At 46.6% G+C, this 288358-nt stretch overlaps 3 protein-coding genes across 3 annotated transcripts; 2 read left to right on the plus strand and 1 right to left on the minus strand.

Annotated features, from left to right (window-relative positions):
- Positions 1–25494: 25494 nt before the first annotated feature.
- Positions 25495–226393, plus strand: CACNA1H (calcium voltage-gated channel subunit alpha1 H; the record flags this gene model as incomplete). Its single annotated transcript, XM_079542685.1, has 34 exons — positions 25495–25760; positions 117045–117156; positions 118011–118144; positions 121948–122045; positions 125103–125262; positions 132848–133163; positions 144681–144773; positions 146630–147419; positions 151335–151747; positions 176042–176193; positions 177216–177401; positions 178075–178192; positions 179606–179761; positions 183588–183678; positions 185832–186040; positions 187751–188185; positions 188910–189010; positions 189429–189552; positions 189685–189753; positions 189864–190048; positions 192128–192254; positions 192840–192965; positions 193669–193758; positions 194669–194882; positions 201693–201844; positions 203547–203656; positions 204800–204933; positions 205525–205595; positions 214503–214581; positions 216006–216127; positions 216741–217079; positions 221964–222147; positions 224516–224694; positions 225284–226393. 34 exons carry the CDS (start codon positions 25495–25497, stop codon positions 226391–226393), a joined length of 7245 nt encoding a protein of 2414 aa, XP_079398811.1.
- A 4550-nt stretch (positions 226394–230943) lies between these two features.
- B9D1 (B9 domain containing 1) lies at positions 230944–232782 on the plus strand (the record flags this gene model as incomplete). Its single annotated transcript, XM_079542979.1, has 7 exons — positions 230944–231066; positions 231212–231280; positions 231353–231464; positions 231532–231628; positions 232026–232088; positions 232408–232475; positions 232637–232782. 7 exons carry the CDS (start codon positions 230944–230946, stop codon positions 232780–232782), a joined length of 678 nt encoding a protein of 225 aa, XP_079399105.1.
- An 11131-nt stretch (positions 232783–243913) lies between these two features.
- EPN2 (epsin 2) lies at positions 243914–262325 on the minus strand (the record flags this gene model as incomplete). Its single annotated transcript, XM_079542845.1, has 8 exons — positions 243914–244251; positions 245733–245948; positions 246920–247012; positions 248595–248768; positions 251317–251476; positions 251743–251835; positions 253236–253348; positions 261731–262325. 8 exons carry the CDS (start codon positions 262323–262325, stop codon positions 243914–243916), a joined length of 1782 nt encoding a protein of 593 aa, XP_079398971.1.
- Between the last annotated feature and the right edge of the window lie 26033 nt (positions 262326–288358).

Here is a 288358-nt window from a genome sequence, read left to right on the forward strand (position 1 = left end):
CATTCTGAATGCCTCCTCTGTAATACCTTAGACAGGCTGTCTTCCTCACAGGTTTTATACTTTTAAGCTGTTCTTAGGGTTCCCATGTCTCCTTGTGATGCATCCTAGTTTGGGAACAGTGTACTGCAAGTAAAGATTGTTGGGCTGATATCTTGGGCACTCTTTAGTTCAATTACTGTGATATAATCTGGAAAACACTGAGCAATCCATTCTTTCTCCTCTCTGAACAATCTTATTGCTCCACAAGTCTTTCTCATTTACAACTTCAGAACAATTTAGTGCAGCTTGGGCTTAATACTGCATTAAATGAAGTTCAAAGGTGGAGAAAATGCTAAACGAAGCCTAATCCCTTCCTAGCATATATAAATATTTCTAAGTAGCTCAGTATTTGCAGCAAATTGCTTCCCTGGAGACACTCTCCTGGACTATAACCACATATACATTTCAAAGTCTTTAATATTGACTGAGCACTGGAAGAGGAAACTGATAATGAGCTGGGGAATATCGTGACACTGAGACTGAATCTGCATGGATGCTGCCAGAGTGAGCCTCTCTAGCCACTGGCCCAGATCCATGGTGTATCATGATGAAGGTGCCCAGTGTGGCTCATTCCAGGGTGCAGTGACACTGGCACCTGCCTTTGTCATCTGGCTGGAGTGGATGAAACGTGACTAGTGGGGTTGCTTGGACTGATCTAACATGATAGATTGCCTGAGGGTGAGATGGGAGAAAATCGCTTACAAAAGCTTTTTTGGTATCTTTGTAATGCGTTCTGCTCTAATGATTACAGCAGCTGCTTGCTTGTAGTGTTATTTCCACGTGAAATGGGGACGATGTTGCTCAGCACAGGAGCAGGCTTGCTCCTCAGCAGACAGAACTTTGTTAACCTTTGCTTAAATCCTCTCTCAAGCTGTTTTGCTCTTTGTTTTGGAAAGCAGCAATGTTTTGCAGTGGTAGAAGGACTGGTAACATGGATCATGGTGCCGGAGGAGGGTGAGCTGCTTCCCAAGGCACAGGGGATCAGAGCCACAAGTCCTGTGGGTGCAGTAGGAGCAGCTGCAGGAGGATGGCACAGGGACAGGACTCAGTGATGAGCAGTGCTATAGCAGTGGAGCTAATGATGCTTCAGAGATTGGTGTATGCTGAACTGAGGTTGAACTAGAAGAATTGTTCTCAAGAAGGCTTTGTCTGAAAAGTGACAGTGGCTGGAGTCGTTCACAGCCCTGCTGAGGAACGAGGATCCAGTATGTCTAACGCTGAGCTGTGAAACGCTGACTGGAACTGACTTTGTGACTGTGCTTTCTTTTCTTCTGGGGCTGCTTCTGACACTCACTGTCAGGATGCATGAGGATTTCCACATGCTGGAGGCATTAGGGGCCTGTGCCAGGAGTGCTGAGATCCTCCTGATACAGAACTGGCTGCGTGGAGGTCTGCTTTGCTTTCCAGGCAGGAAAATAGCACTGCAAGGGCGCACTGAGGGGCACAAACCTCTTTACACCCACAGTGCTGAATGCTCTCTGCAAATGACTTTGAATAAAGCTCTTTGAACCAATTCCACATAAGCTGTGAGAGAACTTCATTATGAAAAATCTTTGTTTGCTCTGGAATAACTGAGAGTTTGGGGTGCTATTTTTGCTTGCAGTGTTTGTGATCAGCTCTCAGCCTCTGTAAATGCCTCCATGGGAGCAATGTGCTTTTTTTTTTTTTCTTTTTTGTCATACTGTGTGAAACTACAGTGTGCTGAACACCTTGCCTTTGTGCCCTTGAGAAACAAAGCAGCAGCCCTAGGCTGGCATGAACGTACCTCTCCATCCCAGTGGGATGTCCTCATCAGTCCTTCCTGCTGATGGAGACTGCCTGGGTCCTGCTTGCTCAACTGGGGAACCTCCATCAGCCAGGGGGAAAAGCCACAGCTGGATGTGCCCACTTTACCTTTGGCTCCTTTTTAGACCCGATGCTGACATTAGGAAGGACGCAATGCTCCTTGTCCGAGGTGAATGGCGATGTCTCACAGCTATCTGTCTGGTAAAGGCTTGCTTTGTAGAGACGTGAGACATGGCTGTAAGCTGGTCTAGCCACTAGCCTTAGTAGTGATTAATCTGTAAGACTGATACATGGTTTTTATTCTTTCCATTTTAAAGTCTCTCAGACTACAAAGGAATCTGAAAGGATTTGATAGCTGAGGCTTTTCTTGTCGCAAGAATAAAGGGTAAGTAGCTATCTCTTTCAGCAGCCTGGAGAGGCTTCTAGCCAAGGCTGAGAGATTAAGAGAAGCTACCTGGCAGGCAAGTTGGCTTTTAAAGGGAAAAACAGGCTTTTAAGCTTTTGAGACAAGGGAGAGCTGAGCTGAACACACAGGGAGCAGCGAGCGAAGCAGAGGTGTTTTATACGCTCTCCTGGTTGCAAGGGTAATGGAGTAGGAAAGAATTAGCAAAACCCCTTTGTTTTGCTTTTTGGACCCTTGTAGCATAACAAGTAAATGTTGTGTAGTACAGGCATGTTTTAATTGCTCTTGATTGCTTCCGACTCACTTGCTGTCTCAGCTGTTTCAGCTGCAATGAGGAGTTTACCTCTGTAAGCGACCTCAGAGTTTCCTCTGCCTTCACCTTCATTAGCGCATAAATATTTCAGAGGTGAGCACAAAGCCCAGGTATCCTACAGCTGCAGCGATGGATATGAGCTCAGAAGTGCCTGAGTAACTTTTCCATAAGCCCGATTTACTTTGAGCTGTCTGTGTGCTGCAGAGTCACTCGGCACCCTCAGAGCTTGGTGCAGTGATGTCTGTGCACAAGGTCAGAGGGAGCTGCAGCTCTCAGGGACGGCCCCCTCTGGAGGGGGAAACAGAAGTTGTTCAACTTAGTTGTAGCAAATACTCAGTGATTCTGCAAGGTCTGAACTCCTCATAGGCTGTGCCTGGATAGAGACTCCCCTTTCAGGTGTGTGATTGCTATGGGAGCATCCTGGCTTTGCAGCACTGTCAGTCTGCAGCATCTCTAGAACTGCTGTGTGGCTTGGCTGGCCAAGCAGGAAAGCTGGCCTTACTTGGGAAATCTTTCTGCCTTCTCTTACTGTGCGTGCTTGGTTTCACCTGACTCTGAGCAGCCCCAGTGAGTTGCTGTGTGGGGTTAAGGCACTTTCCTCCAGCTGATTTTCCTCTGGTAGGAGAGCACAGGGAAGCTGCAGCAGTTCAAATGCAGTAAGCTGTGTCCTTCTGCTGTTCAGTCACCTTCCAGGTTACTTTTCCTCCTTCCTCTGCTGCCCTGGGCACTGGAGCAGGGAATGGAGAAATGCAGCTGTGCCTTCTCTGGCTGCCATCTCTCACTTCTGGGTTACTTCCACTGTGGCCAGAGGGAAGTACACAGCAGGAAAGTGCCTGGATTGCAAGCATCATGCTGTGGCTGAGTCAATACTCTGGGATTTCTTGCATCTATGCACTGGGCTAGCCAGGGATGGAGTGGGATCTCCCCATGGTTTGAACAGACCTCCAAGGAGCATGGTGTACTGCACTAATGTTGAAAGCAATGCTATGAGCAGAATGCCCGTGTCCCCAAGCTGGCAAGAGCGTAAGCTTGGTGCTATACTCAGCTTGGGGTCTGCCCTGAGGTTGCTAGCTTCACAGTGGGGGGAAATGTATCTCATCTCTGTCCTGTGCTGCCCCTCATGCTTCTGCTATAAATATAAGTGGCACTGAGGTTCCTGCAGACCATCCATTGGCTTTTCTAGGGCAGTCTTAATTTGTGACAAAACACTTATTTGCTGCTCATTGGTGCTTCAGAAGACAAGCTGTGCCAAGACTACAGATACTGGTAACTTTCACTTAGGCTGTAATTGCTTTGTTGAAGCTGTCAAGAACATAGGTTTGAACTTTTTATTTAAAGCACAGTCATCTGAAGAAAGCAGACTCCCCTTGTCCCATGCCTTCAGGACTCAAAGGGAAAAGTCTCCAAACTGGGTGCTGGTAGAAGGTGCTGCATCAATTAAAAGCTTGGCTGCCAAAGCAAGCAGTGCTTACAGACCTGCATTTATGTCAGAACACAACTCTTGTCCCTTCTGGAGAAAGCAGGCATTGTACTAGCTTGGTGTGGGAGCTGCAGCAGCCTGAACCCACAGCTGGGCCCATTCTTGCTCTTGCTGTGAAGCAGCACCTCCCTGGGCAGCTGTTGTGAAAACTCCAAAAAGATTGCTTTCCACTGCTCCATTCAAAGAGGAGAGATTAAATCTTCTTCTAGCTAACTCTGGAGCTCACAAATAGTGAAAGGAAGTCTGGAGGCTGCTTGCTAGTGGATCTTCAGGAAATGAAGAAATTGGCTGTTGCTATTACATGGCAATCTTCTGGGGTTTGTGCAAATAGGTCTCCCTCGGCAGCGGGTGCTGCACAGGCTCCTTGCTCTCGTGGCCATCTAATTAGACTGCTCCACAAATTGCATTTTCACCAGAACCATTTTTATATTATGTCCAACATGGTTAGTTAGTTTGGGGAGCACTTATTAGGATTTAAAACAATGAGCTACTAATTATCTCTTGCTCAGGGGCTGAGTGGGAAATGCAACCTTTTGTCTCTTCTCCTAAATGAGGAAGCTGAGGAGCTGTGCAGGGAGCTGTGCTGCCTGCAAAGCCTCTTTACTCCCTCCTGGGACACTGGCATTCATGCCTTGCTGCTCTCCCTCCTGTGCTGAGTAATTGGTGGCATGGATGCATCTTTGTTTTTTGAAGGAATACATCCATGCATGTACTGCTGAAGTAGTTTAAATGGTTTGAAAGCACTTTTCTGAGTGTGCAATCATCCTGGTCATGACTTTTCTTCCAGGTTCAAGTTGGATGTTAGGAAAAACTTCTCTAAAAGAGCAGTCAAATACTGGCACTGCTGCCCAGGGAGCGGTGGAGTCCCCATTCCTGGAGCTGTTCCATAGCTGTGGAGATATGGCACTGAGGGATGTGGTCAGTGGCCATGGTAGGATGGGTTGAGGTTGTCCTCAGGGAATCTTGAAGGACAGCAGTGTGAGGAGCTCTCCCCTGGTTGCTCATTGGCCCTATGGGGTAGCCAAAGGCCTTGGTTAGATCACAGCATGGGCTCCATGCTTCTCTTTGTGTTTTATTCTCCTACAGAAGAGACCTCAACCTTATGTTCAGTATTGGTGCTTAACCTCTAATGAGTTGGTCAGAGGCTGACTTAGCCCATGAGCTGCCCCTGGGGAGCTGTTCAGTGTGGTTTAAGGCACCTTATCACAGGGCTGTTGGCCTTTCTGGCTTATAAGCTGTTATTAGGGGACAGCAGAGAAATAAGTGCAAACCTCTGCTATGAAGTGTCTAAAGTCAAGCCCTGCAGAGCTGCGTGAGTCCCCAGCAGTGCTGCTTGTGACCTTCTACTGATGCCTTTTTGTGGGCAGTGGCCTGTAAATGCTTTAAACCCCTGGCTCTGCAGTAAAACTACAGTGAGTGGTTTTGTGTTCCTGCCTCTCTGTGGTCTTCGCAGTTTTTATGCAAAGAAAATTCTGAAACAGTGAATGCTCTTAAATAGAGGCGGATGGAGCCTCGTGACTGGGAAAAGTAGGGATCGCATCACTCGTGAGGAAACCAAAGCTTATTATGCCAGCAGGCTCATCCTGCCTGCTGTGTTTGTGTCCATTCCAGGGTGTTTTTAAGGTAAGCAGCATCCTTCAGAGCGATTTTTCAAAGCCACAATGAACTAAGAAACCCTGACAACGCAGCTGAAGGTACATCATGCCCTGTGGGTCTGAGCATGTGCCTTGATAATTGTCTTGTTCCAATGTTTGAGTCAGTTTAATATTAAACTTATTCAAATAGTGAGGTCTCTGCCAGTGAAATGGATTTACATATGTCATTTTGTTCTGCCAGCCCAGAATCCCCTGGGATGCTCTTGTAGTCATGTTACCCCTCTGCCACAGTTTTTCTCATTGTAAACAGCAGCCCTAAGTCAACAGCTTTGATTTAGGGCTGGGCATGGCCAGCACGGCTTGCTTCTGTGCTGTCACAGATGAGAGCACTGAGTGCTGACCTTGCACAGTGTGGCAGAAGCATGAAGAAGACCTTTGCCCCTTGTTTGCTTTAGGAGGAATTGGAGGTTCTCTTGAAGCCCCAAATTCACCGTGGGGACCACCTCATCCACAGGATGCTCCAGCTGGAGTCAAGACCAGAGCATTACTCATCCTTAGCCCTGTGAAATTGGAGCAGTTGGGAAATTTCAGCCAGATTGATGTCTTTATTTATGCTGAGTGGTACTTTATACAAGCCTGCTGAAGCAAATCACCATGATTAAATGTCAGAAGCTGGTTTCTTGTAACCTTTGGTGAGAAAACTTTCCTGTCTGGAGGAGTATTTCAAGGATGAAATACTCTCTGGTGCGGTGTGTGAGTTTAAACCCTCTTGAAATAAAATGCCCTCTGAACAGGGTTTAAATACAAGTGAGGTGACACACAGGCAAGTAGGTGTCTCTTGTCTAAGAAAAACCTCATCTCAGATGGGCAGCTAAGCTGCTTTCATGCTGAAAACCCTTCTTCTGCTCCCCACTGGGGTGGCTGGAAGTATCTCTGATGGTGATCTTCAAAAGAAAGCAACTTTGTGGTTTGTTCTTGGTTGTCCTTGTTGTCCAGAGCAGTTCAGGTCTCTGGTTCTACAACTTTATCATGCCATGGCTCAACAGCAGCTGCTTGGAGCCTCACCAGCACTACTGAAGCTGCTGTTAATGCATGGCACCCATAGCATTGCAATGGAGCAAATACAAGGATGAAACCATTTCTGCACTGCTTGGTGGATACACATCTGCATCCACATCAAAGGCAATGATGCGTGCTGGGCTGTGAGTCTCTCTGAAGCATCTATGGGATCACTTATGACACCCAGGCTGCAACTTGGGATCCCTGTTTGCGTTGCCCTGGGCTGGGAGCTATAAGGGCATGCTGTCATTAGGATCTTTTGGGAAGTGTGATCAATGAAATGTCTCTGCTTGTCAACCCTGGTCCACCCAAGAAATGCTGATTTGTGAGGTATTGCTTTGGATTGTCATTATTTTTTCCTCTGCCTTGTTTTTAACCTTAGATATTAGGACTCTTTGGTGGTTCCTACACCCCCTTCTTCCCTAATGCTGTACAAATATTCTCTAAGTCAGACAGGAATCTCTTTTGTCATTTAACTTTGTGATTGACTGCTAATAAGTTACAATTCCCTGATAACTGGAAATTGTAAATCTACCTTCTCTCATCCTTCATGCAGTCTTCCAGGAATCGAAATCTATATCCTCGAGTACCATAAATCTCCTGTCCTCCATTAGCTGCAAGTAGGAAACACAGACAGCCCAGTTCCTTACCTCTTCTCTGGATCTAAGGAACAAAAGGACTCAAAAGACTGTCTTTACTTTGCAGGTCACACTTAAAATAGCTTTCCTGGTCTCTCCAGGAGATTAATACTTAGCAGAGAGGCACAAAAGTATTGCTGCCTTCTAACAAATTACAAAGGCATGTCAGGAGTTGTCTAATGGGGTCATCTTATTTATGGGATTAATGACGCATCTGAAGCCAGTTGTCTCATCTGGCAAGAACTGTCTTAACAGAGGACCCAGGGGGTGGCTTACAAAGCCCCCTCAAAGCTGCTACGGTTGAGTTGCAGGAAACAATTACTTTAGGTAGGTCAAAAGTAGGAAACAAGCTATCGGTGACAGTGATCAATAGTTAAATATCATTACTGGAGAACAAGCGCAGATCAGATGGTGCCAGGCTGCTTCCAAGTGCAAGGGTTGGCTAGGGAAAAAAAGACAGCCAGAAAGCTGTGATAAACTCTTGTGGGGAAACATCTGTATCAATGATGTGCTGCCTGTCAGCTCATCTTCAGGCACGTCCTTGTGTCCTCCTGCTCCCTCCTCTCCCACGTAACAAGGATGGAGGGACAACTCCCTTAGTGCTGCAAGGATGGCTGTCCCCATGGCACATCTCCCTGAGCCCACTGCCTTCACAGGTGAATCAGGGACACCTCTGAGTCCAGTGGAGTCAGTGGAGGTGTAACTCATCCCTCATCTGCAGGGTTCATCAGTGAATTTAACCAGAAGACAAGGCAAGAAGGCAATTAAGCTATTGATTCAAGATTCTGTTGGGAAGAAGCCTGCAATCAGTCTGTGCCAATAAAGCTTCAATCAATAAAGATTGATAAGTTGTTGTCTGTAGTTTTGGTTTAGGCAGGAGCTTGATGGTTTCTGCTATGCAAGTTAACCTGCTTTTGGAGCATTTCATTGGGAGAATTTGGAGCGTGGAGTTTATCAGTTTGTTGGCCCCAGGATTTGTGTGGGGATGCCTGGAATCATTGGGGTAGCACCTATTGGGGCTGTATGTGTTCAGGTAGCTGCTAAAACATCAGGATCCCAGCACTGTGCTGCCATTAATCACTCACAGTTCTGGTCCTTTCGTGCAGATTTGTACTGAAATGCAATTTTCTGAAGCTGAGCTCTTCATTTGGACTCCATAAAGTTTTCTCATATGTATTCTGATAGCTGAAGAGCAAGCGTGCATTGTCTCTGGATTGGGACTTTTGATGAAGTCTTGGTGTGGGGCTTTGTTCCAAATGGAACTGAAGGGGATTTTGTCTAACAGTAATGTGGATTTTCTCTGGGGTGGAAACTCTGCTGTTCAACCAGTGCCAGTGAATAAGCTGTCAGAAGTTCAACACAGTGGATTGCTTTTTTTCTTCCCCCCCCTCCCCCCCTCCCGTGTTCACATGGGTGTACAACACAGTATTGTAAAGTAAATCCCTGGGCTGCTCCAACTAATGTGCTCCAGTTTCATTGGCATTTGGCCTACTATTTCAGAAAGGAAAATGTCACTTCTGACCTAAATAAGATTTTGCTTCTAAGAGGCTCTGGGGTGAAAACCCGCTTCCAGTTGAAACCTAAAGGCTGTGCTTGTATGGATTAGAGTGGAGTCAGCTCCACGTTTTCAGTGCAACCATGAGCCAATTAAAGGTAATAAGATTCTTAGGACAGTGTAGTTAGTAATGAAGGGTGTGCCTCCAAGTTTCAGGTCTGTTCTTAATGAGCCCATTAGAATATGGATGCATTGGGGAACTTCTTGTGTCTGGACTGGGATGGGAAAAGGTTTTCTTCTGGCTTTTCCCATTCAAGTCAGTCAGTGAGCAGATGCTGCTTTTCAACTGAAGGCAGAACCCCAAAATCTGAAAGGTGTAGAATAAGATGTGAGATTGGTCAGAAAACTAAACTTGGGGAGAAAGAAGGATGAAGTTGTCTAATCCTTCCATGTAAGCATGAGAAGAAACGCTCTTATCTTTATATGGCATAAATGTCGTTTTATGGACTATCTGTTTAGGACGAATATCTTTGTATGCTTGATATGAGATTCATTTCAGAAACGTGCTGGTGCTGTGGAGGACAGAGATTGAATTTGGATGCTGGGGTCAGCCTTTGTCAGGCTGAGCTGTGGGCCTGGATATTAAAAATGAGCCCTTATTGCTGTGTAACTCCAGGATGGAGAGGAGAAAAGTGAGTTCTAGGAGGGCTTTTTTTGAAATGTGGTTTGGGGTGGGTAAGCTTTGGGACTGTTGGGTTCCTGTTCTCTCTTATTAACCTCAGGCTGTGAAGTTGTGGTTTAGTGAAGGAATGACATCCCTCTTGCAAGTCAGCTCTTCAGGTGCAGACTGCAAAAAGAATGGAGATAGAAGTGCTTTTGGTGATTTGAAAGGAAAAAACAAAAACTAACTGAAATCTAGAAAATGAACCTCTTTTTGGGTATAGTTATCCCAATGAAATGGGAAGCAAAATGGGTGAAGGTGGAGGAAATCTTAACTTAGCAGAAGTGTTGTGGGATGACTTTGCACCTGGATCCCTTCTGCTGCCTTACAGCTGGTGGTGTCGCTGCCTTTCTCATGCAGGGACATGAGATCCCAAACTCCCCGAGCAAGATGCTTTGCGGAGTGGTCAGGCATGAAGCATGGAAAGAAGGAAAAACGAGATTGACTTGGGGAGAGAAAGTGTGACAGCTCCTCTTCAAATGTGACAGAAAGGGGCCAGGCGCATATAGCCACATTTATTTCGACTCTTTTGCTGGCTGGAATGAGAAGGATTTCTCCTGAATGTGCTGCATTTCCTTTTTTTTTTTTTTTTCTTTTATAACCTACCCTATGAATAAGGCTTTGGTCATTTTAAAAACTGACATGCTAATAAAAGGCTATTAAATCCTGCCACTTCCTCTACAGAGGAGGAATAAGTCAAGACAGACATGACCAACGAGAGGGAAAGAAGGCTCCAAATGTGATGGTTTATTAAGCATTTCACCCTTGGTGTATTTAATATGTATGAGACTACTGTCACTGTCCTACTAATGCTCTTTCAGATCACAGTGACAATGGAAAGGAGCCCTAAAGTGGAGCAGAGTGCATCCCATGTGAATGACATTGCCAGGGATACTTCTGGTCATAGCAGTTTGAAGGGAAGGACTGGGGAGCTCCCAAGCCACAGCTAACAGCACAAAGTTTGTGTTGGTTTGGGTAAGTGGGTCTGACTCTGCATCTCTTCTTCTCTGTGCTCTGGTCACCTGAAAAAGAAATGATTTTGGCCAGGACCTACACACTCGTAAGCACAGTGTGTGTCAGAAGCTGGGGCCAGCTTGTAGGTCTCTCACCCTATTTCTTAGGGTCAGAAAACAATTTTGTCTCATTTGACCCCCTCTTCCTCCCACTGCTATCCCACGCTTATCTATGATCAGATTTTTTTTTCCTTTACTTCTGGCACAGTGCTTAGCAGATATTTCCTACCAGCCCTGGCCAAGCGATAACGCCGACCAGAAGAGGAGGCAGACCAATTTTCCAACTAACAAAGATAAATTTAAATTAAATTATGCTGGACTGTCCTGCTACAACACCAAAAATGCCTCCCTGAACTCAGCCTTGCAGATTATTGGGAATAAACACAAGGTTGCCCAGAGCTGGTAACCCCACTGAAAAGGTTTTGTGACCCCATTTCAGGTTGAAAACCTCTTTTTGAGAAATGCTGAGCCCTCAGAAAGAAGAAAAAGCAAACTTGCTTATAGTAGGCTGAAGTGAAGCTTTGCTTAGGAAGACCAGAACTTTTCCTGAAGTTACATAAACACAAAGTTTGGATGAGTGAAGCCAATAGCCTCTGTTGCTTGCTGTGCATCGTGGATGTTCTGCAAGGAAATGTGAGATCTGACTTCCAGAGGTCCTGGTGATTCAAATACGTTCTGGCTTCATCCTCCTCAATAAAGGCCTTGTGGAAGAGGTTGGGAAGGAGCCCATCCAATCTCAGGGTCACTGTCAGCACATCATGATTGTAAAAGAAAGTAAGTGTGGAAATGTTCCTTGCCATCAGTTGGAGGATGCTCTTAGGGACAGCAGGAACTCCTTTTGCTCCCATGTCCTGCCTTGCTCTCTCCACCATCTCTCCTCAGCTTTCAGCCACTGGGTTCAGCTGATGCAGAGCAGGATCTTGGGATGGCCGCTCTCCTCCCTATCCCCGCATCATCATCTCGGTGTTTTCAGTTAGCTGAAGCCTTTTTAATAGATGTGGCTGAATTATTCATCATGCACAAATTAGTTGATGGGCACTGTCCTTCTGTGAGTTGTTTATCATGCTGTTTTTTTTTTCTTTCACATGGGCCATTAACTGGTTAGAGATTTTGGCCAGAACTTGGCAGTTTCCAGCCACTTGCTCAGACTGATTTTTCCAAGGCCTTGGTGGTCTGTTTGGGAAATTTTCTTTCTCCCATGGGGCAGTTTTTGCTCTCAGTGGCTTTATGGCACATAGCAAGTGCTCTCCTTGCTGGTTTCAAGCTGGAACAGGCATTGCAATTTGAATGATTTCTTGCTTTTTCCTTCTGAGAATAAAACTTTGCAAATGGCTGGGGTGCAGCCGAGGGGACAGGAACTTTAACTTCATGTGGCCCTATGAAGGACCTTGTCTGTGCTCTTGGGGCCTCTTATGGATTGCTGGTGTGAAACAAACTTGTTAATTCCATAGCTCTGAATGTGTCAGCTTCGAACAGCCAATAGGGTGTTAAAAGAATCACGTGCACATCTTTGCTTTTTCTTATCTCTAAGTATTCAAAAATCTCTTGAAAATGTAATTCCCAGACATTGTCATTGCCTCCTTCTATCCCTTCAAGTTCTCTTCCCTCATTTTCCCACCTGGGGGCTCTACCCACATGTCTGCAGTCCCTCCCATCCTCTTGTGCCGTGGGGTTTTGGAGGTGTCGCTGCAAAACCTCCCCAAAGGCTGTTGTTGAACTTGTATCTGTGTGAAGGTGTAGTTGCTGTAATGCCTGCTGTAAAGGTGCTCTAGTTTGGGGCTTTTGCTGATATCCCAGAATCTCTGTTTGCAGGAGCTGCAGAGCACCCATTTCTCCTGTGCTGCTTTGCAGGGCTCAGTTCCCAGCATGCATGCACAGAGCTGCTTCCAGCCTCAGTATCTCCTCCTCTCCCTCTGCCATGAACCTCTTAGGTTAATTTTTTTCTGCCTTCTTTTGTTGGTGGTGTTTTTTCCCACTAAATTAGCTTGTTGTTGCACCGCCCATACTTGCTAAAGGTCACAAAATAAATACTGTGCCACTGTCTCATGTATCAAAGCTGCTTCCTACATTAGCTTTTCAAGTGTTTTCAGATCATTAGAACTGTCTCCTTGTTCTTTACTTTTGGTGATCAAAGCGTCATTTAAAAATCACATGCAGAATGTGCTTCATCTCCCCCAGCAGTTCCTGTGTTCTTGGAGAACGTTTCCTCTCTGATTTCTCTGGATCAGCTCAGGAGGGAAATGGTTAAATGCTTTATAAGAGGGAGGAAAACAGTAAAATGGGCCTTATTTGTTCTGTAATGAGACTCCAGGTACCAATGCGAAGAGTTACTGACTGTCAGTGAACCCAGCAAATAGGAAACTGTCTTATACACTGTTCTAAAAGGCTGAAAGGTCATAAAAAGGATTTAGCACTATCGCAGGAGACAACTTTGTTTAAACAGTGTCATTAGTCTCTTCGTAGCTCTTTTTATAGTGCTTTCTGCTGTGTTTCGTTGCTCTCTTCTATTTTTTTTTTTTTTTTCCCCCCTCTCTCCTTTTTCAGTGTGGAAGTCGGTGCGATCTCCTCAAAGCCACCTGGTGCCGAGGTGGGCTGAATGCTGCATGAAGTGGGGTCTTGGAGGGAGGGGGATTGGGAAAATGGGCTGTGAGGAACTGGAGGTGATGGGATGGCAGTTGAGGAATGGCCCTCTGACTTTGTGTTGTGTGTTTCAGAGGTAAAAATCCCAAGGTTTGTGATTGGGAGAGACCATCCTGGTGCTTGCATCTCATGTTAGCTTGGACAGGCAGAGATCATTGGGGTCACATGCGTTTTCCTCATCTATAGTGGCAAGAATGGTGCTACGAGGGGTGGGAAGTGCAGGGATGGCTAAAGAGTGCTCAACTATGTGGAAAAAAAAAAATTCAGGTTTGAAGCAGACCTTAGTGTAGGAAATGGGAGAGCTTGTGCACATAGACCCTGAAAGGGCAGGAGATGACAGAAAAAAAAATAAATCTGTGAAAAGACTTTGCCAACAGATATGTCATTCAGGAGTGGTTCCTATAACCAAAGAATGGCAAACAGTACTCTTTATGAAAGGAGGAGGAAAAGCAATCCAGGCAGCGAGTGGCTTTTCACAGTCTGCAAAGCTTTAGACAAATTGTGAAGAAAAGAATAATGGGATGAAAATAGGACCAGGTCCAATCCAGTCTTACAAAGGCACATTGAACCTGCTTGCCTTGATATTTTTTGTTGGTAGGAGAACTGGTTCCCTCCACAAAAGAAAAATGCATTTCTTCTTTGGCTGGCTTTTGGTTAAGTAATGTTTTGGGTATGTTTCAGTGGATGAAAAGAAATGAATCATCTGTGCTAAAAGACAATGCTGGTGCATGAAGAAGTACTAATATACAATATAAATTAAAAAAAAAATAACCTGGGAAATGGGTTCTTAGCAGTTGGAAGAGAGGCTTTTGCTGGGTTTGAGAAGGGCTGAGGGATGCTTCAGCCACAGCAAATGCTGGAGCAGCAGCACGAGACTGCCTTGTCCCCACAGGCACCACTCATGCAAGGCCCAGAATGAAAGGGATGGAGAAGGAGGGATTAGCAGGATTAGTGATGCAAAACTTGCTGAATTTGCCTGGGTTTTCATTCAAACCAAATCTAAGCACCCAAATATTCATAGTGCACAGTCAAGGTGGTGAGCATGGCTGACATGACCTTGGCGGAGCCCAGCTGATGTGCCATCGTTCACCAGTACTGCCTGTGGAGACGCGGCACAGCCATGAGCATTTTCTTCTCATCTGTGCCTTGCATTAACAAATGGAAGGGACCAATAAGGATCATTGAGTCCACCTTGGGAGCTTCTATAATTCAGTTCCCATTTATCTCTGGGACGTGGTTGCGTTAGGAGAGTGTTCGTTTGGCAAGAGCAGATGATGCACTGCAGGGATGCTGGGGCTCCAGCAGGATCCATCCTGGTCCAAAGAGGGTAAGAAAGGCAAAATGTGCACAGGAAACTCCCTTTGCTCTCGCTGCTGCTGCTGCTTTTTCTCTCGTGCCACATCTGACCCTCCTTCTGCAAAAAAAGTAGGGAAGACCCGGGTCTCTCCTGCCCTTTCCTGTGGGGTTTTGCTGTGCTCCTGGAAAAAGAGGCCACCAGTAGAGGGCACACAATATATGGAGATGGAGATCCCATAAAGTCCTGCGAGCAGCGGCCTCCAGGCACTCCTCAGCACATTTTTTCCCAAAGGGGAGAAATCGAGGCATGGAGAGAAGTGGCCCCTCCAAAGTTGGAGACAGTTGGAACACAATGTGTGTCCTGCAATGCAGAGCTCTGATATTCATTGCTCTACACAAGGAAGCTTTGATTTGGTTTCACTTCTTCCCCTCAGACTGTATTTTTGGTGTTTGGGTGTACTTTTATTTTTCTCCTTCTGCCTGACTGAGGCACTGAGGATCTGTATTGAGGCAGTTACAGTCCAAAAGCCCCAAATCCAGCAGGGCTGGTTTGGGTGCTCATTGTCCTGGGTGCAGAGATGGCTCCAATCAAAAACATTTCAACCTTCATGAATGAAAATTTCTTTCAACTACTTCCAGGCCCTTTGGGTTTCCAAATACTAAGTCAGCTGCAAATGTTGTTTGAAAATGCTTAGCAAGGTGGAGTCCATTGGCATCAATCAGTCACTGAAGACAACCAGCTTGTTTTCTTGCTCTTCTTTCATATTCCTTCCCAGCAAAGCTCTGGAGGTGTCATTAAGAGCAGTGAGCTCTTTGGAGGCAGCCTAACGGCTGCTGAGCAGGTCGGTTCTGCATCATTAATTTGCTTCTCAGCTTCTCTCCCTGCCACAAACTGAGGGCAGTGAGTGGCTCCTCAGCAGAGAAAGTACCTACTGGGGATTCTGCTGCGACCCTCAAAAAGCCCTGCACCAAAGCAGGATGATGTGCCTACATAGAGGGATGTACTCAGCATCATGTTGCCTGTGTGGATGGAAACGTCTGGGTTGAGTGACAAGCCAAGCACCCACCTCCTGGCCCAGAAGCAGCTCTCCAGAGATGGGACCTGCTTCTCACCAGCTGCTTGGTGGCACTGGGGCAGGATGCAACAAGGCAGCAGCGCAAGGAGAGAAGGGAGGAGCAGCAGTGGCACATGTACCAGGTACAGAGCCCAAAACATAACACAAATGAATCTGTGGTGGGTTCTGAGCCCTGTATCCTCCATCTATGGTCAGTTCAGGAATTTGGGAGCATCAGAGTGGTTGTGCTAAGCCAGCAATTGGCTCTCTGGCAGCGTTAGTGCAATAAATCGCTGTTATTAATGTCTGTTTGTTTATTTATCCCCCCCAGAATTTCTCAGTGGGGCCTAGTTTTCCTTCTTGTCCTGCCATAGCCCCTTTACATTATTAAAAAGAACCATCCTATTAAATAATCTCAGAAAATAACCCTGAAAATTGCACCTCAGCCTTAAAATGGAGGGCTGAAAACATCCCTGGGAGCTCCTCATACATGTCACCTGAAAATAATAATTCTAATTAGCTTCCATGCCTGCCCTTGAGTCCAGGCTAATAAATCCTAATGAACAATCGCTGATTTGAAGTATATTCTTCTGAGTTATTTAAGACAATAAGTGTGCCTCGTTCCAAGGGAACAGTTAACAGCAATGATGGGTCACTGACTGGCACATCCCCTTGCAATGAGCAAGGCTGGAGGAGCAGATCACTGGTGTTTTCCATGAGACCTTGGGAATGCTGAAGTATGACTTGTAGAACACCAGGGAAGCCTTAACTAATAGAAACATCTTTGCAAAAGAGCACTTTCAGGGCAGGCTGGATACTGAGTGATGTGACTGCTTAAAGCAGCAGTGAGGGCAAGGTGACTTGGGCTCAGTCTCCTGCTAGCAGCTCCGTTTCAGGCTTGAGGCAGTAGTCAGGATGTCCCTGCTTTTCTCCCTGTGTGGGCATGGCCTAAGAGAGAATGAACTGTTGGACCCTGATTGACGAAATGGGGACGAGCTACAGACTGAGGCAGGATAAGAGGTGGCTTTATTCCCGTGAATTACCCAGGTGGCAGCAGATGTGAAACCAAATCCTTGCGCATCTTGGCTGCTGAGCAAGCGTCCTTCTCCCCCCCTTACAAAACATGTGCTGCCACTTTTCTCCTATAAATCAGCACCTCTTTTCAATGCTCAGCTTTGCAGCAAACTGGATTTCCCTTAACAGGTGAAATTCTGTAAAGCACCTGCTTTTCCAAGAGCAGCATCTCCTTCCCTCCTCCGCATAAGAAGGCTGAAGCAGCTCCTGCTACGGAAGAGCAGGTGGGCAGATGACCATGCTGGGGGCACCCAGCACAGAGCTGTGCAGTGGGATGTAAGCCGACAGCATCCCTCAGACGCCTGCAGCACATTGGGTTGGCTGCCCATAGAGGAGCACCCAAGCAGAAGCCAGCTGCAGTCTCTCAGCACTGTAATCGTGTTATTCAGAAATGCAGTTTTTCTGTTCGCTTGATGTCTGTTTAGCCATGTCCACCGAGCTGTTCTTTGTCCTGCAGATGCATTTAACCTATTGCTTCTAGCTCGTTTGCACTTTTATTTACTTGCCTGTCTCTCTAGGTCTATAAATAAGAACATTTTCACATACAGAGTTAATGGAAGGGCAAAGGTGGGATGGAGTAGGACTTCTTGCATTCATTTGCCTTTAGTTTGCAGAAGACTTGTGTTCTTGCTTGGTTTTTTGATGCCTCCTGAGCTGCCTGGCTCCCATTACATCTAGCAAGAACTTTACTTCTATAAGCATGTGCTGTCTCTTTAGGCTTGTGTACCTGCTTCTGTTGGAAACCTACAACACGCAGAAAAAAGATGATGGGAAAGTTCAGCATGCCACTGATCTATGCACAGCTGCCACAGCATTGCCCCATAGGTGAGACTCTGGAGCATTTTGCAATATCCACTTCTAAATTACCCAGCAAAAACATTTTACACCTCCCTTGCTTTTCAGGATTATCCTAAGCAATTCCTATTCACTTTGGTACTGCTGGCCATAAAGCAAAGAGGCAGCTGCAGAGATTTTAGCTAGAAGCTGCATCTCCAGACCTACCTGTGGCATGAGTGGGAGCCAGCCCTGGTGGTAGCAGTGTGATGGGACCACATGCAGTGTGTTGGGGCAATGTATGATTCCCATCCAGCCTTGTAGCAGAGTCTGCCAGCAGCTGCCTGGGAAGCCTTGGGCTGCAGGGAGTAAAACTGACTTTGACTTTGCCTTGTATTTATCCCCAGCAACTACTGCTCAGATTTTCTATGTCTTGCAAGCTTTGGAGAAGGTGATGAGCAGACGGTGCACTGCACTGGGACAGAGAGCCCCGCATCCTCTGGGTGTCCGTCTGTCCATCCTGCACAGCCCTGAGATGCTATTGCAGGGGAGGAGCAGACCAGGTGTCCCAGACAAGGTTTGCAAACCAGGACGTGACTGCATCCAGCCTGCACCCGGCACGTGCAGCTGTTCGATGTCTACGGTGTGGGATTAAAATAGCCAGCGTGCTCCTCGTGTCCCACAGCTCTCTGCTTTGCAAAGCTGGAGCCTGCAGCAGCCCTCTCCCACAGTCCCACCAGGGACACCCCTGGGCCAAGGGCACTGCATGGTGAAGGTATGCACTTGTATGGGGCCTGCAGAGCTCTGGGCTGTGCCCTTGGGGACTGGCTGCATGGACTTATTTCAGTTTTTGGAGACAGGAGTTAGCAGAGTTTCATGGGAACGCTTTATACTTTCGCTGTGCATCTGGTCCAATATTTTCTAATAGTTCTAAATCAGTTACTCATTTAACCCGGGCTGAATAAAGAGACTTTGAGAGGCTGAAATTTTGGCCTCGGAGCAATAAAGTCTTTCTAAATACTGCAGAAGCTGAAATATTTATTTTTGGCTTTGTTCGCTGTCTAAAGTGATGAAAGGATTCTTTCAGGCAGCTGCTCTCTGTGTCTTGTAAAAGTTGGCTGCTCCACAAAGAGGGAGAAAAAGATGCTCCCCTGACCTTCTGACACTCTTTGTGAGCTTCATGCTTCATATAGAGCCTCTTCTGCTGACCTCCCTGGAGCCAGAGACCACTTGGGTGTCACCATCTTGGGCTGTCACCTTCCAACACATGGGAGCCAGGGAGAAGTTCATTTTGTCATTAAGGCATGGGGGAGCCTGGATCTGCTCCTGTCACAGGCTTCTTGTATGAGGCCAGATGATAGACTGCTCGGGTAAGATATTGTCTCTGTAAGATTGTTATTGGTTTTGTTCTCTTGATTTCAGCTTTGGAGGCAGTCTGAGGAACACAGGCTCCATAGGTGTTATGTATGGAATTAAGGCAGAAGAATAATAGGAGCTGGCAGAAGGGTGCGTGGGCTCGTGTTCTGTGCCTATGCAGTGCTGGATCTTGGTGACAGTGGAAGGAGGGAGCAGAGCAGTGCTGACCCCATTGCAAGTGAGTTTATGGGATGCTGAGCACCATGCAGGTACTCTGAGGACGAACACCCATTGCAGACTACAGGTGTTTGGGCTTTGATTAAAGACAGTAAAGTCACGGCTGCTGCCTCACCAGGCAGGGCGGCAATGCAATAAATCAAGATAAAATCAGCAGAGCATTAAACAAGCCATGAGTGATTTACAATAAATTGTGTAAAGAACATCATAGGAGTTTCATAGCACGAGGAAATTACAGCTGGAGCAGGGTGAGGCGCTGCTTAGTTCTAGTTTCCTCTTGCATTTAGTTGCATTCAGCTGGAGTCCTGCGTGGGCACTGCTTGTGCTACCTGCATGCATCCCAGACCCTGAGCACTTTGCTGCTTGATGTCTGAACCCACACAGCACTGCAATGTTTTGCCTCTTTGGTTATACTTCCTTACCTTGTGTTTGCTGCCCAACAGTTGTCTTTGAGGGCTGGAAGAGAAATGTCAAACCACTTAGTGTGTGTAAAAGGCATCTGCTTGCTTCCCCTCTGTGGATGCGTAACGGTCCCAAATTAAATTATTGCTCATGCAAAGAATCTTCTAATATATTCAGCCCATACATATTCTGTATATATCCCTGTGTACGTTAAACCCCCTAATATATTCATCTCCTTGACATCATCAGCTTGGGTAATTCGTTTAAACTATTAGCAGCTATTTAAAAGACTTTTTCCCCATAAGATTTGGTTCTTAGTGTGAGAAAGGTCATTTTGTCCACTAAATTAGTGAGTCTGTACCATCAGCAGTTTGCCTCAGTGATTTCAAGTATTCTGTCACACCATAAATGCATTTACCAACAATAAAATCAATTAGAATAATTTTACCTCTGATGGGGCCTGACCTACAGTGAAGTCATTTAAATGAACAAATTCATTTTAATTCATTTTAAATCTACTCAGGTACTTCTTTAGTTAAATTGTGCTTTATTTCCCTTTAATTTTCTGTTGTCTTCTGCGTGGAAGAATAAATTGTCTGCAAGAAATCAGATTCTTGCAGCCTTTAAGGTTTTAGATCTGCACCAAAAGTGTTTTTGATACTGGCAACAGGCTGAAAAGTCATTATTTTTGTCTTGTCTTGCCCATCTAATAAACAAGTGGGAATGTAGCAGGCATCTGTAAAAGCAAAGCTCCTCTCATTCTCACTCCATAAGGCTACAGAGTCATCAATGATGTTAAGGAACATGAAATTTCAGCTCTGTGGAAGGAAACGCTCTTGCTGCAGCAAGCAAAGTTATCCAAAATGCAGATGGGAAGAGTAGCATAGGTGCTGATGAATGCTGGATGGTGTTCAAATTGACCACAGGTCCAAGAGGAAAGTTGCCAGTAGGTATGTAAAGGCAGAGCATTGGGACAGCAAGCCTCAAGCCAGCCTGACTTTGTTCTTTCTTTGCAGGGACAACACTCTGTATCTCTGGGGCTTTTCGTGTCGGCTCCCTCTCACCAAGCATGTGTACATGTATGTGTGTAAGCACTGTGTTGTGGAGACAAAGGCATAAGCAAAGGGCAAACACGGAGACCAACTTCTTCTCCCATTTCAGGTTTGCCTTCCAATAATTTTCACTGAATCAGAGAATGGTTTGGGTTGGAAAGGACCTCTAAAGGCCATCTGGTCCCCCTCCATGCACTGAGCAGGGACACCCACAGCTCCATCAGTGCTCAGAGCCCCATCCAGCCTGACCGTGGGTGTGTGCAGGGATGGGGCACTGCCACCTCTGGGCACTCTGTGCCACTCCTCCCTGCCCTCAGTGTATTATCGTGCCCTTATTTTGGGGACATTTTCCAAGAAAGCACTGCCTGTCACTGCCAACCTGGTAGCTCCTCTTCTGCCCTGCTGGGGCTGTTGGATTTGAATCAACTTCACGTGGAAATTATTTTTAACAAATATTTCTTATGGAAATATTCTATTTACAACATGTGCTAAAAGCATAAAACGTGAGAAGGCAGATTTGGGCACTGTATTTTTATTTTTTTTTTCCTCAAGGACTCGGAGAATATTTTGCACAGTTATTTTAAACAGCTTTTATATTTAGCAAGACTAAGCATGATACGAGAACTAAATAAATCAGAGCAGCAAACACAACAGAAGAAAGAGAGAAGCCACAAAGCAGGTTTTGAGCCTGTTCAAAACATGTGGATTTGGAATACGTTTGCATTTGGAAATGCTGCATCTTGGTAGCAGTGCAGGTGGGTGAAGGGTTTGAAGCTTTGTGCTGCTCTAACACGGCACTGAAAGCTGACAGGGATGGAAAATGGTGTTTTTCTGGAGGATAACTGGAATTGAGGTGGAATGGACCTGAGAAGCATCACAGCGTGCTGGTCCTGGTCAGGGTTTAGGTGGGATTTGAAGCCTTTGTTCTCCTTGCGTGATCCTGGTGGCTTTCTCCAATCTGGCAACTGGGAGCCTGTGGCTGCAAAATGCAAAACCCAAGATGTTTGCAAGATGCCCTCCAGGGCTGTTATGGGGATAGCAGCACCTTGCAACTCACTTTTCAACAGAAGGCCAGGGAGATGAGGTGTGGACATCAGAGCACAGGGCAGGATGGAGGCTGAGCACAGCAGAACTGATGGAAAAGGAAGGGGAAGGGCTGAGATGGGAGTGCAATGGGAGAAGAAGCCCTGGAGTAGGTGAAGTGCTTTCTGGTGCTGAGGAAATGACAAATTACTGGTGAGTTTGAAAATCATAAAAGTAAAAATATAACTCTGGCCTGGGACCTATTTATCTATCTATTTTAAAAAGCATTTTAACATCCATGTATTTTTAATTAAAAATACATTTTAGCACCAGCACAGCCAAACTACCACAGTGCCAATCTCCTTTTTTGGAAATTTTTCCTTAGCATTCTGAATTTATTACAAATTCATTGTTTCTAATACAATTTTTCCCCTTCTCTCGTCAATTTATTATCTGTTTTTCATTTCCCTTCTCTTTTGTTAATCTTTCTAAATAACTTTAAAGTGGTCCTCCATCTATTTAGCTAAATGAATTCACTCCACAGATACTCATTATTTTGAGAATGATTTATGCAAGCACTATTAGCTAGATTGTTCCTTGTTTGAAGGTTTTTCTGCAATCAGAAGAACTCAGATTTGAGTCAGCTAGAATGAGATCCAGTAGAAAAAAAAAATTATTACATAAAGTATTCAGCACCTCCATCAGACTTCGCATGTGGGAGGTCAGCTCACAAGGCATAAAAACACAAAGCAGCTTTCTGCTGTGGGTCTGACCCACTGATCTCACGTTAGCCTGGGAAATGCTATAGCATCATACCCCAAAATTAAATCAGATTGTTGGGGTTTTGGGTTTTTGTTTTCCAGCTGATCCTTGCAACTCTATGGGAAGAGGTTCTGTGTCGCAGTCACAGTGGGGTGCAGACATGTGTCATACAGAGGAGCAAGAGCCAGGATAGCCCTCATTCCTTAGGGTCACTGGGGGGTTTACAGCCCTTGGGAGGCTGTAGGAAAAGTGGGAGGGGGAACAGTCCGTAAAATTGGCTTTATGAAAAATACTTGAGAAGACTTGGGGATCTTTCTGCAAATTCCTATCCTGTCTGTACCAGCAAATAGCTGCTTTGCACTAAATAAATGAAATGATGAAGATGACAAAGGGAGTGAGGTTAGATGCCCTCAATCCACATGTAGGCTGTGACAGAGCAGATCTGCTGTTTAATTTACAGCAGCATTGTGGCTGCTGTAGCCGTGGGAGCTGTCTTGGCCCAGGTGGCTGCTGCCTGTGTGATTTTGGGGCAGCTGTGCCCATCTCCAGCCTTCCCACCTCCTGTGTGCTCTGGAGTACAGCCAGGTGCGTGCCAGTGGGGGACGATCTATGAGGGCCAGTTAAGAGCATTACACATCCCATTAGGGCAGCTGTGAAATTGCAAGCCAAGTGCCCATTCAGGGTATATACATCCTCAGATCAGTATTGATCTTGAGATTTCTGCTGGCTTATTAATGACAGCAGTGCTGTGGCCAGATCCTTCTAGCTGGTGTAGACCTGCAGCAGCTCTCCTGCTGCCAGCGCAGCCATCTGGAGTAAATGGAGCAGGATCTGCCCTGCTCCTTCCAACTGCCACACGTAGGTTAAGTAGGAAGCATGGAAGGAGGGAGTGTTTTTCCAGCAAAACGTTGTCTCTCTTCAGCAATGACCACCATTGGAGCTAATTCATCTTTTGGAGGATGAGCCAAAATCCTCACTGAGGATTGGTTTGGGCCTATTTTTTTGCCAAGCTTCATCAGAATCCTCTGTTCTTGCAATAAAAGTCCCTCTCAGTTGCCATCGTTGTATGGAGTTTATTATAAGGCTCTTGGCTTTAAATACTCTCCATCAGACAACAGGTTAAGACCTTGAAATTGCCATGCTCAGTATATGATGCCTGGCCATGGGAAGGCTGTCTGCAGCCCAGGCTCCCCGCAGCCCCGGCCCAGACAAGGACAGTTGCAGGGGAATGGCTTTGAGGGTGGATTTGTTGGCCAGGGGAGCAGCATCCTGCTCTCTGACATGGGGCTGGAGGGAAGCAGTGCCTGGTTTATGGCCTGGGCAGCAGAAGCTTGGCCTCTTCCCACTACAGTAGAACTCCTTTTGTTCCTTCAAAGGTCATTTTCCTGAGCAAGGTAATTTACGAGTGGAATTCAAGTTGCTCAAGGAGAGCCACACCAACTCGCAGACGAATCTTCCCTTCCTACAGTAAATTATGATTTGCCCTAATTATCCAGCATGGAAACTCCAAGCGCAATCTCTCCTTCGCACCATCGCTTTGCAGGCCCGTGTCCTGCTTGTCAGAGGCATTGTTTGTTCAATAATAAAATGGCCACATACTGTTAATCACAACCTGCAAACATGTAATAAAACAACCACCGAACGCGCGTGTGTAAAACCATCTCCTCACTGGCCCCATTAGGCTCTGTGCTTTCTGCTCGGAGAGCAGCATGACCTCCCTTTTCAATCAATTCCCAGTTATTAACCATGAAGAATAGCGTTGGGAACTGCATTTGCAAATTGAATGTGGTGGTACAGACTGAGCTCACTCTTCAAAAGATGCCAGTCGAAGGGAATGCATCAAGCTAACATTCTTAATCTCCCTTTCCCCTCTTTCCACCTGTGCTACAGACGGATATAATTTACCAAATTTGAAATAACTTAGAAGAATCAAACTTCCTAAGCAGAGTTTTGAGGGGACGGTGCCTGTAACGGACTTTCTATTATCTGTTTATTCTGATCCCTCCGAGCTAAGCCCTTGAGAAGATTAGCTACTCAGCTAAAAATCACTGCAGTTTAAGAGCTGATCTTTATTTATTAAAACGCTCCGACCTCTAACTTGGGTTTATCCATTTATTTATTCAGACTAATGAATTAATGCCCCCGTGGCACTCGGGGGGGGGGGGGCTGCGGGACCCCCATGGGAGTGGGGTTGGGTGCAAACCCACAGCGCCGCGCTCAGAGAAAAGCACAAACGGGGGGCTTCATCCGCCCCTTTGGGGTGCGCGTTCACGGGGAGCCCGGCGGAGGCGGAACAAACCCTGTCCCCTGCAAAAAAAAAAAAAAAAAAAAAAAAAAAAAAAATCAACCAAAAAAAGCTTTGTAAGGCCTTTAGGGGAGGGGTCCGCCTCCCCTTACTCGTGAGCGTGGCTGCCCGAGAGGATGGGGGGGGGGGAATCTTCCCTTCGCCACGAAGGGAAGTATCGCCCGGAGCCTGAACAAAGGTGCGGGGAAAGCAGCGCAGCCGTCCGGGGGAAAACATGCAGCCGACCCCCCGGGGCTGCCCCGGCTCCTCCCGGCCGCCCGCCCCCGCCCTGCCCCGCCGGGCTCCCAGCCCCCTCCGCCTCCGCTTCTCTCTCCTCCCCTCTTCTCTCCCTCCTCCCCCGGTAAATCCGAAGTTTCCTGTTAAGCACGGGCGAAGCTTTGCAAAGCGGTTGCGGAGCCGCCCGCTCGCTCCTTGGGATTACCGTCGGGAGAGACTCCGCTCGGCTCCGATCGGCTCGGGAAGGGCCCCCGCCCCCGCCACCTCTCCTCCTCCTCCCCAGCCTTCCTCCATCCCCGAGGGCGGACGCTGCACGCCGAGCCCCGGTCTCCCCCCCGCCTCCGTTGGATTTACGTTGTCGTTGGGGAGCTGTGTATGGAGGGGGGGGTCGTCCGCCTTCCTTTGCCCCGATTGCAGCCTGGTCCCATGTGAACCGCACGGCACGGCTATGCTCCTGGGGACACCGAGCTCCGCCGAACTAAGGTAGGACCCCACCCCCTTCCCAGCAATATTCCATGCCTGAAAATCTAAAGGATGGGTGGGAGCACCCCAGAGGAGGGTGATGGAGGGGTGGGGGCACGGACATCCAGCTTCCCTTCTCGAGGGTGGGAGCGGCCGCGCCCGGAGGCGGCTCCTCGCCCCACACCGCCCGGCTTTGTTGCGGCCGAAGCGGCGGGGCCAGGTGGGAGCCGCGCCCGGCGCTGCGAGGGGGCTGCAGCCCCTCACCCCCTGCCCTTGCCCCGCAGGTCCTGGCTGCTACCATGAGTGATGGCGAGAGCCGAGAGCCGCGCCCGGCCGGCGGCGAGGTGCGGGTGCCCATCACCGTGCCGCCCCGCCGCCCCGCCGAGCAGCCCCTGGACGATGCCGGCTCCGTTCCCAGCGGTTCTCCCAGCCGCGACCCGCCGCCCGACCTGGCCTCCGAGGAGGAGGAGCAGGTGCCTTACCCGGCTCTGGCACCCACCGCTTTCTTCTGCCTCAAGCAAACCACCCGCCCGCGCAGCTGGTGCCTCAGGCTGGTCTGTAACCCATATCCTTTCCCCGAGGGACACCGCACCCCGCACCGTCCCCATCCCACTCCCGGAGCCCCTTCCCGTGCCCGGAGCACTTCACCAGGGTTCTGCATCCTAGTGCCCAGGGATGCTTGGAGCCCTGGGGTCCCTGCGGTTCCCTCTCTGCACTGCCCTGGTTCCCATTCCCAGGAGGAGGATATGGGTCTGCACCCCCTCGCTGCAAGAGTGGGACACGTCGGTGTGCATCACCCCCCATGTATAACCCCCTGCCCTGGGGAGGAACACGGTGAGGTCTCAGCTGTGGTATGGGGCAGTGGGATGAGGTGCTCCGGTGTCACAGGGATGGGGACAGCACCGAGTTGCCACCCGCAGAACGGGGAGAAACCCTTCAACTTCACTTCTCTCCCAGTCCGGGTGGGAGGGAGAGAAGTTTATAGGCGACCTCGTATTTATTTGAGACGCGGTGGGGAATTTCAGACAGGCGCTGACCCTTTTGCTGTTTATATAAGAGCTCGGAGTGCATGTGTGCTTTCTCGTGGCAGAAAAATGGAGCGGGTCGGAGTTTGGGGAGGGCACACACATTGCTCCTAAAAACTCCCCTTTGCTTTTGTTCTTTTGCAACTTGCAGGCAGGGAAGGAGGAGGGAATGCAAAGCTCTGCATCTTCCCCCGTCTCCTGTGTCCTTTATCCAGTTTATTAACGTTAAATAAGAAAGAGCAGTCTGTTCTTTTCAGTTGTGACATACGGGAAAATTGAATTTTACCCGAAATGCTTGTGTGAAAGCTGAGAGTTGTCAGTCTGTCTCGGTGATCTTCAGAAGTGAGCTTTTAGCTGTGCTCCGCACGTCAGCTCAGCAGCATTGACATTGTGCAGATAATTAATGCTTTTTACCTCTACCCTGGTACCTGCCTGCAGCTCGCTGCCTGCATCCTGCCGCCGCTATTAAAAGCATTATTTATTAATACTGTTAGTATTGATCTCCTTTCAGTTAACCAAAGAAACCCGTGCGCATCTGAGATCACCGCTTTCCACCGCCTGGTGAGCGGTGTCATTAGGAGGAATTGCACAACCCTCCTCAGGACGTTGCCTTAATCCGTAAGGAAGAGAAATCTTGGAGGGAAAAGCCCATGGGTTGTTTTTTTTTTTTTTTTTTATGGCCTTGAGCTTCCCCTTGTTTCAGCTGGGTTCATGTAAAGTTGTGCAGAGAGATTTCTGCTTTATGGTTTTGCAAGAAGGGCCGCGTGTGTATTGAAGGGAGAAGGAAACGAGCAGGAGCTGTGCACAGCAATGCTTCGGCCCTATAGCCATTAAACGTGGAGGATGGTTCTGTAAGTACAAAAAGTGAAGTATCCATTCCATATCCTTATATCTGAGGCAGAGCTGTTCCCACAAAGTAGATTATCTCCTTTCAAAACTCTGGGGGCTAAAGGAGAGTGAGGCCTCTCCCCGGGCTCTGGCAGCAGCTTGCTGTGGAGCATTGCTCTGGGCTCAGCAGTCTTAATGCACAGGTGCTGCCAAATTAACCCACAGCTGATAGGAAGCAGAGTGGTGTCACCTCCCAGCCAGCAGCATTCTAGGGAAATGGGTTCAGGTGCACTTGTGTGGGTGAGGTTGTGCTCTTATTGTTGGGCAGAACTTTGTGTCACAGCATCTTGCCAAAGAATTCACAGGAGAGCAAATTCCTTTGTAAAACTTAACTCATGTGACATCATATCGGATGGAAATTGTGACGGTTGGTTCACAGTGAGGCAGAAATCTAATAAAAGCTCATAAGCCCCTTCTTCAGCATTACTGCTGTCGGAACTGGCATGTTTTGGCTGGAACAGAACAACGCTCGTGACAGGGGTCAAGCTCCTGGCTGGGATTTTTCCCCACCTCTGTCTCCTCTTGCCCACCACTAGTCCCATGTGTTGCAGTGAGAAAGTGTCAGCCCTTAAATTTCTTGGTGAGAGTGCTCGCAGTGCTGCTGGGTGTGCTTTTGGAAGCTGTGCGGAGGAGCACAGAGGTGTGCATCGCATTGGGAACTGGGGCTGAGTGCGTGGCGGTGTTGGGCTTCTCAGGGATGGATGCCACTGCTGAGGGCTGGGAAACTTGGAGAGATTGGAGGGCTGAGGTCCCCCCATAAGGACTGAGATCCCTGCCAGTGATGTCCCAGGGGAAGAAATAACTTGAAGCAGAGGTTGGAAGCACTGGGGGGTTTCTGGCCAGCCGTGCAGTTGTGGTGACTCTTCCTGCCTATGTAAAAACACAGATCCATAAAACGTGATAGTTATCTTTAGGTTTGCATTAAAATCTCCCTCTGTTGCAGACAGAAGGGTGTAACTGTGGAGTTCTTAGAATCTTGTGTCTGAGGTGCGTGCTTCTCTGGGAAGCACTGAACCTTTCTGTAAAGCGGGTTTCCTCCTTCAGTGTTGCTTTTTGTTGTCCTTTGCTCTCTTTGTGATTGGGTATGCTGGGGCAGTTTTCCCTCTGAGCCTCTAATGCCCCTGTCCCCCCTCTCTCATGGGGTATTTCACAGTGTGGGGTTCATTGTTTCTATGATATTCTTGCTCCAAAACTTGCACGCCGCTATGCAGAAGGCCTTTATTTACCCCTGTGCTACTGAGTTGTCTGTCTGCCAAGCATGCCTCAAATCCTGTGGGTGCTCCATCCTGCACGACTGGGGTTCTGTTTCCGTGCAGGCAGCTCTGTGGCGTCTTCCTGGGGTTGACACCACAGAGCTGGGTGCAGGAGCATCCTAAAAGGAGATGCCGTTGCAGCTCAAGAAGTGCTGCTGAGTGCATCTCCTGGCTTAGGGCAAGCCCTTGTCAATCCCACATCACTTGAACTGCAAAAGCAGCCCAGCCGCTCGGAATATTTGTTGTCAGCAGAGATAGCGCAGACCTGTGCCCCGGAGCAGGTGGAATCCCACACTGCTCAGCCAGAAGCATGGTTCCCTCTGCAGCTTAAGCAGGAGGGGGCTGCTGCCAGGCTTAGGAGCAGCTAAAAAAAGCCCCTGCCCGGTCCTTGGGGGGACAGGTGGGGCTGGGATCAGCTTACGGGACCGGGAGCGTGCTGGGCTGGAGGCATGCAGCCGCCCCAGGGCTGTGCATCGGGTGCTGGAGCAGCAGGCAGGAGATGTGTGGCTGTGGGGTCGGTGACGGTGCTTCATTTGGAAGTGGAAAAATCTCCCCCCACAAAAAAAAAAAACAAATGCACATGTTTATGTATTAATAAAAACACCAAATTTCGCCAAGAAATGAAAGCGAAAGATGTGTGTGGAGCTGATTTTCACATAAGGGAGCAATAAGCAGAGAGTTGTGACCATTAAAGTTTAATCACAGGAGCGGAACGCCGGGGCTCCGTGGTGCTGAGCGGCTGATTGTTGTCAAACTGTGTTTGTGTGTTGTGTTGTGCAGGCATTGGGCTTTCATAAGCGATGACTGCAGCTCAGGAATCTCCTTCCCAGCTCAGGCTTATCTCCAAACCCTGCTCCAAGCAGGAATCCATGTGTGTGTGTATATATATATATGATGGGTTGGAGCAAATACACAGCTTGGGTGTAGCTCTTGTGACACAGGCAGTGGTCAAAGCTGAGATCTTTGCTGTCTGGTGTTGTATTGTGTTACCTTCTGTTATTACCGACATTATTTGCTCTTTTTTAAAAGATATATAATTGGAAGCAAACTTACTTATTTCTCCAGTCCTGGATCTCCTACGTGGGTTTATTTATGGAGGGCTGTGGGTGGGACGTTGTGTACTTTGTGTGCACGTTGTGTGGCGCAGAGCAGGATTTGGGCGTTGAGACCCTGCGAGGTCCTTTCCTGGTTATTCCCAAGCTGTCAGCCCACAGCAGCCCCAAGTTATGTATGTATGTATGGAGCTGATTTTTTTATTTTTTTTTTTCCCTTGAACATAATGTTTTGCTGTTGCTAACATTTGGACCATGAAGTGCCGAGTCGCGCTGTGCCCATCACTGGGTGTCCCTGCTCCCCATGGGTGCTGGGTGCAGCAGAGCTGTGCTGGGAGGGCAGGGTGCAGCCAGCTCTGTGCATGCACTAGGGCCAGAGCAGCAGCAAGGAATGCTGCTTGGTGCCCCCTGGCACCTTCCTACGTGCGTGGCTGGGAAATGGGCTGCAATCCGTGCTGGGACCTGCTTTCCATCACAGCCCCAAGTGGCAGCACGGCTTCGATAAGGCTGGAGGAACTTTGCTGCTTTGTTCGTGATTCATAAAAACATTCCGTGATTCATAATAGGTTGAGTTCTGTGTGCCTTCGTCGGAAAAAAACCTCCTGTGATTTATGGTCTCGAGTGGTTACAGAGCATGGCGGTGCCAGCGGGGTTGCTGTGGGACTTGGCTCTGCTCTCCTATTTGGTAGAGCCTCTGCTTGCATCAAACCTGATTTTTTTCCCTAGTTTTTATTATATTTTCTGAAGCGCAGCTCTTTGCAGCGCTTGCTGGTCGCCCTGACATCACTTCGGGGCAAACCCAACATTCCCAACAACATCCTGCGTGTTATTCCAAACCAGCCCTCAGTGCAGGTGTCTATAAATACACTTGGATGCCGAAAAAAAATGTACTTTGTGCAAAATGATGTATGTGATCTGTGTCCAACGCTCCAGTTCACGCTGCAGCTCCGTGCTATGGACAGGGCCGAGCTGTTTGTTGGGTGCTGCTATGGATCCAGCTCTGAGCTGGGGCTTGCAGTTGGTTCATTCCTTATTGCATGAGCAACGTGTGCTGGCTCTGTTCTGCTGCAGTGTTGCAATTTGTGGCTCGGGGCTCTGCGCTGGAGCACACGGAGGTGTGGATGCAAGCGGCTCCCGTTGCTTTGGCAAACTTTATTTGCTTTGAGTTCTGCTCTGTAACCAGCATGTATCAGATGTGAGGGGCTTTATCAGAAAGCCTTTGCTGCTAATCTGGCTTTATTCAGACCATACCCTGACAAGTGCAGCGGGAGGCTTTGAACTAATCATCGTTTGTCATCTCAGAGTATAAATATTGCTGTTAAAATATTGAAGCGTGCCGTGGAAAAACCTGTTCCCAAACAGCCATTCTTCTGGTATCATCCGGAGCTGCTGAGCACTCACAGAGTGCAGGGAGAGGTGCAGGTGCAGCACCCAGCAGCATCTCCTGCTGAATGGCAAGCAATTAAGCACGGCGAGGGAGAGAACTTGTGCAAATTGTGACTTGTCTAAAAATATGCTGTACATCCACATGTGTTTTTAGTTCCGCTTATTTTGGCTCTCTGTGTTGGCTCAATACAGCTAATCAAGAGTTTAATCCCGAGCTTCCTGTTTAATGTCAACAGAAACTGGCTCGGTTGGCACCCGAGGTCCGTGCTTCCCTCACCCTGCACTCCTCAGCTCTTGCTTTTCTCTGTGAAATGCCCTTTGTTCCCATCTCCCAGCCAAGCTCAGGTTCGTGGTTCAGCAGTGGGAGTTCCCATCCCTTGCAAAGTGACTGACATGCAGGTATAGCCACAGAGCTTCTAGTGCTGGAGCACAACGTTGGGATGGCTGTGATTTCGGGCAGGCACGTGGGGATGCTTGGTTCCTGCTTTCAGGATGGCTTTTGTAACAAGGGAGGTTGGAAAGCTAATTACAGAAATGCTTGCAAAGCAGATGGGGGGTTTTCCTTGTTGTCTTGCAGTGAAGGTTGGCGTGTGGAACACCTGTGTGTGCTCGGGAGTGTGAAGAAGGGAAAGCAGATGGGGCTGGTGCTGGTGCCCAGGAATGGGAATGTGAAATTGTGGCTGGTGGAGTGAAGCTGAAGCAGAACCAGGAGAAAAGAAAAAAAAACAAAAACAAAAACAAAACGCATCTGGGCAAAGTAGATCAGGAATATAAATAATGAAAATAAAATCAGATTTTTGACTTTAAAAACGTAACGTTCTGTAAGCTGTGCTGCAGCCACGCTGCTGCCATTCCTCACTCCTCACACTACCATCAGCAGAGCCACATCCACCAGCCTTGAGTTGGACAGTGGGAGTAATTTCTTCTCCAAAAGGACAGTTGTGCACTGGCACTGCTGCCCAGGGGGTGGTGGGGTCACCATCCCTGGAGGTGTTAAGAATTACGAGATGTGGCACTGAGGAATGTGATCAGTGGGCATGGTGGGGTGGGTTGGGGTTGGGCATCTCAAAGGGCTTTTCCAACTTCAGTGGTTCTATAATTCATCTCTGTCCCTGTTGCGTTTGTGCTTTAGTTACAGGCTACGCATGCAGTGACTCAGAGTAGAAATTTGTCCCAATGTTGTCCCAAGCCAGGTATGTCTGAGCAGGTTTGATTCCAGATGCACTTAGAAAACAACTGCTCATCCATTTCCTCCTCATTTCTTAACCTCCTTAGTGCTCCTACAAGAGCTGGGTGGTTCAGAAGTTAACTGTGCATCTGTGCACAACTTACTATACCCACCATTCACTGCAGGCAATCATTACAATTCTTTCAGTGTGTTTGTGTGTGCTTTCCCTTTGCTATTAATTTTTTAAAATTTATTCCATGTTGGATATTTCCTACTGAGAGAGATGCTGACTTGTTGCAGTAGATATTAATAAACATTTCTTGTGAACTGTAGCTGTTTCACAGGCACTACTTTTTATTTTCAGGCTGTAATTTATAGTGCTTCAGAGAAATTCATTTGCTGCTTTTTGATGCACTTAGAAGCTGCATCCCAGACTGCGCTTTGTGAGGTTCTTTGGTTGCCTTCAGAGTTCTCACCTCTCAGATTTGGTGGGAACCAATGAATGCAATTTCAGTTTGCAGTTTCTTTACAAGTTGGCCTGATGCATTGAGACCACATGTCTTTTTCCCAGCATGTTTCCACGCCAGATCCACCATTCACTGAAACAGGAGGCACTGCGTTTGCCCTATCTCTGGTGACATTCGAGGCCATGGATGGGCCCTGGGCAGCCTGGTCTGGTGGGGGGCAGCCAACCCATGGCAGAGGGGTTGAAACTGGGTGATCTTTGAGGTCCACTCCATCATAAACCATGCTATCCAGTTGAACTCTGCTGATTAATGGCAGCAGAAGTCCAGAGCTCAGAGTCAGTGCTATTTCCTCATGTTGAGGAAGAGTTTTAGGCAGTACGGGGCTTCTCTGCCTCTAGATCTTTTCCTAATTACCATCTAGCTGTCTCTGAGACGTTCTACTGTATTTTGTGTGTTTTCTAAAATAGAAAAGTAGGTTTAAGTTTATAATTCAGTTACGCTCTGAGCAGCACCTTCCTAGAGCCACTCAGGTTGCAGCCAGCTCCTGTTTACCTTTTCCTTGGCTTCTGTCACCTACATTTTTAGTTTGGGGCCAGCAGCGTCCACCCACCTTACTGGGAAGGAAAAGATGAGATTTATCCGATGGGCTCTGCCTAAATGACATCTTTGGAGTAACTCCATTAGAGCAACCAGGATCGCATTAGTTTACAGTGAATGAACTCTGAATCATGTTTCTGTGTTGGTTGGTTGTTTTAAATTGCTTTTACAGACAGGGAGCACTGTGAGTGCCCACGGACAGAGCTGCGATTAGTTTTCCCTGGATTATGCACAGAGCTCATGATCTTGTGCCCATGTAAATGAGGAAGAGACTCAATACAGCCCCAGCCCCACGTCTGCATGCCACAAACACTTGGTGGGCAGCATTCTTACCCCATGTTCTTCCCTGAATTCGACCCTCCTGGGCCCCCAAACCATACCGCAGCAACTTCTGCCGTTAGCGTTAAAGCTCATGCAAGAAATATGTTACCTCTATTTGCACAGATGTTTTAAGAGAACTTGAGCTCAGATTTTGCCCTTAATTCTTAAGGTAGCATCTGGCGTTCATGTCCAATCCATTAATCCTACTGGTGAAGCAGCGCTGTGATTTTAAATGAGATATACCTTTAAGTGAATGTTTAGCTTTTGGGATGGTGGGAAAGTTATGATGCGATCTCCTGTAGTAGTTAATCCTAAGATTTCAGAAAGCCTAAAATCATTGGGATGTGAGCTGGATTTTTGAACCAGCGGTCGGGAGCCACTGGGCTGCATAGAGGGGGAACTGGGACAGAACTGGGGCTGAGGTCCACTCAGAGCTGAGTGGGAGTCAGAGCTCTGATGGGATGCAGCTGTAAGAGACCTTTTCCTCTTTATTCCCCGTAATAAAAATCTGTACTGAGCCCTGTACCAGGCGGGCTAGTTTTGGCAATGGATTAAATGCATGGATTTGGGATCTAATGATGCCGGTTTCAACTGACAGATGGAAATGGTGCACTTTCACAATGCTACCAGTATTTTGCTGTTACTGCTCAGCAGCCGGGCCTCTGGAAGCCATCCGGAGAAATAAGAGAACTCTATGTGCCCATCTTTGTGTCACGGTTCCTTCAGGCAGTGAGTTCAGGCTGGGCACTGCTCTGCGCCTGCTGCTCCCATCCTTGTCCTGCAAAGCAGGAGAAGGACTTGCCAGATTTTCTGAGATTCCACAAACCTTGTTGCAGAAAGTCAGCCAGAAAGGATGGGATGTGGTGGTTGGGACATCTGTTGTGTTCCAGAAGGCTGGAGAGTGCCACGAGCTGTGGGTGTTACGAGCAGGGATGCCTTGGGACTGGTTGTCCCCTGGGGCCATTGGCATACCCAACTCTTCAGTTCCCCCCCAGTGCCCATGTTTCTTGTGATTTGCTGTTGTTCTGATGCAAGGGCTTAAGCCCTCTGAGATTTGTGTTGGAAAAGCAGCAATTTGCACAGAGCTGCTGTCTCAGAGGAGCTGCAGCCCAGGTTTCTTCTTGACGTGGCTTAGGAGAGGAAGCAGCAGCAAGTTGCTGCTCTCCCTTGTTGGCGATGGCAGATGTGGGGAAGGATGAAGAGCTCACCAGGAGACGAAGCAAACTGCAGCATTTGGTACCGCGCATGGGAATTCTTTGGGTTCAGTTTTCAGGCACAGATGATGGAAAAGCAGAGGGACAGACAAAAGCAATGTGTGTGTGCATGTGTGATATACATTTGTATGACACATACAGAATACTTATCTGTGTGTACCTGTGCTTTTGTTCCTAGTAGAGTAGACTTTGCGTTATGTATTTATTTGTTGCAAAGGAATGGAAGCCCTTCTTGTGCAGCTTGATAGCAATCAAGCTTATTCCTTGGTTTCTCCATGAGGAAGTATTCAGATGGATTTGGAGGTGTTAACAGAAATCTGAACTGAACTGACTGAAATAATGAATCTGCGAGAGCTTTGTCATTGACTTTGGTTCCCTACCATAGAAGAAGCTCAGAGAAGGTTCAGCAGGAGACAATGGGTTGGCTTTGGAAAAGAAAACAAGACTTGATTCTTTTTCTTTGGCCCCATGTTCTGGATAGGTAATTCCAATGCCAGCAAGGCGGATGGATCCAGGAGCAGGATTTAGCCCTAAACACACTGTGTATCCCCAGCCTCTTATTACCAAGCCCTTTTGTAAGTGTGTTTGTGCGGAGCCTGTAATGGTATAATGTACACTGTAATTTTGTTGTTAAATCTGAGCCACTTTGGCATGGTGGGGACTAGACAGCTTATAGCGATCGGAACATTAGGGCTTATTGAATTTCATAGCCTGGGGGACTGAACCGCACAGAGCAGCTCTTGTAGGGGGGAAAAAAAAAATAATACCCCATCTATTTCTCCTGAATTTCTTTTCTGGATTGATTTTTTTTTTTTTTCTCATTTTACAGACTCGGACTTCTGGGCACAGAGGGTTGGGAGAGATGCCAGTGGTGGGAAACAAACCCTGGGATGATGGTGTCCTGTGAAGTAGCCTCTCAGGGAAGGAGGTTTGGATCCATTCCCAAAGGCGCTGGGAAATGCTGCGTCTGCTGGGGTTTCCTTCACCTCCCTTCCCAGTAGAGGCTTTGGTTTCATCTCTCTCAATACTGGAAATGAAAAAGAAGCCAGAAGGGCTTTCTGGTTCTGATGTGGTTGCAGCATTTTCCTTTTATCATTGATCTCAAATGTTGTTTCTGCAATTCCAAGGCATACACCTGTGCTGTAACCACTTCTGCCATGCTCTCACAGTCTGCTTAGACTGGGAGAAACTTGGTCACTGAGGGCTAGGGTTACAGAAAAGGACAGGTTTTCATTACTGGGAACTTAGCTAGATGCTCGTCTCGCATACTATAGATTAGCTCCATTTTTCTGATCCTGTCTGAGTGTTTCTCGCATGTATGAGATGGCTCCATCCCCAACCCACAGCTCCACACACCCATTAAGATGAGCTGAAATCTTACTGTATTGCTGGAGCAGGGCTTGCCTGGAAAAAATCAATGCTCGGCCATAGCCAAGGGAGGGTCGTCTTAAGGCTGTATTTAGTCTGTTTTTACATTTAAAAAAAAAATTAAACACATCTCTTATTGAAATTTCCCAGGCTCTGCTGAGTCATGGCTGTTTTCTTGGTGCTCTGTTGAGTTTTTGACAGGCACCTACGAGGCTCTCCTGTATATGTTTGTCAGGGGGTGGAGCTCACCAAGCTGCTTCTCATGTGCACAGGCAATCAATTATGGAGCCCATTTGCTGCTCTGTTATTAATATTTACAGAGCAGCACTTGCATTATAAGAGCAGATCATGTGCTTGGAAAGCTTCAGGGAAGAAAGGTCATCATCTTGTAGAAAGAAAGAAAGGAACCAAAGCCAAGAAGCAAGAAGGTGACATGTAAGGGGCCAGCAGCTGAGGTGTGAGACACAGGTTGACAGTCAAGGTTGAGGCTGGGGCTGTAATTCCTCCTGTGAAGCATCACCAAAATAGTTTATATCCCTGTGAGCAGAACAGAACTTCTAAGAGATGGGTTCTAGAGGTGAGTACCAATTTATGAAGCTGTGCAGTGCATATGGTCAGCATTCTCCAAATGCTCCAGAACTTCTGATTACCCCAGTGTTGGCTTGAGGAGGACGGGCAGAGCTTGGGAATGATGGAAAGGGAATAACTTAAGCTAAATCGCAGAAACCTTTGGGTGTTATGTGGTCATTGGGAATCTTGTCTTGCTGTGAGCTTTTCTGATATTTTCCTGTTGCTGCTTATCTGAGACCAGTGGGTTCCATGTGCAGGGAGCTTCCATCACACAGTCCTCTATTGCACTGGTGCATTCCCACAGTCCCACTGTGACCTAGCAGAGCTGCTCATTTTGGTAAGGGCTGTAGAATTTGCCCTTAAGCAAGACAAGAGGCATCAGTTAGGCAAAATCAATCCCCTGCCTGCTTCATATCACTTTGTCCTGATAAGCTGTCACTTTGGCTCTTAACACTGCATTTGAAAGCACATCCCTGCTCTCCAGGATGGGTCAATGTCAGCAGCAGTATCAGCTGAAGGATGGATTTAAGCCTCCAGCTCGTCACAAGAAAAGGGAACGACATCTGAGGCATCACTTCTTGGCAGCCTTTGGTCTTTCACAGGTTGGAGAGAAATTTGGTAGGCTAAAATATCTCTGAGCCATCCCTTTTGGTTTAATGGCGCTAATAGGAATTGTGGCGATGAGGAGCTGGAAGTGCATGGAGGAGACTCTGTGTCACCTCATGGCCGTACTTGGGGATGCACCAAAGCAAACAGGTCCTTGGATGTCATGTCAGGGGGTCACGTAAGGACCGAGTTCAGCTGACCTTAACCCTGCGTTTCCTGGCTCTGCCTGATGTAAGCCAGACCTATTGCCTTGTTTGCACACTGGCTTTGCAGCGGGGGTGATGGATTGCAGTGTGAGCTTTACCACCCTTCATCGCTGCTTCCTGTGCTCTTTTGGCCTGTTATGTTCAGTTCAGTCAGAGTTTATTATAAATAACTTCAGATAGCTGAAATATCCCGGGCTCGCTTCTTTTTTTTTTCTTGGCAGTTGCAGAGCATGAATCGGCTTTGAGGTTATTGAGGTATTTTAACGTAACATTTACAGCCCCTATCTATACAAAATGTGACTTGTGTTTATAGAAGTGTGCCTTTAACAGTCTCTTATCAAAACATATGGGACTCTACAGTTGGATGCTGGGGTTCCTCTAAAGCATTCCCCAGACAACACAGTTCCACGTTACATTGTCTTATGATGTCTGGAGACTTAACCGAGTCTGTTGTTCTGCAAATACAGTTGTGTGTCTTTCTGTCTGGCCCATGATGCTTGCCTCTCCTCCTCTGAGCTCCCTTATCGCCTTCCCCCTTCGCCCCTCTGTGTCCTTGGCAGGCAAGGCAATGTCACAACACAGAAAAGCACGTCGTGCTAAATAGGATAAGATATCAGCAAAATGGAGCGACAGGCTGACATCACGATATGTCTGGGAGCAGGAGGTTGTGAATAAGCCCCGAGAAGTGACGTTTGCATTTTTCCCTGCTGCAGATCTCACAGATGTTTTGTTCTTATTTACTGCTCCTTATTTACATGGCCAGAGGCTGGGGTCAGACTGGGCTGTGGGTCACCAGAGTGTAAAACAGGGAGAGCTATCCTCCCTCAAAGACATCAAAAGGAATGTGTTTGGCCCTATGAGTGTGTCCTCATCCAGTCCCACGTTGGACACTGTCCAGGTTTTATGCAGCATCAGAGGGCTCTTGGTGCAGTCTGTTACCGCCTGTTGTTTCACAGCAGGAGGACGGGGTGTCCACTAGATGCCCTCTGCATTGTAACGCCCAGACCAGCATCCTTAAAGAGTTGCATTGTTGTGTTGCATTTAATAGGGCTGCCAAGAAGAACAAGATCTATTGGGCTCTCGTCCTGCAGTGTTGTTTTCTTTGGTACATTGTGACACGTTGCCCTTGCTGGAGAGCCTTCCAAAAGCTTCACTTTCTCATTCAGAGCCTGTCCAAGCTTCTATCCTGAGCTGCTGTAGTCTGTAAATTGGAAATAAAGTTTGAGCAAAAATTGGCCTTCCTGTGGAAGCTCTTGTCCTCTCCAGCCCATAAATTTTAATGGGAATTGGGCATGCTGAATCCCTAGGTGGCTATGCAAATCTCAGCCTTTTCTGAACCAAATCACAAGTACTCAAGCCTAAAGTTCTTTCTTATCCTGGTGTCAGGTTTGAAGCTTGATACTTAAGTTTGTATCTTATGGCAATTTGTGAGAATTGATCAATTTATCTCGAGACATTGTTTGCAGAGGCTCTGGTGAGTTGAGGAGGATAATGCTTTATGTCTGAGCAGCATTATCTAAATTAAGTAATGAAGTTGTCTGTCTATGGGCAGTCTGGTTTGCCTTTCTGATGGGGGGTAGATGCTTTGATTTATGCAAGTTCATAGACTGGTAGCCCAGGCCTTGCTGCAGCTGTCAGGGGGAAGGGAGCCTTTAGAAGGGCTGAGCGTGGGTGACCCTATTGAGCCACCCCTTGTGAACCCACGTTGCAACAGCTGGCAGCCTGTGGGGCTGATGGCTCCGTGCAGCCCCGTTGGGTTTTGGTAACCTTATAGCAGTGAAGTAGGGAGGCACTGGCTTGTTTTTGGCATTTCAAAAATAGAATACCACATGTGCTTGCTCGATGTCCCAGCATCTCCTGGAGCCTGCCTTGCTCTTGGATCTCCTGCCAGCACTGGGCCTGGGTAACCTCTCCCTGATCTTGATGCTGCCTGGTGTCTTTTGGTTGCAGTAACACCCCAGCTGTCGTGCGGTTGTCTGTGGGGGCCGGTGAGCCCCTGCTCTTTGAGTCTCATCCAGCAGGGAGGTGACTTTGCGCTCATGTCCCCTGCCTGCACGGTGACAGCTTCTTGGGAGCCATCTGTCCACTAGATGTCAAACCTCTGCTGCAGAAGGGGTGCTCCAGCATGCGGGGAGGTTTCAAACACCGATGATGTGTAGGGAGCAAAAATGGGATTTAAAGTCTGACATGGGCGGACGTCCACCGATGACCTCACTGCCCATCTGGGGAGCGTGCAGGGTTTCAGTTGGCTTTCTCTGCTGACATATTTCAGGTTAAAGCAGGGTGGGACAGGATTGCTTTTTTTTTTTTTTTCTTTTTTTTTCTGGAAGCATATGAATTACTTCAAGTGAAGTATTTCAAGGGTTCAGTTCTCCTGCAGATGAAGGCTTTGGACTGAAGGGGCTTCCAGATTCAGAAGTAAACCTACAGGGACCCACTTCTGATCTTATCTTTCTTTTATACCCTTGTTTGTTTCTTGTTTATTAAATGGGAAGCACCTGCTTTAACACAAATAGCTGTTGATCATCATGAGCATAACTCCCTTGAGCTGTTGCTGGACATGGATGAGGCTGGAGCACGGTCAGAACCTCTGCTCTCATGCAGACTGGATGTCTCCAGTGCTGTTGCTTGCTCCAATTTTACTTATTATCAACTTACAGCAGGAATTTGGTGTTTCTTTTGTCTTGGATCTTACTGTTTCACTTTCATTTGGTTTTCATATTCTTTTTTCTCTGCTTCTTTGCTCCTGCCTGCTACCAAAGACAGGACATAGACCAATTTTTGGTGGTGCCAGGTATGCAGGCATGGATGGAGGTTGGAGCATTGTGTATGCTCCCCAGTGTGTGCCTGTCCCTTAAGGGCTTGGCTGGACCCCATGTTTGGGTGCCCCTAAGGAAGGGAGAGTGCTTCTGCAAAACAGCAGACAGTCCCAATTCTGCCATGACCCCATTGTGCCAAAAGCCAAACACATCTAGCCCTTGGCAAGTGCTGCTCAACTTGTCTCACAATTCGCATCAATCATGGTCTCCTTTTGTCTTAATTAAGCAAAACATTATGCTTGTGTGTTCCTCAGTGAAAAGCGCACGCAAGATTCCTGTTTGGGATTGTTTTTAGTCTCTGAAATTATTCATGAGGCTGCTTTTCCTGATTTATGACAGCACCCAGCACATCGTCATGTAAATGACTTTTAAATGGAATGTTTCAGCAGTTTTATAAGAATTCCTCATGTGAGGGGAAAATAAACAGTTTGTCATTTACCAGACTGTATTTGATTATTAGATTTGTTACTATAAACAGCAGGCTACGCTTCCTTGAGCCGAAGCTGCCGGAGATGTATGACTTCTGAGAGACATACTGTTAAATAAAAGCAAACCTGATGTGAGAAATCAGCACGGGACTGATCAGCCCCATTCCTCACTGGCCAGATACACAAGTCTTGGCCAGAAATGAATATCTGACGCTGGGATTAACGAGGCTCTAGATTTTTATGTCTCATTTGAAGAGCTGTGAAAGGTGGTAGACATGGGTTGGGTGTCCTAAGTATGTGGTGGAGCTCCAGGCTGTGCTTTAAGGTCAGAATACTTGTGTGATGTTTGAAGAAGTTAAGGCAAAGGGGTGAGCATGGCAAGATAAGTGCAGTACAGTAAAACTTAAGCATTCTGTGAGGAGATGGGGTGGGCAGAACATTTTATGTGCAGGCAGTGGCATGGAGGGACCTTCTTGTTGAGTGGAAATGCAACCATGCAAATTCATCAATGTGTTGCTAAAGGGATGTAGAATGCCTCTCAGGCCCATGGGGATTGGGTTAGAGAGGAAAACCTTAAACCAATAACTGCATGGCAGGTTAGGAGCTTCATGCAGTACTCATCTTCTTCCCTCAAGCTAAAACGCACCCTGCATGGAAAGGAGTTTTGTGTAAAACTGTGATTTGGAGGAATATGGGGGCTTTAAGGACTGCAAAGAGCATTTGGGAAGCGACAGGACCAAGCTGTGGGGCTGGTTGTGTTGTAGGTGACTGTGTGCACAGGGATGCTTTGGGCCCTCTGCCTGCAATCGATGACTTTGTGCTTTGCCACAGCACTGGGTCTGCATCCCCTGTCCCCATGCACGCGTGATGTTGGCATCTCCAGTGCACTTGGAAATGACTCAAGTACCAGGACAGACACAAAACCGGTGACACATTCCCGTCACTAGGCTCCAGGCAGCTCCATGAACCCATCCCTGCTGCGACGCACCAGGAGCCAGGAAATGTGGGGGATGCGAGTTACAGACAGAAATGAGCAGGGAGCAAAATCAACCATGAAATTGGTAATTTTAGGAGCTCCGTGAGGGAAGAAAATGCTTGTTGTTAGACACCATGTAATTGCATCGCGGTGCCCTTGGTTACAGGAGCCAGACAGCATCAGTTTGCTTAGGAGTCCTCATGCCTCCTGACACCCGTCTGCAACAAACATGGGAAACAAGGCTGGAGGGAAAAGATGTCATCATGACATGGACCACGCTGTGCACTTGGATGTTTGGGTCCCCAGTGGGTATGGCTCATGGTTGCAAAGGCTGTCCCTGACCTGGCTAAATTACTTTGGGCTACGTGGTGAAGAAGATGCGCTTATGTCTTATAGTATGACCCTATGGCATGAGCAGTTCTTAACTAGCTCCTGCTCCTCCTCTCTTGCACGTTGGTGCAGGATTCTCTCAGTTGAGGTGCGTGGTTTCAGATGCTCCTGGGGCTGGTTTGTGGTTGGTCACAATCACAGTTTTGTAGAAGTTTGGTCTTCAGAGGTTGAACCGTAGTGTGAACCAAACATAAACCATAGTTTAGGGGTTAAAACCTGTTGCATGGTAAAAACTGAGACTCGAGGAATAGGTTAAGGTTGGGTTTTAGGAAACGTTTATTCTCTGCAAGAATGGTGTCGCATCAGCACAGGCTGCCCAGGATAATGGTGGAGTCATTGTCCCTGGAGGTATTCGAGAACTGTGGAGATGTGGCCCTGGGGGATGTGGTCAGTGGGGATGGGTTGGAGTTGGACTTGGTGTTCTGAGAGATCTTTTCCAACCTGGCTGATTCTACAGTTCTCTATAATAAAGGGAAGAATGGTCTGAGAGGTTGTGGTGGTGCGTGAGTGGGCAATGTTTGTAGGGAGAGGCTTTGGGCATGAGTCCCCTCTCCATTGCAGCAGGGTTGGCTGTGATCCTTCACATCCTCTCAGCAGTGCTAAGGTTGGCAAGGGTGAAAGCCAGGGAGGGCATGGGGAGCTCGTGCTTCATCTGTCACGGGAATTTAACTGGAATTAGCGTCTGAGCCGAGTGCTGTGGTGTCAGCTATAAATCCTGCCGGGAATACGGTGTATGTCTGGGTGAGCTGTCATGGGGCTGGGCCCCTTGCAAGGAATGATGAGCTGCAGGACAGCCCTGGGAGGAGCTCTCTGCCCTGAAGTCACGTGTGTTGCTGAGTTTTGGCAGTTCCCAAGTCTGCAGCCCAGGCACCTGCAGCTGGGGGCCATGGAAAGCAGCAGGAGTAGGGACCTGGTGCCACCACAGGGCTTCAGATGGGATTTTTTTTCCTTCACTTATGGTTATTTCTATCAGTGCTGAGCTAAAGGGCTGTCCTTTGCTGACATTGGGCCTGGTGCCAGCCCACATGCAAGTTTGGGTCTACCTACTCACTGGCACCCCTCTGCTCAAGGGTAACAGACTGTGATTTTTACATGCAAACTTGTTTTGCTGACTCTTTTTATTTATCCCTGAAAAATGAATGCTACCTCAGTTGTAAAAACAAATCTCTGCCCTTTGCTTCCCAACCAGCACAAGCCTATGGATGGGAGGGAGGCAGGCAGGCAGGCAGGCAGGCACGGGTGGTGACTGCCAGTGGGGTGGATGCGCTCCATCCCCAGCACTCCATGTGCCTGGTGGCCACCAGCCCAGGTCCAGGAAGCTTTCCTGCCATGGCACGCGTTCTCTGGATGGGTTTTGTTGTCTCCAGCCTTTTGAGCTGATCTCATGGTGGTAGGGCAGTGCCAGGAGGAAGCTGCTTGCTGCTGTGCAGGTCCTAGCGCTGCCTTCGCCCTGCCCTCCTCCTGTGCCCTCACTGCTCTTCTCCACAGGGAACTGTTTCATTATTCTTTCTGCCTGCTGAAAAGGCCTTTACCTCCCCTTGCTCCTCAAGTGAGCCTTTTCCCAAACGCTTTTTTTTTCTTCTCTTTTTTTCTTCAACAAAACTGATTTTTCACCTTTTGCCGAGGAAAATGTCATGCCATTCTTTTTTTTTTTTTTTTTTTTTTTTACAAGAAGTATGGATTTTCTTCCTGCTTTTACCAATGAAACAGCACATCCCTGCATCTTCACCCTTTCAAAAACTTGTAGAGCTGTGCTGAAACCGATTCCAGATTTAAATGTATTTCCATGAGGACTCCACATTGGGACTGTGGGGCAAGGACATGGACATCCCAGCTTCGTTCTATGCAGAGCCACTGTCCATAGCAGCCCATCACAGGGGATTATTCTATATATGTTTAAGACATTAGCATTATAATCCCAGTAATGCTCTCTTTAGGCTTAGTTCAATTCAGTGGGCTTTGGGACTATGAGAGGGACAGGATTTGATCTGATGGAGCTGTGGGAGGATGGAGGATCTGATGGAGCTCATTGCAGGAAGTTGGACCAGATGGCTTTTAAAGGTCCCTTCCGACTCAAACCATTCTATGGTTCTTTGGCTGTGAGAAAAAACTCTATATTAACTCTAAAACAAAACAAAAAAAAAACAAAGCACTTTGAGAAATGGAACCTATGTAAAGCCTAATGACCATCTATTATTTCCCTTTGCTTTACTGTTTTCAAAACTTGTAATACGCAGAGGATCACTTACGGTATGCAGCTGTGCTGTACATAATATGCAGCACACGTTCGTATTCAAAAACCCAATAAAACTGGTAATTAGCCCCTGAAACAAATTAGAACCGAAGATACAGTTTTATTTTGCGTAGTGCCTTTTTTGCAAACTATGCGTCTCAAAACACATTGGAGAGTTAAGTAATGCAGAACGTAAATAATAAGAGCACTGGGAGAGCAAATTAGTAGGAAAGGGATGTATATTGCTGCAAAGTGTGGGAAATTGGGGTTGGGAGGTGTATGTGCAGGTGCCACGTGGAGCTTGGTGTGGTGAGGAGGGGGGACCTGTCTGTCTGCATGGGTCAGGCAGCCGAGCTGAGCAGCCAGGCGGGTGAGGGATGTGCAGCAGGCTGTAAAATTAAGGAGGGCAATTTGGAGGCAATTTGTTCATCTTTCCCTTCCGTGGCTGAGGACAAGCAGTTATTGCACCGCGGCGCTTCCCTGCACTCCCTCTCTGCCTCATTGACTCAGCTGCTCGCTTTAAATCTCAGCTGAAAGCATCACTTTTTCTCCTTCCTTATAACTCTTACTTTGCCTCTCTGTGCTGTTATTTTTAATGCTAACTTCGTAGCTGTATTTAGTGCTGGGCAGTGGTGTGGGGTGTGAAATACGGTAGTGTGGGCACAGCTGAGCTTTCTCACCTTCTCCTCCATAGAGATATTATGTTTGGAAAAGGCCTTTAGGATCCCAAAGTCCAACTCCGACCCATCCCCACCATGTCTCTCAGTGCTGAATCTTTAGGGTTCTTGAACACCTCCAGGTACACCTCCTATCCTTGAGATGATGCAGATCTTCCTGCATGAGCTGAATGCTCTGGGGAAACTTGAAGAATGTGAGGGAAAAAGTATGTAGGATTTCCGTAGGGCTGATGGACCTGATCTGGGTCCTACTGAGTAGTTTTAGCTTTAGGGCGTTTTGTCTTGCCTTGATAGAATGGAACTCATATTTTGATTTTTGCTTCAAGAAGAGAATGGGGAGAAAACTTCAAATAATAAAAATAATAATAGTAACAAGACGTGTTTCTAACACGTGCAGGAAGCAAAGATCTGTGTCAGGTGGGAGAAAGCTGTTGCAGTTCTTAATTTCTTTGGGACGATCACAAAGATGAGGAAGCCAAGCATCACTCCTTGTTTCTGCTTCATTGCCCCAGATGGGTTTGATTTGTGGAGCAGGGCAGAGGCAGCAGCCTCACACACATGGAACCCTGATATAGGGCTGGATATAATAGGCACACCTCTGCATGGATTTTGTTGACGTGGGGCTGAGCCGCGGCAGCACAATGGGAGCAGCATCCCATTGCCCTGACCTTGTGAGGAACAGTAATCAAGGAAAGCCCAGACCATTGGTTTTCCTTGGGTGTTATGTGGTTTGTATGGTGGACATCAGCCAACCTGTGGGACCTGCAATCCATCTCCAGCCCTGGTGAGCTGTGCAGTCTGATTGTTGATTTAAAAACAAACAAATCCCTACTGTTACGTCTTCAGCACATTGATCCGAACGTTTGTTTGCTTTACAAAAGCCAAGTTGTTTCAGTGAGTGGGAGCATGGATGCAGTTATAGTGGTCTAAAGGATGAAAGAAGATGAAGCCAGGGAAGCACTTTCTTTTAAGCCAAATGGTTTATCAACAGGGAAAAGACACCAAAAAGCTTTGGGTTTCAGAATCGTAGCTTGAGCAAAATGTGCAACTTTTGACACTTCTGAGGATTTTTGATGTTTTGTTTTTGTTTTTGTCCTGTTGCATGTTTGCTCCTGCGTACAAATTCCCCAGGCAGATCCTAGAACAGAGAATGTCAGCACCTGAATTTGTTGTGTTTTGCAGCAGAAGAGAAGCTGTGTTTACAGCAAGCCGTGCCATGCTGCTGCAGGAGGATACACTGTGATCTTGCAGGATGGGTTTGTGCCAGTTTCACAGGCAGGGAGGGAACCATTTGGTATCTATTTGGGATTGTGCAGGGCTATGGAGCACCTTGTTGGCACAGGAGCTGTATGCTCAGAGAGGTTGTGGATGCCCCATCTCTGGAGGCATTCAAGCTAGTCTGGATGGGCCCTGGGCAGCCTGATCTGGAGGGGGGCAGCTCAGCCCATGGCAGAGGTTGGATCTGGGTGATCTTTGAGGTCCCCTCCAACCTAAGCTGTTCTGTGATCCTATGACTTACAGTCATTCAGGGCTACTGGAAGTTGGGCCTTGAGTTCAGCACCCCAGGGGCTCAGGCTGGGGAGCTTTAGGCTCGTGGTGCCATTATTTCAGTTACCATGGAAATGTGGTCAAGCTGCTGGTAACCTGCTTCCGTCGGATCTCTGGTTTGGGTTTGCTCCCTTGTGCAGCCAGCTGCTGAACCGAACTCTTGGCACACATTCATGGCTCTGCTTGAAGTTAGAGGGAAGTGAGAATATTTGGGTTTATTCGCATGTAAAGCAATCCTAAAAGCAATGCAGTTTGGTTGCCTGTCCTTCCCTGGAGCACACAGGAGGTATCAGCTCCCCCTCCTGCATTTTATCTCCTGTTGTTTTGGTGCTCTGAAAAGTTCCCTGCACAGATCCTTAATGAAGAGAGATGTGCGAGCGCTCGGAGGAGATGTGGCTCTCCTTATGGTTCCGGGACATTTATAAGCTGAAAGAGGCCTGCAGCGTTCTGTATGCTGAAAGATGAAACCATCTCCTGAAGCTACACTGGAGAGATCCGGTGATTTTTTTTTGTTCTTGATTTTTTTCTGTTTTACTTTTTGGGGGAACCCAGAGCAGTCTGCACAGCGCTTTTAACTCTTGTTTTAGTCTGATGGGATTTCTTCATCTCATTATGCAGCAGATGAAATGCTGTCCTTGAGGAAAGGAATCACTGCTTTGTACAAAGCCTTAAAATACTGAGCTTTTTCTTCTCTATGGAAGCCTGCTTATTTAAAGTGAAATTGGGCTGTGATGAGAGGCACTGGAATGGTGGAACCAACCTGTCCAAAGCAATGTCCTTTCCCTTGTGCTGTTGGGGTCCTACATGTAAAACAGTTCCCTGGCAAGCTTTGCTTTTCAAGGCCATGATAGCATTACATTTCTAAAGACCTACATTAACCCAACAACAGCATTTAATAGGACAAAACAAGCAGCATTTAACATCTTTACTCTAATCCTACTCTGTGTAAGTTGCTTTTAATTCCGCTTGTTAAGCTAATTAAACCCCACAACTAGTGTAATTATTTAGGTTAAAGCTATGGGCGTTTCTAAAAACAACTTGTAATTCTGATTTTTTTTTTTATTTTTTTTTTAAGAGCACGTTCCTGTAAGTGGTATTTATTGTGTGCCTCAACAGCACTGGCACTCCACAGCTGAGAGTTGTGGTGACTCCATTGATAGGAGTGTTTCACATTCCTCTGCCATCCTTCACAGTACATTTCTGCCCTTGAGACCAGAGAGATGACACTGCTTGTGGGTGGGTGTGACAGAACTGAGGGATGGTCCTCTCTCTTGTATTCAGGATGCGTGATAGCGGGGATGTTTCATGTTTGCATGGTTTGGCCATCTGCAGAGTGGTAATGTGTCATCCCCAAAGTATGTGAAGCTGGGAGCATCATCAGGCACTGGTCCCTGGGGAGATGTGACTGTTGTTAAGCTTGGGTTTCATCAGGTGGACCAGTGTTATAGGGTTTTTTTGTGCAAAGGAATGCTTTATGACAGTGATGTTTCAGGAGGCTTTAACCTCGCCACCCTCAGCTTCTGTCCCATATGCTGATGGTTTAAACAGCAGTGAGATGCTGAGTGGCTTTTACAGATGCAGTGCTCTTGATAGCATGCAGATCTTGGGATATCCCTCCCAAGCTTCAGCTGTTGCAGAGAGCACACACGTCCTCCCAGAGGTGCATCTTCAGCAGCTGACCTGACTTCACATGTATGGACACTTGACAGATGTTTTTTCTCTTATTTCAGATGAATTTCACCCCACAAATGTGCATGCAATGCATGCACGTGAGCTTTAACAAGCTCTCAGCAGCTTTGCATACTTGATTCTGCGATCTTTCTTGTGAGGGTGGTGAGACACTGGAACGGGTTGCTCAACCAGGTTATGGATGCCCCCTCCCTGGAAGCATTCAGGGCCAGGCTGGATGGGGCTTTGAGCAACGTGGTCTAGAGGGAGATGTCCCTGCTTATAGTGGGGGGGGTGTGTGTGGAGGCGGGAGGAGGGGGTTGGATCTATATGATCTTAAAGGTCCTTTCCAACCTAAACTATTCTATGATTGGCTGGCATTGAAGGAATGGCAAGCCTGGTTATTACATCTCTGAGCAGCAAACGAGGCAGCTACCTCAAAACCATGGTGGATCAGCCATATGCAGTGCTGTTTTCTGGGAACCTGCTCATCCCTGCTACAAGAAGATGGGTTTGAGTTTCTGTGGCCAAGTCATGCAGGATGTTTCGTGCCTTGCAGTGGGATGGGGACTGAGTGCAGCCAGAAATGTGCACACAGCTTCAGTTGCAAAGAAGTCATTGGGTTGCCTTCTCCCATCAGAGCTGCAGCATCAGACTGGAGCTTTCTCCTGTGCCATCATCTTCATCCTGGTCCTGTTGAGTCCATCACAGCAAGCCAAGCAACTCCCTCTTGAGCGCTATTAATATCTCTCTTCAAGTCTTACAGTCTTATTATGGTGAATAATGAAAGCATTTTCCCTGACCTTTGCTCCTTCGATCCAATTGCATTCTAACAAGTATGTGTATTTTTGACCCATCACGTGATGGGAAAAAGGCTCTGTCCTATTCAGGCAGAATTAAAAGGAAGTCCAATTTCAGAACGTATCCAGATGATGGCTTTCTTTTTGGCAGCTTATTAATTTGCTGACTCTCTCTCTCTTTCCATCCCCCATGTTATGATGAACTTTAACAGCAGCCTAAGCAATTGTAATAAAGAGAAGCACTGAAGTTGCTTCTTGCTGTTGTCGCTTAATTGCTACAAGGGAAAACAGTTAAGATGCCAGGTTATGAAGTGTCTGGGGCTTGGCTTATTAAAATTGAAAGAACAATCCTAGGCTGGGAGCTCTGTGGGAGCAGGGCTGTCCTTATAGCATGTTTGTGCCATACTGAGCGTGATGGGATCCCGCTCTGACTGGGGCTCAGGGGTACTTCTGCATTATGAACATCTTATTGTTCAGCTCATTTACTTAGGTTTGTTGCTGTTTGGAGAATTGGAAGATTCAGTTCTGTTGAAACTTAGCAACTTCGTAACAGGTCTGTGTTAATGTTCATCCACTGGTGCTGCACAGTGATTCCCAAAGAGTCCCTTTATCCAGAGGTGATGCTGTGAGTGGAAAGGTTTGAAGTGTCATCCTTATATTTATGAACAGAGAGAAACAGCAGTGAACCTGAGTTCTGATTGATTTAATGAGATTTCTGACTCGTATCAGCAGTCTGACTTGGTGAGCTCATTCTGCTGCCCTCTTAAACACAACTCTTTTTAATTCATGTATTATACGTAGAGTTCCCAAATGTGTTAATCCATACTATCTGACAGCTTCTCTGAAGTGGGAGGTTCTTTCACCCAAGATGTCGGTTTTACTATTTAACATCTAAATGAGAGATTAAGCTGGAGGTATAGGAAATAAAGCTTCTCTTGAAAGTCTGACAGCAGTAGGCTGGGATGTAATATTTGCATGTGAAAGGTATTGGGTTAACATTGCTAAGACTTTTTTATTGTAACTGCAGAGGATAAAAACCATAGAGACAGCTTGATTTGTTTGATATTCATAATAGTTTATCATAAGAGATTATGTCCCATTTACACAAAGCAAACAAGCATGAAAAAGTAGAAGCCATACATTCTTCCCCCAAGCTTGTTTAGTTATTATACTATTAATACAGTTAATTCAATATTATTTGCCTTTGAAAGGAATGGTGGTTGTTATAGAGGTGCTCCAGAATGCTTCATGCTATGAATGCTCCCTAATGGTCCTGTGAGCAATCTCACCAAGATCTGTAAATAAAAATAAAAGGAGAAGGTTTTGGGTTTGCTCTGCTTAGTCCTATACTATTTGGACTGTTTTTGAAATACTAGAGCTCCCCTGTTGAGAAGACATGCAGAATAACAGCAGAATAATAGCAAAGGAAAGCTGAGCAAATGCTTTTCAACCTCCTTGATCCACTGTGTTTGAGTTCAGCACAAGCTGCATGCATTGGAGTCTGTGCGTGGTTTAGGGAACCTGTTGGGATCTGAAAGATGTGTGGTGGTGGTATCTTGGAATAAAGGAATTCTTCAGGGATCAAATATTGCTGTCCCTTGAAGCTGCATTTCTCCCTGGAACTTCAGATGTGACAGGACAAGAGGTGATGGCCTTACGTTGGGTGAGGGAAGACTCAGTTTGGATATTAGGAAGCATTTCTTCTGGTCAGACGCTGGCCCTGCTGCCCAGGGGGTGGGAGAATCACTGTTCTGGAGGTGTTCAAGAACTTACTCTGAGGATCCTGGTCAGTGTGCATGGTGGGGATGAGTTGGGGTTGGTGATCTGAGAGGACTTTGCTAGCCTGAATGGTTCTGTGTAAATGAGGGAAACCTCAACTCAGCTGGAAAGTGAATTTTTGTTACAAACAAACAAACAAGCAGGGATTCTTCTATGCTGATCTGTAGTGTGTGTCCTGCTGTACTGACACATTGTTTTTGTGTAATTCCTGTTCCCCTTCCCCAGCTCTGTGCCAGGCAGTGGGAGCTCTGTGTGCCATGCCTGCCCAGTGCCCAGCTCAGTGCAAAGCACAGAGCGCTGCCATGCAGAACATCCCATTCCACCACCTCCTCCAAAAACACTTTGCAGATCTTGCATTGTGCTACAGATGTTTCCTCGTTTGCAGCAAATTTGCTGTTACAGCAGAGAATGTAGAGTTTTCCTAGGTTGCTCTCTAAGCCCTCTTAGTGCTTGCATCTCCTTCCTTGTCTCCTTCCAATCAGACAAATGCTGCCGTGTCTCCCCAGCGCCTCTGCGTGCGATCTCCTGTGATGCTGTATGAGCTGGGATGTCCCTGCCCATCATTGGGGTGTCCCTGCCCAATGCTGGTGTGTCCCAGCCCATTACCGATGTGTCCCTCCCTGTACACCACTGGGGTGTCTCTGCCCATCGCTGCCCACTTTGCACGGAGAAAGCCAAGAGAGAGAGGACAGTGCTGGAGTTTGGGTCTCACTCTGAATGTGCCAATATCTTCTGTGAGCAGTTTTAGAAAGCAGAAAGCAGGACTCGGCTGTGGGAGAGGAAGGGGGGAACTGTGTGGGTGAGGCAGGAGGGAGAAATGTCTGCTCTCAGCCCACCCCAGGACTATTTGGCCTCCATCTCAATGGAGAAATCTTTTAATTTTGCCCTCTCCAGGGTGACATACCCCTTATAGCATGGTGCTGCCCTGCAGAAGGTGTTCGTCCGCCCTAACTGCTTGCTGTTATTTTATATCAAGGGTTAAAATGGCAAATCCTGGGGGTGGGTGGTGGGGGATGGCGCAGTGCCATGTGTGTGTGCGCATCCTCTGTTGGCTCAGCCCTCCCTGGGGGTTTTGCACACCCACACACCAAAAGTTTGTTTTTTTTTTTTTTTTTTTGAGGGGGAAGGGAGAATTATTAATGAGTTTGGAGCCGTTACCATGGGAACCTGTTGCTAATGAATCTCTGGGGTTTCCTCTCCACCTTGAGCCTTGTGTTTCCTGGTAATAGTGTTCCCATGGCAACGGATGTCACCGATACCCCGCTGGCTCCATCCCCACCATGGATGTGCAGATACTGCTGCTCACTGTGTTGGGTGATTCACACCATAAACCAGCCGTCCCACCTTGCACCTCCTGCAAGTTTGGAAACTTCTCTTTTTCCTTTTTTCCCTTTTTTTTTTTTTTTTTTTCTAGCAAAGAGTTTAACATTTACCCAAAATCCCAGATGTGATCTCCTTCTCTCTGCTTGCTTTCCATCCAAAGCTGAGCACTGCTGCAAACATGACCTTTGCTTCCCACATACCTGTGCGTGCAGCCTCCTCTCCATCACTGTTGGGTTCAGTGCTGCAGCAAGCTGGTGCCAGTTCTGAGGGCAAAACCTGGGAAATTGGTGAATTTCTCCCGAGTTTCTTTGTGTTCGGCCCAGTAGCAGAAAGTGGGAGTTGTCAGATAATTACCGTAAGGTAGTTAGTTTGCAGCCCTGTGTTTTTGCAAAGGCTGTGCTTAGCTGGGGCTGTGAGCAGTGCCATGAGTGTGACTGATGGACAGTGAACACCCCAAACCATGCAGTTTGGGTGCATTGTCATTGGACAGTGAATTTTCTGGCTGGAAGCAGGACAGCTTAGAGGCACTTCAGGACACAGCCCTCAGCTCCAGTTGCCCATCCGAGATGCACAGAAGTTGCTCATCTTTGGTTTTTCACTTATCTTCTGCCATTAGAAAGAAGTGCATCACTTTGGGAGCTTTGATCCAATTAGCTCTGTGGTTGTCAGCATGGATGGCAGTGGTTGATGGCCCGTTGTCATAGGATGGGGACAGTCCTCACTCACACGGTGTTGGCAGCTGTGTCCCTGTTCCCATATTTTTTTTCAGGTTTGTTTTGGAAGTGTCTCAGTCCTATATAGTAATGGGGAGCACGAGGAGCTGGGTTTTCCGTAGTGGACAGCTGAGGACGGATGTAGGTGTCTGAGTGACAGCTTACACCCAGGGCCAGATCCTGCAGGCCTTGTGCCAGTGATACCAGCTTGGTGTGTGCATCTACTTTACTGTGTTTCTCTGCTGAAATCGAATTTACAATTACAGGTCAGTTATCCACTCGAGGACTGATCCCCGTCCCTGTGCAAATGGTATGTGATAAAAACAAAAGAGGCAAAAAAACCACATTTGCATTCTTGTTTAGTACCAATATTCTGGTAAGGATGGTGAAAGAGGTGCATTTCCTTAATGGGAAGTGTGCCTCTGTGTCTGCTCTAGCTGCTGGAGTGGCCGGTGCAGCCTGGCGCCATGAGCTTGTTATGCAACACAAATTCATTATGAGACCACAGTGCTAATGCAGCCCTGAACAGAGGCTGTCTGCTGATTCAGCGTGGCACTGTTTGCTATGGTTGGTCTGGCCATTGGGTTTCCTATCATCTAAAAGCTGTTCTTCAGCAGGAACAAGAGTACAGCAATTGAGAATATACAACAATGTCAGCAACAACCACCCAAAAGAAAAGAAAGAAAGGTGTTTTTTTCTTTGAGTTATGTCACGAATGCAACGTGACCAAAATCTCCCCCGTCTCAGCACTGTCTCATTGGCAAGCGATGGCAAGACGTGTAATGGATGATTAGTATCTGTGAGGCCTGGCCGTTTATCTCCTTGTGCCAGCTATCTCCCAGCCACTGGCCCTGGCTGTAAATTGTCAACGAAGGGAGAAGCAGTGTGCGTAAGCACTTAAGTGCTTTTGCTATTCAAGGCAGAGCAGACACCGAAATCCATCAGAAGGTCTATTTTTCACCAGGCGGTATTGACTAATCTGTTAAAGCCAAGTCACCTCTCATCACAGGCTTTGGGCATGATGATATTTTTCCCCTCTCTTGGCACCTCTTGTACAGTGATATTTTTTGTTGGTAGCGCTTTGTAGGTGTGAGTAAATCAAAGCTCTGTGATTGAGGTGGAAGAAGGGAGGCAAGAGAAGGCCAGAATCCAACAGGGGAGGGAAGCAGCACTGAGAACTCCCAAGTCCTCGTTCCACGGTCAGATTTTGGCTCCTTAATAAAATGAGAATAGCCGAGGGCGTTTCTCCCAGGATTGCTATCACTGGGATGAAAGCTATCTAGCGTTAATGATGATCATCTAAAGCTTTCCATGTGCCTGTATTCCGAGGTATGAAAGAGCATGGCTAATGATACCTTGTAAAATGATGAATAATTTATCTTGCGGTTGATGGTAGCTCTGAAGTAGATATGAAATCCTGTACCCATCTCACAGATGAGTAAACTGAAGCTAATTGAGTCTTTGAGAGATCATAAATAAATTGAACGTGTTGTAATACAGGATGTTGCTGTTGATATTTTTTTATCTGAAAGAAGAGGAAGGCTCTTGGCAGCATGAAATTATCACAATGCAGGAAAAGGAAAATTAAATAAATGCAGCCCACCAAGTGATTGGCAAGTGAAGTGGAGTTCTGCTAAGTGATTCAGCCATTGTGTCTGCCCAGATTCCCACCAACGACAGAGAGAAGAGTTGTTTTACCTCAGTTGCGTGCAAAGACATGACTGGGGAAGGATGGGCATGGGGACAAAACTACCTCATGGGAAAAGATGTGCTCTGTGTGCTGCTTATTACCTCTTTCCAGTTCAGGAAATATAATAGTGGTACAAATTTATTGCACTTTGAGCATTGCTCATGTATCCGCCTTATGCTGCAATATGCAGTAGGCTGTTTGCATCTATGGAGAAGGAGCTGTAAATGAAGCACTTCCCCTTGCTCCTTTTTGCTTCCTTCCTGCTGGAGGCTGTTGCCTCCAGACCTGACACACTCCAGGCAGTTCCCCACATCCCACTCTCCCATCTCTGCTGGCAAAGACTCCTCTGGATGGAGTTCCTCCAGTACTGAAAAATCTCAGCTCATTATTAAGCAGCTGTTTGGCTGATGTTGGAGCCATCCCATCTGCTCCCATGTTCCTACTGAATACAGAGGACAGAAGAGAGATGATCTCCCCACCCCTTGCCTTTGCAGGAGCTGTTGGCTGCAGCACATGGATGATGTCCTCCCTGTCACCAGTGTTTTTTCTTCCAATGTTTTCACATGTCAATGCAGGAAATGGCAGCAGCGTGTCCATAAGGAAGGGTTGAGGTCTGCCTGCTTCCCTCTCCTCCCAATTAGTTACCTCTCATATATTTCTGTCGTTCCCAGTTTTCTTTCTCAGAACTACACGTTGCAAAGAAATCTTTTGAGGGAAAAAAATCCTTTTTTTTTCTTGTTGTTTTTAGTTGTTTTGGAATGATAAATATTTCGTCAAATGCCTGCCTTCTGGCCTTTGCTCTCTTTCAGCACTTACAGTACAGTGTATGTAGTGATCTAAATAGATGTATTTAGATTAGAAGCACTCAGAAGAGCTGTTTGCTTTTCCTAAGAAAGTTGAGTTTTGGAGTAGGCCGGTCATCTTGTGTTTAAATCTGTGGAAGGCCGCTTGGAGTCACCAAAAAATGTTTTGAAGTCCTGTGCTCGTCTCCAGTAGATGCTTTGCCTTCCAAGGGCTCCTCTGAAATGGATGGCTTTGCTAGGGAGCCTGGAATGTTTTGCTGCTTAATTTAGACTGTTTATCTCAAGAGGTCCTGGAGTTCAAAGCCGAAGAGATGTGCCGAAGCCATTCTCTCTCTTTGCAGCAGCTGCCTCTCGGGTGCACTGATCCCGGCTGCAGGTTGACCATCTTGGGATGCCCGTGCAGAACATCCTAATCCATCTGCTTAGGATTTCTGCCTCTTCACAGCTGGGTAACCCAACTGGATTCTTCTTCTTACTCTTCTTTCTTTCTGGAATTCCAAAATTTCCACAGAAAAACACAACAGCCAGTACAATGTTGTGTGCACAGCTCCCACCGCTCCATTGCTTGCTTTGAAGAAGAGCAGTCAGGAGACTGAGGAGGATTTATTGAATCTGGCAGCCCCTCTTCAAGGTTGTCATTGCAATCCTGACCTTGGACAGGGTGTGCAGGACAGCACTGCGGGGTGGTTGCCAGTCGGTTTGCTGGCATGAAGTCCCCAGGCTGTCAAATCAGGTTGAAACGCTGATGTTTTCGATGAGTCTGGGTTTGGTGGATGTGATTCCGTCTCACTTGGGCTGATTCCAAGGGAATTAAATCATTGCACGTGAGAGGCTGTTTGTGGCCTTGCCTCCTTTATCTGAGGGACTGATACAAGTTTTATTTATGATTTCTGCTGTTATCGTTTAAAGTTAAAAAAAAAAAACACAAAACAACAAAACAAACCCCTCTGCTCAATGAAAAGAGGATTTACTTATTTCATCTAGATCAAAGCCAGACCATTATGAAATCTTTCAGTTGCTAGAAGTAACAATTTCTACAACAAAATGTTAAGTGGTCACACTCCGATATATGCTACCCTTTATGAATTTAATTAGTAAGCATTTGTTTTATTTCATCCGATAATACCAGAGTGCTGGGAAGGTATTCCAGTTGTCAGGACAACCTGTTTTTCTTTATTTTTCTTTTCTCTTTCTCCCTTTCTTTATTTTCTGTCATTTTTGATCACATCACATTGAAAGGAGATTTTATTATTTAGGTGTTCGGGCTACTTTGATTGAAAGGCAGATTTCTTACAGCTAATGTCGTTTGTGGAGCTCTTCTTGCAGAGTCCCTCTGCGTTTTTGCCAGTCCTCTACAGTAAGTCACAGTGGCAGCAATGACAGAAAATGATGTGGAATCAGAGCAGCAGCAGCAAGCAGTGTGTTCCCCTCATCCCACCAGAGCCTCTTCCCTGCGGATCGTGGCTCTGGAAGTCCTTGAGCTGTCTTCCTGAGTTAGCTTCAAGCAGTGCATGCAGCACCGGCAGCAAAGCTCTCCAAATGAGGGTGTAGAGGAAAGGTGGTTCTTTTTGGGGTCAGAGCCCTGGGAAATTCCTTTTCTCCCCTTCCCTCCTCACTGCAATAGTCTGAATTTGAGGCTGTGGGAGTTGGGCTAGATGACCTTTAAACGTCCCTTCCAACACTAAGGATTCTATGATTGTAAGAAGTAAATGGAAACAAAGGAAGTCATGCACACGAAGCTTGGCTTTCTTGACAGAGGAAAGCACCTTCCAGTGTGTAGCACCTTCCCCAGCCCCTTAGAAGAGTTATCTGTGGCAGGTCCATGCACATGCCTTGAGTGGGTCACTGAGGCTGCAAAAAGGAGTTCAGCAAAATGCCAAAAAAGCTGAATTGGGTCAAATCCTGAAAGCCATGCTCAGCCCTTGCTAGGGCAACTCTTGTGCTGATGGATGGATGTGAGCCAACAGCGGAAGAGGGATGTCTTTGGTCAGCAAGGTCAGAGACTGGGGACAGTTGGTGTTATAGAATGGAATCATAGAATGGTTTGAACAGGGACGGACCTCTAAAGGCCATCTGGTCCCACTCCCTGCTCTAAGCAGGGAACCCACAGCTCCATCAGTGCTCAGAGCCCCATCCAGCCTGGCTGTGGGTGTGTGAAGGGATGGGTCACCACTGTCCCACTGCAGACAGTGGGAGATGTTCTGTTGGCACTCGTGGGATGTGGTGTCTCTGCTCATGTGTTTTATTTTTACAACGTGGATAGCATGCGTGCATAAACTCAGAAGGAAATGTTCCCACTGTGTTATTTACATATGAAAATGTAGTGCTGTGTTGGGACGCTCAGGTAGATTGCTGCTGCTGGTGGAAGGTTTTTCTCCCCCTAGCTAGTAGAACAGCATCGTTAGATTACAAAGATGCTTGTCTTTTATTCAACCCAGGCAGCAGGGAAAAATGGGAAAAGCTACAGAATTCATAGAAGATTTGTCATTGGACTGCAGTGATTTACAGGGAGATAATTTTGTTGATTAGTTTTGGTGCTGTTCCCATGTTACACAATGTCACCCAGCACACAACCAGCCCAGATGTTTGATTTTTATTGCTTTTACAGAAGATTGGGAATCAGGCACTAGTTCTGATAGCATTTCCTTTTCTTATGAAGTATCTGGGAAGCCCAAATGATCCCTTGCCAAATGATATATTGCTTCTCTTCCTGGATTATACTGCTTTGCATCAAGCCTTATAGAAAAATGCAATGGAACTGGTGTCCTTTTCCCTCCTTTCTTTCCTGTTTTGAAGTAATTACAATGGCTGTATTGTCTTCAATAATGATACGATATGGTTATGTTTAACAAAACACTGCTGACTCAAGATTCCAACCAAAATGCATATTTGCTTTTACTGCTGGTAGAGCCGTGGGAATGGGTACCATAAAACAAAATGAAGGGGTTGGGGTGGGCTGGGCTGGTGCTTGGGGTTGGCACTTCTGAGTTGTTGGTCTGGGGAAAAGCAGAAGGTAATCAGGTTTTCAGTTCAAAACAGGACTGTATAGTTTCTTTCCTTTGCATCTTCTTTTGGTCTTAAAAGTCCCATCAAATGCATTTTAGAGCAAAGCTTTTTTAAAATAAAATAAGGTCAAGTTTGAAATTAAGCACTGCACTGATAGCAGCGTATCTTGACCTGAAAAAAAATCAGAGGATGAAACGATTGCTTACACAGATCACCCAAGTGCTGGGAATAATGGAGCAGAGCATCAAAAGGCTTGGGTTCTGAATCCTGCCTCTGCTGCACACTTGCCATATGATGTTGGACAAATTGCTGATTCTTCCTTGCCTTCAGACCCACTGTAAATGTCTGAAAAGCTTGGAGATGCTGTGCTAAAAAGCTGAGTGTGTCCCCAAAGCGTTATTATAGCGACAAGTGAGCTTGGGATGGGCCATGCCGTGTCAACTCCTCCTTTGCAAAATCTGGTGGCTGAAGAAAGAACCTCCTACACGAGCCTGATTCCATTTGTGGGGCAGTGGCATTGCCAGGGATGATTTTGGTTGGCATAATCCAAATTCTACAAGTTCTTTGCTTTGACTTCTGTCAAAAGGCATGAGCGAGTTGGAACACAAAGCTCATCTCCAAAATGCAGAAAGTATCATTAAAAAGGGGCTTTGCATATATTCCTGTGAACATTTAAATGCTGCAGGTTTTCAGTCTTTCATTTCAAATTTAATAGTGCTGAACAGGAGAGACGAAGGAGGTGGATTTTTTTTGTACCTTGATGGGGGTGAACCCATTAATGGACTCCATAAATTGATTTTGTGCTGTGCCTTCTCTAAGCAAACAAAAGTAACTAGAAAATCCTTTAGCATATTTCTGTGTTTGAATTAGCAGCACATCATCCTGTGTTACAGAGTTGGCATGTGTTGTTTAATGAGAGAAACCATAAAACCAATGGTATAATAGAAATATTTTCCAAAAGAGTGAATTTTGTGCAGATCTTTGTCCCAACTAAAGCAATGGCTTTGGCTATCTGGCTGTCTTTGGGGTCAGGCATGGAGCGTGGTCAGGGCTGATTAAGTCCTCTGCTTTTATTGCTCGTAATCAGTAGAAAGCAAAAAGGAAGATGTGAAGCTACTAAATATTAAGTTGAATTTAAAGCTCTCTGATTTTAAGAGGCTAGTTAAATGTTTCATAGATTTCTTGCATGGCTTCCGAAGCACTTGGCTTCTTGGCATGAGACTTTGCTGCTCTTGGCTTCCCATGGCCTAGAGAAAGACTCCATGTCCAATTGCTATGTGACTCATTTGCTGATCTGTAATGTTAAAATGATGATGTTTTTTTTATTTGAATTTTTAACTGGCACGATCCATGTGGAAGTCATTTCCATTGTCTGCCTGGGACAGAGCTCCCATCCCTTCTGGGTCTATTTGGGCATCACTGATTCATCCAGCCTATGAGTTCCCAAATTAGTTAACTGTGTGCTACCTGTAAGTTGTGCTGTTTGAAGCCAAAACAAGCATAAAGTTTGCACTGTAAATAAGGAATTCTGTGCAAACCTCCTCCTGGAATGTCAGAAAGATTTTCGTGGGGATTTCAGAAAGATTGTGACATTTCAGTGCTCACTAGAGCTGCTCTGCCTTGCAGGAACGGCAGGTAAATAAAGCAGGTAAATAAGCCAGCAGCTGATATGTTGTGCTGAGCTCTGGTAGGAGCTAAGGAGCACTGTGAAAGCAGGTGCTTGCTTGTGCAACCAGCTTTTTTACAATATTTTTTTAGCTTAATTTTTCAGCCAAACTCTTTTGCAAGCTCTTGACCTACTGTGGTCTCCTATCCCAAGTCCAGCTGCTGCTCTCAGTGGCTCTGAGCATGGCGTGTCCTGCTGGGATTCCCAGGGGACTTGTGGTGCTTCTGCCTCCATGTCCTGAAGGGACATCTCCCACATCAAGAGAGAAAAATCCCTAAGATCCCTTATTTCTGACAGCAAGCTGTTACCCAATTAGATTGCACAAGGCTGGCCAGCGGAAGAGACAGGAAGCCATCAGCGTGCTTGGGAGGAACAACAAAAATGGTGCTGATGGTTTATAGCTGACTTCCAAATGAGATTAGCAGTTCCTGCTGCCTCATTGTCCTGCCAGTTGCCCTTATAACTTAATCAATAGCATTGATTGGTCAGTAGCAGCGTGTACAGTGCTGGGGAGCTTTGTTTTTGGCCAGAAGGGTTGTGATGGAGATGAGCTTGGGGGAACAGGTAAGCCCACAGGAGGATGGCCACCACTTAGGAAGGTGACAGAGGAGGACAGCCACCATCTCGGGTGGTGCCAGAGGATATCTGTATTGTCACCGATCTCTCCTGAGCTTTGTGACTTCACAGTCACACGCTGGGGATCCACCCTGGAACCCAGCAAGTGGTGGATGGGGACAAGGTTGGCAGAGGGTGAAGCTTGGGCTCGGTGGTGCTTTGGAGGTACGTTGGGGGTTCCTCTCTGGGAGGATTGTCACCGACAGCTCTCCTTTGTGCTGTATCTCAGCTGGGGTGAGCAGTTAAGAAAAAAATTACTCTCCAAAATAGTGGTGATGCACTGGCACAGGCTGCCCAGGAAGGTGGTGAAGTCACCATCCTTGGAGGTGTTCAAGGACTGTGGAGATGTGGCACTAAGGGACATGGGTTGGTGGGATGGATTGCGGTTGGATTTGATGATCTGAGAGGGCTTTTCCAGCCTTAATGGTTCTGTGATTCTGTGATTCAGTTTGGGGGTTTGAGTTGAGTTCTGGGTTTGGGCGTACATGGGGCAAAGCAGATCCTGGATGGCTGGTTGGGTTGGATAAATAACATGTACATGGCAGGGATGGAAGTTAGGGAGCACTCATCCAGCAGGAAGACTTAGCTATAGCCAGATTGTCTTCCTCAAGGGTTGCACATCCTTGGATATCAGAGGTTCTTAGCTCTCTTTTTTTTCTGAGGGTTAGGAGCTCACTGGGCTCAGAACTCTTCCTGCTGTTGCTAATTGCTTGGGCTGAATTCCAGCCAGGCTAATGTTGGCCACAGTATGCCTCTGAGGCCACAAATTTATTATGGCTTTGTCTCTCAGGGAAACACCTTAAAAACAGATCGACATAAAGAGGAATCAAGTGGTTTATTCTGAAGCTAATATATCTAGAGGAGTTGTTTAGGAATAGTGAATTTGGAAATTGTTCTTTTAAAATCAAAATCTTGTGTTTGATCAAATGCTCTCATTCAAAAGAGAGTTGTGGCCTTTAGTGGTGACAAGGAGCTGTAGATATTTGTGGAGAGGGAAAAGCCCTCAAATAAAGCCCCTTGGATCTTTGTGGGGAGGATGAGTTGGCTGCTGCAGGAAAGGGACTGAGCTGACAGCAGCAAGGAGCTTGCTTTGCTCTCCCTCAAATTCATTTTCAAAAAGACATAATAACCTTCCCAGCTGCAGATGGCAACCCCAAAATCTGGAGGGGTTGGGGACAGCAGGTGCCTGAGATGTCTCCTGGGTTTTCTCTGCCTCCTGCATGTTTTCAGTATTGTGTAGGACACGGAGCACACGTCCAGCTGGGCACTTTCTCCTGCTTCTGCAAAAGGCCACACTAAGCCGAATTTCAGCTGAGGAGCTAATGAGGAGGAAAGGCAAGAGAAATTGTACAGCTGCTGGTTAATTGATAGCAACATCGATTTCTCTAATTGATGTTTTAGGAGTGGCTGTGCCAGGTTCTCTGCAGAGCCTGTCCCATGCTGTCATGTCTCCCTGGTCCCTTGCTCTGTTTGCTTTCTGCACGAGAGGATTTTGCCCAGCATCTCCAGCATGCAGGCAGTAAGCAGGGGACCCCCTCCCACCCTTGCACCCTGTGGTTTCCCTGATGATGGACTGAAAATCAAAGTCCTTTGTGCATCTGTATAGTGATGGGGTGATGCAGTGCTTTGTACTGTAAAGTGATGGAGGTGTTTCTTACAACTGTAAAGTGTGGGTCCCCATCCCAGGGGGGTTCCTCTTGCTGCGGCCATTGGTCATGCTCTTTGGGATATAAGGACACTCAGCTTTGTGTGTGAGATGGAATTGTCCCCAATGCAAAGCTGCATCACCCCACAGCTTTCTCTGTATCCAGCCACAGTTTTGAGATGTTGCTTCATCTTTGAGAATCCACTGGGCTGGGACTCACCCAGCATTGAGTAGTGAACACAGAGCCCTTTTTCAGGGAGAAATAGAGGAGTTTATTTCCTCGTTTCAGTTCTGTGCCCACTCATTCATCTCAGTGCTGGCAAGTGGTGGGTTTGGAGGTGCTTTATGCAGATTTTCTGGGGGATTTTCCTGGCCTAACACTGACTCAAGGCTTGCTCAGCCTCTTTTTGGGGCATTTGCTTAGCCCCTTTTTGGGACATTTCTCACCTCACTGCCATTAAGAAATGAGGTTTCTCAGCAAGGAATAGCCTGGAATCTCTCCTATGGCTCAGCGAATAGAAAAAGGTGAAGATTCCCATTGGACTAACAGGGATCATGGAGGAATAACCAGTTTGGGGTTTCCTGCTGTATTTGAACCCAAAAGTGCTAATTCTGCATGGTGGCGTGCTGTGGAGTTGTGGTGAGAGTACGAATCCACCTGCTTCAATTCATTATTTATCCCACAGCATTTACTCCATACAACAGTCTGACTGTAGTTTGTGCCAGAGACAAACAACCCTTTTGATCCACAGTTTGGGTTTTGTCAGTTTAACTCGATCCCTGGGGGACAGGAAGGGAGGCTCAGGATAGGGGTGGGGGGGAGGTGCTAAATGGAGCAGCCCATCTGCCCTTTGCTTTTCTGCTGCTGTCAGTAGTTCCCATTTTGTTGATGATATCCTCACAAGGAGCAATGAAGTGAGATCAAAGCGAGAAGAGAGAGAAATAGATGTGAGTCGGTGGAGCTGCTGCTTGTTGCGCTCTCCCCTTTGAGATGTCTAAATTGATGCTTTGCTGGCCCACATATTAATTACCTATTGTTTTTTTGGTTTGTTTTGTTTTTTCCTTCGTGTCATTATGGAAATAGAACCGGTGAAAAAGCGCTCTTTAAACTTCCTGGTGGCACTTTGTGCTTTCTTTTGAGCTGTGGCTTTTTGGAGAGCAATTTTGGCACTGGGATGGGTGTTTGGAGCCTTGTAGTATTTGTCTTGCTCTAAATAATAGGATGATTTATTTTCCTTTTGCAGAACTATGAAATAATCCTTATCTGTGTACTTCTGAACTCTAATCCCTTCTCTTTTGTAGGGTGATTGCACTGAGTGTTGTTTTTTTAATCTTTTTCCTGGAGTCACTCTGATTCTGAATTAAAAATGCGTGGTTCAAAACCCAGTCTGTAAATAAGAGATGAATGAATGTTTCTGTTAGATTTGTCCTTTCCCCTTGACTTCGTTTCAGTTATTTTTCCCTTGGAGTTGCCCCTCTCTGATCCTTCTCCTGGCTTTGATCAAAAATTCCAAATCCTCCCATTGGACACGGTGCACTTTCTTGGCTCCCCATCCATTGCCATTCCCTCCCACCTCAGGCATCACATCCTATATAAACTCTCCCATACATTTAATGGCCTGTAAAGGATTCAGATTTCCAACTCCTGCTAATTTGGGAAGCGGGCAGGCTCGCGCCGGGGCACGGTGCGTCATGGAAAAGGCTTTTACACCCTGAATGGAGGCAAAAAAGAATACATAATCATCGGAATGCAGCCACTGCCATTAGCAGGCACTGCATTTCCATCAACCTCAGCTCATCTGAGGGTGCAGCTCTCCATTTGTGGCATACAGGCAGGACGGGGGTATGCAATCTGTTGCAGCATCATTGATTCCCGTCAATAAATGAGTGCTGGTTGAGATCACTTGGTATTGTTCTGAGTGCCAAAGCACAAGGCGAGTTTAGCTCGCTCTTCACGCCTAGGTACTGACTGGAAATGCGTTGGACAGCCTCCAGTCCAGCCTGGGTGTTGGATTTTGGCTATCAAAAGGCTTTTGTATTGGTTGGACTTTGTGATGGAATTATTCACTTTTTTTTTTTTTTTTTTTTTTTTTTTTCTGCATTAATTTAATTGACAGAGCTGTGTTTTTTTTAATTATTTCTTTGGTTCATGAATTTTTATGATTGGAAGATGTGTTCTCTTGTGTAGCAAGCATGAAAGATTTATGTTGGAATAAATGGATTGGCTTGACACACGTAGAGTGGCCACACAAATTGCTCTTTTTAAGCTCAGTGGAGATAATTAAAAATAGCTGCATGGGCATGGGGGAAACAACAGCCCAGATTCGGGCCCAGTGGCACCGGTCATCTCTCTCCATTTTGCCCAGCAAAGGATCAGGAACAGATATGGGGCCTTCATTGATTTTGTATTAATTACTCACATTTAGCGCTCATGAAAACACTTATGGCTTTTAATGGAAAAAAATGAAAACACATCTAGAGCCTCAGTGGGTGACTGAGCACAGGGCACGGCATCACAGGGGAACTGCAGAGCCACTGAGCGTTTAAGAGAAATGCAGTGACAACAGGGGGTAGGAATGGAATTAATGGAAGTGAAATTGCAGAGATGCTGGGAGGAGCACAGCACCCACTTCCCATAGCCCAGCAGAAAGGAAAGGTGGTCAAGAAGCCCAGATTTCTTCATGTTGAGCTAGAGTAAGATCGCCCAGTTAATTATCAGTTAAGGGTGGTGGTTTTGCAGAATGCACCATCCTGACATCCAGTTGTGTGAGTGCATTCCTGATGACTAAGAAATGCCCAGAGCAAAAGATAGGCAAGATAACCTAAAGTGTGGCTTTCTTCTTTTTTTTTTTTCTTCTTTTTCTATCAAATACTGTTACAGATGATGCGTAGTTGAAATGTTTTGGGTTTTTTTTTTACTGTTCTTAGTTCTCAGTCCACGTTTGATCCAGTGGTGAGCACGCACCTAAATCCCAGCTTCCCTGTTTTAATTCAAAGCAGTAAGGAGCATTGTGCAGCACTCTCTCCCAGCTGCAAACCTGAGCTGTGGAGCAGTCCCATCTGTGAAGCTGTGGGTGGGAGTCTGCTTTCAGTATTGCTTTGGTTCCTGTGCTGGCCAGGGGCAACCTTCCTGGGCTCAGCTGGACTGGTGGTAGGTCCCAGGGTTCATCACCTTGTGATTTTCCCTGGTCATTTTGTAGTAATCCTCGATGTATGATTAACATTCATTTTTCTCTGCTTTTTGAATGAATTTGAGGATTTTGAATGTAGGAATAATAAGGAGTAAGGGATTCTGCAGGTGGAGGATGACAGGCCATTTCCTCTGCCTCCCTCCTGCAGCTGCTGCCAGTCTGGGATGTCCTGTTCCATAGGTCTGAAAGAGCTTTCAGTTTGTGGTTTCTGTCCATTCCTGGACTGGAATTTGCACAATTCATGTGGAAATGAGTCAGATTTCCTTCTGTATCTCAGCTCTGCTACTTTCTGTTGCTTTTGTCCAATTGTTTCAGAGCTAAAACTGTGAGTTGTCATGATTTCAGGTGTCAGTCCAATGTAAAGGATGAAGGATGCCCAGCATGTCAGTGACCCTCCAGAACCTGGCCTGTGCCAGGTGAAGGAAGTCCACATGGGTGGGTCTAGGCCAGTTCCTCTTGCTAGAGGAGACTCTTGCAATGCTCTGGAGATGGCTGCAGGACTCCTTGGTGTTTCCTTACCCCTGCAGCTGGTCCTTGCATTGCCTCAAGCCCTTGGCTTCTGGGAAATTTGCCTGCAGCTCCTCAGCAGCGCTGGGCAGGAGTCTCTGTCCCCTCCAAGCCCCTTCAAAATGGTCTGACTCCATACCCACACTATCCAACCATTTATATTAGAGGTGGAAGGAAGCAGAGACATCCTGCAGGTCATCATGCTGCTCCTATTGGGACAGGGCTTCAGTCATATGAAATACACAGAGGACAAGATATTTATCTGATGCAACACTGAAAAATCAGAGTTTTTCACAGAATCACAGAATGGCCAGGTTTGGAAGGGACCTCAAGGATCATGAATCTTCAACCCTCTTGCCACATGCAGGGCTACCAACCTCCCCATTTAATGCTAGACCAGGCTGCCCAAGGCCCCATCCAATCTGGCCTTGAACACCTCCAGGGATGGGGCATCCACAGCCTCTCTGGGCAGCCAGTTCCAGTACCTCATCACTCCCTCTGTAAAGAATTTCCCCTCCTTGCTCCAAGCCCCAAGTGTGTTGCCCGAAGGCACTGGTACAAAGGAAGCAGATAAGTTTGGGAAGAGGAATGCAATTCATTAAAACCCTCTTCCTTTTGTTTTAGATGCACGCTGTGCATCTCAGAGCATCTTACCTTGGAGTCCTTAGAGCCCTTCCCAATACCTCTCTTTAGTCCCCTGCCCTTCATGGCTTCTAAATACAGTGCTTACTTTTTTTTTCTGCTCTCAATGAGTCTGGATGCAGAACAGCTCTGCTGGGTTACCCCACCAGGAGTGCTGCACGTTTTGCCTGCTGAACACAAATAATGTGACATTTGCAATATTTGCACTGGCACCGCATGCGCCAGATGCTGAGAGCAGCAATTAACACCTGATCTGAAACGTAAATTGGCTGCTGGAATGCCTTATAAAATTAAACCATTTTTTATCTGATCTTTTCCTTCCATTGTATCATGCGAGGTGGTGGCAGAGAAGTATTCAGCACCAAACAGAGAGCAGTGCTGGCACGGGGCTGTCGCTCGGGACTGCATCTGGATTTGATTTTCCTTCCAGTTTGCATCATGCGGGTGCATGGATGGTGATGGGACTTGGGGGGTTGACTCTATGCTGGCGAAGAGAAGGGCTTCCTCCAGTAGGAGGACAGAAGTGCACCAAGCAGTGCACCCGGGGCTGGTCAGGTCTCTCTCGATGCCTTTGCTTCACATCACTGCTCTGAGCTTCAAGTTTAGAATGCTACAGCGTTTACAGGGGAGGATGTCTGTAAAGATGAATAACAATGATAATTTAACAAGGAGTCCGGCCAATTTTACTTTTAAATCAAATTTCAACAAGGCAGGCTGTACCATTGGAAATGCCAGGGCTATTTATAGTCAGCAGGGATAAAGCAAAGAATTGGAAAACTTTGGTATTTCAACAGCTTGTTATCGGAATGCAATTTGTAACGGGGCCGAAGCCATTAGTGGTGATGCAGACCAGGATCTGGAGCACAAATCTGTGTTCTCCAAGCCCTGCGTCGTGGGATGGCATTTAGGACAAGCAGATACATCCACGTTTCTTCTGCTCTCTTGGAAAGACAATTACGGAGTTCTTATTTGGGGAAAAGTGCTGCATTTCTGCTCAGAGTGGGACTTTTTTGGCATCATTTGGGCTTTTCTGTTTCTCCTCTGGTCTGAGGAAGAAGCACCGTGAATCCCAAGTCCTCAAAAGCATTTGACCTATTCACTCAATTTAGTGCTGACTCTGGTTTTGGCGGGAGCATGAAGCTTGGTGGTAGGATGAGCTGGGTAATGGATGCTCAAGGATGCTCTGCCAAAACCAGAGGTGAGGGATGGATCTGCAACTGAGATGGGGGTACAGAGCCTTCGTGGCACTGTCCATAGCGATGGAGGTGTGTTTGGGGCTGCAGTGCAGGGTTGTTTCTGCCAGCTTTGTTCTCTGAACTGTTGGGTAGCCAGGTGAGCCAGCTTTGCCCCGCTCCTTTGAGCCTCCCAGGATGCTCCCACCAGTGGGGGCCAGGGGATGCTGGTGGCTGCTGATGGCTAGCACTGCTCACTCCTTTTTTTCTCTTTGCACAATCCATATAAGGGGTGTTTCCAGCAGAAACCTCCCAGTAGGACTCTAATCTATAAACAGTGGCAGCATCCCAGTACTTTCACATAAACGTGCAAGCACAAGCTCCTGCTTGCAGCAGCAGGGAAAAGCCTTCATCTAAAATTAAAAGATTATTAGGAATACCGAGCAGTTAATATAAAAACTCGCCTGGAAGTTGGCTCTTAAGTAGCTGTGCCTCTAGTAGAAATCTGAAAGGAGGGAACCTCTGTCTGTTCAAGATGCAGGAGCTGGTGGAGTTGGAGCTAATATGTTGCACATTCATTGCTGAGGGTTTTCTCTTTCTTCCTTTGCTGTTGAAAGCTCTGCTTCCACCTCCAGTAAACGAAGGTAACTGTATCTGGTTTATGCAATGCAACCAACATCTGTAGGGATTTTATAAATGCATTTTAGCATTTATGCTGCTGCACTCATAATAACACTGTGCTGCATCCCGAATGAGCTGTGTGCTGAGATCAGAGGGCAAAGGCTGTGTACAGAGAGAGGGAGGAAAAGAGAAATGCCCCTTTCTCTCTGTACTTTTGCTTCTTCGCATATATCAGCAAGAAAGACTGCATCTGTGCTATCTCCCTGCAATGGCATCATTGCACAAGGGATGAAAAGTTCCTGAAAGTCGCCTCTGTGTTGGTGCACTGCCGGTAGAAATGTTTTCCTGCTGGAACTCAGCTTCTTGGTAGTCTGAGGACAGCACTTATGTAGAATCATAGAATCATTAAGGTTGGAAGTGACCACTAAGATCACCAAGTCCAACCATCAGCCCATCCATGTGCAAAAAAAAATCAACCATGCTCAGAAAGCCATCTCACTTTGCAGCCCCTCTGCCTGCATGTGGCTGGAAGAGAGGCAGAGAGCATCCTAGGGTCATGGAATACCTGCTGGGTATCCCAGGGCTGTAGCATGCTAGAGGAGTCACCATGTCCTATAGTGCTGCTGAGCTTGAAAACTGTATTAGGAGATGAATGGTAGCTTCACAATGGGACGACACAGGGCTCCAGTTCGTATCCATCAAAGGAAATGTAGAAACATTTTATGACTGCAAAATCTTCTGACTTCATCAAAATTGTTGTTTTTTTCTTTCACCCTTTTGTTTCAAGAGTGGTGTGTTTAGGGCAAAGCGGCCAAGAGTAGGGGAAAATGGGCTCTTTGTGTGAGAGCTTTCAGTTAGCAGCCCCCTCCCCCTGTTGGAATGGTTGGTGGGAAATCAGCCCTAGCAATCTGTCATTTGGAAAGCAGCAGCCCCCTCTGCCCCTCTGTCTGCTGATGGTGTTGTGCATTACTGCGAGAACTTTGGGATGTTTTATATGTTCACAGCGTATGTGTATCATGAATGAGTTCATTTGTCTGGAAATGAGTTGATGGCAGCAATTAAATTGGCTCGGTCGCTGCCAACGTGTCTCTCTCTGGCACGAGGCTCGCAAGGCACTGAGACAAAAGCTTGGAAGCACATGGGGAAGGGATGGGGAGGAGTCCATGCGTTGGGGATGTCCTTGGGGGCAGTATGTCTCAGATTAAAGCTCTTGGAAGAGCTCAGAAAGGTCCTTGTAACAAACGGCAAACTGAGTGCACAGGGCAGGGCAAATTACTCTCAGCCATCTGTGCCTTTGCATGTATTTTTTTTAGGGTTTTCAAGGCTCTTCCAAGAAGTGTCTGAGTAATTCCATTTATATTTTGGGGTGGGGGGGGGGGGGGGGGGTCTGTGTGCTGGCTGTGTGGGTTAGGGGCAGAGTACTCGGAGCTGTGCCCAGCTGGGTCTGGTGCTGGTGATGGGAGGCACAACTCCCTGCTTGGGTCCTCTCAGCCTCACCTAGGGCTGTGCAGTGAATAGGAGGAAGGTCATGAGCCCTCAGTGCACAAAAAAGGGGAAGAAAAAAATTACCAAGGAGACAATAACATTTGTTCTATTTGCTCATCTTCGTGCTGTTGAGTGCTAATTAACGGAGCAGACGGGCTGGGATTCATAGGGGCTGTTTCATGGATGTGAACTTGGCCAGTGATGTCATGATCTTGAACCTGTGACATCAGAGTTCATGTTGTGATAACAGAGCAAGTTTGTGGTATCATGCCAGAGGTTTTAGGTTTGGCTGGGGAGGAGCATTATAAATAGCCCTTTTACCTAATAAGGGCTGGCTGAAAAAAACCCCATTCCCAACTTTGGCTTTTCTTTCCCCTTGCAGCCAGCCAGCTTGCAAGCTTCCCATTCATAACGTATTCAAAAAAATATTTCTTTAAGAATTTTTGTGTCTTCTCTGTGCTCATACACACTGCACAGGAACTTCTTTTGCCCAAGGACTCCCTGTGAGGTGAAAGCCCTGCTCCATCTGTAGCTCTGGGTTGGCGTGGTCTGGAGCAGCTCATTTATCCTCCCATTATTTCATCATCCACAGTTATAAGATCAGGCTGCTGTGAAGAAGAATGACCTGACAATGAAGCACTAGGAGTTAATGGGATCTTTTCAGGGATTTTTTTGTGAAACTTTGGGTTGACCTGTGAAGGGATGGTGTGATGAAAGCAGACACTGAGAGGAAGAGGTGGTTTGGAATGACAGAGGGGGGGGATTACATGGATAGGGCTGGGGATGATGCCAGGCTGCTGCCTCCTTGGCAAGAGCTGGGCACGGGGCGGAGGTGGCCTCCAACCAATGGCACACGTGAAAACGAGCATCCTCAGGCTGGTACATTTCTTTTTAATGACTGTTTTATTTAGCTGGCAACCCTCCCTGTGGCTGAAGCTGTCACCTTTATTACTTGCAGGAGTAAGGAGGAGGGGATAATGCAGCAACTTAGTGCAAATATTGCCAGGCAGCAGCAGCGAGCCAGATGAATTGGCTGTTTATTGAGCTGCGTTGCCTGACAGATACGAAATTCTTTGCCTGAACTGTGTTGGGGTTTCTCTGGGGAGCAACTGCTCCCTTTTTTTTCTCTTTCTTCTTTCTGTGCATCATCACCGAGCAGTACAGTGCAGGGTGGAGGCGATGCCCATTGGGCAGTGCCAGCATGCACAGCCCTGCTGCTGTGCTCAGCAGAAGTGCCATATATCCTGTACTGATGCAATTCCTCCCCCTAAAATTCATCAGACTTGTGTAGTGGGGATATCAAACCAAAATAATGACTGCAAAGTTTGGGTTAACTACTTTTACCCAGCAGCTACTGTTGCTATATGTTGGCAGGTTCAAGTTAGATAGTAGGAACAATTTCTTCTCTAAAAGAGCAGTTGGGCACTGGAAAACGCTGCCCAGGGAGTAGTGGGGTCACCATCCCTAGAGGTGTTCCAGATCCGTGGAGATGTGGCACTGAGGAATGTGGTCAGTGGGCATGGCGAGATGGGTTGGGGTTGGACCTGTGGATCTGGGAGACCTTTTCCAACCTGTAAGGTTCTATGACTCTACGACTGGTTTTAAAAAGAAAAAGCATCAAGAAAACATTTTAATAAGCAAATGGTACAACTCTGTCTGATCTTGGTTTTTTTGTTGTTTTTTTTTTTTAGTTTTAAAGGAAAATTCTTGTGCTATTAGGGGTGTTCACACATTGTGACACAGGGAGAATACCGGAGTAATGCGATGCTCCATGTTGTTAGTCACTAAATTAATTTCTGTGCTTCTTTGTCAGAAAGTTGGCAACACATTTTGTCATTGTGAGCAGCAGGGTTAATGAGCACATTCTTCAATATTAATCTTATAATCAAATTCTATTGACTCATCATCTCGTAGACGTCTCACAAAAGCTTCACACTGTTGTATGCTGTGAGGAGACAGAGCTGTACTGGGAGAAAGGAACAGCTTGGTGCCCTTCTCATTGCCCTTTGGGGCAGTTTGTGCCAGCATGGGTCTGACCCTCGTGGGATGTGATAAGTGATGTTTCGTGGGATGTGTTGGTTATGGTTGGGTAGATGCCCACACGCCACAATGAGTGATGTGGTTTGCAACCTTTTGCTTTTGGAGCTTTCTGTTGGTATTAGTTTTTGTTCAGGGATACCCAGTCTAGGGAAGCCAAAGTAGGATTAAGTAGTGCACTAAGCAGCACACTGTTTAGATGGTGCATCTGGATGTGTCCTCCTGAGAAGGTGGCATTCACCACTGTAGATAAGCCCTGGCCACGTGGAGATGCTCTGCCAGGGATGCTCTCCCATGTGTTGGGATGGTGTTGGGAGCATGGCTTGCAGCCCTGGTATTCTGTGCCTTTCCCTGCTGGTTACCCTAATCTGCATCTATCCGGGCCCCACACAAAGCCTTCTCACTGAGCAATCAACGCTTTCATACATTGTTTTCCTTTTCTCTTTTATTCTCTGCTCTCTCCCCACTTTTCCGAGACCCTCTGTGTTCAACAAGGGTGGATTTGGAAGGAGATGGCAGCAAGGCCAGACAAGCCCGCTCAGCACCCATTAGAAGATGGGAAATGTTTCTGATGTTGAAAAAAGCATTCGCAGTGTCACTTTGTGTTAGACACAAAGCCAGAGACGGTACGGCCTCGGGTCTGAGACATCACTCAATAGTTTTATTTATTGCAAAAGTACGTTTTCTTATATTTTGAAAGACAAAGCAGGTACTCAGCAGGCAGGAACGTCTCCTTTGGTGCTTTTACGTATTACTTATTGTGTCAGTGAGTAATGCAAGGCCTCTCTGTGTTGATGTGAATACAGATATTGAGGCGAGTGTTTAAAATGACGATGCGTGCCATGATGTTATCACCCAACAGATCTAACCCCGCTCTGCCTGATGGCTGCTGAAAGCAATCCGAGCTCCCAAAGGGGCTTAAAGCTGAGCAGCAACAGAGCACAGTGGGACTGGGGGCAGCTGGGAGGGGGTCCGGACCCAGCACGCACAAGGAGAGGAATTCCTCTCTGCCCCAAATACAGCGCTCAAGTCAGCTCTGTGCTTTTGTGTTGGCATCTCACAGACTGTAGAGGACCAAAAAATGCCTGATGTAGCATTTATGTGATAGAAAAAGCCCTGAAGCCAGATTTATTGCATGACAGGACAGCTTGGGTTTCCAAGGCTGTCATTTTGATGTCTTCAGGCTTTCCTTTCCAAATGGAAAGGAGCTAACACAGCCTAAAGTGCCAGAAAAATGCCATAGGAAAGCCTTCTCCTGCCACAACCCTGGGCAATTGAAAATAAGGCAATAAATGAGAACAGCTTTAAGAATTCTGCGGGAGTTCTCCCAGGCTGTGAGGGCTGCACAGGAAGTGTGCAGGGCCGTGTTGGGAGCTCAGGGCTTGAGAACTGGAGGAGGGAGGTCCCTGGATTCCCCTCCTGTGTGGAGGGGGTTAATGGAGTGCTTGGGGGAAAGAGAGGAAAAGTCAGTCGGGGAGAGTGTGTGTTTGCAGCTGAGTTATAAACTTCTTGAAAATACGGACTTATAAGGCAACGCTTAGGAGAATCTCATGTTGAGCCCTGTGGCATTAATGGGGGGTGGGTCTATTTTTAATTAAAATTATGAGAGGAGAAAACTTCCCTTTGGTGAAACGGAGCGAAAAGTGTTGGAGAGCACTCGGTGTAGGCGTTGCTTGGGGTCGGGGCCAAACCTAGGGGAATCTCACCAGCCAGGCATGAGGTCCCGTGCCTCTTAGCAGTTGCTTTCCATTGTAAATGTCAAATTTGACTTCAAAGAGGGGCTTAAAAAGGGAGGGAATAGCATGAGGTTTATTCCCCTGGTCTGCATGTTCCTCCATGAAGCTCTCAGGGATGCACATATATTTTGGCATAGTCTGAGCAAGGGAGAATGGTTAAAAACTAGAAAGAAGGAGATTTTGATAGATGTTGGGGAAATCCTTCACTTGGAGGGCAGTGAGGTGTTGGCACTGCTCCCAGAGCAGTGGGACTGGGCACCCATTGCTCTAGGAGCAGTGCCAACACCTCACTGGAGGTGCCTGAGGCCATGGATGGGCCCTGGGCAGCCTGAGCTGGGGGGGACACAATGAGCCCACAGTAGGGCTGGGGGCTGTGAGATCTGTTAATTTCTTTCTCATTTACCTAAATGAATGGGCTTTTATAGAACTGCTAGGTTTGCAGTCAGCCAAGTGGTAATTAAGTGGAGCTAATGAGCAATCGGCAGCAGCACAAGCTCTGCCCACAGATGGGTCAGCAGGGCAGGGTAGAAATGTGGGGTGCTGGATGTATGTGTGTTGCTGAGCCTTCTCAACCCAGAGGCACCCTTTAAAGGGAGCAGCAGCAAGGCACCCTTGGCATCCCGGTCCAGAGGGGTATTTATCCTTACACCCCATGCTCCAGGAGCCCTGACATCTGCACAGACATCCTACACCCACACGCAGCACAGCTCGCGGCGCTGAAGCTCTCCAAGGCAGAGGAACTCAATAGCATACTTTAATCCTTGGCTGAGACAGTGAAAATATCAAGGTCAAATGTGCACTGTCATGAAGGTTTCGATTTTCCCCTATACTCCTATACTCCTTTTATATGACACATGGCAGCATGGCTCCTCTCCAGCTGACAGGGCTCAGCTGATGGCTCTGTCCCCAAGTGATGGTTGGGTGGGGTGGAAACCTCCTCAGTCCCCTGGACCAGGCACCTCTGCTCCCCAAAAATGTGTGGGTACGGTGCGGGACACAGTGCTGGCTTAGTGTCTGGAGGTAGATCTGTAGGCTCTGAGCTCCCACCAAAACCCACTGGGCTTTCCCTGGATGTCTTACATGAGATTTCAGTGAGGAATCCCCACAGCCACCTTAGAAGCCATGAAAATGCCTTGGCTGCTCAATGGGATGCTGCTGCCAGTTGTGATTCTGTTTTCTGTCTGAGGCTGAAAGCAGAACTGGATGGGATTTGGTCTTTGGAATTTCACACTTCTTCATTTAGAAGGATAAGTGCACAAAACCACCTCCTTTCCCCAGCAAACCTGTACCGATGGTGCTCAATTGCTGTTGCAAAGCCCAGCAATTGATCATGGTCATGGCAACCTCCATGCAGGTGTGGGCAGATGGGACACAGCTCCTGCCACCCAGCTCATCCCCCATTAGCACAGCAGTAACTGCCACTTCCACTGAGCAAACCCACCTGGTTTATTTGTAATGCAATAGGATTTGAGGAGACAGCAGAGAACGTCTGCGCCCAGTGTGTGGGAAATGTATTGATGTTAAACTGGAGGAGATTTTATTTAGCAAACTTTGTCACCAGGTTTGCAAGGCAATGAATCAGCTGTAGAGTGGTGGGGAAGCAAGAAGGGTTTGTAAAATAGGATAAGGAAACCTCAGGGATACACTGATCCCTCCATATACTACATCCACAGCATGGGCATTCCACTGGGAGGGTCTGCACGAGCGCAGTCAGAGCAGAGTGAGGAACGGAGTGGGACCTCGAGCAAAGCTCTCATCTCAGTGCATTGATTGGGCTGTGAGTGGCATTGCAGAGATCCCCAAATGGGACTGCTGGGGGGCAGCAGCTGTGGGGTATCCCTAGTTGTGATAGCGCTTTATGACATGGACAGGTCATCGAGCTTCGCCCCTTAGCTGCGTGCACATAGAGTCCAGGTATACCAAGCACGCTGTACCACTATGTAATTATTCTCCATCAGGTAGTGAACTTCCTGGTTAAATGAATTAAGAGTAATTATAGGTATCACGGCGTAATTGCAACGTGCCCCACTGTTTGCAGGATGACTAATTGCCTTATCCCAGGGAGCAGCTCAGCTGTGTGCACACACTGAGGTTAGGGAGCGTGTCAGGGCTCACACCCATGTGCCCTGGCCTAGGGGAGCTGCTGGCCTCATGCTTTGCATCTCATGCTTTGTAGCTGTGTGTTTTGCTGCTCATTTTGCTGTGCATTGCCCCATTCCTGCTCCTCAAACTCTGACCTGCTCCCCCTGGTTCCTGCCAGGAGCCACTTCCCAGCAACGATGCTGAGTCTGCAGTGGGATTTGGCACTTGCCATCATTATCCTACCTGAGTCTGCCAGGATCTGCAGCCAGAAGTTTGTGGCTGAGCTGTCAATGGGATGGGAACAAAGTGAGCTCAGGTCACCAGCCCTGCTGCACAAAGGCAGCGGCTGCAGCCTGCACCTTTGTTGAAGGGATGCCCGACATCTGGCGTGGTCAGGCAAAGCCAAGAGTCATGTTGTCATCAGAAAACCTGTGAGATACCTTCTCCTGTAGAGAGGAAAGCCATCGCCATGTTATTTTCATGGCCACGTGCATTGCGCTTTGCAGCACTGGCTGTGCTATTTCCTTGGCCCGTGGGTGACATCCAGTAGCCAGCAAGCTTAATCACAAGCAAATATTTTCTATAGACCTTTCAGAATATCTACTTCAGCCTGAATTTAAAACAAACATTGCCATGTTTGGAAATCTCCCTGGTGCTCCCCCCCCATCCTCTCTGCATGAACTTTTGCTGAAGGGTGACTCATCAGAATCCCTTCCCAGCAGCACAAATACCAACCGAGCTGCCTGGTGGGAGCTGAGGGTCTGCACTCAGAGCTTGGACTCAGGGATCCAACAGCTTGCACACCCTCAGCCACCAGACAGATCTTCCTCCATTTAATGCTTTTTCCCCCCCATTCCTTGTTTTTTCCCCTCTGGTTTTAGCAGAGCAGCAGGAGCATTGCCCTGGGGTAGTGCTGCACTGGGAGCCATGCATAGCAGGGCAGGGATGTGGCATAGAGGATGCTGTCACCCTGCTCGGTCCATGTGGCAACTGGGCACCTTTCCCCAGGGAGCTCATTAACCATGCCCCAAAGTGTGACCTCCGTGTATTTATATCCCCTTCCTGCCTTCTCTTCTCTGTGTTGGATTTAAATGTAAATGTTGACTTCTGGCTTTAATCCTCGCAGCAGCGGGTTGGGAGGTGGATGAGAGTAAAAATTGGCGGAGATTCTTCCGCTGGACGCCTGGGTTCTTTAATTAATGCTCTGCAAAATTGCAGTTTGATGAGGGATAACTTTAAAGATATAATTAGAGCGGTGTGATAATTAAATAGGCTGATGGGGCTGTAAGCATTTCCAATTTACAGCCAACAAAAAGGTCTTTCTTTGGCAATCGATAGATACAAATCTATGAGCTCCGGTGCATCGAGGTGGACCGAATCAGTCAGAAGCATCTCCTGAACTCCTGATTTGTTTCTCCAAAAATGGAGAAATGAAATGAAATAATGACTGCCCACCAGTGACAAGGATGCATCTCCTTCAGCAAAGAACGTAATTAGCTCTCTCAAATGGGAGGCATTACAAAAATCCATCATATTGGAGTGTAGGGAGCACCGTAGCCAGGAGGTGCTGGTGGCATTGCTAAACCCCAATAGCAGTGCACAGGGAGACTTCCCAAAACCCATTTATTTCTTGATAAAATTCACTAAAGCTTACCCCAACCCCATAACTATGACAGCAATATGTCAATATGTCAATATGTCAAAAATGTTACAGTCACACATAACGTTGTCCAGTTGGAACTCTTCCCTCTTTTCCCCCATTCCCAGCTGATCTTGTTGGACATTTCATACGAAATCTAACAACTTCAAATTCAGAAACTCCTTTTTAGGGCTTGCAGAGCAGCAGTCCCCAGTGGTCCCTAAACATAACCTGCTACAGTCAGAAAACCCAGTGTTGTCTTTGGGGGACTTTGCACAAGCACTCTGTGTCCTGGCCTGGCCTCAGTGCTGTTCTGATGGCTGAAAAATACTCAGTGAGGAGAAAAGAATATAAAAGGGAGGAAAGAAATGAAAGCTTTGCTGCTTTGACCGCATCTCATGTTTCTCAATTTATTTCAAAAAATACAATATCCAAAAGTTCCAGCTGCCAACTTTTTCCTCTTTGATGGTTTCATAAATCCTTTAAATTAAAGTTCCGCGTTTTCCCCTCAGCTGAAGTTAAAATCTGTTGATTTAGAAGAGGGAGAATGAAACTGCACGTGTATGCACGTGTACGTCTGAACTCTCTGGTTGCAAACGTTTTGGGAAATGCCTTTGCAGGAGTTGGGTTTGCATCCATCCCTGCTGTTTCTTGGTAATAGTGCAGTGCTAACACCAAGCTCTGTGCTAATCCAGTGCTGCCTGGAAAACTCAAGTAGAAGGGGTTGCAGAGATCTATGTAAAACACAAATAACAAGCAGTGCTTGAGGCAGCCTCTGCTTCCTGTGCACAAAAGTCCTTTTTATCAAAATTCAGATTCATATTTAGGATCTGATGTTAAATTTACCACGAGGGAGAAAAAACCCTTCCCACTAAACCTGCAGTAAAAGTAACTGTAAAGGTGGGCAGCATGAGGATGCCAGGTCTTGACCCAAATTTAGGGGCTCGCCGGGGACACAGTCAGCTTGTTGGGTCGTGGAGCTCCAGTGCACAGCCAGAGTGCTTTGCAAGAGCTGGAAGGAGTCCTAAAGGCTTCCTCACTGAGCACATGTCCAGCCTGGTGTGTGTGTGGATGGATGCTGCCATCCAACCGCTGCCAAAGCACTGCTTCCAAAGGGGAGGCCGGAGGAGGGGATTTCCCACACATGCATTTGTTTCCCTTGGGTTTCCCAGCTGTAGGAATCCCTGGGGATGTTGCAGAAGGAGTGCTGGAGGGGCTGCGCGTGGCCACCTAAAATATGAAGGGACTTGGAGATAAAATACTGGGGTGGGAGCCACCGCTGATGTGAACTCCTCTCGGTTCTGTGATTGGTTTCTGGCTGCCACCCATCCTTTGCATCCCGTCATTGCTTGCCTGGCTCTGTGGAATTGTTTCAAGGATTCCTCCTCTGTCACAAGTTGGCATGCTGGAAAATGTTCTTTGCTTTAGTTCCCTTCTGAATTTCTCTGGGCACAGCAAGGCACTCGTCTGCTGTTTGGCTCCAGGGCTGGAAGGGGAACAAGAATTTGTGGTTGCTGGGCTGGGGGGAGTCCCAAGGTGCCATCCCCCCCATGCCCAGAGCCCTGTGTTCTTCTGGCCACCCTCTGATTCTCATCAAAATACCGAGTTGTTCATTTAAAATTAAGCTGCATTCTCCAGTGGGAACCGCCTTGGCACCAACAAAGAAAATCCCACTTTGTTTGATGTGAGCCAGTCCCCATCCCATGAAGATGAATTCCTGTTTGCATTGACGCCCATAAATAGTCTTCCTGGGTTTGGAGGGACCGGACGTGCGCTGTGATGCTCTGCAGTGAGAGCTGGGCTGGGGACACCCATACGGGACTTGTGCCAAATGCAGGAAACCCTCTGATGTCTATGAGCCCTTAACCCTTCCTCACCACTATTTCTGTATTTGTAGAAGAAAAGTGATGGTGGTGCTGTAAGCAAATGCACCAGTGTGGCATTTTCCACTTTGTTGCATATAAATCCGTGGTGTTATATACATATGCAGATGCGCATATATGGGTGCATGCAGATATGCAGCCGATGGGGGGGGGGATAGCTTCCACCACCCATGAGCTGCATTTTCTGCTGGGTTTGGAATGCCATGCCTTCTTTCCCAGTGGGTTTGGCATTCCTGTTGGAGCCAGCAGGATGTTTTAGGCAGGGAGCCACGAGTAATATAGAAAGCAAGCCAGAGCTGCGACTTTGTATTTGAGCTTTGCTTTGTAGCTCATTGCCATGGAGCAAGCTGCAACAGAAGGATGCGGCACTTCAGGGGCAATGGGGAGCAGGCGTTGTCATTGCAGCTCTGCCAATCACACCTCACCTGTCTGTGTTGCCAGGTTGAGAGCAAGTGTGTCCCTCCCTTGCAGAGTGGTTGGAAACCAAGCTTCCCTAGAAACCTCCTGGGAAACGTATTTAATTGGGCTCTAAACAACGAAATGGGAACTTCATAGGTTGTTACGCATATGTGAGTTGTGGGGTTTTTTGTTGGCTTTTTTTTTTTTTAATTTTATTTTTTTTTCCCTTCTTTTATACCTTGTCAGCAGCTTGCAACTATGGTAACAACACAAAGATGAAACAGAAACTTGATTAAATCAATACATCAGACAAGGAGCTGCCATATCCAGCGCTTCCTCACCCCCAAACAGAAAAACTGCTGAGCAGTGAGATGGAGCTGTCCTGGAGGACTTTTATTCCCTCTGGAAAATCATTTGGAATCACTGCATTTATTTTTTGCTGTGGGTTTTTTTTTTCTCAACTCTTGCTTTTTCATTTTTCCCCCTTTTAAACAACATCGAGGCCATTATTTAAATGGCAGTATTTTGATAGCTTTGAAGTCATGGGGTAGGGGAGAAAAATAACGTGGTGTTTGGTTTTTCTTTTTAATTGGGGAGCTGGATGGTGGTCCTAAGTGGATCTAAATACAGTATTTCCACAAAGCTCCACGTGTGCAAGGAATTGCACCATTGCCCAAAGTCTTGTTGCAGGGACTTTCACGCAGTATTTCCCTAGCATGTTTGCACTGACGTCATAAAGTGCCTTAAAAGCACTCGTGCAACCCTACAGTAAGCAGCCCTCGAAGTGGGAATTACCTTCAGCCCTCTGCTTCCCCTCCTGCCAGCACGCGCAAACAATTCCTGGCAATTCTCAAACCTTGCTCTTCTTTCTGAAAAGAACTCTTTTAAGTGAGCATGAACTCCCGGTGCTGACGAGGGGTGAGCGCAGGGCAGAGCGGTGCAGTGAGGATGGGGATAAATCCAGCCAGCAAAGCCCATACGTCGCCCATGCGCTGGTGCAGAAGGAATGCAGGATGCAGCCCTGGGGCTGACAGACAAAGCGAGGCACCAGAATTTGTGAACCCTTAAAATGAACATGTGTTTTTTTAACATTTTTTGTTTGTTTGTTTTGTTTTTGTTTTTGTTTTTGTTTTTCAGGGCACAAACTGATTTTTCTTCAGTTTGATTATTTTGGTGGAGAAATTTGAGCTGATGAGGGTATGCAACTGCAAGGCAGCCTCAGCAACGCGAGTCATAAGGAATCTTGGATGACTGTGATCCCTGCTCTCTTTCTACCAGAAGACTAAATAAGAAACGCTGAGAACCAGACTTCTCACTTGCTAGGAGCAGACGGAATTGGGGCCCCAAATTGAAAGCACATTCTTAAATCTTGCTAATGGCCCTGGGATGCGGCTCCTCATTCGAGCTCCATTGTAAGCCATGGCAAGGCTCTTTCTCTGAGGTAGATTGGAGCGCTTGTTCCTGTTTGGTGAAACCAGCTGGTGAAATCACAACCCGTTCCCATATTGCCAGTGCTTTGTCAGTTGCCAGTGACTGAGTTCACTCCCGGCCTTGCTCATACCTTCTCTTCTCCTAAACCTGAGGCAGGAGTGCTTGGGTTTGTGGCTCAGGGGCATGCACAGTGCTGGAAGATTGGTTGGATGTTAAGAAAAAAGTTGTCTCTGAAAGAGCAGTGATGCATTGGTTGTGGTTGAGTCACCATTCCTGGAGATGTTGGTGAGCCGTGGAGGTGTGGCACTAAGGGACATGGTCAGTGTGCATGGGATGGGTTGGGGTTGGACTTAGGGATTTGAAGGGCTTTGCCAACCTTAATGATTCTATGGTTCTTTGACTCTTTATTATAAAAGAGAGGGGGAAAATGGCTGAAAGAGCAGGGACGGACAGGTTCTGCTTATTCCAGGTTATCTGTGGTGAAGGACTCAATTGCTGTACAGTTTCAGGGTATGGATGAGAAATCTCACTTGTGTGGTTTACATTTGGGATTGCTCTCAATGAGGCCGTGGTTTCCATCACTGTGGGTTGGGGTCTTCCTGGGATGGGAGTACTTTCTCACTGATGCACCAGGGTGAGTCTCCTTGTTCATGCCTTTTCTTTTGGACAGTTGTACAGAGTTACAATTTTGGGGGGGCTCAGAATTGGGAGTTATTGGTTAATTACAATTTTGGAAGTGCTGTTCCTGCAATATATGTTGGCAAAGCTGCCCCAGATGCTGTGATCTCCTTGGCAGTGGCTGGCAGGAGGTTAAACCTATTTGTGATGTTTTATATATTTGTATTCTTGTGAAACATGGTTTTCAGAGTCTCTATAAATGCATTCGGGCAGTTTCTTTAAATAACCGAAGATGATAAAACCTTATCAGTGGAAAGGCCATCTGTTCCCATTGCCTTGGCAGGGCAGTGGGAGCATGGCAACTTCTCCTGCAGCCCTTCCTCCCTCCTGACCTCCCATTCTCCATCCTGCCCATTTGCTGACTTTTCTGTGCACTTTCTCAACCATTTGTGTTCCCAAAGTCTGGCTCTTCTTGGACAGAGATTGCTCTCCGTGCTCTCCCTCCCCACGAATTTCTCCATCCCTTCACACCAGTCTGTTTGTTTGGCCCAGACCGGGGGGACCAGTTAACCTTAATCAAGGCAAGCAAATGGAAGGGTGGGAAATAACCTTGTTGAAGTGTTTAGATTTAAAGATCTGACATTAGAGAGAGTAAATGTCAAGTTGAGCTTAAACAACAGAATAACACATGAAGGGACAATTTTTTCTCTGGTAGATATGGCTGCAAATCCACTCACTTCCCCGAGTTTGGCTGCACTTCCACATGAGGACCACATTCCCTGTCTGGGTCCTGAGGCTGCCCCGGCCACCCTTATCCTGTAATCCTCTTTCTTGGACACCCATTGTATTTTCCCTTGTTTTTATGTCCCTATTCAGTGCTTTTTCCCACAACCCTACATAGGTTCCAGGCTGGAGAGCTGTTCCTCACCTATTCTCGCCCTTCAGCCCCATAGGGCTGAGCTGCAGATTGCAGAGCCCCGCTTTGATTCCCTTTTGTGTTTCTGCTGAAGGGCTTTCCGTTCCCGTGCAGATGCTGCACTCAGGAAATGATGTTTAATCATCCCTTGATTGAACAGAAAAACAGCGAATGCGCTCACTTTTGGGTTTTTCTCGGAAGCTGTTACACAATTGATCAAATGATGAGAAACCTCATTTGGCTCAGTGGGAGCATAGTCTTCGGTTGGGAACTTATTTATGAGGTCCCCTAATGAAGACAGATGACGCTTGTGATACCTGAAATAGAAAAACATTCAGCATGCAGGAAGATAATGATTCTGTGGTTAATTACAAACCCCAGCAAAACACCTGAAGAAATATCAGGGCCCTGGTGCTACCTTCCAGCCTGTGTGCTCGAGGTGACTGCCAACAGCTTTTATTGCCAGCAGTGATCAAAATGATCCTGTATGGGCATACCTGCGAGGAGCCCGCTGGAGGCAGAGGTCCTTGCAGCTCTGTAGAGGGTAAGTGGCAGGAGCAGCGTGGAAGAAGCATGAATTAAACAGCGCTTATGAAGTAATTGGTATTAAACATCACTAGAGTTGCCTTGCTGAAGAGTTGTAATTACTGCAGAGCGCAGTTGCTGGAGGCAATACGTGTAATACGTTATGAGTAAGTGCGAGGATGGCCCACAAACAGCACGTGGCTGGCTTGGCTGGTGGGATGCAGAGCAGTGGAGCAACACCTGGGTGCTCCTGGGGGGGATCCTGTTGGGTTTCGTGAGCCATTGGGAGTCAGGTCAGTTCACAGCCGCAGGTTTACCTTGGCTTCTCTTGATAGCTCTGTGGTCTCCGAAAGCCATCGCTGGTACTTCTTAAATGTGCTGAAGGTGCTTTCTGGTGTTTCTAGAGCTTGTGCAAGATTGAAGCAAAGGCAAAGATTTATTTTTCCCCTTTACACACACTGAGCTCAGAGTTTTGGGGTCATCTTTCTGCTCCGCTGCCCCTTGGGAATCGAGGCCCAGATAGCTGAGGCACAGCTGCTGCCTTCTGTACCCCCAGAGGTCGGACGTTAGGAGGAAATCCTTCACTTGCAGGGCAGTGAGGTGCTGGCACTGCTCCCAGAGCTGTGGGTGCCCCATCCCTGGAGGTGCCCGAGGCCATGGATGAGCCCTGGGCAGCCTGAGCTGGGGGTGGGCAGTGAGCCTCCAGCAGGAGTGGGGCTGGGGGTGTGAGATCTGTGTTTCTTTCTCATTTACCTAAGTGAATGGGCTATTGTAGAACTGCTAGGTTTGCTGGGGGTAGCCAGCCTACATCAGAGGTGGGGCTGGGGGGAATTTAAAATCCCTTCCAACCCAACACATTCCATGATTATAGGATTCTAAGAGTGAGCTGGGATCTTGCTGACATGTTGGGCTGGGAAGACACAGTGGCACAGGCTGCATTGCAGCTTCTTTTTGCCATGCTTAGCTGTGCTGTTTTGGGGGGCATCCGGAGTTTCTAGGATTGTTTGGTGGATTTGTCTTTGATGGAGCATCTTCATGACCCAGGAGGTGCCTTCTTCTCCTATCATCTCTGCCAAGAAGCAGAGCATCAGGGGAGAGCTGTTGCTTTTTTTTTTCCTGATCCTGGTTCTTAATTTGTTTGCATAAAAAGGTAAAATCAACTCATTGAATAATCCTGCTCCTTGAAGAGCTCACAGTTGGCCACATCGCAAGCACTGCAGATAGGAGCGAGCTGGTCACGGTGGTTTTCATCTCGCAGAAATTTGCAGCCCAAAGGAGAGGAGTTGATGCAGTGCACATTTCAGGTTTTCAGGCAAAACTGCTGACTGTGGGAAACCTGAGCGCCCAAGTATCATGCAGAACCAATTGAAAATGGCTTCACATTTTTTCAGTGAGAAATTGCGCTCTTCTCTCAAGAGGGAACTTTTTGTGGAGGTTCTTGTTTCACGGACAAACCCACTTTGCCTTCATTTGGATAAAAGCTCCCTCAGAAAATTTATGACTTTAGCTAAGCTACTGAAGGACAAACTCCTCATAATAGGGGAAGAGGTGAAATAAAGGTGCAAACAACAAATTGCATTAGTTATCTCATAAATTTTGGGCAGGAGGAAGAAGTGCGTCCTCCAATATGAGGTACATATGTGGGCTATATGTGTAATCAGGCTTATGGCCCATAGAACTGGCCAAAATTTGGGCTCATATGAAGGGTCCTTGCCCTGTCTCTGCACCAGGTTCTCCTGGGTTGACATTTCAATGGTTAAATCACTTCTCCATCACTGCTGCTGCTTTCCTGCCACCGAGCACATTGGCATTCCCAGTGTCACACGCAGAGATAACTGCAAAGCTGTTCTGGGCTTGTTTAGCAAAATGAAATTATATCTCCTTCAGCCTTTGAGGAAAAGCCATGTCACTAGTCGAGCATAAAGGATCGCTGACCCTTGTTGCTGAGATAAGGGTAAAATATCAGGCTCTTTTCTTCCCTGTTCTCCCTGCTTAACACAAGGTAGGAGTGTGCCTGCCTAAAGACACGAATCAAGCTCCATTGCTTTTATCTTGAGTTAGATAATGCTATAAAGAGCAAAAAAATACAGAATAGGGCAGCAGATTTACAGGAGCCTGTGGAACCCCATCACCAGCACTGGGCACAGCAGAGATGGGGCTGGCATTGGGTGGGTGAGGGGGGCTGAATCCTGGTTACTACAGCTTTCCTGGAATTTCCTGGAATGCCCCCAGCCTGGCGGGAGCTGCTTTCATCTGTGCAGACACTGGGGCCCCTTTTGGAACCTATGCTGAGGGGTGGAAGATGATATAATAAGAATGTGACAGCAAGAAGAAAAAGCAAAGCAATGAGGAAAGACAACATCTGACAGCTTGCAATGGAAAGAGATATTTTCAGGAGCAGATAATTCCTATCTTTATGCCTAGGGAGGCTTCTGTCCATTAGTCACTTTAACGTTAATAAGAATTGTGTGGCCAAGTATTAAAGAGTGGCTTATTATGAAGCAAGCAGGCTGCTGTAAACCATGTTGTTCAGGATGATAGACTTGCCTTGTGGCTCTTTTGTCCCCAAAATGTGAGACAGAAAGGAAGGAGGGCTGCCAGCTGTGCCATATGCTCGCTGCCCAGCTTTCAGCCCTGCAAGGTGGGATTTGGAATTTCTCATCCCAGTGTACACGAAGGGCTTGGCCACCTCAAGGGCTGTTGATGGAGGAGAATGAAGAGCTCTGTGCTACTGGGTTGCTTGCTTGAGCTTGTTCTTTGTGGTAGTATCCAGCCGACATCCTCTAACAGCCCAGTGATGTGTTGTGAACTGGTGATCTCCATCCAAGTCCTGCAGAGAGCGTCAGGTCTCTCAGTACTTTACGATGGAAATGAGTGAGCTTCATTGACTTCATTTTTCCCAGAGGATAGATTTGAGTAGGAAACTTCAATTGCATGATTTAAGGGTAAAGATGTGTCTGCTGCTTTTAATTGGAGCTACCAATATAGCCACATGGAGAAGAAATGAATCTGGGAGACAGGAGGACAGGAGGCAGTAGGTGAATTGGGCTGATGTTTAAGACATAGGACACAGTGCTGTCCATTAGTGGAAGAAGGAAGATCTCCAGTTAGTTGGGCTTGTTCCCATGCTTGCTGCTTTGGAGTCAGCAGCACCACAGCACTGCATCAGCTCGCCTCATCCAGCCTGGACTCTTGTTAACACTTCAGCAGTGTTCTCTTGGTAATGCTTTCAAAAGTATGTAGGAGAAATGCTGAACTCTGCAGCCAGCTGCCCAGTGACACAGTGAGCACTGTCCCATCAGAGCACTGAGAGCATGGCAATTCCTATTTCCTATTTCAGCGAGGTTTACATGGCTGTTATTTTTCGTTCCAGCACGTTACCCGTATCAAGTCATCTGTAGGATCAGACACTTTCTGCACAGTGCTGGAGAATTCATGTGGGGGAACCCTCGGGATTTACTGTGTAAGTTGAGACCAGCCCCGGCTGCCCAGGACAAGGCTGGATTTCCCCAGGCGTCCCCACCGGCTGCTGCTGCATGCCCAGGGGCTTTGGGCTGGACAAGCCTTGGCAATGCGGGTACATCCCCATGGGACCCTCAGTAGGACTTGGCTTTTCTCTCTGCGCACTCCACTGGATGTTCATAGGGTGCAGTAGGGCTGCCCAGTGCAGCCGTCCCCATCTGCAAGGTTGACTGCTGGAGCGTGCAAAAGGGTTCGTGCAGAAGCTTTTAAAGCAAGGGGGGGGAATGAACTTCGTGTTCAGTCTGTGGCAGCTCTGTTCTCCTTCCACCAGCCACTTGCTTTATGAATTTGTCCATCTGCTTCAAGGGAAAGTGAGAGAAGTGGGACTGGGGGTTTTCTCTTTCCTTTTTGCAGTCCGGGAAATGGGGGAGAAAAAGAAACATCATCTGGGAAATGTAGGCCATCCCATTGTGCCACAATCTGGGTCTTGAAACCATCAAGCTGGGCTTATTTGATAGTAGCCCTTTCTTCCTTAGTCTCACCCTTTTGATTTTATTTTGGTTTTATTTTATTCAGTCATCTGGAACAAGGAGGCACGGAGGGGAGATGAAAGCAGAGAACACTGATAATAGTTCCTCGGCAGCAAGTTGTGCATAAAATAGCATTATCTGGGGGTTTTGTCCTTTTGTGCTCAGATATGCAGCAGTTGTAAAGCATCTGGAGGAGGGCTGGGGTGGGCCTACCCCAGTGGTTGGTGTTTTGCTGAAATCTCTATCCTTTCTGCTCAGGGAGCATAGTGGGGAGCTCCAAGCACTTGCTCCACGTGCCTTGCTGCAGGGCAGAACTGCTGAGACTCAGCCTGCTCCTGTGCTCACTGCTATCCCATGGCATCCCTGTCCTTGGGATAACAGCATCAGCAAGCTGAAGGTCTGCATGTGCAGACCGTGGAGTTTTATTCTTTTGCCTACGTACCTCTGACAGTGATCGATTAGGCTTTTTACCCTCAGAGAATTTCTACTGGCTCTTGTCTCTGAACCCTGAACTTGCTGCTGTGCTGCAGACTGGTTCCCTGTGCTCTCTGCTACTTGTGCTTGCAAGTTCTTACTTGCTGTAGTTCACTTTAATTGTGTCAGCCCCAAACTTGGCAGCTTTCTGCTCGCATGGCATGCAGGATGCTCAGGGGTGTACATGGAAGATGCCAGCCAGGAGGAGCAAACGTGCTCACGGCTTCGAGGAGCAGCACGGATGCGTGTGCGCTGTGTTCCTCTTTGCCCTTTCCGGTGTCATCAATCCACTGTTTTCTATCTGCACTTTTCTTTAAATCCGAAACCTGGCCTTTCCCTCCTTCCTGCAGTCTGTCTGTTATCCCTGTGAGGTCTCACAAGGTGGCAGTGTTATTGCTGTCCGCCGGCAGCTCCTCACTATACGTTCAGCACAACGTATGGTTCAAGTCAGCTGTGATATAGGCTGTGATGCTGCACACGGTGCTTTATATCACAGAGGAGCAGACAGCAGCATGTCCCCATGGAGGGCTTGCAGGGATTGTCCAACACTGCTGCTTTCCCACCTTTGTGGCTTGCAGATGCAGTTCTTTGTCTTAGCAGCTCCCATCTGCAGTGCTTATTGGTAGGGCATGCACAAGGTCAAATGCCCCATCCTTGGAGTACTCACGGTCAGGCACGACCAGGTTCTTAGCAACCTGATCAAGCTATGGGTGCCCTGATCACTGCAAGCTAGTTGGACTAGATGACCTTTAAGGGTCCCTTCCGGCTCAAACGATTCTGTGGCTCTAAGGTAACCGGTCCACTGTGTTTACTGAAAAGCTTCTGTGCATCTCTGTTGCTATAGTAAGGCAGGATTGCCATTTGAGAAAGCAATTAGCTCATTATGTGCCCCGATTTTAGCACAAAATGCCAGACATCACACACGTATGAGAGTGCCTGGCTGAAGCAGGACCCGTTTGGGAGTGTAAAGACAGAAGTGCAGAAGGCAGAAATCTTGTGAGCAGTGCAGTGTCTGCAGAGCCGGAGGAGGGCTGGGGCTGTGGGAAACCCATGTGAACCTGCTTTGTAGCAGGCACCCATGGTGGCACAGGCACACATCTGCTGGCCAGAGGGTTTGGCTCCTTGCTGCTTTCCCTATGCCTTTGGTGTGAAAGCGGCTTTGGAAACTCCTCAAGAGCAGAGGGGTGTCAGAGCTGCCAACAAACAGCTGCTGGGGAGCTTCTAGAAGAGAGCGTGGGGCTCTTTGTAGCTTGCACTCACCCACCACTGCGTGGGAGAAGTGCATGCTTCCATATCACAGCAGCTCCAGCAAGCAACCTCTTGTTAGAGCCATGATCAGAAAGATAAAGCAATAGACCCAAAGCATTTCCAAGGACAAACTTAGATCCTTCCCTTATGCTGAAGAATCATACAATCTCTAAGGTTGGAAAAGACCTTTAAGATTGTCTAGTTGAACCATCAAGCCCTACCAGCAGGAGGGCTACGCTGGGGTAGAGCTGGGTCTCCTCCAGCCACAGTTCCAAGCTGCTGTCCTGGCCAAGGGCACCTTGAGCTCCCCTGGAACTTCTCCATAGTATCAATCCCCCTGCTGTACCAGAGCTGTGCTTCTCCCCTCGCATTGGTCTTCCAGCATTCTTATGTTCGTGGCTGATAAGAGTCATATATAATATCGATGCAGATCTTCTGACAGCCTTAAAGTGCTTTTGAAGTGATGGCCGGAGCATCAGAGCGAGCGCTGGTTGTAAAACCAAACCACTGCTGTTCTGCGGTATTTCTGGAGCAGGCTGAGCCAAGATGTTGAAGTAAAAGGCAATTTCAGGGACTGCAAGGCTGGTGAGAGTTCCTTCATCAACTTCTTCCGAGCAGAGCTGTTTTGTTTGCATTCAGTTAGTACGCATGCCTTTCCAAAACATGTCAATTAAGAAAATTCTGAAGGGGATTCATGAAATAAACACATTTTCTTTTCCTGAATTTGTTTTTGTTGAGCTTTCATCTGAGAATTCAAAGCTTTTTTTTTTATTGGGGATTTTCACATTGAGCGTTCTGCTCCTTTTTCAGTTCTGGCTGGAAGTTCTGAGTGCTGCATCCCTGCCCAAGGATGAGCTGTTGCTCTGGAGCATTGCAGTCTGTCCCCAGTAGCCTCTGCTCATAATGACTTGGAAAAAAGTAAATAAAAGAATGGCTGGGTCGATGTGCCGGTAGCACATGTCAGTAGTGAGCAATTCCATGCTGCTCACCAAAATAGCCTACAAAAACACAATGGAAAATCAGAATTTCTAAGCTTTTTTTTTCTTTCTTTCTTTCTTTTGTTTTTGGCTCTGTCATGTTTTTTCTGCTGGGTGATGAATTGGCTGCAGCCTCTTGCTGGAGACAGTGAGGGCACTGTGAGTCCAAGTGAGTGTAAGCTTTGAGAGGAGGGAGACAAAGGGAATTTGGGGTGCTGGCAGTGTTGCTCAGGGGGTGGGATGCATGTATGCCTAAGTTGATGTCCTGAGCAGCACGTTGGTCCTGAGCAAATGCTCAAGTATAGCATTTCCCATAGGACCTCTCTGGGGCAGAGCACAAGAAGGGAGGGAATGGGAAACCCAGGCTTTACCAAAATGTTCAGTTTTGGTGGAGGAAGCAGCAGTTCACATTTGCAAGCTCAGCTGGTAGCAAGAAAGTAGGAAACTCCTAATTAGCAATTAGGAAATGTGTTCTTAAAGTCAGCAATTGTGACAAAATGAGTCTGGCTTTGTGGCAAGAAAAATGTGTGATTCAAGTTTTAATTCCTAAGGCAACAGAAAGGAGAAAATGTGCAGATGTAGGAGAGAGCAGGGAGGCCTGAGAGCACAAAATGTCTTAATGAAGATTAAAACCAATATTGCTACTTCAGCTTTTGGGTGATTGTACGAGAGGAGTGTTACGAAAACTTGGAATTAATAGGTCTATTATCCTCTGAATGGTAAATGCAAACAAAAGCCTCCTATACGTGGAAGCTTTTTTATATGTGAAATAACTTCTGTATTTCTACTGTGAGGTGCAGTGCAAGTGGGCCATTGGTGCAGACTCATTGCTTCAAGGTGCCTTGTTCAGGGCTGGGAAAGGTATCTCGTGCTCATCCCAAGAAGCACACATGAAACCCACAAACAAGATGGTGTTCTTTCTCTGCTTTCCTTTTGCTGAAGACTCCATCATGGGGGTATGACTCAAGGGATGGACTCCTCTGGGTGCTTCAGTCGTTTGGACATCCAAAGACAGCAAACCTAATGGCATCTCTGCACAGGGCACGGTTGCTCAGGGCAAGACTCGAGGGACTTCTAGGATAAGCACTGAGCTGAGGAGAGCAACACACTGGGATCAGCTAAGTGTGCATCACCTCCATGGAGGTTTGGCTTCCTAAATCCACGCATGGTTTGGAAATGTCATCCTTCCTGGAATCATAGAATCTATCTATCTATTCATCTCTGTTCATCAACTTTTGTTTCACCAAGGAGTTGCTCAGAATGAGACAAAGGGCTCTGTGTTGCGACGGTGTAGCACTGCATGGAGAAATACAAGCATCCATGGAGTTCTATAAACTTGAGCTGCTTTTTCCCTTGCTTGCTTAGTCACAAAGCCTGTTAAATCAAAAGGTTTGTAGCAGTGGTTTAATGTCTTAAGCACTGACCCAAATTATCCACTGTCTGCCCCATGAGTGATTGAATGTGCTGCAGCTCAGGGAGAGATCGTCTGCTCCACAAGCCTTCTCGTGCCCCAGCAGTTCAGCCTTTGCAAGTTTTATTGGTTTAGAGTGTATTTGATAGCAACAATTTGACTTTTGTTTATTGTAATGCTTTTTTTGTAAGCAGATTGGTTTGGTTGGAGTTTGTTTTTAAAAGCCTTATTCATCTCTAATCCAGAATAATACTATCTCTGTGGCTTTTAACGTGATTAAATAAGGACAGGCTATGACGACACCGGGCCATTTGCTTTCCCAAAGTGTATTGGATTTAGCACAGAGGGAGGCTGTTGAGCCATAAAAGGAAGGATATTGGTGGCCTCGGTCAGGCAGACCTTAGCTCAACCCCTGTGTTCTCCCTTGAGGTCACAGTAGCACAAGTGCTCCACAATTAGAGAGTGGGAAAGGAGAGCCTTTGGCAATCAGTTTGAGCCCCATCTCTGGATCCGTCATGGAAAGTTGTACCATGTTCCCAGCCATCAGCTCTTAACACCGTGGGGTTTCCTTCCTCATGGGGACTGGTGATGGGAGAAGCAGTGGTCTGCCCTCTGCATTGCCATGGCTATGGATGACCAAGTCCGTGGGATCGCTCAGCAGGGGAGATGCTGCTGCAGCCTGGCAGCACCCAGGAGCAATTCCTTCCTGTGTGATCTCATGCCAGCCACTCAGCCTCATTATGTCCCATTTCCTTTGTACATAAGGGGCGGATAATCCCTCTTAAAAGAGCTTTCCATGAGTGTTGTAGGGATAAACCTATTTGAGGCCTCAAAGTGCTCCCAGGTGCAGTGATGCTGGGTGCCCCAGGGCTGAGCCATGACACAGACGTGAATCCACAAAGCGCGGCAGAAGCTGGCAAATACACATAAAGGTGCTAGGAAAAAGAAAATCTCTGCTTGTTATTATTGTTACTATCACTCCTCATAATAGCAAAGTGCTGTAAAAATAAGTAGCAATTCACAAAGGAAAGCCATAGGCCAAAATCCTCCACTGGTGTAAAGTAATCTAGGGATTGAGCTTGTTAAATCTGCTTCCATAAGCTCATGTTTCTCAATGGCTATAATCTTAATGCTCTTCCAGTACAAATTCTCCATTGATCTGTGAATACATACATAGAATTTTGCAGGAGTTTTTTTGCCCCAAATTCTCACCATTTCCCCCAACATGCTGCTTGCTCTCAGCTGCCATGGGTTGGCTGAGCATGTCTTCCAGGGTAGGACCTTTGTCCAGAGCTCATCAGATGGACACTCTGGGTTTGAAAAGGGACAATGTGAGTGTCACTGCTAGGAATGCCACCAGCTCTCAGTGCCTAAGTATAAATTACAGCATGTGTTACCTGGCTCCCAAGAAGATGGTTTGTAATTATGAGGCAGCTTCTCTGTGTCCACAGTGTCATTAGTAGCTATCAGAAATAATGAAAGGTGATGGTGGTGGGATGAAAGCAAAGGCACCTCTTCTGCTTTTCTGAATGTGGTTGCCCTTTAGGTAAATGATAGGCTTTTCCACAGCAATTAGTGCTTTTTGAAGTGTGTTTGATTAAATTAGATATCTCCCTTCCAAAAGCAGGAATAATTAATCTGCTGGTGACTTGAGTGCTGGCAACTTTGTCACTTTGCCGTCAACATTCAAAGTATTTCTCTAAGTAAGGGACATTCTCATAAGTAATGAGGACACCGCTTTCAAGTCCTCCTTTTTGTGAACTCTGAGGCTGCTTTTTGGTAACTCTTCTTCATCCAGGGCTTAAGCACAAGTTTTGTTTCTGAAGCGTTATTGAGCAGCCAGGTGGCACATTCATAGAATCACAGAATCATGACGGTTGGAAAAGACCTCTGAGATCCCAAGTCCAAACCCAACCCACCCCACCGTGCCCATTGACCACAGCCCTCAGTGCCACATCTCCACAGCTCTGGAACACCTCCAGTGACAGTGATCCCACCACCTCCCTGGGCAGCGGTGCCAGTGCCTGACTGCTCTTTTGGAGAAGAAATTGTTCCTAATATCCAACCTGAGCACTGAAGTGAGGCATAGGGCTCATATTTGGTGAATCAAAGCTGTATCTCATGGTTCGTAGGCTGGAAGCCAGTGGAGTTTGGATCCCCTTTTCTACCAGCAGTGGAGGTGTGCTGTGGAGAGGTGTGGGAAGCCAGGTTTTCTGGTTCCTGTGCAGACACAGCTCTGTGCCCATTGCTCTGCCAGTGTCTGTGAGCCAGGAGCAGGCTGCCAGCTGTGTGACCAGCTGCCAGCTGTGTGACAAGGCAGGCTGCAGCTCAGCAGCTGTTTCAACACTTTGTCACCGTGTTGCTGCAGGAGCCGCTCCTGGCACTGATACAGAGCCATGGGCTCCAGGGTCCATCCCATGGCACAGCATCCCATGGCTGCATGAAGGTGACGTTGTGCTTGGGAACGTCCCATCTCCCATCACTGCGACTGCACACCTCCCTGCCTCACAGCATCGCCGGCAGCCCGTGTGGCTCTGCTGTTCTCCTCCCATCAGGGTCTCTGCAGGCGAGGTCAGCTTGCAGCACACCACTCTGCTGACAAAGAGGGAAGTAGGCATGAAGTATAATTAAATTGAAAGCATATTTAAACTGTTTTCTGAGCACTACTTATGAAGGAGCATGGATATTCAGAGCATATTAAACTGTCAAATTTAATAAATCTTAAACAGCGTGGCCATGGGCCAACACCAATGCATATTTTTTGCAGCACCATTTAATTAAGAGCGAGTATTGTTCTTTAAGCTTATTCATTGTTCATCCAAGGCGGAGTGCACAGTAAGAGCCGTAGAAAGAGTCGGTTCAATAAATTAGACCTGGCTGCTGCTTTTTTGTTCGGTAGCATTGAATTTTTACCCAGCAAAAAGAAATACTATGGAAAAGATTAGGGAATACAGGGTGAAAATAGCACTGGTGGTGGAGAAACCGGAGCTGCACGCTCCATCCTAAAGCAGCGTGAGCACAAGGGATGCATATGAGGCATTTCTTGGGGTGAGTTACAGTGGCAACAAATCAGAACTGGAACAGGTCTTAAAATCAGTTATTGCTGGGAGCTCGGAGCTGTTGCAGCCTCGGCAATGTTTTGGTGAGGATGGATTTTCTTTTTTCTTCCAATACAACCTTGTTCCTTTGACACGGGTTGGGCAGACCAGGCTGTGAGTGGCCATCTGATACAGAAATGGCTCCAGCGTAGTCTGTGGCATTAAAAATGATGACTTGATTGTGGGAAAAAGAAAGTTGATAAGGGGCAAAGGAGTTTGCCTTTTTCATGCACATTGGAACATTGCTTCCAGCAGCGTTCCTCTCTGTGCACAATTGCATTTTTCCATGTCTCAGCTTTGTCAAACAAGTGGTGGCCAAAGGATTTGTGGGAATTGCAATTTCCCAAGCAGAGATTGCAACAAAACCATTAGCAAAGCAGTGGCAGGGAGAAAGGTGGTGCTCTGGGATGCTTGGGAACTTTCTGCTCTGGGTTGCTGCTGGGTTCAGCTCTGAGCTGGGTCGGCTGCCCCAAATTCAGTGCTGCTATACTGGGTTAAGAGATCTCTGGCAAAGAGGATGCCAATTTGGATGCTATGTAGGTCTGCTGGTGAGGCTCTTCTCTTCCCCTTCACATCCTTCAGAGGTGCCTAAAAGTTAACATGGAGGTTGCAGCACTCCAGATGTTGCTCTTTAGAAAAAAAAAAAAAGAAAGAAGTCAGAATAATTTGCTGAGGAACTTCAAATGCAAACGAGTGAAGCTTTCCCAAGATCAGGCGAAACGTAACATTAACATTCACACCCACCACTTCTGTCATGCTTTCTTAGGCTCTGACAGTGAGGAGGCCAATGCTTGGCAAGTCCTCATTTAGAGCTGTCAGTCTGTAACCATTGATTTAGATAACTTGCGAGAGGAATCAAAGTCCCCTTCCTTGTGTCACCTCCTCAGTTCCTCCCCATTTGGCTTCTCAGTCAAAGAACAGATGCTTATGCCCTTATTCTTTACCCAAATCTTTGGGTCAGTGAGGCCAAGGAGGCTGTGACGTTGCTATTTCCTCTCCCATGTGCTACGTTAAGACCTTCATCTCATAATAAGGGTAATTTGGGTTGTATATTAGGAAAAATTTCTTCTCCAAAAGAGTGGTTGGGCACTGGCACTGCTGCCCAGGGAGGTGATGGGATCACCATCCTAGGAGGTGTTCCAGAGCTGTGGAAATGTGGCACTGAGGGTCGTGGTCAGTAGGCATGGTGGGATGGGTTGGGTTTGGACTTGGGGATCTCAGAGGTCTTTTTCAGCTTTCATGGTTCTGTGATCATATGATTACAAAAAAAAAAAAAAAAAAAAAAAAAAAGAAAAATCCAACAGTAGCTAGTGATTGCCAAGCTGTAATAGTCCTTGTAAATCAAGAGCTGAGGTCTCCTTTTACAGGGAGATCTGATGGTGTGTTGCCTCCTGCCCAAGGCTTCAGCTCTTCCTGCTTTTGTGTTGTTCCCACCTTGCTTGCAAGAAGTCCTTGTGCTCATGTAGGTTGCAGTCAGATCATCTGGAGGCTGAGATGCAGAGCTTGGTACAAACCATCTTTGAGGGGTTTTCTCAGCTGAAGCACTTTCTATTTGCATGGAAATATAGAACAGACGTTTTTGATGGCATGGCCATTCAAGAAGGTAGGATCACCCCTTGGACATCCACCTGAGCCTCGCATCAGGTTGCAGATCCAACTCGATGTCTCTGCAGCTGTGTGATTTTTCAGAGGACAAGCAGCCGAGCTGTAATGGAGTGGCTGACACACCATGGGGAAGGGAAAAAAGATAAATCAAAGAGGAGATCATCTCTTGAAGGTGACAAGTGCTGAGGTACTGGTGGGAGGTTGTCAGAAGCAATTAGGCACGAGAGCGGCGGTGCGGGCGCACGTGGGGATGCAGGGACGGCGTGGGCAGACTCGATGCTGTGTTCCTAAACCCGAGTGAGGTAATGGGGGAAATCCTTCTCTTGCACTGAGTCACTTCTCACTGCTGAGACGTTTCCAGAATTACGCGTCCGATTGCCAGCAGCCTCCCCAGAACTTTGCAAAACGCTATTTTAACGAGCGCTCTCCACCCCCGAGCTCCCAGCAAGGCTTTGGGAGAAAACCTTGAAATGGAGCACAGCATGTTTCCCTGCTTACGCCGCGGACAGGGTGTATTTCTGGCACCATTCAATGTCAAAACCCTTAGTATTTTTAGTAAAATTCCTCAGTAGGCACGAGCTTCTTGCAAATCAACGAGAAACAGAGCTCCCCTGCAAATATTCCTGGGATTCTTGGAAAGGGTATCGGGCTCTTGCTTTCCTCCCACTGCAATGGCGCAATCCCACTTTAATTAAAGAAATGATGAACGTAGAAAGGCACGGAGAGCAGCTGACCCAGGGGCAGGCGCTGCCATAGAGCAGAGCAAGTTGCTTCATCCCATGGGTTTTCACGCTCTTGTTGTTGTGCTCTGTCCATTAGCCGTGTGGCACCACAGACAAGTGGCTTTGAGTGGCTTCTTATGGTTTTCTGCAGTCAGACAGATCTTAAATGCAAAGATTTCCCATTTGCATGTGACCAAGAGGTCTGGATGCCTCTGAGCTGGAATGCAAATATTTTTCAGTTCAACCTCTCCATCCAGCTGGGGAGGAAGAGCAAACAAACAAGCAAACAGATTAAAGCAGTGCAGAAGGCAGATAAGAGGGCTGCTGAGAGGTAGAGACCAAAGTCATTCCCTTCTGATGATGGTGATGATGATGATAAGGCATCTGAAGCAGACGTGACAGCGGGTATCATTGGCTCCAACAACTGGAAACCCTTTGCATATCTCTGGTTTCATGTGCTCCATCTCCCTGTGGGTTCTTATTATTTAAGCCACTTTTTGAAACTAGGAAAGCAACAAAGAATGCATTCTTCCCCAAGTGCCCATGCTCCAAAAAAGCCCCATCTCCTTTGGCACATACTTTCTGCAGATCGAGAATGTTCACCGTCGTGGCCTTGGTCTCAAATTTAATATGCTGGGTTCTGCTGGTGGGGAAAGAATCAGAGGGGCTTTTTTCTTATTTTTAGTCCTTCAATGGGCTGCTTAGTCACGACTCAAAGTGGACCCGTATTTCTGTGTTTTGTGAAAGATGCGACTGTCATTGCAAAACAACTGTAGGGAGAATGTGAAAACAGAATAAATCATGAGATGGATAAAGGAAAGGGTGGGATGCTTTTATGTTGTCCCTAAGTATTAAGATTTTATGCCACTCACATTCACTTTCAGATCTGCGAGACAAGAAAGTTGCATTGAAGAGGATGAGAGGAGATAATGCAGTGGAACATGGTTAATTATTAATATTTCAAAAGAATTTATGGTGGTTGTGGAAGGTTCTGTACTACCTGTTTTCCTCTGCAATGTGTGACATATTTTGCTTTTTGCTGGTAAACTGCAGGGTGCAAAAACTCAGGTTCTGATGTCTGCAGCTCCATACTAGCAGGGAGCATCTTGGGGGTGACCATGTGCGTGCTGCAAGGTTGAACTTGAGGGTTTCAGTGAGAGTGAAGGAGAACTTGAGCTTGGCATACCTATGCAGGGCAATGCATCCCTGGGCCAAAGCTCCCAGCCAGAATCTGTGCTATGGTGCAGCCACATCGTGGGGTCCCATGCTATGGTGTCTGTGCAGGTGGCTTTGCTAATGGAGATCAGCCTGGTGGTGGTGAATGTGAAGGGAGCAACGTGACTTTCAGAGCCATATCTGAAGCTCATGTAAGATCCAGAATTTGAGAAGTTTGTCTCATCCTCTTCTGTTTGCCATCTGAAAGGTATCAAGACGCACAAGCAGATCGTAGAATAGAATAATAGAATCGTTAAGGTTGGAAAAGACATCCAACATCATCTAGTCCAACCATCCACCTCCCAGCTATACTGCCCACTAAACTATGTCCTTAAGTACGAGATCTACTTCCTTAAACACCTCCAGGAGCAGTGACTCCAGCACTTCCCTGGGCAGCCTGTCCACGTGCCTAACCACGGATTTAGCTTTAATTGGCACTGGTTATCTCCTAAGCTCCTCAGAACGAGCCTTCACCGTGTCCTTATAAAGGATGAAAATTGAGATCTGCTGTTACTTCTAAGCTCTGTAAATTCATCTCTGCCTGCTACAGCGAGGCGTGGGAGAGGAGAAAAGGATGCAATACGCACATGCTCTAGCTGTCACTGCTGGGCTATAACTGCAATTTCATCCAGACCTAATTTCATTGCTGTCTGACACTTTGATTGAGCAGTGTGCCGGTGCTGGCCGGGGCTGCCATGTTACTGTGTGTTAATGCAGGTTTGCAGCTCTTCAGCGTTTGCTGCTCTGCAGGATTGATGGACTTGGAGTGAACAGAGGGCAGACGGGTGCTGCTCTGTGAGCTTCCTCAGCTCCAGCTCACGGTCTCCCACGGCTTTCCTTACAGCATGCTTGACACCGTGTTTAGCAAAGTGCACACAGCACAAGTTGGACTTGAAGTGAAGAAGTGCTTTTGTCTGGATGAGTTTGGAGAGTCCATTTGGAGTGAGAGGCTGCTCAGAGTCCCTGAGCCACAAAAGCCACTTCCAGCCAGGAGGTTCCCACCTGGACCCCAGGCAGCATTTCTCCCTGCTGAGCTTTACTGTGGAATTCACAGAATCACAGAATCATTAAAATTGGAAAAGTCCTCTCAGAGCACCAAGTCCAACCCCAACTCATCGCCACCATGACTCCAAACCATGTCCCTCGGTGCCACATCTCCTCAGTTCTCAAACACCTCCAGGGATGGTGACCCCACCACCTCCCTGGGCAGCAGTGCCAGTGTCTGACTGCTCTTTTGAAGAAGAAATTTTTTCTAATATCTAAGCTGATTTCCTTTCTTTGCATTGCCCGATGAGGTTTGGGACCACACAAAACTTGACATTCCCAGATGAAGCGGAACAAGAAGCATGGCAATTATTCACCAATTATTTCTATCCCAGAGGGACCATAGGATTCCTCAGTGCCTTACAGAACCCAATCATTAATCCTGGTTAATGATTTTGCCATTATCACCTGGTTTTGTTACAGCCTTCCCTGGTGCTGTGCTGTCCTGCAAGGAGAAGCAAAGAGCACCAGCAAGGAGCAGGGCTGAGCCTATGGCTGTGTACAGCTGTGTCCATCTGTCTGTCTGTAGATGGGAGGTGGGTAAACTCCCTGCTACCAGGGAAAGCAGCCCCATACATGGCCTTAAGGAACATTTTCTGTCTTGGTTTGCAGAAGGCTCATGCAAGTGTGTAGTTATAGTGTTAGTAGGGAGCATGTGAGAGTGAGACCATCAGTAAAAACCAGAGCTCCATCAAACTGTCCTCAGATAACACTCACCCTCTAAGAAGTGGTCTTCCACTCCTCCCATCAGCCAGGAAAAATGCACACTGAAATTTTCAACCAGAGAGGTTTTGTTGTTGTTGTTTCAGGGTTGGTTTTTCTTTCTGCATTTTCTCTGAAGGAGAACTCACATTGAAAGGCACCAACCCTGTGAGCACACAGCAGCCAGCACCAGCTCTCCCCAACAGCTGTTCTCTGCACTCAGAGCCAAATTGCAGGTGCTGCTTCGGTCCCTTTCATTTGGGGAACTAAAGGTATAATCAAAACACAATTGGGCATCGCTGCCCAGACATGATCTGCTCCTCCCTGAAATTCCATATTCAGGGGAATGATGGAGGTAAAGCAGTTCTGCCACGTGAAAGCCACCCGCGATGCTTTGCTGAACCTCATCCTGCAGTGACCCAGAGCCCATTGCTGTGTGCTATTTCCCCTCTCCATCCACCCTTAAAGCTGCAAGCAGCATTTCAGCTCCTCTCTTTGATTGTTTTCAGAGGAGAGTGCAATAAAGACCACTAAAAACTCTCACTGCAAAATATCAAGCAGTTTGGCCAAGGGAAGGGCCAGGAGTTTGCTGTGAAGCAGCACTTGGGATGAGCAGAAGTGGTGTTGGTGGCAGTGTGGTTTTTTCCTTCTGTGCAAGAGGACTTTACAGGCACATCTGCCAGACAGGAAGAACAAAATAAAGAACCGAAGAAAAAAAAAAACACAGATCAGCAGAAGGAGAAGTCCTGGATTTGAATGAAAATTCCCACCAAACCGTCCTGTGATTGCCAGCTGCCAAATGAGGATAATCTTCTGAATTTCATCTTGTGGGCTATATTTTTTAAGTGAAAAGCCAGATTTCTATTACTGTTACAAAAAGTCATCTGCTGTGAAAACTTCTGTTGCCAAACAAGTAACAGAGGAAAGCTCTGTGGTGATGTCAGGGGTTGGGCCAGGTGCTTGCAACAAGGGACAGCCTGCACCAGGAGAGCTGCTGCATTGCAAGAGCATTGCTAGCTTTGCAGAAAAGCTGCTGAAAGATGTTTTCTGGAAAAAAAACCCTTCTCATGCATCTGGTGTCCCAGCCCAGTGCTTGGCCGTCCCTGCACAACCTCTCTATGCACAGCACTTTGGGAGCTGCAGGTTTGTGCACTGGGGTTTGCAGGCTGGAGATGCCAAGCAGAGTTAAATTAGTTCATTAGAGCTGCACGAGGCGCTGCTCAGCACACGATGAGCTCTGATCTGTGTTTTTATTGAAGCTTATTAGAGCGTCAGTGGATGAGAATTTATTTTTGATGTATTTTATTGCGCGGTGATTTACAATAAGCTCTTAAAGAATGCACCGTCATTGCTCCTAATAATCATTTAATACATATTCATAAAACATTTCTAAACGGTACCTTTGTTCAGAATATGTTATTGGAAGTGGTGCCTGGTTGTGTTGGAGCATCTCAGCAGTGAGGCAGCTTCAGTCATGGCATTGCACTGAGACCTGGGACTGAGGATTCTGAGGGGAAAGATGTGTTGGTTGGATTCCCCCAGCAGTTCAGAGAGAATCCTGCTTTGTTTGAAACCCTCACATTGACCCCAAAAGGTGGTTTATGGGTGTGCTGCACCGTGGGGCGTAGCAGCACTCGGTCCGTCACGATGCAATTTTGGTGGTGGTTAGGAAAAAGCCCGCATGGAAGAGATGGGCTGAAGGGAACTCGGTGCTCTGCTTGCAGGTGGTGAAGTTAGGTGGGCACAGTGGGGAAAGTCAGAACTTTCTGAGGTTAACTGATGAACTTTAAACAGTGATACCTATGCTTTGCTTATTGTTTCATACCTTGCTCACCTCAAATGGAGACGCTGCATTTTCTTCTTTGAGTTCTGGGCTGCTTCAGTGGGATGGGCTGAGCGGGCAGATTTGTGAGAGCTTTGTGTGATGTCAGCATGTGATCTGATCACAGACGGCCATCGCTGGGGACAGGCCTTCCTGCAGGTATCCTGCTCTTCCCATGTGCTGATACTGAGCAACTGAACCTCCCATTGAATGCTGGGGAAGGTTTTGTCCTTGGAGCTATTCCCTCTCTTTATAGAATAGGTTTTATCCTTGGATTTGTCTGCATGGGAAGGATGGGTTGCCTTTGATTCAGGTACCTTGTTCCAGGAGCTCAGCAACCTCCTGCCCCTGTTGTGAGCCCAGATACAGGAGCTGCCTCCCTTCCTGAGAAATGGCAGTGTTCATTTTGTGCTTTCTCTGAGCTTTGTCACCCTGTGCTGAGACTCTGAGAGGGCTGAGCACTTTGCTTTTACCTACAAAGAGTTGCAGATGGAAAGGGAGCCTGGGGCACAGCTCCTAGGGAAGTGATGGGATCGCCATCCCCGGACATGTTCAAGAACCATGGAGATGTGGCACTAAGGGACGTGGTCAGTGGGCATGGTGGGGTGGGTTGGGGCTGGACTTCGTGATCTGAGAGGTCTTTTCCAGCCTTAATGGTTCTGTGTCTCTCTGACACCCCGGTCCCGCTGCCAGCCAGATCTGAGCACGTTCACCCTTACAAATGCAAATCTAATATGCAAATATCACCAGCAGTTGTATAGCGCAGAGTCATTAACATTTGGGAAGCTGTGATTGTATAAGAAAACAAGAAAATAAATCAGCAGGTACTTTATCTTCCTGGTTAAACGTCCATCAAGGGATCCAGTGGGATAGTTTCATTCCAGCAGAGCATCGAGTGCCGTTCTGAGCGGGGGCTGCTCTTGGGTGGTTAATCACAAGGCAGTAATTGACTGTCATAGTGCTTTCTTTCTCATTTTTCTTCTCATTATTCATCGCCCAGAGAGCAAAACAGAGCAAGAGGAGCTGCTGTGGGGCTCCCTGGGGGCTGTGTGGGGTCTCCCTGTCTGCAGGGCTCTGTGTCACTGATGGGGACATGGCCTTGCGGGGGTTTTGGCACAGAGCAGCTCCCTGAGGGCACGCAGGGCTGGGAGCCCGTCCACCCTGCACGCTAAAGGCTTCCCCATCAATTCTTTAATTAAATGTTTTCCAGCAGTTTGTTGGCCAACGAAGCACTAAGCCTAAATTTGTCTGTTGCAATTAATGAATTCTGGTCCACAGGCAAATAGTTCTTTCTTCTTGGATTTATTTTTTTCTAAGTCAGATGTATTTCTCTGCGTGCCTTAGAGCGAGAGCATGCTCCAGGCTGCCAGCCTCACCCTGTCTGGTTCCACACTCCACTTCTGGTCCCCACAACCCTCAGTGGCTCTGACCATCCTCTTCCCTTGGCCATTGCAAGCTCCTTCTCTCCCTTCTCCACTCAAATCTTTCTCCCTTCCCCCTATAGACCCCACTGGTTGACCACCCCATCCCAGCACGCATCCCATGCACCCACACTGACATGGGGTCTGAGCTGCTTTCTCAAGGTTGATTTGAGACCAGAGAGGCACAGTGAGATGCACGTTTTGGTCCTTCCAATGCTCAGCTAATTGAGTGGGGAATTGAAAGTTATTCTTACTCAGTGCAGTCTGGAGACAGCAAAATATTTTTCTTTCTGGAAAAATTGTTGGACTGCTCAGCAAATTTCACTCTCACCACAGCCCTGCAGAGTCCCAAAGCTGCCTGTTTACCCAACACAACCAAGAAAGGAACAATACTGGAAATTGCAGTTCAGAGCATCAAAACAAGGCCTTGAGCCTTGGTCATTTCCATCAGCTGGGGTCTGGGGCTGTGCTGGTAGTAATGCAAAGTGCCATATCCTAATGCAGTATCTCAGGTGGGGAGAACTGGTGTTGAGGGCACGTATTAGTGGGCATGATGGGGATGACATGGGGTTAGACTCAGCAATCTGAGTCTAACCCCAAGGGCTTTTCCAACCTCCACATTTCTTCAGGTAGCATCACGCTGTTGAAGTGCAGTGGGGGGAAAGCCCTGTCCAGCAAAATACCAGCAAGAACCTGCCTCCCTCTGTGCCATCTCATGCAGCAAACCTCCTGGTGTAGTGGCACCACAGAAGCTTCACAGAATTGCCTGTGCTGCTCCATACATGTTGCTCTTTCCATTTTTTCACCCTGCGCTTGCAATTGAGACGCTCCTGCTGTTCTTCCTGTGTTTCCAAGCCCCTACCCCAGCACTGGGATGCCCTGGGGTCTGCCATCAGGTTGACCTCAGCAGTGGCCCCTTACTCTGCCCCACTGCCTGCTACCATCTGCAGAGACCTCTGCTCTGAGCTCCTTGCTGCAGCCTTGAGCACCTCTTCCCACCGAGCTGAAGCACCTCTGCAAATTCCGCAGTGCTCAGAAACCTCCCATGTCTGCCAATGTTGCCAATTTACTCCAGATAACTGGAGAGAGAGGTAATGAATTTCAGCTGTTTACCTCTTTTAAAAGCTCGTTTCTGTTTAGACATAATTACCCAGCCACTTCTAAGAAAGGCGCCATTGATTGCGGAGCTGAATTAGCATTTTGTTGCGTTGGCTCTGACAACCGCCCGCACCGACACGAGAGCTCTTCATGAGCATTAACTCATTTAAAGTGTAAATTGCGACAGCGTAAATTGTGCCGGCTTTCTCGTCTCACAGCCTGGGCCTGGCTGAGCAAAGCTTTCTCTGTGGCTTCTCTGAGCACCTCCCATACAACACCCGAGAGCTGGGGGCTTCCCCAGGCTGGGAGAACTGCTGCACGCAGGTTGTTTGCCACCAGGACGCAGCTGATAAACCTTCCTCTCCTTTGCAAAACTTATTAAAGCCCGAGGACAAAAAGGTTTATACAACAGCAGAGTACGATTAGTAGTTTAATCTCCAATTTTATGAAAAATGAGTTTTTTAATAAAACTTCAGCCCTTCCTAGCTAGTGCCCAGTGCCAGCATCCGCCCCAGGCAAGCAATTATGAGCAGCTGAGCTGGCTGAGCTCAGTGCAGCCGCCCGTGGGCTGCTCTGCTCAGCTGGGAGCAGTTTTCTCCAGCAGAAATGCCCTCACTGAGCTGTAGCAGGTGTTGAGGGTTTGCCTTATTTTGCTCCTGACCAGGCTGTGCTGTAGTTAGTTTGGTCTTTGCTCAGGTCTGAATGGAGTGCGTTCTGCTGGGACAGATCGTGGAGCAATGTAAAACCGTGACTTCCTGGTAAAATGCATTTCTTATTATTTATTCCTATTTTTGCAATATTAAGCTTGACTTAGAACAGTGGGGAGTGCTTTGGGGATTTTCTGTTCACGATGCTTGGAATGCTATGGGATTTTGTTATGACAGCAGTTGGCAGACCTGTTGTGATCTGCAGTGCTGGGAGCCCACGTCCACACTGACGCCTGCATGTTCCCAGTGCTCAGGGCTTGTGCCTGGGCCAGGATTTAGGGCTTTGCTGGCCCACCCTGAAGTTACTGCCCTCCCAGCTGCATCCCAGCAGCACAGGAGCTGCTATGCATGTCAAGGATCCTGCATCCCCACCGCTGCGCAATTTCCATAGAGTCATAGAATGGTTTGGGTTGGAAAGGACCTTTAAGATCTTCATCCTTCCTTCTCCTTCTCTCTATCCTGCTTTCCCTCCTAAAGTCAGACTCTTCCTAACCCATCCAACCTGCTGATAAGCAGGGCCTCATGGAAGCACAAGGGTGCTGGCTGCTCCCTGAGCCTAGGAGAGGGGAGAAATGCTCCCATGTTTTTCATGCTTGCAAAACAGAATTTCCTTGCTTGTTCCTGTCCTGACTTTGTCCCGCTGGCTGTGCATCCTCATGACTAGACATGGGATGATGGGGACAATGAGAATGATGCTCTGTGGCACCACCCTGGAGCCACTGTCTGCAATGCCCACTCCTCCTCAGGCTCATTCCTCATGTGTTGGGGTAATGCTGTTTTGTTTGGATTGCAAACACTGCAGGGGGAATTTTTAAAAAGCCTTCTTTTATTGCTGTTTAAAAATAAAATAAAAAATGCAGCCCAACAACTTTTCTATTAATATCAAGCATTGTAAGTCTTTTGTTTGCTTGGTTTGTTTATAAAATCCCTCATTTTGGATCTAAGCTACTTGACAGCATCCTTTTGAATATCTGTTAAAATAGATCTCAGTTTCATTCCATGCATTTTGGGAAGGATACAGAGCAATTTCGTTTGTTGGCTGTGAACAGGAGATGGATGGGGCTGCTCCCCAGGCAGCAGCAGGGCAACACTGGGTGCTGCTTAGCATGGGGAGCTGCTCTGAGTGATGGCTTTTAAATGGAAAAATAATGCAGGAGAAAGAGTCCTGCTGGGGACTCTATGATTTATGCAGTGAGTTGAGCTCCTTGCATGCCCACATCAATCCAAGGCCTCTCCAAGCATTGCAGATGGTCAGGGTTTGCAGGGCAGGGTGCATCAAGCTTCAAAGACGAGGTTACTCTGCAGCAGCATCCCTTGGCTTCCATCCCACCTGCATTGTTAGCAGTGCAGGTGTTAATCACCATTATTGTAATGAGAAGGTTGGGGTGCAGAATCTGCTCTCCAAATAGTGTGCGCCACAGCAATCAGCAGTCAGTGCAAAACCAGGCTCTGTTGCTCAGCGCAGTGGGGTAGGAGGGAAAAAATCCCCCACCCTCAAATTGACAAAACTGAAGCTGATTTATACCAAGGGATAGAAGAAGGAGGAGAAAAAAAGAAAAAAGAAAAAAGAAAAAAAAAAAAAAAGAGAGATAGCATCAAAGTCATGCAGAGGGTGAGGTCTGAGCTGGTGGCTGTGTGTCTGAGCCTTGTGTGGTCCAAAAGCTGCTGAGAACTGGCTCGTGTCCCCTCTGCCCAAAGGATGGCCAGTGCTCCTCCTTCCTTCTGCCTGCTGCATCTCAGATCCACTGTCTATTTGCTTTGATGATGCTCCAGCTGGAGGCAGGAATAAGAGATAACAGGGGTGAGCAGAGAGAAGTGAGGGCTGTGAGGGTTGCTGCAGAATGCAGATAGCTGCAGAATCACAGAGTCAAAAAATAATGCATTAAGGTTAAAAAAAAAAAAAAAAAAAAAAAAAAAAAAAAGACCTCTAAGATCCCCAAATCCAACCCCAACCCATCACCACCATGCCCACCAGCCATGTCCCTCAGCAGTTGTTTCAGGGACTTCTGTCCCTTCCCATTTCATCATCCCCATCCTAGAACTGTCCACAGCCCCACTGTGGGATTTCGATCCTTGGCTGACAGGAGTGAGCCCCTGCAGGGCTGTGGGCAGGGGGGGGCTGAGCTCCCAGGATTTGCCTCGTCTGCTTTTGCACTTGAGCACAAATCCCATTTTCAGCACCACCTTAAGAGTAATAATCAGATGCTTGCATGTTGGGTTTGCCCACTGATGATGCAAATAGGTACATCACCACAGACCAGAATAACTACGTTTCTTCCTAACCCCTTTTGCCATCCCTGCTGTGATAGCTGAGCCAGCTGGAGAGGGTATTTTCCCACTGAGCTCATGGAGGACCAGCAAGCCTTGCCAAAACGCCCCTAGTGAAACATTTCTACCGGAACAGAAGAGTGGAGAATCGATGGGTTTTGTGCTGACGTCGCTGCTGACTGCTGACGTGATCAATGAGTGCTGCAGGGCCAGAGGGACCGTCCATCCGGGGCTGCAGTTTGTTACAAAATCACCATTCTACCCAACTGATGTCATATTCCCCCGTTTGCCTGTTCCATGCTCATCCTAAACTTGTGAGACACTGCAGTGTGTCTGCCCCATAGTGTACGTGACTGCATAGGGACCCTGCATTGCTTCGTGGCATTGCCATCACCTGCCCAAAGCAAAGCTCCTCCTGGCCCTCATGATGAAGGTCTTTTGCATCCTGTGATTCTTGTAATTTGGGGTTTTATTACGTTGCAACCATGGGACATGGAGTTATTTAAAGCAGTAGACAGAAATTCACCAGCTGATCATACAGCTCGTTTTAAAGTTGAGCTAATTTAAATGTCAATCTAAACTGCCCCTTGAATCAAAGCTGCTTAAATTATTCTGGAAAATAATTACCCCTATTCATCAGAAGAATGTGCCATGGATCCAAGTATAACATGAAGTGTGTTTGATTGGGGATTTCATTTTATTTTCTCCTGTTTGTTTTTTTTTTTTTTTCTCTTTTCAGTATCGCAGTCGGTTAAAAAACAAAAAAGAAAAAGGACAAGAAAAGGCTCTCTGCTCTGCCAGCTCCTTGCAGGAGTTACCCTTATTGTACCCAATGCAATCATTACAGGCTGCTGGGCAGCCCCTGCCCGCAGCAATGGTGATACACAAAGACTGCAGCAATGGGACCGAATCCAGCACCTGTCAATGCTCTGCTCCATGGTGAAATTTGTTTCCTCCTCTAAACAAACCTTCTGTCCCACGTGCCTCCCTGATTTTTACCTTTCTATTAACATTTCCCAATTATTCAATGCTTTCTGGCAGGGTGACATTTAGTATCGCTGTTTATTGACCCTGGGGACCGTGGCATTGACATTACTGCTATGGAGTGACATTTACATGGACAGCAGCATTGTATTGATATTGATAGTGGCAGCCAAGTGGTAGCATTAACCATGTGAGGCAAGAAGGGCAGTTTCTGTTATTAATGCTGATACGCTTCCAAAAGCTTGCTTGAAGGAATTTCGAGCAGAGTTTTGCTGGTCTTGTGAGGTCTGCAGGGAGTCAGTCCTGCACTTGGAATCTGCAGAGGTGGGTTCGATGCCTCTGTTCCTTTTGATTCTCCTTCCCCAGCTTAGAAATGATCTGTGTGGGGCATTAGTGGAGAGCCAGGCTCATCTGGCTCTGCCTGCTGTTTGCTGCTGAGGGTCGTTGGGAGGCTCACGTGGGGTAACTGGAAAATTTATTTTCCAAAAGAGTGTTCAGGTGCTGGCACTGCTGCACAGGGATGTGGTGGGGTCACTGTCCCTGGAGGTGATAAGAACCGTGGAGATGTGGCACTGAGGATGTGGTGAGCAGGCATGGTGCAATGAGCTGAGGTTGGACTTGGCGATCTGAGAGGGTTTTTCCAACCCTAATGGTTCTGTTATTCTATGAATGTGCTCTCAGTCCCGCTGTGAGGCACCATGCTTGGTCTGTGCTCATCCCATCCCACAGACCAGGTTGGCAGAACCTGGTCAGCAGGGTTTGGGTTTCGATCCAATTTGAGACAATCCCGTGCTGGGTTGTGGGGCTGGTGCTGAGCAGAGGGAGACCTCCAGAAATTCTTCTCAACCCCTGTGCCTTTAGCAACCTGTTATCCCCAGAGCTATTGGGCTGCAATGTGTCTTGTTTCCGTCCCACACAGCTGTGCCTGAGCTGAAGCAGAGGACAGAGGAGGGAAAAGCACAGCTGTTTCTCTTACAGCTTTTTTTATCCTTTAGCCTTTTGTTTGCCATTAGCAACCTGCAGGAAGGTTTGGGTTTGGTCAGAGCAAGACACCGTTTGCCCCATGCAGCATGACTGCTTGGAGTTTTGCAGTTCCTGTTGGAGGGAATTCCTGCCCAGGACAGCAAGCACAGGGGGTATGTGCTATTGGGATGCTCTTGCTCTGAGCATCTCACTCAATAATCTTGGCCTGAGAGCCACATTCCCACATGGGAGGTCTTGCTAAGAAGTGCTGGCTATCAGCCCAGCAGTGCACACTGTCCTGCTGTCCCCATTTGGATGGCACCAGTTATTCTGTCCAGGGGTGGCTCGGATGGTGTGTGAGCCACCTAACACCCACTGGGACATATGTGCATCTCCCAGGGCTGTTTTGTGTCCCCAGAGTGCCACTGCAGGGCTGCAAGCAGGGCTGGCAGGAGCTCTGCAGCCCTCCAGCCTCCTCCTGCGCTGACATTTCCCATCTGTAAAAGGAGATTTTTCTTACCCACCACACGGTGCTTCTGCAACGTTTAATTTATTTGCTTGCTTTCTCTTGTAAAGCATTTCTTCCTTGGCTGGAGATATGACACAGAAAACAAAGTCATCCTCTTCTCTCTGTGTTCAAGGTTGCAGCTGAGTTCACTTCCCCAGGACAGCGCTTTCTGGGCAGGGAGCAGCACAGCTGGGCGCAGGCTGGGAGCAGTGCCTTTCCCTATAGGGACCTTTGCAAATGGGATGCAAAGGTGAGGTGTTTCTATGGGAATTGCAGCCCTGGAGCTGCTTTGTCTTCACACTGAGTTTTTTCCCCAGGAGGACTTGGCAACACCTGGCAGTGCCCTGCAGTGACAGCTCTGGCTTACGGGCACTAAGGTTATGAGGGCACAGAAGGCTGCTTTCCCTCCTCCTCCAGTGAATTCCCCAGGATCCTGGGGAGAACAGAGGAAGTAATGCTCAGGTCAGACCTGCCAGAGCTGTGGGCATTTGCTCTGAATCCACCCACGTGTCCCTCTGTGGGAACGACACTTTTGCCAGAAAGCAAGCTCCAGAAAGCCAAAGCACTGCTGCCCCATAGGATTCAGCAGGTGAGTGGAGAGCCCCATCCCACCCCCTGTCTGCAGCCCCCTCTGCACAGTGCTCAGCCAGGGTTCAACCTGGCAGCATCCTCCGAGCATCCCCCCGTTGCCATGACACTCAACCACCCTCAGGGATGCGGCTGCAGCTCTCTGCCTGCACTGACCCTCTTCCCCCAGGATCCTGGCGGCTCACCCACACACCCATCACTCTCAGGCAATTACCTGCTCTGATTGCTTGCCGCCGAGATGGGTGCTTATGTGTATTTTAATCAAGTGAGTCACGCAGGCAGAGAGGACCAGGCACAACAGTGTTTCAGCCCTTGGCTCCTTGTTTGGGAAAATGATGGCTGGGAATATAGTGAGCATGATATGCTCCTGTTTTGGGAGCTTGAGTGGATATGGTGAGTGAGCAGGTTGGGATGTGTGCATAGAACGTTTGGGTGTGTTTAGGGTGAAGCAGGTGTGGTTCAATCTCCATCCTGGCCCTGGGATCTTTGTAAATGGTCCATCGGGAATAACAGCCTGGAATGAAGAGGTGTTTTGTCATGAGCTGTGGGAACAGCAGGAAGGAGCCCTCCTGGTGTGCTCCTGCCAGCACTGTGCTTTGCTCCCGCGGCCCATGGAGTGCATCCATCAATGTCAATTCAATCGATACAACCTTATTTCCTCCCAGGGCATCCCACAGCACTTCAGGATGCCCCAGTGGTGTGCTCAGTCCATTTGCTGTCATCACCCTGGGCACTGGCAGGCAGTAACATTCTACAGCTAGCAGAGAGGATTTGCCCCATGCATGTGGCAGTGGGCGATGCGGTTGGAACCACATCTTTTTGATTTAAGAGGAGAGGAAATGTCTTCAAGTTGCACCAGGAGAGGTTTAAATTGGATATTAGGAAAAATTTCTAATCTGAAAGAGCAGCGATGCATTTAAACAGGGCCAGGAAGGTGGTGGAGTCACCGTCCCTGGAGGTGTTCCAGAACTGTGGAGATGTGGCACTGAGGAACATGGGGATGGGTACAGTTTGGGGATCTGGGAGGGCTTTTCCTACTTTAATGGTTCTGTCATTCTGTACAAAAAGACCTGGTTTAGCAAGAAACATTTTTTGGTGGTACAGTTGGACAGTTGGCCTGGATGATCTTGGAGGTCTTTTCCAACCTTGGTGATTCAGTGATTTCCCTGCTTGTTTGAGACCTAGGGGACGCAGGGCAGGGATGCACAAGGCAGGAAGGAGCTGTGTTACGACCCCGGTTTCACTCTCAGAAAGCCCCAAGGATGGAGGTCAATTTTGCATCCATCATGGACCCCTCAAGTTGCTTTCCTGCCCATGTCATCTTTCAGCTGGGAGTTTAATCCCCCACTGCTGCACACCCGGCTCATAACAGCCTCCAAGCACCACGACAACAGGCAGGGAAATGGAGCTGTCTGACAAATGACACATGACAAGGACTTAGAGTTAACTGCTTTTAAATTCATTATGGCTCCAAAAGATTGGCTTGAGCAAGGTGAATGATTTAAGGTGCATAATGAGATGGATTTATCCTCCTTTTACTGCCAGTGAATGATCTGTGAACAAGCTTTGATCTCTGCACTACAGCCATTACCAAGATTTGTCAGCACAGGGGGGGGTTATTTGAGGACTGCTGCTGCCCATTCTCAGCAGTGGCTCAGTGGATGCGAGCAACCCTCCTGATGGGACGAGTGCCAGCTTCTTGGTGTTTTCAGAGAAAATGCCTTTGGTGCAAACGCATTTCCAGTGAACCCACCATGCCAAAACCAATGTGGGGATGTTGAGATGGCACTGTGCATCCATGCTCTTCAGATTGCTGTATGCAGAGCATCCAATGATGCCAAGGCTGGGATCAGTGCTCCCGATCTCTGGCTGCGAATTATCCCCACGCTGGGAGAGAAAGGCACGTCCTTCAGCAATCACTTGGCTTTCACATGTGTTGCTCTGTGTCCTTTTGGTGTCTCGTGATTATTTCACGTTTTGTAACAAACAAATGGGGTGCAGTTGCTCCAATAACTCAAGCTAATGCTTTCTTAAACAAGAATTCCCTGTGGTCAGCCCATCTCCAATGACATGTGCCAACTTGGTGTCTTTGAGGCTGAAATATTGCTCCTGGGCCGTGTGTTTGTGGTGCTTTTAGGGAGGTATATATTTCTGAAGTGCAGCTGCCTCATTTTGTTCTACAAGTCATAAGTAAATGAACTCCAATGATCCAGTGCAGTATGAGCACTAAAAATAGCTTTAATCAATCAACTTTTTAAAAACAAGAATGTTCCTAAAAATTATGCCAGCCCAAGCCAGCGCACCCCCCTGGGATTTTTGTTCTGAGTCACTTTTCTCACAGTTCCTTTCTTTCTTCCCCTTCATTTTTTGTTCCTGCTCCTATTTACCAAATACCATTTGAGTTTGGACTGTTTTCCATTGCTTAGAATAAAGGACGAGGTGGATATTGCAGATTTTTAAAGCTATTTTTGTCTCTGGTTGCGTGAGGTGATGGGAAGTGTTGTTCCCACAGCTTGCTGCTATTTCCCAGGTTGGATGGGGCCATGGGCTGCCTGACCTGGGACCCGTGTCAGCGGTGGGGCTCAGGGGGCTGTAAGGACTTGTAGTGGCACTGCTGAGTCCGGGTCTGAAGCAGTGATTGAGCACCTGGTGGGAAGGCAGGGCCAACCCAGGGGAGCTCAGGTGTGTGCAATGCACCTGAATGACTGGATGGGTACAGCCAGGATCCACCCCGTCCCAAACCTCATTTAAGGGTTGGCAGTAGAGGTAGGAGCATCTCTTGCTGGAAATCTCTGCCTACCTGAGGCCTTCCAAAGGTAAGCAGCTCTTTTTCCTTGGTTTCTGTATCTGTGGCTGCTGCATTTGGGCTTGTTCTCATTTACTGTAGCTAAAGACTGCCATCCTGATATTATCATCCATTATAGCGTTACAGGACCCTTACAACCCATTCTATGGTTCTTCAACCCAACTTATTTTCTCATCCTATAGTTGTGTAATCATTAAGGTCTCTTCCATCCCAACCATTCTACAGTTCTATGATTCCTGTAACCATTTCACTGCTCCAGAGCCATGCTGCTGTCTCCTATGGTAGCTGCTTTGTATGCGCCATCCCAGTGTATATCCACATGGTGGGGACCGAGCATCCCAACCTCCCCAAAGTCCTTTGCTAGGGATGGATTCTGGGCTCGGCAGCTTGCGAGCAGCACCCTGGCTTCCAGCTGGCCTTGTTACTGAATGGAAAGTAAGTCTGTGGAGTTGCAACACAGGAATTACATCCCCAGGTGCATTGCATACTCAGCTCTCCAAGACTGCTCTGAAAATCCTCATCCCACAAATGTGTGTGCATATATATGTGTGTGTGTATGTGTATATTTAGTGCATTAGTCACATCTTAGACTGTAAAAGCTGAAACTTCAGTTGGCTGCTGCTTCTGTAAACATATGTTCTCCTTGTAACTAGGCTTTTATTGCTGTGTGTTATTCCTCAGCATTGTGTGCAGTACGTACAGATATGGTAACAGCAATAATCGCAATGCCACCAGATCCAGGCCTTTAAAATAATGGGTTAAGTCTCCAAAATCCCCTGACTGGCTTAAAAATAATAAGATTATGGGAAAACAGTAAGGACGATGAGCTTGTCTCACTGCTTTGCTGGTGCTGGGTACTGGGCTCCCACTGCTCTATTGTAGTTTGGAGCCAGGGCAGCTGTCCCTGCCCCTGGGGTTAAGCAGCACTTCCTTCATCACAAGGCTTGGGATGGAGCAAGGAGCTCTATGGCACTGCTGTGACACTATGGTTTTATTGTGTTTATTGCAGAAATATTTCTAAAATTCAAGGGATGGATGGTAGAGATTATCTTAATGGTGAGGCGAGGGAGAAGAGCAGTGTGTTAGGGGATGACTGAGCCCTTCCCATGCCCACACCTGGAGTTTTCTATGTGTTTTTTTGTTGTTTTTTTTTTTTGTTTTTGTTTTTTGAGGAGAAAGGCACTGAAATGCAGCCTGGGGCTGCAGACTTGGCAGTGAACCTGGGCAGCTTTAATGTGAGTATTGAAAACATTGCTTTCTGGTTAGACAAGCATTTTCTTTTTTAGGCCTTTCATTTTTCTGTTAAAGGAGGCTTCCAGATTTTTAAAGGAAATATTAAGACTTTGGCCTGCAGGCCAAGAAATCCCCTTATAACACTGTGCAAATGTGTAAGTACAGTGAAGTCTTCCAGAAACAGGAACTCTCCACATCGTTTTGCTGGACGAAATGCATGCAGCAGAGATCCAAGTTGCATCACTGCTGCTCATTCTGCACTGCACCTCTCTTTGTGCCAAGAATCAGAAGTTTATGGGGCAAGGAGCTGGGAGAGGCTGGGTTTGTGTTTGGGTTTTTCAGTGAAGCAGAGTCATTTGTTTCTATTTGCTATGGGGCTGAGGTCAGCCGTGTGTTGACGTGAAGATGTGGCCATGTTGGGGCATCTTTGGGCAACCAGCACTCTCCAACCTCAAGCCACTGCTGGTGGTCATTTTGATAAAACCCCATGAAAGCTGCTGGTGTGCACCAGCCCCTGAACTAGCAGCAGGTGGTACCAACACGAATGGTGGGGCAGGGCCTAATTTCTGTGCTGCCTCTTGTAAACACAGGGTTAGATTTTAGCAAAAGGGCATGTGCAACTATGTGAGCTTGGCCCAGATTCGCTTTGGATGCTGTTATCCTGGAATGTGCAGCAAAGGGTGAAACACTAAGCAAATCTTTTGTGATGACTGCCTCCAGCGGTTCATCTGCATCTCCCCTTTGCATCTTTTTCAAGCCTGAGAGTCACAAAGTTGGCTGCTTCTGAAGGGGATGATGCTGGAGCAGTGATATCCATGGTAGCCTGGGGTACCAGTTTTGCAGTCAGAAAACTGGCTGGGGGGCTCCAGGGGGCTCTGGCTGGCCAAGGGCTGAGTCCCAAAGCTGGGGGCTCTGCTAATGTTAGCAGCAAGGAAGCAGGGAGTGAGCTGAGCCTTGAATATCTGCAAACCAGGGGAGGGAGGATTAGTCCCATTAGGGCAGAGCTCTCGGGGTAATCCTGCTTTCAAATTAGGGAGCAAATCGCCATCATTAATCTGATTCAAAATTAAGTAGGGCAGGGACTTAATGCTTCCTCCTCCGCTCCATTCTCCCACCAAAGCAGAGCTACTCCCCACAGCTGCTCCTCAGCCTTTTCTTCCAAAGTAGCCAAAGTTCTTCTGACTTCTTTCTTGCTGCTGCAGCTTTGCCATTTGGTGGAGGCTGACCCTGGCTCACAAAGTGATTTGGCACCAGGGTGAGAAAGATCTGAGCAGCAAACAAACTGCCCGCACTCCTGAAGTCTCCATTCGGCAGCAGTTAAGCCTTCCTGGGGACAGGCTTTTCTTTGTTTTATCTGAAAAACTCTATTCTGATGGAGTGTGGCTGTCAAAGCCAGTCTATGCTGTTGATTCACTTTTGACTAATCAGTGTTTTCTAATGGAAAACAAAACCTAATTCTTGTTTGGCTTTGCTGAAAACAGAGGTTGGGATGGCAGAGAGCAGACTGAGAGCAGGAACAGAGCAAGCAGCCCATGTTGGACAGTGATTCTGAAGCCTCATTCATTCTTGCTGTAGGGAAAAGTGCAGGTGATGTGAGCTCAGTGTTTCCCCATCGCTGCTGCAGTGGAGGAGCAAGGCTGGAGTAAACAGATCCTTATGTTCTTCTCCAGGGGAAGCAGACCTCATTCATCAGCATGCTACACAGGTTTTACTCGTTTATGGTTCAAAATCCATATGCTTTTATTTCTTTCTTTAAAGAAAAAAATAATCCACATATGTAAGTGGAATGAATGCGGCTGCAGGCACCCTGGGAACAGTCCAGGAGCTGTGTTTACAGGGATATCCACACGAATCCCATCAAGCAATGCAAATACTGTAAGTAGGACGTGGCCATGGGTGAGGATTTGTTTGGGTCTGACATGAGCTGTTCTCTCTGTGGAGCAGGATTACTGCTCTGCTCCTAATTAGCTGAGAGGAAAGGGGAGCCAGACAGCCCCTAAAAATGTCAGAAATCAGAACAAAGTCAAAGGGAGTGAGGAATTAAAACAGACCAGTGCTGGTGCTGCTGCAGACACGAGTGCTCTGGGGCTGTGGCCAGAAGCTCACCTGCTCCAGCTCCCATCGAGGGAGCCCAGTTTTATTTGTTTCAGTTGTTTGGTTTATTCCACGTGTGTCCGTTTTAGACAAATTCAAAGAAGGCAGTTTTTCGTTATCAGAAATGAGACAATGCCTATGTTCTTCCCTCTCCATGATCCCTCACTGGTGTGTTTGAAAGCATAAAGGTTTATTCATGCACAGGTGTTTCTAATTATTTTCCCAAGAACAGTTCTCTCATTCATCTTTAATTTGTGAAACTCCTGTTTAGTTCCCCAGAACCTTTTTTTTTATTTAATTATTTTTAATAGTTATACCAACAGCAGTAACCATAAGCTCTGGGCCTGTTTTGCAGTGATGCAAATCACCACTTACTGTGCTGTAACTATTAATGTTGAACACTGGTGGATCCTGCAAGACAATGCAGTCTTTTTTTTGGTGACTGTGGTGACAGCCTTGAACCCTTTCCTTCCCTAAAGATGTGCTGAGCACCCTGTGCCCTACATCCCATGTTGCAGCATGCCAGTATGACTGGCCTTGCTAAAACTCGTCCTGGTCATGATGGCTTGGCTTTGCTTTCATCTTCAGTCGTGGTGCAGAGCTTAATTTGGACTCCATGAAGCTTAGAAACTGTGCAGGGGAGAAATAGCTGTGTTATGATGCCATCCCTTTGGCATGAGATAGAAATAAGGGAAGCAGCCCTATGGATTGGTGCAAAGAATGGGTTGCAAGCTGTTTTCTGGTGGTGATTATGCCTGAATTCACTAATTTTGTTTGGTCTTTCTTCATCTGGCAATGACAGAGTTAATGCTATCAAACTTTTGGGGTGTTTCGGTGGTAAAAACCCTTGAGTTCTGGAAATGAGTGCTGCTATGGAAGGAGGACAGAGGGCTGCCCTCGGCATGCACAAAATACAGCAGGATGGTGGTGTGGAGGACTTCGGGTGGACTTCAGATTTTAGCAAATCTGGGATGCTAAGGGGTGTTTTCAGTTTGTGTGATGAGCATAGGGTTTGTAACATGTAAGTTGTGCGGTTCCTAGGCTTCCTATTGGCAATGCATGTGTTCCTTAACGCCTCCTCTCACCTGGTTCGAGCACGTCAGCATGCTGGTCATCCTTCTGAACTGTGTCACCCTGGGCATGTTCCAGCCCTGCGAGGACGTGGAGTGCCAGTCAGAGCGCTGCACCATCCTGGAGGTAAGGCTGGCCCTGAGCTGGGACTCGTCATGTCCCCAGGATACCCAGAAAGCCCTACACGTGGAGGTGGTTTCTGCAGTCAGACACGCTTGGGCATTCACTGTCACCCTGACACGTGGTAGGGCAGCACACTCAATGCATTTGAATCTCTCGTGTATCTGCTGCTTTAATTCCTTCTGAGTGTCCCAGCATTACAAGGAGGTGACTGGGATCCTTCCCAGCAGCTCCTTCTCCTTTCAAAGCCTGGTACTGGCTGAATGATTACAACGTATTGAGTGTATTTGTGAAAAACAGAGTGTTATCCCAGAGAGTTTGCAGGCAGAAAAGGGCTGTGACTAAAGCCATTGCTATTTTGTGCTGTCACAGCTTGCAGGAGTTAACAGAAGCCAAAATATGAAGTAGAAAAACCTTAACTCCTTTATAGTGACATTTGGATGCTAATTATTAAACGAAGTGAAATAATGGAGCGAAACTGTAGTTTATCAAGGGATAAGGTAATATCCAGAGAAGGTGCAGCTCACACAGCCATGCGAATGGACATTGGTGTACAATGGGAACTTGGCTTCCATGTGGGCACTGTCATGTTTACCAGTAATCCACCTAGGCCTTCAAATGGCAATGCCAGAGACTAATGCTCATGCTTTACAGGCAACAGACCGAGCACGAAGCTATGCCCAGGGGTTGCCATCACCCACCAAGTGCTGCAGGTCATGTTTCTGAGCTCAGTAGGTGGCACTTCGGTACCACTGCCCAGCCCTGCAGCCTCTGCCAGGATAAACAGTGCCTCTGCTTTCCCTTTCCATGGTAAGAGAGCACAGTAGAACTGACTGTAATAATCTTTTACTGGTCTCCAGGCATTTGACGACTTCATTTTCGCTTTCTTTGCGGTGGAGATGGTCATCAAGATGGTGGCTCTGGGGATCTTCGGGCAGAAGTGTTACCTTGGAGACACGTGGAATCGCCTGGACTTCTTCATTGTGATGGCAGGGTCAGTAACAAAACCTCATAAAGTTGCCTTTGACGTGAATGCCAGAAAACGCCAGGGAACCCAATCTGTAGGTTGTCCTGGCTGGTTTTCATTACATCTTATGATTCCCAGCTCCAGCCAAAACCAAGTCCCATGGGTCTCATTTGGTTTAACCTCTGGCAATCACACCAGGTTATGGAGTGCAGTGTGGCTGCCAGGGCAAAAGCCTTTGAGTTGCCAGTAGGGATCCTCTGGCCAACGTCAAACCAGGTTTGTGCTGATCTAACCCAGTGCTCACGGTAAGGTTTCCATCTTGACAAGGGATGGAGAAAGCACAGGGCAGCTCAGTCCTACTCCTGCCACGTGGTATCATTAGAATGAGGCAGAAATTAGACAAACAAGGGGAATCGAGCCTGAAATCTGTTTCAGAAGGTTGAAATCCCAGTGCGAGAGGCTCTCCAGAAGTTGACTAGCAGCTGCTGTTGCTGATCCTCCCAAATTACGAGTGCATACACATGTCTCCAGTAAACTTCTGTTGGTTTATGTTTATATACCGTCTCTCACAGCTGCTTATTTGTGTAGGATGTGTTAATAAATAGATACAGTTTATTTGTGGAATCACCCCAGGAAGATCTGTCTGCTTTTGACATCAGCTCCTGCAAAATTGCAACTGTGTGAACTGAAAACTTGGCAAGTCTAAAACTTTATTCTATAAATAGATGGATTTTAGAAACTCCAGGCTCTCTTACCTGCTCAGTGTACCCTACGAGTGGATAGACTGCTTTAATGACAGAGCTCTGCCTTATTTCTGAGTTCCTGGCTTTATAATGACTAGCCTGGGGTTAATTAGAACATTCCTGTAATACGTTGAGCCATTTTTACCCTTACATTAGCAATGTACAATCTTAATTGCTCTTAGAGAGTTGCATTTTCATCCACGTTATTTGTCTGGTGTACAGCTTGGAATGGCCTTACAGGCTTGAATCAGACAGGAGCCCTCCTGAGCAGAGCTGCTTTGAACCAGTGTGAGGTTTCAGCCTAGGGAAGAACAGCAAGAACAACAGCAGTCATTGATAATAATTTTTTTCTTTTTTATTTTTAATTTCCCAAGCTGCTGCAGCAGCATTTGAACATTTAGTAGAAGAGTGGGGCTGTGACTGTGGGGGAAACGTGGGGTCAGAAGCGTAGCGTTCATAACCAACACACCAACAGGACCCTATGCTGAGCTCTCCTGATGGGCAGGCAGAGCCATCAAACAGGTCAGGGCAGTGTACTTGAGTATATTTGGGCCATATAGCAAGGAGCACACAGTTGGAATAACAGGTGCTTTTTCCAAAGAGTGGATGGCTGTGTTGCAGTTCTTATGAAGCAATTCTGATAAGAAGTGCTGCACAGAGCTGCCTGCATTGTTTGTCCTATTTGCTGTCCTTAAATAAGCTGATTTGGCTGACAAGCAAGTGTACCAAAGAGAAAGGAGGGTGAGCAGGGAAACTACAAAATAAACATATCTTCTGCCTCTAGCAACAGATTGTGTCTGAAGTTTGTTCCAGCACTGAAAGCCCTTTCATGTTCTGCTCGCCTGAGAAATGTACCCTGGAAAATTTCAGAGCAAATGGAGCTCACAACCTCTGGGTCTGTCCAGCAGCCAAGTTGAAAGCATTTCCCAAGCATCAAAAATGTTGTCTACAAAGGCTGAAAGCAGAGATGTTTCTTGTGCATCCTTCCCTGGAGGTGCTGCAGGCTCATGTGGTATGCTTTGGACATTTTTATCTTGACAGCTGGAGGAGTAGGAGCTGCTCACAGCAGCAGACAAAGGCTGTGCCTCTTCTTTCCCACTACCCAGAGGCTGTGGGGAATCACCTCTAGTCCATGCATATCCCTAACATCCAACTCCAGCAAGTTTCCATTGGAGTTTTCCAAGGTATCCTTGGCTGAAAAATGCAATGTGCAATCAGGACCCCAAGCTTCTCCTTGGCAAAGGATCCTTGGACTTTTCCATGAAGGCTTGAGTTGATTTTGCTGCAACAGGTCCAACCTGGAACCCATCACCATCAATCAGGTGGATCAAGATGGCTACAGTGGACAACTTGCTTTGAAATCCTAAGTGGAATGCCATGGAAATCCAGAATGTTGGAGTCAGAAAGGCTGTTTCCTAGGCCATACCCTGGATTATTCGTCTTTCTTCAGCACTATTGAAACTCCAAGTGAAGCCCCAGGAGCTGGCCCTTAAACAAGCACGTGGGTGCATGGAGCAGTCCGTATTCCTTTCACATGCTATTAGGAGTTCAAAAACTGTCTCAGTTACAGCAAAACCCACATGTTCAGTCACCTGATAAATCGTGTGTGTGCTGTGCTGGGACCAAGCCAGCCAGCAGGCTCAGGCTTCAGCTCTATGCACTGAGACAGTGCTGTCCCTATTCCTGCAAGGGCTGCTTCCAGTGCTGGCTCTGGGCCCCTCGGTGCAGGTGGGGAATGGCATCTCCACTGGGTGGTCCCTGCAGCCCCACTCTGGCTGCTCATGTTGGGTGTAAGGTCTGGTGTTGTGCTGTGTCTGTTCGTCATGCTGGGCTCAGTTCCTACATACAAGCTTTAAGGTGGTTTTGATTTATAAAGAAATGTTAACTGCTCCAGGGGAAAAAAAAACCCACCCCTGGGAGGTTATCAAATAGCTAGCCCCAAGTCACTGCTGGGCACAGAGTAAGGTTCAAGGTGCAAAGTCACCTCTGTGTCATAGCAGGGATTTTGCGAGGTGACACCGAGAAGCTTCTTTCCAAGGCAGCAGAGAAGCAAACATCTGGATATTGCCAGGCAAGCTCAGCAGAGCGGAGCAAGGCACCAAATAAGAAGTGCAGGAGTACCCAGGTAGTGATATACCCAAGCAAGGCTGGCCCTACACCAAACCCTTCTTCTCTGTTGCCTGAAATCCAGAAAGTATGGCAACTTTTTCTTGATGGTACGTAACCATTTTTGGTCCATCCTGGCTGGAGAATGCTTCACCTGAAAATCTCTCCACCGAAGCTTCTTCTGACAGCAGTTCAGCCTTTCTCCTGTATCTGTTGATTTTCTTATTTTTTCAAATGCTCATTCCTTATGGTATCCAGCAGCTTACTTGCAGGGTTCTTCTGATGCTGTTATGTTATTTGAACAGACATGGTGAGAGATTTGTGATATATTTACAAGTGCTTCCCTGTAGTCAAACTCATAAATTGTAATTACAGCCGTGCTAACTAGCCATAACCCCATTAAAAAACAACACTACCCACATTTGCCACTCGTTGCTATAAAAGAAGAAAACTGACTAAACTTAATGTCCTTCCCAGCCTGGGAGAGAAATATTTATGTGAAATGGAGACGGAGCCTGAAAAATAAAATGTTCCTTATTCTTAATAATAAAATGAGAACCAAACTACTTCATAGTTGGTTTTTTTTGGTTTCATTATGACACTTTGGTCATAGGAGGATGGATAAGCTGGTGTGAAAACGCACCGGGATGAGGGCAGGGGGTGTACCATCAGAACACCTCATTGATGTGGAGCTGTGCACAATGAGTTAACAGCAACGGTGAGCCATGGGGAGCCCCAGCTCTGTGTCCCTTATTTGCAGCTCCCTGTTGTGCCAAGTCCTGCTTGAACAGTAGCTCCCCAGGTGCATTCCCGTCAGCTGTCCATGCACCATGCTGCTTGCATGAGTGTCTGCAGCCTTCGAAGGTGGGAATATCCATTATATCCCATACCAACAGCACATCAGGAGCTGCTCCCCCATCCCACAGCCTCATGCTCGTGCTGCATCCTATGCCCTGACACCTCTTCTCTCTTTCCCTGCAGCATGATGGAGTACTCTCTGGATGGACACAACGTCAGCCTGTCTGCAATCCGCACCGTGCGCGTGCTGCGGCCGCTGCGAGCCATTAACAGGGTCCCAAGTAAGTAACCGTCAGCATGGCTTTGGAGGGCTCAGCTTTAAGCTTGCTGATGTCCTCTTCTCTTGCTGCCGAGGGCAAGTTCATTGATTTTGGGTTGTTTGTTTTTTTCTTTAATGTGAAATTGGACGTCATTTATTATTATTAGTGGTGTTAGCAAAGGACAGGGGAGATTTTATACCTGGGATGCTGAATTTTTGTAGCTGATTTCTAGCATTTTTGTGAACTCTCTGAAGCAAGTAACTCCCATCTCCCACTAAATATCAAAGTTCCCATAAAGAAAGGGGAGAGATCTATTCTAGAAGAGATCTTCTTGCCTGGGATGGACTTGCTTTTTTCCTCTAGGTTATTTAAGGTCTCTCGGTCACTTTGAGTTCAGGGTTTGAAACGTGGTATTCTCCATCGTTGGTAAAACACCATGAAGGAGGGTTTGCTGTCACGTAGTAGAAAATTGGGTTCATCCACAATAGGAAGTTCAAGTGGTCCCTAAATCCATTTTCGAGTGGCTTCAGCTGCTTGTCTCCTAAATCCAATTTGACAGATGAACCAACAAGATGAAATAATTTCCTGCCATACCAGCTGTCTGCTGAGTGATCCTTGCAAGGCACTAATTTCATTGCTCTTTATTCACTTTCTAACCATGCTCTGCTCAACGCAAAATGCAGCAGCACTGCATGGAAATCACGCATGCTTCTCACCACAAAAACGTACATTTTGGGGTCTTTTTAAGAGCATGTTTGAATAACACACCCCACCAGTCATACAACCATAGAATTAATCATAGAATCATGAAAGTTGGAAAAGACCAATAGGATCATCAAATCCAACCAATCTTCCTGAGCATCCTGCTGGGATTCATTGCCCGTCACGTCGGCACATCCGCAGACAGCATGGCAAACTTCCCTGGGTCAGTTTCAGTTCCAGTGCTTCAGACAGACATGCAGTTCTCTTTGTCAGTCCGATGTTGGAGCTTAAGTTTGTCTTTCAGGCTGTCTGCTGCTACCCGTGATAATGAGGTTGTTTTCTTTTGGTTAGAAGACCGGCAACAGGAAACCATCAAGTTTTGTTAACGGCTTATGGGATCAAACCCAAAGATTTAAGCCCATTTTTGGTGTTGTCCAGTGTGCCAGGCCTGGAGGACGGATAATCACAGATTTACCTGTTTATGAGACACCAGCTCCCTCCGCTTGGCGCTTTACTGCTGTCGCTGTTTCAGACTGATGCTGTAATCCAGGGCCTGCAGAGAAAGGACAGCAAAAACCTTCTGTGTCTTGGATTTTGGGGTTTCCAGCGATGTTCTGTTGCTGCTCTTTCATCCATAGGGATGGTCCAGCTCCAACAGGGGAATCACCTGGGACACCCCCACTTCTCAGTCTGTGCCCATGTCCTCAGTGGGATGCCATCATCCAGAGCAGTGTTTTCAGCCACAGAACAACACTGAGCAAATATGAATTATGGCTGGAGCTGGCACGCAGTTGCAGGGACCCATGAGAAATTGCCCAGCAATGTATCCCTGTGGTGCCTGGGCACTTTCCTGGGCTCCAGCCAGGGCTGCTAGCGCCATGCTTCCAGGCACAATAAATTCACCCATGAGATTATTTTATTTTTATTTGTTAAGAAGAGAAAGGAGAACCCCAGCCAATAAAAACATTGTCTCTATTAGAAATTATTCCTTGGAAATGACTGGAAAAATACAATTTCTGCAATTTATACGTTTGGCAGGGGCTGTAGTTTGGGTGGTTGTTTTGCTTTTTTTTTTTTTTTTTTAGTAGTGGCTGCTGTTTTTTCAAGCCCATTTTGCTGCTTTATTTTTACTTTTCTGCTGTGTGGTTCCAAACCCGTTTCACATGGAATGGGAACAAAAAGAAATCCTCTTTTCAGCCCAGGCAGTGCTCGTGGAGTTTTCCCATGGCAGAGCTGTACTCTGCTGAGAGCCCCGAGCACCCGGATGGAGAGCAGATGGCTTCCATCTCCAGAACAGTGCCACCAAACAACCCAAAATACCAGAAGTAGCTGAGCGGAAAAACGTTGTCTGGCACGCAGAGAGGAATTTTAACTGTTTTTTTGTAAGATAGATAGGTGCAGAGCTGGAGGCATCGTGGTGCATCTTCACCAGGCCCAGGGGCATCACAGTGTGAGCAGGAGCATTGGAAACTGGTGGTGAGCTGGAAATCAGTGGGGGGAAAAACAGCTCATATTGCTGTGAATGTGGCTCGTAGAATCATAGAAATGCTTTGGGTTGAAAGGGATCTTTAAGATATCCAGTTCCAACCTGTGCTGTAGGCAGGAACACCTCCCTCTAGACCAGGTTGCTCCAAGTCCCATCCCCTCGTGGGACAGCTGATGGGCTGAGGAGCAGACCCCACACAGGTGGTGAAAGGAATTTGCTGAGCACTTCTTAGTGGGACAACATGCTTCCAAGGGCGGCGGCAGTGTCACCACCTGACCCTGCAGATGCAAGGTTTGCCATCGTGCTGTAAACCTGAGCCCTTCTCTCTGCCGAGCACTGGGCTCCTAATGTTCAGCTTCTTCTTTTATTCCTTCCTATGATTTAGCACTTGCTTTTGTCTGTTGCTCTTTTCATTATTCCTCCTCTCATCAATTATCTGCTGTTGAAACGAGAGCCGGTCACTGTCTCCGAGGCTCATTTAACCTCTGCCGAGCAGCAAGTCCTCATTCTCTTTTTATTCTGGCATTCTCTTTGGGCTGAAGGTGCCCTGGGGCAGCACCCAATCCTTGCTCAGTCCATTCAGAGAGCGATGCCAGGAGCTGATGAGGACACAAAGGTTTGCTGCAGCCCCGCGAGCTTCACTCACTGCTCCATCATTTTATTTAAGCTGAGAATTCTTGCACAGAAATCAACTTGTCCCTGGCAGCACAGGTGCTGGGGAGCCCCTAATGTGCTTGCATGTATACAGAAAAGCCTCGCAGGGATTTGCAGGACTGAATGGAAAATCTGATGGGCAGCCCCCAGTTCCTGTGCCCTGGCTGCAAGGCGTGGAGCATCCTGCTTGCCCCATCACCCAGTTCTTCTAACCTGTTTTCTCCTTCCCCCCCCAGGTATGCGAATACTCGTCACCCTGCTGTTAGATACTCTGCCTATGTTAGGCAACGTCCTCCTCTTGTGCTTCTTTGTCTTCTTCATCTTTGGGATCGTTGGTGTGCAGCTCTGGGCAGGGCTGCTAAGAAACAGATGTTTCCTGGACAGGAATTTGGCAACGTAAGTACAGCAGAAATCTCCTGTTCTTCCTTTCTCCCTTTTCCCTGATGAAGGAGCCCATCGTGCTGATGGTGGCGCTCAGGGGGTGCTCAGAAGTGGCCCCCCCAGCACACCCTCTGAGTCCCATTTCCCTCCTGGCACTCAGACACTGTTGGTTGCTGGCTGCAAGACTCCAAGTCCATCTAGCTGCTTCTTGTTGGCAGCTTTCTGAGGGTTTGCAGTGGCTTTCTCGTTTTTTTCCTGGAGTATGAAGGTGTTCACACCACGTCCAAGGAAGATGAGAACCCCGACAGGGGGAATTTTGAGGATTTAGACCAAACAAAAGCATGAGAGCACTGTGACAACTGCTGTGTGGGTCTGGGAGGTCGCCCAACGCAGCACAGCCTCTAGCACAAGGTTAGTTAGGAGTGTGCATGCTAGAACATAGAGTGACATAGAGATGCTGCTGAAACACCTTGTATGTATGTCTCTGTAGGGCCAGTAAGATAAGTACCATGATGCTGAAGGCATCAAAGATATCTGTACCACTCTCAGCCAGAAACAGAGATAAGGAATGTGCAGCACATCCAATCACCTGCTGATGCAAACTTTAGTTAGGTTCTTGCAAGCTCAGCAGTTGCATGGGACAGCATCCCTCCCAGGTGCTGCAGGTGCTAAAAGACCTTAATTGCCCAGGTGACCTTTACCTGGGTCCCCCACCATGCCTGTGGCCCTTCATTTAAGCTCAGCGTTGGGCTCTTGGCCCTGCTCTCAGCAGGGCTGTAGGTGCACCTGCCTCCAGCTCCCTCCCAGTCCTTCTGTCTGGGCTGCCTGGATGGGTCTGCCCCTGTTCTATCACTTGTTACACTTGGAACTGGCATTGGGTGACCCATGGCTGCTGGCTTGTCCCCTATCTTAGGGCAGCTGTGCCCTTGCTTGCCTTATCATCACCAGCAAAATCAGGACTGCATGCGAGTTGACACTGTCCCCTTGAACTCCTGCAAAAAAGGAGGCATGCAAAACAAATCCTTGCAGAAAGTCTCCTCTTAGAGGCTGCTGAAGACACCAGTGGCTCAGAGGTGAGGAAATGCCTGAAGGCAATTAACTGGGGCAGCTCCAGCTTCAAGAGGAGATAGGGCCTCTAATTATGTCTGCCATCATCTGCTGCTTGCAATTGTATTGTCTTGGAAACGAGCAGGTATCATGCCTTGGATTTACCCTGGGTCCTGTTCCTGCCTCACACTGAGCAGTGTGGTGGCACAGAGCAGTAGCTGGATAGGGAGGGACCACCAGGAGTCTAAAATACTGTGTGATTTCCTGCAAAGTGGAGCTTTTAAAATTAATCACAAGATGATTGTTTGCTAAATAGAGATATTAAGCAGTCAAGAAACAGGCTGTTATGTAAAGGCTATTAGCAGCATCATAGGCACCACAGGATCTGTTTATCAGGGTCTTGACCGCTCTGCAGCAGTCAGGTTCCTTGTGATTAGCACTGGGAGCTGTTTGATGAGGCAGGAGTACTGTGAGATGTTCTCCTTCCACCTTCACAGCCCATCAGGAGCTTCAGAGAAACTCCAGATTTGCTCTGATGTTCTCACCCAGCCTGAAGCTGCCATCTGAGTCTGCTTTGCTGGGTAAACTTAAGATCATAGGAAACTGGCAGGCATGGAGATAGTGTGCACTGATCCAGCTTTACAGTGGCCTTCATCACCCCAACAGTAAGTTGTGTAGGTGCAAAGGCATGGAGTGAATCAGGAGTAGTGTAACACGGAAAGATGTGCACGTGGCCCAAACTCACAGCTCTGGCTTCAAACAAGCAATTGCCACTGACCAGCAGTAGGATGCTAACTGCCTGCAAAGCAGCATGGAGATGCAAGCCCAGCGTTGGGCTGGAGAGGATCCATCACTTGCTCCATCCCTGTGCTGAGCTGCTGTGCTTGGCATCACTGTTGAGAGCCTTGACCATCCATTCCCTCCCAGGGAAAGCTGCCAATGAGAACAAAACAACATCCAAACCTTTAGGCAGGGGCTGTAGGATTAAAGTTAAGCTCTGGTTTTGGATAGAAGTAAACAGAGTGGAGCTCTGCAGGGAAGTAGGAATGAGATGCTGGTCATCTACTCTCATCTGCCAAGTCCTGCTAAATCCCAGTGTTGTTGTTCTCAGCCTGAAATAATGTTCACCGGTGCTCCAGGAAGCTGTGTGTGATTGAGGGTGGATGGTGCACTGTGCTGAGCAGGTGATGCTTGTGGTTCAGGTTTTCTTGCAGTGCTGTGAAGGAGAGGACCTGAGTTATGGGCAGGGCTCCTCGTGGTATTTGCAATGGATGTGTGAGGCTGTTACTCCCTGGCCAGAGGTGAATGTCAGCTGTGGTGCCTTGGGGGCTCCGGTGGTTCAGAGCCCCTTCAGCTCCTGGAGAGTTTGGTGGCCAGACTGTTTCACTTAGCATCACATGGCAGCGAGAATAGCAGTACCAGGATGGGCTCTGAGTGTAGGAGATTCCCAGCAGTAGGAACTGAAAGGGAAATTTCACACTGCTTTTGGGTTGGCCTGGGTTGAGAGTTGACAGTTCAGCATGGATGGCAAAGGCAAGCGTGACCAGCAGTTTACCTGTAAGATCTCAGATCTGCTGTCCCCATGCAGCCCTTTTGGCTCCCTCCTGCCAGCAGGAGATGCTGCCATGGTCAATAAAGGATCTGGGTCACCCCCAGAGTGTTGTTGCTGCTCCTCTTAAGGTAACACTTGTGTATTATGTTGTTATGCAGAGGAGCGTTTTCTTCCTTGCGGAGCCTTTCAGAGAGCTCAGCAGGTTGGAAGGGGGAGAGAGCTGTGAAGTGTTTTGTGTTTATCTAATGCTGCAGGACAATTCTAATGTGAGCGTTTTGGTCTTAATTAACTCTGTATCCGTTTGGTATTGTACTGCCTTTGGCTCCTTGGCTTTTGTAGACCTGTGCAAAGGCACACACAGCCCAGGCAGGCAGCTGGCAGTTTGAAAGGTACTTCTGAGGGTTGCTTAATTGCTCCTCCCGGCATCTCTCCATGTTGCAGAGATGGGTTGGCAGCGGGGTTTCTTCCAGAACGAAGCCTCCCCTCAGAGGGAAGTGAGCTTGTTTGGTGCTTTCTGCCTTTTCTCTTTCCTCCTCCATTCCTCAGGAAGCTGAAACAGGATTGTGTTCGGACCGTGCTCCAGCACTTAGGGATGATGCCATGGCAGGACTGAGACTGGGGCAGATGGGGCAGAAAACCTCCTTTGATATGAGAGAAGATGGACTTTCCTGCTTCAGTGCTATCTTTCCTGCACATAAATGTGCCCAGGGAGATACAGCAAAGCTGCTGTAAGCCCAGAGAAAGATGCACGCTGGGCAGCTGGCCGAGAAAGGGGCGTTAATCCTTTCTAATGTGATAATAAGATCCATTCTGGGGCTTAGTTTCTCATGTCTTTTCCCCAGAGCACAAGAGTCTCATGATTAGTGGATTCATTACCATTAATAAGTTCTTTGAACTGTGCCTGTTGGCAAGAACCAAGGCAGTCCAATTGACCTTTCGTGCACATGGAGGTAGGTGGTCTTGGCAGGGTAGCTGTGGATGTTGGGGATTCTCTCATTCTGCAACACTTCTCACTCCTGCTCTCTTCCTGTCTTTCCCCTTTTTGGTTTTGCCAGCACAACCTTCAAACAGGGAAACTAAAAGAAGGACTTAAATTTGCAGTGTTGGCTGCTGGTTGGGGTGTCCCTTCCCACTGCACTCTCTGTGCCACTATGGGTCCCTCCCCGCTGGATGGATGCTTATGATGTCCTGTGTCCAGGTAGACAAAGAAGGGAGAAAGGCTTGAAAAGGGCTGGGCAGGAACTGGCCCTGGTGCACTTGATGTTGGTGCACTGCCTGTCAAGAGCAGGACTCTTTTAGTTTGTAATTTTTATTTATTTTTTGGGGTGTGGGGGATGTTGTAAAAATGAGGAAGGAAGAGAGAAGGGAAGATAAAACCAGTTAGCAGCAGAACCACACCAAACTTCATCCACCCTTCGCAATCAAGCTGTGCTTTATTTTCCTGCTTTTATTTTCCTCCCACAGTCACCAAAGTGTCGCTCTTTGCGTTTCTCCCCAGCGTCTGTGCCCAGATCTCTCTGCAGCTTATTAGATCACAGCCTGAGGCAGCGTGTCTGCAAGCAGCCTTTTCTCCTTCAGCCCAGGGCTTCCTACACCATGACTCAGAGGCAACATGCAGCCTCTGAGATCTGACTGGCTCACTGAGGGCCTTTCAACTTGCAATGTGTAGTGAATAGAGAGGCACGGAATGAGATGGGGTTTGGTCCTATGGCTCCCCAGGCTGGCTGCATTCTCCCTGCAACAAAACTGGGTGCATGGGCTCCCACAGAACCAGCTGGCATGTTGCTAGTTGTGTCCCTGCCCAGCTGGGCTGGGCATATCGGGAGGTTGGAGATCACCTCTGGAGGCTGAAATGAAGATGATTCATCCGGGTCAATGTACGTGCATCCCTCCTGCAGCTGGGAGGGCAGTGAGCTGCACGCAGCACTGAATGCCATGTTTCACTGTGCCACGGTGCGAAAGGCAGCTCGTGGGGCTGAATGCTGTGTGTCGTTGTGCCACAGTGGGAGAGGCAGCTCCCAGGGGCTCGGCTGTGAGATCGGAGCAGAGCATCACACTGACGCATCAGCCCTTCTGTCTGAGCACTTCTTCCATGGGCAGTGTTCTTGGCACAGGAGTATGTGTGTCTGCATTTGAACATGAAACTGCTCCCGGGAAAGGAGCTTGTGCAGCCATAGCTGCTAATTACCCAATCATCCCTCCAGATGGTCCCTCTCCCTCTGCAAGTCCAGCTTTGCTCTGGGTAGAATCCTAATTATGCTGGCCTGTGAGCTGCAGCATGCTGAGCCTTCCTGTCCCTCCCGCTGCCAGCTGCCTTTTGCGATCGGGGAACTCCTGCTGCTGGTGTTGCTTCCAGGGTGGGGAAGGAAATCAGTTTTTGTAGAGTTTCACAGCTCCTCCTGGCTCTGGAGGAAATTTTCCTTTGTGATCAGTTCTAGTCTGGAGGAGTGTCATCTGGAGCGGCACATCCAGATCAAAAGGCATTGCTTTAAGTGAAACAAGAAAGAGCAAGAGATGTTTCCAGGATCACTCAGCCTTGCTGCAGGGATAGGAGTTCAATGCGTAGCTACAGGTGTGCAGCTTATGGGCTGTGAGACTTGCCTGTGGCTCTCCCTGCTGCAAGCAGCAGGTTTGGGCACTGGGAGCTGCCCAGCCAGAGCCAATGCTTTAGGTTTACGTGATGCATCTCATCAGGATTTGATGAGAACTGCAGAGAGCTGCAGAACCTAAACCGGAGATCTAGTGCTTTGATGGGAAGGCACCACGTGAGATATCTCAGTATCTCTCCTGCTATTGCCTTAGGGACTCAGAGAGCAGCTTTGCAAGGTCCTGGTTTCTGCATCTGAATGCAGCCCCTCTGTACCCACTAAGGCCAAAACAGAGCTCCCTGCTGGTGGTGAGTCAGGAGAAGTTGCTGCTTGTCTTTTCTGCTCCCTCTGTTTCTTCACTCAAGTTCCTCTGCTGTCTTTGCCTACAGGCTGTAGCAACTCCAGACACATCCCTGTGTCTCGGTGCCTTTTAATCCTTTGCCTCTCCACCATAACCCCCTCTGTGTGACAAACTCCTCTGCTTGGAGTGTCTGATCTTCCAGCAAACAAGGTGCTGGTGCAGTGCTCACCTTTATCTTCTGCTTGTTTTATATGGAAATTTCCTCCAAGTGAAACTGTTCTGTGGGTGGAAAGGAGAGGGCTGAAGAAAAAACATTTTTCATGTGTTTCTTCCTTGTCTCTCGAATCTAAGATACAGGGAAGCAGATATTACAGTTGTGTCTGGGTGGAAATGGGAGTGTTGTGTGATGGGAGGTGAATAGCTGCTGAATGAGTTGTTATTCACAGCCAACAATGCCCAATTCTTCTACGGTGCTCCTCTTGCAGCTGGATGAATCTCAGCACCCATCTCAGGTAGCTCATTGATGGAGGAAAAGGTTGTTCAGGAAAGTTGTTCAGGCTTATTTCCCCTTGGCTCTGCCCTGCAGCAATTGCTCTTTCCTAAAGCGCAGTTGCTGAGTGACTTCACTCAGGGGTTATGGGGAGCAATTTCAGACCATCATACAGAGTATCACTTGCTCAGCAATCATTACAGCCACATTTATTCAATCGTTGGGAACATTCAGAGCAGATTGAAAAAAAATACAGCTGTCCTGTCTTGAAGAATTACCTGCTTGTCTGCTACCCACATCTCACTTGGTCATGTAATTTGTGTTGCTTTTTCCCTTATCTTCTTCTTGATTGTAGAGCACCTTAGATCCCCACCGCTCTGAACAGCAGATCTGCTGCTGGAGGTCTTCTCACCTTCTTGCTTTGAGCAGTGCTTCAGCAGTGAGTGCTGATGTGCCCCACAAATGCTCGTCCATTGCCATGGAGAGGCCTGCATTCAGAGCACCGCTTGGAAAAGGCACATCCCTGCCATGCTGCAATTAGAGCACTTGCTTATCTTCTCTCTAACAGAGCTTTATAACTTTATCCAGGCCAATTAAATCAGCATCCAGTTCCCATTAATGTGGGCTCTTTCCTTCTGCAAGAACAGAAGGAATTTGAGATGCCTGTAGCTGCCTCTCTCCTTATTAAAGTTCAGCTCACTCATCCTGGAGACGTGCTGAGGGGGAAATTTCTTGGAAAGCTGCTTTGCCTTCGGGTCATCTGAAGCATGATCTGAGCATCAGAAGAGCTCTCTTAAAATCCTTAGCTGGGAACAAAAAGTTACCAGCCCTGGCTTGTAGGAAGTACTTGGGCTGCTTTTTTCCTCTCTTTTTACCACTTCATTTCAGCTGTCAGCCGTCTTGCCTCATTTGCTCACTTGGAAAACTCAGGCTGATATTTAACTGAAAGATCACTGGAGCCTTACACGATGATGTAAGCAAACAGCCTTACAGGCAGTGGCTGGGGCTGATGTCTCTGCTGTGGCTTCTTGTCCCCTGTCTGGTGAGGTGGAAATGGGAGGAATTGGCATCAAGTTGCAGGGCTTTGGGATTTGCAGGCAGAAGGGAGGCACTTCAGAGTGGTACAGTTGCTGAGACCTTGTCCTCCTACTGATGAGGTATGATCCAGACTCATAGTCTTACTTTTGGCCATGGAAAGAGGCAGCATAAGTGATGCTTCTGCAAGTTTTCATTAGTCTTGCTTCTCTTTGGTTGCTCTATATATTGAGGAGCAGGTGCTGGATGATGGGCACTGGTGCTCCTGAATCCAGGGGCACAGCCGTGGAGGGGACACTGCACAGAGAAAAATGGTAATGGGGGGTGACTGTGTGATGGCAGCTGTCATGTGGAGCTGCAGGAAGATTTGTTGATGTTCCGTGGATAGCAGCATTTCACAGAATGGTTTGAGTTGGAAAGGACCTCTGAAGGCCATCTGGTCCCACTCCCTGTGCTGAGCAGGGACACCCACAGCTCCATCAGTGCTCAGAGCCCCGCGCAGCCTGACCGTGAGTGTGTGCAGGGATGGGGCACCACCACCTCCCTGGGCACCCTTTTCTCATCCATCTTTCCTTCTTCCCCTCCAGGACATATAACCTTACCTTCCTGCATCCGTACTACCGCACAGACGAAGCAGAGGAGAATCCATTCATCTGCTCATCCCATCGTGAGAACGGCATGCAGAAATGCTCCAACATCCCAACCAGGAAGGAGTACAAGGTGGAGTGCACCTTGAGCATGGACTCCTACACCCCAAGTTTATACAACCCTGACTTCAGCAGCAAGAATGCCTGCATAAACTGGAACCAATATTACAACGTATGCATGGCAGGGGATGTAAACCCACACAATGGAGCTATCAATTTTGATAATATTGGCTATGCCTGGATAGCTATATTTCAGGTATGATTCTTTAAAGGTTTCCTGTGTCTTTGTTTTGTCATCCTTTGCTTGGGAGGATTTTGATCAGTACCTCAGTGGAGAAAGGAATTTGCTTGCCACCTGCATGAAGCTGCACATAAAGACACGTAGAGTAAATGAATCAGACATTGTGCACCAATGCTCCAACAGAGCACTCAGAGAGAACAGGGGAATGGCCACTTTTCAGTGTTCTGGAAGAGGGGGGAAATGCTTCAGGCAGACAAAAGTCTGGCAAGTTTTGGCACTGCAGATTAGACCTGGATAAATCCTAAGAAGGAAATCTCTGAGAGTTGGGGTCCTTATTTATTGCTGCAGTATCAGGAAATGGAGAAAAATGTCCACATCCTTAAGCAAGATTTAATATTGTTCTGAAATGTAGCAGTTAGCACGATGGCAAAATTTGGGTCTGAATCAAGAGTTACAAGATCGTACTGGTTAGCATGGTATGCTGTGGGGAGGAGTAAATAACCCAAACAGACTATTCTGGCTAGACTTCCTGGGAAGGGATGTCTAACCATGTGGGGCTGGAGTCTGACTTGATCCACTCTTGTACAGCTCTGCAATGAAGACCACAGAGCTCCTGACTCAGGCTGGGGAAGATTTCACGGGTGGCAAATGATAAGGCATACTTCAGTAACCAGAGCATTTTCAGTGCATTTGTAGCTCTGGAACACTGCAGAGCTCATCTGCACAGTCCCGAGGCTGTGGTCTCGTAGGGCTGGTGGATTTGAAATGAGGTGTGCGTGGTTTTCAGTCTTTATTTTGCAGTTTGTTTTTGATACCGATTTCTTTGTGCTTTCAGCTACACGTCCTATTTTGTTTGGTCTTCCTGAAGAGCAGGTGACGTCTTCCTAAAAGAGAGACAATCTCCTTTCAGTTTTCTTAATGACAAGTAATTGCTCATTCACCTCTCTAAATTCCACTCCTGAATTTCCTTCTGGTTTCATATTATAATATGAACGTAATGACTTGTCATTTTATCTGAGAGCTGTGAAGAGGCGTTTGCTTGCTCTGAGCATCTTGTTTGCTCTCACAGCAGCAAACCTCAAATTGCACCATTGCTGGTGTCAGGGGCTCAAAACCAAACCCAGAAGGGCTCAGACAGACGTCATGCCTCTGTTAAGCTGTTTTTAAAGGTGCTTGGGTTCTCTCCTGGAATTAATATGTCACAAGAGAATCCCAGCTGGTAGTGAGTGCTACATGAAGGGAAGAGGGAAATCAAAGCATGAGTCTTAGGTGGGTCTTCAGCTGCGCTTGCTTTCTCCTTCTGCTCTCACACAGATGATGATGTATCCAGGAGGTCCTTTCTGGCTCCCTCCACAGGACAGCGGTGTCCTTTCTAGAGAAAAGGCAGAGGCCAGTGTGTTGCAGACTGCCTGTGCAAATGCACTGAAATTGAGCAGGTGCTTCTCCAGGGCTCCTGCTTCCTTTGTGCTTCCCGAGCAGATTTGCAGGCAGCAAGCCTTCGTTTCATGTTGGTATTCCATTTCTCCAGCATGCATGGCCTGCAGATGTGCAGGTTTAATCCGCAAAGATTTCAGCTGGGGTCTTTGGAAAGAGCAGAGGGTCTGGCAAAGTTGGATTTTGTAGCTATAGATCACTTTAACCCATGCCAACAGGTTTATGGATGAATTTAATGCCACTTAGGCCATCCAAATGCTAAAGAGTGTTTCCAGACAAACAAGGCTCTTACATCTTTATTCCCTTGTCCTCTCTGAGTTTTCAGAATAGAAAATGAAAACAATATAACTCCAGGTAAAGTAGCAGCTGTTGGGAGTAAGGTGGTTGCTTAGCTTGGGTGTGGAAAGACTAAATCATTACTGCAAGAGGTTGGATGCTAAATCAAAACAATTGCTATAAGCAGAGAACATTTAAGAAGTAAAGCTGTTGAGTTGTGCTCTCATTACGTTTAATATTGAGGCTGGGCAGCACCAGGTCAGCAGTTAGATGAGGCCTCAGAGGAAGGAGTGCAGAAAGTAGAACTGACGGCTTTCGTAGCCTGGGAGCTTCCCTGCGAGATGCTATTGAATTACTGGGCAGAAAGCACTCTGCTGTGCTCTGAATGAGACAGATCCAATTGTCCTGAGCCCTTCTGGGGAATAATGAATACGTGGTACTTTGCAAGGGTTATGACAGAGGACTGAACCTCAAGGGCTGGCGAGCCTCCCGTTTGCATAATGGCAATCTTAAGACTCAGCTGGATAAAGCATCCCTCATGATTTATCCCAAATGAGTTTGAAATCTAGCACGGTTTAAGAGCTGTCAGGAGGCAGATTGGTGAAATGAGCCCCACAGGTGAAATAGGGAAGGAATCTTCTGAGTACGGTCACTGCAAGTTGTGCCCATGAGTTTTCAAGGGCAGTCTGATACTGTGCAGTCTGCAGACAAACAAAACCAAAAGCAGACTTTGACAGGGGAATCTGGATTTCTCTGCTCCTTGTGGATGGGATGCCAGTGCACAAAGCTAGCAGCATGGCTGAGCTTTCTCAGCTGCCAGAGTTTGGATTTTAGCAGCTAAGCTGAAAGATGTTTAGCTTCATAGTAGGGGTCTTAAACTTGCAGATAACCTGGCATACAGATGGGGGACATACAGTGGGGCACACCAAACAGTGAAACACATTGCTGACCTAAGCAGAAGAGTGAGAAGCATCGAACAGGAAAGCCAACCCAGTTCAGACAAAATCTGAGAGTAATAAGAACAGTAGCTGCATCCATGGGCGTTTGCAAGGATAATAATTCCTTATGTAATCCTGAAAGTGATTCATGTTTTGATTCCCCTCATTTGTTGTGTAATAGACTAATTCATGTATATATTTGTTACAAAGGCACGTTCAATGGCAAATTATATGAACTAATTAGCTTATTAGAGAATAAATGAAAGGAGATAGAACCTAAATTAACTGTGAGGTTTGGCATGATATTAAGATCCCTTTACTGCATATGAGTTTCAGCCATAACAGTAAGAGCAATAATTACAGGTATTGTCACACTGCAAATGATGAATTACTCACCTAACCAAAGTCCAATTTAATTTGAATCACTGACAGTCTCAGTGGAAGAACCAAAAAGCTGCCATGTTCATAGCTGTCAACCTAGTGCAGCCAGGCCTGAATGCAGAAACCCCATTATATATACAATACAAGGGTGTTGGATGGTTGCTGAGATGCACAGTTTGGGAAAAATAAAGCTGATTTAGGCCGCTTTGTAAATCGTAGAACTGTTGTGTAGATGACTTCAGGTCTGACCTGCAGAAGAGCAAAGACCTATAATAGCACTTTACATTGGGAGGCAAAGCTGAAGGAGCAATAACCATCAGTGGAGTGGAAACAAGGAGAGATCAAGCGAACGAACTTCCTCTCTGCCTCCTTCCAGGATGTAGGTGCAAGGACTGAATTTTGAGAGCAAGTTTTAAGGTAATGTTCATCCAACACAGGAGAATATTTGTTTGGCAACTTGAGGAGTTAGCTTCTGGTGAGGGCTGATTTTCCCTTTCCATGGCTTCTTCTTAATACGGTGCATTCCAGAAATACCCACATTTTCCAGCGGGCTTCCTTAGAAGATCCTCTTGAAATTCCTATCTGGATGCAGCTCTCGGATTCGTGACTCTCTTCCTGGCTTCAGAGTGCATATTGCTTCTGCGAGGCTTTGCTGTAAGAAGACATCTCTGTTAACAAGTTAATCAAGTCCTACAGGTAACACATCTCTGGCCCATCATCAGAAGGCCCTAGTGAGGGAATTCTCAGAGGAGACTGCTTTGCATTCAGCATCTCCCTTACTGCTGTCAGAAGGAAGAAAGAAAAACCTGGTCGTGCTCATGAGAGCTGAAGACAGCCCAGCAGGCGCACGACATGATGAGAATGCCCAAGAAAGAAAAAGCTGAATCACCTTCTCAAAGATGTCTGGAAATAGAGCAGCATTAAAGGAACTGTCAGCAGCAGCAAGAGGTTGAGGAGTTGTCTTGATTGTGTGCTTAGGTGGATAACTCATTGCACCTGGTTTGCTGAAGCTAGGAGAGTGTCACAGCAGGTGTGCTGACCTTCTCAAGAAGAAAAGTTTGGGATGAGAAGCTGGGGGAATGGATGCCACCCACTTCCTCCTTCATTTGTCCTTCTGTAGATGCTGTACTCTGGAGATAACAGCAGGCTGCCTGAGCAGTGTGACAGCTGGCAGTGACAGCCACCTGCTGCTGGCCACCTACTGACATGGTCCTTTTGTCTGCGTGTGAAGTTTTCTTTCCTGTGCTCCAGAAAAAAAAAAAAAAAGCTCCTTGGAACTTGTGCAAGCTATCTCAATCGAATCCCGATTGATTCACTTGGATCCTGCTCCATGTGCTGATGGGGAGCTTGCTTTGTCTCTGTGCTGCTGACTGCTGCCACCACGATGCCTACCTTGCTCACTGTCCTGCAGATGGGTCAGCTGGGGAGGTTCACATCATGGGATTCCAGGTTTGGAAGGAAGAAGGTCCTTTTCTCCCATTTCTCTGTAAACTACTCTTCCTTGCTGTGATCTGCTAAATGTGGGTCCCTGCCCACCCAAACCATGGTACGCTTCTATAGCTTTTTTATGGAACAGAAGGAAGTGGAAATAGCCTGAGGCTTCCAACTGCAATTCTATGTATGTATGCAACACACAGTCCTATGGGCCATGCTTTTCAGAAGCAGCTGTCATTTTGGGTGCCCTTGTTTTCAGAGTTTGTTGTATAGATAATTTTCTTGTCCGAAAAGGGACTTTTCTTGGTCAGACATTTCATTCTTTAAGCTAGAGATGTGTGTCATTATACGGGAGCTGTGTGTCAGCTTTGCTCATCTGTGCTGAGTTTGGCGAGAAGTTTTGGCCATCATCTAAATTACAGGGTTTGAGTTTTGTTGGTGTTGTGTTGTTGTTGTTTCTTAATTTGGCCAGCACACTAAACGTTGTTTGCTGCATTTGAAGAGCTTTCATGCTGAATACCCAATCTAAAGATATCCAGCCCCTTTAAAGCATCTCAGAATGTGCTTCCACGAGGACTAGCTGCTTTTGGAAAACCTTTAATTTTGAAGGTTAGGAGGAATTGTCCCATGTAGCACAAGCCAGAGCCATCCTGATTCCAGGACCAGGCCCACCAACACGTGGGAGGTATTAGAAGGATCCAGGGTTAGACAGAAACCTGCTATGAACTCTGTAGCTTTGGAAGGGTTTCATCCTACCTCAAAAATGACAGATTTTGGTATTTATGGCAGAAAGAGGGGTTCCTGCAGCAAGCTATGGATCTCTGGAGTAATGTTAGCGATAACAAAAATCCTTGCTGTGTTGGGCTCAGTACCCCAAACTGCTACAGGTCCCAGTGGTGTCTGGAGGAGCTCTGTTGTGCACACAGCTTTCAGCAAGGCTCTCAGTCTGGCGTAGGCTCTCTTCTCATTGCAGGTGCTTCATCTTTCATCTTTGCTATGAAACTCTGATTTATGGGTCTATATGATAATGGACTCATTATTGCTGAAGTTAAGCAGTTAAGTACATTCCCTGTGCATAAGATACTTTACACAAACAATGAAGACAGGATAATTATGCCAGTAAATCAAACCTCATGAATATGGACTGAGATGTGATTTGTTACAAGCAGCAGTCGTCTGAAATCAGGGATGTTTTCGCTGAGGATCTTGCATTATTTAGCGCTAAATGGGGAGACAGCAACAAACCTTTATTGTGCAGCAGAAGTTGCTGAGGTTTGATGCCATTTTAAGCTCTTACGTTCAGTTTCATGTTGTTCAGAGCCTCCAATAACATCATGACCTGTCCAACTTTATTGCACTCTGGCTGTGTTCTGCTTTTTGGGATCCATTCTGATTTGGTAGTGTTGGCCAGGGATCACGCTTCCATGGAACAAACTTGAGAGGTTGTCACTAATCCAAGATAAATGCAAGGTTGCACTGTTTCCTTTTATTTTCTGTTTTGCAGCTTTTCAGAGCAGATGCATGCTTTGCAAGACTCCCAGTTTATACAGAAACTGCTTAAACTTTCTTTGCAAAGTGAGCAAGTCCTCAAAGTGAAAGGAGAAGCAGCTGTTCAAAGGACATTACTCAGAATACAATAAAATCTGTTTTTCTGACCACACAGGTTACTTAACAACATGTGTCATGGGGAAATAATTAAAATTATGAAATTGACTTCAAAAATAGTCATTTGATTAGCTGCCAAGCACGCTGCCTCCAGAAGAGGAATACTCCATTATTCACTGGCCAGTGCTTGCTAGCCAAATTGATGCTCCAGAGAGGACAAAGCGTATAGATAAGAGGCTTTCTGAGATGAATGCTGGAGGCCTTATAAAACTTACTGAGAGCATCACAGTAATTAATAGCTTTCAGAGTTTATGTTGTTGTATCTTGTCTCGATGAGGTTTGTAGACGAAAGCATTGCTGCCTGGCCAGGGAAATGAGATAAAAGTAAAATACAAAACCAACAAAATGGAACAATCATGACAGCACTCAGTTGCTGTTCAGTTTAGCATAATTGATTTTTCTGCGGCTAATGACCATCTTGTCCCCAAAGGACCTTGTTTAGGCCAAAAAAGGAAGAAAAAAAAAGGCTAAGTGCAAATTGTTTATATGAATGAAGATGAACACTTCCAATGGTTTGGAAACACTTGGGTTTCTCTATCTGTCACCTCCTGCTCCAGTTGGGTGCCAAGGTGAACAAGCACCTGCAATTCTGAAATCAATCCAGAGTGTTTGATGGGGGTTGATAAAAGTGCAATGTGCTGATTTTGGTTCCTGTGCTTAAAGAGGGCTGTTTCTACATGCGAAGCTGGCTCGGGTAATCAGAGAAGTGAAATTCTACCATAAGAGAGGTCCAGGCTCTGGGCTAGCTTGGAGTTCTGTATGCTGCACCTTCAGTTCTTAGAATCACAACAATCTTCCTGGCTTCCTTCAACTGATGGGTGGCACCTTGAGGTTGGTTTGTCTGCAGCAGTCCATCTGGCAGTAGCCATGGATGCTTTCTAATATACAGAAAAGAGATCAGTGTTTGGCTTTGCTAATTGGAGGAGCCTAAGTTGAAGTTTGGGTGTTTTGGTGTGATTTTTTCCCTTCCCTGGATAGTTATTATTTATTTTTTTTTTTTCCTTTTTCTTAACTGACACTAAAGCAAAAAATAACCTGCTCTTCAATGGATTACAGCCAAGAACTTGCAAAAAATGTTGGCAGAGCACAAGGACAGGGATTTTTATGGTGAAAACTCCTTGGGATAATAAAAGAAATTGTTCTGCAGAGACCTTTCATGTGACCCCAGGAAAAAAAACAACGTAAACTTTCTGTCTCCCTGGGAACAATGAGGAGGTCTGAGTTAATTGCCAGTGTCTTTAATCTACATCTCCCTTGTGATTTTCACTCTGGAGTATCACATTGATTCTGATTAGCTTTAGATTCTGTCCCCAGTTATGCTGCTATAAATCAGATGAGCATCTTAGTGAGAGCTGATGAGATTATTGTGGTATGAGCAAACTGAGAGAAGCAGAATCACGGAGCAGGAGACTTAAAAACAAAATCCAACTCTCCACTCTCCTCCTGTCCATCTGAATGTGGTGATGGGGAAATGCCAGACTAGGAACTGCATGGAGGAGCTGAAGATCGATGAAGACAAAATCTGTCTTTCCATTCACCTCAGTGAGCTTTCAGTTAAATCCTTGCACTGATGTGAGAGAGGCTCAGACACAAGATTTAGGGCTTTAGTACTTTGCCTCAAGGGTATTAATAGGAGAAAAATAACATATCCTATCCCTGCCCATGTTGTGTAAGAGCTACAGGACTGAGTGAGCTGGTGAGGACTGCATGAGCATCACACAGGATCTGCCAGAGGTTTGGTGATGGCTCTATTCTCTGTCCTCTGCCTCAGTCCTTTGGAGGCCAAAATCCTTTTCCTGTGCAAAGGGGGAATGTCTCCTTTCCCTCCAGGTCTGCTGCATGCAAATGCAGTTGGCAACACTCCTGAGGGCAACCTTGCCAATCATCTTAATTGAATCTTTCGGTTGTTTCCCTACAGCTGATGATTTTAGTGTGCCACGTATCTTGCACATCTTTTTCATCAGGGCAGAATTAGAAAGCGTGCTTTTTGCCATCTTATCTCTGTTGATAAATGATTGCATGTTGCGTTTATTGGTAGTTTTGAACTGGTGCATTTGGAGGGGCTGCTTTATACGTCTGTCTGCGAGCAGCCGTGGCTTAGACATAATTTCATTACTCAGGATGGATTGCTGAGATTGGAAAGCACAGGAAAGGTGCTCCAGGTCCTCAGAAAACCTCTATAAAGAGCTTGGAGGGCCAAATGCTGGAGCTGCCATCAAGTGGATTAATCAGATTGGAAACTGCAGAGTGGAAGAAGTCATTTCTGCTTAGCAAAGTAGGTGGTATTGCATTCAGGAGGCCCCCAGGGAGGAACAGTAGTCCACGCAGTACTGAAAAAAATGTATCAGTGTTCTTGGAATTCTGGAGAGAATAGGAGTTGTTAGCTTTCCCTTTGAATTCATCTGGTCTGAGAATGAATGTGTAGGATGAAAGCCTGTGCCGCAGCAGTGAACCTTGCACCAGTGCAGATGCCTCTGTCTTGGTTCCAAAAATAGTGAAGGAATTTAGTTTGTGGTGGATAGACCAGCTGTTGGCTGATTCAAACAGTCAGGTTCCCATTTACACCAAGGCCTTGCTTGGTGTATGCAATGGGATCGTGGAGCAGATAGAAACGCACATGTGAAGTCATTGGGAGCCCTTTAAAGGGCAGCAGGAAAGAAGTCCTCAGCATGGCAAGAATCAGGCTATAAAAGTCATAGAGACTGTTTCAGTCCAGACAGGTGGCCATGCATGTGTGTCGTCCTGCATTTCTCCAGAGCTATTTGATTAAAAAAAGAAGGCAGATGTCTGTGAGCACGCTCTCTTACAGGATTGCTAGTACTCTGTAATCCTCGGCAGCTCGGGAATCCTCCCCTAGGTGCTGCTGCATTTATGCTGGGCGATGAGTCCAAGAATGAATCCACAGTGATGTCAAATAGGAGAACAAAAGCCCAACGGTCTGTTTATTCCTCCTGTGTCCCACTTGGTTTACAAGTGAGTAGTAAATAATGCAAATTCTAATTACATCTTAAATATTCTGAAAGCTGGATGAGCCCTCCAGAGGAGAAATGTGGCACGTTGATTGATTCTTGCTGCAATTGCTGTCTAGCATGCAAGAAAAATACTTCGATAGATGTTGGGTTGGCTCTCACACTTCTCTTGGCAGCTGTTCCCAGGTGGGAGCTGGCAGTGCCTGCAGAAGCCCAACGGCAGCCCTCAGGTAACTCCTTTTGTGGAGAGGGCTGTGTTTTATTGGTTTAATACATTTGATTTGAGGATTGCCAGACAAATGTGAATTCGACAGAGGTGTATCTGATATGTTTGGAGTCCGTGGGCTCGTTTTTCATCCCTGAGTGTAAATGGCCGGAGCACCTGCTATGGCAGCTGTGCTGAAATGCCCCTGTAGCTGAGGAGAAGGGGGATGGAAGGAGGGGACTTCAAACAACACGAAGGAGTTTCTTGTATAGCTGGTAGTGATTTAGCTTACCTTTGCGTCCTAATGAGATCCTTCCGTTTTCCTCATCAGCTTGCACATGCACTGAGCGGGGATGCTTTGCTGCCATGCATGCAAGGGATGGGGCTGGAAAGAACTCTGCTCTCAATTTCAACTTGTTAAATGGAAGATAGAAAAGGGCAGTTTCAGTTTGATTGCTTGTCTCTTTCACACCACTGAACAGACTGATTACTGCCAGTGTCTGCCCAGACATCTTAGCCCATTCTCAGAGTCAGTGTGAGTAGCAGCCCTTGCATCCACACACAAGGTGTGTCTGTTGCTGAATGCTTCCTATCAGAGCTGAATCCCTGGAATTCACACTGACCAAGAGTATTCTCTCTTTTTTTTTTTTTTGTTAAATCCATGGCACCAGAGCTCAGCATTGCTCTCTGATACCTGTACAAGGATGTGATTTTTATCTAATGCATGTAATGGGGAACAGGAAAAGTGGATGCAATTTGTGTAAATGCAGCTAGCACACCATCAGACCCGACTGCTCCAAGGCTTTAGCAGTGCTGACAGAGTATAATAGCCGCAGAGACAATTTGTACCTGCTCCTTGGCAGATGACCTTTATTGGTGTTAGTGTGGGACTGACTGCAGAGGGGTTTGAGCACATGGGACGGCTCCTCACCCCACTGCACAGTGGGTGCATGTGCTCCAACACAGGAACTGGGTTTGAAAAGTTTGTGGTGAGTCGTCACTGCATTGACTTTAAGGTGAGAGGAGTCAGGGGTGAGTAACATCTCTCTCTTCCAGCATTCATGAGCTTTAACAGTCTCTGGCAGGCTGTAGGGACCGACGGTTGTGAGCACAGCAGTGCTCTCCCTTTTGCAGATGTGGTCATATCCCAAAGACCCATGTCAAGGAGCTTCTTGCAGCTCTGCCAGGAACAAACAAACAAACAAACAAAAAGGGGAGAAAAGGGGCAAGAATTCATATCTGACTTCCCTGAAAACATTTTGCCCTGATGCTCCAGGTGTGAAGAGAACACTGTTTATTCACTGCTTTGACAAGTGCTTTGTCAGCCTGCTTTTCTGTGCTGTCCATATAGACAGCCATCTGTACTGCTCAGGCTTGATCCTTTCCTTGTTCCCCACACACACAGTGAAGAAGCAGACTGATGTTTCAGTTCCATCATTGTGAGCATAGTTAAACTTGGGAATGATGCCACTGAAATTGGAGGCTGCAGGTAATTCTGGGTTTTGTGCTAGGGGTGCATCAGTGCAAGTACATTCAGAAGGAGCTTTGATTTTATTGGAAGTTGTGCTGGAATTTCAGCTCTAGCACCACTAGCAAGACGGCACTAGAAGCTTGGTATGTTTTATCTAAATAAAAAGTGTAAATTACATGGCAGCACTAGCTTTGCTCTGCACACAGTCTGTGTGGTGTTAATTAAATCCTCAGCTTCTTTTTTAGGAGAAGGAAGATTGAGAAAACAAGTATGAACTCAGTTCTCCGTTTAATTAAAGTAACTCTTTTCCATTCGGATGCTTTGCCACTACGATGCTGGCCATGCAGGTGTAGTGGTAAGACAGTAGGGATCACAAAGAGACCAGTTCTGCAGAAACAAATTTGACTTAAAGCCTTAGGAGTTTTACAGGTAGTGCTACACAACCTGGAGCTGAGGTGGAGGCCCGGATCACCGCACAGAGAGACTTCTGCTTTGTTTGTAACCTTTCCTTGGTATTTATTTGCACTGGCTCTGAACCAGCGTTTCAGATGTTTTATTGTATTGTTTTATCATTTTTATTGTGCCAAATTTATGTAGAAAACTCAGGACTGTCCTTTGGTTTATCCTGAGTCAACTGGGAATAGAAGTGCAGCAGATCTGGGTAGATCCTGAGAGAAGCTAAGGAGTGACGAGTAGCAGAAGACTGATGTTTACTGACTGACTCTTGTTCTCACACTTTCTTTCTCTGTCTTCCTGTAGGTTATAACCCTGGAAGGATGGGTTGACATCATGTACTATGTGATGGATGCACATTCTTTTTACAATTTTATATATTTTATATTGCTTATAATAGTAAGTATGAACTGTGAAATGCTCCTGTTCCTTGTCCTTGTGGGGTAAAGGTGTTCCCCTTTCACAGAGGAGAGCCAGCTGGGATTTGGGATGGGAGAACTTCCTCCCACCCTAAAGTCTAATGATGCAGGCTGTGATTGATTAGTGCTTAGGGACAGGTTATTGGCTGCAATAGGCTCTGTCCTTTTTGGTGTCATGTGTGATGCATAGTCACAGCTTGTCAAGCCATATGGTCTTTCTTCCTTCATAGTCTACTAGTCTTGGACTTGTCACCTTGGTATGTCCTAACAATTGTGCCTTGGCCAAGCAACTGCTGATCAGAACAAAAACTAGAGGAGATACAGTTTTTCTTTAGATTCCTCAGCATGCCAGAGGGCAGCTTATATCAATGAAGAGCACTCAAAAGAGCTGCTGAACTTCACATGAGCCTTTTAAACAAAGGTAATAATAGCATTACAACTTTTTGAGGTCTTACAGTGCTGTCATTTCTAGAAACAAAGTGTCATTCATTGAAGGAGCTTGAGGTTGTTCTCAGAAGCTGCTACCCTACATTGGCAAGGCTCTTTTTCTGTTTTATAAAGGGCACAACCTTCCCCAGGGGTCTACATCTGTGGAAAAGAAACATTTAAGTCAGGAGGAGTGCAGGGGACAAGTTTCATGTAGATGTCAAGTAGGACATGGGGTAGGGGCATTTCCAAGTATTTTTATGACTGAATATTCTTTATATAGAGCTCTGTCCTTGCCTCTGTGGTTTTCTGTGTGCATCAGGGCAGTGTGAGAGATAGTGATAGAGCATTCTGAAGCTGGTGATGTTTGAGCCTTTAGCAAAGGGCCATGCATAATGGAGAGTTACACTCCACTCTTTTCAGTTCTTTTCTACATATGGATCCTTGCAGAGAAGCCATCTGACTAACCCCCAGGTCACTGGGAGTTGGGGTAGGCACCCTTGCTGCTTCTGAAGCACTCTCCAGGCTGGTATTACGAACTGGAGAATAGCACTCCCATTGGCTTCCCCTGAGATTTTCACCAAACAATGGCCCAGATTAAATCCATGCGTTCCCTACCGAGCCCAGCACAGAGGTTTGGCTGTGTAAGCCCTGGCACTTTCTTGACGTCAGTCCCTTTCACATGTAAGGGGAGTGATTCTCTAAGGGGAATATTTGACATTTTCCTTTGGCTGATTTACGAACTCAAGTGATGAAAAGCCGGTTAGTGGACTCACCAGCTGAGGGGAGGGGTATAGTCCTAGGTCACTTCACATTCCTGTCCTTGGAACTTCATTTTGAAAGCCTGCTGTCACCTAAGAATTCATCAGTTCAACCAGTCAGTAAATCAGGCCTTTCTAGGAGCACCAGATCTCCTAGAGGTAAGTTTCTCCATGTCAGAAAGGTACACGAGTACAACATTACAACACATGAACCCTGATCCTCCTCCTTGAAAGGAGGATGCCCTATGTGGGGTGTGAAGTGATAGAGGGAGAGTCTTGGTACAGCACAGATTGGACTTCAAACCATCTTTTCTTGCAGATTGGCTGGGTGCTTCCTAGCCAATCTGTTTTGCTGTAGTAACTGATTATGTTGTGTTTCATGCACCCTGCATTAGTGGCAAATGTCGTCACTGCTGAGAGGAGGAAAGTGGCGAAGGCTATTGTTAACAGCTTTCTTTGCCACTGCCAAAATAATTTACCATGGTTTAGGAACAAATTTAGCAGCTTAGGCTCATGTTGACATAACATTTGGTGAGCAGACCCCGAGATTTGGCACATTTGGAAATCACAGGGTTTCTAAGAACGCTTCCAGCACGGGCAGCATGCATTGCTTTGTAAAGTCCCTGCTAATTCCTTTTGTTTTCTCCAGGTTGGTTCCTTCTTCATGATTAACTTGTGCCTGGTTGTGATAGCAACACAGTTTTCTGAAACAAAGCAGCGGGAGAACCAGCTGATGCAGGAGCAGCGGGCCCGTTATCTCTCCAATGACAGCACAATTGCCAGCTTCTCAGAGCCAGGTAGCTGCTACGAGGAGCTGCTGAAGTACATCTGCCACATCTTCAGGAAGGTGAAACGGCGGACGATACGCCTGTACAACAACTGGCAGAGCAAGCGCAGGAAAAAAGTCAACCCAAACAACACCACAAACGGGCAGAGCCGCCGGAGCAAAAAGCGCATCACCTCCATTCACCACCTCATCCACCACCACCACCACCACCATCACCACCACTACCACATCAGCAATGGGAGCCCGCGGGGGCCGCGCTCCAACCCGGAGATCTGTGACCTGGAACTCAAGGTGATGAAGCCTGGTGGGCAGCTGATGCTCCCTTCTCCATCACCCAACTTGCAGAGCCCCGCGCCTCCTCCAGACTCGGAGTCTGTGCATAGCATTTACCACGCAGACTGTCACGTTGAAGGACCACAAGTGAACTGTAAGTCTTCCAATGCCCCTGCAAGCATTAAACTCGCTACTGGACTCTCCAACCATGGCAACATGAATTATCCTACCATCCTGCCTTCACCAACTAGCAAAGCCAGTTCTGTCCCAGTTCCCAAAGGAAAGAAGAATGGCAATTCACCTGTGGCTGTAGTCAATAGCCCAGTAACTTTGGGCACGGATTCTTATGGGAAGCTGCAGCAGCTGGTAGGAGAGCATGGTAAGGACAATTGAGCTGATTTTTTTTGCTTGGGGAAAGGGCAAAAGGGCAGATTGCTCAAGAGAGATGTTAAGGATAGCCAAGGAGGTTGCTGGAGATGAAAGCTGTTTTGTGAATGCTATTTGAGGTGATCACAGAAGCCAGAAGTAGGACAGGTTGAGAGACTGACAACTCTGTTCCTGCTAGCCTTGCATTTGCTGTCACTGGGTAAAGCACAGTATGGGATGATGTAGGCAATGACTTCAGACCCCTTTCCGTGGTTACAGAGCATGTATTTTTGAGCTTTTCTTTGTGCTTTGTGATATCCTGAATGTTCTCCCTCTGCTCCCACCCAAGCAGAGATCAGTGCAGCCCCTGGAATTGAAAAAGTGTCTTGAAAAGGAATGGTGTGTGGAAGCTGGTGGGAGAGCATGACGTATAGGAGACATAAGATGTGTAAAACAGGGAGGCGTTGAAATAACCTACAGCAGATAGTTCCAGAGACCCCCTGGTGCTGCTTTGATGGGCTCTGACGCCCAAGGTTTCTTTTTGAAAGAAGGAGGAGAAGGTTTGGAGGTAGGCCTGCGGATACCGCAAAGGCTAGCTCTGTGTTAGTCCTGAAAGGATGCATTTGAGAGCAGGAGCACTGCAGCTCTCAGGCTTCCCCTCTTCTTTTTCACCAGTGTAGGAGAAATATAGGACTGAGTGTTACTGCAGATTTGGAGATCCATTCAGTCTGAGTGAATAAAAAACATGTTAGGGACTCTGTTGTACCTCTGTCTCATCCTTATCTCTACAGACTGCAGCCACAATAGCACTGCTAGTTAATGCAGCTTTATCTCCACTCTGATATAAATCATCCACTGCTGGAGTAGTGATTATGTGCAATTCTTAGGTTTCTGTTTTGCATATTTTCTCCAGTTTTGCATATTTTCTCCAGTTCTCAACAAAGCTGGAATCAAAAATAGTCTTAAGCCCTCAAAAAGTCAAAAAGATCTAGCTTCCATTTTCATTTTTGATATCTTTAACACAAACTCGTCATCTGTTTTTATCAATGCCTGCGTTTTCCAAAACCGTTTATCTGCTTATGCATGGACACAAATATTTGTCCTAGTGATGTATGTGCTGAAAAAATACCAAGCCTAGCTTGGGGGAGGTCACAGTAAAGGTTGCTTGCCAAATAGGTTGGTTGGCTTGTCTTTGTTAATATATTTTTTTTTTTAAGTGACCATACAAAAGGGTAAAGTGGATTGTTTATAGAAATTGCCTTCGGCAGATATTTCTGTACTTTTGGAGCTTAGCAGAAGGGCAGAAGGGCCAAGGTTAGTGTTCCAATGTTCTTCCGTTGTTAAGCAAGGGTTTTATATGAATCACTGGTACATCTTTAACTATGGAAGTTAATGAAGGTTATTATGAGAATGTGTATTTACCTTGAGATAAAAGTCCAGGCTCACAGAAGTCTGGAGCTGGGAAGCCAAGGACGAGCAGAAGAGCTGTTGCAGAAGGGAGTGCTCAACTCAGAGATTTGGTCCTCTGTGCTCACAAGAGGATCTGCTGCTGGGGCTCTCTCCAGGAGAATGAATCTCCACGTCTCAGCTAAGCCTGCAACGCTCCAGGGCCACTCCATTGAATTTGCAGATTTTCACGTGGCCTCTGGTGGTTCTTCAAAAGCCTGAGGTTAGATGGAATTGCTATTAATAATGGAGCTATAATACCTTCTTTCAACGGGGCATTTCAGCCCAGAGGACACGTCAGTGCTTTAAACAAATCTGAGATTGTTTTGTTTCAAGTGCGATTATATGTAGAGGAAGGGGGTGGTGGTTGCAGCAGCTGATGTAGCACCGTGGGCAGCACAGGGGCTGGGAGAAGAAGCAAGCCGGCCACGTCCATCTGGAGATCTCAGTGTACGAATGCCCAGCTCTTCACTTCCACAACTCCAGCTCTTTCCAGGTTCTCCTTCCTGCACCTGCCACAGGTCTGAGTCAGATTCACTTCTGCACCACATCCCTTTTTGTACGGTGTGAATGACAGACTGTCTTCCAGGCTTTGGGAGGATCTTTAGATGCCAAGCATCTTAGGTCAACTCATGGTTCTCCATCTCTGCCTGAACTTAGCAAAGCAGTCATGCTAAGTCTCTGTGCCAGGCAGGGAATGTGACTTGGGCTCACAAGCTGTGCCTAACCCTCCTGTCCTCCACCTTTTTCAGCAAAGGGCTGTTTCACTTAGTTCTCTCCCCACTCTTACAAGTCAACAAGCAAAGTCTGTTCGCCGCAAGTTTTGTGCAAGGGGAGCACACAAGTGATAACTGAGTACATTAAGGAGGTATTAGCAGCCAGGGCACTCTCAAACCCAGCTGGAAGCAAGGTTGATGTCTGCTGGGAAAGATGCAATTGTGGGAGAGAGTATTCTCTTCCCTTCTTTTGTTGTGGAATTGAGCAGCATAAAGTACAGCCTGTTCCTCTGCATTCTCGTGCCCTGCAATGCTGTGAGGTTATTTTAGCAGGCAGCCAAGGAGACTCTGGTATTTTGAAGACATCTGTGGCGCCAGTGTTTTTCATACAATTTTTAACACTTTGATAGCATACAGGATGACTGGCGAGCCCACTGCCTCTGTATCCATGCTCATGGGTCCATTCTGCAGTGTTTCCTCATCTGACCAATCCCAGTCACAAATGCCTTGCTGATGTGCAGCGCTGACCAGTGTTGCTTGCAGGCTGAACAGGGGGGCAAATATTTCTGATCTGCCTGGTGTCTGCAATGTAAAGACCAGGAGGAGGTCTGCCCTCTCCTACAAGACTATTTTGAAGGCCACTGATATCTGAGTAACATTCAGGCAAGTAAAATATATTCTGACTTTTGTCACCACCCAGCTTTCAGTCTAACAAGGTGCTGGATTTTGTGGGCTGTTGCCTTCTCTTTGAAGACGTCCTCAAGTGTCAGCCAGGAGTAGCTGAAATCAGCAGCATTAATGCTGGGTGAGCTCCAAGCTCCTGGGACCACAGCCAGGAGCATCCAGTCGGTGCTTTCTGCATGGTGTCCCTGAAATGCCTCCATGCGTACCCCCTCCCATCTCCAGGAAGGAGCATTTCCCAGCGGAAAAGTGGCATTTGCACCTTGTTTTTCCATCAAGGAAAGTGTATGTCGATTCCTCTTGGCTTTTTTTTTTTCCGGCCATTAGTATCTGGCTGCTAAATATGAGGAAATTGGAGATTTGGTTCCTGAATGGGAGGAAACAAAATCTGATTTCTTTTCCACCTGACTCATCCTCATGATGCCTGCCCACGTCATCACTGTGCCCCAGCCCCATGAGGACAGCCAGCATTTCTCCTCACACCACAAAACATGCGGTGATGTATTTGATTTTAGAACACCCTGAACACTCAGTCCCCTGCCTCAAGTAAAGAATACACCTGAGCTTTATTAAAAGCTGAAGGAGGGATGAAGGAGAGCAAAGGGACTACGTGACTCCAAACTGATCTATGGTCTGTAGCCATCTTTGGTTCATTTCTCCCTCTCCTTCCTCATTATTATCTAAATGGAAGCGCTACCTAAATTGGGTGTAACAGCTTGATAGCACTCAGATCACCGCTAATGATGCTAACTTGGTCAGGTATAATCAAAAATAATTGAAAGTGAGAGGTGTGTGGGTCAATAATTCCCAAGCAGCAGAGCACAAAATGGCCATCACACTGCAAGGAGAGGTCCCTCAGCCCTGGGACAGGGTTGAAGCGTGGAGTTGGGGATTGGATAGAGCAGAACAGAGGGAAAAATAAGGCGGATCGAGAGCCGCTTGGTAAGATGGAGTACTGCAAGGCTTTATTCAAGGATGTAGCAGAAGCCACTTCTGCTACCTACGTGGGGTTGCAGAGGGCATGGCCGCCATGTTGCAGGGAGGCCGTGGGTGCAAGGAGCTCACGGTGCGCTCTCCCATTGCAGGTCTGCGGAGGACTCCCAGCCGGCTGTCGGGGCTGAGCGTGGCCTGCCCACTGCCCAGCCCGCCGGGCGGCACGCTGAGCTGCGAGCTGCAGGACTGTCCTTTCTGCGCCAGCCTCCTGGAGGACCCTGAGTTCGCCTTCAGTGAGTCTGACAGCTGCGACTCCGACAGCAACGGCATCTATGAGTTCACCCAGGACTTGCGGCACGGTGACCACCGGGACCAGCTGCAGCAACAGCGGGGCAGGAGGAAGAGGAAGAAAAAGAAACCCAAGGAAAGGAACAAGGTCACCCGCCTGTGGAAGGCATTCGGCAGCAAGCTGAAGAGGATCGTGGAGAGCAAGTACTTCAACCGAGGGATCATGATCGCGATCCTCATCAACACGCTGAGCATGGGCATCGAGTACCACGAGCAGGTGAGTGCAGATGGCCTCAGCATCCTGGAGGGTTTGCTGTGCTGGGTCCTCGTGTGTGGCAGCTCTGTGGCACGGGATGGCTGTGGCAAAGCCATGTTGGAGAGCGGGTTTTGTGCAAGTTGTAAACGCCAGGTGGGACCGAAGCATGATCCTGATGGCGTGTATGAAGCAGAAGCATTTTCATGTGTGTGGAAAACCTGGAAGGTGGTTGTCAGCACCACTGAGGTGCTGAGATGAAATGCATGTGTTAGGGCTGGGCAGCTCAGGGGCTGACTGTGAGTTATCTGCTGTGGATTATTCGTAGGAGCATGAGTTGTTCTGGTGGAAATGCCCCTTTGGTCTATGCTGGTGGTGTGTGGGTACAAAGCTGCTCCTCCCAGGAGCTCCACCTCAACCCATCCAGAAGGATCTCCTTTGACCTTCAAATAAGAACTTTAGCTGTCAGGCAACGCTAAAAGCAATGAGGGAAAAGAAAAAAGGAAAAAAAAAAAGTGAGTTCTATCCTGAAGGCTCCAACATGTTTAATTTGATCTCATAGGGTGCAAAGTAGATCTTTCATTTAAGTGCTTGGAGGGAGGAAAGAGGAAATCATGCTGTTCCCAGTATTAGTGTGAACGTGGCGATGGCAGAAAGCAGTGCTGGCAGCCGAGGACAGCTTGTCCTTGCTGGTTGATGGGAGCCACAGGGCTGTGTGGTGGGAGAGGGAGGTGAGTCATTGATGTCTTCAGCTGGTCACTCTGGGGAAGGCTATGCTTTTCTGTCTAAAGCAGAAATGGTTACTTTCAGCTGTTTTCCGAAGACATGCTCTGGAGTTTCTCATGCTGCCTTTGCATTGGGTGTTGAAAATATCCTCAGCAAGGCCAGTAGATCCTCATACTCATTTTCTGGTCGGAGGTTCATCCTGTGTTCCCCCAGGTTTCCCCTACAGGGTAAAGAACAAGACAGTCTCTGTAAAGCTGTTCCCCCTCTCTGCCACTGTCTGCTCAGGAATGAGGAGGAAGGGCGAACAGTAGCATGGTACACCGAAAGGCAGGATGCTCTGCATTTTTTTCTCCATCACTTTCCTGAATTCAGTTCTTTTCAGGACTGTGGCAAACAGTCCTCCAAAGTGTTACTCCTCTATTCTCTCCCTGCTTAGGTGTTTTGAACGACCATATGCCATACTCTGCTGTCTGAGGCATATTTTCTTTCAGAAAAGCAAGTACTCAGCTGAAACACATGAACCTCAGCTGTGCAACAATAAATTAGTTCACGCTTACAGCAGAAAGAGTCCAAACTCAACAAAGCAATAGCTGTCACTGTCAGCTTTCTGTCTGCTTAGTTGTTCCACAAGTTTTAAAATTAGGAAGTACACCTTGTCAGTCACCTTTGAATAAACCATTCACTCCTCACAGCAGCTGCATTTCTGCATGGATACCCTTTTGTCAGGCGGATACACGTTTGTCAGTCCTTGGGTATTGCTGTGATGGGTGCTTGGGGAAAGCTTTAGGCACGATGCAGAGAAAGCCTGGGGATCACATGGAGTCTGTCCACAGTCACTTGTACAAAGGCAAATTGCAATAATTGCGTCCTTGCTGCTAATGAAGGAAAACTCTGGCCGGCAGATTTTTATGGGATCTTACCTTGTAAAACATTTGCTTTAAGCCATCTCAAAACCAATGGCAATAAAGATTCTGAGCCTTTTGGCTAGGGAGCATCAGGCTCGTGCCAGCTTTGTTCGCAGGCACTGCCCAGCTTGGGTCCAATAAAAAGGGGGGAATTTTGAAGTGAAACCTGTAAAAGTTTCTCCACGTGCTTGCCTGAAATGTGTCACTCGTGCCCAGCAGGGATAATGAGCTGCAGAGCTGTCAGAACCCAGGCTTGATGCACCTCACCCAAACACTCTCCCATCAACAGAGTGATAATACCTCACCCTGCAGGGTGAAAGCAAGAGAAAATGGCTCTGAGCTCCTGAACTGCTTGGCACAAAAGTCTGGGGCTTCTGCAAGCAAAGCAGGGTGATTTCAGAGCCCACAGTTCTCCTGGTGTGAGAATTGGTTGTGAGGCTTGAGGTGCAGGGCTGGCTTTTTGGGAAGTTAAGGAGAAGATGCCTGAGCAAAGCTGTCATCAGCCTGCAGGGTGGTGTTGGAAAAGGGGGGCAGGAAGTTTAAAAAAAAAAAAAAAAAAAAAAAAGGCTTGTTTTGGTACAGCATGCTTTGTGCCAGGATAAAGTTTAATTATTGCTTTCTGGTTGGTGATTGAGGGATGCTGCCATGGTATTCCATACCTCTGCTTAGAGCAGATACTAGAAGGCGTGAAGGTGTGAGCATTCTCCAGGCTGTTAGCCAGACATTTTAGCATTTCCATCATCTCCTTCTCCATTCTCCACAGGGCAAACCTGGAGGCCATTCCCCCAAGGGTTTAGGAGCTTGTCTACAAGGCAAGCTACTCTATACTGTCCTCCTGGCTCTCCTCTTTCTTTGCCCCCCGGGGTTGTTCAGTGTTACCAGTAAGCCTCATTCAGGGGCTTGCTGTGGGGAAGCCTCCTGCCCTCTCAGCAGCACAAGCTCTGAAGCCCTGCAAAATGTCATCTACCATGGAGACATTTGCTCTGGGTAGAGCAGTTTAAGCAAGTTCCCTGGTTCTGATTCTTGTTTTACTCACTGCCATTTGTTTTACTGAACAGTCACTATCTGGCTGTATTAAACTGGGCTGCAATCAGTGCAACAGCCACAGAGTACCTCCCTCCCCAAACTTCCCCAACTGTAAGAAAATGCACAGTTCCTTTAAAAAAACTCATTAACAGCTGTTTCCTTTTCCTTTCTGGCTTCTCAGACTTCATAGACATCAGTGACTTGGCAAATAGATGGGTGCATTGCATGCCTTTTTAGCTGAGTGATGTTCCAAGTCAAGGCATAGGTCCTGTGCATGTGGCCTGGGTGGAGGGCACTGAACAACACATAGCATGGAAGAGAGAGCAGTACCAATCCTCAGTGCGTTGTCTTACCTCTCATCCTGGGACATGACAGCGCTTTGCAGAGAAGTCGCATAGAGCCCTCTTGAGGCAAGCAAGCAGTATCGTTGTCCTTCTCTTCTTGATGGAGGGAATCAAGGTTGCAAGGTGCCAGGCTGGAGGAAAAACCTGATGGTTCTCATCACTTTCCTGCTGGCTCTCATAGTAGCTGCAGGGCAAGGTGCAGCGCCTGTGTCACAGCAGAGCTTTGGCTGTTCTCTGTCTGCACTGTAGCAGCCCCTGAGAGAGACCTGTCTATATCCAAATTACTTCAAGGCTTGAATTTGCATTTTTATGGGAGTCTGAAGCTCCCAGCAGTCTGCTTGCACATTTACTCTGCCTGCTCTTGGCTAACGCAGCTGGCACCACCCCATTTAATGCATGCAGCCCTTTTATAATACTCTCTTAGGTGAGGATCCTGTCCTGTGGCTCAAGGCACAAGTGAGATAGCAACAAAGAATTCATGGGGAGGAAGAGAAGCTGGAGCAGCTTTGCCCAGAGCTGTCCTTTAGCAGGCAGCTCTTCCTGAAGCCAGACTTGAGGATTATATGGCAGTGCAGCCCGTGTATGGCAGGAGGTCTGGGTAGCAGGAGGCAGCTGATGAAGGCAAGCGAGTTTCTGTGGGACATCAGTCATTAGCAGCAATCGGATCCTCCCGCACAGTGCATCCGCCCGGTTAACAGCCAGCAGCATCTCCAACTGCCAGGTTGTACAAGGCTGGTAATTAGGAAGTTACAGGATGCTGTTAGTTAGCATCAGCACAACTTGTATTTCGAAGGTTAATTGCCTGCTTTGGAGTTGTTGTTGTTTTTTTTTCTTTTTTTTCTTATGCTTTATATATTTCTCTGTCTCAAGCACAAACAGGTACTCCCACAGATGAGAAAAGCCAAGTACAAAGAGGAAGGCAATCCTCACATTAATCTTCCAGGCAATTTCAATAAATTGGATGATTTTATTGTGCGTTCATTGCAGCTGACAGTTCTCCAGGGTATCTGAGAACGTGCCATGGTACTGCAGTAACCAGGCAGGAACAGTGCATTCCAAAAACATGCCCTCTGCCATGCCACTGGGGCAGTGTGAAGCCTGGCACAGAGCAGACCTGTTTAGGAGCCAGGTGTCTGAGTGCCTCTCTGACACTGAAAGCTGGTAGCTTGCCGTCTCTGAGTCAGCTCCTGCACATGCTTCAGTGCCTGGTCTGAAGAAATAACTGTTTCATTTGGCTTCTGCTGCAGGGTCAGTTCAGCCCTGGCAAAGGGTGGCGGACTCAAATCCTTCTCATCTGTTGTCAAGGCCATGATAAAGTGAGACGAGTTCAGCCCTGCTAGGAGAACCTGATTCCCCCTCCCCCATTATCTGGCAGAAGGACAGAATCCTGTTCATTTGTCCAAGAGCAATGCTGGTGATATCTCTCCTTAAAGGCGAGCTCCAAATTCGTCCCTGAGGGCCCCTGACTATTCTGAATTGTTAGAAGAGACCCCTACTTGGCTTCCCAGTGGAATTTGCAGAAGTAGCTGCTGATACTTGTAATGATTCCACATAAAAGGCTCAATTTACATCAAATGGCAGTAGAAATGCTATTTTATATTCACTTCTCAGAAGAGAAGTACAAATCAGTATTTGTTCCAAGCTATTGCTGTTCAAAGAGCTTCTAATTGGTTTTCTGATCTCTCACCCATGGCGTGTCTCATTCAGAGCAGCTGTCTTTGCAGTAGGTTGGAGATGACCTTAGTGAGCACCCAGTGGTCCATGGTTTATCAGTGTAAGAGAAGTATTGGGTTTGAGTAGCACATTTTATTCTTCTGGAGTAAAAGTAATTCTGTGTGATTTAAGGTAGCAACCAGCTTCTCTGGTGAGCATTTGTCAATTTTGGCTTGAAAAATTGTTTTGGCCTGGAAAGCTCAGCACTTATTCAAAAGGCAGAATGGAACCTTTCAGCAGCATTTGAAGCAAATTGCTTAAATTCCTTTTGAGTTGTGAGTCAATAAAATATTATCCCGATCTAAGATGATGACTTTCAGCTAGTAAAACTTGTTCACTCTTCAACTTTGTGTGATGCAATTTTAAGTACTCACGTACTGTCTGCAATTGAGGTAAGCAGATACCCAACAGCCCAACTCAGGATGTGTGAATTCAGCCCAGGGAAGCATCCCTGCTTTCCTCTGAGACTTTCCACACGCACTGGTTTGGTAGGGAGGCTTTGAGAGCATGTATTGGGTCTTCTGAGCAGAGCAATGGAAGTTCAACTCATTCAGCAAGCACCTGCTGATGGCTGAATTCCCACCATTGAGAGGAACGTGAAGGGCTTTATCTGGAGACTCTGGGGAAGTGCTTCCCGTTTTCTTGTGCACCAAGATCATACCACTTCTTGAGTGCTCTCCAGACCTCATTTGACGGATATTGCTGGGACATTTCCAAAAGTGCCACCAAGTTTCTTATCCTTTTTGCAGAGTTCAGGCTGCAAGGCTTCTGATCAGAGCCAGCAGCAACTCATGGCTAAGCGCTTACACCCAGCAAACATTTCATTCCCATATCACATGGAATTGAGGGTCATAGGCAAGAAGTGAGGTGCTTGTGTCCTAACGTGGCACATACGTAGCAAATGTAGCAGTCCAGAGGCAGGTGTCTAGCTGCAGACTGGATCCCTGTCTGCTGAACCTTGGCGGCCTTCATGGCAAAGGGTGTAAATCACATCCTTCCTTGGGAAGCCTGCCTGTGAATGCTGTTCATGGAGGCTTTTCTCTTACTTAAATTAATTTAACTGATTCCTCCACTGTTCTGTTTTGCTCTGCTGGATTGTATGTTCTTGGTATTTTATTTTATTTTTTTACTATATAAGGGCAAGCATACTAGAGATCCTTTCATTCCTCTGCCTCCTACCAGACAGGAACAGCACCTCTCCAATGCAGAAACTGAGCATAATAACTCATTTGAGTGCTGACATACTGAGCAGTCACGGGAGAGTCAGGAGAACAGCAGAGCTAGTCATGGCAAGGGGAGCTTGCAGTCTGATCTGCTTCCTATAGATGTGCTCATTGGCCTAGGGGGTAATACAGAGCTATTCCCCATAGAGCTGCAGGCACATTTTTCCCCACCACCAATGGCTTAGTTCCTTCCCCTCGCTTACGCCACTAGTTGCTCTGTGTGGTGAGGGATTGACCGCACAAACGGCATCCGCTCGCTGCTGAGATGACTCCTTAAGCAGGTGACAGTAACGTGCTTCTCAGCATAAACAGTGCATGGAGGCTGGCGTTCTGCTCGGTGCCAGCAATGGGCCTGCAGCACGTGGCCGGACCCTCCAGCTGCTTTACTTCCATCTGGGTCACGCAATAAGTCAGCTGAGCCAGCCCCAGTGCCTTCTGTGGCTGAGCCCGTTCAACTCCCATGCTTCACAAGCACGCATGATGGCAACGGGTGGTTATATATAGAATGTAGACGGATTGTTTGCATTTCAACTGGCAGGTAAAATAAACCAAGTGTAATATAGCCTCAAGAATGAAAGCAGAGTGCATTTGCCAGCTGCATTTCATCACAAAAATGTGCGTAAATCACAGCCCTGGGCAGCCAGTTTCAAATGCTGTACTGACAATGGCTCTAATGTGCTCCAAGGCTGGGAGGTTTGATACAGCTGGGCAGCGGGGTATCTGCTTGCTGCAAAGGGAAACTGCGATAAGAGAGAGCCTGTAATGAAGAAGGTGGTTTTCACAAGCAATGAATGCGACGTTGCATTGAGCCTGTGCCTTCCTGCTGGCCATCAGTGAGTTTTACCAGAGCAGGAGAGGAACATGCCCTGGAGTGGCAGGAAGCAGGGAATGCCTTACCTTCTCCTGGGAGTTCTGCTGTTCTGCAGAAACACCACCTCTCACATTAGCTGAGGCTGTCTTGTTGTTCCCTGATGCTTCCCCAGTCTGTCTGCATCTTTCTTTGCTTTTCTTGGACTTTTTTGCTCCTCAGAAACAAGGATTGTGTTTTGTTCTGTGTACATCACCCCACCATGTGAGACTCCCAGCTTGCTGGATGTTATTACAACTAATAACAGTGGGAATGGGAACAGTGCTGTGCCTCTCTCAGCATTAGTATTTATGCCTGAAGGTTGAGGTAGATGCTGCAAAAGCAAGTTTACATTCCAGATTCAAACCAGAAGCAATAGAAGCGTAGCACGAGGAGATATGGACCATAACAGGGAGACATGCTGAGAAGAGAGAGGGTGGGGTGGTGCAAGATAATGCTGGGCCAAGGGCTAACAGTGCATATAGAGTGGTTGTTTCCAGCTGTCAGCTGGCAAAAGAAATATTCATATTTAATATCTTTGTGCTTTTCCAACCACTCCCTGTGGAATTCTTTCTATGAAGATTTAGAAAAATATAGGAAGACTTGGAAATACATTTAACTGGTAAAATATCAGGGAGTTGTAGGGAGGACAGTCACGGCACACCTAAGAGTGAAGTGGGATTACTGTTTGGCAGTCCATATGGGGTGATGACAATGTAGGCTGTGAGCTCTGGGAAAAGATTCAGTAGCATTGCTGTGTGCTGCCCATGTTCTCAGTGCTGAGGATTCGCAGGCAAAGGATTCAGGATGCCCAGGTAGCAGTCTAGCTAGCTCCTTTCACCAGAGCAGAAGAATCACTGCAAGGAAATAAGCAGGTGTGTTTACTGCTGCTGTCAACCTGAGTCATGGGTTTTCCTCAGGTTTTAACCAGGGTTCACCAGCTAGGACAGTGAGATTATCCAGAATTATGAATGAAGCTTTAAACATCTCCTTGAAACCTCCTTCTGAATCTTTTGTCACAAGATCAGGATGTTTTTATTACAACTGAATTGGAGAGGTGGCGGGGGGGGTGGAGAGCTGCATCTGAAAGTAGCGAGACTTACTCAAAAACGAGGGAGATTTGGCATGCCTGTGTGCATTCTTTTCAAGCTCTATTTTTGTTTGCTCTGTCTGGTTTACAGCCTTTAAGACAGCCTGAGTCCCAATTTGGGAAAAAACACTGTGTGCATAGGCCTTGTATCAGGAAAGCTTGCTAGAACCGTAATCTGCCACAGAATAGCACAGGGGCAGGAAGACCCCACGGCCTCTCCCCCGGCGAAGGCATTTCATTTCCCTGTTGTCAGATGTCCGATGCCTTTACAAATGAATACCTCCACTCTCCCTGTTCTGTCCCATGCACAGATGAATCCAAAACTTTTTACCATAGTCCCCCAGGAGAAAACAGCAGCAGGAGAAGTCTTTTATTTAGTTTATGTACTCCAAAGGGAATTGAGCTTGCTGCAGACAGACGGATCCTGTAGTTCTTTGGCTCTCGGCATGACTATACATGGACTTGTCTGTGCTTTAAAATTAGTTTGGTTTGAGGTGGTTTGTGAAGCATGAGTGTGCTGATTGCTTCTAGCAGCTCTACCTGTGGAGCCTTAGGACAGTGCTCACATTTCTCACTTAGCTCTCTGGGTAAAACGTAACTCACAGCAGTGCTGTTCATTCCCTGTGGTAGATGGTATGGCTCTCCACGTTGGGAGGGCTTTTTCATGGGGTGATAAATGCTATTCTGGAGTTGGAGTGTGTATACCTGGAGTCTCCCATCCAGGCAGAAACTTCATAGCTCCAATCTGTCCCAAATCCCATCAGTGAGAAACAAATTTAACCACAGGGAGCTGCTCAACATGGCAGAGAATGAGACTTCCTTCTGTTTGCCAAGGGCTCAGAGCTATCAACTGTGTTAGCTAGCATTGTTTGTCTCTGGTCACTGCTTCTTGGGAGTGCAAACAGTGTCATTTGTGTAAATGATTTTCAGCCCGAGAGTCTGAAAGCAGCGTGGGTTGCTGAGCAATTATCTTCTTGCGAATGACCTGTGTTATGGGGACCATATTTCTCATTCGTGCTAAGGTCTCTTGAACCTGCCAAAATAAGAGATCAGCATCTTGGATGTCTTTAAACAGAGCTACTGGTGTGGTGTGCTGAAGTCCTGGCAGGTACCAGCTGATATGTGTGCCAAGGTAGAAGGGGCAGACCATGGAAGTAGAGAAGGATTAAATCCCAGAAATCCTAGTTTGTGCTGAGGACTGGGAGCTTCAAACACCTCTAAGGTCCCTAGAGGTGAAAGTAGGGCTGCTCACCACCGCAACACTTTGCAGAGATACTGAAGATACACTCCTGCCTCTCATTCCCTCTCCTTTCCCTAGCTCTGTCCCCTATGCCACTTGGAGCCTCCCAAGGGTCAGGCTGGAATTCTCTTTTTTGTATCCCTTCCTTCCTGCTGCCAGAGTTCCAGCATATGCAGGTACCCACCAAAGTAGCTGGAATCCCTCCCTTGCTATAGAGTACGTGACTGAGGACATACATGCCTTTCTCTTTCTCATGCACGTGTTCTCCCTGTTTCTGAGACTGTTTAACCTGTAAGTGAGTGATGGACAATCAGGCTGAGGCCAACAGACAGATCCTGACCCTGCAGCTAATGGTGGAGCAGATGTTTCCCACCCAAGCTTGAAGAATTCCTTTTGTGTTTCAGAAATGATTTAATGCTACAGATTTCCTCTCACTCCTTTTCCCCCCTTTGCTCGTCAGGGTGTAATAGCAGAGGTGTTCATACATATTTGATCTTCTAACTATAGCATGAAATCTGCATGCCATATTTATTGTTGCAGCTGTCACTTCTCTGAAAACATTCAGTAAAATGAAGGTTAACAAGCTTGGGCTCTTGGGAAAGCATGTAAAACATCACTGCGGAGGACCTCATGTCATTACAGTGGAGTAAAGAACAGATACTTTCTGAGTTTCTGCAGTTATTTGTCATCATCTGAAACAAATACTTTTCTAATTGTATGTCCTTATTTGAAATTCTCAAATCCCCAAATCAATATATTTTTTTCCCCTTGTACAACATACACAGCAAGTACAAGATACAGAGCCTGAAGGGATGGTGTAATAGTTTAAGAATCAGGTTGGCACTGGCCAGACTCAGTGCAGCCAGCTGTATGTTTCAGATCCCAGGGGTGACCACTCACTGGGAGGTGGGCAGTACTCCATGCTATTCATTATGTGCTCATTTAAAACCAGGTGTCCAGTTTGCCATAGCTGGAGGAAGGGGTCCTCTGCCTCTCTTGGGAGGAGCAAGGGCTCAGCACACTGCTCTGTGTCCCCACCATGGCCGTGTGCTTCCTTACTCCTGTGCGTGCCTGGGTTGAAGTTTAAAGTTTGGTTGATTCCAATGAAGGTTTGCTTAAATAAGACCAAATGGCTTTTGGCCTTTGCTTATCAGCTCTTTGGGTGTATTTAGTATAGGTGGTATAGAAGGTCTTGTCAGAGCCATTGGGCTTATGGCTGTCTCTGTAAGGTCCCTGTGCACAGTTTTAGGTTCAGCATGGCTCAAGGCAGTTCTCAACATGAGAAGTGACGCTTCAGCCATGCTGTGGGCATCTCTGTGTCCCACTGTACTTGGGAAAAGCAGAACAGAGCCAAGCTGGACCCTGGCACAAGTGCTGTGGCAGCTGGGCATTGGTGCAGGCCCAACTCTGATCCAGTGGGACTGTGCAGATGGGATGGAGTGGGATGAGCTGGGAAAGCTCCTTCTAATGATGCAAATGGAGAAGCTGTCGAGACTGATTGGGCTGGAGTGTGGGAGAGTTCAGACATATTTCTAGTAATCACATCCTTCCTGTTGTGTGTTGTTTTTGTTTTTGAGACTCTAAAATAGATTGTGTAGGAAGTTGCAAGATTTGGACTCCTCTGCCCAGTTTTGCAGATGAAGATAGAGAGGAGATAGAGCTGCTCTGAGAGGCAGCCAAATGCAGCTTCGGTGCACTTCTGAGAAACCTCTTAATGAACAAGAATTGCTTCTGCCTTGCAAACGCTCATCCCTCCCTCTCCCTATCACGTCCACACCGTAAGGAAATTGGGCAGGCCGTCTTCCCCTGTGTGAATGTCCCATCACCAGCAGTTAATTAAACTCTGTGCGTTGCTGAGTGCAGCATGTCAGTTTGGTTAACGAAGCAGTGACTTACCCCATTAACTGCAGCTCTGTGTAAGCAGTTGCATTCTGGGGCTCTCATTCCCTGCTCTCACTCCTCTCACCCCACGTTCGCTACGCACCCGTAGTTTTTGCTGTGCCAAATGCAGCACCCAGAAGGTGTTGTTCTGTTTTTTTAGCATCTCCATAGAGACCACTTTGGAGTTGCAATGTTCAGGGCTTAAACAAATTTGAAAAGATTTACTCTAGTGATTCGGGTTGATCTGGTTTTAGACTGCCGGTCACCAGGAAGAAGTGTGTGTTTCAACGATAAAGTTGGGAAGGAAAACAGTGGAAGTACTCAAAGGTAGAGATGCAACAATTTTCTGTCATATCAGCCCAGGCTGAAGCTTTTGTGATAGCAGAAAGTTTATGTGAGGGTTGTTTGGAGAGAGACGTGCCTGTTCTTTTTAGTCTTACACCAAAGTATAGATGAATTTCTTGCCTAGGAGGATGCCCGTCTGGGTGTGAAGCTGCCTCTTTATGTGCAGGCTTCCTCCTTCGCCCTATTAACACCACCACCTCTCAGTTTGACCCCTCTTAAAAGGTTTAAATGCATATAGATTGGTGTACTTCTGATGTATGAAGTCCTGAGCCTCCTCTACTTTCTTCCTTTTGCAGCTTTTAGATGGAGGCCCAGCACTGCTCAGAGCAGCCAGGATTGGGCATAGGGTTGGTGTCCACCTGGCTGGCAGCAAAGGCTGCTCTGTGCTGTGCCATGGAGGGGCTGGTGCAGAGGGCGTGTTTCTGTGATCATTTGGACCTCTGTCCCTGGCACAGCAAGCCACAGCAACTTCTAGACAGGGATGAGCTCAGAAATGAAAGAAAAATCATCAGACAGCAAAGGAGGAAGCCCCTTGCTGTGCTCGGGTGTCCAAGGGTCACGGTGGTTTCGCAGCGACCCACAGTCACCGAGGCTCATTGCCATGGAAACACCCATCGCCTTCTCAAGCGAGAGCATTTGAGCGAGTCCCAATGTTTAGCAAATAATTGCTTGAGAACCACTGTGTATCCCATCCCTTGATACTTTAGAGGCTAAGAAATAAAGTAGTGTGACAGCTTTCGCCGCAGTCTATCTGGTTTGGAAACCCATGAGGAGGATTCCCACTGGGGACAAATCTTTGCAAGCTCAGTTGCTTTCTCCATTGCTCACTGTTTGTGTGTGGCTGACTTAGCCTTGCTAGTTTATTAAAGCCACTGCACTGGAGATTGCATCTCGGTTCTCTTTCACTCCCACTCTTTGAGTAAAATCGTGCGTTGCCCGTTTCATTTGAAAACTGATGTTGCTGTGTGGAAGATAGGGATCGGTTTGGCTTTTTCCTAGGGTTGCCTTACAGCAGGGGATGCCTGGCCCTGCTTCCAGGGCAGGGAGTGGATCAAAACCCAGACAGCAAAGCCAGCTGGAAGAAGGGCCCATCTGCCTGGGCCTCACTGCTAGAAGAGCATCATTCCTGCAGCCAGAGCCATGGCAGGGGTGTGAAATGCTGCCAGGAGGAAAACTTGAGTGTGACATGCATGAAGGCTGCAAATTAAATACGTTTTTTTGCTTTGCACCTTCTGGCAGATTTCCCCCCTGGTGAGTGCATGGTGGTGGGCTGCGGGATGGCAGAGCCACATGCTTTGGTCAGGTCCTGAGCACAGCAGGCTTTGGGTGGTGGTGCAAGGCAGCACAAAGGACTGCAGAGCCTGCATCTTCCGTAGGGAAACTGCCACAAGCTGGTAAATCGGAAGGTGTGTGCTGCCTCTTAGACCTTTGCTTTCATCTGCTGCACAGGTCCACTTGAAATGACAGCAGCACTTAATTGCATCGCTTTGGCATTCATGACATCGGTGCTGATGATTTGAGAGGTGTTGTTATTGTTGCCATTAGCAGTGTAATTAGTGTTAGAAGACAGTCCCCTTTGCCCAATGCACCAAGGCTGAACAAACAGCTTCCAAAACCCAGTGCATCCACTGCAGCAGCTTCCAAAACCCAGTGCATCCCTGCTCTCAGGTGTTCAGCAGCCCTACATCTCTGGCAGCTTGGCACAGCAGCCTCATAATACTTACAATAACTTGAATTAGTGCTTCTGTTATTAGGGCTGAAATAATTGTTATTTCTCTGTCTTAGTAGGGATTTTATTTCATTACATCCAATAAGCAAATACAGCCTGGTTTTATACCCTCCCATTTTTGCCTTTTCTTTTTGATCATTGTGGATGGTTTTAATTGCCACTTTAGCGTGATGCTCATGGCTAAGAAGAATGTATCAATAATTCACTTGCAAGAACAGTGTGGCAGATCTGAAGTTCCCATCTGCCTGATTTGGCTGCAGGCTAGAGCACCCTGGGCTGCTTGCAGCGTTGTGTTCTCAGGGACAAATATGAGCTTGTAACAATTGCTTGGTTTGCTTTAGGCTTACTAGAGGGGAGGAAAGGTGGATTTTCCCTGAATTTGTTCTGCTGGCTCCCAGTGTATGTCTTCGATGCAGAGAAGAGAGGAGCTGCTGCCTGTATTACAGATGTGAATTTGCAGATAATCATTTCAGTGCTGATGAAGCTTTTGAATCTCGAGCAGCTCATGAGTGTTTCTGGAAGCTGCAGAAAGACTACATCAAATCTAAGTCTGTACCAAACACAGTCCTCTCTGGAGAACAAAAGAGCTGGAGGTTCCCACAACTCTGTTGTCCCCAGCAGATATCCCTAAGAACTGAACTTCATCAGTTTACAAATACAGAAGTAAAATGTAGCTACCCACAGTATTAGTGGCCTGGATCTATTAACCCAAGAAATCTTTTTCAGACGGTGTCAAAAAAACACAGCAAATAGAGCTCAACTCACCCAGTTCATCCTCTTGTTCTAAGGCAAGTTCCATTCTTTATATATGAAGATCATACGGAATTTCATATCTTTTAGGACAACTGCATAAGGTGGGTGTCCTTGGTTAAAGAAAGTCTCTGCACTCTGCCTGTGCTATGGTGTCTGATACTTGCTGAGGATCATGTGAGAAACTAGACAGTTAGGGAATTAGGAAAAGAATTTGGGAGTCCTGACATTTGGCATCCAGATGTAGACACTAGACCTTCCCCTGATGAGCCAAAACTCAAGGCTCAAGTGGACAATCCATGTGAGAATTGTACCACTAAATCTTCTCCTGATGTCCACCCAACATTTTTGTTTTCTTCTATGTGAAGGTCTCTGAACCGCTGTAGGAAAGCTCTCCTAATCATCTTTTCTTTCACCCAGTGCTCAGAGTTCAATTACTGCAGATTGCTCAAGCTTCTAGAGAACTCTCCTCTCCTTGAACTTATTTCCCCATCAGCCCACTTCAGTTTCTTCTCCTTGGGCTTAAAAGTTAACTTAGTCAAGGTCTTTGTCAGCTGTAGACTAAACATACTCCCCATCCTGTTCTTCCCATCAGCAGTCCTCTGGTGTGCTTTCTTGGTGCTCCTCATCTCCTAATACCAGTACACAGCCCACAAATTATGAATGCACGTTATTCAAAGGGGCTCTCCATAAAGGTCTGTTAGCAGGGGATGAATAATGTCTTGACAAAATAGATTTAAGTGGCCCCTTCTGAATCGTCTTGGCAGTAATAGAGAGTGTCCATTTTTTGATTAAATATTTCCAGTGCCATTAGCTTGGGTGAAGTAAACAACTTCTATTGAGTTTGTCTGCTAATGACAACCCAAAGGCTTTTGATCTGTGTGTTACCAGTGAGCGAGCCTGTTGCTTAGTTATGGGGAAAGATCATATAATCATTGCTAAAGGTGCCTCTTGCAGGACAGTCAAATTGTTTGGAAACAGTTCTATATTCTCTCAGCCTTCGTGCATCTGCCACCTTTAATGCCCAAGGACAGAAGCTCTGATGTACAATGCTGTAACCACAGAGACTCTGTGCACAGTCAAAAATAGGCAATTCTAGTTTGGCTGCAAGATGTTTGCAAATGAAATCAACCTTGATTTCTTGTGCAGACTCCTTTGTGTCCGTTTATATCTCAAAGCAGTTGTAGCATATTCTTTGTTGTAGTCTATTTTTTTATTTTTATTTATATTTTTATATTTATATTTATTATTATATTTTTATATTTTTATTTATTCTTTGTTGTAGTCTATTCTTTGATAGCACATTTCACAATACTGTGTGCTTTGTCTTAAATTCTCTACCTCCTGAAATCCTCTGACTCAGTTTATAGCTAAAAGGAAACTGTAGGCTCTAGCTCTTCTTTCTAGTTAATGGTTTGAAACGCAAGGCATTTTCAGCCCAAGTATAAATTTAAAAAAAAAAAAATCGTGTTCCATGGTGCATTATCTTTTTAATAATGCATGAGTTGTGAAGCTGATTTGGAGCATTAGGCTGATGATTTTTGTCCACTTCTTGTTGACTTCAGTACAGAGAGTGGTCAAGACCAAAAAAGCTTTGCAACAGACAAGAACTGTGTGAATACAGTTCATTGTGTGAATATATAATTTTTTTATGGTGAGAGATTAGCCAAGTATATTGGATGAGAGTCAACACAGGCCTCGCAAAGCGATGTCGTGCCTCGCAGATCCGCTGGTTCTTTGAAGGGCTCCACCAGCATATGGATGAGAATGATTCAGGCTGTATAATTTCCCTGGAATTTCGCCAGCCACTCTTAAAGGAACAAAGCCGAAGTGGGATGGATGGCATCCTGCTCGCAGAGAGAAGCCTGATGATATTTAACAGCTGCTTGAGAGGAGAGGATGGACAGAAGTAACGGGTCCTCTGCTGAAATGCCAATCACTAGGGGTGTTTTCTGATGTGCTGGGGTGGGTGCAGCCCAGTTGCCTCACTTGCACCCAACGCTGTAGAAACAACTGGGCATTTGTCACCTTCAACTCAGGCAGATTTGCTTTTATTCTTCTATTTCGATAAAACAGTCTATCAGTGACAGGCAGCCAGTTTACAGTCTGCGCTCCGGCCTCTGTCCCCAGATGGGCTGTAACAGTGCCTGGTGTATGGCTGCAGGCTTTCATCCCTGGTTGTTATCTGGAGTGCTGGCTCTTTCCTCCTGAGACTTCTCCTCTAATGACTAAACCTGAGCACTTTGGGCCTTGTTTGCGGGGTTATTCATTTATTTTTTTTTATTTAATTTCACGTCTTATTTTTTCAGCCATCTGTCAGGGCATGTGATCCTCCATCAAGATATAATCTGGCTGATTGACCTACTTTTCAAGAATAGTAGCTGTAGTTTTGTATGCTACTGCTGGTAGCGATTCAGATTGCCCAAGTCCTTTCCTCCTGAGGGTGGAGAAGGCAGCAATTGATCTAATCCAGCTTGGCATTTATGCCACTTGAAATGAAATTGCATTTTGCTGAATGAAACTGAGAAATGGAAAAGTAATACAGCAAATATGTTGTGCCATGTGGGACCTTCTGCCTGGGAAGTTTCCTAAGGAGGCTACAAAGAAGAGCTGATTATCCCTCAGAGCAAACTCCCTGACCAATAGCTTTTGTTACAAGAGATAGAAGTACGGCATGATTTCTTCAGTAGAAAACACTCCCAGGAGTCAATACCAAATGAATGTGAAGGCTTCGTACAGTAGCCCCAGGTTGTATATAACTTGGCTGTGTATATGGTCATTGCTGGATGACATTTACTCTAATGGCTTTTTTTTTTTTTTTTTTTTTTTTTTTTTGCCTTTTTCTTTCTTTTTATTGTTTTGTATGCTGGAGTTCATTAGGCTTGTGCAGCTTCCTCCAGTCCTCCACTGATGCCTTGTTTGCAGCTCCAAAAGGGAGCGGTACATTTTGCATTTGTTTGACAATATGCAGTTAGGTAAGAAATTATTAGCAGTGACTTTCATCCACAGAACAGAGACATAAAAGCAGTTCCACAGAGCATTAGAAGATCAAGTAGGTCAATTGAAAGGAAGAAAAATTACCATCAGCTACCTTCAATTAAACTATTATCGCTCCACATGAAGGATCCCATTTAGAGGAGAGCATAAAACCTGAGAGTAGAGGTGAGTAAGAGAAAAAAATTGCCATTTATAATTGCAGAGCCAGAAAGGGAACATTCATCAGTACACATGAGGAAGAGATATCTCTCCTTCTCTTTGCCTACTTATAAGTAGGGCACCCTTGGAAATCTCTCAGCAAAACATTTTTTGTGATCAGAAAGCAGAAGCTTGTCAAAGCCACACTTCTAGTAGAGATGGTAACCCCATCTGTTAACCCCAACCTTGGTTAGCTGTCCAACACAGGGCAGAAGGCACCTCAGACCAGCAGACATCCTGGTGGCCAGGGCAGGCTACTAGGAGCTGGGGCATCCTGGTTCAATTTGCCAGTCTCTTTCCAAGGGCAGTGAGCTCAAGTAACTTTTATCTGCACCGACCAAGCAATTTTTGCTAGTAACTGAAGCCATATCATATGAAGGCAAGGCAATTTCTGTTGTCTGTGCTTTAGTCTAGATCAGCTAAACTAGTTTGAAGTTGATTGCAATACAGTGAGAGTCCTAAGAGTCAATAACCTACATCAAGACAGTTTACAAAAGAAATACTTTACAATGCAGTAACTCGAAGGGCTACTTGCATTATTCTTCCTATGTTTCAAGGTCAAATTATGGGCAAAGAATGAAGAGGAGAAAAGAAGCCAAGTCTTAAATAGCTTTTCCTTTCCCTTTTCTCATTTCTTTTCTTCTTCTCACTTCTTTTCCCTTCTCTTTTCTCTTTTTTTTTTTTTTTTTTTTTTTCTCTTCTTTTATCTTTATTTTTCTTTTTTTCTTTTCTTTTCACCATAGAAATATCAGTGTATCCCCTTTGGTCTTTGACAAGTGAGAAAAAAAATGGGGAGAAAAGGTTAAAACATGGCCTTCACATTTGCTGGCGGCCTTCTGAGATGTCACTTGCATTCCTTGACGGCTCTCTGCTTCAGCTGTGAGCTTCTGGCTCTTCAAACTCCCTCCAAGAGAGCCTTTTCCCAGATTGTTTTATAGATGCTAGAATGAAATAGCTGTAAAGAACGAAACAGTTGCAAAGAAAAACAAGCGCACAGCTCGCAGAGTTTAGGGCAGCTCTGTCACTTCTGCTGCAGTTTCAGCCCTTACGGTTACCCTCCCTCACCCATTTCTGGTGTTAGTTGTTACTGCATTTCTGTGTTACACTTAGATCTCACCACAGTGCATGAAACTCCTCCTGCATCCCAGCCCAGCTGGGGCTGCCTTTTATCAAAGCCTGCACTGCTCTCAAAGCAGGAGGCTGAGCCTTCTTGCTCCTGTTCAGGTGAATGCCAACATTGGCTGTGTAGCAAGATGCCTGGGATGTGGATTTGGGAGCAGGAACACCAGCTGCTGTGAGCAGCCACCTCCAAGGAGAAGAAGGAAAGAAGATGGGCTGCAGCTTGCACACCCACTCAGCCTCCATCAACACCACACTGTGTTTTACCCAACACCCCACCCTAGGTTTGTGGAAGGCACACAGCTCCAGGGTCGCAGGCTGAAGCTCACTATGAGAGTCTGCCTGTAGCATTAGCATTATACAGACATTTCCCACATGTTCTGGCTCTTTAGAAAGAGTTAGAATAATATTTTACAATATCGAGCTCTCTTTAGCAGTTTCATTGATTTGCTCCCCTCCTGTAGTGCCAGTGCTTCAGACTCATTTAAACTATTTTCCACGATTTTTTACCACTATTGCTTATTAAAAAAAAAAAAAAGTAAACTAAACTAATTCTTCCCAGACATCACTTTAATCTGTTCCAGAAAAACTGGCTTTCATCTTGCAATTGCTTTCACAGTGGCATGTAAACCATACAAATGTAATATGGAGCCCAGTAATCCATCAGTTAAACAGATTAGTTAAGTAGGAGGCTGTGTGGCTTCAGTGAGTGAGGCAAGCAGGCTTTAATCTCACCCATAGAGGAAAAGCTGGCTCAAGTGTAGCTCCGTTGTGTGCAGCCAGTGCGTGGCAAAGGGATGAAAACTCAGAGGGTTGTGGTCATGGTGCTCTTTGGGAGGCAGTGCTGGGCTTGAGGCCAGGCTACAGAGGAGAGTGTCACTACTCCCGGGGCTCTTTGCATGGATTTTGTAGGATTCTCACCTTTTTGCAGCTGGTAAGATTGTGACAGGGGCTGCAGGTGTCTTGATATGCTTTTACAACCTGGAGACGTACTAAACCGTAAAGATGCTTAGTGCTTGGATTATCTAGGATTGTAATAATTGCCATAATTTGGGTTTATTCATGCAAAGAGTTGTGCGGTTTGGACTTTCCTTCCCTCTACCTCATTGTAATTAGCCCAAAGGCCCCTCTTCCCTGCTCCCTGCCTTTCTCTTGCGTTCTCTTCAGGTATTAATTGTGAAACAAAGGTGATGCCAGAGCTCACAGGCAGGTAAATTCGTTGTAATGGATTAGCTGGTAATTGGAAAATGGCAGCCCTTGAAAACAGTGTGAAGGGAGAAAATGCAGAGTGTCCGGAAGCAAAGCGTAAATTGATGGTTCATTATGTCTCCTTTTCCTGGTCAGTTGCTGCAGACTGAGCTTAAAAGTATAAAGCAAGAAAAGCCAACATAAACAAGTGCTCAGAAGCCCATTGACAGCTTTCGGCTCAGGACTAGAGAAAAAAACAACACAAGTGCAAAGGATGTTTATGAGACTAAATGTTCTGGATTTGTTTACCACTCCTCTGCGTCTCTGCCAGCCTCTGCTCTGCCTGTTCAGGAGGAGCCAAACGACTGCTTTGGACTTGAGGGGGATTGCTGAAGCAAAGCACATCCTTTACTCTAGAAATATCCTTCCCTGTTCATTCAGCAGGAGGGACCAGGTGTCTAACAGCCCTTTTCTCCGGTGTAATGCAGACATGATTATTAATTCTCAGTATCAGAGCAAAAAGGTTCCCAGCCAAAGCACAGAGGCAACCTGCTGGGGATTGAGCCCAAGCTATGTAAAATAGGTCTTTGTGGATGCAGGAATCAAGAGGGGGAAGGTAGAAGATTGGCAAAAGGATGAAGAAATGTACAAGGAGATAAAATGGCTTGCTTGAAGAACTGCAGTAATTCAGCTGCACTAAGAGAATCTTGGGCTGCAAAGTCTTACTCTTCGTCTTCATCCTCTCTTTGTGGGCGCCGTCAATAATTTGACCATTATGGATTTCTCTTTCATTGATTTTTCTCCTGATTCCAGGAAGGCTTTGGGTTTGCACTGCATCTTACTAAAACCAGAAATATTCTCAGAAGGAGACCATCCTTCCGAGGTTTTCAGACCCAAACTATTTAGAAAAGGATTTTTTGTCTGTTTATCTGAACTCGGAATGAACTGCTGAAATGTTTGATGTTTGTCCCTAATAAAAACATGGTTTTGAATCACTGCAATATTCTGCAGCATAAATATGGACTAAAAGTGAGCAGAGGTGGTTATGCTTTCCTGGGACGTGTTTTGCTTGGAGTCAAGGCTAACTGTTGCTTTAAACTTACATTCAAGGATGCTGAAATCTTGCAAATTGATCCCATGATGGGATGCTTACTCCTGAAGCTAAATAAGATTAATTTGAGTCTGAAATCTGTGAGATTTGTGTTTGAATTTGAACCATTTACAGACATTACATGGGACCTGATCTGGTGGAGGTACGTGTGGGTTAGCCATTCTTTGTGCTCATTTCTGCTGTCTCCAGCACGATGCTTCCCATCTCTCTCTGAGCTGCAACTGTGGTCTCTTATGCCCAAGGGACAGCTTTACCCACCATGTCCTGCACTGCATCCATTGTGGTGGTTCCTGGCTGTTCTGTAGCATCACACTGTGTTACTTGGTTGCTGTCTGACCTGTCCTGCTTCTAAAAACTTGAACCACCATAAAGGTCAAGAATTGCAGCAGTAAAAGATGTAGAGATATCCAGAGCGGATGGTGGGTTGTGCACTCTCACTGTCTTTTGAAAAAGACACTTCTCACTGACACAGATTGGGGCCTTACAGTGAGGAAGTAGTTGCCTTGTCATTGCTGTTAGGGCTTACAAAGCATTTGGTAAACAGCAAAAAATGTCACTTTAGAGATACTCTCTTGGATGTGCATCGTTTCGATGTCGAGCTTTGTTAGCCACTCCTTGCTGGAAAGGCAGGTGTATTTTGCAGCACAACCACATCTGGAGCAAAACGTCTGAAATTTGCTTTTCTGCACAGGTCAAAACAAGACATCACAGCAATTTGAGAGCTTTGTTGCAACTTCATTTTCTCCCAGCCAGGAAGTTTGACAGGAATAATCCATACCATGAAAAGTTTTGTTTTCAGCAAATCAATATTTTGTTTTTCCCAGAGAAAAAAAGGCTCCTGGAAAAATTCCTGCTGTAGGGTTGGTTTGAATTTGAACAACACAACAGTGTCTCCTGGTGGCTGACTCCAGGGGAATGGCCAAATCCATCTTAGCTTAGTGTCTCTTCCTTGACCCTCCTTTAGATCTTTGCTCATCAGTGAGTGAGAAAAGTGGGAAATGAATTGCGCTCTGAGCAACAAACTATTTCATAAGCCATAAAAATACCCACAGCAGGCTGTTTTCTAGGTTGATGTTGAAAGAAGGTAATTACATTTGAAGACAGTATCACTGGATGTTTGGCTAATCTGCTGTTCAGCTTCTGCTCTAATAATACAGAAGCTCACGTCAGCAGCTCAGCCAGCATGGAGGGCCACCCATCCTTGTCACTGCCCAGTGGGTTCTGCCTGCACGTCACTGTGAGGCTGCACTCTCACCACCTCACATTCCAGCAGCACTTGGCACCAAATGAGTTCTGCCTCACACCAAATACGACCACTGAAGGATAATGAAGATCTCGTTTGAAGCACAATTATTGGCTTTGCAGCATTAGCCTGCTGCCATCACCTTACCCAGGCTTCTCCCGTCGCCATTCTTGATCTGCTGGATCAGCTCCTCACCACTGCTATTGATCCCATCTGTGTCCCCTCCTTTCCCTCTTCCTCACGTCCTATCTTACTGCCCATGACAGATTTCTGCAGCTTTTCTTCTGAACTCAAATATGAAGCAAAAGCTGGAGAGTAAACAATGGGGGCACCAAATTGTCAAAGGAAGTTGGCCCATCAGTATAAGCAGTTGTACTGGCACGTTAACTGGATGCAATCCCATGTGTTCAACAGGCCACAAAAAGTCGTGGGGTTGGCTTAGAAACCACGGGATTTTAGAGAATAAGAACTTGCAAAATCTTCTTTTTTGCCAGAGGGTGTTTGTAAGTTTGTCCAGCTTATGCTTTTCAGTCTGGACAGTGACTTTTTGGTAAATCTTCCTGAGGCTGCTGTATTCACACAGCCACAGAATTAGGGATTTTTTGAAAAGATCACCAGGTATCTCAATTTCATGATAAAATTGTGGCTCTTGGCAGCACATCAGGCAGCAGTGAGATGAACTGGGAGAGTGCTGAGGTAGGTGTGGTTCTATTGGATCAGACAACTGCAGCACTGCAAGCCGCAATTTGGGATATTCTGCCATTCTATATGGAGACTCATTCTGCTGCCTGGAGGGCTGCAAGAATTTAGCAAGCTATTCTGCTTCTTGTCGAGAGTGCTCTTGCATAACCCCAGCCCAGGGGAGGCGGAACGTGCCAGCTGTGTGCTGATGGTGACAAATGGCTCAAGGATGCCATGGGCACGGTGTCCTGTCACCACTGTCGCTTACAGCAGGGTGGCAGAGCCAGAAGGGCTCTATTTCGGGTGCAGTCTCCACTGGGGAGCTGGTTAGGTGCCATCTTCGAGCAGTCCTTTTCTTCAGCTGGCTTTTCCAGGACAATTTGGCATTGTCGGAGAAGGGAATAGTGTGACAAATGCTTACTGATGGTAGGGAGGGAATCGCTGTTTCTGCAGTGAGAAAGGTGCAGGGAGGGCAGCCCAGGGGCCATGCTGTCTTAGTGCTCCCTACAGCCGCCTGGGTCGTCCCTTGCTGGAAACTAAAGAATGGAAATTGCACAGTCCTTCCCCTGGTGTCCCTTAGTAATTACTGCATATGAATTGTAATCATGAGGACTGAGGCTCTTCGTGCTGTTTCTCTTGGATAAATGGTTGAGCAAAAGGCAGTCTATAGCATAAAGTAATTTAGCCTATGAGTGATGGTTCATTAGCAGCCCACAGACTGTCGCTGCCGATAGTAGGGGCTGTGCAGACTTTTCCTAGCATCAAGTTAACTCTTTTCCCCTCTATTTCAATTGCCAGAGATTCCCTTTGAAGAACATGGAGTTAAATGTGGTCATGGCACAGGATTAACTGTGCCTTCTCCCTTCAGAGCCACAAATAATGCAGCAACATCCCTAAGAAACTGCCAACTATTAACATAGCATCTAATGACGGATGGGGAATAAAGGAAGTTATTATCAGTCAGGAGATGAGTCAGATATGAAAATAACACCTTTTTCTAGGCAATATTATTGCACGGAGAAAATGAAAAAGAGTCATTTTCTTTCACAAAGGAGCGGGTCGTGAGCATTAGAAATGCGCACTGCAGAGCTTGGTGCTGTTGGAGCAAACCCCAGCCAACCTTATGGATGTGTCCCTGCTGTGCCAGGTTCTGGCCATGAATCAGGAGCCCAGGTGCTGGGCAGGCACTGCTGCACCTCCCAGGAAGAGAATTTCTGAGGCCGTGTCTGAAATAAGAGATTGTAGCCCAAGGTGATTTGGTGCTGATGATGGAGGGGGGAAATGGAAAAATCAGTGCTTAGGTGTAAGCTGCATGCAGATTTGTGTGATCAGAGAAACCCACTCTGATCCTAGAGGGAATTCTGGCATTCGCAGCTCTACTGCTGTCTCTTTTATAGGGTCTGTTGTGAGTTGCTGATAGGACTTCAGAAAGAGAAATCATCTTGGATTTTTTTAGGGGTGATTTCTAAAGGCAGTCAAGGGAAATAAAACTGTTGATCCTATTGACTTTCACAGAGATTTGCTTTCCTAATACTTTTAAGAGCTATCTGTAGGAAAAGTGCTTTGTTTGTATGTAAACAGAGCTATGCTGTGTTGAAAGTGCTTCTGCTTGGGATATAGCAGAACCCATAAAGCTCTGCAATAAAAGCAGCATGAGTGATGCAGTTCTAAATAGAAGACTTAAAAGCCATGCTACCTTTGTAGATGTTGTTGTAAGAATGGACAAGCACCTTCCTTTGCATAGTTTCTTGGGCCCTTACGTTCAGTGCACGTGTTCTGACACTGCTTCAAAAATGGACTGGGATTCCATGTTTCCAATAAGACTGGGGGCTGTGGGAGGGATGCAGGAAAAACATGGCCTGAATGCATCATTAGCACAAATCTCAGAGGGAGAGGAACATATCAGCCCACGGCTGTTTTCTTTGTGTGTCTGTTTGACCATGTTGCTTTTTTGCCCCATAGCCAGACGAGCTGACCAATGCCTTGGAGATCAGTAACATCGTCTTCACAAGCATGTTCGCCCTGGAGATGCTCCTGAAACTCCTTGCTTTTGGCCTCTTCGGCTACATCAAGAACCCATACAACATCTTTGATGGGATCATAGTTGTCATCAGGTCACTGCCAGTTCTTTCTCCACTGTGGCTTTTCTGCCAAGGGCTTGGATCAGCTGGGGAGTGGGATGGGAATGATGTGACATGTATTAATCCTGAGTTCTCTGGTTATCATGGGGTATATTTATGCTGCCCCATTTTATATTTCCACCACTAGAAGGGCCATCCAAAGTAAATGGACCTGGCAGATGGAGAGTAAGGTCTATTTACGCCGCATGTCTGGCACTGTGGTTAATTTTCCACTGGAGTGCAGAACTGCTGGTCCTGGGAAAGGAGTACTGTGAGTGTCCGTATCCCAGCAGTGTGCTTCTCCCAAATTAACATGTAACTCAGGCCAGAGCAGGGCAGGCAGGAGGGCAAGAGAGGGCAATGTTCTGCTCTCCTCTCCCAAGGCAATACTGTCTCAGCCTGCACTGAGGATGGCACAGCATGCATGTGAGAAGGTTGTGCAGCACCTCTCCATGCTGGGTTTCAATCTACCAACACTGTTCGTACCTTGGTCGATAATTTGAGGCAGAGAAGACAAGGCAGACGTAGAAAGTGTAAATCAAGATAGTGCTCTTGACTTCTGTTGGCTCATCCCTTTGATTCAGAGAAGTGAGAAACAGAGAAAAGGCCCAGAACAAAGGCCAGTTGTGGCTTGTTAAATATTACACACAGATCAAACGGACCCACCCTCACAAATATAAATCCCTCTGCATATTAGCTTGGTACAAAATTGTAATCTACTTCTTGTGGCTAGGCTTGTGGCTGTGTGTAGTGACAGCAGGAGACATGCTGTGTTGTGAATAGCCACAAGCAAGGGAATTAAAGAACCAAGAAACCAGCTATAAAGGATATAGGTTGTGCATGAGTTTGTGGCTCTGCACAGCTGGAAGCAAAGGTGTTTTTCAAAAGTGAGAAAGCAGCAGCAAATCAACTACCCCTTTAGGACTTAAATGGTGTGAAACCCTGCAAGAAGCCAGCCTGCTTAGGGCTTTCAGTGTACAGGACTGCTGTTGATAGTTGTTCTCGGCTTCCTGCAGTGTCTGGGAGATCATCGGGCAGTCGGACGGCGGTCTTTCCGTGCTCCGAACTTTCCGGCTGCTCCGGGTGCTGAAGCTGGTGCGCTTCATGCCCGCCCTGCGTCGCCAGCTGGTCGTCCTCATGAAGACAATGGACAACGTTGCCACCTTCTGCATGTTGCTCATGCTCTTCATCTTTATCTTCAGGTACCAGAGGCTGCAGCTCTTCTCTTTAGTCGTTCCGCTTATATAATGCATAGATGGGAATGCGGCACTTTTGCAAGGCTGCCTGCATGACAGAAGTGCTCGCAATAGGCTGACAAGCAGACGCTCAACAGATTATTTACTTCCTTGCAGCCTCTGTTTTCCTTGCAAAACTGTAATTCTGTAGATGAATAAAGAACACAAACGGGCAACAGCTGTAAAACAATTGCTCTGGAGTTCTTGGGAATCTCCTTTAGCTGTGTCTCAGCAAGCTGTCAGAAACTGGACTTTACCAGCCTCGTGTTTGAGGTGGAGGTTGTACAGACTTTGAAGCTTCTCACCCCATGATGCTCCTTAGGATCCTGTTCTTGGAAACCAGATGGATTAGGCAGCTGGCATTGTGATCTGCTGTTTTCTAGAAACATGAGATGCCTGATTTGACATCAGCATAGATAATTATAATGACACGACACACAAGAGCCAAATAGCAGGATTTGATTGGTGATCATGTATGTCAGTGGTAATGCAGAGCCCGTCTTCCTGAGTGATACCACTGGCACAGAGAACACTGGGAGGGGAAAACGTGTCCTAAAATAGTACTGCAGCCTTCCCTGCAACCGTATTTTGCACAATAATGTATTTCTTCCATTTATTTCCTTTTTTCCTCCCACTCCAGCATTCTCGGCATGCATCTTTTTGGATGCAAGTTCAGTCTGAAGACTGATACAGGAGACACAGTTCCAGATAGAAAGAATTTTGATTCCTTGCTTTGGGCCATTGTGACAGTATTTCAGGTAAGCTCTGAATTCTGTTGTCAGTAAAAGTCTAAGAAGACTTGAAAATCCACCCTTATTTTTCCTTTATATAGTAGTTAAGGCCAAGACCCACAGTCTGCTCTCCATTCTGCTCCTGTTGTGTAGATATTTGTCTCCTCACTTGTCTTCACTGCACACACAAAAAATGCACTTTCTGAACAATTTCATTTAACCCAGAGTAGCAAATACTGTCACAAATCAGAGCAGGTGTTGCTGGCTCTTTATGCTGGGGAAGTCTTTGTGCCAAAAGCTGTGTTTCCTCTGTGGGCAAAGTCTGTTATACATTTGAAGTTACTGGCTATTCCATAATGGAGCAGTAAGCTGCTAGACACAGGACATTCTAAATATAAAGATTAGTCTTTACTGTTAAAAAGCTCAGTCCTTACAGCCTAAGTGCAGCAAATGGAGCACAGTGTAAACAATATTAAGCAAAGTTTCTAAATGCAAGGTGCAAACCAGCCCAGAGCCTTCACTGTGAATGTTATAACTTCTTGCAAAGAAGGAAGGAGAAATCAGTTGTGGTCTCATAGATTTGGTTTGGATTTGTTCTGTTTTGGTTTTTTTCCAACATAAGTACAGACTTCTGCATTTATTCTGACAGTCTCATTGACAAATAGAGTCAGCACAGAGCACAAGGGTTTGGCCCTACGTCCCATGAAGGTTAACAAGAGATGTGGCTTAGCGCTACTGACTGCATTCCTACCCCCAAAGTGACCTTATTTTCAGGGTTAGAGGCCACTCTCACTGCAAGCCTGAATTGATGAGCAGCATGCAGCTCTCATCTGTTTTCCATAGGCTCTTGGATTTCTGAGCTCCAGGGAAGCTGGGAAAGTGGGAATCCCTGAGGAAGACCCCTTGGAGCAAGAGTTTGCAAAGATGTATATTTTTTGGTCCAGTTTGTCAGTAATCTTACCCAGAGGAAACTCTGGGTTTGCTTCTCTGAGTTTCTTAACCCAACTCATGTCATTAATCATGTAAAAAATCATGTTTTCTGCCCTTAAAAATATACCTTAAAAAGAGCATCTCTAGAGAGGACAACAGCCCCGGCCCCAGGTCTGTTACCTTTTGATGGTTATTGAAGGAGGCAATATCCCCACTAAATAATGGGACTCTTTCTTACCATATCCTTTATATCGCTGTATCTTGGATCTGAACTAGTCATCTTACAAGCAGCAGCACTCTAGATCTTCCTGCAGAGAGGGGAGGTTTGGTCAAGGGAGAGCTCTGACTAAATGAATGTTTTGCTGTCTGTCTCATGAGACCTGCTCATAATTATGCTTAGAAAAGGTCAGAAGGAAAGGAAGGAATGAGTATGTCAACGAGGAATTGGTTGCTCCTGCTATGCATGAGAGGAGTGGAGTAATCAGAGTCTTCCCCTTCACCTCTCTGCAGATCCTCACTCAAGAGGACTGGAATGTGGTCCTGTACAATGGAATGGCATCAACATCTTCATGGGCAGCGCTCTACTTTGTGGCCCTGATGACCTTTGGCAATTACGTGCTCTTCAACCTTCTGGTTGCCATTCTGGTGGAAGGCTTCCAGGCAGAGGTAAGAGATCTGAGCAGGGGGAGGGAGAACCGTGCGCAGGCAGGATTGTATGGATCAGTTCACGTCAGTGGATCCAACCGTGCAGGCAGCACTAAATTTAACCTTAAGCAGTGCAGATAAGCTGGGTTGGGCATGTGGAGCTCGTTTGAGTCTGTCCTTGCAAATAAGGCCAGCTGGACTTGGCATGAGGCTTGGGTGAGCAACACTTTGGTTAATCTGCTGCAGGGTGGAAGTCACTTAGGATGGATTGTGTTTCTTTATGAGGCACCTCATGTCCCATGGAGCAGGTAGGATGCAAGCTGCTGCATCCTGGACTCTGCTTGAGACTCTATCCCCTGTCTGTTATTTGAGACTAATGGCACAGCAGTTAAAAAAGCTGCATTGCAAGGTTGCAAACATTAAATTTTGAGATACTTGGATATGATATAGGCCACATAAATTTTTACTCGCACTTGAAATTAATGTCTGTAACATTGTTTTTCAAAGTCCTAGTGCAAATGGAAATGAATTTGAGACTTAGCAAAAATCATTCAGTCTCAGTTAAAGCTGGGAACAGTGCTATCAGAAAGGCTTATGTCACGCTTTGGAATTTTTTAATTATTGTTTTTTTTTTATTTCTGTGACCATCAAGAAGGCAAAGCTGGAGTGGCTTCAGAGGCACATTGACTAAGAAACAAAATGAGAGAATGGTTTCAGTTTTCACCGCCTTAGCTCCCAAGGGAAAGAGGAGAAAGGAACTGTTTTTATGGGTTTTTTTTCACTTTTCATTTTTTTTCCCCAGAAGTGGTATCATGCTCTCATTTGCTGTGTTTATATCACACTTAGACAAGCCATCACGGACCATGGAATATAATTGAAATATTCATGGACCAACAATTCCCTTCTCTCAAGCCAGCACAGCCACATTATGTCCTTCAAGGATGTCTGCATAGATTCATTACTAAAACATCCCTCCTAGCTTCCTCACAGCACTAACAGAGGAAAATTAATTGAAACAACAGGAACCAAGGCCCGGATTGTGAAAAAACAACCCTGCTGTACGTTGCTGAGGGCTGTTTCATGGATGCTGAGGGCTGTGAGTGCCACCTGCACACACAGAGGAGATGCAAGTGGTCCAGCTCTCTGCTTTCAGAATGAATGGCTCTGCACTGCATGAGTGAGCATCCTGATGGCTTGTCCAGTGGGACCCATGCTCTGAAGATCTAGCACAGCTGGCTGCAAAGACCATGAAGATCCTTTTCCAAGAGCAAGCTATGCTCCATGAGTCAGAGCTAGTGTTAATGCTGTTTGCTTTCAAACTAATGTCCTTTTCTTAGTGTCACAGACCTCAGCATCTGCTGGCTCTGCTCTGGATACTGAAACACCTTTGGCATATTCATGTGCTAGGAATGTGTGGCAGATGAAGATGTATGTTCTAGCCATTAACCTAGTGAGACCAAAGTAAAGAATTACCAGTATTTCTACAAGCCTTGCAGTAACTGCTGTCTTCCAGGCCAAACATGATTTTCCTCTAGGAGATTTGTTGGCTGTATTGAGAGTGGCTGTTTGACCTGCGTTCTGTTGGTAAACAGTACAGGCATAGCAAAATAAAGTCTGTGCTAATGCAATAGATTTTTCTGAACTGAATTTGGAAGCAAGTGATACGTTGGCCACATGGTAGTTCAGAAAAGAGATACTCAGTGGGCAGCCATATGTCAGATCTGCTGTGATTGCACCAAGCAGCAAATCTGGGTGGTAAAAAGAGGACATGGCAGGGAAACCCAAATAGATGATAACGAGGAGGTATGACCTGAATGACTGGAAACTACTCCTGCTCCTTTTGTTGCTGGTACGCTGATGCTCATAGCAAAGTGGAGACATTTGGGAACCATGAGTTCTCCTATTTCCTTCCGTCCCCTTGGCTGTGCCTCTTTAGCACATGGAGATTTAATTCTTAGCCCAAGCAGTCTTACACTTACGAACAGAGGGCCCTTGCAAAGTCCCCTGCTTCTCTGTTACACTTGCAGCCCCCGAGCATCCTTTGATGCTTTGTGTTTGAGGCCACATGAAGGCTTTCTCCACCCAGCAGCCTGGCAGCTCACAGTACATTTGTACTGTGTAGATCCTGTTCCTTGCCTGCCTGCTCTCTTAGAGCCTGAATCACCTGCTAATACAAAGCCAGAAATGGGCAGCCTTGTGCAATCTTCTCTGAGTGTGTGATTACAGACCTGGCCGATTGGCTGTCACTTCTTGCTCAGAGTTAATGGCTCCTTTCTGAGCTGTTGTGGACTGTGATTTAAATATGTGTAAGGAGTACTTTTCAAAGCTTGTATTATTCACTCAGTGCTGCCTCAGAAAAGGCCAGCAACCACAAGCATGACATTTGCAGGGCGCATTTTGCTCTCCACTTCCATTTATTATAGAATTTGACATCAGGCCTATGGGCTTGTCAGATGCCTCACAGTGAGGTATCAGCTGTGCTACAGAAAACCCTTCTCAGGGCTGTGTTTTGGCTGCAAGAGCTCGGTTCACTTATAAATGCATAACTTATCTCTGTTTGTAAACCAGAGACTGTTACAGTCTCCTTGGATAACTCCCAGGAAGAAACTGGAGCTGGATGGAGCTGACTTCTCTTTTTTCATCTCTAGTTCTGTTGGTATGTTGGCAGAAATCCGCATTTTGACCTCTCTGACTTTGCCCTCCTGCAAAGAAGTGCTGTTAGCAGCGATGACAGACACTGATGTGCACCTCTCCTCCCTTGGCTCAGGTGTTTCTTTCCCTTGGGTGGAGAGTGACTCCTGGGAGACTTGGGCAGCTAAGAGGGTGCACATTAGAGCAGCTTGAAGCTCTGAACCATCAGCAGTATTTCAGCAAGGACAGTAAAAATTACACTGTGAATCACAGTACACAGACTCAGCTTAATCTCAGCTTCTGATCTGCCTGTGGAGCAAGTTTGGCAGGCGTATCCCTAAGAAGAGAATAGGCTTAACTGGCCACAAAACCATTTTTAGTACAGACTATTCCTCATTTACGCTTAGGACAACAAGCAGCCAAATTTCAAACAGGACCATAATTGCATATTTGTGCTTCCATTGTTCCCCTGTCGTTTTGAAACCTACCCCAGAGCAGCTCCAGAGAAGCCAACAAACCTTCCAAAATTATGCAAATCTTTTAGCTACTCTGCAGTGGTGCTTCTGCTCTGAAACAGAGAAAATGAATAAAGGAGCTTAAACCTTTCAGTCATCCTGTCTGTTTGGCTGCACCAGTTAGCAATACATCACGGATGAAATTAAGTTCACTGACGCTTTAGCACCGTGTCTCTAGAAACCATGGTAATTTGTTCAGGCATCAGTTAAGGAACTCTGCTCCTTTCTCTAGGCTCGGCTGCTTCAATCCAGCCTTTTACTACCGGTTTGCACTGCTTTACTGAGGTCTCGATGGATCACGCCAGCCATGCTGGTAGCTTGCCAGAATCCCTTCTCACTGCAGACCCACCAGCAGAAGAGAACCAGCCAGTATCTCTTTGGTGATAGGCTTGTACATGACTTAGGCTGGTCATTATTGATAGCAGGTTGGGCAGTGAAGGAACAGTGCAACAACATTGCAGGAACAGTTGTCACAATCACAATATCATCCTTTCTAAGCATGAAAATAAATCATATCTAGGAAAAGGGGTCATTCCCTAGGGCAGCATAGAGGGAGCTTGGCAGTCTCCTCTCATGGTCATTGGGCCAAGCTCTAACTGACCACGATAAGCTGAGGTATATCTGAGCTGCTAGCTAATCCAAATGGCTTTTGTGCTAAAGGTGAAATGAATCATCTGTTAATTACCTTCTCCTCTCTGCAGGGGGATGCCAATAGGTCAGACACAGATGAGGACAAGACATCTGCCAACTTTGATGATGATTTTGAGAAGCTGAAAGACCTCCGTGCAACAGGTAGGATCTCATTTCTGTTTTCCCATGAATTTGAGTTGTGCTACAGCTCTCCTCCCCAGTCATCTCCTCCTTGAAATGTATGGAAGAAAGTGGAAGAATCATTTTTGATTCACAATTAGTCTGATAGGTGTGTTAACAGAGCAGTACATGAAGCGTGTTGGGAAGCTAAATGAGCACTGATGTTTCCTTTAAACAAATGTCTTTCCTCATTCCATCTTTAGTAGAATATTTAGTTATGTCTCATCGTTTCTTCTGTATCATTACCACAAAACAGTTTGCTGACAGCAGTACTCTCACACGACTTCTCAGCAGCTTTTCTGATCAATCATGTTCTCATCTGTTCTTTTTGATTCCTCTCACAAGAGCATTTAGGCAAGGTTTGATTGATGGAAATGGTGCTGATTATTTGTGTTGCAGGGGGACCTGACAACTGGTTTGAAATAAATCCGCACTGCACTACTGCATGTAGCATTGCTGCACAATAAGCATGGGATAATAGGTGATGGTTTTCACTGTGTAGTGTTTGCAGCAAGGGAGGGGAATAGAATGGATCAGGTATTGAAAGAGAGTGAGTATTACAGTGGTAAACAGGAGCCAGTTTAGTTTTTCTGTGTTTTTATGCTCAGCTTGGGGGTTTTGTTAGGATTACTTTAAATATTTCTAAACTAGGGGTCATTTCAGCTAGGGAAACAGTGCTGATTTTAGTGAACAGATGGAATTTGGCTTAGGAAGAGGCAGAAGTAATTTGTTGAGAAAGCTGAGATAGAGCTAGAGCACAGCAAGGTAACACAGCTACTGGGACTGCAGATCAAATAACAAATTCCAAACACCAAATGGGGAGAGGAATCTCCATTGCAAATAGCTGGCAAGGAGACTCACAGCTTAAATTTCCTTTGCACCAACTATTTGGTGGACAATTTCAAATAATAAGACAGTTCTATGGAAAGAAATATTTTCACCTCTTCTCAGGTAGTAGAAGAATAGAAAACAGGGCTGAGCTTATTGTCAGTCAAAGTCCATGAGAAATGGTGTGTCTCCATAAGCCTCCTGTTTGCCAACCAGTGACTAAACAGCATAAGGACATTAACAATTCTATTACAGTGCTGTTGGTCTGTAAACAAATACACTGGCAAGAGGAGCGTGTATTGCAGATGAGCAAATTTTGAGCTGGATCTTCCACCCCTTGAAGTGAGTGGCAGTGTTCCCAGGGACTTCTGTGGTGCAGATCAGATATTTGTGTCCAAGCCAGCTACTAAACAGATGACACAGTAGAAGCACATTGTATTACAAAAGCAGCCAGTGGAGGAGAAATAGCAGGGGTAATGCACTTACTTGGATTTCTCACTGCAGACTTCTCCATCTTTCCTGCCCATCACAGATGGTCCCATCCTTTGCCCTCTACAGTGATGTAGAGTGACTGTGATGCTACAGTTATTAAACCAGAATCAACTGAACCCAGTAAAACTAGAGTTAGTTCAACTTCACTCTTGTGTTTGAAAGTAGGCTGATGGTTTGGGGTACTACTGCACTCCATAGGGCCAGAGGCATTACATCTGGCTTGTCCTCAGTTTGAATACAGTTGCAGCAGTCCATACGTGCTCTACAGCTGAAATACTTCCTACATTACCACATTCGGATGCACCATTCAATTTCTCTGTTACAGAAGGTTTATTCTTCTAGGCATGTAGATGTTTAGAAGCCGTTTCCATTTCCTGCCCTCTGAACAGATGACTAAAGGCAGTGACTAATGTTTGCTTCGTGCCTTCCATGCAAAGGAGCTCGGAGCACATCAGAACAGCATAAAAATCTCTGCACAGGATGCTTTGTCAGGGAGAACAGATTGACTTTGTAGGGTGAGTTTAGCCAGTCCTCAGTGCCCTTTACATGTAAACTCTCTCTCAGAACCAAAAAACTGTGACTCTGCTCTCCTAATCCCCAGAAACGCTGAGCAAGAGCAGTTCCCTTTAGAGAGCAGAGTGGTATTTGCCTTGTGCCTTTCAACACAGTCAGTTAATCTCAGTATTCCCCACAACTTCTCATCTCAGTTTGGCGGAGTTCCTGAAAAGACCCAAGAACAAATGGCTGTTTTGAGGAGTGATTTCTGTCACTCTGGCTGAACATCTACCATGTGTTTTCTCTCCCCTTCTGTCCAGAGATGAAGATGTATTCACTTGCTGTCACCCCGAATGGGCACCTGGAGGGCAGGGGAAGCATGCCACCCCCTATAATCATGCGCACCGCTGCCACACCGATGCCCACACCGAAGTGTTCCCCACACATGGATTCAGTGCACACTTTTGTGGACTCAAGGAGAGGGAGTAATGCTTCTCTAGATCCCCTGACCTACGACCAGAAGTCCTCGGTAGGTTTTCAAGACTAACTACTCTCTCTCAAGTGCCTGAAAGTAGCACGGGTGTTGCATGCATGAAGTTCTATACAGTGATTCTGGTTTGGTGCTTCTGGTGCTGCCACAACTCAGCAGGGCCAGCTGCTGTGTTCCTCACTGTGTGTACGCTGCTGTAAAATGGAGAAGGCAGAGGGATGGGAAATACAGAAAGGCAGGAGAACAAATTCCAGAGGGAGAAATGAGTGGGTGTGGGACACTGGCAGGACAGTGACAGTATGACGTTCAAGGACAGTGAGTATGTGAAGTAGGCAGAGAGGGATGTGCTGGGATTCAGTGTTTTCTTGCCCAACATCTGATCAGAAGTCCATGCCAAGCCTCCTCCCTGGAGAGCAGCAATGTGAAATAGGTCACAGGTTCATGCAGCTGGCTTAGCAAACCACTCTGAGGAGAAGCAGGCACCTTTTGCCAAACCTGCTGGCCATGCTATGCTGTCATGGTATCAAGTGTACCCGTGGAGCAGAGTGAGATCAGTGTTTTAGGGTTGGAGCTGGAATCTGCAGGAAATGAAGCATTTGACCCCAACAGCTGAGCCCCCTTTATTGCACGGCAGCCCTGTTGGAGGGAAAACAAAATGTGAGCAGACTGATTGCCACTGGGAACAGCTCACGGAGCAGAGATCAGGCTGGAGCTGGCTGGTGTGGCAACTGATTGTATTTTGCCTGCAACCAGGGAGCAGGAGGGCAGCTCTGTGAAAACAGAGGGAGCAGAATTAATAGACAAAGTGGATTTCTGCTGCTGTTTATCTGTCCTATTCCTCTGCTCTGTAACTGCAATATCATGTTCAAATCAAGGCAGCAGACTGTGAAGGCACTTTATACAGAGACAGTCACTATCCCTTTGGTAAGCTGCTTAGTCAAGGTAGTGCTTTTGAAAAGAAAATAGAGATGACTGCTGTTTGCCTTGGGGTTTCATGGGATTGTGAGTAGTTGGAGAGGGTTGTTCATGGTTTGAATCCTTTCTCTGAGAACACATCAGTGCCAACAGCCAAAGGAAGATGAAGCAGTCAAAGGAGAGCTGGCCAACACTGAGGAACAGGAGGAGAAAGGCAGTTTGCCTTGTTTCTGTGCTGGGAGGAAGCCATGAAGGGAAAAAGGAGTTTTCCTTCTAGTCTTCCTGTGCTGACCTTAAGTGTTCTTAGTATAGCAATCACCTGCCAACCAAATGGCACTAAGACACTGCTCACAGCCAGGAATTCACTGTGAGAAAGACATTCATTCTACCTCCTTATGCAGCAAATTGAAGAGAAAGCAATGCAAATTTGGGCACAGTTTTCAAGTGACACTTGGGTGATTGGGTGCCAGCACCCTTCTGGAAGCCAAGGAGGTTGTGCACTGAAACCACTTGGAAGTGAGGAAAGAAAATGCTGTTTTGGCAGTTAGCATCTTTGGGTTTAGTTCTTATGCACAACTGACATTACCAGGAGAGTAGGAAGTGATAAAGCATGTAAGCTTTGTAACTGTGCTGTGAGTGTAGTTCAAGGAGTGCCTTCACAGTGGGTGCTTAGTTCCCATCTAAAGACATTGGTGTGATGAAGTCGGAGCAGTAAGGAAGGCTGGAAGGGGAAGACACGCTTTGCAACAAGAGGGATCTTCCAGTCTGGAGAAAATGCCATACCCTTTACTTCTTCCTGCAAACAAACCCTCAAATGTCTTTCTCCTCTCTCAGTCCAGCCTCCGCAGTTCTCCTTGTGCCAACTGGGGTACCAACAGCAACTGGGGAAGCCGGCGCTCAAGCTGGAACAGCCTGGGCAGAGCCCCAAGCCTCAAGAAGAAGAACCAATCTGGTGAAAGAGAGTCTTTGCTCTCCGGAGAGGGGAAAGGCAGCACAGATGATGACTCCGATGACGCCAAGTCCAGCACGGTCAGCAGGCCCTCACTGCACCGCCGGGCAGAGTCCTTGGATTATCGCAGCTCCCTAGACCTGCCCGAGCTGCTGCAGCTGCCCCCCATGCGCCATTCGCTCAGTATCAGCCCCATGGCTGTGCTGCCTGCTGAGTACCAAGACTGCAATGGCAAGATGGTGCACGTCCCCAGTGAGTTCTTCCTGCACATCGATGGCCATAAGGAAGAGGCCGTGGACTATGAGGATGACATGGAGGATGTAAGCTGAGGGGAGAATTGGGTACTCATGCATTAAGTGGCTGCTTAATCACCACTTTTAATCAGCCTGCGCTCCGAGAAGGCTGATTAAAAATCCAGCTCAGTCTCAGATGTGTTGGGACCTGGTGGCTGGTGTAGATACAAACAATCTATGCCCTCTGTTTCCCAAAAGGTTTTCACACTAATGGTGTGGGCTGTTACATTTCAGTGGTCTCTAACAGAGTGTTCTGGCATTTACCTATTTTTTTGTCTGGCTGCTGTTGTCTTCTTGGTCAGGATGCCTCCAAAAATGAGCTGTAAATCACAGAACTCATGACTTTGCTCTCAGGAGCTGTTTGGTATCTTGAAGGCTTGGAAGTTCAGAAAGAGAGTTCTCTTCATTATTTAACTCTGTGATTGTTTGAGGCCATTTTGATTCTGACACGGCTCTGGATCTCAAAATGGCATTACAGAATCACAGAAATGACACATTCTTAGAAGCCTTGATTTGTCGTGTTTGTATCACACTGTAAAGCAGCCCCTTTCTTCCCCTCCTTTCCTCCCTATTTCACTAGAAAAAATATGGCAAACCCTCCCTATGCCTGCCTTAGCTCTGCCCCAGTGCTGGGACTACCTTCAGGCACTCTGAAATGCCAGGTACTGCTCCCTTTCACAGAAGGATTGTGGAAGCTGAAGAGGCAGGAAAATAAAAGAGGAAGAAAAGGTGTTTCTTCTTTTCTATCCAGAGTTACTGCTACCGGATTCGTAAAGTCCTGGAGCCCTACAAACCAGAGTGGTGCAAGAGTCACGAGGACTGGTCCCTCTACTTGTTTTCCCCACAGAATCGGTAAGAAATCCCAGCCCACCACATCTGGGCAGTAAATGAATATGACATTTATAGCTGACCTTCCCTTTGGAAGGATCCTTCCAAAGCAGTAGCACTGAGTGTTTTATAAATCTGACCCTTGATTTTTAGGTAACTTTTCTGTTAACTGTGGCAGAATTGTTGCATGGGTCACTCCATGCCTGTCTGGGAACAAGAATGGTTTAACCATCATTTATACTAGCCGTTAGTACATCTGGTTACTCTTTCTTTATTTCTGATAATGGTAGAAGCTTTGTGCTTGTGGAGGGAGGCTAGTTGACCACGTGGGCTGATGCTGGTGGCACAGCTGCTGGTGGCTTTCAAGGACATGCCGTTCGGGTGGGAGTCTCTCTCCAACCCAAATATCTGAAGGATATTTTTCTTTCCTCTGTTTCTCCAGGTTCCGAGTGATGTGCCAGAAGGTCATTGCCCACAAAATGTTTGATCATGTGGTGCTGGTCTTCATATTTCTCAACTGCATTACAATAGCCCTGGAGCGACCAGACATAGATCCGCACAGCACTGTGAGTCATTTTATTCCTTGACCTCACTTGAACGTCTTAATCTCGTCAGTGCAAGACCCTGAAAAATAGAAGATGTTTGTTTCCTATCCTCTTTAAATAACACGCTGGTTTTTGCTGGTTTATGTTTTACAGGAGAGGATATTCCTGAGTGTTTCTAATTACATCTTCACTGCAATCTTTGTGGTTGAAATGATGGTTAAGGTAATTACATCTCCATACCGTGACACGCAGTGAGGCCTGACAGAGGCTGAATATCTGACAAAGTTATGATGTGAATGCAGTTTTAAATGTCCCTCCTCTCCTGGCTGTAGGTAGTAGCTCTTGGCTTTTTCTCTGGGGAGAACACCTATCTACAGAGCAGCTGGAATGTCCTGGATGGAGTTTTGGTCTTCGTATCTATCATAGACATTATTGTCTCCATGGCATCTGCAGGAGGAGCAAAGATCCTGGGTGTCCTTCGTGTTTTGAGACTGCTGCGGACCTTGAGACCTCTCCGGTGTGTTCCTGGATAGAGTTTGTTTTATGTTCATAAATCAGGACATTGGGAAAAATGTGTATGATCCATCAAGGCATTGCTTAATAATACGAGAAGCTGAAATATGGTATCATCTTTGGGGAGCTCTTGTGAAACCGTTTGAAAAGAGTGAAATTAGTTCTAATTATAACCTGTCTTCTACAGTGTGGAGAAGAGCGGATGGAGTTTGGAGTGAGTGGTGTTATCATACTCAGGCAGTTATACACTGAATGCCTCCTCCAGCCTGCAATTTTATCACTGTTTTACAAATCAGTCTCTCTCCTTGTTAAACTGTGCAACCTCGCAGCCATTCCCAAGCAAGGAGGTAGCATTGGCTGCGAGAGAATTTGCAATTGAACAGGTGCTGGTGATAATTTGATAAGCTCAGGCATCTATATCTCCTCTCCTGCGCCTGCATATCTAACATCACTGCAAAACAATTTAGCTCTCAGCTAGGAATACGATTGAGAGATGCTTTCATTATTTGAGAAAAGAAATAAAAAGAATTTGTATTTTGTTTACAGTGATGCAATAACAAAGAGTGTTAATGCTTGGGGGATTTTTATCAGCTCATGGCTCCTGTTCTATTTCCATCCTGCTCAGCAAGAAAGAAACACAAGGCTTTTTTCATGAAATTTCAGAGGCAGTAAGATAGGCACCTCTAGAGGCCTGTAGGCCATCTCATGAAAAGCTGCTTGCTGCTTGCTTATGAGAATATTAAAAAGAGGCAATCTTGTTTAGGCCCATGACTGACGGTGCAAGAGCTATTTGTCTGCTGGTCTGTATTTTTGGTGACAAATAGCTTTATAAGCATTTGCCTCCTCTCTTGCTCCCACACTCTGTTCTGTTGGTGGCAGCAGTGCCCCTTGCAGTGCTGGCTGCTCTGGTCACCCTGGACAAACTGTGGCTTGGTTTGGTTTCAGTGCAGCTGTCTGACACACGTAACTCAGGGCAGAAGTCAGGGCTCAGGCAGCTCATAAGCAAACGTAAGGGGAAAAAAGAATTGGTCTTGGAAAATAACTAGGCCAGATCCTATTAATAGAGAGGAATCCATCACACCTGATGGTGGCTTCACTTATTACAGCTTCTAGGATTCCTCCAGGAACCATTCCTAATGCTTTGTAGCTGCAGTTCAGACAGCCACTTTATGTGCAGCCAAACAAGACCATATTGAAACCCTCTGTCCCTGCAGCATACACTTCTGATGTTTTCTCTGTCTGGCAGGTATGAAAGCCTCATTACCCTGCAAGGGCTCTGCAGGCCCCTCCTAAAAAAAAGCCTTGGTGTTCTTCAGTCAATACACCTGCCTGCCCAGAAAAGCTTGCTCAGGCTGGTTACACTTCCGTGTGCAAACACATTTTTCAGACACCTATGGGAGAGCCATTCTCCAGGCATTGAAACACAAAAGGAAAATACGTGTTCTCCACAACACCCGCTCCAGGCCGTGCTCAGAGCATGCCTGGCCTCTTGCCACCTCACAGCAAGCAAGCCGTGCTGCTCTTTAATGGGATGACCTTCTGGCTGTGGAGCTGTTGGTCGCAAGTCCCTGTTGGTGAAGAGTCTGCTCAGGAACTAATTACTGCACCAACTGAAATTCAAATCAAAATGACTATTTTTTGAGATGCTGTCACAAGGTTTGGGCCAGGAGGGCAGTCATGCACTCTGACCCTGCCTTTGAGGCTTCTGGTAATCTCAGTGGTGGCAAGGTGGGCATCGCTTTGTGTCCCTCTGCTCTGTTCACAGGGGCCTCAGGGGACCCAGCACTCTGGACCAAGCTGTAGCGGGAACTTCCATGATGTCTTGCCAGTAGAGAGTATTTCCTCCTCTATTACTAAGAAGTGGTTGCCCAACACAGTGTCTTACACTTTTTAATTCCATCTAACGTAACCGTAGATGTTCTGGTTGCCTAACTTCATCAGTAATCATCTCTGAATGCTGCCTGCAGATAGAGAGGGGCTGTGATAGCTTCACCGCAGCCCAAGCAGGAGAGGAAAAACAAACACACTGAAATGCATTTAAAAAAAAAAAAAAAAAGGCTTTATTGTTTTGCTATTTTTTCAGAGTCATCAGCAGAGCCCCAGGTCTGAAGCTGGTGGTAGAAACCTTGATCTCCTCCTTGAGGCCTATTGGGAATATTGTTCTCATCTGCTGTGCTTTCTTCATTATCTTTGGGATTTTAGGGGTGCAGGTAGAGTATTTCCCTCATCACTGCCGTCTGTAAGCAGCTGCTGCCCAAGAGTTTTTGTCACCTGGGGTTAAGATGGAAGTAATGAGTTTGAATCTCTCCAGGAAAAGATTTCAGCTAGTTGTTAGGAAAGAAAAGCCAGACCCTAAAAGGAGTGCTCAGGGGTGGGGTTGGCATCTCCTCATCGGAAGGAGCATCAGATTAGAAGACAAGATCTCCCTGGCTAGGGGAAGAGAAAAACAGATTCCAACTGTCCCACCTGGCTCTGTGTGCTGGGATTTATAGGGTAGCTCTTTCTCTAGAGGAGAGATTCCTATCCCCCATCAAAACAGAGCAGGACTGAAGGATCTCCTTCCTACTGTTGTGTCTGAGGCAAGAAGCAACTCTGTCTCAAGACCTGAATTTTCACCTGAGTTCATTTCCTGCTGCGTGTGTTAAGTCAGGTATCTGAGTTGGGAGGAAAGAAAAGGAATTTGAACTTGGCAAAAGGTTCTACCAGGGGACAGAAAGATAAATCAGGGGGACAGATTTTCCATAGCTGCTCCTTTTTTGTGTTCTTTTTCTTTCTTTTTGGCTTCTCAAACACAGCTTTTTAAAGGCAAGTTCTACTACTGTGATGGTCCTGATGTGAAAAACATCACTACGAAGACCGACTGCACCAATGCACACTACAGATGGGTTCGGCGGAAGTACAATTTTGACAATTTGGGACAGGTAAAGTCCTCACTGAGGGATTTTTTTGTACCAGTTTTTACTAAGTGAGCATTTAAAATGTATTTTTGAGAAAGGTGTAGAACAACTATCAGAGGAAGCTTCCAAGAACAACGTAGATATCATCAATCAGAGACAACTCTGACTTTGGGTAGGAATGAATCAGGTCAGTTGTTGGTGTTTTGCAATCAGACTGCCTAAAGTTATACAGTTTCTCTTTAATAAGAGAGTTTTGTCTTAGAAGAGCTGTTTTTGCATGCAGTCCCTTTTGTATGGATCTCAACTGTCACTTTTAATCTTTCGGCTTCCAGATGTTAGATTTACAAATGAAAAAACAATAAGGTCTTCTATACTGGCTAGAAAGCCTATAGTAGACACTGGGATGTATGATTACTTTATAAAACCTCGTGACATTTCGCCAGCCTGACATCGATTTTTAATCATGCTTAAGCAACTGGGCAGCCTGATTTGGCCGAGCAAAAATCAATCTATATGTGAGGGAAAAGTAGTGTTGCCAGTTTGCTCGCTTTTAAGCCAGACGTGCAAACGGGTAAAATCAAACCACAGTATGTTGCATTTCTCCACCAACTCTGGGCCAGATCATTTGTTAGGAGCTGTGCATTGTTTTGTTGAGCATTGCCTGTTACTAGTTTCCTCCTTGAGGGCTAAAATGCTAGAACAATCTTCCCTGCTTTTCTTCTTACAGGCTCTCATGTCCTTGTTTGTCCTTTCCTCCAAAGACGGCTGGGTAAACATCATGTATGATGGTCTGGATGCTGTGGGTATTGACCAACAGGTAATGTACCGAGAGATTAAAAGTGCTGCCATCAGAAATTCCATACTTGGGTGACTGGTTTTTGAAGTTCCATAAGCTGCATACATTTTTATCTCTTACTTCATGAAGCATCAGTGATATACCCAGTCAACCCTCATTGTCATAGCATCATAGGATCATGACAGAATCATAGGATCGAGTGCCAGGGAGGAGCAGAGTTATGGGACCTACTTGAGGTCCATGTTAGGCTGCCCAGGGTTTCTGCTCTTATAGTGGCTGGACCTCTTGTATACAGCCAAGCATTGATGGGGATTTTAATTACAACGATAGTTCTTGAGTTGTCCCATGTGTGCTATTGCACTGTGGCTCCGTGGAAGATCTGATGAATATGAGCAAACATGCATGAGATGGGGAGACAACCAGAGATGTGAAAGAAGCATTCTGCGATGTGAGACGTCAGCGAAGGGTAGTCAGGAGTCTTCAGTGAGTAGTACGTGATTGTAACTACTTGTAACTCTTCGCATTCAGTCTTCTTCTGCTTCAGAATCTCCCGTAACAAGAAAGAAATGTTAACAGTATTATCTCAAAAAAATAAGCTGAAACCTGTCTTTGCCTAAAAAAAAAATCACCCAGGTGGGATGATACAAATGCACTGAGATTTATTTTAAGCTATGTGAAGTAAGTGCCAAAATAAATAATTTCCATAAGCCAAGTTATGGAGACTAAGGCAGGTTTTACCAAAAAAAATTGCAATTCCAGTCAGTAAAAAATGAATAAGAGGAAAAATCTAAGTCCTCCCAGCACTCTCCTCCTCCCCACGCAGCTGCACAGTGCTGTCTTTTAGCTACGTGGTGCCAAATGTGCCGACTTGCACACATCTCATCCACATCACTTCTCCTCTCTCTCATTTTTTTCTTCTCCACCTCACTAGCCCATCCAGAACCATAACCCTTGGATGCTTCTCTACTTCATCTCCTTCCTGCTCATCGTCAGCTTCTTCGTGCTCAACATGTTCGTGGGGGTGGTGGTGGAGAACTTCCACAAGTGCCGGCAGCACCAGGAGGCAGAGGAGGCCCGGCGTCGGGAGGAGAAGCGTCTGAGACGCCTGGAGAAAAAGCGCAGGAGTAAGGAGATGTACCTGTCTGGTCGGTAGACTGCGTTACAAACCAAAATCTTTCTGAGCCCTGCCTGCTCCCAAAGCAAGACTTTTCATTTCTCTTTGATTTTGTTTCCATGGGATTCCAAGAGGCTGTTTTGCTTCGTTACTTGGTTGGCGGTACCTTAAGTCTCAGGTTGCCAACACCCTGGAATTGTCCTCTACAAGCCTGATGTAAAGCATTACCTGTTTACTTGGCTGGGGAGCAAACTCTCCTCCAAGCAGAGTCCTGTAGCAGGAACTGGCACGCTCTGCAAGGCAAAGGTGTCCCTAATGCTCCCAAGCACCAAGCAGAAGCTCGTGGTGTGACTGAGGGATGCAGTGAGTAAACAGCTGCAATGCTTGCTGTGCATGTGAAGGCCAGTTCTGAGGGTATCCCTGAGGCTTAATGTGCCGCTTGCATATGATGATGGTGATGGTTTGATTTATCAGTTCTTTTCTTAGCCCAAGTAGTTGTGATGCTTTTTAGCGTCCTAGTGCATGGCCCCGCATGCTACAACCGTGATGCATGAGGGCATGAACATACCAAGAGCCCTCAGATGGGGCTGTCCAGAAAAGCCTTCTTGGGAAGATGTCCATTACAAGAGATGCTTGTCCCATCACAGGCTGGGGGAAGTCCTTCAGTGCTACATGTTGGCACTCTGTTTATCGTGCAAACAGTATATGTGCAAATATTGGCCAGATGCAGGACCATTAAGGTGCAACAGAAATTCTTTAGCTGAAATCTGTTTCTAGTGTATTCAGTAGGAATGATCAGATCAGACCAGAGAAACACTGGAGTATGTGCTCCTTTCGTCACTCAAACCTTCCCAGGGTTTCTCATGTATTAATTCTCACCTCCACTTCTCCTTGGCAGGCTTCACCGGGGATAAACCTATAGCACCTGGAGGGTATTACTAGGGAAACCCCAGGAAACCTGCCACAGTAACTTCCCAGGCAGCTCGAGCAAACAGAGATAGCCTGTGTTAGATGCTGGCAAGCATTTTGCAGGAGTAAGCAAGGAGACTTGGCCACTGTGATCAGGGATAAGGCTGGAGTGCTTCTGGCCCTGCTTGCCAGAGAAGTCTCTTTGCCTAGCACTATGCTGTGTGTGAATTCTCTTGTAAGGATATAATATCTCGTTGTGATTGAATGGCTAGTTGTCTCCCAAACATCAACCCGTAGGTATTCATTCTAAGCAGGGAAATTGCATTTAGATTGAATAGTCTTTTGTCTGGCTGTAAAGACTCAGCAATCAGAGGTTTTGCTGACAGAAACCCCATCCCTAGCCAATTTCCTCCATTCATCCACACAGTTGAATCAGAAGGCAGGCAGCTCTATCCCTTGCACCTCCGCTCCTGCTCTTGTGCTTCTCTTTATTAGAGTCACAGGAGACCTCAGCACTAATTTCTGCACCCTCAGGGCCTTAATGGCAGACTGACCTGGCACCAGACTGAAGGCCAAGCCCATTTTGTGTTAGCTAGTTGTGAGTTAAGAAGGTGGGTTAAAATCAAACCTTGGTCAAACTAGCCAGTCACAAACAGCCTCTGAATCTCTTCGAAGATTTAGAAGAGTTTAACTGCAATTTCATTTCTCTTTTCCCATCTTGTTCTTTGTTTGGGGCTCCAGCTAGAGTTAGAAGAGGAAGCCCTGAAGGCAGCATTTCAAGCATGATAAAAGCAATCTGTTTCAGGCTTCCTGAAGGTGAGGAGGAAAAGTCCTCCTGCTTGTGCAGTTCTTTTACCTCAGAGTGCTGACTCAAGAAGATGCTTGGATAAACTCAAAGGTTACATGCAAAAAAAAATAACTTCAATGCAAAGAACATAAAGCATCCTTAGAGAAAATAGATTGAGGCACAGGTAAAGTGGTGTAGCTTATCCACAGCCAATTGTTGTCCCTCATTAGTAAGTAAATCTTATTACAAGTACATCAGTGGCTCACTGCTAGTCACTGAAAAGAGCCAGTCCTTGTCAAAGTGATGGACACAGTTACTCTGTCCTTTAGCCAGCTAGATGTAGATAGGATGGAGTCAAGAAGATGCCTTGTGCTGCAGACCAAAGCACTACAGAGATATAGGCTGTAACAATTCATTGAGAGCACAGGGAGGAGGACAGCTTTCTGGAAGGGGATCAAGTCCAATAGAGCAAACAAGAGTCTAAACATTTGTTCATGTGCAGGGCTTCTGGGAGGTTACGTCTGATCATCTGGCTCTGAGATCTCCTACCTGCCTCTGTTCAGCCTGGAGAACTCAGCATCCAAGTTTGTGTTGTTAACGGGGCAAAATCAAATATCAGATACACGTATTGGAGGTTTGTTGTATAGATTTGAATGTTTGGGGGTTTTTATTTAAATGGGAGGAGTTGTCTCCTCCTGGGTAATTTAGAAAGCGATTGTATTTGATTTCCAAAAAAGGAAAAAGGAGCAGTCTCAGAAAGATGTGAGATGTGGTTGGTGACGTGTGGCCGTGAGTCTGCTGGAGTGTTGGTGTGCGTGCGCTGGCATGGGACGCTGCACAGTGATGGGGGGTAGGCTGCCCAGCTCGCCATGTACCCCATCTCAGTACTTCTCACCCACGTGGGGGAGTGGGTGGAAGAGAGCCCAGTCCCCATGGGACAGAATGGTGCACAGGAGACTGGTGGTCCTGCAGAGGAAGCAGGAAGCCACGATGGGCAGCCTAGCCGTGCTTTTCCTTCAGCTGCTGTTCCTACCTGAAGAGATAATAGGGGAAAGAAGCACTAGGGCTGTTAACAGCAGCCTCCGTCCATCTGGAGTTGCCCATCTGTGTGCCACCTTGTCGTTGTGTCCTTACTCCTTTCTGTTGTGATGCCTTCCTGTGTGTGGCGACCCTATGTGTGTTTCTGTGTATGGAAATCTTTGGGCACCTGTAGGTTCCTCCATGCAAGAATGCACCATTTGGGCATAATAGGCTGCAGCTCAGGACTGGAAAAGGTTTAAACCTCAGCTTGTCAGTGCCCCATCTGAGCAGATCTGAGGCAAGAACTGTAAGATGTGCAGGTTGGGTCCAGGGTTTGGACTCAGCTGAGCATGGCCAGCACTGAGAGGAGGGAGCTGCCCTTCTGCTTATCATCAGTGTCCTGACAGTGCCCTTCTGGGTGCTTGTGGTGACATGGACTCATCAGTTCTGTCCCTTTCTCCTCTCCCATCACCTCTTGGTGAGTGTTTTTGTAATCCATGCACTGCAGACGCTGCTCATGTGCAAAATAGGTGCAACAGCTCTTCAGCAAGCAGTGGGTTTGCCAGTTAAGTCTGCTCACATGAAGGGAAAAAAAGAAAAAAAGAAGGCAGGGGCAGAATATGCCATAGAAATGTATTTGATGTGTTTTTTAAAGATAGAACTGCATGGAGTACTTTTTTTTGCAAAGATAAACTAGAATATTTTTCTGACACAGTTCCTACCTCCATCAGCTCTATCTACCACTTAAATAAGTGTGCGGTAATTTAATCATCCTGCCGCTCCTAAGCCTTTTAATGAAGTTCTCAGAAGACACCGACTGAAAGCAGCCTCCCCAGATTGAAGTCTTTGATTAAAGTCACATGGATCAGTTTGATCTTCTCTGCCTTCAGCACACAGGGCCAAACCCAACCCACCTGCATCTGCTGAAGCCAGCAGCTGCTGAGCAGAGCGAGGTCAGGTCAGACACAGGCGGAACCTTGGCTTCAAGTGCTGAAAGCAGGTCTGGGGGACACTGTGTGCCAAAAACGGGGCAGGAAACTCCAATTGTGGCATCTCCCAGTACAGAGCCGAGCATCTGGGCTTTGTAGAAGCAAGAGGCTGGTTTTCTTTTAAGACCCAACATAGATACCTTTCAGAGCACTGACTGTAAGCCTTCCTCTCTAGGGATGAGCAATCATGGGCAGCACACAGTGGTATTTAAATTAGCCCATCTCAATGCCGTGCATCCAGCAGAAACATCTGAGCTGTAACTAAAAATTCAGGCACTGCATATCTTAGCGTTTAATATTTCCAACTAGGGAATTATCAAACCATCTTGCTTATTTTTCCAGGCAGCTGCAGGTATAGAGCTACTGTGTGCCAAGCATGCTTATAAAGCCATTAGGGCTTTCTAATGTTTCATGCAGAGGAGAATAATGGAGGAGCTTTAGCAAGCAATTGTAATGCCAACCTAAATGGTTTTTAGCTGAGAGACAGTGCTTCATTAATTTTTATGTCAGCAGAATCGCAAGCAAAGAAGTTTAAATACTCGTCAGAGAGGTGAGTTCCAAGCATTAGCCAACATTCAGAAGTGGAAGCAAGACAGGACTGTGATTTTCCTTTTGTCTGTGTTTGATGGTGTTCCCCTCCCCTCCCATGTTTCCACCAACTCAAACCATCAGCTGCAGCTGCAGGGATGCTTGTCTGCATTTGATGTTTGTCTGCCAGTTGGCCGGCTGGAGTCTGGTCACAGAAGCTGTTTCTGTGGAGCAGCCAGGCACAGGTTGCATTCTGCCTGCTCTAATTAATGATGCATTCAGTGTTCCCTGTTTGCAGCGCCCAAGTCCCTACCGTCCAGGTTCTGCAGAGCCCACCTCTCTGGTTGAGCAGGCTGTAGCTGCAGGTGTGTGCAGTGAATACTTCCACCCAAACTGCTGGAGGGTCTGAGCTGTAGTGTAGCTACGTTGACTGATCTCTCTCTGCTTTCACCCTCTGCAAACCTTTTGCCATCATGGGATTGCCCCAGCCTAATACCAGCATCACCAAGAGCCCTTCCTGCACTGCCCTGCTGACTACCATTAGCCTCGCATGAGCAGTATCTCCTCTAATGGACATTGCATGGGTTGCTGCACTGAGTATGACAATGTTGTTGCATGTGTTTCCAAGCATTGCCAACTGTATCACAGACTGTCTTTGTATGTGTACGCCCCAGGAGACGTTTTTTTCATCCGTTAATCTGGCTTCAGGGGTGCAGAGCATACTAACCCTGAAAGGCATTCCCTAGGGCTCCCTCATCCTGGCTGAAGCTAAACCTGTCCCAAGTTTCATGGGCAACCAGATGACCAGGGGTAGCAGGGTATTCAGATACTGCCCACCATTGCTAGTGTTCTTCTGAGCTCTGTTCAGCTCTTCCCAGAAGTTGTTTTCTCAATTTTCCAAAAAGACATTTACAGGGGGGGGGAGAAAAAAAAAAGCAACAAACCAAGTGTGTCAAAATTCTGAATACACACAAAAGCATATTTTACAGACTTTAGTAATATTTTGTATTTTTATTATTGCTTTTTAGACACACCAGATCGGCCGAGCTCAATAGCAAAGAGAGTCCAAGATGGCCAGTAGGACTTAGGCACATAAGCAGCATGAGAATGGATTCAAAAACAGTTGTGTTTTCTTTCACCTTGTATTCCCACACCCTTCAGCAGAAAAAAAATAAGTCTGTGTGACCTCAGTCTGAAGGAAATGCTTTCAGAATGCCTCCACTCCACTTTCAACTGTCATAAAAAATAGAGTAGTTGAAAGAGAGCAGCAGATTCCGTTTCCTTTTATCTCATTTATTTTAAGGTTTTGGACTCTAATCTGGCATTAGTTGCACTACCAATAAAAAAATCAAAACCAACTGCCTTTCAAGAGTCACTCCATCTGAAAGATATTAACACGATGAGAGGGATGGATTATGTATTTCGCGAGGGCGCTGAGTGCTTTCAACTTCATTTCCCTCCCTGTTTTTAAGGTGAAGCGACACCCTTTTTCCCAACTGTTCCTACACTTACAGCTGAATTTGCTGAAATATTTGCAAAAATGCCCTTTTTATTATGAAGAATCCTGCTCTGGCACAGTGTGACCTAACACGTCTCTTCCACTTGCAGAACTTGCACTAATGCTGAGTTTGACCTTGGGTCCACTCTTTGAATATTTACGTTTCTTAACTTCAGAGAGTCCATCTGAGTGCCCTCAGCCAACTCATGGTCACAGCCTAATTTAAGAGACGCATGCAGTAAATAGAATTCAGTCATGGGGCAGCGTCCAAACGCTTGCCTTGGGACAGCCCTGCAAAATTGGTCATGTGCAGAAGTTTCCCTATTTCAAAGAGAAGAAAGGAGCCATGACCGGAGGCAGAGAGAGAAAATTAATGTGGTCAGAGCCTGAACGTTTTCTAGATGCAATCATGCCCTTGTCATATTTGCAGAGGAGCTTTTCCTGATGGTCTCTGTAGAGAGAAGCGCTGAGCACCCCGCTCCGTTGCTGGTGATGCTGTCCTGTGTGCTGTAACCCTCACGCATGTGCTCCACTTTGCCACAGGCATCGCTGTGTTTTCTGTAGACCTCAGTGACACACCAGAAGCTTTCTCATGCAGATGTTGAGCTCAGGTTATGCTTTTCTCTTACTTGCACGTAACATGTCAACAACTGGTTGAGGTGTGTTGGAGTCCCGAGCAACAAGACCTGCCCTGGGCCTTTTTTCTAAACTGGAGTTGGAGCTTTGCTGGATTTGGAGCTTTTTGGTTCTCATTTCCATCCTGCTTGCCACCCTTCCTGGTTTGTGACAGTCTCATCACATGAAGGTTGTCCCCTAGCTTGAGGCAGAGCAATACGAACAGGGAACCTTGGGGAGAAGAGGACCTGGCTGTCAGTGCTGTGGGGGTCCCTTAAGCAGACCCAAGGAGTTTGGCTCAGCCTGAGAGCCCCACTGTGGCTCTTGAAGACCTCACTGCTGAGTAGAGGCGCTTTGCCTTCCATCAGGTGCTCCGATCAGTTCTCCCAAGGACTTTGCCTGCACTGTGTGTGTGCAAGGTGTGGTTGTGAGAGCTGCCAAGCGAGCAGCAGGGCCTGTGCTCATTGCGTTGCCTTTCCTTGTCTTTTCCTGCAGAAGCCCAGCGCAGGCCTTACTACGCTGACTATTCTCCAGCACGGAAATACATTCACACCCTCTGCACCAGCCACTATCTCGACCTCTTCATCACCTTCATCATTGGAGTCAACGTCATCACTATGTCGATGGAGCACTACAACCAGCCAAAGGTAAGAGCCATCTGTCAATGTGTGAAACGCAAACACGTGGGCTCAAAACTTTGCTTTTGCTAAGAAAACACTGGTCCAAATGTTTTCTCTCCTTATCCCAGCTCTGACTGACTCTCAGACTGTAAAACAGTTCTGTGTTTTAGTCCAGGGTTTTAGAACGTTCTGTTAATGGATATAACAACGAAGCTAACGCACGCAGGGCAATGCGTTTTTCAATGAGTTTGAAATAAACCAATTCTAAGTATAGCCTTTCTTGTTTTTTTCTTCACAAATCCTCAAGTCCTTTTTTCCAAACTTCTGGTATAAATCACATAGCCTGTACATTTGCAGCATATATGAACCTTGCATTGCATTATTGTTCATGGAGCTGTGGGCTTAGTGTTTGCTTTTTCACTGTTGCACGTTCTGCCAGGTAACCTGCAAATGTCTCCTGGGAGCTAAGCCAGGGGGCACCAAGCCACAGGGTAATGTGTGTGTTTTACGCCAGCAGCCTGAATGCTGTTCTGCCTCCATCGTTCCTTTACATAACAGTCTCTGTTTCACGTGTAAATGTTATTTATCCAGATGAGATCGTATTTATACTTGTTTTACATTCACGTTTAACAGCGTGGTGTAAACCTGAAGGCAAACCATCACAAATGGTCCAAGAATTCGGGCTTAGGCAGTGAGCTTTATATGAGATAGAAAATAGCACCACATTCTTTTAACTTAGCTATTCCATTTTAGGAACAGAGGCAGGGAGAGTGAGTGGTGCACTGAGGATTTCTAACATCTGAAAAACTTTCAGCTCCTGTTCCCAAAAAATCAGCATTTAGAGTCAGCAAAGCACAGCCATCACACCGGTGTGAGGAGAACAGCTTTCCTGTGGTTTGAGGCTTCCTCTGTCAACAGAGCATAAAAGCCTTTTTCTCCTCCTCTGATGCATTTTATTTCCAACTGTGTCTGTTTTGAAGTTCATTGTTGTTATTTTTTATTGTAAGAGACCTGTACTTCATTTAACTTAATTCCCCTTCCCTCCCTCCTCTCTCCAAATCCTTACTCAACCAAAGAGCTGTTTTACTCTGCAGCTATCTATTTTAAGATCCAAGCAAGATTCTTTTGCTATTGTTGGCCTCTAATTCCAATCAAATCCATTATAAACACTCATCATCTTGAAGTATAAACACTGTGGATTCCTGACTTCCGAGAGCAGCTCTATAGAGAGTGAACATTGCACCAAATATGGATATATTTGCCCAGCTTTAGAGATGTAACATTTTTCAAGAAGGCAAGACTTAATCCATCTCCAATATTATATATTTTTCCTGAGTGCTTTAATCAAAGCCATTGTCCTAAGGATTGCCATGCAGGAATGAAACCATCCATTAAGGCCGCTCAGAAAGAGTAAACTTTTTTAGTGGGAAAGTGATGCAGTTTTCTCTCTGCCCCGGACCCTGAGCAATTTATGTAGTGAAGCTGGAGGACTGATGGCTCTTACTGTTCTTAGCACATCTAATATTAGTGCTTGTGAAGGTTTGGTCTGCATCGGTGTCTAATACTGTGTTTTGCTGTGTAATTTAGGGCAATTTTGTACCAGAGTTCTGCAGTCTGTTACGTCACTAGTTCTTACATCTCTGTGCTTTCCTACCCTTGTGTCTGCCAGTCCCTGTGCACTGGAATTGAGGAAAGGGCAGATTGATTTAACTGTTGCCTCTCTTTTCAGTCTCTGGATGAAGCCCTGAAGTACTGTAACTACGTGTTCACCATAGTTTTTGTGTTCGAGGCAGTCCTGAAGTTGGTGGCATTTGGTTTTCGAAGGTTCTTTAAGGACAGGTGAGAGTATTTTAAACTTCTTTGTAATTGGGACAGAGCTGTAGTGACCCAGTTTCAAAGCTAGCTGCTGAATAAATGTAGCATCACTACAGTAGTACCGCATGCTGTGCGCAAGGGAGAGCAAAGGGCTGCCTCTCCATGGGTGCAAACTTCATAGCATGAGAACTAAAAATCCTAAAAGCAGCTGGGACTGCTTTGCAGAGGGAATTCAGGAAATCCTACAAAATTCTAGACCCCCTCCTTCTGTCATTATCTGCTCTGTCAGACCTGACCAGCCCAGCCTAGCGGTCAGAAAACCCGTTGGCATTAATGTAGTCCTCAGTAGAGTAGTTTTGGCAGCATGCTCTCACAGAGTTCTACAGGCAAGTCTGTTCTGCTGCTGGACCCACCCATTCCATCGGTAGGCTGCTGGCTTTAGAGAAGCCCTTGGCAAAGGTAAAGACAGTTGTGTTCAGCCCCACTGCCTTCAGATCCTAGCTTCAGAGACCTTCAGATCATATTCTACCATGCAGCCAGAAGCGACTGTGTGTGAGAGCACATTATGGTCTGGCAACTTGCTGGGGAGCAGGGTGAGATCAGACACTTTTCCACAAAACCAGTGGGTTTGGTTCATTTACCGTGCCTGGGTGGTGGAAGCTGCTATGAGCAACGTTGCTTAAGAGGGAAATTGCATTGGAAAGACACTCAGTCTCACATCTGACTGTATTGCAGTACTGGTGTGGAAGGTCCTCAGCAATTGTTAGGCTGTAAATCAGTAAAGATACTCAAGTGGAGTAATTTAATTGAAGGAGCAGGTGACACAACATGGTAGCAGCTGTGCTACATCACATTGAAGGTACAGCTAGCCTAATATCTTGTCCCTGCGACTGGATACCAAGGGGCAATAGGAGCCCCAGCATTGGCAGTAGCACTTCCCAGTATGGGATCCCAGCCAACAGCAGCTTGTTGCTCAGGGCTGTGTGCCAGCTTCAGTGAGTTGGTTTTATACCACATAGAAGATCACGGGCATAGAAGGTACAACAGCAGAGAGACCTTTGGAATTTGCTTGTGATTGATTTTAGAAGTTAATTCTCTGTTTTTGGATGGCTGTCAACATGCAATTAATAATTTTTCTTATTGTCCTTCTTCTCTTTGTCTTATTAGATGGAATCAGCTGGATTTGGCCATAGTTCTCTTATCAATTGTGGGAATCACGCTGGAGGAAATTGAGATGAATGCTGCACTGCCCATCAATCCCACAATAATACGCATCATGCGGGTGCTGAGAATAGCAAGAGGTACGGCCTGCTCCGTAGGTCTTCAGCCATCCCTCCAGACACGCCAGGAAACGGTTTGGCCATTTGTTCTTCTAGTCCTGCTGTTTCATTTTCAGTTTGAAGACAGTTAGGAGATAAGCCTGCAGAATGTTGATTCAGAAACAAGCCGGGTGGGGTTTTGTGGGTGTTTCAAGAGGTGTCTCAGATTGGTCTCTGATTCAGACCTGGGCTCTCTGTCTTTCTGTGCCAATACCAGACAAGGTCAGAAACTGAGAGAGAATCACCAGTGGTGGAGGATCGAAGTTTGAGATGATGCTTTCTCCCCAGCAAAGTGTCTCCCCTTTGGTCTCCCATTTTCTTGCTAGGGCGTGCTGGAGTTTTTGTGACGTTGGATTTGTTTCACTAGTGTCACTAATGTTAGTTGTTGTGGGATGTAGCAGGGATGTTTGGATTTTCGGTGGGCCCTGCCAGGATGCAGGGAGCTCGCCATCTCTGTGATATGAAAGCAAGAGAGATGGGACCCCTCATTTACAAGGTCTGAAGCTAGATTTCCTTGCTGGGTTCTTGAGATGTTTCCCAGCTCTGCTTAACAGGATTTGGTTCTCATTGTAGTGCTGAAACTGCTTAAAATGGCCACTGGAATGCGAGCTCTCCTGGACACAGTGGTACAAGCTCTTCCCCAGGTAAGCTCCCAGATTTCATCCATGCCTGGTTTGTTCCTCCTGACAGACTGTGCCTTTTGGGCCTGGGGATGGCTCTATGCCATGGGACTTGGTGGGCACTGGAAACCAGCTGGGAAGGATGTTCAGCTTTTTCCACTGCTACCAGCACCTTGATAGAGGACTTTTGCCTTGTCTACATAGTCTGTGTTAGATGGGAGAAACAGGATGGTGGAAAAAGAGTTAACAGAGAGCGTGTTGCTGTAGGCAGAGCTCTTCTAAGACACAGAATTCACTGAGAAGTTCAGGAAAGACCGGAACAGACAAAGAAAGCTATTGGTGAAAGCTCTGGAACGAGTTAGCTTCCAGCTCAGCAGGTTTCTTTGGAAGGCAGCAACAGCCACATTTATTGACATGTATTGACAGAGGAGCTGCAGACTTTAAAGCCAAGTGGGAGATGAATTTCTGAGTGTTAAAAGCCTGAAGTGAGGTCTCAAATCACTGAACTCTCATGTGCTGCAAGAACAAAGATTCTGCCAATCTTAATGGCACTTGACAGGATCATTCAAGTGTTCAGTTCCTGGGACTACTTTTTTAAGGATCAATTTATCTGGGGGGAGGAAGGGGGGGGAAAGAAGGAAGTTTTGCTGACTTGTACTCCTCCCCCCCAAAATTTGGAGTGCATCAGAAGAAATCCAAGAAGTTTAGGGCTCGTTTGTATTTAAAATCTTACAGTGTTTGTGTTCTGCTGATTTGTGGGTTTGGTGTTCAAATTCCTGATCTTCCTGTCTTTAGTGTTCAGCAGCCTACACATTCCTATTTCATGTAGGAATATATAGCAGGCAGCACTGGAGGTGGGGAAGGGACTCTGGATTCTTGTGGATTTATTGACAAGATGGTATGAAGATGCTCTGAGATCAGAAAGGAAACTGTGCTGTGCTTTGTCCAGAAACGAGTGCCATTATGGGGTCTCAGGACCTCAAGGATCAAGCAGGGAATTAGTAGGACTAGTGTGTGTAATTACCCAAATAAACCTCTTTGAGCTAGTTGCTATGTGTGGGATCTATTAAAAGGAGCTAGGAAACAAGGGGAATTTCTTTTTCTTGGAAAGGCCCATCTACTTTTCATCACTATCATGAAGATGTTTCTAATGTGAGACATTTGCCATTTGGTATTCAGATCTCCTTTTCAGTGAAGGAAAGCTCCATCTTGGCTGGGGCTGAAGCATGGAATTTACCAACTTGACCCCTGTTTTGGCATTTCAAGAAAGCTTTTGGTTTGTGTCTATTATTTTTCTTTTGAAAGCATTGTGATTACAGAGTGTATTTTCTCTCCTTCATTCTTTTCTTTCCCCCAAACAACAGGGTGGCTGCAGGCCAGACTTTTTGTTTCCTCTGGGTGTTCTTGCAGCTAACATTCAAACTGAAGCCTCTTCTACAGGGAAATCCCCAGGGATATTCTAAGCAGATCTGGTGCCGATAAAAATGTCACTTTGCTCATCAGTGAAATCCTTCAGATGAGCAGGGAGGTTTTTAGAGACCTTTTCCACAGTGGTCACTTTTCATAAAGCTACAGTTTTCATTTCAAAGGCAGGGGAAGAGTTCCTACTCCAGTGATTTTAGCAGCCTGAAACCACAGCTGGAAGATCCTCACTGAATGTACATAAGTGGCAAGAAAAATTGATTCCGTGTTTATTCATTCAGGGGAAAATTCTTCATCTGGTGTTTGTAGAATGCCCTTTTATGGGCTTACAAACATAAGATATTACCATTCCAGTTCTCATTTTTTTTCTTTTTCTTTTGGTTGACTTTCATCAGCTTCTTATTCGGTTTGATTCAGCAGCGGAGAGAGCCTGAGTAAATCCTAGAGAACCAACTATCCTCAGACCTGGGGGACGTGGCCATTTTGATCCAAATTTGTGGATGTCATAAAACAGGCTGAGTCTCTTCTCTTGGAATACAGACTGACCTTGAGCTTCTGTTTCTAGTGCAGAAGGACTTCCTGCCCTGATGCATCCTCCTGTTCTAGTAAACTGTTGTCTACTCGTGTACATAGCCCCTCTCCTTCACCAGGAGACTGAAAAGAAATGAAATAGGGGAGAACAAAAAAAAACAGAGGCAAGAGATACAGAAAGAGCAGTCAGGGAAAGATCTCAAAATGGCACCATCTTTGTCCACCATCTCCATTCCCTCTTAGCCCCAGAAAGTGTTTGGGGTAGTTTGAATCAATCATCACGTCCCTGCTGCAGGCCATCTCTGCTTGTGCTGTCCTGGTTCTTTTACCCCCCCACCCCCCAACACAGTCTTAGGACAGTATCTACTTTTCGAACAGGAATCCATTTTCCAATTTCACAGCTGGTTAACTGAGAGGTTAAGCTAGTAATGGGGCCAGGGTCACCTAGAAAGGCACTGTCAGCCTCAGCTCTGACCTGTGGTGCACTCTTTTAGAGAATAAAAGAAGCTTGTCATGGACTGTAAAGCACAAATTGCTAAAATCTGCTGCATTGGTGGAAACTTGAACTAGATGCAGTGTTTTAAACCAAACAGCTAAAAACAAAGCTGGGTTAGCACGACCAGCACTGACATCACCACTCAGACATTGCAAGACCCAACTCAGCCAGTTCAGTGCTGTTCACAGATTGAAAACTTCCTTGTGACCACAGAGGCCAACTCCCAGCATAACACAGGGAGCCTGAGCTCCGAGCTGGACTTCTGTGTGTCTTAAAAGCCACCCTATCTTGTTTAAGGATGGGAAGCGTTGAGGCATCGGCCATCCACTGTTGGTGAAATGCATTCTTCCAATAGGTGTATGTTCTTTCTGCTAAAAAAAAATCTGGTGTCTTCAATCTGAATTAGGCATGTTTGCTTTTTTCATTGGATGTTACTTTGCTTTTATCTTCAAGAACTTCTTTTTGGAGGTAACAAGAGAGAAAATAATCTCTTGCACTCTCACAAACAGAAGAGCATTGAACTCCTTATTCTCTCAGTATGAAGCATGTTTTCAAGACCCATTTCACATTTTTTACTCTGAGCTCTGGCCCCATTAAGATTATGTAATGAATTACACCACTCAAGCTTCAGCTGGCTATTTACTTGCTTATATGGCTGGTGGCTGCATTGGTTTTGTACGCAATGTCTGCTCCATATGACTCCTATTCAACAGTAATCTTTCAGTCTCTTTCACATCCCCGGCCCCACAATGTACAATTCACTCTTTCTGCAGCATGGTCGGCCCTTGACCCTCAGACTCATAGCTTTGCATTTGGCTGAGTTAAGATGCTTATTGTGTGAGTGGTCCCCATACCGAGCAGCCCAGCTCAGTCTGCACAGCATTCCCAGTATCAGTTGCCAGTAACCTGCAGCCAGTGCTGAGCTGCCACCACTGCTCCTGACAGCACAAAGTGGAATCCAGCCCAGTTTGCCAGCCTGGCTCTACAGTGCCAACAAGAGGAAAATATGGATTTTTCCTATCAAATCTTGTTTGCAGGATTAGCAGCAGACACAAAGGGAGCAAAGGGTGTCGGTTTATCCATGAGCTTTTTGATGTCATGATTTCACTTCAAGCAAGTAACGCAGGGTTTTTAATCCTGAAGCAAATGAGGCAGTCATGGAATTACAAGGCACAACTGAACAGCTACAAGGACTTATTTTCCAAGGCGGTCTGCATAGCTTTGTTTTCTTTTTTCTTATGCTCATCTGCACCACTCTAATTCTGCTGCAGTGACTGATTTTCACCGCTGTGACGAGGATTGAGATCCAGCCCATCTATTTAGACAATCTGGGCTCTTTTTCCTTCTTTTTTCTTTTTTTCCACTTGGTCTGTGGACAGCACATTAATTAAATGCAGGACTGTCCAGCATACCTCCTCCTTGTCTTCAAAGCTTGGAACTCCCCCCATGTACAGTCTGTGCCAAGAAAAAAAGTGAAGAACTCCTCGTCCTATCCGTCCCCTGAAGGACAGCCTATAGTTTGTTTCTGTCCAGGAGTTCAGCTCTTCTTAGTGCTGCAGTTTCTGTGCTTATCTGTAGCTCTTGAACATGTTTTTTGGCATTGTTTAATGGCACTTATGGGACATGCACAACAGCCTGCTTTTGCCAGGAGCTGGAAACACAATGACTGTGAAGCAAGAATAGAAATGTCTTAGCAAGCAGGCGTTTCAGTTGAGTCTGGTTCTGAAAGATGGGTAGGTAGGTATGTGTCATGCTACACACTGGAAAGCCTCGCAGAGCTGCCTGAGAGATATCCATAGAGAAAAGAAGCAGAAATCACTAAACAAGGAAACCACTGCTCTGCTGGCTGGTAGCACTGGTCACTGTGGGGCTCGGTGGGTACGCAGTGAGGGGAGCTCATTCCATTCAGCTGGTGGCCCTGTATTTGCACCACTCAGATGACCACAGCCTCAAGCTTGTCTGACTGGCCCTTTTCCACTACTCCTGGAATTCACACAAATGGCCTCTCTTTTCCAGGCAAATACGTCCATTTTCTCTTGGGTTTAATGCACAAATTAGCCTGTGTTTTCTTGCTTCCAAGCTTATTGCTCTCATTGAAGAGAGCTGGAAGGAAGATGAGACTCACGTCCTTGGAAAGGATTGGCACAGGCTTAATTTTATGAGAAATTGCTCTTGACAGGCATCCCTGTGTGCATTGCCTGCGTGGCCAACTGAAATGCCAAGGTGTGGGCCAGTGATGCAGAAATAATTGATGTCAGAGCAGGAAGCGGCACGAGAAGAACCTCAGCGTGTCTCAACCAGCCACTGCAGGAGTGGGACTCCAGAAGACAAATATTTCATCAGTGCCTCATACAGAGCAGGAGAGCAGAGACCAGCGGGTGCTTGAGGGATTTGGGCAGGATCACAGGGCTGGCAGTGCAGCAGAGGAGTGGTGGTGCCCAAGTGCCTGGTATCAGTGCATTAACAGTGAGCACAGTGACTTGCCCGTAGCACTTGGCATCTCAGCATCCCCAGGGACTTCCCACAAGGGGTGAACGCCACTGTCTGTGCAATATTCAGATTAGGACCAGCAATCCACAGGGGAACTGGCCTTACTGGTAGCAGTGTGATCTAATACAGAGGGAAACTGAGAAACGGAAGAGCTCAGTTCTCATCTGTTATATCCCATTGACAGCGAGACTGGCCTGTGTCCAGAGGAGTGTGCCTCACACCTCCTGCAGCCCAGCATCACTTTGTGTCACTTGGGAGGCACAGCACTTGCATATCAAACTAACAGAGCTTGGTGTAGTTTCTCTGCAGCCCTGTGCTTGCAGATGATGGCTTTTTACTGGCATAGGTCAGAGGTTGGGTTCTGACGGGACATACGGTGGTTCCACAGTCACTTAGGGAGAGGCAGAAAGCTAATGGCAGAGGTGTCTGCAAGAACTAAAGCAGAGACAGCCTTCCCAGGCCTTGCAGGAGTGGTGGGAGAAGGGTTTTGCTGGAAGCGTGGAGGGTAGAGTTGCTTTCCTCACTGCTAAGCAGGGTTATTCCAGGACTTTCGCAATGGTAGACCACAGATCCAGCTGGAATGTGCTGTATTGAAGGGAGGGAGCTCCTTGCACGGGGCCTCCCTGCTCCTCTGCATGGATGGGATGGAGAGCTCTGCCTCTGCCCGCAGCATCCCCTGCCCCAGGCACACACACTTTAGCCAGCAGCAGATAGCAGCCAGAGTGCCAGGGAGTGAAGGTCCAGGAGGAATCACAAATATTTACCAGTGGCTCCGTCTTCTCCTGTGGTTTCTCTGAGGTACTTAAGGACACCAACAACATCTCCAAGATGTTCTTCATCTCTGCTTCACTTCTTCCAGGCCCCAGCCTCCCCCCAGCACTGGAGCCACAACAAATGATGGATAGCCCCTGGCTGACATAGGCTGGGGTTATTTGTAGTTTCCTCTGCCCAGCCAAAGGCACCAGTCTGGGGGAGCTTGATGGATAAACACAGCATGGGCTGTCCTGTTAAGAGCTGCTAGAGCAGAACCACTTTTCAGAGCCTGCCCGGGTGACTGGCTGCCAAAGCTGAGGTTTCCGACCAGAGTTGGATCTCTGTTCTTGATGGAGATTCCAGCACAGCCATCCCAGCCTTCAGATGCTGGGAAAAGTGCCTGGACGTGCTTCTGCCCCCTCCTGCTCCTTGCAGATACGTGTATGCTATGCATACATACGCATAGCATTTTTCTTGTCTGGCCTCAGTGGCTCTCAAAGTGCTTTAGAGACATTAATTACCTACTCACAGGGGTATTAGAAATGGGTATGTTGGGTTACAGGAGGAGAATGACTCACACAAGGTCATAGGCTCACATTCAGCCTGCTGTCTTAGCTGCTCAGCAGCTGCTGGCTGACCTCACTGCTTCCACCTCAGCTCGTCTTAGGAACATGCCTGGGGTCTTTCTCTGTGCTCATGCCTTGGTGAAGGCCATAGGCTGACGAGGACCCTCCTTTCCTTTACTGAGAGATGCAGATCAGAAAGCCACACGCTGGGAGAGACAAACTATTAAATCTGGCATTGGCTTCTACTGATTCAGTAGAGAGCCAGAAGCTGCACAAATAGACCAAGTGGTAAAAGAAAAAGAGGTAATCCATTTTGCCCAGCTGCTTTCTCTTGAGCATCAGGTGTTCAAAGGCTGCTGAGCAGCTGGTACCCTGTCCAAGTCAGGAGCTGTGACCTCAAGATGTCTAGATACAGGGTGGGATAGAGTTTAGCAGTAAAGATGATGCCGTCAGCCATCTTAGGGTCTTTCACTTGCTGCTGTCTCCCATGTGGTCACATTTCCACACTGCTGTCAGATTTCAATCCCTTTCCAAGAGATCCTGTGCATCAGCCAAGCTTCGAAACTGCCCCTTTGACTGCTCTCAGCCCAGGGCAGATACATCCTCAAACACTTCTCAGATTTATCGTGATGCCCTGAGCCTGCACAGCAGCTCGTGAGTGCTCTCTCAACTAGTTGTGAGACGTGTTGGTTCAGTAATGTAATTAGTCACAATCTTAAATACAGAGTCCTCTACAAATTCTCACTGTGCACATTGTTTATGAGCAAATGTCAGCTCAATTCAAAGCGACCAGTTATCAGCATTTCTGCCTACAAGGTGCCGTGCTTTGTATGTTGGCAGCTGGATAATAGTGTTGAGTGATAACCTGGTAATAACTTTGATGTTATTCTGAATTCTTTGGAATTTCATCAATGCCAGAAGTTTGCAGGCTGACTTCTAAAGCATTAAAACAGCAGTAAAATTTTCAGTTTATAGGTTGCTTTGAAAAAAAAAAAATCCAAGCTCCTCTTCTGCAGTGCTGCAGCATCAGTCTTTCATTTACATTCAACCTAGATAACTTGTTTATAACAAACAAAAGTTGTTTGTTATTATTTGCTCATTTGCCTCCCTGGCAGGATGCATGTGCCTCCTTTCCTATGTTTTTTGATTTGCAGTCATTTTGCAGACTGCCTCCCCATGTCTTACAAACTGTCAGTGGACCTGCAGACTTGAGCTAGAAAGCATTATTCCAGAAGGCAAAGAAATCCATGCAGTGAAATAATCCAGAGCAGCCATCCACATCACTGCATTATCTCTATTATTCCCCGGAGTGTGGTAACAGTGTTAGTAGAATTGCAAAGCTCTATGTGTAGGAGCCTGCTTAGGCTTTATTGCAATTACAGTCTCCACTGGGTGATTGGACTGCTCCCATTTCTTTAATGGAAACAAACAGACAAAACCAAACAAGAAACACCCACCTATCAGTGATAGCTGTGTTAATTTGGGTTATCATTATTATCCTGATAACTTTTCTGATGCCATTAAGCAGCATGGTAGGAATATCCAGCAACACCTCAGAGAAGAAAACTCTCTGAAACTGAAGAGTTAAGTGGCAGATACCTTGGAGATGGTGAATCCCTTGGGTACCCAAATCACCACCCAGCTGTTACTCAGAGATAAAATGAGGCTCACGACACACATCTAATGGGGGAGCGATCGCTCTGCCTCCATCACCAGCTGATAGACACAGGCGTTTAAAAGGGCAGGAAAGGTAAACGTGGCCAGTTAGTGGCAGGTAAAACGCAGGCAGTTAGCTGGTCAGGTTACTCTCCCCTGAGTCACCAATAATCTGCACTCTGAGGTGATTTAAAGGCTTAGACTCTGGGGTGGATCAATGTAATGCTGTTATTATCAGTAACCTCTGGGTTCACTTCAGCGTCATTGCACTTCTGTTACCATCCCCTTTGGCCTCTTTGCAAATGCCTGCTGATACCTGATAGCAGCACACCACGCAGCGTTCAGACTGCAAGAGGCTGCATCCCAGTGTTGGTGTATGGAATAAGGCTTTTCTTCTGAGACTCTGAAAGCTCAAAGTCTGGTAGTTGTTGCTGAGAAAAATCTGTAAATGTCTCTGGCAAGGCTGGGAGGATATACATCCTACTGGAACACGTGTTCCTTTTCCAAAAGTCCTCCAGAGCAGCAGAACTGTCGAAAACCAGGCGAGTCCTCCTGTGGCTCAGAACATGTCTGAAACCTTCAGCCTTCATGCTCAGAATTGCAAACCTGGCAAGCAGAAGGGAAAGGCCCTTAAAACTCAAAGCAGAGCACACTGTCACTTAAACTACCAGCGTCCCTTAAGCTACCCCTGTCTGAAACGCAGTGCTAAGTGCCACTGGAGCTGCAGCTGTGGGCTGGCCAGGTTATGGCTGAGCACAGCATCCCAGGTAAGTGGAACTGGGATAGAGGCACCGGCCCAAGGGCTGCTTTGCACACAGGAGCTCCTTCCCCCACCTGGGAGCCTCCTCTGTGTCTGTCACAGCAGAATTGTGGAAGGGCAGCAGGGTGCTGGAAGCCAGGAGATGAAATGCCCCTGGCCACCAGTGTCCTTCTGTTGCTTGTATTTAAAATGTGATGGAGCAATTGAATTTGTGACCTCAACTTGCCTGACCCTTCTTCTGCTTTCTCCTTGTGTAGGTAGGGAACCTTGGCCTACTTTTTATGCTCCTGTTTTTTATCTATGCTGCCCTGGGAGTGGAATTGTTTGGCAAGCTAGGTGAGTAATGTGCCTGCCACAATTTATTTCATCCGGTTGATATTTATTTGATACCTAGCTGCTTCCTTTCTTCCCCTTATTCTTGGGTCTTCACAGCTCTCTGTCTGAAGATTAAAGCTTTTCTCTTGATCTCAGGGTCACGGGTGACACATGAGGATGTAATACAGAACCTGTCCAATGCGCACACACACACGAGAGGTTTGTCCCACACCACCCTTGGCTGTAGAGGAGCTATTTAGTGTTTAAATAGAAGTGTCTAGCGTGGATGTGTTCGCAAAGATGGAAGTTTGCTACTTCAGACAGCACACGAGTCTGCTGAGCCTGACGGCAGTCAGATTCGTGTTGGAGTAGCGCCACCATAAACACGTCCTTCCTTGCAGCTTCCACCACACTCCATTAGTTTGTGCACTTGGCTGACATTGCTCTTCCAGCTGCCCAAGTTTGTCCATCCATTGTTCTTCTCAGCATCACTTTCTTCTGTCTGCGTAAATCAGGAAGCATCCACTGGTTCCTGCAGGTCCAGCGTCATTTCTTCCTCCAGCTCAAGGTGCTCGTGTCCACCTCTCCAAAGTCAGGCAGAGGCAGAGGGAAGAGCATAAACCTGGCTGAGCTGGGCAAGCAGAGCAAGGCAGGGAGTGCCTGTAAACGTGTAGTGCAAAGCAGACGTGTCTGCCCTCCCAATGCTTACATCCCAGATAGCATCAGTAGGGCCCATCCTCCGTGGTGATTTTATGGCTGTCATTAATCCCCTTTATGAGTTCAGCCCTGTGCTCAGATTACAGATGCCTGAAAGCAGAATATTTCTTTCAACCCAAGACAAATTATTTTTCAGTCTCCACAGGTTCTGTGTCCACCTCAAATGAAATACTGTGCATTTTATATTACTTGTCTGGATACATGGATATGTATTTATTCAGCCACAAAGGGGAAAAGAGTCTTATTTGCGGAGGCACCTTCTGCTGAGCTGAATCCTTTCTGTGTTTCCAGGCACAGCCTTGCCAGTGCCAGCCCCCAGGTAGCCCTGCACATGGCAGGGACAAGGCAAGCCCTAAAATGCCTAATGGCAAAACTCCCATGCAAGAACCATTGCTGCCTTTCATCAGGAAAACATAATGAGCTCATGTTTTATGGAAAGAGGGATATTTTGTGTGTTCAATTTGCATTCATTAGTGTATTATCTGTCGGGGAAAAAGAAAAAAAAAAGTAAAATTAGTTGATTTTATTGCATAGAAATAAATCTTACCACAGGTAGGCACTGCACAAATAATCAAGGTGGAAAATGTAATCAGGAGAATAACAGACAAAGCAGATTGTGAGGGGCAGTGTCTGTTGAGACACCCAGCAAAAGGGGCACAGGGGGCAGCTCTGAATGAGCATTGGCAAACAGCCCTTCACTGATGTGCTCCCCCCTCATCCTCCTGCAGACTGCAGTGAAGAGAATCCTTGCGAAGGGCTGAGCCGGCACGCGACGTTCACCAACTTCGGGATGGCCTTCCTCACCCTCTTCAGGGTGTCCACGGGGGACAACTGGAACGGTATCATGAAGGTGTGTGCAATCTCTCCTCCTTCTTTTTTACAGATATGGAGCTGCAGTTTTCTGGCAAATGTAGGCCCCTCTTGTCTGAAAACAAAAGCAGTTTCCTTAAAAGTCAAGTGTGTTTTCAAAGCGTAATATTACCCACGTCTTGCTCAGCCTGAAACTTCATATTCTTAACATATGTAGTATTCTTTAGGAAAACTGAATCGTAGAATGGCCCGGGTTGAAAAGGACCACAATGGTCATCCAGTTCCAACCCCCTGCTATGTGCAGGGTCGCCAGCCACCAGACCAGGCTGCCCAGAGCCACATCCAGCCTGGCCTTGAATGCCTCCAGGGATGGGGCATCCTCAACCAAATTGTGCCAGTTGTTGTGGCTCAGAGAAGTAACCACAGACTCCATGTCCGGATCTCTTGGGAAATAACACCATCCTCCTCTTTGTAGATGAAGTCTATATTTTCTTCTGTTTGTTTGGGTTGTACCCACAAGCCTTTATGCCTGGGATATGTTACAGTATATGAAGGTTGAAAATTACCTTTGATCATTTTTGACATTAAACTATTCTCTCTGTAATTTGGAGCCCCAGAGTTTATGAATCCCTCCCCTGTTCCCTCTGTTGCAGGACACTCTCCGGGAATGCACCCGGGAAGACAAGCACTGCCTCAGCTACCTGCCTGTTATTTCTCCTGTCTACTTCGTCACCTTCGTCCTCATCGCACAGTTCGTCCTGGTCAATGTGGTGGTGGCTGTGCTGATGAAGCACTTGGAGGAGAGCAACAAGGAGGCCAAGGAGGATGCTGAGATGGATGCTGAGATCGAGCTGGAGATGTCCCGAGGAGCAAGCACGTCAGCCACCAGTGGCAGCAGAGGAGGTGCAGTGGCCCTGGAGAGCAGAGCACCCTGCAGAAGCCAGGAGGCCATGAAGTCCGAGCCAGCAGTGCAGGCGAAGCACCAAGCCCTGGTAATGGTTTGCTTGAGGTGTCTGCTCTTCTTGTGCTCGGGTAGGGAGGGCATGGTTCCTGCCAGTTCGTGATGCCTGCTATTGGGCAGTCTGGTCCCAGTGACACAGAGCCCTGGCAGCATGGGAGAAAGGCAGTTTGCCTTATGGCAGAGGTGGAGTCTGCATCCCGCACCTCGAACCATCTCGGGAGGTTTCCCCGAGGTGGAAGGCAACTTGTGACGTTCTCCAGGGCTAACACTGTCCTGGATGTTGTTCTAAGGGAGAGTTGAAAGGTGATTTTTTAGTTTAGAAGCACAGTGTCCCACGTCCCTGTCCTGTTCCTCCAGGTCCTTGTTGTTTCAGCTCAAGCAGCAGCACCAAGGAGCAATCTCATAAAGTCCTGGTGCTCTGGCTCTGACACCTGTGAGAGGGATGGCAGAAATTCCCTTCACACAGACACAGAAATGCTGCTCAGGTTCTTTCTAGTGCCATTCTGGTATTTCCAGAGAAGCCTCAAGCAAATTGAAGCTCTTGCTCTGCCTAAGGCATGGCCAGCTTGGACCCTGGGTGCTGTCATGTCCCCACCAAGAAGCTGAAGCTTTGGGGCTGATCTCCCAGATAATATCTGCCCCCCAGTTCTTCTAGTTCTCTGGAAAAATGAGGCAATCAGAAGTCAGGAGGAATAAAGGAGGGGCTGTGAGATGATTGTCTCATCCAATGTCAGCAGCGTATGATTAAGAGTGAAAACAGAATTGCTTTGTCACCATGATCGCAAATAAATCTGCTGCAAAATCAATGGGGGATGTGAGATTAAATTACATTAAATTAGATTTTTGTAAAATCCATCAGACTCTATTAAGTCGAGTAAGAAGGAACTTAGTTACATAGCAATGGGGAATTCACTACATAAATGTAGTTGCTAATAGAGATTCCTGCAGGAAAACACACAACCAACACCTGCGTTGCCTTTCTCAGCAGGGAAAGACAGTGCACGTCCCTTCGTGCAGGCTCACAGGGAGGTGTCAAAAGGTGCTCTGCCATGTCCTTCCACTTGTGCAGCCCACATTTCCTTTTCTCTTCCTTCCTGCTCTGAGCAAGTAGGGCAAAACACCGTGGGGCAGACGTGTTGGAGCACTGGGACGGCCGTGCTCTGCTACTGACGCTTTTTATCTCCCTAATTTGAAGGAGGCGCTGAGCTGTGAGAACGTGTCTGTAGCCATCCCAGACACGCTGGAGGGGGCTGAGACTCCCATGATGGAAATCCCGTCCTTCTGCTCTGTTTCCCACCATGTCCTGACACCTTCCCACCACCCCCGAGGCCGCGAGGCTGAGGTGAATGGCTCCGTGCAGTTGTTCTGCGTTGTGGCGTTGTGCTTTGGTGCTGTGCAGCTGGCAGGGCTGTCTGAGATGTCCCCCACCTGTTGCTTGGCGGCCGCAGCGCTTGTCCCATCCTCAATCCTTCTTAGTTCTGCCTTTGCATGTGCAAGAGAGCTGGGCAGGGGGATGGCGGTCAGCCTCTCCTCCCAGTAGCTAGCGATAGGATGAGAGGTAATGGCCTTACATCGTGCCGGGAGAGGCTTAGGTTGGATATTAGGAACAGTTTCTTCTCCAAAGTAGTGGTGATGCTGTGGCACTGCTGGCTGGCGAGTGGTGGGCTCACTGTGCCTGGAGGTGCTCTAAAACCGTGGAGATGTGGCACTGAGGGATGTGGTCAGTGGGCACAGTGGGGATCTGGGAAGTCTTTTCCAACCTCAGTGATTTTATCATTCTATGTGCTGTGCTATGTGATGTGTCAGCTGTCTGTCTTCAAGCAGTGCATTGAGAGCTGGAAGCTGGCAGAGTCTTTTCTTGCTTTGTGGAGAGAACTGGACCGCTTTGGTTACCTTACTGTGTCTATAAGACCTTGTTTCTGGTATAGTATTGAAGAACCAGCAAGGCATGAGCAGATCAGCATGTTAATCTGTGAGGCTTTCAGCAAGCACCAGAGCTGTGGTGTCGGGGGATGCTCTGGGGAGGTCACTGTTCCCTAGAACAGCTGTAGCCCCACAGAGTGGCACCCAGCTCCCATCATGTAAGGATTCTGCATGGATACGCCATGCTGCAGGCCTGTGCACGAGGACATGCAGGCAGCCTTGGGTGTCCAAGGGGAGCTGAGCCAGGCACAGTGAGGGCTGAGTTTTGAGCTGTGTGCTGACAGCAGGCGGCTTCCTTCACTCTGCTTTCAGGCTTCTTCCTTCAACACTGGGGTTGACTTTGGCTTGGCACTGGGTGAGCAGATCCTGTTAGGAGCCTCAGAGTGGGGTGGTCTGTACCATCAGCCCCAGACAGCCAGAGGAGTCTCATTAGGGAATGGGAAGCAGAGGAGCAGCTGCCCCACTTCTGCCTGTGCCATCCCATTTGCAAGACAGCACAGCATGCCATGCTGCTGCATGTCATCAGCCCTGGCACTCTGTCACTGCTGAGCAGCAAGACAGAGCAGGCTCATTAGTAAACATCTCTCTGCCTCCTCCCTCACTCATCCTCCCTCTTGGATATCCTAAATCAGTGGGCTGCAGTCACTCAGCACAAATGGGCCTGGAAGAGGAGAAGCAGTGTAGCACTGCTGTGGAGCTGTGCATGCAGCAGTGGGGAGCACATCCACTGCCATCAGGAAACTTGCAGTGATCACCCAGAATTAATTTGCTTCAGGCTTGGCCCATTTTCCTCCTTCACGTGACTGTCAAAGCACCGCCTGGTGGCAAGCATCTCACAGTATTCCCAGGCAATTTCTGGGTTCACAATAAGCTCTTGAAGACCACCAAGCAGGTTATCCCTGCTCAAGACAGGCAGTGAGTGATATGAAGGAATAATCCTCAAAGAAGTCCCTTTCATGGAGCCGTCTGAAAGCTGTGGGACCCCAAAGGAGGATCATTGTAAAGGCATCTTCCAGGGACAGCTGATAACTGTGACTTTGTAAATGCAGCTGCATTGGGGCTGTGGCTTTCTGCTGGCAGAGGGGAGAGTTTGTTACCTGACAGCGCAGCCCAGGTTCTGCCAGAGTCATCCCATGCAAGGGCCCAACAGCTGGAGCAGTGCTGGAGATGCACAGCCCTGGGATCAGGAATTCCCTTCCTCTGGGAATTTTGCCCACAGCTTGCAGGCTGCAAGCCTCTGAGAATTGATGGTGTTCCCCAGTGCAGAGCATCCCACTGGTTGCCTTTGCTTCCAGAGGACCTTCTGGGCGTTCCATCACTCAGCAAAGGTCATGTCCTGCAGAGAGATTAGCGGGATTGTGTTTTCTTGAGTTCCCTCTGCACCAGAGCAAAATCAGAGCTCCAACAGCATTCTGATCCCCAGACAAAAGAGGAGGGAGCAGTGCTCACTGACTAAAAACGCTTAACACCAAGCTGCATCTTCAAGGCCCTCCTGGGTCCATTTATTGCATTTCTGCTGGTCTGAGGGGGGTCTCGCAGCGAGTGGGCTGCTGCCTTGCACCTCTCCATCATGTGCTGCAGTCCTCCCTCACTGCTTCACAGGCTGGGAAGGAGCTATGCTGATTGCTGTGGATGCAGCTCCCAAGCACAGCAGGCATTTCCCAGCAAGGAGGAGGAGCAGTGGTGGTGGGGCAGCTCCAGACCTTTCCAGCTGTCAAGAGCAGCTCACCAGGTGTGAGCCAACAAACTCTCTGCACACGTTTAATAGTTACAGGACTTCTGACAGTGGCTCAGAGCCACTTGGAATTTACCCAAATCCCTCAATTGGGGCTCAATAGCCGAAAACTTTTAAAACTGCAGTTGTTTATGTCAGAGGGGATGTCTGTCCTTTTGTCCCAGCCAGAGAAAACAGATAGGTGAGATCCCTTAGAGATGAACTGAGATTTCCTAGGGAAATGCCCCAATCCTTCTGCTGCAGTAAAACAATGGGACGAGGACTTTTGTTCTCCATGTGGCACCAGGATTTCAATGGCCACCATTCAGTCCCTGTTGTGAAGCCAGAGCTCGTTAGCTGGGAGCTTGTTAGCTGTGATGGCCAAGGGCCAGCTGGCACAGCCACCACACTGTGCTCTAACTGAGCCCAGAGGGATGCTCCAGATGCCCCCCATCTGTAATAGCCAGTGTTGGACCCCCAGCTCCTCAGCCAACTTCAAGAGGGCAAAAGCATGGAGTAATTTGTCTCCGAATGCATCTCTTTTGGGATCTGAGGACAGAAATTCATGAGGAATGTATGGAAAATCAAACAGATTTAACCAGATCTTTGGTGAACTCCAAATTATCCAGTGGGGGATCTCAGGCACAGGTTTTGCTTGCACAGAGGGAAAACAGCCCAGAGGAGCAAAGCAAAATACATTTAATTTAAGACATGCAGCTGGGAAAATGTTTTCAGTCAGTCACCGGGAGACTGACATTAAAGGAAAACCAGAGGGATTCACTGTACTTTAGATAACAGGGTGAATTGTGAGGGGGATGTGTTGAGGAGCCCTGCTTGAGGCCAAACACAGAAATCCCTTCCCTGAATCCAGCTCTGCACCCACACGTGTGATGCCCTGGGATGCCCTGCAGCTGCCTCCTCTGGGGTCAGCAGTGCCCAAATGTCACAGGGGAAAGGCCACAGGGTTTGCAGTGATGTTAACTGTGGGTGTACGTTTCAATGTTTGCCTCTGTCTGTGTGTGTTTGAGGAGATCATGTATGGATTTCCAGAAGCACGTGGAGCCTGGCACTGCCAGCAGAGCAGTGGCTCATTGGTGCCTTGTTTCATTCGAGCCAGAGTCTGAACTCCGTACTCAGCTGTGCTGCCATTGCAGTCACCAGGGCTGCAGGTTCTCTATGAGGTGCCAAGAAGAACATCTGCACGAGGTTTTAAAGCAAAAAAAAAGCCATAAACCCACCCAGATGCTGACAGACCCCTCTCTCTCTCTTGCTTTGCAGGGAGGCATGGCCAGCCCGCAGCCTCAGGATTCCCAGAACCTGCTGACGGTCCGCAAGATCTCCGTTTCACGCATGCACTCCTTGCCCAATGACAGCTACATGTTCCGGCCTGTGATGCCAGCCAAAGCTCCCTTTCCCCTCCACGAGGTGGAGATGGAGACGTATCCCTGCAAGTCACAGCGAGGTACCATCCGCGTGGCTCCAGCCAAAGCCATGGGGCAGATGCATGGTGGTTGGATGGGGAAGGTGCCCCCGGAGCTGCGTATGGGTTGGGTGTTGCTTTGGTTGTCCTGACACCACTGCAGGACTGCAGCTTTGTGTTTCTGTCACATCCCCGTGTGGGGACATCTGGGGAGAAGTGGGGCTGCCAGGCGATGGGAGAGGCGTGGAGGACGGGCTGCTAGCCGAGGAAAAGGATATTAACTGCACATTTCATCTCGAGTGATCAGCCCTGACATCAGGGATACGAATCAATAAAATCAGCAGGAATGAAAGCTAGTGTCGGCAGTGCTTCCTGAAGAGCTCCTTACAGCTCTTGTTTCAGTCTCAGAGCAGCTCCTTTTCGCACGGTACGTTGAGTTCATAGATGGAGGAGTTTCTTTGGGAGCATAAAGATTAGAAAGCACCCTCCAGTGCCTCCACAGCCTTACAGTGAATCTTGGGCAGAGGCCCTGCAGCCAGGGAATCGCAAGCTGTGCAGAGCCTGGGAGCATACATTTACCTAACTGCATCCAAATACATTTCCCCATTCTGTCTCCTTTGTTGGTGAGTTGGTTTGAAGGGGAAATCAATAAGGAAGAAACTATCTGCCTCCCTAAAAGCACATGTGCTGCTTGAGTGGCTCCCAGGCACTCACCAGCCTGGTTTCCTTTAGTGCAACATTTGGAAATGCACGTGCTGCTTGGACAGAAGAGCAGTGGGTTTACAGACCCTGATGGGACTGGCAAGGTCTGCTCTGATTTCCTGGGGTGAATTAACTCTATTTGCTCAAGCAGCCTGGATACCAGGTAATGTTCTCTGCTCAGTATGTGCTAGTATTATTTCACCTGCAAATTCTCTGAGCAAAGAAAACAAGGTTGAGTTTCATGGCCGGACGGCTGGGGATGCTTTTCATCTCTGTGGTGGGTGTAAATCAGGATTTATGCCAGTGTAGGACTGCTGTGATGTGGGCAGGGGTGGGTAGAGCTGACCAAGGACTCTTCATCCTTCCCCAGTTTCTCTCCAGGAACACTCAAACGATGGCTATGATGGGTGCTTATTTTCTCTCTTACTGAAGTCATAGTCCTGTAAGGTACATGAGTTGTAAAACTGAGCACACACGGATTCCCATTAGCATTAATTTTGTCATGGGCTTTTCCCTGTTAGTTAAGAATGTCTGCTGTTCTGCCCATATCTTAGCGCCAGCACACTGAAGATGCTGTGAGATGAGCAGTCTTGGGCTGTTGTGGTCATACAAGCAGTTTGCTGATTTATTGGAAGAACAGGAGAAAAGTGTACAAATACAGAAGAGTTTGGATTCCTTCAGTGCTCCCGACTGTGCTATCTAGAGGGTTTTTTTTTATTTGTTTTCTGTATAAGAGCTAGATGGAAAGTTTCCAACAGAAGGAAATTCCAACGAAGGACGGGAAAGAAAGTGTAGGGTTTTGATTTTATGGCTGTATTTGTAAAAGGTTTTATGGCAACATTTTTCTGCATCATAAAAAACGTTTTGTGAAGCCTGGGTTAGTGCATGAATAGCACAACTCAAGAGTGAAACTCTGCCCATAGGAGAGCCCAAAAACAAAAGAGGGAGAAGTGGGGCGGGTTGGGGGGTGGGAAGCCCACTGCTCTGCTGCTTCCGTGCTGTTGTGGAGAAAAGCTCCAAAAGAAAAGTGATTAAACAATACGTTTTCTTTCTTCCCAACAACAAACCTCTTTCTGAAATGCAATTGCAAACTGGATGGCTTTTGTCACAGGTTCAAGTTCCCTGACCTCTGGGCGAGATCTCTTGAAGTGATGGATAGCTGTGTTTTTAACATGGAGCGGCAGCGCAGGAACAGATGCTGGGTTTCAAGCTAATGAGGACTATAAATCCTGCAGCCAAAAAAAATAAAAAATAAAAAAACAAAGATCTTTCAAACAAAGTAGAACCGCAGTAAAGCAGCACTATGAAGGGGATGGGGAGGTGGGATTGCCTTTAGGCGCAGCTGGGGAGTTGGGAGCCTTCTTCAGGAGGAGGGCAGTCCCTGCCTGGTATTGAGCTCAGGGAGCAGCCTCTGTGCCATGAATGGGAGCCAGCCACGTTCTGCCTCGTGTCAGGCAGCGGTGGGACTGTATGAATGGTAGCAAATGGGAATTCTGTCCTGTGCATGTCAGTATTGTCCCCTCCTGGGAAGGCCAGGGCAGGGTGTTGCAAGAGAAGGTTTCTGTTTCCTGAAACAGAAAACAGAAGCTATGAGCATCGAGTTTATAGTGGGCAATATCCTGGAGAGGGCAGGGCCACGTGTAACGCAGATGCTGGAGCCTACAGGCGCCACTGCAGCAGCAGTGACCGTCCCCTCTCTGTGTCCCAGGGTCCATCACCTCCATCCGCTCGCAGCCCGTGGGGACGTGCTCCTCCCTGAGGGTCCCCCCCGAGTCCCTCCATGTGGCTGTGCGCTCCCCCGGCCGCGAGGGCTGGCACCGCTGGAAGGTCCTTCCCCCGCACGTCGTCCCCCGGTCTCCTGCTCTCAACAAGCTGCTGTGCCGGCAGGTAAGAGGCCAAGAGCCAAGAGAGGGAAACCCCTGAAGTCACCTTGCTGTTTCTCTTCTTTTCCAGTTTTCTTGGAGCTGACAGCAGCATTCCTCTTTTTAGAACAAAATGTTTCCGGTTCTGTTGACATAAAATCACAGAACCATGGAATAGTTGGGTTGGAATGGACCTCAACACCCATCTAGCTCCATCTCCTGCCATGGGCTGGTTGCACAATGTTCTCCTGTACAGCCATGGTCTGGTGGGAGCTGGCACAACAGCACAGTGAGGGATGCATGCACCCACCAACTTCTCTGCCACATGCAGTGCCACCCAGCAGACCCCCAGGCTCTCCTCATCTCCATCTCTCCTCCTTTTCCAGTGCAGCTTCAGGTTTACTATCAGAAAGAACAACTTCTCTGAAAGAGCGGTGATGCTTCAGCACAGGCTGCCCAGGGAGGTGGTGCAGTCACTGTTCCTGTGGAGGTGTTAAAGAACTACAGTGATGTGGCACCGAGGGATGTGATTTGCTGTCACGGTGGGGCTGGGTTGGGGTTGAACTTGGTGATCTTAGAGATTTTTTCCAGCTTTCACGATTCTCTGATTCCAGGAGGCCGTTTGGACAGACTCAGTGGACGGACACCCTCCAGACCCTAAGGACAACGTGCAAGCAGAGCATGGAGAGATGCCACCATCACCAAAGCACCCTCAGCACACCCTCACCCCCAGCCCTCTCCACCTCGCAGCCTCCTCCCTGCCATGCTCCCCTCCACGCTCCCCACCAACCTCCCCACACCGGCACCCATCGCTGACTCGGAAACACTCCTGCAGCCAGCATGGGGTCCCCAGTCCCACCGAGAGCCCCCCAAGGCCCCAGGGCTGCCTCCTGGAGCCCTCCGACCTGGCTGACGAGGAGGTTCGCCACATCAACAGCTCAGCCAAAGACTGGGGGGAGCACTCGGAGGCCGGGAGCTGCTCCACATCGCCGTTCGTCTCGCCGGCCGCATCGCCGGTGCCCTTGAAGAATTGCAGCACAAGCAGCCTGGCAGCAGGCAGCAGCAAGGAGAGGGACTTGAAGAAGTTTTACAGCATCGATACGAAGGGCTTCCTCACCAAGCCCAGCTGGGCGGATGACCAAAGGCGGCACTCCATCGAGATCTGCCCCTCCGTCCGCGATGGGGACTGCGGCTTCGAGGAGCGCGCCGAGGAAAAGCCGCGCTCCCCCGCCCACATCCAACCGGAGTCTGAGTACATCCATGGAGCCCGGAGGAAGAAGAAGATGAGCCCGCCCTGCATTTCTATAGATCCTCCCATGGAGGATGACGGCGGGGCGGCCTCGCGCACCAAACCCTCCGAGAACAGCATGCTGCGCCGCAGGACCCCGTCCTGCGAGTTCCCGGCGTACCGAGAGGCCCTGGAGCCGGCGGAGGCGCAGCCAGGGGAGCCGGGCTGCAAAGCGGAGCGCCGTGCCCAGCACCTCGCCATCCCCGGCTTCTCCTTCGAGCAGTCGGATGGCGGCGGCTCCCTGAGCAGCCTCTCGGATCTGCTGGACAGTGGGCGATCCACACCGGACTGCGAACTGAGAAAGCCGGAGCCCTTAAAAACTCAACGGAGCAACGCCGAGAAAAGCAAAGAGCTGCTCAGCGTGGCCAAGAGCCCCGTCCGGATGCAGGACTTGGTGACTGTTGCGACAGAAGAAGACATCGACGAGCCCGTATAGCTGTCTGGGATGGGGGTGTGGGGGGTCTCAAGGGCTTGACACCGACGTGGGGTTGGACACAGAAGGGAATGCGCGGCCGCGTGGCCACGCTCTGGTTTTTCCCTTTCTTGCAGTCCCTTCTTCTTAAACGCTGTGGAGGTTTGCAAAAAAAAAAAATGAAAACATTAAAAAAAAAAAAAATTATTATTATTATTATTATTATTATTATTTAAGAAGAAACCAAACAAACGGATGAAACGGTGCCGGGTTTCGGGGCGGGGGTTCAGATGGGGCTTTTCTAAAGGGCAAAGTGGAGGAGGCGGGGGGCGGCTCTCGGTCCTGTGCGCCCTCGGTCACATTGATCCGGGTGGTGGCGGATGGGGGCTGAGGGCTCTCTTGGTCACTTCGTTGTGGGGTTTTTTTGTTGTTGTTCTTTTTTTTTTTTTTTTTGTCTGTTTGTTTCGTTTTGTTTTTAAAAAGATGCTCAACTTTTTAAAAGGCACTTTTAGAGATGTCACACGCCGTGAGAGCGCCCCGGAGATGGGAGCTGTACGTTGTCTGTATATCAGCAGTTATATAAATAGAAATAATGTATTTGTGAGATACAAAACAAGGCAAAAAAAAAGAAAAAAAAGACAAAAAAAAGTACCCACAAAAACTCTTCTTCTTCTTCATAATGCACATATTTTTATAGAGAAACAATACTGTTTTTTGCATTACGTGTGACTCCGCGGCCGGGTGGTGTTTCCTTGGGTTTTATGTGGAACTGATTATTACAGCCGTTCGTTTCCCAAATGTTTCTGCTCCTCCTTTGCTCTCCTTCCCCCTCGTTTTCCCTCACCATCAGCCCACAGCTCCTCCTTTCGCCACCCCTTTCATTTTTCTTTTGTACTTTAGAGGTTGTGTCCTAACAACGGAAAGAAACCAAATCACTACTGAATTGTAGCCAGTGCAATAATAAGTTATTCATTCTTCTCGTCTGTACAATGGTCCTTTCGCTTGTTTTATTTTTTTTTTCCCTCCTTCTTTTAACAGATATTCAGGTTAAGCGCTGCAATAATCCGAAGCACCGTGCACAAACAAGGTGTCCTGCATCACACGCTAAAAAAAAAGGCAAAAGTTCAATTGGAAGAGATTAAAAAAAAAAGACAAAAATAAATAGTAAATTATTTAAGAAATGTATTTTGTTTCCTGCAGTTCAAAGCGAGTGGTTGGTACAGCGTGTCGAGGCGCAAAGAGCTGCTGGTGGTGGTGGGCCGTGTGAGCAGTGGGATCTGTTCTCCTCCTGGTGGAATGCTGTGAGATCACAGTGCTGGCCCTAACCCCTTCTGTTCACAGTTGTAATCAGCACCGGTGAGGCTGGGAAAGGCCTCTCACATCCCCAACCCCAGCGTGACACCAAACCACGTCCCTCAGTGCCACCTCCCCGCGGTTCTGAGCGCCTCCATGGCACTGACCCATCGCCGCTATTCCAGAGGAGGAATTGTTCCTAATATCCAACCTGAACCCACACCCACACGGACGTGGTTCCTCTGCCACGTTCCAAAGCCTCTCGAGTTCAAGTCAACACCATTTTAATACTTTTTAATATACACATGTTTAGTTCTGGGGTTGATTTTCCGTTCTTAGCCTCCATTCCCTGCCTCTTCCCTGCTCCTCAGCCAGGCCCTCTGCTCAGGACAGCTTCACCACAGAGCACTGACATCACGTGTCGGTCGGCCCCAGCACTGCGCACCAGCAGCAAAAAGACACAAGGGAAAAAAACCAACCAACCAACCAACAGAAAGAATTAAAGCAACCGTTTTCGTTTGGTTCATTCCATGCCGCCTCATATTTATGCATCCACGTATATCTTCTGTTATTTATGCATTCATTACTCAAAAGGAAATGTATCTCGTTTCACATGTATTAAACTGTATAAACTGGAAGCCTGGCCTGACTTTGTGAGCAGCCCGGGGCCCCGCGCGGCTCTGTGCAACCAGCAGCCAGGGGGGATGACTGCAGTTCTTCCTTCCTATTGGTTTAACGGGGGATTCTGGAAAAGCACCATCAAGGTAATTCCTAACAGCGCTTTGGGGGCAGTGGTTGTGTCCTTTTGAGGAGAGGAGGGGATGCGGACTGAGCCCTGAGCTGAGCAGAGCGGTGCTGTGTGTCCCGTGGTGCTGCCATCACTCTCCAAAGCCCCGGGGGGGGACCCAGGTTGATGGGAGCCTGGCAATGGATGGAGGTCTGTCCCACAAAGCGCTGCTCTGCTCTGTGATTTCCAGTTGAGGCTCTGCAGTGGGCAGTGAGCTGCATACAAACCCATCTCCAACAGAGAGCAGCCATCTGCTGCCTGCTGCTGCTGACCAGGGGGTTCCTGCTGAGGAATAAAAGCCAGGTTGAGGCTGGAACATCTGCTGATTGGCCAACATGTGCTTTTCAAGGTAATTAATAATAATGAGGCCAAATCAGCAGCAGGGTGAAGCTCTGGGCTTGCTCTATGGCTCCCCCTGTCCATGTGGGTAGCCTGGAAGTGTTGGTGTTGGGATGATCTGGGAATCACCTGTGTGCTGAGTGCAGCTCCTCCAACCCGTGCTCAGGGATGCTGCATCCCCAGCATCCCCCCTACAATGGGAACCTGACCATGTCTTCCTGGCTCTCCTTTTCTCAAAGGGATGAAATATCTGGAAGGACACAGTTGTGAGTATGGGAACCACTTGCCTCAGCGTGCTGTGATGGCTGGGAGCTGAGCAGGCACAGAGGCAGCCAGAAAGAGAGGTTTGCTGGAATCCCACTGGGGCATCCCCATGCTGAAGCACCCCACTGGTGGCTCTGGCCAACCACAGACCTCATTTCTGGCTGTGGGAAGCATTTGATTCCCCTCTCGAGTGCATGGATGAACTCAGCTCCTGCAGCAGGATGGCACGAGGAGAGTGCTTGGAGCAGGGGCAGCACCAGAACTGCAGCAGTTCCTATGAGGGGGAAAAGACATCCCCAAGCTGCAGCCTCAGCAACAGATGTGGCCATAACCAACAGAGCAGAGCTCAGTGTTGCTCTTCCTGCTCACTGAACCTCTACAGCACTGAGCCGTTTCCACCAGGCTGCCTGCAAGGGTGGTGTTGCTGAAGATTGGAAGTGAAAAGCACCAGATGAATGTGAATTGTTACTATTTAAATGGATCGATCGCTCTTCTGCATTTTTAATTACCATTTGGCCAAAGTGCAGCCTGCAGGCACCTCGGGGAAGGCAGCAAGCGAGGACCTTGAGGCTGAATCTCGGATGGCATCGACCTGAAACAGCCAAGCTGAGGAGAGAATAAAAGCATGAGAGCAGCACAGATACGAACCATCCCCATGCAATTACAGACAGCCCTTAATCAATCAGTGCTGCGAGATCACGCAGGTGGCACAGATACTAATAACTATTTGATGTTTGTACAATCCTCCTTAGGTTGAATAATCAAACTGACTTTATCCATTAAACCTTTGCAATTAAGCTTTAAATCCAGGGCTGTGTTTTAATGGCTGGGTCTATCGCTTCTTCTTGGCAGGGTTTTCATTTGGGATTTTGCTGCATCCCACCAGACCGAAGCTTCTCCCACTCCCCAGAGCTGCTCACTCTTCCTGTTCCTCCAGCCCTGATCAAACCTGGAACGCAGCTCCTCAGTCCTCCTCCTCACCCTCTCCCCATCCCTGTTGGCATGCTAATTTATTCCATGGCTCAGATGGAGGCCCTAATTAATTTTCCTCATTAATCAAAAAAGAAAAAAAAAGAAAGAAAAAAAAAAGGGTCTCACAAATGGAAACACGTTCCAATACAAATTAATTCTGAATAGAAAACCGTGCATCTCATAGCAATGCTCTGCAGCTGCTGTCAGAGCCGGACCCCAATCCCATCAATTACCCACCATAACGAGGGGTGGGCGCGGAACAGCAAAGGCCGGCATTTCTGCTTTGGCTTTCTGCTGCTCTTTTCTGCTCCAGGGGGATATCGGTAACCATTCCTGGTTGCTCTGAGCTGCAGCCCAGGTAGCCGGCAGCCAAAACAAACAGCCACAAAAGGAGTGTTAATTAAATGGCTTCGCTTTGCAGCAACGGATGGCTGATCGGGAGCGGTTTTATTTTTCCCCCTGACAATTTTCGGATGAAATATACGACTTTCTTTAAAACCTTCCTGAGGGACGGAAGGGAAAGGATAACATTGCGGCCGTCCCCTCCCGTCCCTCCGCCTGGATCCATTCCTGCTGCCCGGCTGTTGTTTGCTGGGCGTTGAAATCTCGAATACAACCTGAAAAATCTGACTGAACGTCGGCACAGAACGCGTCCGTGGGAACGAATAATGCTGGAAACCGTGGGGACGAAGCAGCTCTGTGACCCCGCGGGGTGACACCAGACCGCGTGGGAGCCCCAGAAACCCCCGACCCGAAGCGCTCCTTCCCACGGACAGCCCAGGCTCGGCTCCTTGCCCAGCAGCAGCACCTAGCGGCCGTTTCCCTGCGCCTGAGCGGCAGGAACGGCTTAGAAAGAGCCGCCCGAGTTCGGGAGGTTTCCGAGACCCCGCCCCGCCGTTCCGCGGAGCGCCGCGCCCCGATGAAGTTTGTCCCTTCCGCCGCTCCGTCCGTCCCCACGGCAACGGCCCCCGGCAACATGGCGGCCGCCGGCGGCCCCAGCGTCTTCATGGTGGCCGTCAACGGGCAGATCGAGAGCGGGCAGGTGAGCGGCGGGGCGGGGCGGGACTCGGAGCGGTGAGCAGCGCGGCCCAGCCCGGCGGCTCGGCCCCGTAGCGCGGCCCCGGCTCAGCTCCCGTCCGTGACGGCGGGCCGGGCCCGGCCCCGCTAACGCAGCCTCTCTCCTGCAGTTCCCCGGGTTCGACGACCTCTACTGCAAGTTCTGCTTCGTCTACGGCCAGGACTGGGTTCCGGCGGCGGTGAGACCCCGTTCTGTGCCCACGGCAGCACGCGCAGCGCAGGGCCGGGCTCACGCCGCTTTCTCCCCGCAGGGCCTGGAGGAGGGCATCTCCCAGATCACCTCCAAGAGTGACGTCGCACCCACCACCTTCGTCTGGAACTTCCCCATCGACATCACCTTCAAGAGCACCAACCCGTCCGGCTGTGGGTGCTGCGGGGTGGGAGCCAGCCTGCGTGCAGGGAGCCTCTCTCACAGCCACGTCTTTTGCAGGGCCGCAGATTGTAGTGAGCGTCTATGGACCTGATTTCTTCGGAAATGATGTGGTCAGAGGTTATGGAGCCGTTCACATTCCCTTCACGCCGGGAAGGTGAGGTGACAGCCCCGTCGTCTTTCAGGGCTGAAATAGAGATGAATTTCCAAGGTACCGAGTCATTTCAGAGACAAAAGCATCTCTGGATCTGCTTATCGTGTCTTGTTTGTTTGGCAGAAGGGACGTGGAATTTCTAGCAGTAGTCCCATGTTATCCAATAGTTTTTGGCAATCCTTTAGGATTTTGGTACTCCTTAAGTTAGAACTGCCCGAAGTCAGCCCACAGATGAAGAGCAGTACGTTAGCTCTCCCCCCATTACTCTCAGCACACGCTAAGCTTTCATTCTCACCCCTTGAAACTGACTCAGTTATGCGCTTCCTATGCAAGCAAACACTTTTGATACAAGTATTTTTTTTTCTTTGTTCAGTGCTCTGATGTGTCTGAATTGTTTTAGGCATAAAAGAACCATTGCTATGTTTGTTCCGGAGTCCACATCCAAGCTGCAGAAGTTTACAAGGTAATCATTTAAGATTTATCATTTAAGCTTATTTTTAAAGAAGTTCATGGTTTTATTCACAAGCATCTGCCCAGCTGCTCACTGATGAGTGTGTGTGTATTCTTTCATTCATAACCAGACAGTTTTGAGCTATGGAGGTAAAGTCACATTTTCAGGTGTCTGGGTTTTTTGAAGCATTTTCTTAAATGCCTGTCTAACTTGTTGGGTTTTCATCCTCACATTTCAAAATTGTTGGTTTGAATAAAAAGGACAGCAGTCTGCTACCTGAATTCTTTTACCAACTGTGTCCAATTATTTACTTGCTGTTCTCTTCTCCAAGTTGGTTCACGGGGAGACGTCCAGAATTTACTGATCCAAAAGTGGTAGCACGGGGAGAAGGAAGAGAAGGTAATTCTGCAGGAGCTCCTGCTCTAACCCTTGCATGACAGCACGCCACAGCTTGGCCATCTGCTTCTCCTCCTGGAAAAGCAGACCTGCCCTGTTACTGAGTTCAGCAATGACTCAAAATTTGCTGCGAACCAGCATTATTCATGTCTTCTTTCTTCTAGTAACGAGGGTACGATCTCAAGGCTTTGTCACCATTTCCTTCAACGTCGTGACTAAAGATATGAAGAAGCTGGGCTATGATGTGAGCCCAAGCGACATGCAGAACCCCTGCCTGGTGCCTGCTACAGAAAGGATTCATAAGTACTGAACTCAGAAGTGAGATGGTCAAAGGTACACACAGAAGTTAAGCACCGGGGATTCGTTTTGGTTTTCTTTTTCCTTCAAATGGAAAATGAGCATCTGACTCAATTGAGAACATTTTACCTGACCTTCATTCTAAAAACAAAACACTAACCCATAAGGCTTTGGAGTAATTATGTAGAATATTATTCTTTCAGAAGGATACAGGTTGAGAACATATAAATTAATGCTGTCAGATCTGTTTAGCATTGTATGGGAACTGTTGATCAGGTCTGAACCTCTGATTGACCACCTGAGGCAAGCCATGAGCTGCAGAGCACAGGTGAAGGCAATTCTCCTGTGCTACCAGAAGGGGTGGAGCCTGGCTCCACCTCTTCTAGATCCCATTTAAGTGCTGACTGCCACTGAGGAAGGATCTTTCTGGAGATTGCTCCTCTTGCAAGCCTACAACATTGGTGAGCATTTTTCATTTATTATCTTTCTACTGCGATAATCCTGCTTAGCCTCACCTCTGTGCACCCATTGACTGTACACCTCTGTGCACCCATTGACTGTACAAGCATTTTTATGCATAATATTGGACTGTCTCAAAAGAAGACCTGCCAAGTATTTTTGTAACAGCCTTTTTTACTATCTTTTTGTATTTCAAGAATAGGAAGGTTTGTGGTTGTATAATTTTCCTTTGTTGAAAACATCAGTGCAATCCCAGTTGTTTTTACTAATAATGCTGTGGTAGAAGTGGGAAGTCATTGAAATTAGGATGTTTTCCAAAGAAGAAGGCAGTATGGAAATGTTGCAGCGAGACACGCGCTTTTCTGTGTGCCACGCGCTTCTGTCTGCAAAAGCCGCAGCAGGTATCTTTGTAATCCCATGTAGTACTGAGCTGGTGCAACTAAATAAAGTAAAATAGTTGTGCACTAGAAACCAACCCTTCCACATTGTTAGTGGGTTTTTATACTTCAGAACAAGATGACGACTCTTTCATTTCTAAGTTCTATTTCTGCATCAAGCTGCGGGGGGGGGGGGGGGGGGGGAGGGGGGAAGACAGCTTATTTTACAAGTGTTAAAGAACGTGGTGTTAAATATATGCCTGCTGCATGCTTTTAACCTCTGATAGAACAAACAGAATTTCATGTGCAGATATTGATTAAAAAGATAAACCTTGGAGAAGGATTTGAAATGAAGTTGCAGTCTCAGCCAACCAATCATGTGCGCTGTATTTAGCTCCAAGTCACACTGGTTACCAGAGGCACTGTGCTGTACAGGACAGTCAGGAGTAGCAGAAAACACCACATTTGCTTAAGACGGTCCCTCTGGGCCACCAGATCTTGGTGTTTCACACTAACCAAGGTTCTAAGCTGCAACAGCCTTCTGCCAAAATAATCATTCAGGTGACACACTGTTGTGACAGTATGGATTCAAAGAAGAGAGAATAGAGTGTGAGGAAGGTGTTTGTTTACACAGTTAATGGTCGTGTTTGCTGTAACTAGGTTTTCTCACTGCATAACCCAAATGAATGACCCAAACCATGTTATTTGTTACTGGTGCGTGTAGAAGAAATGTCAGTCAGGGCCTGAAGCAGTGATTGAGCACCTGGTGGGAAGGCAGGGCCAACCCAGGGGAGCTCAGGTGTGTGCAATGCATCTGAGTGGCTGGAAGGGGTGGAGCCAGGATCCACCCCTTCACACACCACATTTAAGGGTTGGCAGTGGAAACAAAGCTGTCTTGCTGGAGATTGCAGCCTACCTTCCAATGGTAAGCAGCTTTTTTGTGGTTTCTGCATCCTGTTCTGCTGTATTTGGGTTTGTTCTCACTTGCTGAAGCCTAAGGCTTTGCTACTTAGCTGTTATTGCTGTACTTTCCATCACATTATAGCATTACAGTGCGTGACAGGAGCTCTGAAACTATTCTCAAATGCCTTCAGTGTGAGGACACAAAGCTGCTCCTCAGTCTGAACAGCTTCTTTTCTGATATCTTACCACAGCCTTTCACCGAATCCTCCTATGAGCTACTGTTAGTGCTCTTCCTGTGGGCTGAACAAACCCCACTGTCTAAATGCTTTTGTTTCTGTCTTTCAGCTGCCTAGGGTTTGTTTTTGTTTGTGCCAGCATGGATGTTTCTAAGTCCTGAATCATCCAAGGTATCAATTGTACCTATAAGAACAGCACAGAAGTACATGCTGTGGTAAAATGACTAATTGCCTAGTCATCTTCATATTTACATGTGGACATGTAACCTCGTGTTTTGAGTGCATGTATCAGGAGGTAACTGTGAGAAGGGCGTACAGTGATACCACCCTGTAAGTGAACTACCAGGACCTCGAAACTGTAGGAACAAAGAGCCTCCAGAACAAATGCCAAGTAAAGCAGCCAAGTTAGATGTGGTTATTTCACACTGTGCTGTCACCAAATAAAGATAATTTCTGAAATGATAACATGAGCACTGGGATTTTATTGTGTTTGCATCTTTACAATATCGAGAAGTACTTCTCCAAATGGCCTTACAGATCTCTTTCATCTCTTTGTTTTTATTCTGGCTTGTTTTTGTTGGTGGATCCCTTTACTAGAAGTGTAGAACCAGTTGTTTTGGCAACTGTTGTGATCTCTCAGCTGAGTCACACTGGAATCAATATTAGTAAGTATTTCCTGCTGGCTCAGAAGAGATGTGAGGAATTTTTGTTTCCTTTGTAGAAGTATTTTGGAAGCAGTTATCGACAGTAGCAGGAGGAATAGCTGTGTGTGAAAGACCTGGAACACACAGAGATCACCAGCTACCATTGCTTAAATCTCTCTTTTCCCTGGAGCACAGTTACCTGCCCCTGCTCCAATCAGAGCACAACTGCACAACAGAGATTCTGCTCATGGAAAAAATACAGTTCAAAGCAGATGAAATGCAGACTCCACGCCCAGAAGGCTGCAGTGAGTTTACCTGCATACAGCTTCACACTATGCCACCATCTGAAGTGATACCTGGTTGAAAGGTCTTAAAACATGCTCGGTGCATGGATGCTTTGCTGTAGGAACTCTTCAGTCTGACAGTCTGCTCCTTATGCAATGGCACGTGTGGGGGTGATGTTTTCAATAACAGCTTCCTGAGTTCAATGCCATCTGTTTCTTCAGAAAGGTGACTGTTGATCTATCTAATAAACATGTTCTCCCAGAGACAGGCTTGCTGCTGCCTTTATGATTTTCCGGACAACTGTCTCAGTTTTAAGTCTCTGCTCCTCAGCCATGGCAGAGGGTTTGCAGCTGTTTCACACTGGGGAGATTCTCTGCTCTCATGACAAAAGAACAGAGACACGATGCTGTGGCTGACATTAAGAAGGTAGGGATTTATGGTCTGTAAGTGTTCACTGCAGTTGCTGTTAATATATGAAAGGTTAAAGAACCCATTATTTGAGAACAGCCAAAACCCAGGGGAAAAAAAAAAAAAAAAGTTGTTACAGTGGAGGCTTGAAGTAATTTCCTTTGCTCCATGCTCCAGGCAGCTGTTCCCACCCTCATCATTTACTGCTTAATCATTCTCCCTTCTCCAACCCTGGGCTGAAGTTCCCAGTGCTTGTAACACAGATGGTGGTACAAAGCTGGCAGCTGGCACTGCAGCCTCTGCTTTGTTCCACTTAAATCTCTCCCAGACAGTGAAATTGGCCATTAACCTCTTAATTCCACATAAAGAGTTTTTCCTGCTTATTTGGAACTTGTGTTCAGCTACCCTGCAGGTGGTGGGGATGTGAGTGCTAGTGCAGCAGCTGTTGGAATCTAACACAGCAATGACAGTGCATGTGAGGGATTTCTAGTGAATATGCAGATCCCAGTTCCTCCCCCCAGCATTCTGGCCAGGCAGACAACACCAAAAACAACAGTGAGGATGGAGGTTATGGAGGTTCTTGCTGCTCCACGCAGAGCAGGGAACAAATCAAACTTCACCTGGAAACAAACCCCCTGGGGAAAGGGCTCAGGACCAACTGTCCTCGTGCTGTGGGAGAGCTTTCCTGGCACCGAGGTGGAAGCTGCCCTGGAAGGAAGCAGCAAAGGATGTGGTCTGAACACTGACTTGAAAACCTGACAGAAATGCATTTGCAGCTCTACCAAAACCAGAAACAGCAGCATCAGCTCCTGCCCTCTCGTGGCAGTTCTGAGGAGGATGTTAGAGATCTCTAACAACAGTTAGCTAATAGCACTGTATGAAGGACACCTGAGTCATGCTCCCACGGAGAACTGCTCCATGCTGTGGTGCCAGCTGCTTTGGTCCTCAGGTTGCTGAGGCTGTTTTGCAACAGCAGCTAGAAATTATCTCCATCTGAAAATGAGTGCCTTGCAGACAGATTCAAGCTGACAAGTGCTTCCCTGCAGCAGTGCTGGTTACAGAACAGGAGCCTCCTGAGGTACACAACAGATTGAAAGTCAAGAGTTTCAGCTCCAACTCTGCGCAGCCCTATCACTGGCAGCATTTCAGCCCAGCACCAAGCAGTCCCAGGATGGCCCACCTGGGTCTGGCAACATCATGTCAGGACTCCCTCCTTCCAGCCCTTTCCCATTTCCCCATCAGCACGGGCAGATAGCACCAAGCAGCAGAGCCTTGCAGGATGGCTGCAGAGCATCCCTTGTACTCAAGGTTTGTGGTACATTTCCAGTACCCAGCCATCTTTGGAGCACAGACATTAGAAAGCATCTTTTGGCCACTGAAGCCAGGACAAAGGCCATGCTGCAACAGCACAGTGAAAACAGGAGATTTTCCCTACTGGCTGCAAATGTTTTGGTCTCTTGTCCTTCAGCAGGAAGATTAGCAGAAGCATCTAGATGCAGCAGGCTTCTATTTTTATACCTCTATTCAGGTCAAGATATTTAAGTATCCAAATTCACCTCAGAGAATATCACTACATTTAGTGCTAGACTTGCTGATGAAGATATATTTAAAAAAAAATAAAAAAATAAAAAATAAAACACCACCACCCAACACAATACCAGCCAGTCCAAGGTCTCCCGGGTAATACACCATTACACCAAGTCAAAACTGGTTCCCTTCAGCTTGGCTACCCCCCTGACTTCCATTCCCCACCTAAAAAGCCCTTACAGAAAACCAGAGACCCCACTGAGAAAACAAACTCCACCTCTACTACTGCTTTAATCCAGCCACTTGAAATAGCACTGACTTTTTTCACCTGAGGATGGGAATGTACTTGCTCAACCAGTGGCACAAGCACTGAGATCAGATCAGCAATGCACCCAGGCTGCTTGCATCGTGCACTGTTTGTGACCTGCTGAGCATCTGCTCCCTCTGCAAAGGGAGGCCAAGTGCCTGCGCTCTGCACCACAGCTGCTGACTATGGAGATGTTCAGATGCATTAAAAAGACCCTGCACTTCAACAGCAATGCTCGTTTGTTTCCATGCATGCCCTAGCCAGCAGTCCTGCCATGAGGAGTCCACCAGCACACGTGGCTCACTGACTGGAAGTTGTACCCACTGCCAATCCCCTATTGATCACCACACTGCTGCCAATTAGCCACCTGATAGGTAATGAGCAGGGAAGTTTAAGGCACCAAAGGGAACAGAGAGGGAGATTTCTAATCGTTGAAGCCTGAAGTCTTGAACAATTAGAGGGTATAATCGATTGACACTAAGAGGCTGGATTGCTACCGCCATATATAACACCAGCTCTCAGTTATTTATAACCCTGAGCTCCAAAACCATCTGCTGTCCTTACCAAAATCAATGTTCATTTGTGTCCCAGCTCGAAATACAGAGAGGACATTACCTGGAAGGCAGACAATAGCTACGTTTTTCAGAAAGAGGAAGTTTGCAGCATGAGGGACTGCGTACATCAAGTCTGGTTCTCAGAAAAGTGGATTGCGGGCAGCTGCAGAAGTTTTGCCAAAGCCAGAGCACAAGCTGGCCACAAGCATTTCCCCACAGCTCACTGAAAATGAGCGGAAGAGCAAAGCCTGCACCACTCGCAACCCAAAACAAACAGGAGGCAGTGGCAATGCACACACTCAGCAGAAATACTTGGCGCTGCTGGCAGGGCAAGCCTCTGCACAATACTTCATCCAGATAGCCCTCTTCCTCCCCAAAAGCAGGCAAATACCACCCTGATTCACCCTGAGAAGAGGAAGAGGAAGCCTGTGGCAGGGAGGAGGCAGCCTGCCCAAGGTCAGAGGAAGCACAGGCACAGCCACAATCTCTCCCAGCAGCAGTATCAGCTCTGCCCTCCTCCACCAGTCCTTTGGCTCGCAACAGGCTGCAGTACTTGGCTCTTTTTGAAGGGTTTTATAAAGTCACCACAAAAGTTTCCATTTCAAACCTTTCTGCAACCTTTCCTGTAGCAAGCAGTGTTACTTCCAAAATCCATACAATTTCAAGAGGCCAGAGAAAGAAGAGTGAAGAGAATGGCCAGAGGAGCAATAATAAGGCACAGGCACAGAGAGGAACTGTTCTGCACAGGAGCAGAACATGAGCCACAGGACATCCGTCTGTAAAAATGAGAGCTACGAAAAATCGAAACACGTTTTGGCTGTCAGCTGTGGCAACAGAAGTTTCTCTCTCTTCCTTTCAGGCCCCAAAACAGAAGCAAAATGAATTAAAGACCCGACCAGAGGCAAACTCGCTCTCCAGGGAAACTGGAATGCTACGGAAGCGGTGGGTTTGTGAAACACCCACAGCAAACTCTGTGCCACAAATCCAAAACCGAATCGTCCACAGACCTGATGCTTCTTTCCACGCCTGCCTCGCCAGCTGCCAGGTCTCTAACACCACTGCAGCTTCAGCCCTAGAAATTATTTGATTGCTGCTAAGTCTGACTGGCAGCAAAGCACAGCTACAGGAAAACTGGGGGAGCTCTGGAGAGGCAGCTCTTGAGATAGCCGATAATGAAGTACTTTCCATTTAAACCATCCCAAATTAGAAGCAGAAATCACCTCCCAGCTGGAGGCAAGCTTGCTGCTGCCCAGCACAGGGCAGCTCCATTGAAGGCGCAGAGCCATGGCTGCAGGAAGGGCAAGGCTGAACCTTTTGTTTGAAGGCAGAACAGGAGGCAAAGGCCAGAAGTCAGTTCTGTCACAGTTCCCCCAGCCCTTATTCCATGAGTGACTGGCTTCACAAGCGAAGTTCTTCCCAGCCTTCTGTCTCAACATAAACACTAAAGCCTCTGCGGCGAAGTAGCTTATCATTCCTTTAAAAATGCTATTTGAACAGTGATGTGGTTTAAAGAAGCAATTCAGTCACCTGCAACACAAGTCTTCCATTTTTATTGAGTTAGTAAGATCTCAACTGGTTCTGAATTAAGTCTGTAAGAAATCCTCCTTTCTCATAGCAAAAGCAGGCTTGCCCCAGGAAAGCCATGAATTCATTGAAGGAATCACATTGACAATACACAAGAAGCATCACTCTCAATAACCATCAGATTTCTCCTAGAGCCTTGGACTTTCAAAAGCACAAACCTTCATCATCTCAACCAACCCATCAACCTCCTTGAAAACTAAATCAAGCATGGCAGCAACCGGTTTGGAACAGGGATACAAACACTACGCAGAGTCTGGAAAAAGCAACACGTCTGGAATATAAGCAATACAATTTTAATTCTGACCAGTCACCTACAAACCCCTCGTCTTTCCACTGTTCTGATGGCATTATTAAATATCACATTCGTGACATCGCTCGGGAAAAATGACACAAAGATACAGACATTATGATACAATAGTACAAATGATAAATTATTTATACAGTAAATAATGTCAATAGTCAGCACAAATTCATAAAAAGCAGCCGGCTCCCAGTATTATGAAAACAGTTTGGTAAATATTTAAATTGTAACACTTGTAAAGGAAGTGAGTCTTGTGAGATTCTGCTGTGAAAAATAAACCATATATTTCTCCACAATCTGTGCAATATTAATACATACAGTACACATTAGAAACTGTAACAGCAAAAGGGAAGATGGATAACAATAGTTGTCTCAGCTACGGGACTTCAAAAAGACTGTAAACACCACAACCCACCACGGTTTTCCTTCCCTGTCCCCTCAATGTAGTTTAGTTTCTATATAGTATAAAACTGAATAAATAACTGAGCTTATTTTGGGTTTAAAATTATGCCAAGATTTTTTTTTTTTTCTTTTTACAAAATAATTAACACTTTATCTTTGGTCAATTTGACCAGTAAGGCTATTCTGGGATACTAACATTATTTATTTTTTTTTTTAAATCAAAAGCACTTTTAATATCTGCAAGTGAGAAAAAGAAGGGGAAGAGGGAAACGCATTTGGAGAAACAGGCCAGAGCAGACACGATCAGATGCACACACATCCCCCATGCAGGAAGAGGTGGAGGCGGGGAGGAGGAGGAGTATTCTGAGGAGCAGATAAACTATCAGGACATGGATTCACCCTTCTGGACACAGCTGAAGCTTCAGCAAGGCAGGGGCAGAGCCAGGCTCCAGGCTGGGATGTCAGCAGGGCAGAGCCCTCAGCCCTGCAGCACCACTGCTCCGCGTTGCCCTGCCACAGGCTGCTGCGCTGCGCAGCTCCTGCAGAAGTGGTTTGGTGCGAGCAGCAATTTGCCATTCAGCACTTTCATTACGCCAGGGCTCCCCACCGGAGCGGCGTCGCGTTTGGATCAATTCACGGTGACGGATGGTTATCCTGAACTACAGAGGACTTCATAATTTCAAATACTATCAACCCCATCTGGCCTCGGAAAACAGTCACCTGGTGTTAAATGAGAGGCTGTGATTAGAACTGCTTGGCTGAATAGATAATGCCCCATCTAGCTGTCACAAATGCGTTCAAGGGACTGACCAAGGGAAAAAAAAGCATCAAGTGACCTCAATTTCACTGTTGATAAACTGGAAAAATAATGAGAGATAAATCTTGCCACAGATCAATTGGAAAGCACTTCCCCCCCCATCTGCAAGAATCACACCCTTCCTGGTCTAAACTTTTCAATAACTCCAGCAACAACAAAAAAGTAAAGTATTTTTTCCTCATTCTGAAAGGCAACATGAATGTTTTTTCTTTGTTTTTTTAAGAAGACATACTGGGTGTGGACAGCCATTCTTTTTCCTCTTCTACAAAAACAAGAGCAGATGAATATTCTGAATCCTACTTGCAAATTCATTAGTATCAAGAGGATAGAACAATCTGCATAGAAACATCCACATGTTTAGCATTCCATCTACTAAAAGAGCTACACTGACCTACACAGCTAAACTCTGTGATTGTACCCTAGATTTGATAGTCTTTCAGCCTCCCTGCCCACCACAAGATACAACCAGCTGCCAGCCCTTCCCTCTGCAGCACCCTAGGACTGTCCCACTCAGCATCACTGCACCAAGACATGAAACTGGCAATCTCTTCCAGCCTTTTTTGTCCTCCTAACTAGGGAAAGGCCACCAAGATGCATCAGTTCATCCGGAGACGCCCTCGAGGCAGGAGCAAGCACTGGGACCTCCCTTCCACACTCTCTGCACACGTTTGCATTGCTTGCGAGAGCACAGCTCAAAGCACTGCCACTCTGAGCAGCCAGGTCTGCACCAGAGACACGGGCGGAAACCTGAGTGTGGTTTAGTGCTGATGAGTCCAGACATGCAAGTTAAAATGTATAGTTCAGCTTACAGTGAGTAAATGCAACCGGTTATTAATATGGAGCGCACCTTTCATTAAGAAAAAATTAGTCCATACAACTAACGAGCTGTGCCTGTACATTAGAACTTTAAACATCTGAAGAAGAAATAAAAGACGACAGCCTCTCTGCTGCTCTTTGTGAAGGCTCACATCTGTCCGTTGTGGTCATCGGAAAACGGGAACAAACCAAGGGAAAGGAGACTTTAGTGTTTGTTCTTTTTAATGTAGTCTTAAATCACGTTACGTTCAAATTCAATTCATCTAAAAAATAATTAGTCGCGAGAATTTGTTTTGAACTGCATTATGAATACTTCATTTAAAAGTAAAATATTTTAGTGTTAATCTTCCCTTTTAAACTCTCTTTACAGAAACGAAGAGCTAAAACCATAAATAAGAGGGCATTAAAACCATAAAAATGACATTTGCCAATATCTTAATTTTTCAGCCAGACTTGATAAATCTATCAAAACCAGACAGTTAAATAAGAACCACATTATAAAAATTAGCAAAAAAAGGACTATCAGGTAACTCTGCAAACTCAAATATGAAACTGTACTAAACAAAATATGTGCAAAAGTATACAAGAGTAACTGCATATAGCAAGGTTAAGCCTGAATTAGTTTTAAAGCTTGCCACGGTGAAACTGAATTCAAAGTTGTCCCACTGTATTTCTTTTTTTCTTTCAACTCACATTGTAAGTCAAATAAAAACAAAATACACGTAACTTCCAAACGAAGCTGGTACTGGACAAGCACAGAGCAGGACACTCACTCAGCACGAGTGCAGCATGCCACTCACAGAGAGTTCCTCAGGAGTCCTTAGAGTAGTGTACGGATTCAACACTGCATACAACAGCACACGTTATACTTGACAACTTGCGAATGTTCTTGGGTTTTCTGTCTGCTTTTTCCTTTTGAGACAAGCTTGCTTTCTCGCTCAGACCTCTGATACCAAAGCAGTGCGATTTTGCGTTGCAATGTTTAATGCATAAAAAGCAGCCACCTGGGCCCTCCGAATCATTCTCTTCTAAGAGTAAGGACTATGGGTGAACCAACAGTCTAGAACTGTGTACAGTTATGTGCAAAACATTCACTAGCACTCTGAATCTCAGGTCTATCGTATGGGCATAGGAAGTGACAGATGCAGGTAAATAGTAATTTCAGGATCCAGCACATCATCTGACATCTACAAAACAGCCAACGGAGTTTAAAATGGCAGGTTCTCCCTAGAAAGTGTATTGAAATGATTAACAAAGTAACAAAATGGGCAGAATCTAACTTTGGTGAAAAGTCTGAACATTTCACATAATGCTCAACAAGCCAAAGTAAGGTACCATCTGTAGCAAAGACTAGATTTAGATTAACTGGTAAGTAGAGACAACTCTTCAAAGATCATAACTGTAAACTGCAAATCTACTTCCAAGTCTCTTACACACCATTCAGTCCACACAGGCCACGTTTGTTTCGCTGTAAAGACTTCAGCCTGGAAACACTATGAAAAGAAAGTTCCTTTAATTGGGTCTTTATAGGAGAAAAGGGTTAGTTGTATTTGTAGACTGGGATGCTGACGGTGGGATTCCTGTACTGTGAAGAGGTTGGGTCATTGATCCTGCAATGCTCACGTTCATCCCCTGGCCCATCCTTGTTATGGATGCCACAGTGCCCATAGCTGGTATCGGTGCCATTCCCACAGGCACTGGGGCCATGGAAGACAGAGGTATTGGCTCCATGCTTATTGGTGGCACAGCACTGAAAGAAGGACTGGTTCCCATCACAGGACTTGCTCTCATCTGATTCAGAGTGAGCGGCTGAGGCTGATTCACTTGGAAGGGGTTGATTGGAGTTGGTGCTGTAGCTGCACCTAGTTTTGAGAGAAGGGGGGAGAGGAAAGAAGATCGCACCTCCATAAATGCTGAGGTTTTGGAGATCACCTTTTCCAGCAAAGAACGCTCCTTCTAGACATGCTCCCAATCCCAAATCACCCAGTGGATGCCACTCAGCAGGCTGGTGCACAAACACAGTCTGTCTCATTCAGCCCACCTACGCCACAGAACGTTCATTTACTGACCGACTGTTCCCACTTTTGCTGACAGTAACGGAAGTAACAGGTTCTAAATCAAACACGACTACCTATGAGGTTATTTAATTTAAATATAAAAAAAAAACCACCTTAAAATTTGCCTTTAGAAGGCTATTCCTACTCCCTTTCTGCAATCTAGCTACTGCAGATCTTCAGGATCTCTTCCAGTTCACTCCATTTAGAAACTGTACATGTTTCTGGCACTGAGCTTTGACAAGAATTCATAAAGTAAACAAGTTGTTTCCGAATTACAGCGGTGCTAGAAAAAGCAGAGAATGACTTTCCCAGCATTTGAGGTTTTTTGGGCTGCTGCCAACGCTACAAATTCCTTTTACCGTATATGCACAGTGTTATTTGGATGGCCCAGTGACCCCTCACAAACTTTTTGTAGTAACTAGTAATGGCAGATGCAGAGATTTTTTCTGGTTAAGCACCACCAAGTTCCTCAGAATTGCTGCCTTTTTCTTTACTCGAGAAGTTTAACAAACTGTTGTTTGTTGTTTTTTTTTCCCCTGCCAGAAAAGTGAAGAAAATAGATACTGAAATACCATTTTAAGGTATTTCATCACACCAATGTCACACAGAAATTTTAGTGCATGAGTAGCTTTTAAAAATACATACATCTTCCAAATGTTTACTGCCACCTTCTGAGTTCACTCAAAGTAAAGGTTCACTTAACAACAGGGTAACACTGTGAGTATATTTTGATCAAAACTGGGTTACCATGCTTGCCTACAGACAGCCTAACACCAGCAGCCTAACCAGCAGCCCATGAGAATAGACTTGGAACCTAAGTTGAAGTCAGAGATACTAATTTGTTGAGCACCAGTAGGAAAAGAGCTTGCCACAAGAATCTACTACCTACCAGTCTCCCAGCAGATTGTCTGGTGGCACACGTTCATGTCTTACCTGTTCTGACAATCAGTCAGTTTCAGTCAGACATTTTTAATAACCAAAAGTCTTCCTCTAACTCAGATGCTTTCAAGAGAGCAAGTGAAAAATTGGAAGAAAGCCTGCTTGAACAAAGCTAGCCCAACAGATCAGCTGCAGGCACAGGGGTAGGAACTCTAGGCTTTCAACAGCAGCACGCCTAGAAACCACGCTGTCCCACCCTTCTGCTCCCAATCATGATCTGCTGGCTGAAACAATCAAGAAAAACCAGCCAAAAACGGCTTACATTAAACCAATTGGGGACGAGTTACGCAGAGCTTTCCTATAGGAAAGATAAAATAAAATAACTGAAGGAATGTGCAGAAACAGACCTGGTGCCAAAAATGGATTCAGCGAAGTTACAGGTTGCGGTGGCTTAGACACCAGTGAATCCAGGTTCACCAGAGCAGCATTGGGGCCCAAAAAAGACTCGGGGGTTTTCCGAGCTGCGCTCTGTTTGCCTGATGTCATGCTTGAGTGTTGGGAATCAAAGAGATCAGGACTTGTGGTACCGCTATGCTGGGACGGCAAAGTGGAACCCGATTCAGCTGTAACAACACAAAGAAATAAACAACACTTTTCTCATTGATTACATCATCAAGCAAAGAAAACCCTGAGGTCTCTGACAAGGGAAATATTTTAAAACCTAACATCCATATAGGTCACCTTTAAAGGTTCAAGTACACACAACATCCTTTGTATGCAAGCAGATACACTTTAACTGTTATTTAGGAGAGTATGAAGAAGCTACAGTAAGAGTTGCAGTGCTCTTCAGAATACCCAGCCCAATTTGCCCAGGTGGATATTCCTGTAACTATGTTGCAACTAGGAATTTCCAAGGAAAAAACACTCAAAAGCTTCCGTTTCTGCCCCTGCAACACCCCACTGCTGTACCCTCTGTAACCAGATTTTACTCACGTTTTCTCCTTGTGTTGAAGAAGCCCATGCTAGTTTGACTCAGTCACCAGCATTTCAGTCAGAATCTTCCTTATAGTACATATTACCAAAGCACACACATGCTATGGTTTGGCAGTTTTTACTTAGTGGGGAACTATCAAATAACAACATTTAAAACAAAAAAAAAAAAACAAAAAACCACCCTAAAGCATTCATAGAAGCGTATTTCCTCATTCTCCTACCATCATCACACATTGCATGTAACTTACATATCTGAGAAATTTAGTCAGCACAGTTCTGTTTGACCATACAAACCATACAAACCATACTCCCAACACATCAGACGCCACGAATACAGAAGCCAAGCAAATTTCTGGGCTGACCCAGCAAAAGGCTGCAGAGTAAAGTTCTGTGGCTCACAAGGCCAGAAGCCAACTCCCCATGAGCTCACGCACAGCCCAAAGCGTTAACAAGCCCTTATAGATGCATTATCACCAGCTTTAATCTTTGCTTATGTGAAAGGCAATGGGGTTTCACTTTTTTACATAAAATTCGAGAAGAAACACAGTTGTTGTATGAGACTATACCCAAATTGTCTGCGTGCTAAGGATTTAATCCATACCTGGCTTTTTGGAAGTTCGAAGTGTGTCGAATTCAGAAAAATCATCTTCAACTGTACCATTCAAATTACTGAAGAGGTCAAAAGATGTACTTCCTGTTCAAAACAGCAAGAGAGCTCTGTTATTAGCAGATCTTTGATTGCATCACACATCTGATCCTACCGAAAGCAATTTCTAGCCACTCATGTTACCAGGAAGCCACTGTCAGGTCCCAGGGCAGCGGCTCAGAGCAGCCAGAGAGCTCCTACTCTTATGAAGGATCAAGGAGAAGGGTAATGGCAGAGAATTCTCCTCACATTATCAGCTGAATGATTCACAGCAATGTGCTTTTAATCACAATGTAATACACACTTTAGCATGCTGGGTTTTTATTGCACTTAGAGAGGCCCAGGCAAGCAATGATTGCTGTGGAAGAAGAGAGAGCAACGATTTCACAGCCCGAACTCTGGAATGTGTTGATCAAGAAAAATACACTTCTGAATATGCTTCTAAACACCAACGTAGTGTCACTGTAAGTTCAGACTTTACTTAAAAGGAGGAGGAATGCAATAGTAAAAGTTACCAGTACCACCTAGAGATGGTGAGGCTCTGTTAGCTGAAACACTGACACTCAGCAAACAGTTGTAACAAATGAAAACAAAACATCTTCAAAATGTAGACACACCCTTGTCTCAAAATGGGGAATGAAAGCCACACCTAAATGAGCAGCAATCACACTACTGAAAAGCTTTGCCCTTTGCTTTTTCTTTTTGCATTCAGCAGAATGTTCTTTTCATTTAGTTTTAACCTCCAACACATTTCAAGCAAACAGGGGTACAGACCTCAGCTCCGTAAACAGCACAAAAAAGACAACAACAAAAACAAAAACCAACAAGAAAGAGAACAAGCAAAATTCTACGTAACAGAAACACTTAAAGAGAACGATCACCACAGCTAAACAATCCCATAATGATCCACTTATATCCCTTAGCCAAGGCAAAAGTATGTTAGACAACTTTGCACAATATCCGCTTTGTGACTCTTTGTTGGTTAAGCACTGGGATGAATGACTGGCAGAAAAGGCATTTCGGATGTATTCAGCCATGGTGCCAATATGGAAATTCCAGGTACTGAGACTCATCAAGGCTGCATTAGTTACAGAGCACGAACAGACAATTCTATCAGCACCTTCTTGCTGCGCAACAGTTTAGGAGCAGATTTGACACCCTCAGTCTGAAGCAAACCTTAATTTGCACCTCTAAAAATCTCAGCGTGTGGAGCTGCTTAACCTGTCAATCTGTGTCAGCAGAGACATCCATCTGCACAGCCATTTATCACGGTGAAAGGTAAAATTATAGCAACATTCATTTCCGGAAATTAAATCCTTGTCTAATTAAAAATAAAACTCATTTAAAAATGCAACGGCAGCAACAGTCATAAGAGCTCGGCATGCATCCACACATACTGATAGAAGAATGTAAGAGGGCACTAAGAAAGCAGCAGCACAAACTCAGAGCTTCAAGTTAATCATATCTGAAGTTCTTTTTGCTGCTAGCTATAGTAACTCCTGTTTATTTCAAAGAACAACACTGCAAGTTGTTCAGCACGTTATTTAACTAAGCAATACAAGAAATAAAGAGTCATTCAGATTTCACTTTTTCACTCAAATAAAACACATGGAATGAAACAATTGCTCACCAGAAGTAGAGAGGGGTTTGTTTGCAGGTGCTGGTCCCCAAGGATCCACCGAAGATTTTGCTGCAGTAGAAGATGGCTGAGCTGGAGCCCACGGGTCAACATTTTTGGACAGAGACTGAGTTGCAGATCCTGCTGGTGCTGCCCATGGGTCAACAGAAGCAGCTGGTTTGGCACCTGCAAAAAAAGCCAGCAGCAACACAAGTCAGTGCAGGTTCACTCTGGAAAGCTTTCCTAGGAGATCAAACTCTCATTTATGAGCCACTATTGCCTACTAATGCTAAATACAAAAAAGGTGAAGCAATTCAATATAAGGAACGCCAATCAAGTCTCAGCATCTATATTACACATGCAGAAGAAATAAGCAAACTAAAGTCAGTGGGAGACAGATGAATAACACTGAGCTCCCATTTGAAACTGAACTTTAAAAGACCTGCAGTTCCAACAAGAAAACGAACACGCCTGTGCTGCAGAACTTGCCATCTCAACAGAGAGTATCTGACTTGCAGCAATCCACAGCACAGGGGATACTTATGAACTCATACACAGAAGGTTTCTAAACAGCCTTTGGGAAAGATACGAAATACGTAACCTTAAGAGTCGAACCAAGACCTGCCAGATGCAGACAGCACAGCTGTCAGATTCTTTTCCACAAAATTATTGCTTCACAAAAATATCAGCTGGTTGTGCTTTCTTTTAGTAGATGAATATTCATTTCCTTTCCCAATGAAATTCGGACACAGTTTAATTAAATTAATTAAACATAGTTCAATTACTGCAAACAACTGTATGATCCAAGAGAAGAACAGAATTACCCGTGCAGTACACAGCTGATGCCTTTAACCACCTCGTGGATTTTTAACCACCTCGTGGATTTCAAATCACAACTAGCACTGCTTTATATATTAAAAGTACATACAACCCCCCACCCCTTTCTATCACAATTCTGCACTGCACACGCAGTACAAAATCCAATTTGCAATATTGGTCTTTGTTTCATCAACAGGTGGCACGGCCTTGCAGCAGCTTCAGATCAGGAAATACTCCAAATAAATCTAACTATTCCCACTCCAGTACTTAGATTTCCTTTATCTGCCCTCAGCGCTGAGTTACAAGCGATGCCACACAAGAAATGCTAATGGCAGAGCTTCCCATAAACGGAAGCTTTCAAAAAAGTCTCTTCCTTCATAAAGAGAGCTTACAAAATGAGAGCACTCAGGAAGACACCTTCCCTTAGCTTCCATTATCTCTGCTGAAATGCCAAAGCACAAGCAGGATTTGAGAAATACTGTTGAATGAGTCACTCTTTTATTAGTAGTCAAATTCATAAATCTCACATCTCCACGACTGCCCCTGGGAGCCAAGCAACCAGCAGGCTGGAACAAGGGGTTGTTATATGGCATTAATAAAGTCGGGAGCCACTGAGAGGAAACGCTACAGCTGCAACTGATGCAAGGAAAATCTTGTCAGAGGGTGATACATTGACTACAGGACTGGAGGGAGGTGGGTTTTGTTTGTATTTTAATCGTGCAAAATTAAACCGAATTTCCATTACATTGGCGCCCAAAACTTTGACTTGTTCTAATTTTGCACTTGCAGTTTTTCCACCAACGGAGTCACAAACTGCACTTAAACAATGAGCTGCAGTTGTGTCCTAGCAGCAATGTCAGTGCTTTTAATGCCCCATGAGAAAAACAAATGCACTTCAGTATTAAACTTCAAAACTGTCATCATGACTGCGCAGGGAAGCGCGCTGACTCCTCACACAACCAACTTTGAAGCATGTTATAGCAGAGCTCCTGGAAACACCAGTCTGAAGCAGAACTGACGGAACTAAGCTGTAAGTCTTCAGGAAGAACAATCTTCCTGCACAAGAACATGCAGAGTTGTTCCCTGTCCCCCACAATAGAAAACCAAAGCCAACCGAAAAATAGATTCAACTGTGATTCCACAGACAGTTTAACATCTGCTGTGAGGAACCATCAGCTTTCCAAAGCAAAGGAGTAAATCCTTGGGGAGACTGCAGAGGCAGCAAAACAAGTACATACACAGCAAACGTGCAACACCGGGAATTATTGCCCTTTAACACGAGAAACAAGGATCTTTCCCTTCAGAAAGAAATCCCACAAATTTAGTATCAAAGACTTGTGAGACACTGAGACTATTCAAGAGAGTCACTTCAATTTTTCTTTAGTATAATAAGTAAATAAATTCCAACAGGTTAGTCCATTTCATTCTGATGGTATACACATCCCATTTCCCTAGGAGTGAGACTTGGCAATTCAGAGCTACAGCCTTCCTAGCCAGAGCATCCTGCTTAAGCACTATACTACACTAAATGCTGGCAGAAGTCTACACCCATGACACTGGACACAACTAGCAGCCAAAGTGTGAGCATCTCCCCAAGGTGAGATGAGCTGTTTTGGCTGCACAAAGAGAAGACAAAAGCTTCACTCTTCTCCCTTTTCTTAGGATTCAATATGAGCACACGAAACCTCAGCTGCTTAACAAAGATGAAAAGGATTGCAACTTGCATTTGTTTCTGCCTGAAAATGAGTTAAGAGGAATGTTAACTCTGGAGTCCAGGAAGCAACCAAAACGGACTAATCCATTTCTGTTATCAAGCATGACATTGTGCACTGCTATTGAGAAACCTGGAAAAGTTCAACATTAAAAGGCAAGCACTTTTAAGACTAACATTCTTTCTGGCAGAGTTCATTCTTACCAAACGATTGCCATGGGTCAGAGGCAGTAGGTGCAACTGTGGATCCTCCCCAGGGATCCGTTTGGTTTGCAACAGCAGCAGGAGGTCCCCAGGGCTCTGTTTTCTGTGGGGCCGGTGCCGACGAGGGCAGGGCATCCATTAGGTCCAAAAGAGTAGTATGCTGAGGGCAGGAACAATCTGAGCTTTAATCAAGAGCATTACCGACCTGAAGTACAAACCCATGAGCGAAGAAGCAATTTTTTTTTTTCTCCTTTTACACACCTGCATTGACCAGTACTTTGAAATTTAACCCGCGGGGAAGAAGTTTTAAGCTATACAACAAAGCAATCCCAAAAGCATTAAAATGCTCAGTATTAAGCTATTTTTGTGTTACTGTATTTCAGCTTTTGGCAGCGTAACCGGGAATTTCTTAGTTGAAGGCACTACCTCCTTCTTTTTGGGAATTTTAATTGTGTCTCTGCGACTCTCCTCCAGAGCCATCTGTAATCTCAGATCATCTCCGCGTCTGAGGCGCTCCTCCTGCAAAGGAAATCAACACTGTTGATATAGACCATGAGCCTAGACTGTGCTGCCTGCTCCCTCCGGCGCGTGGCCCCGCTGCCAGGACAGCACCGCCGGCCTCACACTGCCTGTGCTCATCTGAACCCAGCAGGAGAACAGAGCTCCTGTGATTCTCAAAGCTCAGGAGCTCCCTGACCCCGCGCCGGCAGTGCTGCCACTGCAACGTCCGTTTTGCTGCTTGAAATCTACCCTTGTGAGGTTTTACTCCTAATGAGAGAGCTATAAATGAAGTGTTAGCATTCAAATCAGCACTGAATTGTGTAGTGATTTAAAGTCTACTTCTGCTGGCTTTTGTCAGCAGCTCTCTGCAACCTACATATATCGACAGATATATCTACAAAGAAATCCAAGTGAGTTAATCTAGCCAATTCTACGTGTATTTCGTAGGTTTTTAACATCTGTCAACTACCAAATTGGTGGTAGATTCAACTACTGCAAATATTTTTGCTGTGCTTTCACTTGGTCTGTCAGAAGTTGACTTACTCCACAACTGCCAATTCTCTCACAGTTTTTTAAGTTATTTCAACTGAGGTATTCTGATCAGCACTTTCTTTAACTTCATTGCTTAGTAACAACGAAGTTTACAGGGTAATAACTTCCTTCTCAAAGCACAGAGATCCTGATGTGAAGATACAGCAGTATTCTACACTTGTTCCAGGAAGCATTGAAAAGTATTATGGACACTCAGCATGGCAGATGTAATTTCCACTCAGAGCTGAGATTCAACAGCTTCATTCTCTATTCACATGCAATAAACTTTACCCACAATTACAGCATTTACTCCAAATTCAGAATAAACCTCGAGACTTAACAAAATAATGTAGCAAGAATGATAGTTTAGGAGCTACTAGTTTAGGAGTTATTTTAGAATAAGTTATTTATATATTCTAGCTGTGTGTTAGATCACCCTTCTGTTCCAGACAGATCTTACCGAATTAACAGATCATTCAAAAATTCACTATAATCAGAATTCACTGGCATTTCATATGCTGGCCCCATTAAATGAAGGCTTTCAGGACTAGTCATGTTTTCAGTTCTTCCTAACTGAAAACACCTTCAGCAGTGTGATGATTAACATCTTCCCACACAACAAAGTCTTCTTGCAAAGCGACTGCCATCTTCCACTAGTCTCAACAGCAGAAGGCCATAGCTACTTTAAAAAAGAGATTTAAAAGAACAATAAGAAAACAAAAAGAATGAAAGAGCAACACCTTCCAAAACGGCCTTTTTTTTTTTTTCTTTTTTTTTTTTTCTCCCCCTATTCCACCTGGAGCAAAGCCAAGCTGCCATTGCAAAGAGAGGCATGTAGTTGTAACTATGAAAGCATGAACACGTGGGAAACCTACACGGGCACTGACCTGCTCTGCCACCTCCCGGCTCATGGCCAGCGCCAACTGCAGCTGCAGCTCCTCTTCCCCACTGGTCTGGGGCCGGGCCTGCTCCAGCTCAGAGGAAACTCGAGGGGACGTTGCTGTTGGAAGACAAAGCAAATTGTACATGCTAAATACTAAAAAGGTGGCAGAAGTCTGATGTCTTCACTCCATATTCACCCCATGTTCAAACACCATTCTCCTAGGTCTGACGGTGGCAACACCGCAGGCAGCACCGGGCCATGGGGGGGACAGGGCTGCTCCCAGCACTGAGCCCTCAGCGCTCGGCCAACGGCCAGAGAAATTGAGAAGGGAGAAATCCACAAGGCAGTTCAGTAGCTTTAAAAGGAAAATGCAGCTGGGAAACAAAGGCTTCTTGTGCCAGCGAGGCTGCAGGATCACCACATCAGCAAGCTGACAGTGAGCAAGGCCGAGACCCCCAGCACCACAAGGCTTGGGGGAGAGTCATTAACTGGAGATACAAAACAGATTCTTCAAGGACCATTTCTTGGTATTTCTTGCATCTTCTGATATCAGTAAGAATTTGCTGGGAGTCGGCCAACATCAGGGTAAAGCTGGATACCACCCACTTCTCTGTAAAATAATACGGTCTTAAATGGGAAAGATAAAGGACTATTCTTAACTGCTAAGAAGCAGGCTCTGAGACCAACAGACCAGCCTTTCAGTCTCAAAATTTACAAAAATATTTTATCATTCTTTGCTTAAAAAAAAAGTGTCTCATATAGGTCAGGGGTACTGTTTATTTCTTCTTGTTGGCCAGTCTGCCCTTGAGTGCAAGCTAACAACTAGCTGGTAAGCCCTCCCCATCCCCCCAAAACCATCAGGCTTGGCATCTAAAACAGAATTTCTCAATACATAAACTGTCTTGTGCTGCTACTTTCATGACAGTAGCATGCAGAACCCCCATCCCACTGGGATAGCACTAACAGGTTTATTGCTACAAAGTAATTAAACAACTTGCACACTCTCACAGATCGTTTTCTAGCACCCAGAGATATTTCATCTTATTTTATTTTAGCAAGGATGCATGCATTTGATGGCAGGAATGGTAATTACAGTTTTCTGAAATACATGTTAATATTCAACAAATCAGAACTATATTTTGAAACTAGGATGTCAAGATCATAGAAATCAGGTTCCTTCACAGTAGGTTGGCTGGGGAAATAAAAATGAAATTGCCAAATTGTAATCTTAAAATCACTTTTTCAGCCACTACTTCAATCCTTCCAGCATTCCCCCTAAGCTTTAGACCACAACAATGCTAGATAAGAAGTGACCACTCTTCTCTCACCCTGTGGGCATCCAGGAAGCTGCACTTAACGTCCATCCCACCCCACTCTGCTCCTGAAGGGAAAAATTTATCACTGAAAACTCAATTCAGTTCTGATCCTGCTGCTTCCACACGAACCAGACAAGCTCCCTGGTGAAGGTGTTACTAATACTTCAATCCCATCACTTTTCAAACTCTTTCTCACATAAAGTATCTAAATTTAGCCAGCTTTGCAAGCCCATTTTGCTCCAGCAGTCACAAACTGGCTCTCCTATATGTTATTTGGAATATTAAAGAGTAAGAAGGAATAAAAAGGACATCAGAGAACAGGATATCTGACAGCACGAAAAAGGATGGCCTTAAACAGTTTGCGAAGTCCAAGTATTCTCAAACACAAAAATAAAGAGAAAAAACCAACAGAAGAGGATAAAACTCAACAGGAGGTAACCGAAGGCAGCACATGACAGAAGAACTGAGAACTTTCCACGTTCGTTTGTTTCATTTAACCGAGAGAGGAAAAAAAGCAGTGGGTACCCTGTGAGGCTGATGCTAAATGGGACAGTGCTTTTAGAGGCCACTGCAAGAAGCAGCACTGGGCACAGAGCAGCTGCAGAGGAGTTGGCATCAGAACCACCTATCCCCAAGGAAGGTTCCCAACACTTTTTCAACAAGTGGCCATAAGCCCAACCTAAAGGATAATTATGTAAGCAACAAAATAGAGGAGATTACGGAAAGCACCAAGACAATGCTCAGAAACAGCGTCACACGAGAGGGGAAAAAACAGAATATAAAAAATCTGATGCCTGAGAAGGGAAGAATGGAAATGTGGTGATATGCGAGAAGAAAAACACACTGGTGACAATCTTCTGCAAACTGGTGGCATCACTGTGAAGTGCTGGGGGTATACAGAACAGTGTTCAGTGCCAAGCCACCCACTAACCGCCAGCCACGAGCTTAACGCAGCTGTCATCAGCATTAGCACCACTGCAAAGCATTACCCAGAAGTAATCTAACATACCAAATGCAATTCCAGTCATACAAATCCTAGACTGATGGTTTCGTAACAGAATGCTGCAAAGATGCTTCCCCTCTGAGCACAGGGAATGTTTTACATGTTTATCTTTGCAAAAAGATTGAGCAGATTACAGTTGCTAAATACATCATGTTTGCCAATACTATGGAGTGCAAAAAGCCATTTAAGATCAAGGGGCAAGAAGCAATGATATAAAATAACCAGAAATAAACTTCAGCCACAAATGGAATTGGGTCACCTCCAAGAAGCAGTTTTGCAGCAGGAACTACAGAAAGGAAGATTCCTAACTGATTTCAAAGCCGAGTGGGATACACGCACAAAAGGGAAGCAGCACTGGGAAGCAGATGGCAGCTACAGCAGGTCAGGAAGGTCCCTCTGGCTTCTGTAACCACGGTGCTGGGGGAGAAGGTGGCTTCCTGGGCACTGTGCACAGGAGTTTTTCATCTCTGCTGACATAATTACATTCCACAACAAGTTAGCAGCTGATGGGAGAACGACTTTACAAGCATATGAAATGGATTCCTTTAGTCAACAAACTCTTCCTTCAGCCTCACATTAAAAACAAACAAACAAACAAACATCATCAGAACATTGTCATTTTACATTTAAAGGCCAGCAGTCCTTGTAAAGCTATCTACATTAAATAGCAGACAGCATGGGATTTTTTGAAAAAAGGATTAAAGGACACTGAGCACACTGCTCTTGGCAGTCATATGGCACGCTTCACCCAGCAGCATCACTTCCAAGTTGCTCAGCCCCACAACTGCCTTTCGGTGCCCACCATGTCCTGCTTTCACATTTTCCTTGCAAGGAGCTGGGATAAAGCTTATTGCCTTAGTGACAGTATCACTGCCACACAAAAACTCCCTTACCCCCCAGCACATGACAGTTAATTCAGATGTTTATGTCCGATGGGACTCGATAGATTGATTCTGACCTGCTAAGTCCCACTTTGGGGCTGCTGTGAGAATTTGGAGGTCCGAGCTCCTCTCAGCTGCTCAGCAACAGCTACAAGGGGAACACAGCATGGGGAAGTAATTTCCAACCTCAGTTAATCACTAAAGTAGGATTCTGCTGCACCATCTGTCTCCTGCACAGGCTGTGGCATCTTTTGTACGTATTTACTGGAAAAGTACTTCATCTTGGCTACATTAAAAGCCCTCTGGAGATGTCCAAAGGTTCAGTTAAGTAATGAGTTAAAACATATGTACAGTACACAGCTAGAAAGCAGAGCCACTGCCTGCATTAGTGATAAAATCAGTCCCAGTATAAAAATGACACTGAGTATCTTTATCCAGAAGCTTGGTGGTTGTTTTCTCATTGCCACTCTGCACCACATGAAGAAGCCCCATAGTGCCTAGAAAAAGAGAGCTTCACCTCTCAAATTATGAAATGCTACGTGCAAACTGCTTGTTCTGGGTGGAACTGTGCCAACCAGATAGATTCCCATGGAAAACTGATACAGGATGGGAATTAACTGCAAATCCTTAAGGTTTATTACATAGACAAATTTTTCTCTCAGATGATCACTACACTCAGAGTAACTACATTTATCTGGATGAGTGTAAGTACAGAAGCCTGGTTACACCAATGCCACCTCCCACCTTCACTCAGAGCACCAAGCAAACACAACAACAGTCAGAGGATTAAATCAAGTTGTCAAGTGATGCCCGACAGAACACACAGAGGAGTATACCAGTCTTACTGCAACACCTCAAACTACGGATGCTACCCTACAGTTCATCCAGACTCATTGCTGGATGCTATGCAAGACGTTCCATGATTCAATGGAGATGTATTCCAACCTGCAAGGCTGCAGAACGCATTGTAAGGAAACTGCAAACAGAGCATTCTCTGAATGAAATGACTGTTGTCATTTCCCACCTGAATGAGTTACTTCTGAATTATTTTTTGCTCCAGAGAAAAAGGGAGACAAGAGCTGCAACAGCTGAGTGAATGCAAACTTGCTGATGCTTCACAAACCTGCTTTTGAAGAATGAGTCAACCTAATGTGAATAATTGCTGGAAATATTAAAACACATCATTTCAGGCAGGAAGATTGCTCCCAATATCTTCATACACAAGGTTAACAGCCTTGGCATTTCACAAGGTCCATAAAAGCCTTTTTCAGTCCATCTTCCATCACTCCTGTATCAATCAGGCCAGCTGTGTAATGAATCTGAACTCCCAGCCAAGCAGACCACCTCTGGGCAGAACGCTCCTGTGGAATCAGGTCATGCTGGGCACGCTGTGCTGCTCCGACTGTGCCACGGCTGTGTGAGATCAGGACACCAGAATGTGCACCAGCTGTGCTCAGCAGCACTTCCAGCTGCAGCCCAAACCAAGGCAGTAGATGGGCTGAGGAAAAGACGTGTACAGTCTGAACTAACACAGCTCCTGGGTCAGGCCTGGCAGGACAGAACCTCTCAAGAAAGCAGGGCTTCTAGAAACTTGGCTTTAAAACACGAAACAACACAGGGGAGGACTGGTGTTTTATGGGGATCCTTTGAAATGAAGAATGTGGGCTCCGCTTCTGCCATGCTGGTGGCTCCAGTGACATCCCTGCAGTGAGCCTCTGCTCAAAGAGCACCCAAGAAAGAGAGGTATTCAATGAAGGCCTTGACTGAGAGCAGGAGTTCTAACAAAGGTCTGAGAGCCTCATGTTTGGACTTAAAGCTCTATATAAAGAACCAGAATCCTATTTAATTGATTGTTGGCAGCCACAGATGGAACAAGGCTAGAAACGATCTGAAGTTCTCAAAGCTGGGTGACAAATGTCTAGAAGAATGACAATAGACAGACACAAAGCCAGATCAGCGGTGGGGCACTGCTGATCCCAAACATCTCAAATATTACCCTTATACTCCTCCCACTCCCAGCCTGGTTAGTTTCAGCACCACACAACCATATTCAGAAACAAAACGTCTGCTACCAGATTTCATGCAAATCTATATAAATTACTTACTTTCTAAAAAACCTGAATAACTTTCACATATTTTGTAATGGGACATTTCATTGTTTCTGACCTGAACATCAGTAGCCCCTAAAGTTAGCATCTGGCCTCAACACATCACATACTGCTGGCAACACAGAGGTCAAGACGACGGCGCTTTTGAGCTTGTAGCTGCGAGGCACCTCTCATGGCTTCTATTTACACAGCACAAGACTGTGATTATAAAAATATTAGCATGTTTTTTTGCTGATGACTACATCAATAGTAATCATCATTGGCCATAATGTATTCCCAGAATTAGACAAGCTTTACAGCACAGAGATACTCAGGGCCAACAAAGACATTAAGGCAAAGCTGTGAGGGGAAAGGATTTTAATGAAGTCTACCATGCTCCTCCACTGCATTTCTCACTTTTTCTAGCTGACTGCTGGAAGTCAGATGACTGCATCTGCAAGGAGAAGGGGAAAATGTCCCTATCCACCAGTGTGCCTTGCTGCAGCAGTAAGGGACAATGGTAAATCACTCATTTCACACACATATATTCAAATCACATACATAGATATTTCTCTATCTTTAATTCCCTCATCCTACACAGGCTATCAGTGCTGTTTCTATTTTTCCAGAAAGGATAATTTGGAAAAATCCTACCAGAACAAAACAAAACTCTTGAGCTCAACATCAAATACAAAAATCAAGTCATGTATGCACAGTGGACACAAGCCTACACACATGCTTGAGGAACTGGAGAACAACAGCAGTTTGGGTATTGCAATACTGAGTCAATGCTGTGCAGCTGAGCTACTCCAACATGCTGAAGAAATCGAATGAAAAATGGTGCACTGAGCTCTCCAATGTTACCCCCTGAGTAACTGACAGGAGAGGAAACATCCCTCCTGCTGAAGCTTGAGAGATTATCCACGGGAACTTACTTGCTCTCCCTGTGCTCTGTCTTGCAAAGGCTATGAAGCACTTTCAGACTGCCCAGATTGCTTCTGGAAGAAAGTTCTGAAAACTGGGAAATGTTTAAAGACATTGTGCTTGACTGCGAACAAGGAGAAGGCATTCAGCTAAAATCTCTCAAAATCTGCAATCCCCATCCATTGTGCCTGGCCAGGAATGAAAGTAAGATCTGCTGCCACCAAAATAACTTGATGAAATATTTTGCTTACCCACACTGACAGAAGGGCTGTTACAGACTTTTCCCAACTTTATTTGCATTGAAATACTAATCAAGTATGCTATATCATTAGCAAGAATTAGTGTACATTTTCTAAAAAGCAAATCTCATGCTACTGGAAAAGATATTACAATTAAATCTAGATGCCTCCATACAGGACAGTCTGTAACAGAGGAAGAATTAGAGAGGGGAAAAAAAAGCAGCTTTGGAAATCTCAGGCTTGTCTGAGGTGTGTGGCTAACAAGGGAAGAGGGAAAATGGTTAAGAAATCATTACCTCAACAGGAATCTTCCAAATAGAGACACACAGCAAACCAACATGAAGGCAAATGAGAACATCCAGTAACCTCATGCTCGGTACTGGAAGAACGACCAAACTTGACATCTAGTCCCCCATCAAAATTCCTCAAATGTCCAAGGAATAACAACTCAAACACACCCTGCATTGCTCAATCCTTGCTGTGAGAAATAGCTGGGAGCCTCTGGCAGCACTCAGCATGACAAACACTGGTTGCGTGCCCCAATTAAAGTATAGCTGGTGAAGAAATAGCAGTGGGACAAACCAGAGGTGTGCTCAGTGTGCCTTGGTGGCTGTTAGTTCAGTCCTTCAGCAGACGTTAAAAACAACAATATTCCAAGCTATCTCCCTAATTAGGGATAATTTTTTAAGGTCATTAAATGAGATCTGAGGTCTACATTAAAGAAAAAAAGTATTCTGGCAGGGATAGAAATGTGTCTCCTTTAAAAAAAAACACATTGAATCAATGCTCAAGTATGGTATTAAAGAAAACCTAAAATATCTGTTATTCCATTGTTAAAATAAGAGACAAAAATGGAAATTGCCATGCCTGGATGCCTTCACAAGCTTTTTGCTTATAGTCCTGGGTCTTAAAAGCATTTCCTTTTGGAAGAACGTTACCTTCTCCTGCTTTTTCTCTACAGCCTTTATGAGACTGAGATATTCTTCATCCTAGCTTGCTCTGTCCTGCCAGCTTCCTGCTGCCTTCCCCAAAACCGACCCATACACAACAGAGGTTCTGACACCATTCCCACACTTTGGGATGCAGGACACGACAAACTGGGGATTCTTAAAACTGGTGCTCCATCGACTCACCACGCTGGCTCTGTTACAGCCCCCCACACATTATAAGCATTCATTTAAGAAAAGATTTTCCTTCAGAATTAGACCACAACCACTGACATTTCAGCCAAAGCAGCTTTCATCAGATCATTACTTACATTAAGAAGGATTTAGTGCCAACTCAGGCCTCTTCCTAACATCACAGGGAGTTCCCCCAAGCACTGGTATAAAGAATCCATTCTTCCCACATCACCATACTTTTCTGGTGGCTTTATTTATTTATTTTAAGAATGAAATACAGTATTTTGTACTGATACTTGCACGGCAAACATTGATTGCATAAATATCAAAATACTGACACATTCACAGTGTTACTATTCCACAAACAGCTGAGCAAGCAAGAAAAGCAATAAAGGAAGTTCAGTTCCAATACTCTTGCTAAAATGGAATAGCAGCATCATGAACCTCCTAGCAAAATGATGCCAGACAAACCTGGTATTTCTAACTTTTTTCCACTTAAATTTAAAAGGGAAGGAAAAAACAGAATTAAAAAAGTCAAGTAATTCTTTTAAAAATAGGGAAAAAGAAAATTAATTAACCATCTCCCTCCTGGGATTGAGGACCCTCTCACATCAAACACTGGAACGTGTTCACAAAAGCAGCCCTACAATGCTATGCTTGGGAACTGACAGTAAGCAACTGCTTTTTAAATGGAGTTTCATCAACACACCCATCCTCTCCAGACCAAAAACCCAACCGAAGAGACCTCAGTGCCACAGAGCAGGCCTTCCAAGATCCAGCTCTTGCAAACAGCCCCTTGCAATCAGCACCTCAACCCTTCTAGAAAGCACCACGTACTCTCACTTCTAATGGCAAATCAGAATAGAAAATATCTCAAAAGGAAAAATAAAAAAAGAAGAAAGCTTTGCACAGGTTTGCTTGTACTTACAGCCATGGTAGGATGCTGGGGAGCCTCCAGACTTGCCATACTCCTGCTCCGAGTAGCTGGTGGACAAGTTGGGCTGACTGGAGCCCCGACCGAAGGTGATCTGGTTGCTGCCCACCCCAGTGGCCACCTGAGCCATGCGTTCTTTGGTCTTCAGTGCCTGGGCCCTCTCTGTCTTCAGTCGCTCGTCATCCTTCAGCAGAGACACAAGCTGCTTGGATTTCTCCCTCACATTGATGCCCTGGTCTTTACCATCTCGATCAATATACTGGAAATCTTTCAACGTTTGGATAGCAAAAATATTCTCTTTACACTGCTGCGCCACTCTCTCAGAACCAGTTTTAATCAGGTAATCTAACAGAGTGAGGGCCTTGTACACGTGTCGCCAGTTCTTGCCGTGGTCATTGAGTCGCTTCCAGATCATGCTCATAATTTCAGAGAAGGCCACAACGTTGTAGGTCAGATCTGCTATTTCAGTCATCAGTGAACTCGAGGGACCCCATGGGTCGTTGGAGGTCGCTTCCCGCACTTTGATTTCGGCCTCCGAGTAATTGTTCACAATGTTCTTCATCTGCCGCCTAATAGACGAAGTCGTCATTTTTATTTCCCTTTTCAATAAGACAGCTGCTGGAACACAAAAAAAGGGGCTATATCTGCTCTTCTACGAACGTTTCTGAACTACGACGAATCCGTATCTGTGGCTTATCTGGAACAAGTTCCACTACAATCATTTCCTCTCTTCAAGAAAATGACACGAGAAAATGAAAATCATGACCTAAGCAAGAAAAGAAAACAAAGCACAATTAGTTGCGGCTTCAATTATTCCTACTTAAAAAGCAAAGCAGATACACTTTTGAGAAATTCTGTTAAGAGTGATCAATTTTCTCTCCAAATTTCTTCAGAGCGTCACATTTTGGAAACAACTTGCTCTTCCCACCTCAACAATAAGGGGTAGAGTAACTACGGCAAAGTTGCACTATAAAACAAAATTGAGGCTCAATAATGTCTGAGCTGCTGAACAACACGAGAGCAAGAAAATCACCGTGCTGATGCAAACGCAGGATTTGAAAAGGGAACCAAAGTCCACGAAACTGGAATTGCCTAGAATTTTTAATTACAGGAAATACAACATCAGCTTCCAGAGTTTATGGGAAATTACATTAGAGCTGACAGTCGCAGTCTGCTCCCATTGCTGCAGTAATCTTGTGCTGAGAGAACAAGCGAATTTCCTGCTAGTAGGCAAGCAATTTCCGAGGCCCCAGACAAATGCAGAGAGCACCAGGGTCAGGGCAGAGATCTTGAACTGTGCTCTGTGTTTGCTCGAGGCCCAGGGAGGAGCACAGAAGGATGCACTCAGCTCAAGGTGACCTTTGGTGCTAAGCGGATTACAGGGAATGTTTTTTCCAAATGCATTTCCTTTGTGCATCTAACAGCAGTCGCCAGACTCTCAATTTCTGCTCTGCGTGTCTTTCACACGGCACAGAAGAATTTTTAATTATATGAAAATGGAAATGTAAAACCAAAATGACCAGCAAGAAAACCCAAGGACAAGCTGTGGAGCTGGAAACCTGCTTCAGTTATTTTTTTAATGCCATTGTTTCAAGTAAACAGCGGCCTATTAAGCTTTAGAATATGTTACTGGAGCAAAATGGCAGTTTTTGCTGCAGCATACACAGGTTGCTTGAACACTAAGCACTGGTTCTGTATTTGACACATTAACAGAGATCGCATTCTTAAGATGTCCTCTAACAACATTTCTCCACACACCCAAAAGAAGGAACTGGCTTGCTTACAAACAACATGGGAAAGCAGCAAAGCACGGGCTTCCTTCCCAACACTGTTACCATTCTTCAAATTGTTATCATGCCATTTAAAATGAAAGCAGAATTAGGCATCAGCTCAGACAGCAGGCAGCCCTATAACGACTTCTTCAGCATAAAGCCATATCCTCCCTAGAAAACATCTCAGTTCAGCTACGGCAGAACAACTCCAGTGTGCTGCCCAATTACAGTGATGGAAAGCAAGGGCCCATCCTCTGCTGGGGCATTCCCAGAGCCTCAGCACGGTCCTGCAGGAACCATGCGCTCACAGCTGCGTGTCAGAAGTCACTGCCCAACTCTGCTGGCTCGCCTGCCCTCCTGAAAGCTCCCTTGTGTGGCTCTGAAGTGCACTATGCAACTAAGTGCCTCAGCTCCATCTGCCTCCACAGGAGAAAGAAAAGCACGTTTCATTACATCTTCCAGTTTCACAGATATTGAACACATCTCTTCAATACCACACATGATATCTGGAAAGGTAAATTTTACACTACACAGACACATTAGTCCTAAATAATCATCTCTGGTCAATGGAATAAGTAGGAAGGATGCTCCAAAAGTAACACCTCCTATTTTATTATGTTGAGCCACATCAGAGGCAGTGGAGCTATGACCACTGTGACCACAACAGTAGAAGTTGAACCTTCCCACCAATATTCCATTAAACTACATTGAAAAATACCATTCTGCAGCTGAGAATTCACTCTATCAAATTGTGCTGCTGTACCCTTTGTATCTATTGTAGTTTCCATGGAAGCCTCACTTTTGGAGTGACCTATGTAGAACCAAATGATTCCAATCACAACACAGCTGTGCAAATCCACTGGCTGCAGCTCCACAAAGGAAAAGTATCTGCAGTTTGCTATAAGGCAAGGGCAGTAATGGGAACACAAGTCATGGCTCACGGAGTTCCTTGTTTATGAACTTCATTTTATTCTATTAAAAATGCAGAAGGTGATGGGAGTGGAAATAGGACATCTGTTTTTTTCTGCTGTTTTTTCTCCCCCTCCACGTTCTGGTTGTAACATTCAAGACTATTTAGCAGGAGCAGTGAGCCTCACTGAGAACTCTGATGCTTTCGCTATCTGCTTCTGCATGACAAAAAGGAAGCGTTTGACCCTATTACAGATCCTGGAACAGCCAACAGCCCATCTTACTGGCAAAGAGATGAGAAAGAGCCAAACAACCCCACTGCACAGAAGTGAGAAACCACTTCTAATGCGCAATCACATTCTTGCACAGAAAGCTTGGACTGTTTCAGAGACCTCAGTGAATCCACATCCCACAACAAACCACCAGGAAGCACAATGCACTTGCAACTTCAGCACAAATCTGTGTTTGCATGCTTAACACCAGCGTTGCAAAGACAGCAGAAAGCAAGAGCAGTTGGTTGTAGCCACTGTCCCCTGCCAACAACAGGAAAAGCACCATCAGCTTCAGAACGTTTCTTTAGAAGGTCAGAGGGAGAAGAGGGCTCTTGGCTTGCTCAGCCCAGGTGAGCCTTCCAAACCCTGCCTCCCTGGGCCCTCTCTGATAGAAACACACATTTCTGTAGACAACTAAGTGAAGCTTCCTTGTGCTATCGAGGGTAACCCGGAGGGCAATACTCAATTTCCTTTTCCCTATGCTGATAATTTCATTACACAAATAATCCCAATGAATTCTCATGGTGCTTTTTTAGACACAATGTTCAGACAGAGGGAATTCCTGACTGAACTTCTCAATAGCTCTCTCGGAGATCAAACTCACTAAATGAAGGAGACCATATTTAATTTGCTGAGACTAATGCAGAACTGAGGCCAAGCCACAAAGTCCTTAAGAAACTCAGTTCAAAGCAGCAGCCACACGAACCCACCTATATGCAGACTTTCAGCAGAATCCACTCAGATCTCAGGAATGCAAAACTCAAACCAGGGTTCGTCTCCACTGATAAATGCCCTTCCCTTTGAGCCTGGAGGTAAATACGTACACAGCCCAGTTGGGTATGGACTGGAGATGGATGGAAAGCCTTTCACATCACATGGGCAAGAAAAATGGTGAAAAATTACAGTAAATACAAGCAGGTTGTCAGAAATTTGCATTAAAAAATTGCTGTGGACTACAGTGAACATCTAATCTAATTTATGCATCAAGTTATATTTTTTCCAAGTCACTAACTGAATCATCTTGCAATTTTCAGGCAGTCACTGCAGACATCTTCATTTACATCAGAAGATTTCCCTTCACGCACAGAAAGATAACCACAAGCTTTCAGCCTTGGACTCACGCTGCAGTTAAGCAAAGAGCTTTTGCTGTCTAGCACCAAACACTCCAAGAGCTGTGGCAGTGCCCAGGACCAGGCCCATAGCAGCTGTGGGCAGCACACAGCTTGATTTCTGAGATCTGAACATACACAGACCCCGAGATCTGCTCTCTTTGCTATCAGGGTGAAGTGACAGAGGCAGGAGCTGAATTTCAGGGTACATCTGAGACTCCGGAAGTTGGGGAATGCTTCTCACCAGGCTGCAAAGAAGCGGGCTGGAAGGGAAGCGCTGCCAGATGCTGAGTAAGGGAGAGTTCCCCCAGACAGAAACTCACCCCACACCTGCACAGAGCACAGAATCTGCCCACAGACACATCCCCAGCCGTAACCAACAGCCAGCAACTATTTATGGAAAAGGAAAGATTCAAATCACCTGGCATTGTAAATTCTCATCTTGCTTTACTGATGGTACTTGTCATGTGTACAGACACAACTACTGTGCTTTTAGAAAGCCTTATTTGCCACACATGGGAACCAGAACTCGTTGATAAATGAACAAAGTACAAACGTTTATGTGCAATCCAGCCACATAATAACCCAGAAATAAAAATGACAGCAAAAACAGGTTGGATATTTAGGAAAAAATTCTTCTCTGAAAGAGCGGTCAGACACCAGCACTGCTGCCAGGGAGTGGAGGGGTCACAGCCCTGGAGGTGCTCCAGACTGGGGAGATGTGGCACTTGGGGACGTGGTCAGTGGGCATGGGGGGACGGCTTGGACACGGGGATCTGAGAGGTCTTTTGCAACCTGAATGATTCGGTGATTCTGTGATTTTTTTCTGATTCTTCTTACACTGGATCCCACACTGCTAAAGAAATTCTCCAACTCAGTTCACAAAACATTTCCCTGTTTATAAATAATTCTTACGGAACAACTGGATGACCAAAAAAATATCACCAGACTGCCCACAGTGCAATATCCACTGTAATACAAACATTGATCCCAAAACCAAACAGGAAGAGGGACAACTGTATGCTGCAATGCCTCGAAGAAGAGTGGGAAGAGAAGCAAGGAAGCTTGGTACTGTGCAGACGAGCCAACAAGCAGCACACTTATTAGCTCTCTCTTGCTGTTACACAGCAGAGAAAACAGCAATTCATGTGAATAAGGCAGTAAAATGAAGACACTGAAATTACCATCAATGTCCTTCCTTTGCTTACTTAGGAAATGGATTATAAACACAGATTGGCAAATGGTTTGAAGAACAGGCTGATCTCCAGAAGAAAGGTTTGATTTCCATTTTATACAGTTTAAACGCTTGTCCTCCCCTCAGTTTAATTTCTGAGAAAAGGAAACGGATCAAAATTAAAAGTTTTGGAAGCCTTCCACTCCCTTTTACAAATGAGAGAACAAGCTCAGCTTTCACAGACAGCAGGTGGCCGAATGATTTCTTTAAATCGAGAGCTAATACTGATAGATACCCTCCTTCAAACCATGCATATTCATGAAGCCCCGGGTTAGTTTCTGCACTGACTGCACAGCAGTGCCAAGTCCAGCCCTCCACCCAGCCACAAAGCAGATTTACAGACACGAATGTACCTTCAGTTGCTTCTACTCCTTTACCACCTTTTCTTACTACAAGCCTACCTAGTATAGGAAGGCAGAGCTGAACGGAGAGCTCAGCTCGCACCTCAGCCTACAAGCAGGAGGCACAGGGCAGAAAGCCAGGGACGAGAGCACAGCAGCACCACCTGCACTGCCAGCACCAGTTCTGCAGCAGCTCACATCTGGCTTTGCTGAAGTACAGCCATGCAGCCCCAGTGATGCTCGCAAGTTTGCCTCTGCGAGAGCCGTGCAAATCACCGCAGCAATCCAAACCTGACCAACGCTGGAGGTCTAATTTTAGGATTACAAGCTTTGACAACATCTCTTTAGAATAACACATTCCTCCTTCTACGGTTAGGTCAAGTGTCATCGACAGTCGTGGCTTCATTTTATGCAGCAGACCACAGTTTATTTTCCACAGCAAGTAATACAGCAAGTACCGGGTGTGTAATGAGTAACAGAATATTGCAGAATTACAAACAGCATAAGGTCAAGCCATTACGCACTGAATCAGAAATGCTAAATGCAAATTAATCCAACGAGGCAGTGAAAATACCTACCCAACCTCTCAAAAGGAGTTTGTTCTCTGGGGATTACCTACTTGAATGAAAGGACTTCATCTTTGATTCTCACAATTAGAGAAGAAAAAAGTAATCACCCAATGCATGCCTTAGAAAAGGGCAATAATTTGAAATAAATTCAGTTCACCAGCAATGCTCAGCAGTGTTTTCAAATGAATTAAAGACAGTGGGAGACATTTCTCTCTTTTCATTTTGGAAGGGAGAAGGAAGACATCTGATGTTCTTGCCAGAGGACGAGCCTTAGATTATAACTGATTACAGAAGCCCAGCCTTGGTAGTCGGGCTGCTTACAAGGTGATGGGCACCAGCCACAGGGAAGCCATCACTCCTCCACCCAGCAGCTCAGGGCCTGACAAATCAGCTCAGCCACCAGGGCAGTGCAAGTAGTGCAAAGGAAAAGCCTGCAGGACTACAAAACGTGAGCTACATCCTCAGCTCTTATACTGAGCTTACACAATTTTGGAATACAACCAACCACCATATTCCTATATATATTTGAGCTCACCCACCAGATGTCATGTGGGGAAGGTACCTTCTCCTTACAACTGCACAAAGATCTCATTAGCTCAATTTGGTTTGCACTTCATTACTACAAAGCAGACGTCACCATGAGCAGTTTCTCCTCCCCACCCACACACCACAGCCATGCAACCACATTAATAAACTCAATAGGACAAAGGCAAACACTCATCATGACACAGATTAGGAACGAACACTGGTTTAACTCTCCATGTTACCACAGCTAGAAGCTGAGAGACTAATTAATACTTTTACATTACAGCATGAATTCCTAATGAACTGTCTGAGGAACAGTCAGATCTGCAAAGCCATCACTGTTCAGACAACCAAGACCAGCTACGTTCTTCTCATGTAACACTGCTAAGGTAATGGCTACCTGCACAAATGGGAGCCTGTAAAGAGCCCAGTGCTTGATTTAGTATCTTAGCCACATTCTTCAATGCCCATTCACAGGCTGTGACTTCAGGTGCCACCTGACACAGCCACCATACTTGCACGCTCCTCTTGAAACATCAACACGTGGATTTAATTCACCTGTAACTGGCAATAGTGAACATGAGGTTACTTCATCCCTAAAACATTAAGCTACATGCAGATGTGTGCTCATGACTAATTAAGTTGCAATAAGAGGGAAACTTATAACCTAAAATTCTCTGTGCATGGATTTTTTTTTTTTTTTTGGCCAAAATCAGAAGATCCAGGGGAGCTGGGTTTTCTGACAGATTTGGTCAGAATTAATCCCAAGGTCACTCTGAAGTACTTTGAAATACAAATAAGGGAAGTAACATTCATTTCAACAGCACTCCCCAGCTACAATTCATGAGGCAAAAGCTAAAGCTGCATGTGGAAGCCCAAACAGCTGCAAGGACAGCAGCTGAGCCCTGAGACTTGCCTTCAGCAGGTAAGAACTGCAAGCAGGGGATTTTCTGGGAGATCTCCTTTTTATCACCCAGAAGAGTAAAACTTATTCACTTTGTTTCAAGCTGAAGACAGCCACTAAAAAGGAACAACAACAGCAAAAAAAAAAAAAAAAAAAAAAAAAAGGGGGTAGCACCATGAAATCTTGGACGTGTCCTTCCTACAGACTGATTTCAGCTATCTGTCCTGTAACACGTCCATCTTTCCCTCTTATTCCTCCTTATCTTTTCATACCATGCACCTTCTGTTCCCAAATATTTTTCATGCACCCAGCTGCTGCTCCTCTGTCTGCAGCCTGACTTAAGCTGGGTTACATTTAGCAGGAGCCAGCACTCACAAACACCGCTAATTAGTCATTTTGGTCTGCTTCTGCGTTGCTTCAGATCCTGATTCTGACCTACATAAAGGTCATCTTTGATGGAAGTGAAGCACTGGAAGACAAACAGAAATCAGCCCACCTGTTAAAAGGACTCCTTGATTTTTCTTCATTATGCCGTTTGTAACTTTCTGCTTGCTTCATTCAGGCACTGATAAGGATCCTCCTATTCCCAAATGTAAATATTTATTCTTATCTTTATTCTTATTTTGTTGATGACTGTGGAATTAGGAAAAAAAAAAAAAATCTACCTGGAAAAATGCCAGAGAATCCCACATTCTCCTCAGCAGACACGCAGCAATTTTCAGCTGTCATCATGATTGCTCCACGCTTCTGAATCCATCCTACAGCATCAATACTCTACCTACTCTCTACCTATTCTGGACACTTAGATGGAAAGTGAGTGGGAGTTTGCTCGCTCTGCACACAGAGGATGACAAAGACTCGTTACTAAAAAGCATCTGCACCTGTTTCATTATTAAAGGGCATTTATTGCAGTCAGCTCTTGCACAGCACACGTCACAGCCCCCCGTTTTGATACTCTGCCTGTTCTGTTCATGTCCTTAGGAGTCCATAGACCCTGTAAGGAGCCCCAGAGGCAACACAAAGCATCAGGATCTGAGGTAACACACAGCACTTACAATACAGAAGTCAAACCTCTGGTACTTCAGATGCATTTGATTATAGCTTAAGATGTGATTTTCATTTTGTTGCTGTTGTTGTGTTGGTGAATGTACTTCAAACCATGTAATACTACTTTCTGTACATCCCATGGCTGCCTGCACTGCCCTGTGGATTATTTTTTTAACCACCTTTAGTGCATATTATTAAAAGCAGTCTCTCTCTTCAGATTTATAAACAGAACAAGAAAGTGACTTAAAAACTCACCCACTCCATTTTCTAATTTTTTTTCGAGAGCGTTCCATCTAGTTTGAATGCACAGCAGACATTCTAGTCCATTAACATCCATCAGCTAACAGAAGGGTAATGAATTCATCAATACTGCTAAAACGCGTGGGTACAGGATCATGCTGAATCATTTAGTAACTACATTTGCAGCAAGAAAAGCTCAAACAACCCACCCTGTGCTGTCAGCAACCATCTTCCTGAAGGAGGAAAAATGAATGTACTGAGATCACCCTCAATCCTGTTATCCCTCTTGACAAGGCTGGCTGTGTCCCTACACACAGCACTGCTGTGCCAATGAAATCTGTCTGCTCCCACTCGTCCCTGGACATCAGCTGCCTCCACCAGACCACCTGGACACTTGCAAGAAGCCTTCATTGCTCATTTTCCAGTAAAGGACATATGGGCCTGGCTTTTCCCTGCTTGCTAGCAGTGGAGTCATGTAAGTCTTTAGAATAGAGTTGTCAGGTTATAAAGGAAAACAAAACTAAACACAATCATGGTTTGATGGTATGGTTCCATCAACACCAGGCTAGCACTGCAATTGTTAAATGTGCTACAGATCCAAATCCAGCTTTTCCTTGCTAGCTATTTTCAAAGCCAGGGAGGGACCACCTCCTTCCAGCAACAAGTAGTCCCAACAGTGCTGAGTTCTAAGTACACAAAAAGCAAACAGCTCCCCAAACTGCCAACAAACATGGAAGCAGGACTACCAAAATTCCCGTACCTGTGATGCTTTACCTTTAGTCCTGCCATGGGTCAGAGGAACCACATTACTGAGTACAGCAGCAGTAAGTTATTGTTCTCATAACACTGAAAGGAAATAGTATCTACTCTTTAAAACAAAAAGTCAGACTTAATAATATTAAGAAACAAAATGATCTTCAAAGCGTACATTAGAAACTACCTTGCTTGCTTTGCCTTGTCAGGTCCGCCAGGCCTGGTATTCTCTGTCTCACAGCAGGTTTACAAAAGATAGTTGGTATACTGCACTTTTGTTTACACTTTCAGCTTTTTATGGTATCTACTCTTAATTAAGGCCCAGAATAAGCAGTGTTTTGTTAAGGTAGCCTTCACAAACCGAGTACAATGAACTCCACACTCAGTAGTCAGCCTCCTTAATGCAGATAATGCCTTAGAATACATACACTTACACATGTGTCTACACATCCTTAACTCCCACAGCTTAGTTCAATTAATACCATTAAATCTTTAATGCTCAGCTTCAAAGGCTTTCCAAAATTTTTAATAGCTCTCATAGGTTAGCATGAATGTTTTAAGTCTTTTTACTATATTTTAAATAAACTCATCTTTTCTTTCCACTTTGATGTCTGCCTTTCTGACAACACTCTGCTCTCTGAAGCTCCTGGCACCTTGTTTTCTGCAAAAAGGTGACATTACAAACTCCAAAAGATATGTTAATAGCTGAGCTGCAATCAGGGACTTTTCCTCTCACCTGCCCTCCAGGTTGGGAGTTGGCCATGGAACTGCTTTAATCAAAACAATGTGGCAACCCGTAAGGAGAAAGGATGCAACACGAAGGGAGGGGACTCTATTTGCATCTATTTAGCATGTAAGCAGCAGGCGGTGCTTAATTCTCCTTTACTCTGCTTTCCCATGAAAGGAGAAAATAGAAAAGATACTGTATTCTAATAGCAGCATAGGCAAAGTGCAAGGTGGGACTCACAGAGCACAGGCTCCACAGCATTTAAAACCACAGAACCCCCCGAACTGGAAGGGACCCAGCGGGATCACATCCTGCACTGCACCCCTGCTGGGGGCTCAGCACCCCTGTGGGGCCTTGGACACCACCCACCTTCATCTGCTCTGCTTCTGTGCTCTGAGGTTGGAAGGGAAGCAAGTTTTGATGATGTATTTAAGCTTTTTTATAAAGCACAAACTAGAAGGAAAACAAACAGATTTTCCTCCTCCTTTGAAGTGTATTTTTCTTTTTTTCTGAATTAGAAAATAAAAATCCCTTTTTAAAATAAAACCAAAGATCAGCATTTCCAGAGACAGGAAAAGCCACTGTGCATTATATACACTACCCAGAAAAAAAAAAAAAAAAAAAAAGATAAAAAAAAAAGCTGAAAACTCTGGCTTTGTCCCAAGGCATCCAGACACAGCTCTGTGCTGGCATGCACACAACAAAGACGCTGAATCCAGGATGTTCAAGCACGTTTCCTTCACTTACACCTGGTAAGCTAACAGTACCAAAGCCCTACATGTTACTTTTGGCATCGACTGCAAGCGACCAGTGCAGCCCCAGACCCCTCACGTCCAAAGCCATAAATCTCAAGACAGAAACCTCCTCAGGAAGCATATTAAAAATGGTGTAATGAAGGCAACCCACCAAACAATCGGTCCTTCTTTATATCTTCAGTGCTTCAGCAGCTGCAGCGTCAGCACAGAATTACCACCACACCAAGCACCTCTCAGCACCGCATGCTGCACATACGTACCATGTTCTGCCCTGCAAAGCACCCAGGTACTCTCTTGGAGGCATCACATATTCAGGTTATTGGGAAGTTAGATATAAGAGGATGCTCTTCGTTGGAAGACAGACACAGAAATGTCAGTCGTGCCGTTCAGCGTGCTTTAAGCAGCAGGCGAGGCAAAAGGAGATTATTCCCCACGTTGTCAAACACACAGAAAGCCAGACGTGTCTGGAGAGGCACTCTGACATGTCACTGTGCCTCCGTGCCTCACAGAAGGGGCAGTGATTTGTAAAGTTTAAATGCAACACTTAGGCAGTTCAGCTGACTAAAATAACACCCTCGCATCCTTTCATTATATACCTCAGTGTTTCTCTGAAATAAAAGTTTAAAAGTGAGTTTTAAAGTGATTTTGTTTGTCACAAAAACATTCATCCTCTGTTTTCCCTAAAATTCAAGAATTCTAAAACAAACAAACAAGACCTGTTACAAAGCTTTCTGTAGGCTGCCTCTGTATTAACTCTGTCCAAGAGAGCTATAAGCACACAAACAGGAATCTTGTAGGCACATCATCCAAGTACCAATCTTTAAAAAACACCCTCAGAAAGCAGTTCTGATGAAAAAGTGGGACGTGTAACTGCAGTCCAACACAACGTCCTCCTGTTCTGAGCAGCACGCAGAAATCGGTGCTTTCAGAATATAACAGGAGACACTGACAGACATTCTCAATGGCTGCACCTGCAACGTTAAATATTGATTTCCAATCGTTGTTTGCACGCTCCTAACGAGGGAAGCACTTGGTGCCACACTGTTTATCTGAGCACATTCCTCCAGAGGCATTATCTTTAGTTTCTGAGAAATGCTCTCCCAAACCAGTAACCGAAGTGTAACTTTTCTGACCTTTGTTCAACAACAGCAGCAACAATATAGCAACACTTCTCATCATCAATAAGCATTTCAAGCCTTGTAAAAAAAAAAAAAATCACTGCAAGAAACACAGCATTACAAGAAACAATCATAAAACCATGCAATAAGCCGGTATGCGCTCCGAGGCAAACATTTTATCAGATAACAGATGTGAGTCTGATGCTTTCAAATGGCTTTTGCACAAAGAGGTTTTATCAAATGACGAAATACCTGGGCAGGAGCGCTGCGAAGATTCACCACATCTCCCCTGGATCTGCACACTGCTGGAAATGCAGGATTCCTGTCTCTCCTTAAGCAGACATAACTCCTGATGCTGCAGCAACGTCACCAAATGGTAACGTGTTTCACTGATTAATTAGCTAACTGAATAATTAAAAGTGTTGAAGTTCTGTTTTTCAAATAATAATTTGGGCACTTCCCTCCACGTACAGCACATGACAGAGGACAGCGTGCCTGGCCATCAGTCAGCGGGCAGGCAGGCACACCACAAGCTCTATTTACAACAGAAGGATGAGGATTAATTAACAATCTTCAGTTTTTGCTGATTTTATAGGGTTAGGGAAGGGGCTGGATCAAACAGCTGCATCTTCCTGCTGGAAGTCACAAGCCTTATCCCTGCGCAGAGTTGGGTCTTAGCAGAAAGGTAACAGCACCAGCAACCGGGTCAACAGAACAGGCTGAGAAAATCCTGACTGCTTCAAAATAAAAATCAGGAGAACGGTCAAACCCAAACATTGCTCAAGTCAGCTCACCCAGCTAGCAACACACAACTAACCGCTCCAGTACGGGTTTCTTATCTGCAAGGAAAGATGTCTGAGGGAGTCTTTCATGCCTGCGTCTCAAGGGAGGAAGTTGCTTTTAAAAATACTTTGTTTTGCCTTTCCCCGAGGAATATCAGAACTGTATTCTGATTATTTTTGTGCGTTTTGTCCGTGAGGTCCTACAAACAAAGGTCTTATTTGTGAACTGTGCAACCCTTACACTAGTGAGCAATTACTCATGCAATCAGTGCCAATGAAGTCAGAAGAACTGACTGGGAAATAAGCTGTTTGCCAACCTAAGGGTTGCACAATCACAAAAAAATACAACAGAAACACAGAGGGGGAGAAATTGCATCTGACAAAAACTACAATCAAGAAATACCTGGCAACAGATTGTTATTTAAGTACAAGGAAGGGATTTAAATAGGAACAGTTGTAATAAGATTACACAATTCTCCATGAAAATTCTTAAAATGCCTTTGTTCTAGTAAAGCTAGGAAAGACCACTGCCCTGGTAAAGGTTCAGAAACTGCTAAATCAACGTTAACTCCAGAAATTAATGTAAGTTCAAACCAGGAAAAAAAACCATCATTATCAGCTCCATCACCCACCTCACGCCTTCAGCTTGCATGGGCACAGCGTACATCAGGAGATTTCCCCGTGGCACAGCTCAACCCAATGGAAAAAGCCAGCAAACTGAAGTACAGAGCTCACTCTACTTGGGTTTCTGCTTCTCAAGTAATGAAAACTACCAGTCTGATTTTGGAGACGTTACCTTATGATGTGACACCTTCAGAACTGCAAGAACATCCCTCCAAGCAAGGTTAACTCAACGTTTGGCAACTGGGTTTCTCAGGAGGGACAGATGTGGCGTTCAACTACAGCCCTCACAATTCACTGCCCATCTCTATGCTGTCGTTTCTAGAACAGCAGCCCCACAAATTGGGCACAAGTTCAGCTACTGCTACACTGAACAACTGACAAGGGTATTGTGATTCTATCCTGTGGACTGGACATAAAACACCCTCAGGTAAAGGTTCCCAGCCTGTTTTTAAACTAGCAAGCAGCTTTACAATTTAAACAAGCAAACAAAAAAACCCAGTATCAATTAATTTGTAAAAGTATTAAGTGATAACATTATAAGTATAAAAAAAAGTGAATGATTCACAGCTTAATATTTTACTCTAAGGGATAAGAGCAGAAATTTCCATTGGAAAAAACCATACCACAAAATATTGGGTCTAAAGGTGATCATATCTAAGCCATGGTGAATGTGCACATCACCCCAGGAGAGACAGGAACCAGGACATCTATTTAAATAAGCAATAAAATGGGTGTATGTGTGCGAAGTGCAAGGTAATCACGAGGGCAAGAAAGTACACCGAGACAGAAGTCTGGGAGACAAAAGATGGGTTTGTACCACTTCCACAGAAGCAGACTGCATCCCACTTGATCACCCTCCAGAACCATTTTACTTTCCATGCCTTGTAAACATGGTATTTATTATACTGGTACATGATTGAAGACTCAGCAAGTGGAGGCTGCATTAATAAAACAGCACTTGAGGAAAGACAGGAGCAGCCAGCAACATGGAAGGGAACTGCATGGATCACAAGGTCTCGCACCAGAATTCCCACTAATTACTTCAGACAGCCCAGGGAGCTGCATTCCTAACCGTGGAAGAACTATGAGATAAAATGAAAATAAACTGCATGCGCCAGGACAACAGAAGCACAGCGTCAGAGATTTTGGAGAACTGCAGCCACTTCCACTGCAAAGCCAGGATGAAGAGAGCCTGGGATGCAAACAGCCCCGGGAGCTGGGACCTGCTCACACCACAGCTCTGCACTGTGCTCCAGTTTCCCCACCTGAAAAGAGCAGCCGTTGCCAGGTCGGCATGCAGGGCAAGGCGTGAGCAAACCAAGCCTGACCTCCAGAACAAGCTGGGAAGGAACAGTTAGAGACATTGATGTTACCAGCCCTGGGTGACATGAAAACAGATATACACACTATTAACAATTAACGCGGTGCAGGGCACTGATGCTGGGATCTATTTTTAAGATTCGTTTTTGTAACCGTATGAAAGGATGAGCTAACAGTTATCTATAAAGGAGAAAGCATTTCACTAAACATAGTATCACTGAAAGGAAAGCATCCCAAATAATGTTTCCACATAGAAATGCATAAGGGCGAACTAAAAATCAAATTCTGATAAACATTCCCAGTTGCCAATGGCACTGGGAGTAGAAAACACAAAATACTTTTATATCCATTTTCTAATGCTATAACCACTCACATAAATTCCAATATTAGATACTTATATGCATTGAACTTCAGGTGGTAACTCTGAACACATACAGTACAGCCCGGAGGAACTCAGCCTCAGTAATTTTATTTACCTCCTACTTAGAAACTGCCCCAAACTTCTAATTGCTTCCAAACTAGTTTGCCTGATCACAGTTCAGACCACCACCACAAAGTCTACCAAAACCCAAAGCAATACTGCTACTGGTAAACACGCAACGGCAGCTTTTCTGTAACCTTCTGCCTCCTACATCACTTCCCCAGAGGCTCAGCTGCTGTGGCCATCCAATTCTAGATCCATCCTGAAACTTACAGCCTCCCAATTCACTTATTCTGTTATACAAGCATTCTATTTTTCCTTTTGTTTTTTGTTTCTTTTTTTCCTCATGGGAAAGGAAAGCAATCCCATACCAGCCACCAAAACTGATTAATTCTGAGATTTTTAAGGTCTGCTATTCAGCACATACCAGTATGTAACCAAACTGACAGATATCAATGCTAGCAGACCTGCAATTAGACCTAAAAGGTTTTATTCCAGAGGACAGCATACATGTTGTTCTCCTCCACGGTGTCTCATGCTTTCTTAATGAGCAGCTAGGCTACTGAAATGCACAAAAAACACTGCTCTTTGAAGCACTTAAGACAGCAGGATACTGGTACATTTCAATACTTTCCCTGCACAGATCAGAGCAAGACAAAGTAGAAAAAGAACATTACAGGCATTCATACAAACCAGACACCTTTCATTTCCTATTAGCAAGATCCCAAGAGACAATTTAGTACTCTGCAAATATGGCACTGGAAGACCTGAAAGTTGTTTCCTGAGCACCAGTCATTGCACAAAGGTTTCAGAGTATGTTCTATTCTTGACCACACAAAAGCAACACTAATTTCCCCATCCTACACAGGAGCAGCATCACGCACATCGCAGCTAATCAGTAAGATATTTCTCCTAAGATATTAGAATTTAATCACTCCTTGGGAGGAAGGAAAAAAAAAAAGAAAAAAAAAAAAGCCAATTCCTCTATCAAGATTATCAGCATTTTTCTGAAGTAACAAATTAGGCCTTTGGCATTTTGCAGCAGTGATCCAAGATTCGAGGCTTCTTAAAAGCTCCAAGTTTTGAAGCAATCAAATGGCTGACAGCTGGAACACAATTAGCATGATTAACCAGTTATTTAAATAACAACACAGTCAGTACAAGCACAATTCATCCACACACATTGCACTGCACAGCACTGCTTGCACTGGACATCAGATGTTTGTCAACTGGTCATTAAATATGACTCTAAGAATAATGGATGTGGAAAACACCATGGAATTACCACCAGGAAACTGACAGCCAGGGCTTGGGTCTCTGTTCTGCTAGGACAGGACCACCAGGTGACTCCCAGGTAGGACTTTTCTTTCCCACATGTCACCCAAGGCAATTTAGCTCCTGCTTAAGCAAAAAGTCCTCTTTTTTTTTTTTCTTTTTTCCTTTCTCCTAAAAAAAGAGTGGCTTTTCATACCCTATTTCTTCAAAGCAGGCACTATTTTTCATTGGTCAGAACTCACAAAGAGCTGCCGCCCATCACTGCAGCAGGATGATGTCACACAGCTGCTCTATGACATCAAGGAAGTTGCAATCAGCATCACTAAGTCAAACTTCCTGAGGAGTAACTCACAGTCAGCTCAGCCTTATCAGATCCCGTCTTCAGGAATGCAAACTCACGGTTAATTTGTACTCGGTAATTCTCGATAACACGGTTAAATATTTAATATATGGCAGATTATCTCTGAAACTCTATCCAGTCAGTCTGCCGCGACCCCTGAACTGCAAGAGAAAACGTATCAAAAGTTTTAATCCTTCACAAGGAAACACAATACAGGAGTTTGTTTGAAAATAATGTGCCTGGGAATCAGCCAAGATAAACGTATTTTGAAGTACTTCCTAAACAGACTCCATTTTGCCGGAGATACGGTTATTACGTGTTTGTATTTTAATCAAAAACCAAAATCTAAATCTAACATCCAGCATTTTAAACCTAAGCAACCCGGTTCTCTCTGACCTTGCCTCGCACAAAATACAGCATTACGCAAGAGCCCCATATTTCCATAAAACACACATTTCAGCGGGGAGAATAATACAACCCAACGCCGTGGCCTGATTTGCATTCTGAACTCCTGAAGTCCAGCCTGCAACATCCGCAGCTCGGCCATCGGGACAAGTGCTCCGTGCCTCCGGATGGGGTACTTCCTTTGTAAGGATAGAACAGTAGGGTCGTTAAGGTTAGAAAAGACCTCTTAGATTGTCGGGCGATTGCAGTCGGTGTCGATTTTAACGATCATTGAGCTTTCTGGATGAGCGATAAGGAGGGGGGAAGGCACTGCACGCCCCTCGGCCAAACGGCGCTGAGCTCACATAGCTGTTAGCGCTGCGCCTCACGGCTTTACAACAGGGGAGGCTCATTGTTGGCAGCCCGTAATGATCGCTGCCGAAATATCGTTCCGAGATACAACGATTAACGCAGGGCGCTAACTGCTCAAAGCACAGCATCCAACCTACTGCGGGGAGAGGATTAAAAATCAAAAAATCAAAAAATAAAGGAGAAAAAAAATAAAAAGGAGGAAGGAAAAAAAAAAAAAAAAGGGAGGGGGGGGGGAGGAGGGGGATGAAGATTATTAAAAAAAAAAAAAAAAAAAAAAAAAAGCCCCGTTGCTCACAGAGCCGCGCCGGGCCGGGCCGCTCCCGCAGCCGCCGCTCCCCCCGCCCAACGCCGCGCTCCTCCCGGCGGCACCGGCTGCGCTGCCGGAACCTCCTCCCGCCATGATGGCCGAACCGTTGCTACCCACCGCCCGGCGCGGACAACAAAAGGCAGCTCCGGCCCCGCTGGGCACACGGCGGCCTCCCCCGGCCCCGCTCCGCACCTCACGCCGCCGGGCCCCGTTCGGCCCCCCGGGGGCCCTTCCCGCGCCCAGCCCGCGCCGAGGGGCGAGGCCGAGGGGAAAGGAAGGGGCCCGGGAGGCCTTCCCCCCGCCTTTCCGCGCACACCCGCGGTCCCGGACTGACCTGAGGGGAACGGGAGGAGCGCAGGAGGGCTCCCGGCGCCCGGCCGCCGCCGCCTCTGGCTGGGTTTGACACCCACACGCACCATCCAACATGGCGGCGGCCAGGGGGAGGCGGCGGACGAGGAGGCGGAACCGGCGGCCGCGCGCGCCCCCGAGGCGCGGCACCGGGCCGGGCGCGGCGGGGAGAAAGCGGGGGCGGGAGATGGGAGAGCGAGCGGCGGCGGGCGGCGCCCCGCGTCCTGAGGAGCCCGCGCTCCGTTCCTCCTCGGGAGGTGGCCGGGCCGGCATCGCTTCCAACCGTCCGCATCCGCCGCTCTTCTCACGGAATCACAGAATGGCCCGGGTTGGAAGGGACCTCAAGGCTCACGAATCTCCAACCCCCTGCCATATGTAGCGCTGCCAACCTCCTCCTTTAAAGCCAGGCTGCCCAGGGCCCCATCCAACCTGGCCTTGAACACCTCCACAGCCTCCCTGGGCAGCTGTTCCAGCACCTCACCACTCTCTCTGTAAAGAATTTCTCCCTGACCTCCAACCTAAATCTTCCCTCAAAGCCATTTTCCCTTGCCCTGCTGTTACCAACCCTTTCAAAGAGTTGATTCCCCTCCTGTTTGTAGGCTCCCTTTAGGTACTGAAGGCTGCAGTGAGGTCACCGCACAGCCTTCTTTTCTCCAGGCTGATCAAGCCCAGCTCCCTCAGCCTGCCTTCATAGAGGAGGTGTTCCAGTCCCCTGATCATCTTCACTGCCCTCCTCTGGACCCTCTCCAACAGCTTTCTTGTACTGGGGGCTCCAGATCTGGACACAGTACTCCAGATGGGGTCTTACAAGAGCAGAGCAGAGGGGGACAATCACCTCCCTGTCCCTGCTGGCCACCCCTCTTTTGATGGAGCCCAGGATCCCATTAGTCTTCCGAGCCACAAGGGCACACTGCTGGCTCATGCTAAGTTTTTCGTCTATCAAGACCTCCTCCTCCTCGTGTCAAACTTAGCAATGTAACAATAAATATATACATATTTTTAAATGGCGTTTTTGTATTTAGGGATGCCTCAGAGTGATGATGTGGGGCTGCAGCGAGACCTCCGTGATCACTGCGCTGCCCTCAGCATCACCTCCAACCATCCCAATTCGCCACTCTTATCCTCCTTATTATATTAGGCAACATAATAACAAACAATATTCTTAATGGCATTTTCTGATTTAGAGACACTTCATGGGGGGTCTGTACTGAGACCTTTGTGGTCACATTGAGGGGAACTGGATGCAGAAAGGACTGTGGTAGCGAGAGCCAGGCAGCCTGTAGCTCATGGCCTTCCCTTGTTGGAGACACAGAGCCCAGGATCACGAGTTGGAGGTCAGTGGTCTCCTCATGCTGCTCTGAGTGTTTGTTCCTATCGTAAAGCTGTGGGACAATTCAAGGAAATGGGACGTGGCTGTACTGGAGACAGCAAAGGTCAGCAGAGGCTGGGAGGGACATGTTACAGCTGGCTCCAGGTAGCACTACTGCTCATTTAAAACCCAAATTCCTGAGCAATCTCACCTTATTAAACACTATAAAACAAAGGAAACAGAGCAAAATTCAGTTTATAAGGTATTGCTTTCCAAGAGAAAGAAGCATGGCAAACTTACAGCCCTGCACCTCGGAGCCGGTAGCAGAATTCCCACTGACCTCAATCTGAGACAGATCCAGGTTTAAATACAGAAGGACGTGGACTGCAGCAAAGCACAGGGTAAGCTGCATTAAAAACAACTTGTTTTAGAAATGCTGCAAGTCGAAATGCTTCAAATACCATCTGGCAGTTGGGAAGCCAAGTCTGGAGCTAGCTGTGATATGGCTTAGTTGTTAACCTTGAGCTCGGGGAGCCCAGCAGAATGAAATTCTGGGTGAAAAAACAAAGCATCTGCAAGCATCTGACACTATCAGCAGGAGCTGAAAGAATACTTCCCTCTTTTTGTCTTTAGAAAAAACAGCAGTGATGGAAAGCTAATGTTTCTATGCATGTTCATTAAGCCTAATGATTAGGTGCTGACAGCTCTGAAGAACAAGAGGAAAGCTCTTGTTTAAAGTAAAATGTGCGGAAGATGAGTGTACTTTCTGCCTTCTCTCCTGCCTAACTTTCTCTCCCCTCTGGACAGATCTCTGAGAAACAGGTGGGAGCTTCCCCTGTGCTTCCAGCTCCATCTCAGGCATCTCCAGGGCTGTGCCTGCAGCTCAAGCGTACAAATAAACAAATGCAGCAGAGAATTCCTGCAGCTGGCACACCTGTATCAACACTACTGCATTTTCTATCAACTTGATCAAGCCACTCCGTACAGGCAAAACAAGCTGCCTGACTGAAATTAGGGGTTGTTTTTTAGTTGTTGTTTTACTACAGTTGTATTAACACCTTAAACTGTGTCGGTGCTAGGCTGGCCAGGTTCCCCAGATCATTGCAGCTGTACCAAGAGAGATTTGTCCGGTCTGCAATGGGACAATCCTGAGGATGCTGCAGTGAGTACAGACTCTCTGCAGCAGATCTAAAACTCTCCTTGCACACTAGCCACGGCTGGCAGCTAATTGTGATTTTAAAGCCAGAAGCCAGCTTGGCAAGCTTTCCATTCTAGTCCTGTCCTCCCTGAACAGGCTGCACCACACCTTGGTTGTTGACCCATGACATTCTATCAAATTGCTCACAGCACACATTTCAGCCCCGTTGGCAGAGCCAGAGTTCAAGGCCATTATTTGCAAAGCGAGTTCAGCATCAGAAGGCGATAACCGCGGCGTCTCCCCAGTAACTGCTACAGCAGAGCAGTCCACGTGGAGAAGGCAGATGGAGGCAGCGAGTGGGAGGAAAGGGGCCTTTGCATCGTAAGGAGCAGAAAGACAAGGAGAGAGCTGCAGTGTGATGCTGGAGGCTCTCCCAGCACAGCCAAGGCACAGCTTGCCCCAACCATGGCTGCCCCCTGAGCTCGTGTAGCCACGTGGCTGCCAAGGAGCCCCAGGAGAGCCTTGCACTGCCATAACGTGAGCATCGCCCACACAGCAACTGCCACCACGTGGTGCTGAGCACACCGCTCATCAGCTAATGAGTTTGTTCCAAATGTCTGGCCACGGTGTGACTGACAACAGGAGCAGCACTGGAGAAGCACTGAACAATGACAGGTACGTTCGTCTCTTCTCAGTGACCCCCGCCCCGCATTAACAAACGGGTCACAAATAACAGTGCTTTGCAGTGATCTAATCCTCCTGCCATATGTCGGCTGGCCGAAAAAAAAATACAGGAAAAAAAAGCTGCACCAAGAATGCCAAAAAGCTCTGCAAAAAAAAAAAAAAAAAAAAAAAAAAAAAAAACTATAAAGGAAAACTCGATAAATATATCTCTGCAGTTTGAAATTTGATTTCCTCACTCTATTGTTCCTCATTTCCTGAGAGCTGGCTTGGTGGATCACATTTTCTGCTTCTGTCTCCAGCATTTGTAACCAAACAAAACTGAATCTCATTATACTGATGCATGGCTCTAGCTGCATGCAATTCAATCACAGTCATTTTTGCTCCATTATCAATTTCCCTTCCCATTCTTAACCGATAGGTCTTCAAAGGAATCAATTCAAAAATAGACCAGCATCATCTAATGAAGGTGTGTTTAATGCTCAGCATTTAACTCTGTATTAAGCAGACAAGGAAGAAGCTGCCTGGTGTATCAGGCATCCTCCACTCGCATTGACCCCAGTGGGAGCTGGCATTTCTCAGCCTCCCTGGGAAGTCAGATGCTTCCACGAAGGGGTAAATAAGGACTCGAGTCCCTTTAGTGCCCAGCTTTGTAAATCTGCTAATTAAATGAGAATATGGGCAAATGCAATCATTATTGTCCTCAGAGCCAAAGAATCAAGGCATTTCTCAACACACACAGGCTCTCTTCTCAATTTTCTGAGCCATCTGCACATCGCTGACAGTGATATGGGAAATATTCGGATTTACACCAAGTGATATTCACCTCAGATTATTCTCTCCTGGATTCATGGACCTTTCATGGAAATACTCCAAGTCTGAGTTATGCTGAGTTATACCTGTGCACACAGAGCCACAGGGCCCGCAGCCAGACCACGCGTACAAAGTTCACCTAAAATAAAGACCAAAATAAAAGTTTATTTCCTACTGTGCTTAGGTTCATTTCTTTAAACATCTTCCATACTCTGAATAAACGTAGTTACAGGGGAAAAAAAAAAAATAATAATCAGAAAGATGAATGGTAAAATGTGCCCCAATAAGCCCCTGCCTGAGTTCAGCTGTAAATAACCCAAGTTTAATCAGAATAGAGCACGCTTATGGCAGTGTGACGATTTTAGTTTCATTTGTGATGCACACAAACTTGTAGAATTGTTTCCAGTGCAAACATTCACTGTGACAAGCTCAAAATTAATACACCTCTAATGCAGGCTTTTGGAACAGACCTTTTCTGAACACGTTAGCAGATTCACGAAAAGAGGAGAGAGAATGCAAGCCCAGCACATTGTTTTTCTTGAAATGAATACGCACTGACAGCACGCGAGGTGGTGATGTTTGAAATGTACTCAGTTGTAGTAATTACCAAGTGTTGTGTTTCTTCAGAAGTTAGAGCCCTTCTCCTCTGTGGGCACCTTCCTTCATGCCTTTCTCCTTACTGCTCTGAAGGTACAGTTTCTCCCCGTGCCACACTGAGAAACCAAGACGTTGCTTGCTCTAAATCCCACTGAGGGGTGGAATTCCATAAGTTTCAGTTGACCCAGGTCAGGGTGCTGCAGTTCCTGCCCTTCTTCCACTACCCCCAGCCACCTGGTTCCATTCCCTCCCTACCTCCAGCACCAGCTAACACCATCTGTGGTGAGAGCTAATCACTTTTTGGGGAGGAGGATTGCATTGCAGCCAGTTGAGCTCTCTGAATCAGCTCAGCAGAGAAGGTCAGACAAACAGTTGTGTCAGCAGAAAAGAGAGGACAGGAGGGGACAGGAGGTTTTACTCTGATCAGACATAACCAGCATGGCTGTGCTGCCTGTTCCATGCTGGGAGCACTCCCCAGTTGGGACTGTCTGCACAGTTTTTACTGTCAGACACAGAACATTTGCTGTGACATTGGCTACTTTGCTACTGCTTGGTTCCACTGACCCAAGCCAGAGCCTTCCAGCCCATGCTGGAGGAAACAGATTCCCCTGCGGTCAGCACAGCTCATGCTGTCCCTCTCAACTTCCTCCTTGTCACGATGAGAGCACTTCCTGCCAGGAAGGGCCTGAGGAACGACATCACCCTTCTGTGCTCCTTTATCATTCCAGCAGCCACCCAAGAAACATCACCTCCCTTTTGCTCCAGGCCTATCTGCAGCCCAATCTGGGCGTCATAATAGCAGCCAAAGTACAGGATGATGTGTGCTGTTGTGAAAGGATTTCACGTGGCCACGGATCATCTTTGCTCCTCCCAGTTGTTGCTCACCTGGAAGAGGCTGCCTTGCCAGGCAAACACCTGGAAAGCAGGAGATGTGCTGCTAGCCCAAGCACTGCCCCACGTGTGACAGTGAGCAGACTGCTGAGGAAGGAAAAATACACTTTGTACACTAAGACAAGAGCAAGGGAAAAGCAGTCTTCTGACCAGAAACTTATACAACCAAGTATCAGGTGAGAGCACGTCAGCTCCTTGCAGTGGCCATGGCCACATCAGAAGCACAAAACACAGAGCCTTTGAGAAGAGCAATGCTTTGCTCCCAGGGGGTAAGCCCATCGATTTGTCTGCCCCTTACTGGGAATGATTAGGGATAGAAAGACTCATCATACTCGTATACAGAGAATTGATACAGCAGATAGTCCATGGGAGCTGCTTTTGAAGCACCCTGAACATCACCCTGAAGCATCCTGAAGCACCCAGCAACGTCACATCTGCTTATAGCTCAGAAAAAAAAGCTTTATGCCTACAGTACAAATCTACAGCCACTAGTAGTGCAGAAACGTCATACTAAAGCAGAGACAGGACTCTAGAAGCAGGGCAACCCAGAGTCATTTTGAGCTTTGCTTCTTTTAAACCAAGGGATCTGTGGCACTGCTACTGAGCCCCTGGATTACAGCTGGTTGCCCATCACTGAGCATCACAGCTGAAAATCTCGTGGTTTTTCCCTTGACAGATGAAAACTGAGGGTTGTCTATTTGGTTTGTGTTTGCACAGCATCCAGCCGGTTGCTTAATTACTTGGCCCAGTTTCGAGGTTTCTGATTCCCACTTCTGCAACTGACTTCCTCAGTTCTCAGGCTCACAAAATCCAGTTGCAACTTTCACATCTGCATTCATGGTCACAACTCTTAGCTGGTTGATCACTGAGCATCTCACCCTCAACAGGTCCTCTCAGGTGATTTCATAATACAAACACCAAGGAGCAGCTCAGAGCTGTAAATACACACTCCCTGTGTAATCACCAAGCAGATTAAAAACTCACCAGCTGGGCTGGGAGAGACTCATGGCAATCCATTAGGGCTCCAAAGCACACACACTGCACAGCACTGCAGGCAGGAAATTCTCAGAGCACAGTCAATTCTAACACTATTTGGCTGAGCTGCTACATGGATCCATCCTGCTGAACTGCCCTGCCAGCCCCTGGACCAGAGGGTTCCCTTGGCTGAGCTGAATCTGTACGAGCAACCTCCATCTCCCACAGTGGCTGGCTGTTGAAGTAGCCATTTGGGCACAATGACTGGCCAAGCAGGTTATATATAAGTGGCTGTAATTAATACTCCTACGAGCTTCCACATTCCTAAGGACTGAACGAGGTGCAGAAATACAAGATTGCACCCTGACCTTGTAAGCATTGGAGGAAGGCAGAGGAACCTGCTCTGTTCTGATCAGAGAAGGGACAAGGCCAGTGCTGGAGTCACTGGGAACAGGCTGTGCACAGTGCTTCTGCTGGGGCACAAACCACAGCCTTAACCTCAATCAGAAATAGCTGCAGAGCTTTTGCAGACAGGGGGCTTTCTCCTTGTCCCAGGAAGCCTCTTTCTGTGCTTGCACATCACTGTGTGAACATGGTGGGTGTGCAAACTGTCACAGCCGCAACAGATCTGAGCAATACTGAAACTGGCCTTTGCCAGAGACGCACAAACCGATTAACCTGCTCAGCAAGTGTGAGAGCCAAAGCCTCAGCTGCCTACTGAATATCCCACATGGTCACCAGTTGGCTGGAAGAACAGTGCTGATCCCTACATAGCAGGGCCTGAAAGCTGGTCAATTGGTCTTCACCAATTCACCGTCAATCACTACCAGTGTTGTGATTCTGGGCTGGACTCTACTGGTTTGAGCAGGACAAGTGCTGGTTTCCCATATGCTGCCCTATAGTTCTGTACATCAAGCCTGCCCAGGTGTCCTACTTGAAAGCTGGGACAAAGCACAGCATCCACACACTGTTTCCCAACTCTCCCAAGCAGGACTGTCCAGGCTGCTCCCAAAAGCTGTCTGTGTGTGCCTTTCCCCAGACTCCATTAGCTGGTATGTTTCATATCCTCAAGGCTGCCTCAGCCTTGCATACAGGTGGCATGCCTTTCAGCCTTCAGCACCTGGGGTGGTGTTCAGAGCCTGTCCTACACGGCAGATTTAAACACATGCTAAAATGATTTACTGAGCCGGTGAATGCCTCTGCCCTGGGGAGCCAGGAACAGCGCAGCTGTGCTGCTGGAGGCTGTCGCTGATCCGGCTTAGGCAGCAGCACACAAATACAGCTTGGGCTACAGACCTAGGGTCAATCCTCAGAGGGCAAAGAGGCAGGTGCCAGGCTGGAGCAGGGCTGGAGCCCATGCCTTGGTAATTTCTGAGGGTCTCCCAGAAGAGACTGTGCCCAGGGTACTTGGTTCTAACCATCCCTGAGCCAGCAAGCTGGCAAAGCCTACAGAGAGCAGGGAGTCAACCAGGGCTGTCTGGCTAAACGCAAAGCCAGCCAACACCAAAACCAGCTCCTCTTTCAGCCTGAGAAAGGAAGAGAAAGGGAAGAAGACAGTAAATCTCTATTTCAGAAGCTTGCTGCCTGGTGAGCTGAAGGGAACGCCCAGCTGGAAGGAATACTCTGTATAAACACAGACTCAGTGTTTTGCATATACTTTGCTACATATTTCATATGCATCTCTGTGTATGCATATGCCACAGGGACACCCACACAAGAAACATTTTGCAGCCTGTGCTCACATCCATGCCTTGCAGCCCCCATGCTGAA

Source organism: Tetrao urogallus (assembly GCF_951394365.1).
Source record: "Tetrao urogallus genome assembly, chromosome: 15".
Lineage (NCBI taxonomy): Eukaryota > Metazoa > Chordata > Aves > Galliformes > Phasianidae > Tetrao > Tetrao urogallus.